Source organism: Nomascus leucogenys, chromosome 1a (assembly GCF_006542625.1).
Source record: "Nomascus leucogenys isolate Asia chromosome 1a, Asia_NLE_v1, whole genome shotgun sequence".
NCBI lineage: Eukaryota > Metazoa > Chordata > Mammalia > Primates > Hylobatidae > Nomascus > Nomascus leucogenys.
In genome coordinates, this window is record NC_044381.1 from 71,391,974 (window position 1) to 71,672,246 (window position 280,273).

At 43.3% G+C, this 280,273-nt stretch overlaps 1 protein-coding gene across 7 annotated transcripts; it reads left to right on the forward strand.

Moving 5' to 3' along the window:
- The first annotated feature begins 5,086 nt into the window (after window positions 1-5,086).
- On the forward strand, window positions 5,087-237,007 carry SAMD4A (sterile alpha motif domain containing 4A). Of its 7 annotated transcripts, XM_030810828.1 has the most exons (14): window positions 5,087-5,305; window positions 6,481-7,102; window positions 144,917-145,435; window positions 179,420-179,683; window positions 191,210-191,319; window positions 193,848-193,934; window positions 204,001-204,334; window positions 208,301-208,386; window positions 214,012-214,130; window positions 218,865-219,066; window positions 220,332-220,458; window positions 228,135-228,242; window positions 228,332-228,415; window positions 232,657-237,007. In XM_030810828.1, exons 2-14 carry the CDS (start codon window positions 6,907-6,909, stop codon window positions 232,683-232,685), a joined length of 2,265 nt encoding a protein of 754 aa, XP_030666688.1. In that variant the 5' UTR covers window positions 5,087-5,305; window positions 6,481-6,906; the 3' UTR covers window positions 232,686-237,007. The 7 variants fall into 7 exon arrangements, with proteins under 7 accessions (XP_030666688.1, XP_030666653.1, XP_030666665.1 ...); XM_030810793.1 differs by lacking the exon at window positions 228,135-228,242 and having other exon boundaries at window positions 213,994-214,130; XM_030810805.1 differs by lacking the exon at window positions 228,135-228,242.
- The last annotated feature ends 43,266 nt before the right edge of the window (window positions 237,008-280,273 follow it).

Genomic DNA, 280,273 nt, shown 5'->3' on the forward strand with positions numbered 1-280,273 from the left:
AAAGTCACAGGGCTGGTAAATGATGGAGCACTAGGCTTGAAGACTCAGGACTCTTGCTCTAGAGCCAGCCTTCTTAAACCACAAAAATCCAATTATCCTACAGACACTTTTAAAACGTATCTTTCTAGGCCAATACATGTAAACTCAAATCATTCCTTTTTATCTCCAGTAATTTATTATAAACATTTTCAAACATACAGAAAATTTGGAAGAATTAAATGGTGAGCACCTATATCCTCACTACCTATATACTACAATTAACATTTTGCTGTATTTGTTTTTTATCACGTTATCTATCTATCCATCAGTCTATTATATTTTGATGCATTTTACTCAAGTATAACCTTTTTTTTTTTTTTTTTTTTTTTTTTTTGACACGGATTCTTGCTCTGTCGCCCAGGCTGGAGTGCAGTGATGCAATCTCGCAATCTCAGCTCACTGCAACCTCTGCCTCCTGGGTTCAAGCGATTCTCCTGCCTCAGCCTCCCGAGTAGCTGGGATTACAGGCGCTCGCCACCATGCCTGGCTAATTTTTGTATTTTTAGTAGAGACGAGGTTTCACCATGTTGGCCAGGCTGGTCTCAAACTCCTGACCTCATGATCCACCCACCTTGACCTCCGAAAGTGCTGGGATTACAGGTGAAGTATAACTTATTTTAAAAAATAAGTGCATAAGGCTGGATGAGGTGGCTCACGCTTATAATCTCAGCACTTTAGGAGGATCGCTTGAGCCCAGGAGTTTTGACACCAGCCTGAGCAACATAGTGAACCCTGTCTCATATATATATATATATATATGTATTTTAAAAAGGGCATAAAGTTCGCAGTATGGCGGTTTAATACTTTATTTGCTCATTGCCCTGCAGATAGATATTCTAGCATTTTGCTATTACAAATTGCTAAAATTAACATTTTTGTATTTATGCTTATATTTTAGTACACTTTCTCTTATAGCAATGGTGCTTTTACTTCAGTGGGGTAGAGTCCTAAAAATTGCATTCTCAGGTAATCTGAAAAAGGATACATAATAGCTCATTTAGTAGATACGGTTACTGGAGGATCACTTTCCACTAGCGGACAGCAAAGTCTGGGAAGACCTGCATTTCCTTCCCTTGTTTTACTTACAACTGCTAGAAGAAATATGAACTTAAAATACACAAACATGGAGCCCTCAGGATGCTTTCTTGATACAAACAGTATCTAGATATCCCGGTCCCCATAGGGTGTCCTAAATGTTTAAAATTTTGCCTGTGTTGAAACTATTTATCCAATGAACACCAGCTCAAAAGGCAACGGAGCCACAGTGTCTTCCTTAATTTTCTAGCAGAATTGCTGCCTCTTCTTATCTCTCTCAACACTGTGTGTTGCCTCCCCTCAGACCCACTTCACATTGTACGTTTTTGTGAAGTGTGGGTGGTGTGTGCACGCACATGCCAAGAACATACTTTATGCTAACCACTGGAGGTTGAAGAGAGCATGGTTCTTCCACCTTTGTCTCTTCTAATTGCCTAGCACAGTGATTTATACTCAACAAATACTTCCCGTGAAAGAATCAGTGAATGAAATGCAGAAGAGACGTGCAGAAGGGCAGATAGTGGCCAAATCCTGGAGTCTTTGTATGCCAGCCCAAATAGTCTGGAATGTATTCAGGGTCTATTCAGAAACCACGGAAAATGTTTGAGCTAGAGAGTGGAGAGATCAGAAGTGAGGAAGTGACACCCACTACTGAGTCTAGGACAAGACCTAGGTAGGAAGCGATACAGGCTCAAACAATTCTTGGGAGTTATAGACCTAGATTTTATAGTAGAGTTTCTTTAGTTTCTTTTAAAATTAAGTTTTAGACAGTAGGCCTGAACTCGTGTAGTGTTTTGGTTTTAGTTTTCTTACTCACAGTAGAAAAGTTAGAAAATATGGAGAAACAAGACAACAATACTCAGAAATGCTACCATGCAGAGAAGATCACCATTAGTTACCATTTTGGTGTAAATCTTTTCACACATTTTCCTATGGCATATATATGCATTTAAAATGTGTAATGAATATATGAAATTTTATTTATATATTTTCTTGCTGTATAATATAATCATAATCATATATATGTTCGCTATATGGGCTTTTGTGTTAGATGAAAAATACCAAATGTCTTCACATTTTATCTTGAAGACTTGGCACAGAACAAGTATTCAATATATATTTATCAAATGATTAAATGAATGGCAATTATCCATTGTCATTTACCTTTATGTAGAGATTTTAATACTTTTGCTCATTTATAAAGCAAATAATTAAAGCTTACAGCTCTAATGTTTTTATATCTAATGCATTTCTTTTGTTTTAGATTATTCTAGAAGAAATATAAATTTAAACATGAAATCTTTGGGGTTTCTTATTTATGCAAATAATACCCAGACATCCTCTTAAACAGTGATTTATAAATATGTCAATGATTTATCTAGAATTAGTAATCTTTGGAACATCTGAACATTTGAATTATTTGATCAAAAGTATTATTCACTCAGAAAACAATTTTTTCCCTTCCCAGATTCCAAGGAGGAGAAAAGCAAAACAATGTTGGGAATGTTAATTCATGATAATCTGATCTGGGTTTTATTCATATAGAGTATCTCTTGGTTAGTACCCCATTGTGTATTCAGTGCCTGTACTTGGTACTCAGAATACTCAGGGTACTTATTGCCTAACCCAGTGCCTGGCACAAGGTGGCACAATAAGTATTTTTCAAATGAATAAATAGGAATATAGTGAACATAGACATAGTAATATCTGTTTTAATGAAAGGATATTTTCATTCATTTTTCAAGTGATGTGAATATTTAGTAAGTGTTAGGCACTTCTTATCAATAATACTGGGTCCAGGTTGACATAGGAAAAAGCCACACTTAATACAATACCTTATATTTAACGAATGTATTTTTTTTTTCCTTTAGAGTGATGACTTCACTCTGGGGAAGAGTGAGGCCACATCCCTGGGTTTTATTTATACTCCCTTTCCTTTGCCCAGAGGAAAGGAATTGTTAACACACAAATACAAGAGTACTGACAGCACATGTCATGCTCAACTTTATATGTCTTAGAGTGTCCTGAACAGTAAGAATTCAAAAATTAGATAAATCAATGTCTTTTCCTAGGTCAAAGGCTGGTGTAAGAACTACACTCTTCCAGTAGATGGCAGTATTTTCATTCACCAGCCTAAGTTTGTTTTTTGTTTTTTTTCTTTTTTTGGTTTGTTTTGTTTTTAGTTTTACTATACCTTTAGTAAGCTGCAGGTGAAAATACATGTTAATGAAATTTCTGTTTTTTTCATTTTCTTTTAAAAAAATTCACTTTTGGGAGCTTCCAAAAGCCCTAGAACAGCATCTGCTTTGCCTACAATTTATAGCAAGGTATATACCGAAGTAGACCATACTCTCTAATGCTCCCTATTCCCTGATATAAGTTATTACTAAGAATTAGCTAATTGATAGTAATCTCTTGGAGAAAATCTATCAAGCCTTTCTGCCTCTACAGTAACAAAACAAAACAAAACACTGACTCCAGGTTTCTTGTTTTCTAAATAGGACAAAATATTCATTAAATTAAGCGGATACCTTACCTGTCTGGTTAATAATTAACTTTTAAAAAATCCACATTTTTGAGCTCGACCTCGACAAGACCTTTCAAAAACCCTAACGGATGGTTAGGTGCTATCACGTGTCTGAAACGAACTATACGCTGCAGAAACTAAATTTGAGGAGGAAGGGAAGAAAGCATTGAAATTCCAGGGACATATGCTGGAGTTGGAAAACAAGTGTTAATTAGTGGAATAATATCTCAGATACTTTCTCTTCAAAACAGTGGATTAGCAGGAGTAGGAAAGGCTGGGTCTGAAACACTCGTTTCACTGCCTTCTCAGAATTACTCCCATATAAACAAAGCCTCAGGTTGCTGGAGGGAGCAGTGTTTCCTCTGAAAACACGGAGATAGCCCAGATTTAGTCACCCAGTCCTCCTTGCGAATATTCAACCCATATCAGGAGGTACAGAGGTTTTTAGGGTTTAGGGTATTTTTAACCAAACCTTTACTTTCAAGACTAGCAGAAGCACTTTCGCAGCCCACCCTGCGCCACTCAGCCTCGGCGCTGCGCCCTCCTAGCCTCTCGCGCAGCAAGGACCTGAAGCCCCCGTGTGGCCGCGGCCCTGCACACTCTCCAGATCCAGGTGAAGGTTGCGAGGCCTGGCCACGCCTGAGCGCCGACAGGTGGCCTCGCCCCGCCCCTTTGTCGCCCAGGGCCGCGCTCGCCTCCGCTCCAGGCCAGAAGCCGCAGCCCGAGCGCCAGGCACAGCTCCCCTGACCGGTCTCAGGAGTTCGGCCGCCTCCCCGGGGAAGAGCGGGACTCAGCCAGGCGCCGGGCCGGTCTCTAGGAGCCTGCGCCAGAGCAAAGGGCATCCGGCACCCGAACCGGGTCAGGCCCTTGGACTAGGGCGGCACGGAGCCTAGCGCCTGGGCACGTCCAACCCTGCGCACTGCCCCTCAGCCTCGTGAGCCCTTCGCCTCCACGACCCCCGGAACCCATCCCAGCATCTGCGGCAGTGACCTCGGGTCTCACCGCCCGCGGGCCACACAGCTCGGCCACCCCGGGGCCCCAGAAGGGCCGAGGGTCAGCCGAGCGGACGAATCACATTCCCAAGGACGAGCAGCGGGTGGCAGCACCGCCCCCGCCCGAGCGCCCTCGGGTCCCTTTCTGCCGGGGCTCCAGTGGCTTGAGTGTCCCGGCCCCTCCAGAACACGCAGGCGGCCACAGGAAGAAATTTACCCGGACCCGTCCTCTTCCCCGAACTTCTTCGTTCCTCTCGGAGGTTCCTTCTACCCGACCCCTCTGCGCCACCAGCTCCTCCCACTCCGCTCCCCTCCCCTTTTTCTGGTCCCCACTTAGGAATCCGTCCCCCCGCCCTGCGCCGGGTCCGGGGTTCCTCCCCCCGGCTCCCCCCGCGTGCCGTCGCCGCCGCCCGGGTTCCTCTCCCCCCGCTCGGGCGCTCCCTGCCAAGCCCATGATGTAATGGTGTATGTTAATCAGTAGCATGTGGGGAGCTCCGGCTCGGGCGGCTCAGTCCTCCGCGAGCCGACACTGGAGGCAGCAGCAGCGGCGGCTGCAGCGGCCCCGACTCGAAGCGCCGCACTCTCCCCGCGCCGCCCGCCCCGACGGCATGGCCCGCGGCCGGCGCTCAGGGTGCCCCCAACCCCGCTGAGAGCCGCCGCGGTCCCGGACCCGCGCAAGGGCCCCCGAGCCGCCGGGATGAGCCGCGCCGAGGTGAGCGCTCCCTCCCTACGTCCCTCGGCGGGGCACCCGCGGGTCACTGGGGTCCCCTCCCCGGGGGCTTCCCCCTCCGCCCGAGAAGTTCTGGGAGCCGGAAGCAGCGTGTTGTTGGAAGCTAGCGGCTCCTTGAAGGCTGAGTCGCTGGGCTTTCCTCCCCGCCGGCGGCGGCCACCAGAACCGGGATGGGACTGGGGGAACCCCCGCAGCCGAACTTTCTTTGCTGTCGTTGGGGGGCGTGTGCCTGCGGCGCCGATCCGCATTCTCCGCGGGGCCGCCCCGCCGGCCGAAGGTAGCAGCGCTGCGGACCCCGGCAGTCCCCGCGCGGGGCGTGTGCCCAGGGCTGTGCCGCCCTCGACCTGCGACGCGCGGGCGAGGCTCCGGGCCGGACAGACCCGCCCGTAGGCGGCGGCTGCAGGATGCCTGCCACACACGCGCGCGCACACACACACACGCGCGCGCACAGTGACCGCTCCGGCCGGAGCAGGCCCAGGGAGACCTCCTGGGTGGGCTGGCGCGGCGCGGCGCGGGGGAGCCGAGGCTCTGGGTTGCGCCGCCGCCCGCTGGGCGCGGAGCTTTGGGTGGGGAGAGTTTATTTTTGTCTCGAGCTGCTGCCGCGGCTGCTCACGGCCTAAATCCAGAGGGGCGCCTGGCGGTGGAGATGCTGGCTGTTGCTGTAGATGGAGCTGCAGCCGCTCGGCTGCTTCTCTGGGAGGAGGAGGAGGAGGAGTAAGAGGAGGAGGAAGGAACTCGGGCTGCCGCTGCCTCCGCCTCTGCTTTGCATTAGCTCCCACCCCCACCCCCGCGCCCCTTCGCAGCCGCATTGCAAGTTTTCTGCGCGGGGAAGATCTGTTGCTGGTGCTGGCGTTCGTAGGCACGGCGCCCGAGGCCACCCCGGGCGGGGCGTGAGGGGAGCACCAGCCGTTGGCAGTGGCAGCAACAGGAAGCCGCGGGGTCTCCTCCCGCACCTGGGAAGCAGGCTTCTCGCTGTTTCCCGGTGGGGAATAGCCCATCTCCCGCATCGGGTGCGGAGGGGGCGGCTGGATTTCGGGGAACCCAACCTTCCGCGGGACGCCCCCACCCCCGGCCCCGGCACCCTCTGATGCCCTCGTCCCCCAGGGCGCGCTTCTCCGCTAGCCGAGGTCTCACTGCAGCTCTTTCTCTCCTTCCAGTGGTGATCGCCGCTCGGGAATGCGGGCGTGAAGGGTCCGAGTTGCCGCCCAGCGGGGAGGAGACCCCAGGACGCCGGAAATCACCATCCCGAAGCTGCAAGAAGGGGGGAGAAAGCATTCTTCATTCAGTTGTGTGCCTTGTGGGGGATTTTTAAAAAGTCGTTATTTTTTTTTTAAAGAAACATTTCCGTGCTACTGTCTGTCATCGTCTCTGGGGAAATCAGCCAGAACCACCGGAACGTAACTGAAACCAGACGAGAGAGGCAGGAGCCCAGGCAGTAGTACCTGCAGCGTCCGGGCACCAGAGCCACCTTGGAACGGGAACGCGTCTCCGGCCGCGAGGCTGCGGCTCCGCCAAACTTTGGGGCGGGCGGGGCGGGCCGGGGCGCCCAGGGGGCTCTGTAGACAGAGGGCGGCCCCCTAACCATGATGTTTCGCGACCAGGTCGGGGTGCTGGCGGGCTGGTTTAAGGGCTGGAACGAGTGCGAGCAGACTGTTGCGCTGCTGTCGCTGCTCAAGCGCGTGAGCCAGACCCAGGCCCGCTTCCTCCAGCTCTGCCTGGAGCACTCGCTGGCCGACTGCGCCGAGCTGCACGTCCTCGAACGCGAGGCCAACAGCCCCGGTAAGTGTGCGGCCGTCGCCGCCGTCCCGCCTGCCCATCCCCCCAGCCCTCCCTCCGCTTCCCTGCCTCGGGCCAGGCCGAGGCCAGTCCCCACCAGCCGCGCCGGGACCTGGACGGCGCGGCCCTCGAGGCCCTCGGAATCCACCCCCTCCTAGTACTCCCCCCGACCGCCCCCCGCCTACTTACCTCCGCCGGCCGCTTTGGGATTTTGCCCACTGTGAACTCCGTCAGCCCCTTCCGTGTGGTAGCTACGGCAGCATGAATGATTGATTTTTCTCTCATGCAGTTTCCTGGGAAATAAGTAAGTCAGGTCACGTAGAGTCTGGATTTTCTGGGTGTGTGTGTTTTTTCCTTCCTCCTCCTTTTGGGCAACGTGGCTCGCTGGATTTCAGCAACACATGATAGACGGCCGGGACTGCCCTTCAGAAGCCAAGCTTGGATAAGGCTGTGTGAGGAGTACATGAAAATCCAATTTTATTATTCATTTTTCCCCACAGATATTCTGGTTTTAGAGCTTCGTCTTCAGAATAATATGCAGGTGACGCTACAGACTAGTAAAATGACATTTGCAGTATATATATATTATGGGGTTAAGCTTACCGCTCGTGGCATTATCCATATTGATACGGATCTTGTAGAAAGGGTCTTGGAGAAAGGACAGGCATGAAGTGGGTTACTTAATGCTTTTCATTAGGAAACTTTACTGAATAGAACAGAATCGTTTCATATTACCCTGCTAGTATTTACAGACACCTCAACTAGTATGGAAAGTGAATATAGTCGAAAGGTCCAGCAGTTTCCTATTTGCTAGCGTGGGTGGTGACAGCCTGAAATTATATCCTGGAGGGTAGGAGGAGACTGGGGGATGGGGGAAAGGCTGATGGTTGTGATTTTGGATAGGGGGAAATTCTTTAGTTCATGCTGCTGCAGGAAGGTGAACAGAGCCCCCAGTGTTTATGCAGAGAAAAGAATGCAGGGTCCTCTTCCAGCTGTTCCATGTTGGAGCTGCGAGCCTGCAAAGCTCAGCAGAGGTCTGGGCTGCCATTTGATGACAAGGTCCAGTCCAGGGCAGTGGCGCCTGGGAGACACTAAAGTGAGTGTGCCTTCTGAGCAGCAAGAAGCGAGCCGGCCTACTCATTCCTCCTCCCTAGTATGGTGTGCACGATGGTGAAAACACTAGAATGGGATGCTTCCATATATAGAATCATAGGGTGGAAGTGACCGCTGGAAATCTTCACAGTTCTTTTCCTGACCAGACAGGACTGCCCCCGAAAGATCCTGCATGGCCAAGTATGGAGGGCCACATTGAGGGAGATTCCATTGAGCCCGAGCCTCCCAGCTCACACCAGGACTCACTGGGGTGGCTATGACAGGGCCCCCTTTGGTTGAGCTCCACGTTTATAAATAGCTGGAGGGCCAGCCTCCTTCACTGGGGTGTGGAAGCATAACTAGGGTAACTGATGATCCACCCTCTTTGCTTCCTTCCTTAATTTCAGAGGGAAGCCTGGTTTACCAACCTGCTTGGTTTTAATTTCTCAGGTTTGACAAACAGGGTTATATAAACTTTTGCATTTTATAGATTGCAGAGGATTTACGCAGAGTCATTTAGGTTGAATGCTTGATTTCAGTGCTGGTAGGGACTGTTCAAACTCATCCTTAGGTTATTCAAATGTTGGAGCAGCACTTTTTCCCTTTGAGTAATGGAGATGACTTTTCCCAATAGAGCAGCCACCAGGTTAGTAAGTAAAACAGTTAATTGTTAAAATGAGGTGGCCTAATTTTAAAAGTCTCATAATTAGAAAAATTGAACTGTGAATTTTTTGAAGTCACTTGGCAATTTTTTTCCTTTAAGAAATGTTTGGCCATACTCATTTGTATAAGATACCCACCTGTTCATGCTGCTAAATGATGTAGATGTACAAAATATAGAACCATTATGTAAGACAGGAACTAGTTTCCAGTTTCTGGATTAATCCTTCACCTAGACATTTTGCCTGCATGGAAATCTTTGCACTTGTTTTCTTGTGTGGCCAGGACAGAAATTTCTTAGGAGGTCATGTGATGATTTGGCTTACTTTTGGAGTGTGGGGATCATAAAGAGCATCAGGAGTTGTCATAGCATACCTGAGTCTGTAGTGTGGCTCTCTGCATATCCGGAAACTAGCCAAGAACCAGGAAGGGGGCAAAAAGTCCACTTCGCAACCAGAGTAGATAGCATGAAAGTCCAAGAGAATATTTCAGGCCCTCTCTCAGAATGTACTTGCTCTTATTCTAGACACAATCCTAACATTTAAAAAATTTGGCAAATAATCCATAGTGTATTGGGGGTAACACATTTAGAATGGGGTGAGGGACTACTGTAATCAGCAGTAAAAAGTGACCCCTGACAGCCTGACAACTAGGAAAGAGACAGAAAAACTGTAACTTTAGACAAGAATTGGGGCAGAAACTTTGAAGGCTTGGGAATATTAGGGTGGGAACCCTCAATTGACCTTGCAGGCACCACTCTATAATAACATAAACAAATAATTGCTATTTACTGTTGTTAATGGTGAACTATGGAAAGAATACATTTTTAGATACACTCTTTAAGAAGAGAAGGAAATGTTCAATATACTTTGGAAATATTTACACCCAGAATAATTAACCTCTGAGCTGTTTTGATGTGTAAGGCTCTTACCAATTCAGAAAACTAGGCTGTGCAGAATGACTCATTCATTGGATTGCTGAGATTTCCTGTACCGAAGTCATCTTGTATCACTTTATTTTGTAATCATCAATTTAAAAAACCCTCACATTTCATCTAGTGTTTAGAGATTTTAAAACTTGGTAAATGGGAACCAAATTCACATCTGGGACTCCATCTCAGTATAATAAAGAAAAAAATTACTAGTAATAGTATGACTTTATCTCTTGTTTTATGCAGGACTGATTTTAAATAGCGAGATATCCTGCACATTACATATGATTTATTTGAGATCCGTGGGATGTAATTTGGTACTTTCATTCTCTTAAATTTATTGAGAATCTAATGATTCACTGGTTCATCCTTTGCCTCAGGCTCATGGTCATTGGAGATTCCAAGAAAATGATTGAATCAATCCCTATGGATTTATTTCTGTGTGTTTTTCTTTTAACAGATATGGTCATGATCAGTTCTCTAGTACAGTCTTGTTTCCAGAATCCTTATAACCTTAGATATAGGTCATATATAAGTCTCTTCAGCTACTGCCCCAGTTGAACATTGAGACTTCTGGCCAGTCTCAATTCCGGGACTAGCAGGTCATTTGATACCTACAAGTGGCAAAAATGCAACCCACTGACTTTACCTGAAGTTTCCAAAAGAAAAATAGGTTTTGTGGCATTGTTTATTTATGGCTTTTGTCACTTGGACTTGAAATATATTTTTCATAGAGATTTATAAGTTAACCCACAAAATCATAACCCACAAAATATACACTATTTGTGTATGTTTGTGGTAAGTAAATGACCATAAATTCCTATACTTATAGTTAAATACAAGAGAAAAGAGTATCCAAAATGGTGATGTTTGAGACAAAAAATAATTGTGGAGATTGAAGATTCTCTCTCAGAATGTACTTACTCTTATTCTAGACACAATTCTAACTTTTTAAAAAAAATTGATAATCCGTAGTGTGTTGGAGGTAACACATTTAGAATGGGATGAGGGACTGTCACCCTCACCCCGTATTTGTGTAAACTTGCTGTCGTTAGAGGGTAGGTATGTTGGTTCCATGATTTTTATGGTTTTGGCTTCCATAGTACAAGTATGCCATCCTCCACTCTGCATTACTTTTTAAGGTTACAAATGGAATAAAAAGAAAGCAGCAGAAGAGGTTTTCCTGATGATATGGATAAGATCTTGTTTGTAGTTTTTTCATTCATTTATTCATTCCACAAACATTTTCTGACTGCCTGCTATTTTCCTGACCCAGTGTTATGCAATGGAAATGCAAAGGTAACTTAACTCTAGTCCAGTGCCTAGTACAGATAGATACTCTTAGTGTGGGGTAAATGACTAATATAGTATCATAGGTGCTGAAGCATAGATATGGGGATAAAAAGTATGAGGTGAGGCCTACTGGGAGCATTGTGAACCTAGCCACTTTTTGCCTGGGGAATCAGGGAAGACTTCCCTGAGGAGGAGATACATTTGAGCTGAGTCCTGAGGGGCAAATAGGAGTTGGTTGAATATATTAATATAGAAGAGATTGTAAAGAGGGGTCAAGAAGGTATCTCCCATGCAGAAGATAGTGTTATCCCCTTTAATGTATGGGCCTACATGCATGATCCTCTGAGAGGCATGAGTGGAAGAGCCAGTTTAGTTCAGACAGTTTCCATTTTGGCCACATGGTGGCATTATCTGCTGAGGGCAGCTTGGTTGCTGTCCACATTGGCATATGCAGGAGAAGGAAGGATGGAAATAGAGAAAAAAGTATTCTCCAGGTGGCCATTTATTTATAGTCATAGGAGGGCATAAGTTGTAGAAGATTTTTAGAGTATAGATTTTTAAATCAGCCTGAGCTAGTTAAATAATTTCTAAGCCTCAGTTTTCTTATCTGAGAAATGATGATTATAAAACCTTGTTATTGTCCAGAACTTACTTGTTAATGATCCAGCAAGGATCTATTCTATCCCTCAGGTTTAAATTTGCCTTTAATTTCTATAGAATTGATATAAATAATATTTTTCTAAATGATCAGAAATCTTTTCATTTAAAGGATTATGAAGAAGAGATTGAGGATGACTTGGAACCCTAAAAAGATATGAGTCTACTGGGACCCACCTTCTATATTTCAGCTTTGTTTTTTCACTCTGTCTCCTAAAAATATGCAGCCGTGACCCAGTTTTTCCAAATAACTTATCAACACTTTTTCCTTCAGTTGGTGAATGTGAAAAGAAGAAATCATTTTGCTGAATGAAATATATAGGGGCTTTATATATGAAGCACTTTTCACTTAGGGTTTTGTAATTTTCTTCGGGTCAGTCTGGGATGACCCTGCAGTTTACTGCTGATTGTAAGTTGTAGCAGGTCATACATATTTGTACTCTTTGTTGTGAATAATTTGGGTTTGGTTGTATCGCCTGGGCACTCACGGCCTTCAACAATTGAGTATATGTTATAAACAGGCCCCATCAAAGCAAGTAAAAGGCAGAGAAATTTCATAACAGTCAAATTGGCTTGTTTTTGTTTAAATAAATAAACGAGGACACAAGATGAGGGTTGAAGGGCTGAAAGTAACTGAAAACTTCCCAGACAGTCCTACAGAAGTCCTAATTCTAAAGAGAACTGACAACACCAGAGAAGAGGGAAAATATTGCTTCTCCTTGACCCAAGGAGAAATTTGGAGGTTTTCATCTGTGGGTGAAGTGCCTTGTGTAACTCATTTGCTAGGAAAGGTATGGTGCTCATAGAAATCTTTTCTTTTCCTTTTTAAAATATACAATCACTACTTTGAGATTTTAGTATGTTCCTTCCTTTTCATCTCTCCTGATCATTCCTAACAAGGCCTCACTGAGCTCATCCAATTCACATAGATTAAGATGCAGAAGCAGACATCTCTTCTGAGCTATTTTTGCTTCCATTGAAGCTGCCTGAGGCAGGATTTTCCCAAAGAAAGCAGAACTTTTAGAACAGGGGCCGAGAGTCGAGGCTTGGGCCTTGCTCTGCTGCCTACATCCTAAGAGCCAGCTTGGAATTCAGAGGACCTGCCTGCTTTTATGTAGGAACATGGGATTCCCTGGAACCTGGAAGCTCATTCTAATGTTTTGTTCCCATTCCACATATCAACATTTTAAAACAGCTTTCTTGTCTTAGTTTACTAGGAAAAAGCAATCAAATGATTCAGTGGTTTCTTTTACACAGTAGATAATACAGTGCCATTATAATGGTACCTGACAAAGTATATCTGGTAAGAAAGTGGGACTGAGTTCCTTGGCACATATAAATTTACCAAATACCCCAGCAGAGAGCCCAGGGCCCTGTCAGAAGCTGAAATACACATTACTCCTCTCAAGTAGCTTACACTCGAGTTGCAGAGCTGAAACAAACATGGGAAAATATGTAATAATTCGATCATACACAGTTGCTAAGTGCTGTGGTTCTGATTAGAGAACAAAACTGAAATTGAGTGAAAGGAGAGAACAGGGTGGATTGGGCAGTCTGAGAAGCTGAATGGAAGAAGTAAACTTGACTGTGTCACATGAAATAAGTGGTTTTAGGGCTTATAAGATTCTTGCTGTTGTAGTACCTCAAATGCCAGTTTCATCGAGAAAACCACACATGCAGGGAACTCTGTGCATGTGCCATGGAAGGGGCAGGCTTCCTGGGCCTTTGAAGGATGAGTGTGAATAGGGTAGAGAGAGAGGGGAGCATGAGGGATATTCACCATCATAAGTGATTGCTTGGTGAGTGGAGAATCAATCCCAACACTCTATGATTTCCAGTATATTTAAAGATAGGAAAATGGAACATCTGGTCACCTAGTATTTTCATCCCGCTTAAGTATGCATAACATTATAAAACTTAGTAATAGTTCTCTTGGCTCCTCCTAGTAGGATATTTTTGCAGGGTGCTTTGACTCTAACTAGCGTTGAGCAATAACATCTGAAACAGTTAGAGGAAAAGATAAAGTGTCGTAGACCAGTTCTCAAAATTTAGTTGCATGCAGATCACTTTGGGATCTTGTGCTGAAAACTCTGATTGAGAGGCCTGGGGAGGTGGAGCTGAGCTCCTGGGGTTGTAATAGGCTCCCAGATGATGTTGATGCTGCATATCTGCAGACCATGCTTTGAGGGTGGACTCTTAGAAATGAAAGGTAATTTAGAGGTAATTGGTGCAGTAGCTTTCAAGTTTTATGGCTGTGTGTCAGAAGATTTTTGTTTGCAAATGAGAACTTAGATGAAGGCTTATGGGGAGTGAATGTCCCCCCAACCTGCTACTCCACAAACCTAACTGTCCTAGGAGAGCAGTTTGGAAATCTGTGACCAAGGGCAGTGGTCTTTCCCAGGCTCTGAGACAAGACATTGGTTGACAAAGCTATGGCCAGCAGATATGGGATCAGAATCTGACTCTCCTCAGTCCAGTGCTCTTTCTCCTGTCTCAGCCCCTATCAAATAGCAGTAACCTGTTAGAGCCCTTGCTTAGGGCTGGGTTTTAAACTGGCCCAGGTGGTTTCCTGTAATAAGACGGGGACCACTTATCTTTTGCCCACTGAACTTGCTGCTATGAGGAAGATCATTTTCTGAGTCTCTCTACAGTTTTCTGTTGGCTTCACATGCAGAGCAAAGCAAATCTTTCTTAGCTCTGGCGGTGGGACCTCTTTGGAAGGCAGGGTGAGAAGACAGACAGGACAAGGTGGACACTGTGGTCAGTCCTAACTAGTAATGTACAAAAGTGCATGCTAAGTGTCTACAGGCACTTTGAAGTCACTTTGCCCTGGAAAATCCCCATGGATTGCTGTAGTCAGAGAGTATCCTAGTGGTGCAGGTGTGTTTCATATGATGGAATTATTGACTTAAAAATCTTTTCAAGTTTTACTTACGCGTGTAAGCACTGAAATACTGACGCTTTTTAGTTTGGTAGTGTGGTCACTCATTAAATTATTTAAGCATTTTATATACTGCTTTCAGCAATAATTCTCTCACTGGTTCTTTGAACTACCTCTCACAGCCTGCACTGAGTTTGGGTTTGAAGAAGGCTGGAGAATTTCCCCGAGCTTTTTGGACATGCTAAAATTTCCGGGCACTCTAGTGATCAGTGTCTTATTGAAAATGAGGCTCCAGGAAAGATTTCTTTCTTTCTTTCTTTTTTTTTTTTTTTTGTTGATGCTATGGGCTGTAAAATTGAGCTGGAAAGAGCAGGAATGTTCACTCCAGAGACTGGATGGGAGAGATCTCTTCCCCTACTTCCCCAGAGCAGTCCCATAAAGTGCAATCACTGGAATTTTTGAAGCAGAAATTCTGATCTGTCATAGAATCCAAGCGTCTGTGTGTGCAGCATAAATACATACACAACACTGACTTTCATTGTGTACATTTCTATCTGTGTATGTGCACCAAACATGATTTAAACACAGTTAAAATGCATGACTAAAATGTCAATGCTGAACCAGTTTTGAAATTTCGAAGAGTGGTAAATGAATGGGAGAAACAAACCGTCTGACTTCAGAACCACTCCATGTGCCTCGAGATAAATAACCTTGTCTTGTTTGAAAAAGGGAAAAGGAGGGAAAAACCAGGTTTCCTACATTGTAGGCATCTGAGAGGTTAATATTGGGCCTGTGCAAGATACCAGAAGAATATTTAAAACATGATCTGTGAGCGTATGGATGAAGAAATAGGAACCAGCATGGTTTTCCTATGAGTGGGAGGATGGACCATGGAGAACTAATGCCATTTCCTATCTGATGGGGCAGTGGGAAAGGAGGGGAGATAGCATTTGCTGAGAGACTTCTGTGTTCCAGGCAGATCACAGGGAATCCCATATCTAAGTTTCAGCATAGCCTTTGACAAAACCTCTTATTTCCTGATGAATTAATGGAGAAATAGCAGCAGGTGAGAATCTAGTTGTGTGGCTTTAGAGTGGTTTCAGTGACTGTTACAGGCCTGTCTCCAGCCACTGTCTGCCTAAAGGGAGATCTCTGGTGCTGTACATTGAAGCTCACATGTTGGACATTATCACTAGTGTTGATGGAGTGTGACTTAGCCTGGGGTCCCCAAGAAGGCAGAGCCTGAGGCAAGGGCTGGTGTGTGGGTGGCTTATTGGGGCACTGATCCCAGGCAACAGGAGAAGGGGCTAGAAAGAGAGAAACAAGGAAGGAGGAAGAGCCAACACAAGCCTGCATTATCAAGCTGGTCACTGCTGTGGGCAGTGGGGGCTTAATCCCACAGGGATCCTCTGAGGAGTCACATAGAATGTGCTTGGGAAGTGGCTGAAGGACAGATGAGGTAGGCATGTGTCCATTATTCCCCTCTCCCTTGGCCAAGGGTTGCCCCGGGGTACTGAGTCCCTGTACGTTCGGGTTTGTACATGTTTCTGCAGGCGTCTCAAAGACACCCCAAGGCAGAATGCTAGAAAGACATGGTACAGCCAAGGCAGGGTGCTGTCAAGTTATACCTGTGTGAAGCTGGGGGCCACAGCAAGGGCTGCAGTGTTATCCAAGCTGAGAAGGTGTTTGTCAAATCTATGGATGAACCTAGAAGGATAGCTCATGGCTTGATGACAGAATCATGATCAAAATATTTGAATGTAACAAGATGACATACAAAGCATTAAAGTGTAGCCCCTACATTGGCATCCCCTAAACCTAAGCTAGAGAAGGCATAGTGCTTCAATAGCATGCATAAAAAGGGACTCTGGCTTTTAGCACACTTACAACTTCATATGAATAATGTCACAATGTGGTTGCCCCCAAAGCCACTAAACTCTGTAATACAGTCATTGTACTCAGAACAAGTCTGTGCTACCAGCCGCACTCTCCCTGGAGTCCAGGAGGCAGTTCTGGGTACACACTCGGAGGGAGATGGACAAATCAGGATGGGGCCAGAGAAGACAGGATGGCGGGAGGCACTCGAAAGCCGGGGTGAACTGAGAAGATGAGCAGAGAGCTGTCACTGCTTACTCAGAAAGCTGGCTTGGAGTTGAAGGGTTAAATTCTCCGTCCATGTAGAGGGCAGTGGGTGGAAGCTGCTGTTCATTTAGCTCAGAGTAGAGAAAAACTTTATGATGATTAGGGCTGCCCAAACAATGCAGTGGCCTGGGCTTCATCAGAGTTGGACGAGCCTTTAGAGCCTTTAGCATCGAGCAGAATAATCCTTGCAAATAAGACTGGCTCCTGTTTATTGAGCACCTGCTCTGCGTCAATTGTTTGCATAACATGACCTCATTTATTCTTCCCAATAACCCTATGAGATGAGGTAGGAACTGCCATTATTCCATTTGTCAGGGAGGAAACAAGCACTCTCGCTTCGGAGCCACCCCACGTGCCTCTCTATTGTAGCGATTTAGTGTCTATTTGCTTAGAAAAGAAGCTCTGATTTCTTGGATGACTTCCAAAGTCCCTTCTGACCTTAAGATTCTATGATTTCTGTGAATCAGGAATGAAGATAGGAACACAAAACTATTGAGAGCAGAGGAGAAAGAGAGAGAGAGAGAGACAAGATGAGTAAATGAATGAATAAGTGAATAAATAAGGGTGGTTTTAAAAGTTTTCTTGGTGGGCGCACTGGCTCATGCCTGTAATCCCAGCACTTTGGTAGGCTGAAGCGGGCGGATCACTTGAGGTCAGGAGTTCAAGACCAGCTTGGCCAACGTGGCGAAACCCCGTGTCTACCAAAAATACAAAAAATTAGCCAGGCGTGGTGGTGTGTGCCTGTAGTCCCAACTACTCGGGAGGCTGAGGCAGGAGAATCACTTGAACCCAGGAGGCAGAGGTTGCAGTGAGCCGAGATCGCACCACTGCACTCCAGCCTGGGTGACAGAGTGAGACTCCATCTTAAAAAAATAAAAAATAAAAATAAAAGCCTTCTTGATTTCCAGTGTATTCCTCCTGCACTTTTTGGCCTGTTTGGACCACAGATTTGTGGCTTTTTATGAAATACACCTGTAGATTAATTTTCAGTTCTTTTATGGTAGTAGACAGTCAAAGGTTAGACCACTGTGATGAGTAGGGCTTCCACATCTAAGAAAAAGCTGTAATGAAGTGAATTGAATCTTGCTTCTTTTGGGTCACCCAAAAGCGGTGATAAGTGCTGAGTGTGTTAGGCACTTATTAACAAAAGTAACTCAGAATTGCTGTCTAAATCGCCATATCTTTCTTGTTCTCTCCGTGTAGTTCTAAAAATCACCATATGATATTCCTTGAATGGTAAGGGCATCTATTCTTTTTTCTTAGCATGTTCTGTGTGTCACATACTGTGCAGACAGCAGCATACATACACAAACACTATCTCCTGTTATTGAATGGATGAATGATACAAAGAAGCAGAACGAGTGGTTGTGAACATTAAATGCAGTATATTTCAATAATTAGATAATGGGCTGACCTCTCAGAGTCAAGCACACTGTAAGTGCTTAATCACTGGTTTCTAAGTTATATGAATCCCATAAAGTAGATACTATCTCCATTTTCCAGATGAGGAAACTTAGGTTTAGAGTGGTTGGAAATGTGCCTAAGGTCACCAACATCTTTCTGATCCCAAAACCTATGTTGAATCCTTGCTATTGCATGAATGCTGCAGATAGATTCCAGTTCTTAGGTAAATGAAAATGTCGGCAATTGAATGAAAAACATGTATTTTTAATGGTAGTTTTAATAATTCACAGTAACATTGTATGTTTCATCTTGGAAAAATTCTTTTCAACTTGTCTATTTAAATATTCCTCTTACTTATTACATTTTGACTCTCCATAGCTTGGTATGGCTTAGCTTTGTTTTTCCACTGGCTTTAAAAAAATTAAGTGAAAGACATTGATTTAAACATCTCTCTTCCTTCAAGGAAGACTCATGGAATGGATGCTTCTGTGGCCTCTGCATGAATGGGCTGGGCCTGGGGAGGGAAACGGGCCCTGCATGCTGCAGAAAGGAAAGCCTAAGGAATGTGTTACGTAATTGCTCATGAAGTCCTTGACTTTGACAAACTAGGAATTGATATGCTGGGTCAGGATCTCCATAGGATCTGGAATTGGGCAAAGCACCAATCTGAGGGCTGTAAATTAAAATGAGCTCTCCTATTGTTTGTAAGTGGTGGAAATTTTCAGAACATTTCTTTAGGAAAACATGTTACAGTTGGTATAAGAGTGAGTTGTATTTATTTCATTTACTAGCAACATGCAATTAAGGAAGTAGAAGAGACCTTACATACTGCAGCCCTTTGTTGAAGACCTGAGAAGACTGAGGTGTACTGGGGTCCACTAAGGGCACCTGTTAGTAGGCGAAGAGCTGGTGTTACATCCAGTCGCTTCCGTACTTTGACCTAGACTTTGGTATCACAACTTTCTCATGGCCGACTTGGCTGCCACAGTGAATGACTGTTTGTGCTGGAAATGAGAGAGGCTCTATTTACCTGAATTTCAAAGACTACATTCATTAAAATGGTCCCCTTAAAGTCATTTCCAGACTCCCCCACCCCTTTCTGTTTCTTTACTCACAATAAACCACAGATTTGTTTGGATTGGAAAGTGATTAGCCCTCATATTTTGAAATTGCAGAGTGTTATGGTGTAGGAAGCATATTATGATCACTGTTCCAGCAATGTCCTGTTGGTTTATGCAGAATCTTACTCGGCTACTCTGGAGTTGCCCTAAACCCTAGTGGAGCACTGGGTGTCCTTCATGACTGCCCACTGCCTGTGGGGAGAAATTTCATTCATTCATTGGTTAAACAGTTCCTTACTGGGTGTTAATGTGTATGGTGGTGTGGACCAACCAGGAGTCTCCTTGTCTACGACAGCTCGTCCTGAGGGTCTTCCCCAGTCTCTCAGGGCTTGCTGGTGCCCTGCTGATACCTTTGTATAGCACTAGTCTCAAGGTATTGGTGTTGTTCACTATCTGATTACCCTATGCCTTAGTCACTTTTATCCTCCAGTGCCTAATAGTGTGTCTAGCACATAGGTGATCTCAGAACGTTTTTGTTGAAAGAGCGGATGAATGAATTCAAAGAAATTTAACTGACATCCGTAATCCACAAGGGGTTTACCATCTAGGTTGTGAGATAAATCTAAGTGCATACAGATTGATTAACAAAACAGGTCAAGATGAGAATCCTCACGCTGTTACCAAGATATATGTGATAAAGGCCAGAGGAAATAGATGCTGGTTTCCCCTCAGACCCTTACAGAAGACCTGGGTTAGGGTCTTGGTGTCATCATGTACAAGTGTGTTACCTTGTAAAAATTATTTAAGCTGTCTGAGCCTCAGTTTCCTCATCTTTGAAATGGAGTTACCACTACAGAAATCACAAGGCTATTACCAGGATTATGGATGTGTAAAAGTACTTTGTAAACTGTATCATATTATACAAAAGCAGAGTGACATTATTCTTAAAGTACCAGTTGAAACAATGGGATACAAATTCAGGAATGTGGGTTTTAAAAGGTCCAGGAAAAGATGACCATGGTTTCTTTTTCAGAGCTTTTGCACTGTTAGCAAGAGCTGAAATAAACACATGGTTCTCTTGGCGAACACCAGGCCCCTCTGGGCCTGAACTAAGGCCTGGATCCAATGATCCAATTCAATTGGGACTTTAAGCCTTGTGGCCCTGATTTCCACAGGCTGGACTGTCTATAACATCAAAGTTAAGTTTGTATTCACTTTCATCCTTTTAATTGATTAGATCATTAAATGTACTCTCTTCAAGTATGAAGGACTCAGGTGTCCATGCTAAAGAATTTCTTTTGGAGAAAGTCACATAAAATGTTGTATTGTGACCTCTGTATCCCTGCCTGTAAAGATTCCAGGATGAGTGGTCATGGAGCCATTCAAAGCATGCCACAGGGATTCTATACCTATTTTGATAGTATGGCTTCTTTAAAAATTTCTGATAATTTTTAAAAATTCTGTTTTAAAAGAGGTAAACCTAGATAAAAATTATTATTAAACTTAAACCCATTCAGTGCAAAACCTTTGAGTATTTTTGTATACCTCAGCTAAACAAGAAAATAATTATGCTTTGCTTTTTGTTCTATAATATTATTCCCACTTTTACCTTTCACTGAACAAGTGTTAGCTGGAAAAAGAGAAGGCTTTCTTGTCATTGTTCTTTGTTGTTACCATTTTAACAAAACCTCCCTATTTTCACATTTTCTTTTTGTGGCAGAATGAGCTGTGTTAGCACATTTTGCAGATTATTGTGGTATTTGCAGATGATCTGAGCACAGTTAAAAATTGAAATTCTGAGCTATAAGGTCAAACTTGAGCCTCATGTGTGATTCTGATATTAAGCTGCTGGTGGGTTATATGGAAATAATTGTGGCATATGTATGTTTAGTTTACAACATTTTAGATAGGAATAATTTGGACAAGAATTGCTGCTGCTGTTTTTTTTTTTAATTTTACTTTTTATTTTTAAAGGCTTTCCTACCTTCTCATTGAGAGAGAGAAAGATGGCCAGAGTTAAAATAGGAGGTGCTTGGGTATTTTGTTGAACTTCACAAGTTAAACTGGCAAATGGTGTCCATCAGCTGTTATTCAGTCCTTGAACAGAGCAGATATGTTTGTGCGAGGACAAAGAAGATGCCTCGAAGACAAAGAAGAAAATGCCTCGTTGTCCCCTGAGCTCCCACATGGCACCTGCGTATCACCAGCTCAGCACTTAGCACACTGGATTGACGCTGCCATGTTAGGTGAGGTGAGGATATGCCCCAGAGTGAAGGAATCTACAGCATATGATAGCTAAATGCCACATGAAGTTCTGGATTGGATCCTGGATTGGGAAAAAACATTGCTCTAAAGGACAGTATTGCGACAATTGGTGAAATTTAAATGTAGTCTATGTATTAGGGGATAATGCTGTATTAATTATACATTTCCTTCGGTTATAATTGTACCTTGGTCACACCAGGAAATGTCCTTATTAGGAGACGCATGCAGAAGTCTTTAGGGATGAGGACTTACCGCAGCTTATTCTCAAATGTTTATATATAAGGTGACAAAAATTAAGAGTTGGTGAATCTTGGTGAAAAGTTTATGAGAGCAAAGTGTGCTGCTAATTTAACTTTTGTATAGCTTAAAAGATTTTTTTTTTTTTTTTTTTTTTTGAGACGGAGTCTCTCTTTGTCACCAGGCTGGAGTGCAGTGGCGCAATCTCGGCCCACTGTAACCTCCACCTCCCGAGTTCAAGTGATTCCCCTGCCTCAGCCTCCCGAGTAGTTGGGACTACAGGCGTGTGCTACCACGCCTGGCTAATTTTTTGTATTTTAGTAGAGACGGGATAAAAGGATAAATTTTTTACCTTTTAAGAAAACCTGCACTGGAACATTGGCTCCAGGAGGAAGGGGCTGTGCTTTATCTCCCTCGTGTAGGGTTGCCAAAGAAATTACAGGAACCCCAGCTAAATTTGAACTGCGAATGGGGCATACTTATACCACGTATACTAGAAAATTATTCATGGTGTATTTGCCATTCAAATGTAACTAGGGGTCCTATAGTTGTATTTGCTGAGTCTGGCAACCTTGTCCCGAATTAGCAGTGCCCCGAGAAGCAGCAGGGTGGCCTGTAGGAGGTGTTTATCTGTTACGTGGAATGAATGGTGCCTCTTCAGAATTCTGTTGTGCAGTCTTCTATTAGAGAAAACCCTCTGTATCAGAGCATGGAGTTGGGACATTACCTGTAGTTGGATATGATCTTCTCCTTATCCTTCTCCCTTTGATTGATCTTTTTCTTTGAGCTGATTTGAGCTTTCTCCTTTTCTCTGTAGTTGGCGGAATCAGCTCAGTTACATTTTTTACGAAGTTACCCACATTCTGACACTCCTTGACAGTTTTAAGATCTTCTTCTAACACACTTGAATAGAATGGATACTGGAATCTATTTTGACAGCTGTTGAAAATCTATTCTGTTGTTACAGGAGGTTAAGGAGGTTATTTGTAACACTGGGATTATTTAATGAACCTTTTAAAAGGTGTGCAGACTGTTCAGGCAAATAGTATTTTTTTTAGAATTTAAATGATTTTGGTTTTCACAGTTAAATTATCAAATGTAATGCTTTTAAGAATTATACACCTAGTAATATTTTTCATTAATTTTCTCCACCAGTGCAGTAATAGTACATTACAATGTTCTCAATTACCAGTGCCTTCTAAAATGCAGGTGTAGAGTCTTTAAATACAACTAGTCTATTGCCAGCTGTCCCATAGATAACCTTCTCTTTAAAAGTGACCTTTGAGCAATTTCATAAAGAATGAATATTTCTAGTTGTCTGTTGCTGAACTGCTAAAAGACGGTTCTATACATGTAACAGGTGGCTTTAGTTGGGTTGCTTTCACTGAAATTTGATTCAAATAAAGCATTGCATTATTTTACCTTTGGAATTATAATTATGTGCTAGACTGACTTCATTTTTGGCACATTGCATTTCAGTGTTGAGGTTTGGGTTGAGGATGGAGTGTCTTGCATGTGCAGGAGTAGGAGAGCTTTGCAGATAAGACATAGCAGCTGAGGCATAAAACATCAGCGTCTTTTTTATGCATCAGAGGAATTTCTATTGGAGGAGTTGCTGTTCTACTAGGCTTTAGATTTAGGGACAACTGTTCAGATTAACCCCTTAGACTTGAATTTTCTTTGATCTCAAATCCAAAGCATTAAAGAAGACTGTCAAGTTAACCATCAGTACAGTGCTTAACACACAGTACGCACACAAAATAAAATTTGTTCAATGGAATAAACTAGACAATTACGTTTGGGTTATTATTTAATATTAAACATGATTTAATTACTTGAAATAGACAATCTTTCAGTTCCTGCCCTTTACCGAATTGCTTGGCAACACAATTGTTAACATGTTTTCTGATTAAAATAAATGTTCTTACCTAAGTTTATACTAGATTATAGCATAAAGATTTAGAAGCATTAAATGGATGAAATAGAATTTGACACATAGGCTATTTCTGAGAAGTCTATTTTATTAAGTATACTTTCTCTTGTGCCTGAAAAAAATTTATCAAGTTGTCCAAATCAGGTTCTAGCAAAGCAGGTAGAAGAGTTTTTAAAAAGACAATGTTCTTAGAAGAATTATATTTCTATTGTAGAAAGATTTAAAAAAGAAAAAGTTACATAAATAACACCTATAATCCTATTTTTCATTTTGTTGGATATATTTAGTGTCTTCTACCATACACAAGTTTTTTTTTACACAAATATACAAAATTAGGTCCATTTGAACATATTGTACAGTGGTATCTATCTATATATATGCCATTTGGTGAAAAAAAATCTAAACTGCCTTTTAAACTTAATGTGTCATTAATATTTTAATGCACCATCATAAATTCTTTTATAACAGTATTTTAAATGACTGTATAGCATTCTACAGTATGGCTGTGCCATAATTTATTAAACCAAACCCTTACACTTGGACATTTAGGTTATTTCCAGTTTCTTACAATGCCGTGGTAAACATGCTTTAAAGCACAGTTTTGACCTCGGTTTATATGCCTGTAAGTGTAGTTTCTGGATCATGCTTCTTTAAAAGTTAGCATATATAATATGTTAACCACGACATCATTCTTTTTAAAATTTTTTAAATTTTTTTTTATTTCAATAGGTTTTTGGGGAACAAGTGGTATTTGGTTACATGAGTAAGTTCTTTAGTGGTGATTTCTGAGATGTTGGTGTACCCATCACCTGAGTAGTGCACACTTTACCCAATGAGTACTCTTTTATCCCTCACCACCCCCACTCCTTCCCCCGAGTCCCCAAAGTCCATTATATCATTCTTATGTCTTTGCATTCTCATAGCTTAACTCCCACATATGAGTGAGAACATAGGATGTTTGGTTTTCCATTCCTGCATTACTTAACTTAGAATAATAGTCTCCAATTCCATCCAGATTGCTACAAATGCCATTATTTAGTTCGTTTTCATGGCTGAGTAGTATTTCATAACGTATATATCACATTTTCTTTATTCACTCATTGATAGATGAGCATTTGGGCTCGTTCCATATTTTTGCCATTGCAAATTGTGCTGCTACAAACATGCGTGTGCAAGTATCTTTTTCCTATAATGGCTTCTTTTTCTCTGAGTAGATACCTACCCAGAAATTGCCAGATCAAATGGTAGATCTACTTTTAATTCTTTAAGGCACCTGCACACTGTTTTTCATAGTGGTTGTACTAGTTTACATTCCCACCGACAGTGTAAAAGTGTTCCCTTTCCACCGCCAACATCTATTTTTATTTTTTTATTATGGCCATTCTTGCAGGAGTGAGATGGTATCGCATTGTGGTTTTGCTTTGCAATTCCCTGGTAATTAGTGATGTTGAGCATTTTTCCATATGCTTGTTGGCCATTTGTATATCTTCTTTTGATAATTCATGTCCTTAGCCCACTTTTTGATGGGATTGTTTGTTTTCTTCTTGCTGAGTTGTTTGAATTCTTTATAGATTCTGCAAATTAGTCCTTTGTCGGATGTATAGATTGTGAAAATTTTCTCCCACTCTGTGGGTTATCTGTTTACTCTGCTGATTATTTCTTTTGCTGTGCAGAAGCTTTTTAGTTTAATTAAGTCCCATCTATTTATCTTTGTTTTTGTTACATTTGCTTTTGGGTTCTTGATAATGACATCCTTACCTAAGCCAATATCTAGAAGGCTTTTTCCAATGTCATCTTCTAGAATTTTTGTGGTTTCACGTCTTATATTTGTCTTTGATCCATCTCGAGTTGATTTTTGTATAAGGTGAGAGATGAGGATCCAGTTTTGTTCTTCTACATGTGGCTTGCCAATTATCCCAGCACCATTTGTTGAATAGGGTGTCTTTTCCCCACTTTATGTTTTTGTTTGCTTTGTCAAAGATCAGTTGGCTGTAAGTATTTGGCTTTGTTTCTGGGTTCTCTATTTTGTTCCATTGGTTTAATGCCTGTTTTTATACCAGTACCATGCTGTTTTTGTGACTATCGCCTTGTAGTATAGTTTGAAGTCAGGTAATGTAATTCCTCCAGATTTGTGATTCTTTTTGCTTAGTCTTGCTTTGGCTATGTGGGCTCTTTTTTGGTTCCATATGAATTTTAGTATTGTTTTTTTCTGATTCTGTGAAGAATGATGGTGGTATTTTGACGGGAATTGCATTGAATTTATAGATTGCTTTTGGCAGTATGGTCATTTTCATAATATTGATTCTACCTATCCATGAGAATGGGATGTGTTTCCATTTGTTTGCGTCATCAATGATTTCTTTCAGCAGTGTTTTGTAGTTTTCCTTGTAGGGATCTTTCATGTCCTTGGTTAGGTATATTCCTAAGCATTTTATTTTGTTTGCAGCTATTGTGAAGGGGTTGAGTTCTTGATTTGATTCTCAGCTTGATCGCTGTTGGTGTATAGCAGAACTACTGATCTGTGTAGATTAATTTTGTATCTTGAAACTTTGCTGAATTCATTTACCAGTTCTAGGAGCTTTTTGGATGAGTCTTTAGGGTTTACTAGGTATACAATCATATCATCAGCAAACGGTGACAGTTTGATTTCCTCTTTACTGATTTAGAGGCCCTGATGTCTTTCTCTTGTTTGATTGCTCCAGCTGGGACTTCCAGTACTATGTTGAATAGAAGTGGTGAAAGTGGGTATCCTTGTCATGTTCCAGTTTTCGGGGGAATGCTTCAACTTTTCTCCATTCAGTATAATGTTGGCTGTGGCTTCTATGCCAATTTTGCTGAGGGTTTTAATCATAAAGGGATGCTGGATTTTGTCAAATGCTTTTTCTGCATCTATTGAGATGATCATGTGATTTTTTTTAAATTCTGCTTATGCGGTGTATCACATTTATTGACTTACATATTTTAAATCATCCCTGCATCCCTGATATGAAACCCGCTTGATTATGGTAGATTATCTTTTTGATATGCTGTTGGATTTGGTTCGCTAGTATTTTGTTGAGGATTTTTGCATCTGTGTTCATCAGGGATATTGGTCTGTAGTTTTCTTTTTTTGTTATGCCCTTCCCTGGTTTTAGTATCAGGGTGATACTGGCTTCATAGAATGATGAGGGAGGATTCCTTCTTTCTCTATCTTTTGGAATAGTGTCAATAGGATTGGTACCAATTCTTTGAATGCCTGATAGAATTCAGCTGTGAACCCGTCTCGTCCTGGACTTTTTTTTTGTTGGCAATTTTTAAAATTACCGTTTCAATTTCACTGCTTGTTATTGGTCTGTTCGGAGATTCTGTATCTTCCTGGTTTAATCTAGGAGGGTTGTATGTTTCCAGGAATTTATCTGTCTCCTCTAAGTTTTCTAGTTTAAGCCTGTAAAGGTGTTCATAACCTTGAATAATCTTTTGTTATTTCTGTGGTATCAGTTGTATTATCTCCTGTTTCATTTCTAATTGAGCTTATTTGGATCCTCTCTCTTCTTGGTTAATCTCGCTAATGGTCTATCAATTTTATTTATCTTTTCAAAGAACCAGCTTTTTGTTTCATTTATCCTTTGTATTTTTTTGCTGTTGTTGTTTTAATTTTATTTAGTTCCGCTCTGATCTTTGTTATTTCTTTTTTCCTGCTGGGTTTGGGTTTGGATTGTTCTTATTTCTCCAGTTCCATGAGGTGTGCCCTTAGATTGTCCATTTGTGCTCCTTCAGACTTTTTGATGTAGCATTTAATGCTAACCATGACATCCTTCTGAAAGATTGGGCCAATGACTGCTCCTGTGAACATTTAAGTATTTTTTTTGTACACTCTTTTCTACAATGGATATTGTTAAAAACAAACAAAAGAAACCCTTGTTGATTGAAGAGGCTCTCATTATTTTCAGATGCATTTCTTTGGTGATACTTTTTCATATATTTATGGTCTAGTAGTTTTAATTTTTTCTTCTGTCTCCTTTTCCATGAGAACATTTGTTTTTTATTATTAATTTATTAGCACTCTTTGTCATATATATGGATTTCCCCCCATTTTGTATATTTGATGTTTGGAAGTTTACATTTTTATGCAGTCTATTGACAGGAAAAGGATTTTTAAGAGCAAATGATGTTTCTATTAAAAGTGTATTTTCTTCCCTTGGGTGGTATTGTTAAGTTTAACAGAAGGAAGGAAGAGGAACTGCTCAATTTTAGTTTAATCCTCTCAGAAGAGTTTTAAGTTATTAAAATGTATACAACATACATATTAAGAATTATAACATTTTCGTACTTGCATTGTCTGTTTAAACAGTATATCAAAGAGCTCAAATTAGCACCCTTATCTTAGAAAGTTTTACAGTTGGATTTTGGTCTATTTTATTTCAACTTAAGACACATTAGAGGTGGGATGAGAGTTACAATGGATAAACGGTTCATTGTGGGTGAAATTTTCTAAAGATGGAGTAATTTACATGCTCATCTATCAGGAATGCCTAGAGATGAGGATGGAAACACTGACTGCTATGGGTTATTCAAAGCTGATAGTTCTCTGATTCACAGACACCTACGGTGTCAAAAAGCCTCATGTTTTTACTCCCATGAGTCTAAATTTTATGGCCATGTGTGGTATAGATATTTTGGTTGGATTTTCCATGTTGATTTTTTTTGGACCATTCTGCCTCAAGTTTATGTTAGCAATATAAGTAGCAAGACTCAACTATGAGCAAAATTATGTAATAAGCCTAGTGATATTAACAGCCACTAGAGCCAGTGATTCTCTGTGTGGGAAGCACATATGTCTTTTGGGGAGGGAAAAAGGTGGCTTGTGTTATTCACTCATTCATTCATTCACTAATTTTTATTTTGTGCCTATTCGGAACTATGTTTTTCAAAAGAACATATACTGTGTTAGAAGTTGAGAGTCCAGCTGTATACAAGACACAGTCCCTTCCCTAGTTTGAAAGCAAAGTCCATAGCCCTGATTTATCTTGCATGATTTGTTAATCATGATATCTTTACTTTAATTTTCATATAAGGCAGGAGTTCCCTCTGATCAACTGCCTCAATGTCTGCGTGGCTTACTTCACATCCTTCAGGTCTCTGCTTATATATCTCCTTCTCAGAAAAGCCTTCCCAACCATCTCTCTAAAACTCTTGCCCTGAATTATTTTATTCATGCTGTTTATCACCACATGGCACGTTACATTACATATCTGTTTATCATCCAAACCATATGCTAGAATGTAAGGTCCATGAGATGAGGGTGCTGTCGATTTTGTTGACTGCTTTTTCTCTAGCATAAAAAAATAGTTTGTGGGATATAGCAGGCACACAATAAATATTTGTTGAATGAGTTAATTCACTGAATATTTGCATGCTTGTGATGTGTCTGGCACTGTCGATGGTGAAAAGTGCTATAAGAAAAATAAAGCAGGGGAAAGGACAGAAAGTTCCCATGGTTCACGCCTGTAACCCTAGCATTTCGGGAGGCCAACATAGGAGGATTGCTTGAGCCCAGGAGTTCAAGACCAGCCTGGGCAAAATCATGAGACTTCGTCTCTACGGAAAACAAAACAAAATTTGCTGGGCATGGTGGTGTGCCTCTGTAGTCACAGCTACTTGAGAGGCTGAGGTGGGAGGATTGCCTGAGCCCAGGAGGTCAAGGCTGCAATGAGCCAAGATCGTGCCACTGAACTCCAGCCTGGGTGACAGAGTGAGGCCCTGTCTCAAAAAATAAACGGAATATTTAAGAAGAGCCTAGGTTACAAAAGGTGGAAGATGCTGTGTAGGCAGCTTTATCTTCCCTTTTCTCTTTCCTGAGTGTCTTTGAATCCCTCCCTCTCCTCTCTCTTCTAGCTGGTGGTAGTCTCTCTGTCAGCTGTGCTGAGTTCTTCTAGGGAGTGACATTGCATTCTTTTCATGACCTTCCCATGAGTGGCATAAAAACCCAAATGTGCTCCACACATGAGCTGTGTATTCCCCAGACTACCAGGTAGCATGCTTCCCAGCACCTAGCTTTTTTCAGAAGTAGCCAAAGGCCACCTTAGGGTTTGAGAAATAGTCAAATGTTAGTAAATGTTCAAGGCTGCTTTTATTATAGTTTTCTTTTTCTGCTTTAATAATCACATAATACTGAAGCTTAGTTCTCTGAGAGCTGCATCATAGAGGGATTTAAAAGTTTTTAAAATCAGAGTTTCTTATCTCAGACTTTCCCCCTCAATTGCTGAAGCAGCTTGTCACTCAAGCCTTCCAAGATCTTGGTCACCGTCTCTCAGAGGTAGCATGCAAAGAGGATGAGTGAGGGGCTATTTTTCTGGCTGTCACCATGATTGGCTTTTAGCACAGAATGATAGGGATACATCGTGTGATACATGAGATAGTTGTCCACAAGAGAAGCTGTCCTGCCCAGAATGATAGTGGTGCCCCTGGTGAGAAATGCTGACTCTAGCTCTATCCCTGGGGTTCTTAGCAAGGGTATTCCTAGCCTCTAGGGGTACTTTAGAAATTCGTGGATGTATTCGTGGTTTTCACAGTATTAAGGGGTGGTTTGCCATTGGCATTTAGTGGGTGGTGCCAAGGGTGCTAGAAATCAGGCAATGTACAGGGCAATTGCTCCACATCCCATTTGACTTTCAAATGCCTGCCAGGCAACAGAGAAATGAAAAATCTATTGGTAGTCATCAGAGCCTAAATGATCTCTATAAGCAAAAGGTATTTTTTGCACAATTTAAATGGAAGGAATCCTGTATTTTTTTTTTTTTTTGAGACTTTACCAGGAGTTGTTTCCCATGTTGGCATCGTTACTTGTGGTTTTGAAATTGGCGTATCAGTCAGCATGTATAGCTGCCCCATTCATGGTGATTGTAGCCTAGGGGCAACAAGCTGACCACCTCATTGTGTTTTCTACAGCTCCTGTGCCTGAACATTTACATAGTGTAGTGTATATTGTATCATTATAAGTTCCTTCCGTTTTATTTTTCCTTTATATTGCAACTAGGTCATAGCATTGATTTATTAAAATTATATGCAGATTAGGTTATATTGTCTGTGATTTCTCATTTCAGGATTGCAGAGGGGGCCTGGAGTCTGATAGGGTTGAAAGCCTTCGCTGTAGCCTAGTTTTGCAGCCATATGTCTCACCACTCTTCTCCATGAGCCCTGTTTCAGTCAAAGTGACTTGCTTTGTGTGCCATTTTCCCTTTTCCTCCATGTGTGTGTGCCTTAAGCTTAAACTGCCCTTCCTCCTCAAAGCTCCCCCCTTCTTCCCCCTCCCCATGTGCATCCCACCCATCCATCAGAGCCCTGTTCCCTGGCAGCTGAGCGAGGTCATCGTTCATTCTTCCTTGACCACCATAACTCTGTGACTTTCTATTTTTATGAACTACCCTAGCAATTGTAAGAACTCCTTCAACACTTATCTACAGCCTGGTAGCATTGAGTATCTTATGTTTAAGTTGTCTCCTCAAATGGCTTGTAAGCTCCTTTCCTGTGGTAAACTTGTCTTAGTCTTCTTTTCATCCCTGCAGTGTCTACAAACACTTTTTGCATCTGGCAAGCTCACACACATGGTCTGCACTTTCTTCTCTTCTTTTCTTCCCCAAATATGTATCCTTTCCTGTCTATCATTTTGCTTATTACCAAAGTGAAACATTTGCATTGTTAACACATTTTTTTTCTTTTTTTGTTTTTTGAGACCGAGTCTTGCTCTGTTGCCCAGGCTGGAGTGCAGTGGTGCGATCTCGGCTCACTGCAAGCTCTGCCTCCCGGGTTCACACCTTTCTCCTGCCTCAGCCTCCCAAGTAGCTGGGATTACAGACATGTGCCACCACGCCCGGCTAATTTTTGTATTTTTAGTAGAGACGGGGTTTCACCATGTTAGCCAGGATGGTCTTGATCTCCTGATCTCGTGATCCGCCCGTCTTGGCCTCCCAGAGTGATGGTATTACAGGCGTGAGCCACCACACCTGGCCATTGTTAACACATTTTTAAATACAGAGAAGTAAAAGAAGAAAATCATCGTCGTTGATCCTGACACCCAGAGCCACGCATTGCCTTTTATTTTAGAGCATTTCCTTCTAGGCCGTCATCTTTATGTTTATGCCTGTTTTTAACAACGTAGGAATCAAGTACTTTATAGAGTTTGTATTTTGCTTTTCCTTCACATTTCATTTAATGTTATATTATGAGCATTTTCCAATGTCACTAGTCTTAGAAAACATGTTTTATGGAAAATTTTAGACATAGAAAAAATAGAATGATATAATAAACCCCTAAATACCCAACATTCAGCTTCAGTAATTATCAGCATTCTGCCATTCTGAATATGCTATTTGTAATGGATGCATGCCATTCATTGTTTGGATAATATATATGTTATTTAACCATTTCTCTGTTACTGAAAATTTAGATGATTTCTAGTTTTCTATAATTACAGATGCTTATGTTTTTGTTCTTCTGATCATAATTACTATTCTTGCTTCCTGGAGAACCTAATTAATTTCTTCTTCATTAAGTAATTTTTGATTACTATTAGTTTCGTATTCTGGGGTTTTTATTGTATTTCATATCTGTGGCTGGTTTCTTTGTCATTTTCTTTTCTCCATCCATCAACTATTTCTTGTGTTAGCCAGAATGGGTCTCAGTGAATTACAACAACAGGTTTTTCTATTCATTTTTTAGATAAAACTGAAAACTGGCAATGTAAGAAGATGATATTTACTTTCTAGGTGATTTAGGGGCAAGTACAAGAAGGAAAGAGGAAATGATTTCAGAAGAAATGAAATCCTGTAAATTATCATCTTTGCCCTGTGGGAAATGATTTTATAAATGCTTAGTTTCTCTTAATTTTCATTGAAAAATGGCCCCCCTCTAAAGGCTGGAATAGTCACTATCTAAGCTAAAAGTGCACTTGAAACAAATATGTATGAGTGTTTTCCTCAAGCTGATTTAAATGTATATTTTGATAAGTATATTTGGTATTAAAAACACCCAGCAGCTCCTCTTTTAAGGAGGTGCATTCTCAGGCAGTGGGGAGAGATGGTCTTCTTAGGTCTGGCCAGGAGAGAGGCATGGGAGGATGAGCCAAGTGGGGGAGAATCAGAGCGGTGGTATTACTGGTGCCTTGTGAAAAGGAAGGAAGGATTGCTGTTGTCCTAGTTCTGATGGGATTTCTTCTGCAGTATTTGTTGAAATTTTCAGACCAGATCATATACAGGAAGATGACTCATGTGCCTACCTACCTACTCTAAGAAAATGTCTTTGTTTCTTCTATTGCAGAAGTAAAATATGATTGCTATTAAAAAAGTAGATTTTCATAAATTTATAATAGAGGTAGATAACATAGAAAGTAAAAGTCTTCCATAACCACAGCCCTCCCCACTAAATGAACACTGTTAACAGCTCTGTTTGTGCTCTTCTTGGTTTTCTTTCTGCCTATTAAGTATATATTATCTGCATAAGGTACAGAACGAAAATGCCACTCTTTGGCTAAGTGTGGTAGCTTATGCCTGTAATTGCAGCACTTTGGGAGGTCAAGGTAGGAGGATTGCTTGAGCCCAGGAGATCAAGGCTGCAGTGAGCCATGATCATGCCACCACATTCCAGTCTGGGTGACAGCATGAGACTGTCTCGAAAAAAAAAAAAAAAAAAAGCTACTTTTAAAATTGCAAGTGTTAATTAGATAATCAGTGCATGTTCAGACCTTTGAAATATACAGACCACATGCAGTTTATCCTGGCTAGAAGTAGATGATAAGTACAAATAGCAGGACAGAACTTGTTGGGTATGGAAACTGTAGTGGAAAGGAAAGCTTAAGAAAAGGGAGGTGTAAAAGCCCAAATTTTTATTAGTATTCAGAGGTTAAATTTTTATCACTGAATCAGATTTAATTGGTGGTTGTACTTTTTCCCTTGGGAACACATTAAAACAGTCACTACTACAAGATGACTAAATCATGAATGAATTTAAAATATTAAACTAGTCTCAGCCATACTAACATATCAGCAACTTATTGGTGCATAATTTTTGCATTGGAATTTAAGTGATGGAAATATGCATGGCTGACATTAACACTTTTCTTTTGATTTTGGAACCACTTCAAATAATACAACTTACAAGGCCTATTTCCAGTTTAGGGCCAACCATGAATGATTAATTATATTGCTACCCTAACAGGACTTTAAATAATGAAGACAGTGCCATTTTTACATGTGAAATCCCATTTTATTCATTCATGTGTGCCATGAATATTAAGAGTACAAACTTATAAAAACTTGCCCCTGTCATTCTTCGGTGTTTCACAAATGCTTTTCCATTCATCTGGAATACCTTCCTCTCTTCCATCTGACGACTTCTCTCTCAGCTTTCATTTCCCAACACAAAGGTCACTTCTCAGGTATAGCCATTTTAGCTCTCTCTACAGACTCTCTCTACAGCTCTCTCTACAACTCTCTCTACAGCTCTCTCTAACCAAATCTCACTGATATTCTTCTCACATTTGAACACATCTTCACTAAAGTTTTATCTTACTATCTTATAAGTATACAATCACATATATGTTGAATTCCTTGAGGTCAGAGTCCTCTTATCTTCATAGCTGCAGAGTCAAAATGGGTACAGGGCTGGTGCCATATATATATATATGTGTATATATGTGTTTATTTATATATATTATTATAATATATAAAAATATATATAATATATACTTGTATGTGTATATATATATATATGTTGAATAAATGATTAAATGAACTAAAAAATCTAGTAAGGCAGACTAGTGTCCTTACGCTCCTAACTACAATACAAGGAACCAAGGAACAGCCTTCGGAGGGGAAGAGGTTCACTCTAGTGTGCCTCTTAATGCAGATTTTTAGTTTACGATACTTAGATATTTAGATACTTGGATTAAGCAGGGTACTAAAAGTGTTGAATGGGGTTAACGGAGAGGAAAAGCTTCAATATAACATATTTAAGTGGCATTTCTCATTCAAAAATTGTGAAAAATTATTAACATTCTTATGTGGGCATTTTAGGAAAGTGTAAGAAAAAGACCTTTGTCCCATGGAGCATACATGATTTCCAAATTGTATTTTTAATGGGATGATACTAGTTTTTTGCCTTTCGTTTTAACTGTTCCAGAGCGGGATTGATGGTCTAAGGATCTTAGTAATTCAGAACTGTGATTTGGAAATTAGAGTTCATGAAAGATTCAAGAAATAGTATCTTTTCAACCTAGAAAAAATAGAATTGAAGTGGCCTCACTAGTGGGTCTCTTCCTCTGTGGAATTAGACTCCCAGGTCTGGTAGAGAAGGATCTTGGTCTTGTCTATTTAGTGTGGTAACTAGATCATGGTATGTGGTGTGGGAAGATTATTGGTCAGGTCCTGGCAGGAAAGAGGTGGTATCCTCAAAGGAGGTAATTGAGGAGACTTAAATAAAGGAGCTACTAACAAAGATGTAGGCAGGATTCAGGGAAATCAACACGAGTTGGCAAAGCATACCAGAAATAACAACAACAGAATGCCATCATCACTCCTAGTCCTAAAGAAACAAGGAAAGGGGCTGGGCACAGTGGCTCATTCCTGTAATCCCAGCACTTTGAGAGGCCGAGGCAGGTGGATCACCTGAGGTCAGGAGTTCGAGACCAGCCTGCCCAACATGGTGAAACCCTGTCTCTACTAAAAATACAAAAGTTAGCCAGGCATGGTGGTGCGTGCCTGTAATCCCAGCTACTCGGGAAGCTGAGGCAGGAGAATCACTTGAACCTGGGAGGCATAGGTTACAGTGAGCTGAGATGGTGCCACTGCACTCTAGCCTGGGTGATATAGTGAGACTTTGTCTCAAAAAAAAGAAAACAAGGAAAGAACTGTAGGAAGGGCCTTCTTTCCTAGGAGCTGAGGCCTTAGGCAGAAGATCACAGCCACTCACAAAGCACTCTGCCAGGGAGGGAGCTGACAGGGAGATGCCCCAGCCTTTCTCTCCTCAGGGTCCTGCTGGCCATCCCATTGGAGGACCCAAATGAACCCCAGGGAACCACGAGATGTAGTCTGAGGGGGCAGCCTCCCAGGGCACACATCAGGGTGAGAAGGGTGGAGAGTGGTTCTTGGTGGGGGAGGGGGTAAATGCAGAATATCCAGCCGGGAGAGAAAAGCTTCAGGTTCTGAAAAGTAGCCTTCTCTGTTCATAGCCTTCCTGAGGATTCTGTTGCTTGTAGCCAGACCTCTAAATCAGATCTTATGAAAGGAAGCCCCATGCAGAAGTGTTTTGTTTCATGCCCATTGCATTTTATTGAAAGAAAACAAACCAAACACCATATATCTGTATTAGCTTTGGGGAGTGATACCTCAAAATCTGAGTTTCATTTTTTTTTTTGAAAAATGGAAGATTTGGCAGCACCAAATATGCATTCCTATGTGGGTACAATCGGCTTAGCATGTAGGAGCTGTCCTGTTAGACAGGTAGGCATGCCTCAATCCCCACATCTTTCTATCTCTCTGTTGTGGTCTTTTTCTTTTTCTTTTCTTTTTTTTTTTTGAGACGCAGTTTTGCTCTTATTGCCTAGGCTGGAGTGCAATGGCATGATCTCGGCTCACCACAACCTCTGCCTCCCAGTTTCAAGTGATTCTCTTGCCTCAGCCTCCTGAGTAGCTGGGATTATAGGCATGCGCCACCACCCTTGGCTAATTTTGTATTTTTAGTAGAGACAGGGTTTCTCCATGTTGGTCAGGCTGGTCTTGAACTCCTGATCTCAGGTGATCCGCCCACCTTGGCCTTCCAAAGTGCTAGGATTACAGGTGTGAGCCACCGCGCCCGGCCTTTCTATCTTTTTTTTTTTTCTTTTTGAGACGGAGTTTCACCCTGTTGCCCAGGCTGGAGTGCAGTGGCATGATCGTGGCTCACTGCAGCCTTGACCTCCCAGGCTCAAGCGATCCTCCCATTTCAGTCTCCAGAGTAGCTGGGACTATAGGCACATGCCACCATGCCCAGCTAATTTTTGTATTTTTTTAATAGAGACAGGATTTTTCCATGTTGCCCAGGTCTCAAACTCCTGGGCTCAAGCAAACTGCCTGCCTCAGTCTTCCAAAATGCTGGGATTACAGGCGTGAGCCATCACTCTGGCCCCCTGTTGTGGTCTTAAGCACACATTGCTTCTGCCTGGTCCTGATAGACATCTGAGTTTATGATCCTTGATTTCCATAAAGCAGTTTTAGAGAAGGAAGGACAGATGAGTCACGCTAATTTAGAAAGAGAGTGAGTTCTGTCTTGGAAGATGCACTTATCTACAAAGGGAAGAAAGAGACAGGGAGACTAATCTTGTTGGGGACACAGTCTGAGCATTTGTTAGACTAACTAGAAGGTTTTGCATAGATAAATAATGTGAAAACTGAGACACAAACACGGTTAACATGGTTCTGATTAAATATCTAGAAAATGACACAGTCAGGGTTCAAACTTAGGCAGTGTGTTTGTGGGTCCTTGCGTAACATAGCTATTATGTTATACTGCCCACCAAGCTAATCCCATATTGCCATAGCCTTCTAAATCTTTTTCCTCTACAAATATATACATGTAGTTACATGCAAATACACAATGAGGTAATACTGTATGCATCCTATTTTATAATTGGCTGTCTTTATCTCAATAATAAATGCAAGCATCACATTTTTAGTAACTGTGTAATAGCTAATCCTATGAGCACATCATACTTGGTAGATATTATTATGATTAAAGAATTTAGTTTTGTCGCAACTTTTCACTATTATAAAATATTGTAATGCACTTCTTTTGTACACATATTTTAAAACACTCATTGGACTCCCTTAGGAAAAAGTAGATTTGCTGTGTCAAAAGTTACTGTTCCTCTCTCTCTCACCCCTTTTAAAAATTGCTTTATTTTTCTGGTTTTAAAGGAAACATAGGCTCACAGCAAAAAACAAAAGTCAGAAAATAAAGACAAAGAAAACAAAATAGACAATCTGTTATTTAGTGGTATAAACACCACTATCGGGAATGTGTGTTATTTACATTTCTGTTCCCTCTCCCCTCCCCTCCCCTCCCATCCCCTGTCTTGTACAGGGTCTCACTCTGTTGCCCAGGCTGGAGTACAGTGGTGCGATTTCAGCTCACTGCAGCCTCAGCCTACCAGGTTCAAGTGATCCTCCCACCTCAGCTTCCTAAGTAGCTGGGATTACAGGCGTGTACCACCACACCCAACTAATTTTTGTATTTTTGTAGAGACGTGGTCTCACCATGTTGCCCAGGCTGGTCTTGAACTCCTGGGCTCAAGCGATCCTCCCACCTCGGCCTCCCAAAGTGCTAGGATTACAGGCATGAGCCAGTGCACCTGGCCCTGTCCTTATTTCTTTAGCAAAAATTTCCCAAGAGAAGAATTGCTGGGACAATGCACATTTAAATTTTTGATAGACATTCCCAAATATTATACCTGTTTTTAAGACCTTTAATTCCTGTTGTCAAATTGCCCTATATATGGAGTAATAAACACGATTTAAAGAAATGAGGACTAAAAAAAGATTATATATAACCCAAGATAAAGGCAACCTATTAGGTGTTGACAGAAACTGACAACTTTTTATCTGTGGGTGCGATCCATTATAAGTAACCTGAGCACCTTATTTTTTTCTTTTTAAACTCTAGGTAGGATACCCGAGATCCACAAATTTTTCATGAGAAATATTTTTTTCTCTGCCCTATGAGAAGATTTTTAAAAATATTATACTGCTTCAATTGCATCAAAAGAAATGGACCCTAATATCTATGATGAAGGATTTGGAGTTAGAAGACCTGAGTTTCAATTTTGGCATGGCTGTTTGTCTAGCTCTGTGATCTTGGACAGGTCAGTTGACTTGTCTTAATCTTCTCATCCATTTAGTGGAGACAGCACCACTATTCACAGGACTATTATCAGAATTACAAGACAATACCATAGGTCAAAATATAAAGTACTGTGTAAACTAAAATGTTACACAGATAAACTGATACCATTGGTAGAAAGAGCAACACTATTCCGAAGTTTTTGTGGTGTAGTTCCTTCTGATTATTCTTCATATTACAGATTAATCAAATGGGTAGACATCCTCTTAAACCTCTGTTCCTCTTTTCTTCTTAAAACACTGAGCTCTCTTCCTCTGAAATAAAAATTTTGAGAGAGTTTATAGATTTGTAGTCTTGGGTCCTGGAGAGAAGAGACATGTATTCCTGTATACACCCAGATCATTAATCCTACTTTTAATTCTACTCCAAACCTTGTACCGCATCATTTCCTACCACCAGGCTGGAGTGAGTAATGACAACCTTTTGGCAGATCAAATTTCAGTTTTAGAATTCAGGAAGCAAAGCTGTGTCCTGGCCTTTCTTTCTTCTTTTTAAATTATAGCTAAATGTCCTTTTCTGTTTGGGGGCAAGTTAGATGCCTGGTTCTGCCAGAGCAAACGAAAACCAGGCACCTTCTCCTGAACATGTCACTGTCATAAACCCAGGCAGTCTGGTGAGGCAGCTGCTTCAGAAATAATATTCCACCATTAACTGCCCCACCCCTGAAATTAGCATCTTTGGAAGGCATTATCCAAGGTTTTGTTGTTGTTACTGTTTTTGTTTTTCTATTTATTCCTAAAACAAATCTTAATTATTAAGTTCATCCAGTGCTTCCATTGACCCAGCTGCTTGGAATTCAGTGAACTGTCAACAGAATATAATTTCTTTCAGAATTTGTTGTTCTACTGGAACTACACTGCAGTGTCTTTGTGACTGAGTTAGCCACCAGATAACCTTTGCCCTCAATTTTCTAGACTAAAATTGTTTTCTTTGTTGTCCAGAACTTTGAGTTGCCATCTCCCAAGTAACTGTTTAGGATGGAAAATGTGTTGAGAGCTTGCTATTGAAAAATAATACGGGTCTTGTTGGTAGGATCCATTGCTGAAGGTGAAAGCCCCTTTACTGGGAGGCTGGATCCTTTGATTTTCTGACAGAACATTGGCCAACAGTACTGACACAGTACACTTGAAATGCTCACCAACGACCTTAATCCTTTCTTGGGGAAGATAATCTGCAGGGCGGGTTAGTCATGAATTACTCCAGGTTCTCCAAGAACTAGCATTTTATCGTATTAGCACCAGCAAACGGCATGCTTAGACTACATCAGCTCAGCTATGCATAGCTATGCCTTTACTGAGCTGCATTTCAGTATCTGGGTTTTGGCTTCTACCAACAATTAAAGGGAGAAATGGCCATCTGGCTTCAGCTGAAATTGCCATTCCGTGTTTCTTAGAGTATTTCATGGAGGGGACTATGCCATAAATTCCTCTTCGAGCTCAGCAGTAGAAAATGGACGGTCCCTCCTGACAAATCCATCTGCTTCCACATTTCGATTTCATTTATGAAATTGAGAATTCATAACCTATCCTGTTTCCTTTTTAGCTTTGGTTTCCTAAAGCTTGAAGCCAAAATTAGTGCTTCATTACAATAACTCTCAATTCTATTTCCTGGTAGTTGTCTCCCCTTTCTTCCATGTGGATTAGCTCTTTTTTTCTTTATTTCAACTATCCTGCTCTTGTGATTATTTTGAGCCATTTTAAATCCATTATGGAAGTAGGTAGAGTCCAGATTATAAATGAAATGGTATCACTTATATTATTGTCACAGTCACATTATTGGTTCATCTTTGGTGTTAGTCTCCTGCTTCCTTCTGGACTTCTTTATCCTTTTTGATTCATTCATATTGGGTGGGGATGAAAAACAGGAATGAGTCTCAACAGAAACCCAGCAACATTTTAAAGCCTAAAGTTTTGATGCCTATTGTACAAATATTTTTATCTTCATGTAAATCAAAGGGCCATCACCTGGCTTAGGAATGGTAGGATTAGAGTAATTAGTGGAATTTGTTGCGGTTAAACAGTGGACTCCATAGCCAGGCCCTCCCCGGAGGCTCCAGTGTTGGAATTTATAAAGCGTGTTTTAATTGAATCTTGTGTCTGTGTGTAAAGAATTGCTATTTTAGGCAGAAACCAAGGCTGATGACTTGGAGAGAATACTCTAACACCTCAGACACTCTTGCATCACTATCCTAAGAACTAATAATGGGCATTAGAGTTGTAAAACTACAGTCTGGCTAGAATGACTTAAAGACTTTGGGGTAAGTTGATGGTGCTAAGTCATTAGAGAAAGAAGAAAACTCCAAAGGCATCTGGCAACCATGGTGGAGAGAAAATTGAGGGAAGCAATGTAGAAACAAAGGAGAAAGCAGGACAGAAACAGCAGGGTCCTGGGATCTGCCTGGTACCAGAGACTTCTTTTTTTCTCTCACTTGGGCTAGACCCAGAGATGGGGCTTCTGGTTTAGAAGAGGAATGTGGGACTGGCTGGCCATGAATTAGATAACTGTGGAATCAATTCCCTTTTACTTGGGACATCTTTCCAAGTCTGGATTATTTCCTTAGGATTAACTGGGAAATCACTGTACAAAGAAGCAGCATATCAATAGACTGCTTCCTTATTTTCAACCCAGAATAATGTATTTTCCCATTGCTAGAGGACTGCTTTAAAATACACACACACGCACACACACACACACACACACACACACACACACACAACACCAAGATAGCACAGACAGTGGCTTTCAGAGATGAAGATACTTCCTTTCCTGTCTGTTCTAGTCTCTTCTGGTTGCGTGGAACAGAAACTAGTACAAGCTAGCTTAAGGAGATGGAGCTTTATTGCAAGAATATAAAATGTTCTTGTGGGAATGACATGAGTAGCCCCATGGACAGAAACCTTCTCAGCCCTGTTGGGGCTAGAATTGGGAAGCTTTGGAGACTTAAGACATTCACCTTCGGGACATCACACACCGGGGCCTGTTATGGGGTGGGGGGAGGGGGAAGGGATAGCATTAGGATATATACCTAATGTAAATGACGAGTTAATGGGTGCAGCACACCAACACGACACATGTATACATATGTAACAAACCTGCACGTTGTGCACATGTACGCTAGAACTTAAAGTATAATAATAATAAAAAAAAAGACATTTGCCTTCTTACATTCTGTCTCAGTTCATGCCTGTCAGGCTAAATGTCTGGATCTTCGTTACTTCAAGTGCACACTGGGGACCAGCATCAAGGACATCACCTGAGATCTTGTTGGAAATGCAGCTTCTCAGGTCACACTGCAGACCTACTGAATCCCAGCCTACCTTTTAACAGAACCCCCTGGTGATTTATTTGCACATTAGAGTTTGAGGAACACTGGTGTAGGTTTCTGGTTACTCATAGAGTTGTTCCCCTTACTCAAGTGCCCACCCCAGTGGTGGATGGGGGAGTGGGCTGGACCATGTGACTTGGCATGAACACACTGGGGCCACAAGATGTACATCTTATACATAATCTAAGACTGTTGGGTTTTCCTTTAGCTCATAGCATTTCCATCAAGGGTATTGGTAGTCTCCAGTTGCTGAGACAAAGTGAATAGAGAATCTCATGATTTATTTAAAAACAAAACTATTTTAATATGTCCCCATTTTATTTATAGCTTACTTTTTATTAGCCCAAAGATAATTAAACCCGAAAATACTGTAGACCCTGTATAATTTAAGCAGTTTTATGAATATGGATTTTAACTCTGGCCTAAATGAGCTGTCTAGTGACTTAACAATAGCTACCTCTTGCTTCAAGATAGTAGGAACTGATCAGCTTATAAAGCTGATGGTGCCCAGTTCTGTTCTGAGTCCAGTGTGCATAGCTCTGGCTCCCAACATGCCCATTAGCCTGTGAAATTGATTTTTTTAAATGGTTGTACAAGTATTTGGCCTATAGCCAAAGAAATGATTGAGCAAGTGAGTCCTGTTTCTGTACTGCTCTATGAATAAGTAGTTAGACCATTCAAGACTGCTGTACATGAGTCATTTATTCCCAGGGACACTTATAGTTCTTTTACATTTGGTGCATTCGGCATCCTAGAAGGCCTTTTTTAAAAAAAATAAAAAAAGAAGAACTTTTGTATTTCCATTATTTTATTTATTTATTTGTTTGTTTGTTTATTTATTTATTTATTTATTTTTTTGAGATGGAGTCCTTGCTCTGTCTCCAGGCTGGAGTGCAGTGGCACGATCTTGGCTGACTGCAACCTCTGCCTCCCTGGTTCAAGTGATTTTCCTGCCTCAGCCTCCCAAGTAGCTGGGACTACTGGTGTGCACCACCATGCCCGGCTAATTTTTGTATTTTTAGTAGAGATGGGGTTTCTCCATGTTGGCCAGGATGGTCTTGATCTCTTGACCTCATGATCCACCCACCTTGGCCTCCCAAAGTGCTGGGATTACAGGCGTGAGCCACCATGCTTGGCCCCGTTATTCTATTGTATCCTTAATTTCCTTAGCTCACCCTTGCTGAGCATAGTTGTCTGAGGTAGAATTAGCCATTGGCTCCTTGCTTGCTCTTCCAGTTTTTGGTGTTTCAAGGTGCTGGAATCCACCACAAAGAATGGTGGCTTCCCACAATGCCTTTTAACAAGAATATGTCTCTTCAATGCACATTGTAACTTTCTCTTTGAATTTATTGAAGAAACACAATTTAAGTCTACGTCTTTATTAAAGCAATTCAGGTGATGGGAAGAGGCTCTTGAATCAAGAAAGAAAGGAAGAACTAGGAGTGGTGATATTACGTATGGGGAGATTTAGGATCACTCTTCCGCAAAACAAAATAAGCTTCCTGTGCTAAGAAAACTCACAGTCCTGAATAAGGAGTTGATGGCATGTCTATGCAAGGTGCAATTTTATTCCTGGGACGTCGTTGGAAAACCATTATATTAGATGATCTTCAGTCTTTTGTAATTCTGAAAATTTATGAACGCTTATACATGTTGCTTATAAATCCTAAATGAAGAAAAAAGGGCTCCCTGTCTTAAATTTATGTTCTATCTAATATGTACTTTTAAAATTTGAGTTTCTATTGCACTTCTGATCTTTTTTAAATTATAAAACCTATCATACATACAAAAGAGTATATAACACTTATTAATATGTATTGTTAAAGATTAATAAGATGAATGCCCCTGTGCCTACCACCCAGCCTAAAAAACAGAACATTACCAGTGTCTTTGAAGCTGTCTCTGTTAATGTGCATTTCTAAACTGCTTTAACTTACTGGATTTGTGCATTGCAGTGTTTTATTTGTGAGCAGTTATATCAGTGAATACCAAGTGAGAGTGGCTCAGACATTTTTACCTTATGCTCAAACTCCTTTCAGATTTCCAATCTGTCTGATATTGGATTTAAGAACAGTTAAATCTTACTGCTTGGAAACTGATCTTTAACAAGCTAGTTTTCCTGCTTTAAAATAATAGTGTTGTTCGAGATGTTAATTCCCGTTTCACTTGACAATTACAGCAGTGGTAGCTTCCCTGAGCACAGGATGAGCATCAGTCAGCTTGGGTATCTGCTGTATAGGAGGCAAGCTCCCTGTGCACCAAAAATCTACTCAGGCCCTGGAAAAAGCAAAAAAACCAGCAGAGCATAACTAATGGAAACTATCTTTAAGTCATCAACATTAAATCTGGTTGAGGTAGCAGTATTTCCTCGGTGCATGATTGGGGCGTTGAAGTACTACACTTTCATTTCTGATGTGAATTATTTGTTGCCATCTGAAGTTCCAAAGAGCCAAGATTGGATGAACATATTTTTAAAAATACGTGCTTTGGTGAAAAGCAAAGTTTTGAGAAGGTAGAAAACTTTCAGTAGCCATCAAATTGCATTATTTTAAAATGAGCAGGGAAACCTCACAGGGATGAGAATACCGAAACTGACAATTCTCAGGAGGCCCTGTCAAATGCCCATCCTGCTAAAGGTTTGAGTTTATGGCCAAAGGCATTGTTTTTTTTTATAAATACAATTTTAATGGCTATAATAATTTCTGTATCGCTCCATTGTTTGGTATGTAACTATTATAATTAATGTTGTCATAAACATATTTGTGTGTAAAACTGTATTTTCTTAAAACATTGGGGCATTAAACATGCCTACATATATATATACATATATATATAAACATGCCTATATATATATATGACTTAAACAATTATTTTACAGAATGATCACTTCCCATTACAGACATTTTGAGGAACTCATATATTTACAACAGCCTTGCTAAATAGTCAACATTTATCCTTATTCCTCTGACTGCCCTGGTAGAGACAGACTAGAGCCTAACTTAGAATAAAACAGTCATCAACCTATTTCAACAGGTGTTTATTAGGTGCCCATTTTTACCTTCAGATTGTTCTAAGTACTAGGAAAGTGAGGAAGTTGCAAAAAGAAGCTTAATGGGCAGCCCCACCTTTTAGAAAATATGAAGCGTTTCATTTCTGTTACAAGGAAAAGAGCTCATTCCTCTATGTCTTACTTCTGGGCTGTGCGTGTGTAAGAGTGTGTGTGTGTGTGTGTGTGTGCACGTGCACGCATGCGCTCATTTCTGCAATGCTACTTCCTTGCCATGGGCCTGCCTCATCTGGTTTCCAATAACAAGAGTTCCAGATTGGGGAGCACCCTGCCATCCTGATTGGCCATCACAGATTCATATGGCATTGATGTTTACAAGCTGTTTGCAAAGTGTTGCTTGGTGCTGCCTGATCTGTGGCATGTGCCTGCTTCCGACTCGTCCTTTGTGGGAGGCAGAGCTGAGATTGGGTGGCGGGGGGAGGAGTTTGCCCCTGCACTGTCAGGCTGCACTTGAGGCTGCAGGCCACTTGTCTGAGGCAGGCACAGTAACCTCTGGAAGATGAAGGGCGCAGGGGCCCTGTTTTGTCTCCATGTTCTAGAAATCATCACCAGGTCTCACCATGTTCATTCAGCACCTTTCTTTGGGGTTTTCTAGGAAATAACTCTATATACTGTCCATTTTGAAGATTTAGTTTTCACAGTCCAATGAGATTTAGTGACTCAGCGAGTTCTTAATTTAGCAAGCTACATGGTATGTGGCAGTTAAAAGTATTTTATACCCCCCTCCTTTAGTTTGGTGGCTGAAAAGAATCTACAGATTGCCTGTCTTATTCACTGTGGAAATTTTGTGGTCAACACATATTCACTTATTTGCCAACATGGTCTTCGGCACTCCCTTTGGAGGGAAGATCTTCACTGGGCTGTGTCATGGCTCTTGGTTGGTGAGGAGGTGGAGTTTGGAGAGCAGGGTGCAGCCTGCCAGTGGAGATTCTCAGGGAGTGGACTCACCAGAGCTGGGATTACCACTGGACTCAGAACATGAGGCCTTGGCCGAACGTGGCATAAAGGAAAGACAGGAGTTCAGTGCTTTCAAGGTTATCAGGTTGGAAAGCAGTGGCAGGGAGGGAAATAGGCAATACAGCTGAGGTCAGAGAATGGAGCAGAAGAGTATGGGCTGTGTCATTCCCATGGAGGGAGGGCGTTCCTGATGCGTTGCTGGGGAGAGATGGGAACGTAGCCCTCTGAGGAATGAAGTTCCTCATGTGTGAGATCATGGCAGGTAGATTTGGTTTTCATTTTAAAATGGAAGTTAATTAAGGCTGTGAGAAGACAGGAACGTATTGGAAAATGCCTCCAGTCAGGAGATAGTAAGAAGTATACAGGATAGAAGGGGAGTCAAAAATTAGGAAAAGTGGCACTTTGAGAGGCTGAAGCAGGTGGATCACTTGAGGTCAGGAGTTCAAGGTCTCATTTTAATGGCTATAATAATTTCTGTATTGCTCCATTGTTTGGTATCTGACTATTATATATGGGCAACAGGTGAAACCCCGTCTCTACTAAAAATAGAAAAATTAGCCAGGCGTGGTGGTGCAAACCTCTAATCCCCGCTACTCGGGAGGCTGAGGCAGGAGAATCACTTGAACCCGGGAGGCAGAGGTTGCAGTGAGCCAAGGTCACACCCATACGCTCCAGCCTGGGTGACAGAGCAAGACTCCATCTCAAAAAAAAAAAAAAAATTGGAAAAGTAACATGCCATGCCAGGAGCCAGGAAAGGAGGACCGTCAGCCACTAGTGTCAAGAGGACAGAAGTGAAGAGAGCAAACCATTTGGACTAAGAAGACCTGAATTTGAGTCCTGGGCTTTGCCACCTACTTTATGGCCTTAGCTGAGTTACTGAAGCTTTTTGGACTTGAATTTCACACCTGCATGTTGGGGATGATCATAATATTTTCCATACCTGGCCCAGTTGTAAGTGGATCAGGGAGATGGTGTATTGGAAAGCACTTGGTGCTCTGTGGTGTCCTGTACAAAACATAGAAAATCTGCCTCCAGTCTCTGTCTCAGTCCAGGTCCTCACCTGTCATAATAACAATTACTTTTTGTTATATACTGCCTAATTGGAAAGATTCCTGTTGCATATATGTTCTTAATCGTATGCTCTCACATATGTATTGAAAGGAAATGGGGCATGAATAATAGAAAATAGCTTGCCTCTGTATCCCCCCAGGAAATATTGGAAAATGCCATGCTAAGCCCAATAACAGCAGGGAGTATGCCACTTTTGTTTAATACTGGACATGCTGTGCTGGCACATAGTAGGTATTGAGTTAATATTTGGGTGAATGAAGGTCTTGCCAAATTCTTTGAGCAATGGATTTTGCATTTACACTAGCTGGAGAAAGGGATTTACATTCAGAGCAGCCCAACTGTGTATTTTTAGTGGGAGAAGAAGGCTCTGACTTTCTTAGGTAAGAATATAAAAAGAATCATAGATATAGAGGTGGAAGGGACAGAAGAAGAAGCAAGGGCATGGTCTCCATACTAATCCCACTTTAAAGGTGAGGGCGTGGAGAAACCATAGCTGGACAGTTAGCAACGGAAGAGAGCTATGAGTCCAGACCTTTTGAGATGATGTTAAAGTCACTTAACAAGAATAAGTAAAAGGCGCTTTTCACATGTCAGAATGTTTTTTCTTGAAAATTAGTGAAGGCAAATGTTCATTTTATTCTTGGTAACTAACAGCCTCTCAGAGATGTGTATGTCCTAATCTCCAGAACCTGTGAAAATGTTATGTTACATGGAGTAGGGGGATTTAGGTTGCAGATGAAATTAAGGTTCTTGGTTGAGTTTAAAATAGGAAGATTATCCCAGATTATCTTAGTGGGCTCAATGTAATCATAGCGCCTTTATAAGTGGAAGTTGGAGGAGGAAGAGTCAATGAGAGAGATGTGATGTGAGAAATACTCAGCCAGCCACTGCTGACTTCAAAGATGGAGAAAGGGGCTGTGAGCCAAGGAATGCAGGCAGCCTGAAGAGGTTGGAAGAGGCAAGGAAAGAGATTCTCCTCTAGAGCCTCCCGAAGATGTGAAGCCCTACTGACACTTTGATCTTAGTCCAGTGAGACCCATTTCAGACTTCTGACCTTCAGAACTGTAAGATAATAAAAGTGTGTTATTTTAAGCCACTAAATTTGTGGTAATCTGTTACAGCAGCCAATTGGAAAAGAATACAATTCCAGCATAGCCTGCTCCTGATGGTCACCTTGTGAAGAATAATGTACTGTTTGGCATTCAGATGCTTTAATGGAGGGCTAATTTATGACATCTGGAAAGGAAGGTAAATTTAACAAGACAAGTTTGAAAGAAATAGCTGTAATTGACGAGTGCATCATTACAGGTTCCTCTTGGCCACACTGCCCTTTTTCCTCTGCCACACAATTTCTCTGAGTGGACCCTTCGTGACTGTCGAAGAAAGTAATTAAGTCCTTTATGAGTCAGACTGACAGCAAAGGTTAGCAATCTTGTTACAGTATTAAAACTTGCTTACAGGACCAAAGACTTTATTTGGTCTTTGAAATAAAAGTAAAATCACCATCTCTTTGTGGGTTTCTTTTCACAATGAGGCATTGATTTGCTTTTGGAGACATGGGAGCCCATTATGATTTTACTTTTTTTTGGTGGCGTTGCTGATATTAAGTCAGCGTACCTCAGGTGATGAGGTTATATATGCCGTGTTTTTAACTTTCATCTGGTTAGTGAATTCCTTTTGTCTTTTGATCTCTCTCAGCAACCTGGTTTTTGTTTTTAATTTTAGATATGACCCCGCTTTTCCAGAACTAGATCACTTTCATTCTGTTTTGAATATTTAATGAAAGTTTCTAAAATGAACACGAGTTTTCGTAGCCTTTTGTCTTCCAAACAAGCGAGGGCTCATTTCTTCCAATTAGAATGAAACTAAAATACGACCAAGTCAGCATTTTCATTGGAAATGTCAAGAATGTATTTCTACAAAAATATAAACTGAACTTTACAATGTAAAGAAGGAACAAAGTCATCTGTCGAAAAGCAACTCCAGGCCCCAGAGCTCACAGAGTGCCCATTATAGTCATCCCAGAAAAGCGTTTTCTTTACCAGAGACCTTACCAGCTAGCTCGGCCTGGCACCGCAATGGGCTGACACCAGCTCTTACTATTCTCTTTGCTCGGGGTCTGAAAAGTATTTTTTGGCACGTCTCTCTGATCTTTGGTTCTCTGCCTCTACAGCTGGGGGTTGCTTATGACTAAATGTTTTCTGTGATAAAGTTAATTTCTGAAGCTTTTAATTTTTTATGAGCCAAGTCGCCTGTAACACTAACTCACTGTTGATAAAGTCTTGCTACTATAAAGTCCATGCTGAGTTTTTTAAAAAGTCAGACAGTTCAGTTCTCCTGTGAAATAGCAGATAGTCAATGATATAATCATTTGAATCTGACACATTCTTACAATAGCTCAGCTCCAGTGCATTTTTTAGGGGTGAGTGTGGAAAAAATAAGCTATGAAAAGCACTCATAGCCAGATGGAAAAAGAGGTTTTGGTTTTGTCTCTCTGAAGAGCCAATATGCCCAAATCTGTAGAATTAAAATAAAAAGCTGTTAGGACCCATGATAGGCTTAAATTTTTTTCTAAGGTTTCACCTAATGATAATAATGATCAAAATCCTGCATGATCATCATTAGAGTTTATAGCATGCTTAATTTGTGCATTAAAATCACATTATTTGTGATTACTCAAGGCTGTATATAATAATGACACAGAAATATTGTACTTTAGTTTACAAAAGGAAGCCTTTGAATCTTGGCTGGGCTTATGTGTCCTAAGGAGAAAAAAAACCTAAAAAATTCAAAGATTAGTTAATGAAGAATTAATGTTAATAATGTCATAGCTCTCTCCCCTTTTAATCCATAAAGCCCTGTTTATTAATAGCAACAGCAATAACAAGAATGAGCATATTCCTTCTTTCCCCCACCAGTGGCCTTCACAGCTTGACAGAGTGCCTCATTCTGATGAATGAACAACACTCAGGACACCAGTGGCCTTCCGAGTGGGCAGAAATTCCTTGGGCAGCTCCAGATCCCAGCAAACCACTTAATCAGCCTTTACATAAAAATTGTAGCCTAGAGAAGGCATTTGAGGAAACTCTTCCTTATGCTAGCTTTTTCCCCTCCATTGTGGCCTCTGGAATCAGTAAGGTTAAAAAGAGAACCTGACATACTAGACTGTTTCTATCAAACACTGAGTTTGATAGAAAATAAGCCAGTTGGGGCCGGGCGCAGTGGCTCACGCCTGTAATCCCAGCACTTTGGGAGGCCGAGGCAGGTGGATCACGAGGTCAGGAGATCAAGACCATCCTGGCTAACAGAGTGAAACCCTGTCTCTACTAAAAATACAAAAAATTAGCTGGGCGTGGTGGTGGGCGCCTGTAGTCCCAGCTACTCGGGAGGCTGAGGCAGGAGAATGGCATGAACCTGGGAGGCGGAGCTTGCAGTGAACCGAGATTGTGCCACTGCACTCCAGCCTGGGCAACAGAGCAAGACTCCGTCTCAAAAAAAAAAAAAAAAAGAAAGAAAAGAAACCAGTTGGGGCCGGGCGCAGTGGCTCATGCCTGTAATCCCAGTACTTTGGGAGGCCGAGGCGGGCAGATGACTTGAGGTCAAGAGTTCGAGACCAGCCTGGCTAACATGTTGAAACTCCATCTCTACTAAAAATACAAAAATAAGCTGGGCTTGGTGGCAAATGCCTGTAATCCCAGCTACTCAGGAGGCTGAGGCATGAGAATCACTTGAACCCAGGAGGTGGAGGTTGCAGTGAGATGAGATTGTGCCACTGCATTTCAGCCTGGGTGACAGAGTGAGACTCTGTCTAAAAAAAAAAAAAAAAAAAAAAAAGAAAAGAAAAAAAAGAAAAGAAGCCAGTAATAACTGTTGTCATTGCTAATGATTAGCATAGATAGATCTACTCAAACTGCAGCTAGAAACCCTCTGATCATGCCGTCACCCTGATTGACACCAGAGCCACACAGTTCTTTGCTGAAGGGAGCCAGATGGGCAGTGATGGGGGCCTTGCACCACTGGAATGGAGCTTCTGTTTGTTTCTGAATTGCATTTATTTATTGCAGTGGATTTGCGTTGCTACTTTAAAAGGTGGTTGTTGATGTTTGGAAAATAACAACTAAAAATTTACATGGAGAAAAAGTTTTTTTTCAAAGAAAAGCCTTTCCATTTTGGTTTAGGTTGTGTATAGCCAGTTTCTTCTACTTTTTTGCTTTCCCTCAGTCTGTCCCTTAATGTCCTTATTTTTATGATAGGAGACCATCATTTTTGTATTCACTTGAATATGATAGACTAATCTACATATGTCTCCAAGTCTTCTTTGAGTCATTAGAAGCTCTTTCCTGCTTGATAGAGTTTGGGCTATTATTAATTTGATTTCTTCTTTTAAAATCTCATCTTTTTTTGAATGTGAATGTCTTCATTTCCCCTAATGCCTATTCAGTCAACTCTAATTGCTGTTTCTTGAATCTAGGGTCATCTTCATTAGTTTAATTACTGTAGAAGCCTGTTTCCTAAATGTGCTAATAGCATGAAAATGACTTATTTCCATGTTCTCTGTTGTGCTATGCTGAGAAACAGGCAAAAAGAAAAATTTGTACAAGAAGACTGAAAAACATCTGTTTTTTTCAAATGACCCATTCAAGGCAGTTGCACCCACCCTCATCCATCTGCGTGCTAGGGCTTGGGTGTAAGGGGCTAAAACTGGCATAGAAGACGGGGTGGGAAGACTACCCAAGGCAGTCAGTAGCAGAAAGAGCCGCGTTCCTCAGAGAAAGTGAAAGCCGGCTGGGCGTGGTGGCTCACGACTGTAATCCCAGCACTTTGGGAGGCTGAGGCAGGCGGATTACGAGGTCAAGAGATCAAGACCATCCTGGCCAACATGGTGAAACCCTGTCTCTACTAAAAATACAAAAATTAGCTGGGCATGGTGGCGTGCACCTGTAGTCCCAGCTACTTGGGAGGCTGAGGCAGGAGAATCGCTTGAACTTGGGAGGCAGAGGTTGCAGTGAGTTGAGATCATGCCACTGCACTCCAGCCTGGTGACAGAGCAAGACTCCATCAAGAAAGAAAAAAGAGAGAGAGAGAGAGAGAGAGGAAGGAAGGAAGGGAAGGGGAAAGGGAAAAGGAAGGAAGAGAAGGAAGGGAGGGGAAGGAAAGGAAAGAAAAGAAAGTGAAGCCAAGGAGAGCAGAGATGCTCACTGATTCTTACAAGAATAGAAATGCATGCAGGATCAGAAGGCTTGGTGCAGGGGCCGGGTGGAGACCAGAGGGAGGTGGGAGCAGGTTAGGGTGAAATGAAGCAGGTGGCAGGCATCACCTCTATTCGTAAGTAGGTTCATTGTGTGTGATATGCCAGGCTGGTTTAAATGGCTAGGGCTGGTTATGAACAGTCCTGATGTAATAAAAATATCTTTACAATTGACCCAAGCGTTCTCACCTATTGTTGAAAAAGTTACCTTCTCTGAGATGTTTGAGTCATTATGGTGCAACCTCTATTCCAAAACTCCAGCTAAGGCCATTTCTCTGCACTCCTGACTTATAGTATCTGTCTTCCAGTTCCCAGGTTGTGAAGATAGATGATGAGATGAATGATTTGTTTGCATTTGATCTTTCTTCTATCCCTTCTTTGCAAGGTTATTTTACCTTGTTCCTTAAGTTTCACATGGTATTGCTTTTACTCCACCGATTACATATCATAAGACAATTTGTGTCTTTAAAGTGAGGTTCTCAAAGTGTAATGTGGACTCAAAGGTCCCTAAGGTCCTTTCAGAGGATCTGCAAAGTCAAACCCATTTTCACAATAACGCTAAGACATTGTTTGCTCTTTTCTGCTCGTGTTATCTCATGAGCGTACAGAGTACAAGTTCACCCGTAAGATTTTAGATTCCATGTCACAAGTAACCTTTAAGAAACAACCAGTTGTCAAGTTTTAGTGTCCGTCAAAGAATATCAACAATTGTCTAAGAAGGCGATCGAAATACTGCTTCCTTTTCCAACTGCATTTCTGTGAGCCTGGATTTTCTTTATATACTTTAAAGAGCATATCATAACAGATTGAATGCAGAAGGAGATAAGAGAATCTAGCTGACTGCAATTAACAGATACATGAAAGAGTTTTGTAAAAATTTAAAAACTGTGGCTCTTCTCACAAGTTTTTTTCTGGAAAAGATAATTATTTTTCATAAAACATGTAATTATGTTAACATATAATGGGGTTATTGTTATCTTAAAATAAATTAATGAATACATATTTTTTAAGTTTCTTGGTTTTAACTTGTAATATGGTTAATCTCAGTTTTAATCCACATAAACAGAAACTCTTTGGTGTTATCAGTAATTTTTAAGAGTGTAAATGGGTCTAAAGATTAAAAAGTTTGAGGACCATGGCTTTAAAGTAAGCATTTGTTTGGATACTGGAAAAATTCTGTTTGTTTAATGACACAAATGCATACCATAAACTTGGATATTAATAACAAAAGGGACTTTTAAGAGCACTTATTTGGGCCTCTTCTTTCTTCTGTGCCAGTGGTCGGCACCTTTCCCTCCTCTTTCTATAAACGTGAGAAACATTTAAATACTATCTATTTTGTTTTCATAAAATGTTTCAGGTTGCCTATAATAGCTTAATAAAAGCAAGTGGTTTTGCCCTTTTTTGCCTGAGGAATGCAAAGCTTTACAATAAAAATTTCATTGATTCTCAGTTTATAAAATAAAGGCCAAAGTACCCACTTCCTAAGAGGAAGACTGGAGAAGCCCACTATTTTCTCCCGATTTAAAGAGAGACCTGTGACATGGGAAGTGGCTCTGTGATTGTCTAATGAAGTCCTCAAGTCAGAGGGGAGAGCAGGATGGGACCTGGTTCTTTTGAGTTCAGCTCAATCATCTCAAAATGTGCCATTCTTACTGCACCATCTTTCTTTGGTAGTATGCCCAGTGTGTGTTTAATTAAGATTAACTAACGAAAGGGTGGTCAGATGCCATGTATCTAGTGAAGAGGAGATGGCTGAGAAGTTGAGTTCTGGTACCTTCTCTTGGCTTCTCACAAGTTCACCTGGAACCTTGGAAAGTTGCCCAGCCTCCCTGGTACTCTTGGTCATCTGTCAATGAAGACTGACCCACCTGGAGAGGTGGGATGCAGCTTTATAATTTACATGGCAATTTTTGGCTGCTTTACCTCTTTTAATTCTCCCACAGCAAACCTCTTGAAGTAAGTAGGGCAGATGTCATTACTTCCAATTTGCAGTTGAGGAAATACCTGAGATTATGTGATCAGTAAGTGATGACACTTAATTCTATTCCTTTTCCTAACGATACAAAACCTCTGCCAATGTTTACATGAACCACAGTCTCTTGGTCCATGAAAAATACATGTTCAGAGCACAGGAGATGTATTTGACTCCTCAAGTTGCAACTCTGAATTATTTCACATGGAAATACCTGTGGTCCTTTAGAATTGATAGCACTGTAAGTACTATGTTTCAGGAACATCCTGGGCTAAGTAGATGTCTGTGGGTTGACATAGTCCCTGATCACCTCTTATATAGCATGATTTCTTAAAAGGGTGTTCCAGGTTCCACACAACCTATTTATAAATGAACTTTTAGAACACAAATCATTCTGTTGTTGCATTTATTCTTTTTATTTTGTTAAATGAACTGCATTTACTCAATGTACTCTATTTTAATGTTTACCATTTTTATTTTGTGACTTTCTTGAAATAGATGGTATTACTAATATTTTAAGCATTAAAATATTACTTAAAATGAGAGCATGGGCTCTAAAAATATAATATTTAAAAATGCTTTACTCTATTATTTTATTACGTATAGGGAGCCTCCCCTCCCCCTCGATAGAAGACAGATTTAGTTATAAAATAGAAGTTAGTGGGAAAAATTCTCTTATCAGAAATTTCCTATGTAAAAATAAAATTTTGCTGTATTCCATCCCCTTTCAGGTAAAATTTACTTGTATTTATAAGTAGCTATCTAATATGTGGTGTATCCCATGTGACTCTATAAAATCACACACTATTTCTAGAGAAGATAACTACAGGAAAATAGCTTCCTCTATATAAGTTTCATCTCAAGAATGGAAACATAAACCTTCCCATAGGAAAGATTATAAATTACCTTGCTCCCTCTGCTCATGCACATTTTATACCTGTCTTTATTGTTCTCTGTAAAACTATTCAGCATTAACCCCACACTTTCTTATATTCTGGGGGAAATATCTTTCTATAACTATTGAATTATGGGACAATGCCTATTTTTTTTTCTTTTTGATTCTTTAGAAGTTCTTAAAACTTTCAAAAACAGGCACATCTGCAGAAAAGATCACATACTAACACACTACTCTTATTTGCCTTTTTCATTGCATTAGAAGCCTATTCTGCCAGTGAGGACTTCGTGTCATTGTACGTAGCTGTGTGTGTCTTGATGGTTGTGTCCATCAGTTCTCTTTAAAGCATGGGAACATGGGAAGGCTCCCTCCTGGTTGAGGCCCCAAGCTGGCAAGGTGATATCCCACATAATCCCAGACAAATTGTTCTATCTTTAGATAAGCGGATATAGTCATAATTGCCATTATTGGCTCACTCCATTACTTAATAATACGGGAACCGAATGGTTGTGAATTCCTTCGATTAAGCTATGTTTTTATAGAATTAAACTTACTGATTTATTAATAATTATTTTGCTTGGACAATTTAAAGTCTTTTAATGCCTATCTGGTCACCAACCTTATAGTTTTTATTTTCACTCCAATTTTCTGAAGTAGCAATGTACATAACAGGAATTCTGAATTTAAAGACATGGAAAATTCCATTTTATTAGGTAGTAATGAAGAAATACTGTCCTTTAATTACAAAATAAGAATTTTGAATATGAACTAGTGAAAGCTGAAGAAGCCCGGACCTTAAATTATTTCCAGCCAATTTACCTTTGAGGGTAAAATTTATTCTTGTTTTACTTATGTATCAAACAATTTATTCAAATCCCGATGAATTACAAATATATATTTAAAAACCATGGGATTTTTAAAGGCTTCAAAATTAAGTATTTAATTAGCGTTGTTATGTTTAAATATAGTAATATTCTTTACAATTCTATGCGAATAAAGGAGGGAAGATGGAAGGCTCATTCATTTTCTTGAAATAATATATTCCATAGGATAAAATATGGTATTTCTTTCTCAACTGTATATGGAAGGATCGTGATTCCCCAAATACGCTGGACTCTTTCAACAAAAGTAAATATAACTGTGCATTAAAACATACAAATGATCAACAAACGATATTACAAGAACATGCATATGTGAATTCCTATTAATATTGAAAGCACTAAACCATTTTCTTCACTCAAAGTTCAGGGTAGGTTTGCTAGAATTCTGTAAGAAAGAATCTGTAAGGAGGAGAGAATCTTTCCCTTTTTTTTTTTTTTCAGAGAAAAGTGGGGGAGCGAGGAGGATATTTTAAGTTGGCCAGGTCCCTACGGGCTTCACATTTTTGTCTTCTTTGAAATTGAGAAAATGAACAAATGTCTTGTATTCCGTGTACTGATATTGCGTGCAGTCAGTTTGATGAGTCATTAGATTTCATGATTAATTTTAAGAAATCTTTCGACCTCTTCCTCCATTGGAGTTCTCACTGCCACTACTCACACTACAGAATTAGTACTCAGGCCCTACTGATGACAACTTTAAAGTGCACCTGGATCACCACCTAACAGGTGTTCCCACAACAATTCATTTCTCTGCACTCATAACCATGCCTAGCTTGTGAATTTCTTGAAAGTTGGGTGCCTTATTTTAGCCATGATATAAATTGTTTTCACAACTTTATTGATAACTACACTGGTTGGAAAAAACTCAAAGCCTTCCTGACATCAAAATAGATGATGCCTTTTAGGCCTGGCCCTGAGTTATTGGAGAAGATTAGTATGATATAATTTGTTCTTTAAGAAGCCATTCTATTTATTACCATATTTTTTCCCGAAGGAGTTTGCAATTGATTGTGCCCAAAATTATCAATATTTTGGTGACAAACTTTGTAAGAATAAAATATTAAATACTCTCAACTTGAGTAAGATGGCTTCTGGTGCAACTCAGATTAAAATTGGCATAGAGCTATATGGTATTGCTGATGTACTTTATTTCCAGTGGTGTGCTGGAGCCACCTCCCACCAGCTCCTGTGAGCTGATCATGCACAGCTTTTTCCAACTATGCTTTCGCCTTGCTAGTCTGAAATCAGCCATGTTAGGAGTATTTACACCAAGGATATTGGCATATGCTACAAATCCATCCCTCTGCCCCATGAGAACCAGTTCTTAAAATATTTACTACTGCTTAAAAACCAAGAGATAATAAATTAACAGTTTTTAGATTTTTCAGCAGTATCTACTGAGAAGTAATCACAAAGGAAATATCAAGTAAGGTCTTTGACTTTAAGAAATCACAGGTTTAGCCAAACCATCTCCATCTAAGCATTTATCAAACTTCTCTTTAAACTTGAAAATTAACCAGAGAATTTAAGTCAAGTTTAGAATAATAGATAAATATGTCTTTGAGTATATTTTACAATGTCTGTTTGATTTAGTAGATCCTTCTGGGGACAGGTCTTTCTAGAGTTTGGAGAGTTACTAAGTTACTAAGGTGTATTTCCTCAGGGCTGCTTCTTGCTTGTTCTCAGAGAAGTTGGCCAATCACTGACAAAATGCATTTCTTTTCCCCCTTTTCCTGTCGTTTGTTTTATTTTTAAGCTAGCACTTGTATTTTGGAAAAATTACTTACTCAAAGATATCTTGGGCAGGAAAGAAAAATGTTTTACTTCAGCTATTTATTGGATCTCTATAAAGCAATATGATTTCTCCTAAGGCTAACTATATAATAGGACCAGCATCATAAAAAAGTAATGTCTTTAAAAATGCCAAAAATTTGATTTTTTGTATAGAAAGAAAAAAGAGCCCTTTATTAATCAAATATATGTCCCTTTAAAAATGTTTTGAGGGTAGATTTATAGAATCATTTCCAATGTGTAGACAACTGCCATCAAATGCATTTTTAACAATGATTTAAAATAGAATGAACTGTAAGTGGGAAAATTGCTAAGGATGATAATCTCCTGATACAACTAATAGGTAATTATTTTAAGTCAAAATGTTAATTAATCAAAATCAGTTTCTTAATTCGGATATGGTTGTTATCAAGACTTTGAAAATAATAACTTTCTTTGCATCCTATCCAAAATTCTATTTAAAATTCTTTAATGCCTCAGGGGTAGGAGGAGTAATCTTGAGCTCTTGCCTTCTCATCTACATTTTTCTTTTCTGACTGTGTCTATATGCTGTAACTGAGTGCTCAGTCCATTTCACATAGCAGGTGTTTCTTCCCTATGTAACATACACTTAGAGGGAATGACTATAACAAGTTTAACCAAGGGCATGTTAAGAAATTGGGGAGGGGAATGTGCCTTGGCTAGGGATAACCTTTTTTGTTTTAATCATTTTTTTAACTTAATTTTTTTTTTTTTTGAAACAGAGTCTCGCTGTGTCCCCCAGGTTGGAGTGCAGTGGCACGAGCTCAGCTCACTGCAAGCTTCGCCTCCTGGGTTCACGCCATTCTCCTGCCTCAGCCTCCCGGGTAGCTGGGACTACAGGCTCCCGCCAACACGCCCGGCTAATTTTTTGTATTTTTAGTAGAAACGGGGTTTCACCGTGTTAGCCAAGATGGTCTCTTGATCTCCTGACCTCATGATCCGCCCGTCTCGGCCTCCCAAAGTGTTGGGATTACAGGCGTGCGCCACCGCGCCCAGCCTTAACTTAATTTTTTAAACTTTTAAATTCAGGGGTACATGTGCAGGTTTTGTCATATAGGCCTAGTGCCCACTAGTTATTTTTCCTGATCCTCCCACCCTCTCCACTCTGATAGGTCCCAAGTGTTCTCATCATGTAGCTCCCACTTATAAGCGAGAACATGCGGTATTTGGTTTCTGTTCCTGCGTTCGTTTGCTAAGGATGCTGGCCTCCAGCTCCATCCATGTTCCTGCGAAGGACATGGTCTTGTTCTTTTTTATGGCTGCATAGTATTCCATGATGTATATGTACTCAGCCTATTTTGTTTTAACTGAAAGACAAAAACAGGGTCAGGTAAGTCAGTTAATTTTTTAAAGGATTGTTTATTTTCCTTTGGACTTGAAAGACTTTTTTTTTTTCTTTTTTTTAAATTGATCTCAGGGGAACTTCTTTCATCTAGATGACCTTAAATTTAGCATTTCTTCTACCAGGCATCCAACTAAAACTGATGGCTACTCTTGGGTGGGTGTTACATACATTCTAGGCCTGTGTGAGCCTTATATACATTATTTCATGAGGTTGGCATTATTATAACCCTTATTTTTTAGATGTTGAAACAGAGGGCTTGGGAGTTTAACTAACTTGCCCCAGGTCTCACAGTTAGCAGCCACTGAGCCAAAACCCATCTGCAAAGGGGGCCTACTGTCAGTAACCCCGTCATAGGGTTGTTTTGAGGATTAAAAGAAAAAACAAACAGAAACTGTCCAGAACAGTGCCTCCAACAAAAATAAGCACCATGTTGGAGCACCATCATCATCATCATAATCAACACTAGGTCAGTATGATCCCCACAGCAATGCTGGTAAGGCCTGCATAAAATGCCAAGTGAACAGAATAGTTGTGGCGTTCCTTCCCGCTCACATGGCTGTAGACCCAGAAGATCTCCAAATGAGGCAAATGATAATAAATGCCACAGATTTATATGGCTCTGGCCCTGCCTTGTCAGGTTAAGAAAAGCTTCTCATGGTATAGGGCGAGTGTTTTAGACTATTTTTAGGTCTGAGATCTTTATCTTAAAATTGAAATTAAACCAGGCAGGAAAGAAGTCGTAAGGGACATGTGTTTGAAACTATGGTGTTTTCTGAGCAAACTTATCTGTAATTTAAAATTGAACCTAGAAAAAAATCATTGCTAATTTTTGTATTTTTAGTAGAGACAGGGTTTCACCATGTTGGCCAGGCTGGTCTCGAATTCCTGACCTCGTGATCCACCCACCTTGGCCTCCCAAAGTGCTGGGATTACAGGCGCAAGCCACCGCGCCCGGCCCACTCTTATTTAATTTCTATTATGCCCTCTCCGGTCACGTGATAACTTACATGTCAGTGTGTGATGTGGGAAAGAAAAAGAAGGCATCAGACATCACGGAAGGGCTCTGTATTTCTCTTTCGGAACCACCTCCATTGACCCTTATTACACAAACCCTGACTGAGCCAAGGAGCCCAAACAGTGCTGATCTAAGAACTTTCGAAGACCACCTGCTCTGACAGCTATTTCAATGCTAGTGGGGAATTTCAGCAACAACCAGTTTAACTGAGCACAAATGATGTGCTGACTGAGGTTTGGTAAAAAGCATATAGTTGAGACTCAAAAGTAAATGCTATCTTCTCTCTGAGTTGCTTGTGATTGTTAATGACTGAAAACTACCAAATTGGCAAGAAAGCAAATAGTTTTACTTATATGGCTATACAATTATCCTCAATTACTAAATTCAGTTGGTGAGCATCATAATTACTTTGTAATATAAAGGGCAACCTGGGGAGAAGAGATTTTTTTTGTTTTTTTGGAGGGAAGTGGCCATAAATAAATCAGAAAGGATACAGCACGGATATACAGTTTTTGTTGTTGTTGTTGTTGTTGTTTTTAAGTATCAGAAAAATAAATACAACCTTTCAGGATGCTTTGCAAATGTAGGGATTTTGTCACTAATAGAAGTCTTTGAAATACATATCTGGAATGACAGCAATAGTCAGTCAGTTTGTGCTTTAGGATGAATTTATGACCTGAATTTGGTTTCCCATGCTTTCTTTAACACTATACTACTATGGCAAAATTATCATTTCTTTTTTTTAACACTTAGCCATTTTTTTGGTGGATGGCTTCTTATATCCCCCTCCCCCCAGCTCTCTCCCCACACCCCATAAAAGGTTTTCAGGAGATTAGGCAACCCCCAAAACTGCCAATGATAGTATTTTGCTAATTCTATAAATATTTCTGTAGACTTGACTCCAGTGAGACATAATTTCAGCAGTTGGAGTAATGGGCTTTCCTGCTGTTGCGTGCGTTCAGATCGAAAGCTCTCTGACTTGCTGCGCAATTACTCCCATGTTTCTGCATTTCTGCTTCGTGACATTCTGTCATTAGTCTTCACTGCACTAGGGTGTGAGGTTGTAGGGAATGGAATGTAAATATTGTCATTCTGAGATTAGCTGCCCAAAAGTTCAGCAGTGAAAATAGCAAGAATAAGTTTCCTTCCAGAACCTGGCAAAGCCATTTTGATTCGTTTGTGAACCCAGGTGGGGCTTGTTTATTGACAAACCGTGATTCTTCAGATCACCAGGTGATGTTTACAAAATGAAATGTTAAATCCCTCCATACCTCTTTAAAAATGTGTCCCCATATTTGCAAGTTTCTTGGAGAAAGGGCCACATTTCAGTTAAGCAGTTGCTGGTTTGAAATATAAAGTACTTAGAAAGTACCTAAGGAAAAGGGCTTTATAATGAATTTTTTGATCAAAAATTTGAACTCACCTGTGCAGCTTTGCTCACGGGGCATGTTCAGCTCATGACTAATGGTCACTCTTACTTGACTTTGCCTATTTTCTTCCCTACTTCATCTCCCCCATGCATTGTACCTTTAAATTGTCCCACTCTAATTTGGTATCTCTTGACTTCTGCTTCAAAGCTTTTAGTTGTTTCCGAAGCATGCTAAGCGAAGTCTGTGTTTAGCACCTGACCAAGGCTTGGTATTGACTGTGGGACATACTTACGGAATAGCAGCTCTACTGCTAGGTGTGTGTGTGTGTGTGTGTGTGTGTTTGTATGTGTGCATGTGCGCGCGTGAGGGACAGAAAGATCTTGTGTTTTTTTAGACTCTAGCTTCCAAGAGGTCAGGAAAAATAGTGGCTCTACTTTAATTAACATCCTATTTTAGCACCAGTTACAGGGTCATTACCACACTAAATGTTAGATGTTAGACTTTATCTCTTCTCCATCAGAATTTCACTTTCCGCAGGATACTGTATTTCTTTCAGGCTAATCTATATTTTAATGGCTTCCAAATTGTCAATTGAGATGGTAATTAGTTCTAATTTAGTGATAATGCTGTGAACATGGAGTAAGAAGCTAATTGACATGGCATGTTACCAACTAGAATTTTATGAACTAAAACTTCTTATCTTTTGCACAACAGTGAGTGTTCTCATTATAAAGGTGCCATTCAGGAAGGGAGAGTGGCTTTGCCCACAGGTGTTCTGTACCTTGTGGATACACTGCTGATTGCTAGGTGATGGCCAACTTTGACTTTCCAAGTTGAACAGGTCTCCCTTAAACCTGCTTTTGGAAACTTGTTCTAAAAACCCCTCCTATATGCATATTTAGTTAGCACATGTTTGTTTCCAGTTGTGTTTGTTTTTCCTACTAGATACAAGGAATTCCTATGGAGGCTGAGGGATATACAAAGCAGGAGAACAGCAATTCTCTGTTCAACACATCTAGATTCTGGTAGAATAGCAATACTTTCACTGAAAAGTTCTTAATAGTTTACAGAAGACTGGCACATATGTGACTTCATTTGATCTCATAACTGAAGTCAGGGCAGGCATTATTATACCCATTTTAGAGCTGAAGAAACAGAAGTTCAGGGAAGTTAAATAGCTTGTCTGTGATTATTTGACTGGGTAAGTGGGAGAGCCAAGCCAAGGACTGGAATCTTCTGACTCTTGCTTTAGGGTTTTTCTCCCGATTACATCTTATTTCTCTGACCTGTTCATCCATATAGTCTTATTCTGTGATTCTAAGCAATTGCTATTTCCTTAAAAATTCGGAAAAATTACATAACTAACTGAACTAACTCATTACCTTTTTACATCCAACCCCCAGACTCTGGAATTAAATTTTCCTTCAGTACTTACCCTACCCTAGCTCAAGCTCAGAAAAACTGTCTTGGAAAAAGAGGTAAAAAGGACAGAAAGTAAAGAGAATCAGGTTGAGGGGTGCTTCTGACTTTTTTTTTAAAGAAATTTTGTCATACAACTCCCCTAAGATGTGAGTTCTAAGGTTAACTAGAGTAGTTTTTCAAAGATGCAGCTTGTCCGTTACATTTGCTGCTCCGTGGCTGATCCTGTCCTGGACTAGCCTACCAGAATGTTCTTTAGTCCATTCATTAGATGATCTAGCTCCTGAATATCTAGCACACAGACAGTCTTAATCCCTGATTTGTGTTTGTGTATGTGTTTGACTCTGATTTGCCTTTCTGATAGATTCCTTAGAAGCTCTACCAGAATGTGGACAGGAAAACGGTGGTGTGAGACCCTAACAAGTCAGCTCAGCTTTGTGTCAGCGGCTGTTACTATGTGGGCAGGGTAGAAGTTATTGTTGAAGATGAGGTCTTTCATTTACCAGGCAGTTTTTTTCATCCTTCCTTGCCCTCCTCCTGCTCCTTTAAACCAGTGGGAGATGAGAAAGCCGAAGCTTTATCTGTGTCTCTCTGTTAGTTTATTTGTAAACTGCAGGTCAAAAAGTAATATTATGTATAAAATCCAGACTAGACAATTGCTCGTTTCATGCAGAGAGAGGGTTTTAAAGGAAATCAGCTGACTTCCTGACTTGCTGAATGAAGTGTGAGTTTTAGTTTCTGTCCTGTTAGGAAATGACATGTGAATAGAGTTCTTGTATAAGCAGGCTTTTATTTTTGTCAATGGTTGGAAATTTGGGAAAAAGAGAAGAGAGGTCTGTTTATTTTAGCATATCAAGATTCATTTCTGTGGCACACACGCAGAAATGGGTATTTCTGAGTCTTGGTGGTCTCGGGCCCTGAAATTCCATTTCCTCTCCTCTCCTTCTCCCAGAGTTGTTGGATTGCCATAGCAACATGACTCCTCCCCCACAACCCTGTAAGAGTAACTGGTTACAGATTTAGCAGCAAGTCAGGCCGAGATCAAAATCCAAATATAGGGCCCTGATCACAGAAGGTGGGAGGACTGAGGCCGAAGACTGCTCTGTGTCCCTTCCTGGGGCTGCATGTGAAGTGACAGGCGCTTTGCCCGGATGGTCTAGGTGGTGCTGCTCGGAAACTCTGCCGGCCTTCATGAGCATCACTGCCATGCCGCAGAGGGGGCTGCACCAAGGAAGGGAATTGAATAACGGCATGGATGAAGAATATTTACTGCAGCAGTGTAACTCTGCATCAGATGAAATTGCTGATGCTCTGAAAGTCAAGCATGAGACTATTGGGGAAGCAGCTATGGAAATAGGCCTTGAGTAGGTGCTATAAAAATAAAGCGTGCTCTGTCCCCAAGAATGCTTCCTAGGGGAGTCTTTGGGATGCTGAAAATGGTGATAATCATATCAACAATTGCTCATGTTGATTGAGTACTTACTGTGTACCAGGCATTGTGCTAAGCACTTGATAACTCATTTAATCCTCCTAACAACCCTTTGACCTATGTGCTGCTGTTTTACAGATAAGGAAACTGAGGCACTGGGAAGTTAATGAACTGCCTCAAAGTTATGTAGCTTGTAAGTGGCTGAGCTGGGATTTGAACCTCTACAGTGTGGCTCCTTAATCCAGGTTCTTCATTCTCATAGTATTGTCTCTAATGGATCTGTACGGGCTCATAAATAGGGTGTTCAAGGAACCTTAACTGTAGTTTTGTTTTTTTTAAAAACACAAATATTGTTATAGGTTGAATTGTGTCCTGCCTCCCCCAGAATGTCAAAGTTCTAACCTCCAGTAGTTATGAATGTGACCTTCTTTGGAAATAGGGTCTTTGCAGATGTAGGCAATTTAAAATGAAGTTATGACATGATGGTGGGCCCTAATCCAACGTGACTGGTATCCCTATAAGAAGCCAACAATGCCATATGAAGAGAGACACACAGGAAGAGCGCCAGGTATTAATAATCACAGAGGCAGAGATTAGAGTGAGGCAGCTGCAAGCCAAGCCATGCCCAGGATTGACGGCCACCACCAGAAGCTTGGAAGAGGCAAGGACGGATTCTACTCAGTGTCTCAGGGAGAGCATGGCCCTGCTGACACATCTTGATTTCAAACAACCTGATTTGTTTTCAGAACTATGAGAATAAATTTCTGTTGTTTTAAGTTACCCAGTTTGTGGTATTTTACAGTCATCCTAGGAAGCTAATACAAATATGTTTTTGTTGTACCAGATTCAATCAATAAGCCTCAATATGGCATACAGAGTGATACATGAACATTTCGTTGTATCTGTCCCTTCCCATCTTATTGGTAACCGCTAATGACAGTTTATCTCCTTTCTATGCGTGTGTATTTATGTTAGTTTTTATATAATGAACCTATATTATATGCATTTTCTGCTTTTTTTTTTCTTTTTTTTTTTTTTTTTTTTTTTGAGACGGAGTCTCGCTCTGTAGCCCAGGCTGGAGTGCAGTGGCGCAATCTCGGCTCACTGCAAGCTCCGCCTCCCGGGTTCACGCCATTCTCCTGCCTCAGCCTCTCCTAGTAGCTGGGACTACAGGCGCCCGCCACCACGCCCGGCTAATTTTTTGTATTTTCAGTAGAGACGGGGTTTCATCGTGGTCTCGATCTCCTGACCACGTGATCCGCCCGCCTCGGCCTCCCAAAGTGCTGGGATTACAAGCGTGAGCCACCACGCCCGGCCTGCTTTTTTTTTTCTTTAAAGCTTACTGGTATATTCTGGAGATCTCTAAGTATTTGGCTTAATTTTTTTTTTCAATTGTGGTAAAATACAGTTTATCAGCCTAGCCATTTTTAAGTGTACAGTTCAGTGGTATGAAGTGCATTCACATTGTTGTGCAGCCATTACCACCATCCATCTTTAGAACTCTTTTAATCTTGCAAAAATGAAACTGTGTGTGTATATTAAACAATCACGCCCCATTACTTCCTTCCCCTGGCACCCACTGTTCTATTTTCTGTCTGTATGAATTCGACTCTTCTAGATACCTCACGTAAGTGGAATCATACAGGACTTATCCCTTTGTGTCTGGTTTATTTCATTAGCATAATGTCCTCAAGCATCATCATGTTGTAGCATGTGTCAGAATCTTCTTCCTTTTGGAGGTTGAATAATATTCCATTGTATGTATATATGACATTTTGTTTACCCACTCATCTGTCAGTGGACACTTGGGTTGCTTCCACCCTTTGGCTATTGTGAATAATGCTGCTATGAACAGGGGTTTACAAAGATCTCTTTGAAATCCTACTTTCAATTATTTTGGGTATATATCGAGAAGTGGAATTGCTGGATCATATGGTGATTCTATTTTTAATATTTTGAGGAACTGCCATACTGTTTTCCATAGCAGCTGCATCATTTTACATTCCCACTAGCAATGCACAAGGGTTCCAATTTCTCCATATCCTTGCCAACCCTTGTTATTTTCTGTCTTGTTTTTTAATAGTAGCCATCCCAATGAATATGAGATGATATTGCATTGTGGTTTTAATTTGCATTTCCCAAATGATGGGTAATGTTGGGCATCGTCCCATGTGCTTATTAGCCATTTGTATATCTTCTTTGGAGAAATGTTCATTCAGGTCCTTTCCCAATTTTTAAAATCAGATTGTATTTTGTTGTTGCACTGTAGGAGTTCTTTATATCTTCTGAGTATTAACCCCTTATCAGATATACGTATAAGTCTTTAGCTTTTAAGCTGTTGTTTCTCTCTGCACCAGCTGAGAATGCTTTGGTGGTGGTGGTCATGGGAATATTGTATTCTCATTATCAGGCTTCTAGTGATAGGTTGTATCAAGGAGTATTTCACTATGGTGAGTTTTCTAAGAGAGGAAGCAACATGTATTAGTCAGGGTTCTCCAGAGAAAAAGAGCCAATAGGATGTGTGTATGCGTATATGTATATATTTTATAATAAATATAATGTAACTACATATTTATAATTACATAGCTATATATATTACACATATAATAAATCTTGTATTTATATTTTTTATATATATATGTGTATATATATATATATATATATATATGATGAGAAATCAGCTCACATGTGTATGAAGGCTGGCAGGAGCTGCAGGCAGAGCCAGCAGGCTGGAGGTCCAGGAGAGCTGATGGTGTAGTTCCAGTCCAAGGGCTGATGGGCTCAAAACATGGGAAAAGCTGATGTTTCCATTTGAGTCCAAAGCAGGAAAAGGCTAATGTCCCAGTTCAAGGGCAGCCAAGCAGGAGGAATTCTCCCTTACTCAAGGGAGGATCAGCCTTTTTGTTCTGTTCAGGCCTTCAGCTGATCGGGTAAGGCCCACTCACATTATGGATGGCACCCTGCTTTACTCAGGCCACTGATATAAGTGTTAATCACATCCCAAAACACCCATATAGAAACGTTCAGAATAACATTTGGCCAAATATCTGGGCACCTCGTAGCTCAGTAAAGTTGACACATAAAACTAACAATCATGCAGCACTAACAAATGATGCTCTCCTCCTCTGCCTCTGCTAATTAGTTTGAAGATGAAGAACATTCTCAGGGTCATCATTTTCCTATAGGTTTTGTGGTTCAAGTCTGTTATTGAGCTCATTCCTTTTCATGTGAAGGTATAACAAGACAAAGCAACTTTGGAGGGCTCCAAATGGTCATTTCTAGGGCAGATGTTTCCCTTAGAATGATGTAGCATCAAAGAAGGAGTTTTCCTTTTACTGAATCAATAATAATTTTTATAATCCCAAATTACTTAAATAATAACTGAAACTTTGTACATGTCCATGTAGCTTTTCTAAATCTCTCCTGCTTTTTAAGGCTTGAGCTGTTTTCTTTTTCTTTCATAACCTCACTGCTTCTTGCCCATTATCAGCATTTTTCTGACCCTGTGTAAGCCTAAGTGAAATCCCTTGGGATATAGATAGCTTCTTTGTGCTAAGAAACTTAAGTGTCGGTCTAAAGTATTAATCATTTTTGTGCATTTTTGGTAAAGAAAGTTCCTACAGTTTTACTCTCTGTCTCACCCCTAGATTTTGGGGCACTACCATTCATTCATTCAGAGTTACTGTACACCAGGTAGCGTGCTAAATGTTGGGGGTATGGCACTGAACTGTACACACAGAGTCCCTGCCCTCATGGAGCTTACATTCTAGTGGAGTCTAGTGAACTTACAAAGCTAGTACAATAAACATGCATTGCCTTCTCCACACTACCACAGCCCCACTACAAAGAAAAACCAAAGCATTTTAGAGGATGACTGTACTAGAGTCAAGATGAACATGCACTAATAAACAAACCACTTACTATTAGATATACAAAGAAAATACAAACGATTATATGGTAATGATTTGGCTGTACCCTTTTTCCTTTTGGAAATAATCTCAATCTGGTAATCTGTTTGTTTTTCATTATTAATTTGAATAGTCAGTATGTGCATGTTTGTGCATACACAACAAAAACCAAAAGGCACAAAAGAATACACAGTAAAATGTAAATCTCCTACCCCTGCCCTGGCCACCTATAGTTTCCCTTTCCAGAGTAGCCACTGTTTTTACATAATTTCCCACTGTTCCTTATATGTCTTTGCATAGAAGTATGTAAACATACACATTTGTGTTCTTAAAAACACCCCAAAACTCCAAGAGGTTAAGCTCTACCCATTTGTTCTACACTTCACTTTTTTTTTCACTTAACAGCATGTCTTGATGATCAGCCCATATCAGTATGTATATAATGCATCATTCCTTTTGCCGGCTGCATAGTATTCCACCACAGGAATGTGTACTGGCAGGCAGTATTGCATACAGACCAAGAACCTGTGGTCTGAATCTTTAATTTACCACTTATTAGTTATGCATCTTGGGTAAGTTACTTAAGCTCACTCTGTTTTAACTTTCTTATCTAAAATAGGACTTATAACAGTACTTAACTCATAAGGTTGTTGTTAGGCACATAGAAAGTACCTAATGTATTTTATCTGTCATCACTATGTATAGTAATTTATTTAAGGAGGCCCTATTGAAGGATAGTGAAGTTTTTGTCAACATTTTGCTTTTAGAAGCATCACAGCAATGAATAGTCCTATAATAGATATCATTTCACACATGTACAAGTTTATATTTAGAATAAATTCTTAGAAGTAGAATAATTGGATCAAACAGCTAGGTATGTGATTTAGGTTCTGATGGAAACTGCTAGCTGGCTGTCTGAAGAGGTTTTACCAACCTACAGTCCTAACCATAATGTATAAGGGTGGGCATGTGGAGTGGAGGCAGGGGAGCTATTTTAGTTTGGGTGGTCAAAGATGTGACGTTGGGATTAAATCCTAGATGATGAAACCGAGCCAGCCACGTAAAATCTGGGATCACAACCGCTGGGGCTATGCTCCACAGCAGAAATGGCCCTGCTGTGTTCAAGGACTGGAAAGCAGGCCAATTTGGCTGGAGACTGGTGGGTAAGGAGGAGACTGCGGGGCTGTGAGTACACAGGAAGGCAGGATTCACATAGACCCAATTTAGGATTGTGTTCTAGGTGCAATGGAAGCCATTAGGGGGTCTGAACATCGTAAGATCACTCTGGATGTGGAGTAGAGAGTAGTTGGGGACAAGTAGAGGGAGGCAGGGAGATTAGTTAGGAGCTAATGCCACGCCAGTGAGCCATGCCAGAGAGTGGGGTGCCTGGTGCCTAGGGGGTAGTGGGGATGGAGGAGGTGGAGCCTGCTGGTTTTGCTGACAGATACAAAGGATGGGGAGGGGGCGGGAGGAGACATGGAGAGAAGGACTTAAGGACTATGTGCCCTCCTGGCTGTGTCATTTACTAGAGGTATGACCTTGGGTAATAATCTCTCCTCTCTCTGCTTTACTATCCTTAATAAAATGAGGAGAATAATTTCACATTTTCATATGGTGGTTATGAATATATCACTTAACATATGTAAAATGCTTGGTACATGCTAAAAAACATCAGCTTTTATTAGGTACTGAGATGGGGAAGACTGGAAGTGTTGGAGGGGGGATTTTCTTGTCTGTCTTATTACTGTGTCCTCAGCATTTGGAACAGTATTTGGCACATAATAGTCACTAAATATTGTTGAATAAAATTATGTATATTCAGCTGGGTGTGGTGGCTCACGCCTGTAATTCCAGCACGTTGGGAGGCCGAGGTGGGCAGATCATCTGAGGTCAGGAGTTCGAGACTAGCCTGGCCAAGATGGTGAAACCCTGTCTGTACTAAAAATACATTCAGCCAGCGGTGGTGGTGCATGCCTGTAATCCCAGCTACTCGAGAGGCTGAGGCAGTAAAATTGCTTGAACCTGGGAGGCGGAGGTTGCAGTGAGCTCAGATCGTGCCACTGCACTCCAGCCTGGGTGACAGAGCAAGACTCCATCTCGGGGGGTGGGTTGGGGGTGGGGGGAAGTATTGTTGAATAAAATGAATGAATGAATAGAAATAGGACCCATTGGAAGGGGAATGGGATTGGATGATTGATAAGGAAAGCTTTACATTATCTATATCAGCGGTCCCCAACCTTTTTGGCACCAGGGACTGGTTTCATGGAAGACAAAGTTTCCACGGGCCAGGGTAGTGGGGACAGGGATGGGGGATGGTCATAAGGAATGCGCAACCTAGATCCCTCGCATGCACAGTTCACAATAGGGTCTGTGCTTCTATGAGAATCTAATACCACTGCTGCTTTGACAGGAGGCAGAGCTCAGGTGGTAATGCTCGCCCGCCACTCACCTTGTGCTGTGTGGCCTGGTTCCTAACAGGCTGTGGACCAGTACCGGTCTGTGGCCCAGTATCTATCTATCTATCTATCTATCTGTCTGTCTATCTATCTATCTATCTATCTATCTATCTATCTATCCATCCATCCATCCATCTGTGAAATAGTGTGAATATACTGACACGTTATTTATACAGTTAAAAATAAATTCTAAAAATCTACTAATGCAGTAATAAACTTAGCAGTGTCAGCAAGACTTTTAAGTTAAAATGTGTCTTTGGGTCTGATTCCCAGAACCACGAGCCAAGAACTAAAGTTTGGGGAACTGCAGGTCTTGGTGCCTGTATCCTGGTGTGCATCCAGGGCACATCAGTTACATCATTTTGAACCCAGGAACTTGTTTTTCAAGAACATTTGTAGATAAAAGTGAGTCTCATTTCTTAATAGTTCACAAATCACTTTTATAATTAAGAGCAGTGCCTGTAAGACATAATCTCAAAACTTATCCAGCCAGGCGCTGTGGCTCGCACTTGTAATCCCAGCACTTTGGGAGGGTGAGGTGAGTGGATCACTTGAGGACAGGAGTTCAAGACCAGCCTGGCCAACATAGTGAAACACCATCTCTTCTAAAAATACAAAAAAATTAGCTGGGCATAGTGGCAGGCGCCTGTAATCCCAGCTACTCAGGAGGCTGAGGCAGGAGAATCACTCAAACCCAGGAGGCAGAGGTTGCAGTGAGCTGAGATCACGCCATTGCAATCCAGCCTGGACAACAAGAGTGAAACTCTGTCTAAAAAAATAATAAAATAAAATAAAATAAAAAAATTATCCAACAGGCCAGGTGCGATCGCTCACGCCTCTAATCCCGGCATTTTGGGAGGCCGAGGTGGGCAGATCGTCTGTGGTCAGGGGTTTGAGACCAGCCTGGCCAACATGACGAAACCATCTCTACTAAAAATACAAGAATTAGCTGGGTGTGGTGGCTCACACCTGTAATCCCAGCTATTTGGGAGGCTGAGGCAGGAGAATCACTTGAACCCAGGAGGTGGAGTTTGCAGTGAGCCGAGATTGCACCACTGCACTCCAGCGACAGAGCAAGACTCCGTCTCAAAAAAAAGAAAAAATTAGCCAATGAATGAGAAAAATAACATCAGCACTGCAAATTAAACCACCAGGACTTGAAATTTCAGTGATCCTATTTTTGCCTACCACAGCCCAGCATTCATTTATTCAATCCAGAATAGTTATCAAGCAACTGCTATGTGCCAGACACAGGTCTAGACACTTGGGATACATTGAATAACAAAACAAAGATCCTTACCCTCGTGGAGCTTACATTTTAATGGGAGGATGTGGGGAGACAGACAATGAGAAGCAATACGTGGCGTAAAATAAGTAAATCACAGAGTATGTTAGAGCTGATAAGTCCTATGGAAAAAATGAAAAGTCAGGCAAGCTATGGTTGCTTGGAGTTTTGCCAAGGGTTGTGATTTTATATAGTGTGATGTGAGCCTCAGCTAGAAGGTGGCATTTGAACAGCGATGTTAGGGAGGGAAGGCAGTTTGCATTTGCAATTGAGGGGAAGATTGTTTCATGCACTGGGAACGGCCATTACAAAAGCCCTTAGGTTGGGATGTACGAGGAGGCTGGTGTGACTGGAGAGGAGTGATCAAGAGGGAGGGTGGTGGGAGGCAAAACCCCATGAGGTAAGTAGTGGTGGGGGAGTCATGCACTGGGAATCATGAAGGTCCTTGTAGGCTAAGTGTAAGCCCTTTGGCTTCCACACTCAGAATGAATTTTGGAGACATTGCAGGTTTTGAGCAGAAAAGTGGCATGCTCTGACTTATACTTGAAAAAGAGAACTCTGGCTTCTATGTTGAGAATAAACTTTAGGAGGGCAGATGTGGAAAGCAGGAAGACCTGTTGGAAGGCTGGTAGAGTAAGAGATGATGGTGGCTCACACTTGGCTGACAGCAGTGTAACTGGTGAAAGTGGTCATGCTCTGAATATATTTTGGGTACATCTTGAAGGTGGAGTTCCTGACAACAGAATTTCCTGGCAGATTGGATATAGGCTGAGAGAGAAAGAGAGGAGTCAGGAATTATCCTAAACTTTTTGACCTGGGCAACTGAAAAGATGGAGATGCCATCACAGAGATGGGGAGGGCATTGGGCTTGGGAGGAAAGCTCAGGAATTTGGTTAAGAACATGCTGAAATTGAGATATTGATTATACCTCCAAGTCCCATTGTTGAATAGGCGGTTGGATGTATAAGTCTGGAATTTAAGAGAGACTGATCAAGGGGGGGAGATATACATTTGGGAGTTTACTTTAAATACCAACTGTATGGCATGAAACTGCATGAGCTCACCAAGGGAGTGATGGTAAATAAAGAAGAGACACAGACTAAGAACTGAGTCATTTCAACATTAAGAGGCAAAAAGAGGCTGGGCCTGGTGGTTCATGCCTGTAATCCCAGCAGTTTGGGAAGCAGAGGCGGTTGGATCACCTGAGGTCAGGAGTTCGAGACCAGCCTGGCCAACATGATGAAACCACGTCTCTACTAAAAATATAAAAGTTAGTCAGGCATGGTGGCAGGCACCTGTAATCCCAGCTACTTGGGTGGCTGTCGCAGGAGGATTGCTTGAACCCGGGAGGTGGAGGTTTCAGTGAGCTGAGACTGCGCCATTGCACTCCAGCCTGGGCAACAAGAGCGAAACTCCATCTCAAAAAAAAAAAAAAAAAGAGGCAAGAAGAAGAGTAAGAATTAGCAGAAGAGATGAGAAGGAGATGCCAGTGAGGTTGGCAGAATGCCAGGAGAGGGTGGAGCTCTAGAAGCCAGGTAAAGAAGAAGTGTTAAGAAGGAGAAAGTGTCCAAAGCGTCTGAGAGGCCAAGCAAGAAGATCCCGACCTCTTTCCACCTGGAAAAGAGACCTGGGAGTCTGCACCATGTGTCAGCACAGGGAATAGTGAGAAAGAGCCTCGTAGACACAGAGCTTGCCAACAGCAGCCCCAGAAGAAAAGGAAAGCATCTTCCTCCATCACTTCTGGCCTCACAAGACAGAGAGGAATGAGCAGGGGTGGAAGGTAGCTTTGTAAGTGACACAGTGATGTACCTCTGACCCTATTTTGATACTAGTTACATTAAATCAGTCCTAAATGGCCTTTTGGAATCCCCAGTTGATGAAATTTATTTCTCCTTTGTTTCATGTGCCACTCAGGATCTCTTGAATTCGTGAAATTTTTATTAAGAAAGCCTCATACACCAATAAACAACGTGTGCACAGACTCCATAGCCTCTCTGCTACACATTGCTCTTGTATATAAGGAAGGTCTCCGGCATCAAAGTGAGTCAATTATTGCACAGAGCCCCAACCTTGCCAGCTTTTTGCCCAATGGTCACCATCCTGTACATCCTTCCTTCCTGGAAGTGATAGAAATCTCTATGGCTATTTTTGCTACAAGGAGATTATGGCACAACATATGGAGTCCTTACTCTCCAGGAGCAGAAGAAAAGTCTTGTCTTTGCTTAAGCAAGTCACACAGTAGATGCCACAGGCTTAGGGCAACTGTGTGTCTGCATGATTCATGGGGGACTGCATGGGGGAGCTGCAGCACACGGAGCAGCTGGTCTTAGCAGCATACTAACCTGATGTTTCCCATAAACGTTGCACATGGAATTTCCCCCATTTGTCATTCTGAGTTGGCTCTGTCAATCCTATACAAATCCCTGCGTGCATTAATATTTTCTCTTGAGCCAGAGCAAAGGAATTCTAGAATATTGGCATTCTGAGGGTGAATAGTGATGGATATTGTAAACTTTTAACATTGTGGATATTGTCATCTTAAACAAAATAAACATGAAAGAAAAAGAGAAGTTATGATAAATTATCAAAGAGGCTGTTTGTTAAATTCCCCGATTTAAAAACATCCTCCTCTATAAGTCCTCGGTTTAAAAACAAGAATCAACAAGGAACGAGATTTGTCTATAAGTAAAACCATTTCTGTTGCTATTTTTTGTGCAACAAGAGACATTTCTCTAGGAGATTAAGCCAGTCGTTTATCATGTTGTTTCAGGGAAGAGTATACTCTGAGTTATAATGTAATATCCAAACTAATTTATCTTATCATGGAAACTATTTACAATAATTTCTGGCCTAGCTAGAAATTGAAAAGTTCATTTTATTACCTGAATCCAGTGTATACCGATGTTCTAAGAGAGTGGACATTTGGCAGTTAGTGCTATTTTAAATGGTGTTGTGGAAGAGAGTTTACTGCCTAAATTAAACAGGTTGGTTTTGCTTCTTGGCATTATTATTTTTTTGAAATCTGACTAAGTTTAAGTTTATTAACCTTAGGGCACAGAAACTCATTTGTCTCACTAGATGCCTGAGCAAGGTTGGCATGCTAGAGAGAAAGGACATGGTTTAGCAGATCCATGGACCATGCCATTTGGTACTTATTGACCCCAACAAATTACTTTAATCCCTCCAAGCTTCTATTTCTTCACCTCTATTGTGGAGAAAATAACCTGCATCACAGAGTTGTGTCAGAATCCATAAAATATTATATGTAAAGTTCTGAGCACAGTGCCTGTTACGTGGGGGCACGAAATAACCAGGAGCTGTTATTGCTGCTGCTGCTGCTGCTATTGTTACTATCTCCTCTAGCCTGCAGTCATGGAGATGTTAAGAAACATGGTGGCTGAGCTTGGTGAAGTTTCTCAGCATCTCTGTTTCTTGTATGTGTCTCACACCCTTGTCTAGAATGCCTTGCCCTCATCTAACCTTAGATGAGGGTTCTCCCTCAACTAAGGCAGCAGGGTTGGCGTGAGGGGGGCAAAGGAGGGAGGAGGAAGGCAACAAGCCTCACAAGTGGGGGCCACTCCTCACAGCTGCCAGAAGCTGGGCCACATGCAGCATTGGCAGCCCAGGTGGCCTGTTACGGCGGGCAGCACTTCCCTTTGCCTCCCTTCGGAATCTCTCAGCACTTTTATGTGGAGCCTTCATCCATGTTCAACCCTGGGGTTTTAAGGTGTTTCTCCTTTGCTTTGGGATTTCAAACATGGCAGCTCATAGCACTGTACTTTCATTTCTCCTGGATGCTAGGGATGCCTGCTACTTGCCTACCTCGAGCAGATGTTCTGAATGTCAAGTCAGCATTGCTTGAAACACACACACACACACACACACACACACGTACACACCACCAGTTACTAGTTCTGCTATGTCTGGCTCATAGACAAGGATATAAAAAAGCAGTCTAACATTCTGCCATTGACAAACTACTCCTTTTTAAAATGCCAAATCCTTGTAATTCTGCTTATTTTCAATAGGCTATGTCTGGCCAAAATGTCTGCTTGAATTGGCTAATTAAAGCAAAATATCTATGTTTGATAAAAAAAAAATAGCCTTGGGATTTTGTTTGCAGTGTACCCTCAAGTCACCATCTGCAAGTCTGTTACTCCAAGCAAGTCAGGGAAGAGTAGCTTCTGTTGGCCCTCCCCCGAAGAAACAAAACCAAACCTACAACCAGGCCTTTACTCTTTCCCCAGAAAAGGTTTTCCCTCTTCTTTGTCTCCCAGTGCCCTCGTGTCTCTCTCTCAACAGTACCTGGAAGTTTCTTGCTATGAGATTTTTATGTTTTACTCTGGGTTTGTAAATCTGTTTCATAACTGTAAAGATCTGTAGCTTATCTCTAAAATCTCTTATCTGTATTTGGGATATAAGAGGTCCTATTGACACAGAATCAATTATTTATTGATTTAGAAGAAGAAAAATGCAGAATCCCAGAGACATTGTCAGGATTTATAGATCTCATTTTGGTTGATGGGACTCACTGCGGGGGAAACCTGTGCCCAGTGGAAAGGGCTCCTTTTCCAAATTTATACCATTCTGGTTCGATTCTGGAGAAGCCGGCAGTTTTGGTTGCAGATTTTGTGGTTTTCATTAGCAGTCTGGTGGTAACAGCTAGCTTTAGCTGCTTCTTCCTGTCACTGCTCACGGGAATGGCGCTGAATGCTCAGAGGTGGCACGAGGCTTTGGGGATGGCAGCAGCTTCATCAGCATGCCCTCACCCGAGCCCTCAATTGTCACAGCAGCAGGTCCTGCCTCTGAGAATGAGAACATTGCTGATTAGTTTGCCTGGTGCACTGGGCAGGCCGTGGGGAGAGAGAATGCTGTGGTATATCTCCACTGATTTCCCAACAATTATATTCTCCCTGCTTCCTACTGGCCTTCCCCTTACAACAGATTGCATTTTGTCTTCCATTATCAAGAATTGCCTTTTGATCTTTCACACTAGGAGTCTCACAGGTTTCTTCTCAGTGTCTGTAACTTCATTCCACCTCCTGCTCTTGAGCTTCACCTCTCTCTGATTCACCCTTTCAGTCCTGCTCAATAAAAGCTCGGCTGTTCCTCCTTAATGCCTTTATCCTCTCATTCAGCAGTCTGTTGAAAACTGTGCACTCAGGGAATTCCACTTAATGATGACTTGAACTCTCTAGGCTTTAACTTGTTTTCTCATCTGTAAAATGGGGATAATGGTATTACACACCTCTCAGGGCTATTGTCAGGTTGAACAAGATAATACATATAAAGTGCTCAGATTAAGGCCAGATACAGTTATCACTTAGTAAAGGCATTATCATCAGTTTCTTCTTCATCACCAACATCTCTAGGCATACTCTGGGTCTATAAGCAGGGACCACCTGTACTTTTGGTGTTATGAGTATATGTTTAGCCCTACAGATCACAACCTAGTCTTCTTTGAAACTCATTTAATGTGATGCCAATTTCCTGTCCTATCTTAATTCTAGATTCTCAAAGAATAGTCTCCTTGTCTCTCTTTTCCTTTACTGCTTCACTACACTCATGCATTCACTGCATTAGATTTTACAAAGCAGTATTGAAAATCTCGTTGCATTTAGTCCACATAGCGGCATATGAGACATGGAGCATTTTACATATGATAGCATTTCAGACCCGGAGAGTACATATTTTGCTGAAGACAACCCACCATTAAGAGGCAAACCCAATATTCACACTCAAGTCTTCTGAGTGTGAAGTCCAGTATAGTTTCTTCTGACTCCAAGTCCAGTATAGTTTTTTTCTATGTGGAACAATTTTTCTGTGGAGAATCAGTGACCTTTAATTTTCTACGTAGGCTTTTATCAAGAAATCAGTAAGTTTATTGTTGTTGTTGTTGTTGTTTTTTGAGATAGAGTCTCACTCTGTCACCCAGGCTGGAGTACAGTGGTGCAATCTTGGGTCACTGCAACCTCCTCCTCCCAGGTTCAAGAAGGTCTCCTACCTTAGCCTCCTGAGTAGCTGGGATTACAGGTGCACGCCACCACACCCAGCTAATTTTTGTATTTTTAGTAGAGATGGGGTTTCACCATGTTGGCCAGGCTGGTCTTGAACTCCTGACCTCAAGTGATCCACCCGTCTCGGCCTCCCAAAGTGCTGGGATTACAGGCGTGAGCCACTACGCCCATCCAGAAGTCAGTAAGTTTTAAGTTCTTGGAAGGTAGATATTAGTTCTAAGTCTCACTAAGATGCTTATATCTAGTCATGTACCAGCATGATGGCTTGAACTGATTTACTGGATTTCTTTCCTGGCATCTCACTAAGGGCAGGGGACTAAGGTCATGATAATGTGGAGGAGGCTTTCTCTAGGCTGGGAAAGTAGTCCTAGGGGAGCACGGACTACTTTGTTGACTGAAGGGGACTTTGTTCAATGAAGAGTTACAATGTATACTTTGGGAATTGGTAGTGGGTAGAGGAGACACAAAAGTGGAAGCTGGTGTTACAAACCCGACATAAACTGCTGCTCTCAAGTTGGTCTGGCATCAGCTCTCCAGAAAATTCTTTTGAATTCATTCTGCCCTGTAACTTGTCCCTGACTCTGCCCTCAAATCTCCAGGCAAATCCTTGCCTTTCAATGTGGTTTGGATAGTAATGGGCACTGAGTTCATTTATCCATTCATGTACTGATTTATGGAGATTCATTCAGTACCAGCTATGTGCCTGGTACTGTGTTAGTCACTGAGATAACAGGAATGAAAGATCCCGTTGAGTGGATGATCCAGCTTCCTGGTATCAGGTTGAGGGGACTGGGAGAAGCAGAAGGGTTGGAGAGTCAGACAAAGAGAAAGGTGTTCTTAGTCAAGAGGAAGCGAGTCTGCTGTAACCCAACCTGCAGACCCTGCATGCGTGAACATGGTGTGATCAGCCTGTGAACATTCATAAACACTGAGAGCTGCGTTACACAGTGTCACTGGTTCACCAGAACCCCTGGATGACAGAGAGCTCAGCAGTGAGCCCAATATGTGGGGTAATGGTGCTTGGAAAGCCCTGGACTGTGAGGGAAACAAACTCCCTTTCCTCAAAGGTCTCAAGGCAACTTACTGATTCAGCTCCGTCTTTGCTTCCTCTAATATTTGGATAGAAAAGCAGATACTCAATAAGAATAAAGAGTTGAATCAACAAGGAAGGAGGGGGAAAGTCTTTAAGACAACAGGCAAGGGCCAGGGAGTTAGAACCTGGCTTCAAGCACGCCATCTGCTGTTTACTCAATTTACTTCTCTTTAAAACATCTAGGTTTGAAAAAGAACTCTGAGGGGGACAGAAAAGCATATAACTTTCCAAATGGTCTTCCCTGATATGGAGCTCACTGAGTAGCCTCATGATGGGCCTAACGCAATACAAACAAATGGCCTGTGAAGCTTCTCCTCCACCCAGTTGTTGGTGACAGCAAATGCATACCTCCCATCTTTGATGCTTGGGTTTCAAAAATCCAAAGCTGTTCTTTTGACTTTGTCACTAAACCAGACATTGGCAAATGTCAGTCCTTTTATGGAAGTACCAGCCTCGAGCTAGGAGGTCTCCTAGGCCCGGAGATCCTCAGCAACCCGCTCTCGATAGGTGGTTGTTATCAGTTCCAGTAAACATTTTTAAATATCCCGGAAATGCCTCAACAATGGACCTATATATTTCCATTTAAGCCGGTAGGCAGGAGTCAGTATGCTCTTTGAAGTTTTGCGGTGTTATAAGACACTCAAGAAATATGTGTGGTAAAGTATTCTAGGTATGTTTAAATTGTCAGTTATTGCTTATTCTGTTTGTGCCTTCAAAGAATGTTTTTGTTAAGGAAGTCACAGGGATTTGACTTACTTCTCCCTGACTGAAGAGAATAGTGGAAGACTGCCTTCAGATTTGAAAAGAAGTTAGTCACAGGTTTTTTGTGTGTGCTTTCAGCCTGGAGAACAGATGCCTTTCCACCAGAGAAAGAAGAAAAGAGGGGCTCTAATGTAGGGCAGGTGGGGGAGAAGGGCTTCACACTGGGCGGGGAAGACTGTAGGTCCAGGAGGGACTCGGTAGAATAAATGCTCATTGCGGACAGCTGGGAGAAGCAGTCAAAGGTCATTTGGGTGATCTGGAAGTTTCAGGGCAAACCACTGGGAAGGCCTCTCTTGACTACCGGCTGTGATTCAGGGTAAGCTAAGAAAAAAGTCTACCTTTTGTTTAGGAAAGTTTGCCATTTTCCAGCGTTTTCACACACATTTCTTGAATCTGAGCATCTCAGCCCTTACTGCTAAGGAGAATGGGACAGAGAGGTGTATCTTGTCTAAGGTTACTAACTTGTGGTAAATGCAAATCTTCTCAAAGATGGGCACTTCTAATCGAATTTGGGGGTTAAATACCATACTTCTAATAGATTTTAAATAGAAATTAGAGAGGTTCTAAATTGCACCTAGTTTATTAATTTCAATGTTGACAGGTAATAGCTAACTTTTATTGGGCACTTGTTATGTACCTGGCTATGTACTTGACAGAAATTAGTTCATTTCACCTTCACAACACTAGTAAGTAGGTAGATGTTTTTAATCGCCACAGTGCAGGTGAGAAAAGAAGACATGAAGAGACTACATGCAATTAGTCACACAGTTAGTAATTAGAGGAGTCAGATTCAGGTAGAAAGTCCCAAGTCCAAGACCCTTCCATCACTGCCTCTATGCGGAGCCTCTGCATGGCCCTTGGTAAGGGAAGGGTTTGATTCTAGTGTTCAGCTTTAATTCTAATGGAGTTATGTTTTTGTAAAACCTGTAGTAAGTTAGTATGATTCAGATCTTAAACACATGAGTGATGTTGCAGGACATGTGACAGGCAACATGATATGATTTTTTTAAAAAGCATAAATTGAGAAGTCAAAGGACTGAGGGCAAGCCTCGCCTTCAGTATCAGTAAATTGGATGGTGTGGGAAAATCTCTTAATCTCTCTGGGCCTCTGTTTCTTCATTTGCAATGTGGCTAACTTCTACCACTACCACATGAGAATCTACTGGTATCCGGTGATAGTGTACTCAAACTGTTAAAAAAAAAAAAAAGTTATCTGAAATGGCGACCTGAAGTTTTTAAGTAACATTCAGTGTAATGTGTACCAAAGGTTGATGGTGTAATTATATGGATTTATTATTTTTAAGTTAATTTATTTCTAACTGGTGTAGTTTTTAAAATTATACAAAATATGTACGAAAATAAATTTGAATAGGACCCAAGGACTTAAAGTGAAAAAGGTAAAGTTTGGACAGGCGCAGTGGCTCATACCTACAATCCCAGGACTTTGGAAGGTTGACGCAGGAGGGCTGCTTGAGCCCAGGAGTTTGAAACCAGCCTGGGCAACATGGTAAGATCCTACCTCTATAAAAAACTTTTTTAAAGTAGTCTTACTTCTCTGCCATGCCTATCTCTATCCCACTGTTCGGACATAACTACTGTTAAGGTTTCTTGTTTCAGAAATTGGAGCCATATATAACTATGCAATATCTTTTACATTAATTTACGAAAGACTCTGCTCGTTTCTCTAAATTATCTTAATTACAAAAATATGTGACTGTGATTCTTGTTTAAAAAATACTTCAAAGCCTGTTGTTTAAAAAGCATAAGACCTTAAATTTATGCATACTGAATTTTATTTCCTTCCACTAAAATATGAATAAGGCACTCTGCTGGAGAATATATTTGAATTGTGAAAATATAACTGTCAACATTATGGAAGCATCAAAGTATTAAAATAAGCTTTCATTTTGTTTTGGATCTTTTAAAACATGACAACAAAAGTCATTTAAGGCATTGTTGCTTATAAGTCATTTCATGTGATTATTCACGTTTTGAGATCCAGAATACTTCTCTGTTTCCGAGTTTTGACTGTTAAGAAATGTTATGTCTTGAAAAACATCTGAAGAGGGTTGCCTGTATCTTTCCTTGCCGTTTTTTATATAGTCAGTGGAAATTTGTTATATAATTCTGTGATTCTTTCGCTTTGCAAAATTATTTTTTTTAAAAAAGGAAGTGTTAGAGGCTTTCCTAAACTAACTGCAATACTCATCTTTTATGTGGTTATTTCATCTCTCATTGTAGATCAATAACTCTTCCTATGGAGGCCAAGTAAATTAAACCATATGATTTTGGGCCAGGAGTTTTCTTTGGCCAGTTTTCTTTGTGATCGACAAAATGAATAATTAGGGTTCACTTTCTCCACATGGCCCAGGTTTGTCACAGAGGCCCTACTTCCTAGGCGCTGCTGAACATTATGTGATTCCATTAATTTTCATATCAGAGAACTGAGTTATAGTAAGGAAGGCTGAGTCCATATTATGTGTCAGTGCAAATCAGAGCCAGTTGAAGCTTTCTCAATACTACCTAAGAAGAGGCCTAATGGCTTCTCTGCGGAAGCTTCCCCCAAACAGAGGGCATAAATGCAGCCCAGGTGTACTTCCCGTGCTCTGGCACCAGAACATCTGTAGGTATTGTTCAAACACATTGGTGGGCCCCACCCTCAGAGTTTGTGATGCAGGAGATTGGGAGACCCAAGCATTTGCAAGTTACCACGTGATACTGCTGCCATTGATCCAGGGTGCACACGTTAAGAACCACTGGCCTAGCACATTTAGAAGCCATAGCAAGAGAAGAATGGATGGCCAGTTAGGCAGAACTAATGTATTGGCTTTGGTTTTTGAGTCCATATAGCCACCTCTGAATTTCAGCTACTGGAGGTAGGGAGAAAGAGCTCATGATCCAAAAGTGTGGACTGTTTGTGCCTATTTTATCAGTTCACTGGGAGAATGGGCCTTTAAGCACTTAATGCAAAATAATGCCCGCATGTGCTTTGAATTAGAACCCTTCTTCTTGTTTTGTTTTACAAATTTTTAAAAAAACTAGTATGATTAGTTGTATCCTGCCCGTTTAACCACTTTCACATTTCACTGTTAAAATGAAATCATCCTGCTTGCATTTAACTAATGGAAACTTATTTAACCTGCCAAGCAAGGTTCCACTATCCCTGAGACAAATTTTCCAAAGGACTGGAAACTCAATGCAGCTTTTATACAAGAAACAGAATGGAAATGTTTGAATTTATGTTACTTTGATACATATTTTCCAAGGTTTGATATTTAAGTAATATCTATTACATCGTATCTGAAGACATTCATTTGACTCTATAAGACAAGTACTTACATTTGTGATATCTTTTCATCTTGCTTTTAACTTCCACAAGTATTATTTATCTTGTTTATAATGATTTTAAATGTTTGATACATTATCGCCATCAACTAATATTAATGAGTGGTCATTATGAACCAACCATTGCTAATTGATTTGCAGGTGTGATCACGTTTAATCATCACTTCTCTATAAGGAGGATAGTTACCGTTTTCTCTCTTTTACCAATACTTAAACTGAGGATGATAAGAGATTAAATAACTTGTCCAAGGTCCCCGGCTAGTAAGTGGCAGAACAGTTCTAGGCCTGGGTAACTCCAAAGCCTAACTGCTTCCCCACTATGTTATCACCCTTATGAAAACACACTTTTTAAAGAGCTTTCTGTGCTTGGCACCATTCACCATTCAGTATTGGTTCTGCCCCCAAAACCATTCAGTCTAAAATAGTCAACATGTTAAGTACATTTACTATGTGCTCATGCATAACAGCTGAGCAGAATTGGAAAAGGTATACATTGAATATTGATATGTAAATATTTACTCTGCATGGAAGAGAAGTTTTATGAAAGGAAAGTCAGGTTTATGTGGGATAGGGATATGGGTGTGTAATATACCTTTTCCTTAAAATTGGGGTGGATCTCAGGGAGGAATATTTTAGGACCTCCTTAAAATTGAAACATGAGGTCTTAGTAAAAACTCAGGTTCAAAGGGCTGATTGGGTATGGAATTTACTCTCATAGATTTTGTTGTGGGAATTGAATAGGTTTGCCAGAGGGGATAGGTTCTGTACTATCCAGTAGAACTTCCTGCGCCCTGCAGCTGCACCGTCGATAAAAGTGTTGGGTTGATAAATGTATAAAATGTTGAGTTGATAAATGTATGAAAGTGGAATGCCCTACAGCTGCACTGTTCAGTAGTGTGGCCACCAGCCACATGTGGCCCTTGAGCACTTAAAATGTGCTTAGTGCAGCTGAAGAACTGGATTTTTAATTAATTGCAGTAGCCACATGTGGACAGTGGAAGACAATAGGAGGATTAAGTGGGAGGGGAATGGCAGCTGACTCCCTGGCACCTGTACACGGATATAGACAGAATCTTTTGTGAGACTTCTGGAAGGATACTTGTTATAGCAATAGGAGGAAACTAAGGGCAGCTGGAAGAGGTGTGGGGTTTCAGTGAGGAGATGACCAGGATAGGCACAGGACTCTGAATAGAGGAAGGAGGAGGAAAGGGCAAATTGAGACTCTGTGCTGGGGAACACGAGAGGATTTGGCAGCCAGCTTATTGTGGGTTGAAGCACAGTGAAGGTTGGCAGCTACTTCAAGGCTTCCAGCCTAGTGATGGGGGAACAGCTCCTTTTTGCATTGTCTAATGTGTGCTGGCATAGGAATAGCTAGCTTAAGACGCCCTGTAGACAGAATGTGTATCCTGAGGCTGTATCAGAGAAGCAGGTTGGTAGATGGATCCATTTAATGTTTGCAGAGGGGTAGTATTTAATTCCTGTGCACAGATGATATTCAGAGTTCTGTGTTTGAAAACTAGTAGAGTCAGCGTGACTGGAATGGATTGAACAAGGCAGAATGTGGTAGGAAATGAAGTTGGAGAGGTAACCTTGTAGGCTCTGGGGCTACCAGGAGCTGTGTGGGTCATGTAAAACTTTGGGTTATGTTCTAGATGTGATGGGAAGTCTTTGGAAGAGTTGAGAAGGAGAATGAAAGAGCTTCATTGACCTTTGAAAATGACCACTCTGAATGAGGCACAGAGAGTAATGAAAGAGTAAGAGAGGAGGTGGGAGTTCATTTAGGTTGTTTCAGTACACCAGGTGGGAGAGGCGGTGGCTCAGACAGGATAGCAGCTGTGGAGACAAGTGGTTGGATTCTAGATAAATTGTGAAGGCAGAGTCGCCTGGATTTGTTGTTGAATGAGATGTGTAGTGTGAGAGAAAGAGGGGAGTTGAGGATGATTCCAAAGTTTTGTCCCGAGCAATTGAGTGGTATCATCGATTGAGATGGGAACACTGAATGAGTACCAGGTTTCCAAACAAGATAGTTTCGGACATAAGCTAGACGCGCCCATTAGATGTTCTAGTGAGGCTGTTGAGTAGGATTTGAACATGTGATCCTGGAGTTGTCTCATGATTTGGTGAGTGGTGACTTATTAAGATTTTTAAAGGAAGGAAGGAGCCAGAAGAGGAAGAGAAGCTAAATGACAAAAGTATTCAAGAGTGAGACAGAGGTTTTAGGGAGTGGGAAGTTGCAGGATCCTGTTGTGGAATGGAGGAGTTGACCCAGGAGAGAAACACACCATTCTGCTTATACTGTCGTTGAAGCTGCAGAGCTGTCTTTTGAAGGGATGTGCATAGTGTGTGGCGGTGATCACTGGAAGGAATCCCACACTTAGAGGCTTTGGGAAGAAAAAGGAGAGAGGGAGTGGGCCACAGAGTATTTGAGGTTTAGTACCTGACGACATAGCAACTGGGTAGAAGTCAAGCTATAGGATGACTTTGTCGTGTCACAAGTCAATTGGTGCCTGCTCCTTGTGCGTGAACGTATTTTGGGGCCATTTAATAAAAATTGCGTGCCTCGGGGTTGAATAACACAGTGGGAAGTGTTGACTGAAATTGTTTTTTCAAGCAGGCATAAGTGTCAGAATTTAAGAGAATTGTATGCTGTAAAAAGATTATTTTAGAAGGAGGAACTTTTTCTACTTTTTCTCATTTGCCTGTAAGTATTTGTCACACATAATCATTTGCCTGCTTTTATAAATGTGGGATTTCTATTTACATGTCATATTTCATATTTTTCCCATTAAAATGGCACATCTTGGTTTATTTGGCATTTGTTCTTAGTCTACTTAGACATTTAGGCATTGGAATGTTTACTTTTAAAAAACAAGATTTTCTGTTACTATTACTGACTTAGGATATACCACTAGGGCAAGACAAGGGCTTTTGAAGAACCCTAAGGAAATACATATTCCAGAGCGTATTCTCTTGAACTCCACTTACCTCTAATTCACTGATCCTTACCTGCCAAAGTCAACAGAAAGAAAGTGAATGAAAAGAAATTAGATCAGACTCACAACTTGTTAGCAATTCTGATAAAAGACTTGAAATAGAGGATTTACATATTGTTAAACCTTTACATCATTTATTGACTCATAGTCCCCTCTGTTTCTGAACCTGCATGAGTAACCAATAGTTGCTTAAATAGATAAAATTAGAATTCTTTGCATGGGATTCCTTTCTGTTTATAGGATAGGATCCCCATGTTATTGGCTAGTGATTTTTCCTTTCTTCCATTTGTTGGAATGGCCCATTGTTGGAGATCAACAGGCATTAATCAGTAGTGGCTCAGTCTTGCCTCTTTGTCGTATTGTTATGGCAGCTCCTGCGACTGGATTGTGGTCATGCCTCGTGGGTTGGCAGTAGGGAACAGGACTTCCTTCAGACACTCGTGCTTAAGCAGCTGTTTCTCTTTCTCCAAAAAACACTGGTTTCCCCAGCCCCCAACCAGTTCTTCCCTGCTGAGAAGCCAAAATATGCCAAAGTCACTGCTAGACCAGTTCCATCCCGTGACAGTGCAAATGACTCCAGTGCCTTTCCCTCCCACCCAGATTTTCCCAACATAAACTTTTCTCCTCTTTGTCAAGAGCTTATTCTGTCATCTTGTTTCCCTTTCCCTATAAATAATCTATTTTTTTCCCACCAGACTCACGGAACAGAGGCGTGCCCCACGTTGTATGCTTGCACTGAGCATTCTTTCAGCATTCTTTACTTGCTTGACCTTTTAGTTATTTTCTTTCATCCCTACCGAGGTCTCCAAACTGAGGTCGTGAAAGGTCAGAGTTTTAAAAATATATGTCAACTGAATGCTTTTCTTCAGAAAACTGAGCACCTTGCTTTCTGGATATTCGCAGAGGTTCCCCAGTCTGCAGTGACCCTTGCCACACATTTCTTCACTATTTTCACTTCATGGTTTAGATGCCCTGGTGATAGTGAGGAACTGTAAATAAGCACGGTCTGAAAGTGTTACGAAGAGCTCAGATGATCCTGAACTCTTTGGCCTTTCTCTTGGTTTAGAATTCCTCAAGACCTATTGTAGTGATTTCTTTTACTTGACTCAGAATTCCAGGGCTTTGGTGTTCCTTAAGTCTCAGAAGGAACCCATGGTTATGGTGTCTGTCGACTTGCTGTTTAGTGAAATACCTTTTATTGTAATGCACCAAGTAAAGAGGAGGTGATGTGGGCACTAACTTAATGATATTACACAAACACACTTAATTGCACTTAGGGAGTTCAGCATGACATTAGTGATTTCATACAGTGAGTAAGTCTCCTACTTCTCTTTTGTTTGACAAGTTCTGTTGTCATTTAACAGATTTGCTTCATGGGAGGTAAGCTTATACTTTCTAAGAATGAATAAATGCTTTGCAACTAATGGGTCATATGTTGGAATTTAAACATATTAAAGAGTTAATTCATTTCAAGAACTTACTAGTAAATACGCACCACCCACAAGGGATTTTTAGAATAACCTCTTTTGAATGATTAATATTTATATGTAATCATGTGCATATTTTATTTGAGATTTTCGGGGTATAAATGTCGATGCAATTTCCTTTAATAAAGGAATGATATATATGAGCCAAAGTAGTGATGTATTCATCATAGATAATGTCTCACTGATTTCCATTTGCCCCCGAAGGCATCCCAAATTTGGAAGGGCCATTGATGTTTCATCATAGACAGACTCCTTGGCCATGACTCTTATATAGACATCTGAGGAAATGCTGTGGCAACTTTCTTGTCCCTACTTTGGTAATTGTAAACCATCCAGGACTGTATCCTTTAGGTTTAATTTATCTTGCTCCTCTTTGCCCCTCTTTTCCAAGGGAGGTTTAGAAGATGAATTACACTCAAGAGTTAGTGTTTCTCCAGAAGATCAGACCACAAGTTGTAGAAAGCACACGAGAACTTTGCACTTCTACCCTTTATCTTAATTCCCAGCCTATGCTTAAGCCTTTTAGGATCTATCTACATCCACCTCACATAACCGTCTAGAATTCTCCCAAAATCTTTTGTTTCAGTAGCCTGGGAATCATGGCAGTTATATCTGCATTTGTGTGTTTCCTGGCCATATAGTAAAAATGGTAAACGAGATTTATATGGTCAAATCCCTAGCCTTTCCATTCCTTTGCTTTATAAATGAATAACAGTGATCTAAAAGTGAAAGAATGTAGCTAACCAGTGTCATTTGGGATCTTCTGAAGTAGTACGGAAACTCCACATTCTTCAGACCAACTTGCGGCATGCCAGCGCATTCCACTCCGATGAGGTGGAGGAATACTGGTGGCTGGCCTGGGACTTGTAGGACTGGGGCGGGGAGCTGCTGTTTAAAAATACATTTAATTATATTCCTTCTCTGCAGTAACATTGATACCATTTTTAGCCCATTACAAATACTGTGATTTTCATTTAAATCATGTCCATTATCTTATTGACCTAGTTTTTATTTTGTAATCAAAGTGTTCTATTTCTGGATAGCCTCACCCAGAATCTTTTTTTTTTTTGAAGGTTACGGACCCTTTGTGCAGTTTTTTCCTTTCGTATCTGCGTACAGATGGGCTGCATCTGTGTTCACACAGCAGAAAATGGTACTATATCGTTCTCTTTAAGAGTGTGGGTTTTCTCTACTTAATCTCGGACTCTTCATGGAGACACAGCTGGCAAGATGCCACGAGACCTCGCATTTGGTAACTGTTTTGGTGAATGGATATTGGGAGAGTTAAGTCATCCTATTTCTATTCGAAATGAGAATCCTGACTCTCTTTTCTTCTTCCATTTTTGCTCTTTCTCTGTTCGTCTGCTAGTTCCCTCTGTGAGCCTTCTCTTTCCTCCCCGCCTCTCCAGCCGTCCGCTATGAACCTCACATAGCCCTGTCTTCATTCATGCCCTCTCATGTGCTCCCTGCTGCTTGTAAGATCCCACTTATTTTTGGCCTTTGCTTTTTCTACATTTCTTTCTCTCCTGTTTCCTTCTTTCCCTCTTACCTTCTCTTCCTTGCTGTCAGCCATGTAGGCCCAGTTCTTCATTTCTGCACTCTGGTTGGAAGCTCACCCTGCAGAGAACCCCCTGGAGGTGTTTCCAGGGCTCAGCTGTTTTTCACTCATGTCTAGGCAGGGCCTTGAGGCCCCTGAGGAACTTTCAACTTTGCCCTCAAGACTTCCTCTTAATATTATTATTATTATTATTTTTTGAGGCAGAGTCTTGCCCTGTCACCCAGGGTGGAGTGCAGTGGTGTGATGATCTCTGCTCACTGCAACCTCCATCTCCCGGGTTCAAGCAATTCTTCTGCCTCAGCCTCCTGAGTAGCTGGGATTACAGGTGTGCGCCCTGACGCCCAGATAATTTTTGTATTTTTAGTAGAGACAGGAGTTCACGATGTTGGCCAGGCTGGTCTTGAACTCCTGATCTCAAGTGATCCACCCACCTTGACCTCCCAAAGTGCTGGGACTACACACGTGAGCCACCGCACCTGGCCTCTCAATATTATTTTTCACTGTCCTTCTTGACACATGAAAGTAGGCTGTGCTTCTCTTGAGGCAATAATTGGATCAGAATTTTAGGATTTTTGCATGACCAGCCATCTTATTTTGTAGGCGAGGAAGCAGAAGACCTGAGAATGACTTCCCCTAAGATTCTAAGGCAATGGAGTGGCAGGACCAAGTCAGCCACCCCATCTTCCCCTTCCCACTGTGCAGTTCTCCTCTTACTGCCCTCTGTCTTAGCCAGGGAGTCTTACAGATGTTGCATCTGGTGCTTCCTAGTGTTCATTTCTTCCAACCACCATTTGCCCTTGCAAATACCGTTTAGTATGAAAGTATTTTAGAGTAACTGAGCCTCCAGTTTGTCACTTTATTGCCAAAAGGAGACACAAACGATGGAGTACAATGGGAAGAGTCTCCGGCTGGGTTCTCAGGGATTTTCTCAGGAATTATGTTTTGCTCCAAGTCATTTCAGTTGACGTATTCATTCCTCAGAACCGGTAGATGACTATGACATATAATACCCAAGCTTGAGCTCCTTCCTGTCTAACTGGAGTCTCCCTTTTAATCAGGAAACCACATTTAAAGCTGTGTCCTGAACTCTGCCCAGCATGTCATCTTGGCCAGGAAGGACAGGGAATTCCTACTGGTAGTAGCCACTGGGGACTTGAGGGAGTCACTGGAGGTCAGATGGGAGCTTAGCAAGGAAGACAGCAGCAGCACAGGGTACATTCAGGCTGCTAGGATTGTCTTTTTGTTTGCGAAACTCCCTCCCTGGTTGAGGTCAGGAAAAACCTAGGATAGCAACCACCTGGGCCAGTGACCCCACACTAGGATTCTGTGATCTAACCATTCAAAAAAAATTGTTTTTAATTGAGGAGGTTTAACATAGTGTTTAGCTTTGATCTTGAGAAGTAAGGATATTAAAAACAGCAATGTTGAGATTGTCGTGTAATGTTACAGTCCTTTCATGAAAGAACAGGCACTTCAGAATCAGAAATAGGAAGAATAAAATCTCAGAATGAAAGCTAGTCCTCTATTCTGTACACATGTAGCTTCAGGAAAAACTTTTACTGTGTTATCCAGATTTTTCCTATTTAGCCACAGGTCAGCAAAAATTCTACCACAGAAGCAGTGTTGGTCTGTGATACTTGGGAACCACCAGCCTTCACTCCATGGTTGGTGCATCCCTGCCCCTGTTTCCAGGAGCAGTGTGCATGAGGAAGATGGCATAATGACAGCACATCAGTGCCTGGCTCATATGTCATCAGTGCTCAGGAAATTGAGTTGATTTTTATTCTCTTAGATAGTCCATATAGCAGAGACATAAATTGGGCTGGATGACCATTTCAGGTTGGATTTCAAGGGACACTGCTCTTCCTTGGCTTTTTTCATCGGGGACTAGGATCTTAGCCTCAGCTTTGCAGATCTGAAGCTGGATTTTTATCATGTATTTTATGGATGACCTGGAAATACTTACACGTCCAAGCTCACAGGTGGCTACCCCATAAACAAAAATATCAGCTCATTATTTTGCGGATGAAAGATAGGCTTTTTCAGAGACCACATTGATGGATCAGTCTGCCTCCCAATCATATGTCCTTCCCACAGCTGGAGGTAGGGAGTGGATGCTAGGGTGGTGATTATGGTGCACACTTGCCTTGAGGAACACAGAATCAGTGCAATGGCAATTGGTTGACTGAGTTTATTCCAGTCAAGTTAAGGAAGAGCCCATTCTACTTCATTGACATTGTTTTCTCTTTGCTGAGAGACATTAAAACATAGTGGTTAAGAATATAGATCCGGGAGTCAGAATGCTTGCGTACAAATTCAAGCCTTGCTTCTTACTAGTTTTATGGTATTGGGCAACTTATTTCACCACTCTGTGCCTGCATTTTATCATCTGTAAATGGGGATAATAATATTTGCCTCATAGGTTTGTTTTGGTGAGGAAAGGAGTTAATACATGGAAAGTGCTTGAAAGAGTGTTTGGCATATAATAAATGGCAATAAATACTAAATATTAACATGTAATGTTAAATAATACTTAATATTATTACTAATATTACCAAGGAAGCTAGTTTTGTGGTGGACGTGGAAAAATGAACACAAATCAGACAGACAGAATTGGTTAGAGTCTTACCCTTTAACTTCCCTTATTGTAGAATTCACTCTCCACTAACCTATGGTTTCCATTTGTTATTCTTCATTGTTTCAGTGGATTTTCCAACTGTGTCACTCTGTCTAGATTGTTCTTTAATGATTACATTTACAGTTGACTATTCCTTGTTGACATACGGAGAGATGCTTTGATCTGAAACCATCAAAGGCTTCTCTCTCCATGTCACATCTTTGGAGAGGCTTCTGGTCATGGTATGTGGACCCATGTCAGCTTCTCTTTCTAGGTCACCACCTTTTTTGGCCTTTACCCCTTGAGTTTGAACTTTGACTTATTTAGTAGTGGCAAGAGAAGCCCCATGGCTCTTGATACACCAAGTACCAACCTGACTGCCAGATACTGAAAGATGCCGAGATACTTACACAGGTGTTCTTTAAAATAATAAGCTGCACAAATAATAGTAAAGCTGATTCTGAAACTAGTTTTTTTGTTTGTTTGATTGTATGTTTTTTGAGATGGAGTCTCGCTGTGTCGCCCAGGCTGGAGTGCAGTGGCACGATCTCGGCTCACTGCAAGCTCCGTCTCCTGGGTTCACGCCATTCTCCTGCCTCAGCCTCCCAAGTAGCTGGGACTACAGGTGCCCACCACCATGCCCAGCTAATTTTTTGTATTTTTAGTGGAGACAGGATGGTCTCGATCTCCTGACCTCGTGATCCGTCTGCTTTGGCCTCCCAAAGTGCTGGGATTACAGGTGTGAGCCACGAAACACACTTTTTATGTGATTTCTCATATTTTGCCAAACCAATAGGGCAAAGAAACCACTGACATGATTTTTTTTTTTTAATTTCTCCCTTCCCACCCCACCGGAGAAACTTAACAACTATTTTACAGTGGAAGCCAATAGCAAATTGACTGGTATTCAGGATACCTTTTGTAGAAGGCATGCATTCCATCTTATCTGTAGATATGTCTAACACCTGTAATATGATCATTTTTCAATTTCCTCACTAAACTTACAGTGATAAATTACAGTTAATATTGGCCATTAAACTGGGCGCGGTGGCTCACACTTGTAATCCCAGCACTTTGGGAGGCCGAGGCGGGCAGATCACGAGGTCAGGAGATCGAGACCACGGTGAAACCCTGTCTCTACTAAAAATATAAAAAATTAGCCGGGTGTGGTGGTGGGTGCCTGTAGTCCCAGCTACTCGGAGAGGCTGAGGCAGGAGAATGGCATGAACCTGGGAGGCGGAGCTTGCAGTGAGCTGAGATTGCGCCACTGCACTCCAGCATGGGCAACAGAGCGAGACTCCGGCTCAAAAAAAAAAAAAAAAAAAAAAAAAAAAAAATTGGCCATTAAAATATTCTACTGTAAAATATTCCAGGTACCTTGGCCACTGAAGCAAATTAATCCACCTACCACCTATCTGTGGCATAATGAGAAATTTAAAATGATAATCAGCTGAAACTTTTCTTCCGTAACACTGTCAATTCCTACATCGAAGAATTTTTTCTTAAAGCTCTATTGCCTTCCCATCTCTTCAAAGACAGGTGTTTATTCCTTGACTCCTATATCACTTTCCAGGTCAGCTAGAATTAACGATGTAATTGGGCTGTTTACTTATTTTTTTTTGTTCATCGCCAGATGAGAAGTCAGAGGATTCTCCCTCCAGATGCTAAGTTTCTGAGAAGAGACGAGGTGGTAGGCTAGAAGCACTGACTGTTTCCAGCTTTGCAGTCAAGGTTTTCTACTAAAGAGTACTGCAGCCTGTTGTTAAGACTGTGTTGGGTTTTCTGCTTAAGGCATGGATATCTCTGTGGTCTTCTGCAGTGATGTGGTCCACGTAAAATGACCAGCAGTCTCCTTTCTAGGGGTCAGCTGTGCTGTGTAAGTAGAAATTAAGATTTTAATATAGGGACTGTCCACATCAGCCAATGAAGAGCCAGTCACCCTTCCGCTAATCCTCTGGAGGTGAGACTGTCCTCTTTGGGTTCTACTTTGCATTTGTTGGGCCTGGATAGTCTAAAGACTACTTGTTTGTGAGATCCCATCCATCCCAGGATCTGAGGTTCTGTAGGTGTGAAAATACCTTTAACAGCCACAGAGCAGCTCAACTTTAGGTTCTAGGACCTTGTAGTCAAGTATGTTCATGAATTGAACTCCATGAAGTAGATGTTAGAGAAGTTTTAAAAGAGAATGTGGCCGGCCGTGGTGGCTGACGCCTGTAATTCCAGCACTTTGGGAAGTCAAGGCAGGCAGATCATTTGAGGTCAGGAGTTTGAGACCAGCCTGGCCAACATGGCGAAACCCTGTCTCCACAAAAAAATATAAAAATTAGCCAGGTGTGGTGTCAGGTGCCCGTAATCCCAGCTACTCGGGAGGCTGAGACATGAGAATTGCTTGAACCCAGGAGGTGGAGGTTGCATTGAGCCAAGATCGTGCCACTGTGCTCCGGCCTGGGTGACACAGCACAGCCGTGTCTCAAAAAATAAAAAGAGCATGTAACTATTTGGCTTTCCAAATAATTGTGTTAGGCCAAGGTATCAGACCACCCAGACCTCCTCACACTGGCTCAGTGACCCCCTTGTGAGACAGGTGCTGTGCTATATTCTCCTGCAGGGCCTCAGCCAGCCTCAAAATTTTGACCTCCTTTTCTGAACAAATGACCACTGAGTCCCACCTCTAGCTAGGCCCCCATCCTAAGCATGGGACCCGTATGTCCAAAAGCTTGTTTGACATCCTGCTCCAAGTAGCCATCTGGCCTCATCACAGTCAACCTGTGCAACAAGAGCCTCTTCCTTACCCAGCCACTGTCATTGACTTCTCTGTGCCACTTGGGATATTCCCACAGTCACTCTGGCTGCGCACCTTGGAACTTCTCTGAGTACCATGTCCACTCAGTCTCCAAATGAGGGTCATTCCAGCTACCCAGTGTTCCTCCAAGCCTCTCATTTCCCATCCTAACGTCCTTACTCTTCATGCTCTTGCATAGCCTCATATTACTATTGTCACTCATTAGAAGTCAGGCTGAGGATTCGAGCATGCCCGTGGCTGGGCACCTTCTCCACGCTTTGTGGGGGGGCAGAGGAATCAGGGCCAGGCTTGTGCTCAGGCAGGATAACCTGGCCAAGTCACCTGGCCTCTCTGAGACTCAGTTTGCACACCTGTAAATCAAGAATGCCTGGCTCACAAGGCATTTGAGGGCTTGACGTCATAAGGAAGAAATCATGCAAGGAAGGAAATAATCCATATAGTCCCTGGAATCCAGTACTATATCCTGTTTCTGACATGTAATATAAAAATATTAAAATATTCTGTTGGTAATATTAAAAGGATATGTGTTTTCTTGGTCCCCTACAGAGGTTTCCCCAGCCTTTTTTATGCCCAGACACAGGCTAACATTTGTTCAAGACATTAGGTTTACCCAGCTATCCTGGGTCTTACTCAGCTGCTTGAGGACTGATGAGATCAAAATCTCTATGGGAGTGGAAGGCATTTGAAGTATGCCCTAGTTGGGGACACAGTCTCACAGTTCTTGAGAGATATGCCATCTTCCCTTGGTGGTATCCATTCATTCTTAGCTCTGTCTCTGTGTGTGTGTGTGTGTGTGTGTGTGTGCGTGTGCACACACACACATGTCCGTCTGTCTCTCTCTTTGGTTTGTTTGGTCTCGCAGTGTGGGTTTTTCGTTTTTGGTTTGTGAGGGATTTTGATTATTTCTTGCCCTTACATAACCTTTTACCTGGACCGTGAATAATCAGTCATCAAATGACTCCTCATCCTGTGTCTCATTCTTCAGCAAATATTTACTGTGGTTATTCTACTTGGTGCTTTGGGGGAACAAAGGTAGATGAATATGCCTCCTCCCCAACCTCGGGTGCTGATAGTCATGAGGTATAATGTGAAACCTAAAAATGAGGGGGAAGAGCCAAGGAGCCCAGCTGTTGGAGTGTGAGGTGACCCTGAACTCTGGAAATTTAGTTTGGAAACTACTTGTGCTGCAACATTACCTGGCCAATCTCAGAACCCTGTACAATAGCACACCTGGAGACAGAGTTTTGGTGGCCTATGGCCTGATGTCCTCACTGTGGGTCGTGGGGTCTTGGTGCTGGGTGGTGAGGGAGAAGTCAAACAGGCCTTTTGATTAGCCGAGCATGGTGGCGCATGCCTGTAATCCCAGCTACTTAGGAGGCTGAGGCAGGAGAATCGCTTGAATCCGGGAGGCAGAGGTTGCAGTGAGCTGAGATCGCCCCACTGCACTCCTGCTTGGCAACAGAGCGAGACTCCATCTCAAAAAAGAAAAAAAAAAAAGCAAAAAACAAAAAAAGAGCCTTTTGTCAATCATCATTCTCTTGTTCCAGGGGTTTGGTGTATCTAATCTGCCAGACATCAATGATACCTAAAGTCTTCTTTCTACGGTGCTGTGTTGTTCACAACTTGCCTTATTTCCTTTCATCCTCATAGGAACATGGGAAGTAGGCATTATTTTTATTTTCTCCATATTTTAATTGAGGAAACCAACCATCCTCTGAGAAGCTAGGTAGGGTAGCTTGTCCCAGAGAGTAATGGGCCAGGGACATAAGCCAGCCCAGGCAGTTGCCACTCAACCATCCGCTTCTCTGGAGGTCCATTTGCCCCAGCATAAAGTTTTGTCACAAAGTCACTTCAGTGTGCAAAGACAAAGTTTCCCCTAATACTGATGGGACACTTACCCCTTGTGGGGAGCAGGAGTCCAAGGAGCTTTGAGTTTCCAGAACAGGAGGATGACAGGTCAGGAAAGACTGGAGACAGACTTTCTTGATGCTACCAGTGGTGAAGAATCCAGTCATCACAACACATTTTCCAGCTTGGCTGACTTTGACATTTGCTGTGTTCTGGATGGAAGGACTGGAGAAGACACCAACTTGAAAGTTTAAAAAAAAAAAGAGAGGGAGACTGTTTAGAATCTGATTATGTGTTTTAACAGCAGCCCCCTTGAACCACATTTACACAGCTATTTTACAAAGTGAGATCCATGCATAATTTTCCACCACCAACTTTGGATGGCTTCCATTAGGCTTGGTATCCAAGCATATCCCTCCAGTCCTGTCAGCCACAGAATTGTTTGCCTGTTAACATCTGAATTTCTGTGTGTAATCATTGCATTGAGAACTCAGGGAAGCCAGTTAATCACACACTATTCAGGCATCTTTTTAGTTCTCTGGAGGGTTTTTCTACCTATGGACTTGATCAGTGAAGTCCTGTTTCATGAATGGTGTGAACATAATAGAGTGAAAGGCACTGCGGACTTTGAGTCAGAACACCGAAGTTCTTGACCTCGGGCAAATCACTTGTTTTTTCCAAGCCTCAATTTCCTTATCTGTCAAGCAAGATCATAATGTAGCTTTAAGAATTTTGGAAGTGCTTTATAAATAGAAAAGTGTGATTCAAATCTCATCTTTTGGTCCACATGCATTTTTATATCTAGGACAATGATATAACTTTACTTACCTTGACCTATTAGATTAAAATAATACAGAACAAAAATTCTTTTTCATACCTATATTTTAGATACATAATGTGGATTCTATAGATTTCTTTGATGCCTTTTTATTCCCAAAGAGTTCAAAGCTGTGCCCCTGGTGTGCCTGCTGTGTTTATAAGTCTGTGATTGGTTAGTCAGGTGGTTAGAATAGAGGGCTAATTAGCAGATTAAAGCAAGCCCCTAAAGTAGACCCTTGAGGAATCTGATATTCCAGAGTCTCCTATTCTGTGAAGATAGTTCCCATCCTAGTTAATGCCAGCATTTGGATCTATGGTCTATGCATTAACCTCAATCCTTATTGAACCTTCTAGTGTGGGTCATGGATTCCTTCTTTGTGCATATAAGTTGGCTTTGTGACTATTCCACAGTCACAGATCACACCCAGAGATTCAGCCAACTATTCCCGGATATCTGATGTTGGTTGCAAAAACGTTGGTGGGAGGGTGTGGATGACTTGCCCCAAACCTGTCTCCACTACTGGAGAAACACCTGTACATGGCCTGAGGCATCTGTGTTCTGAGGACAGCCCTTTACATTAACAATTGTTTACCAGGTGCTGAATGCTTATCCTCTGAGACAGCAGAACTCACAGGTGTGCAGGCTAGGTAACAGGAATATATGCTTGAAAGCAGTGCTTTATCCACTATCTGGAAAAAAAAATATATGTTGAGCAGGTATTGAGATTGGCAGCTGGCATTCACACAAAGAAAAGCCAAGAGCAAGGGGCTGGGAGCCAGAGAAAGGTGATCAGATTTGGCAGGTAGAAGTGACTCTCGGACACAGGGACACTCAGGGCCTTTTTACTGCAGCTACATGTGGGAGCTCTCACCTGAAGTTCTTCAAACATGTCTCTCTCTGGAAGGGGTTTTGATCACTGAGTTACAGATGGAAAACTCCAGCATAGTTAAGGTAGATGACCTAGTCAGCCCAGAGATCAATGGGAGATTGAAATAACACCTGTGGATATTTTGCTTCATTTAGATGAGACTTGAAGGGATAGAGGTCCACAGGGAGCTGAGATTGAGGCTGTGCCTTTCTCTTGTTTCACATGAAAGAGTGTATGATTATTGTACTTATTGGCAGAGACTCCTACTGGATGGGACCCTTTTTTTTGTTTTTTCATTTTTTTTTTTTTTTCCTGAGACAGAGTCTTGCTTTGTTGCCCAGGCTGGAGTGCAGTGGCACGATCTCAGCTCACTGCAACCTCCACCTCCCAGGTTCAAGTGATTCTCATGCCTCAGCCTCCCAAGTAACTGGGACTACAGGTGCATGCCCCTACACCTGGGTTACTTTTGTATTTTTTTTTTTTAGTAGAGACAGGGTTTCACCATGTTGACCAAGCTGTTCTTGAACTCCTGACCTCAAGTGATCTACTTGCCTTGGCCTCCCAAAGTGCTGGGATTACTGTGTGAGCCACTGCACCCAGCCTGGGTGGGACACTTACTGATGTCTTACATCCCTCACAAGGGAGGTCCTTGTGGCCACCTTTGGCTCCCTCAGCACAGGGTGTGGGGCTGCTGTGGCCCTGCGATTCCTACATGGTCTGCACACCCCATGTTGACACCCAGAGAGGTCTTGGACACCAAAGGGGATGCCCTGGGAAGTTCTGTCGGGGTTTCCTGTGCTGCTGGGCCGCTCCCTGCACTGGGCAGTAAACCAAAGGTCACAGACTCTGCAGACGCACAGCCTTTGTTGCACAGTGGAAGTCCCAGACCACAGGGGTCCAAGTTAATTAATCACACTGGGGAAACTACTCCATTGAAGTTGGACATAGCAGGATGAGAGAGAAGTGACTGAAACTGATTAAGAATGGGCTTAACTCAAGAGCTAAGCTGCCTCAAATCCTTCTTGGAAGTTGGCAGGATGTAAATAATAAATTATAAATAAACAAAATGTAAGAGCTAAATAAAGTTCCATTAAATATACCATCCCTCACAGATGCAAATGTTTCAAGGTGGAATTTGCCAACCTGTGCTTGACATTGAGAGTAGATCCAACCTCAGATACTTTTCATGCAAGTATTTTTATCCAAGCCCTATAGAGTAACAATAATGAGTAAAGTGATAGACTGCGGTCTAAAGTACTGAACCAAGGCAACTAAGCTGATTTTTCAGCCCAGCCTGAACTTGAGGGATTAAAGATTCTTAGTCAAAAGATCTTAAGACACAACGTGAACCTTCGCACCACATGAAGCATGAGTTCCATCAGGTAAGTATACATTCTGCCTTATAGTTTTTCTCTACTTGGCTTGACTACTTTTGTTTCTGTCCTATTTGTAGCATTGTTACTGCACCTTAGGAGGGGATTATCCAATAGTCAGTGAGACAAAAACTGAGCAAACAAAATGACTCTTCCAATCCCTAAAAAGGCATCAGGTTAGAGACTGTTAGGTCTCACGTGGTCATTCTTTCCCCTACAGTATTGGAATAGATAATTAGCTCTTTCTTTGGTTGAACCTAGGGGAGGTAGTGTGGGAGCTCACTTAATCCATCTGCCAGTTAACCTGTTCTCTCTCTCCCCTGTGAATGAGCGCACCAACCTCTATCTATGGCAGTCAGTTAGTGGGCTACTCTCCAGTGAGCCATCCCACCCATCCCATCAGCTCAACTGGGGGCCTGTTGAGAGTATGTGCCCCCAAACCTATGTATGCCAGTTGTACTTATTCTAAGACATGTAGCTAAGTAGTATTTAAACAAATGAAATATGAGTGTGAAAAGGAGGGCTGTCACGAAAATTACATTGTTGCCTTGAAAAGACTTGTTAATGATGAATTTGCTAAAAAATAAATTGAGGCCAAATTAAATACAAACAACATAACTCTAAAAGATTGAGGAGAAAGTCAAAAATCTAGGCAGATTCTGCGGTCAGATGACTTTTCAGTTGCCTTTGTTTTTTTTTTTTTTCTCTTCTTTAAAGAAAGAGAACCTGAAAATCATAGCCAATTTCCTGGTTTATACAGGAAAGATAATTGGGAATTCCAGACAGTGGACCCATCTTCAAAGATAAGGCATGGCCCCTGTACTTCTACCAAGTTTGAGATGAGTATACACTTATAGTTTGGATTAAGGATGTCTTTTGTAGTGGTGGCAGCCAGCTGCGTTGTATAAAGTATACCTGTCTACTGAGCATATAAAGACGCTCTCACTCAATAGGTTACCAGAGAACTGAGCCAGGCCGAGGAGAACGCAGACACACATCGCCCTTGACATGCTCGTCGGGACACAGACCAATTGAGGGAAATTGGGCAGAACCATCTTTACACTTTCTCACAAATGCACTTCTTCCCTCTCTCCCCACTTCCTTCTCTTCCTCCTCTCCCCCACCCCCTCTCTTCTTCTCTCTCCTTACTCCCTAAGCAATGTAGTTGAGTTCAAAGAACTTAATGCTCCTATGATGTGACTCTGAAATAAACAGGGAGAAACCATTTGGAGTTGACCAACAGAGTATATTTCAAAGTACTTGTTCCATGGAAGATCTGATCTTTGGCTTTAAAAAGTTTTAAATATGTTTAATGATGTGAATCCAACACACACACACACACACACACACACTTCCTTAAAATAAGCTTTAATTTTTTAAAGTGTGACTTAACATTAGATAGTTCAGGAAAATACTTATTTCTCCTAAAGTGAGATCAGATTGTAGTGAAACAAATCTTATTTGAAGTGTCCTAAAATACAATGTGTTTTAAGTTGTTTTCTGTTCTCTTTGGTCCAAAAACATTTTGCAAAGACCTTCCTCTGTCTCTGTGTCATGTCTAGATTCTATAGTGGAGCACAAACAACTGCAGGAAAAAATGTGAGAGTGCCTGTAGATACTGGAACATGTTAACAGAGGTATTTGAGAACCCTCAGGAAGAATAATATTTTACAGTGAGGTGATTGTTATCTTTAACAATAAAAACCATATGAATGTGCTATAATTAAGGCTAATGTGGAATGCTTAAAATCATAAAACAGGTATGATCATTAGATTCCTGTTCACCCAGGGAATGCAGATCCCAAAGATAAGTATGCTGGAACATGAACTTCATGGGAAAACAGGAATCCACCCACCTCCAATAAACAAGAGACTATCCTTCATTTTAGTTATAGCTCTTTAGGGTTTAATTTGGATAGATGTGAGGTGTTTTATTCTAGAGCATAAACTAGATGCTTCTCTCAAGTTAATGGGGAGCAACTGATGGCTACCGGATTAACTAGAAAAGAAATGTTCCTCTCTGCAGTTCTGGACAATACCACAATTTAATGACGTTTTACCTGAGTGGACTTTTAAGAAGGATAGATTTGTCTTTTGCCTGTCAGGGCATAGATCCAAATTCAGAGCAGATGGTGGGAAAGATGAATGGCCACAGAGATCTCCAGGTAGAATTGGTTGGATTTCCTCAATCCTCATTAATTCCTGATTGATAGTCATCCATCTCCATCTTCTCTAACCATCCCTAGTGAACCCTGATTTCTGAGGATTTTCTGGGTCTAGAATAACCAAAATGTGCTGACTTAAACTCAGAACAGATAAAATAACTACCTGCCTGATGTTTCAGGCTTTTGGAAGAAAGGGGCTTGTCTCAGCCTCAAACCCCGTTTTCCTTACGTTTAGCAATACAGTCATGGATTTTCTATTCTGATAATAAAGAGACACAAATGGGCAGGATGTGAACCCCAAAGCTCAGGGAGAGTGTTTAAGAGACAAATTGCTTCTACGTTGTTCAGGTAAAACCTAGTAAAAGAGAGACTTTTTGGTTCTTAGATTGTCTGGCAAGAGACTCTAAGCCATTCTTGACCAAGCAAGACTGACAGTTAGGGGGTCACCTCAGCTATGGGAATGAGGCATAAGAAGAAGCACATGATTGTGGGGAAACCCCAGAAGTGTTCTGGGCCACTGAGGTGAAGAGAGGGCCCCAAGATCAGTGGAAGGAGGGACCCACAGGAAGTACTGGATATAGCAAAGCTACATGGATTTAAAACAATGCCTGTGTGGGCGTCTTGATTAGTGGCCTGATAATCCTCATTACTTCCATATTAGGGCAGGCTTAGTGACATACAATTGTCCCTCCATATACGCCAGGGTATTGGCTCTGGGACCCCCTGGATACCCATATCCATACATACCGAAGTCCTTTAGTTGGCCCTGCAGAACCCACCTATAGGAAGTCGGCTCTCCATATGTGTGGATTTCACGTCCTGCAAACACTGTATTTTCAATCTGTGTTTGGTTGAATAAATCTGACTATAAGTGGCCCCGTGCATTTCAAACCCTTGTTCAAGAGTCAACTGTAATTGTTTTTGCTTATCCTGGCCATTCTCCTGCTAACCAATTTATATTATTATTTTGATTATAATTGTATTAGCTCCCATTCTGAGCCAGATACCATCAGCTTATAAACAGCATGTATTGTCAGAGACACTTAACTGAGAAGACAAATGATTCCCATTTAGGATGGGAATTTTTGTGCAATTGACAGGGAGCATTAACCCTTTGATTACCATAAGCCTATAGACACATAGGTACCCCCAAATGTTGGAGGAATGGCACAATCTAGCAAACCGAACACTGTCAAATCACAGGAGCTTAAGACCCTGGAAGAAAGTGCTCAGGAAATGGACTCTTAGTTTTAAGAAAAGTTAAATAAGTGTAACATTTTTGATGGTCCTTTTCTTCACTTGAGCAGAATGACAATATTTTACTAGTCCACCAAGAAAGAAATCGAGATTTAAACCAACTTCTCACCTTTTGTGCAAGGCCTAACCTCAGTAGTTATTAAAAATAAATGGGATTTAAATAGATGCGGAAGCACCTATTTAATTTTTAATTTCACACTCTTGTATTTTGCAGAGCAATTTTAGGTCAGCTTGTGAGGGCTGGTTGAGGGGAAAACAGCCCTAAGAGACAGCTGGGAGAGAAACAGGTTTTCAAGTGCAAGACAAAGTCGTTAGCTCAGGGTTCAGCTGTTACCAACTCTGCAAGTGACCTCAGCTCAATATCCTTATCTTGAAAATGGAAATGATAATGCTTACTGTGTCTTTATGAGATGTGATGGTATCCATGATGGGTGGCTTTGAGCTGAAAGTTTGAGGGTGGAACTTCTCTTTTCTTCCCTAGGGGTCTCCATGTTTGTAGGTCAAAGTTCCAGGTACAGGGAAGGCATTGGCTTTGCTCTGTCCTGTGTCTGTGCCTTTGTTACACATAGTGACCAGGACAGTCAGCCAGTGTCCAGTTACCCTGGGTCATCTCATTGAAGAGCCAAGGAGAGGCAAGTGTCATTCTTCCACATCCTGCTATTCACCTGGGATCACCAGCCTCTCTGTTGCCTTCTCCCTGTCACCCAGGGCCAGTGACTTACGGGGACGGCTCTATGGAACCCTTCTCTCTCGTGCTGTCATGTGCAGTTTGTTTCACCAGTAACTCAGGTGGATAGTAATTTTTCAATCACAATTTATCTCACACCCATTACTTTATTTTCTGGGTCCTGCTTACTGAGTCTTTACCACACACCATGCATTCATGCTTAGCCTTTGCTTATGTTGTCTTCTTTTTAAATGGAGAGAACTGTGGACAAGAGAGGTTACGTGAGCGCCCCAGACTGGACAGCTGTTCAGTGGTGGGCCCGCCTGCCTCGGGAGCCCTGAGGGCTCTGCCCTCACCCTCTGTTTCTCATGCCTTCCTGGCACAGTTGTCTTCCAACTGTTCTCTCCACCCCTGCCCTCCCTCAGGCTGCCACCAGATGCATCTCCACACACTGCCGTTCTGATCGGATTTCTGCCTCAAAAACTGCCCATTGTTTTATAACACACCAGCCCTCTACAAGTTGACCTTGTGGGTTTTTGTCCCTCCTGCTTTCCCAAAACCAGTTCTCAGATACAGCCCCATGTTCTGTTGCCTCGTTTCTTCATACAACTTGTGCCTTTGCACAGTACCTTTCCTCCACTTGAAACAGCCTCTCTTCACCTCCATCTCCCAATCTCCAAGCCATCCTCGAGGGCCGAGCACAAATTCTGGGTCTCTGATGCCTTCCAGGACTGGCCCAACTTGAAGCCATTTCTCTCCCCTTGGAGTTTAGGGGGTACTTATCGTAGAATCGCTCAGATGGCATGATATGTGAGGCCTGGCAGTGAACTTATTTTCTTTTTGTCAAGATCCCCTAAAAGGATCTTGGAGTTTACAGGTGAGAAAGCCACAGACAGGTTAATGACAGTATTGGGACCAGCGTCCAGTTTCCCCAAATGCCAGGCTGGTGATTTTTTCTCCTGTAGCTTTCTATCTCTGTCCTTACTTGGAGGGCAAAGACTACATCCTGGCTGTATTTATTTGTATTAGCTAGTGGATATTCAATAAACATTTGTAGAAACCAAGGAAAAGAAGATAGGAAGGAAAAAAAATAATAGTTAACACCTATGTGGCACTTAACTGTTTTAATTTAATCCCCCTTCTGGTTTTCTTCCTATAACATCCTTATGACATAGATACTATTCTCATCATCTCTATTTTACAGGTGAGGAGACTGAGGCAAGAGAGGTTAAGTAAGTTGCCCAAAGTCACAAAGCTGGTGAGTGACACAGTTGGGTGTGAAGCCAGGGAGTCTGACTCCTGAGTCCGTGCTCTTCTCGCTCCACCATATCACGCTGCAGGGTCAAGAAGGAATGACAGACAGGGAACTCTGAAATGTTCACAAAGAAGGCTGAACCTCCAATCAGTGCCCGAGGCCATAGAGCAGAGGACATTTAGGTTAGGCTACCATGCTTTATCTTCCTTTAATTTAAATTGAGGAGAAATACCACCGTTAAGCCATTCGTGGGAGAAGAAGGCGCAGCCACACGGCTGTGGAGTCAGTAGCTACAGCCTGGATCATCATTGAAGCCCTCTGAACACTTGACCCACATTTTCTCCCTTACATCCTACTCATTAGAGGAGACATAGCTAAGGTATTGTTCAGTGGTTCACGTGCCCCAGCCTGGAGCCCGTTAGAGAAGGGGAGGCTGCTGCTGTCCTCCTTGGAGGCTCTCCCTGAGCACCTGCTTTCCATGGAATGCTCAGGAAAGAAAAAAGTCACAGGGTTGAAATGTGTACTGAATGTGTCAAGTTTGGCTGAAACAAGCTGATAAAGAATATTTAAGGAGAGCTTTATTTTTAGAAGCACTTCTTTCTTTCTTTCTTTCTTTCTTTCTTTCTTTCTTTCTTTCTTTCTTTCTTTCTTTCCTTTCTTTCTTTCCTTTCTTTCCTTTTTTTTTTTTTTGAGAGAGACAGGATCACACTCTGTTGCCCAGGCTGGCTGGACTGCAATGGTGCGATCATCGCTCACTGCAGCCCTGAACTCCTAGGCTCAAGCAGTCCTCCTGCCTCAGCCTCCCAAGTAGCTAGGACCACAGGCGTGCACCACTACGCCTGGCTAGCACTCCTTTCTTTAGTCCACTGTTAGTGTTGGTTTTTAACTAGGCCCCCACTAGGTATTGCTGTTCCTGCCTATAATTAGCACCTCTTTTCTCTCACACACAGAAAAGTCTGTCTTAAACATATTGTGAGCTTCAGAGCATGTTAAAGAAAGTTGTCTATCGCTTAGTAGCATGGAAAGATGACGTTGCCAGCATGCAGGGAACGCTTTGCACCAAGAATCCCAGAGTGAATCGAATAATATTCCAGATTCTATGAATCAGAGCTGAATCATGTTTAAGTGTATGCTGTGTTTTGAGGGATTCCCTTCTGCCCCCCCACCCCCCAGGGTGAAAAGCACTGCTTTTCCTGTGTAAAGAAAAAACGTTCACACCCAGACCAGTAAAATGTTTTTGTGGCCACGTTGTGAACGCACTAAGTGTTTGTTGTGGCCCAACTAAGACAACTTTATAGATTAATGAAGAGTGATGTATCCTTTCTTCTGAACAGAACATTTAGTTCTCGCCCTGCCTGTCTGACTCCAAGCAAGTCTGTCTGGCCCCATCCCTCATTCCCTGCCCCCATCTGCACCACCCTCTTGTAAATCTCTTAGTACATTTTTGTGATCGCCGTCCAGTCTGTTCCTAGTCATTAAGGACTCTCTGAGCTTTGTGAAAGTAGGTTACTGTTCATCTGGTTTCTTGGAAGAAATGTGCATGTGTAAGGGTAGCTTTTCACATAAAAGACCAAAACCACAAAATCCAGGAAGCCAAGAATGAATGGGCCCAGGTGACTTGCCTTTCTTGACTCCTACAGAAAGCTAAGCTCCTTCAGGGCTAAGAAAGGCATTGCTGTGTAGAGGATGGAGCCAGACCAAGCCTGGGGGAGGCAGAACTGAGTTCAAGCCTCAGCATTATGTTTTACCAGCTTTTGACCTTGGCCAAATGACTTAACTTTTCTGAATCACAATTCCCATCTGTAAAATAAGGATAATAAAGCCTAGCTTGTAGGCTTATTGAAAGAATTACAAATATAGGATATAAAGTGCCTAGCACATGGTATGTGATTGATGGTAGCTGTTGTTATTGCTGCAGTTGTTGTCTTCATATCATTGTTACCACCTCTACAAGTAGCTCTTGTATGTGGGAGGAATAGAGGAGAACTTGACTTCTGTTGCCTCCCATGCTTGTAAGACATAGCTTTGACCTTCAAGACTACCTGCATTCCTTACCAATAGCAGCTCAAATTGCTCCTAAAACAACAAAAGTAAATATAAACATTGCAACCTCACAGAGATGAACACAAAGAAGGAAGTGTTCCTCACTCCAGCAGGAGATCCCTTAGCTGGGTGAATTCTTTTTCCCCTCCTTCCACCGATAAATATTGACAGGCACCCACTGAGCATGTGCAGAGCTCAGGCGTGGCTGAGGGGACCCAAGTTGAATCAGACATGGAGTCTGTCTTCCAAGAAGCTTACCGTCTGCCAGGGAAGATGAAAAATGAAAGGTAAGTGTGGCGAAAGTGAGGCAGAAAATGGTTAGATCATAAGAGAGAGATCACTGAAGGGCTCTGGAACTTGGACGGAAAAATTAATTTTAGCTGGAGTTGGGACATGAGAGTTTTATGGAAGAGGCAGCCCAGCCCAGCAGCATCACTGTTAGGGACACAGATTCTGGGGTTTGAACCTTGGCTTTACTACTTATTTGTTGTGGCTTCTTGAGCAAGCTAGGTGCCATCTCCATGGTTTTGCTTCCTCATCTTTGAAATTTGGATAACAATGGTACCTAGGGTTGTCGTAAGGATTAAGTGAGATATGGAAAGTGCTTAGAATAGCACCTAGTGAGTGCAATGGGAGTGGTTGTTAAATGAGTTTGTCAAAGGACAAGTATAGATTTGCCCTTCAAGGAGAGGTGGGCAGCGTTTGTCCAGGAGGAAGCACAGCCAAGGCAGAGGCTGGGCTGAGTGCGGCACAGGGTTACAGAAGGTGAGAGGTGCAGAGGGCAGCTTGGGACAAGAGTGTGGCCGGTCTTGAGTGTCAGGCCTAGAATCTTGGACTTTACTGAACACGGAACGAACTCAGTCTTCTAGAATTCTGTAGCGGGTGTGTGTGAAGCCTGAATCTGAACCTGTCTCAGAGTAGGTTTCTACATTTCAGTGCCAGTGAATGTGGCAGTGAACCAGTTGCCAGCAGGCATGAAATCAAAGCTTGGATTATCGGGGCTCAACGCATAGGCCTGAATTGACACCTCAGGGAAGAGGTGCGACAGGGCCCTAGCAGGAAGCTGAACTTTGGGACAAGAGAAGGGGCGGTGCTGCAGAAGCATTGAGGTGGGGGCAGGAATGGGGAGTAGTGTTAGGGGGAGATGGGGAGAAGGAAAATGTCACACCATTACCCCCATCTACTGCTTCCTTTTCTGATTATGGTTGTTTTTTGTTTGTTTGTTTTTTGTTTGTTTTTCTTCAGGGTATAGTCGGCTATTCTGCTTTGGAATTTGTTTTTGTTTTTAATTTAAATTTATTTTTTTAGAGATGGGGTCTTGTCTTGTTGCCCAGGCTGGCCTGCAACCACTAGGTTCAAGCGATTCTCCCGCTTCAGCTTTTGGAGTAGCTGGGACTACGGGCATATGCTACCATATCCAGCTGTTTTTTTGTGTTTTTTTGTGTGTTTTTTCCCCCCTTTTAACTTGGGATGCCTGTCAGTCACTTAAATGCAGTCATCTTTACTCTTCCTAAGTGCAGAGGGTGTATGAGGGTGGAGGGAAGGTGGGAAGATTAAAACCAACCGTGGGAGACTATTTTCAGTCATCTGCAGACATCTCACTTTGTCATGATGTGGAATCTGTCACTGCCTCCTCTTCTACCTATCTATAGCTGGAATTCTGTAGGACTTCAGAAAAGGCTGACCAAGGTTCACAGGGCCCCTGAGAGCGTGCCCTGTCATCCTGGGATTTGTTTTCCAAATTAAAAATTGGAGGATTTGAACACTAGGTTTGATCTGCTTTCAACTTTAGCTGCATAAAGGTTATCATGAATTTTTTTAAAAATCTAACTTATTAGACAAGAATAGTATTATTTTTTAAGGGTTATAAGGCTGTAGGGCAATTTCGGAGACCACATGTAAGTCATTTAAAATTCTTTTTGGAACAAGGTAGCACATAAATAAGTCTATATATGTACTAAATCAAGATCAATTACCATAAAATGTCTGTCTGTAACATGGGAACAATGAAATGATGAAGTGCAACTATAAAGTAATTTGTTGCTCTGAAACCAGCTATGCATCTTCCCACGAAGTGACTAAGAGTGAAATATCACCATGTTAACAGTTAGGAGAGTGATCTTCTGGCCCAAGATACGTTTTGCCAGCATTAGAGATTCACCGGAAGAGATCTTGAATGATCTCCAGAGAGATACCTGGGGCCCTTTCTCAAAGGTTACCTTGCAGGCTTGGAAGGTAGACAAGCATATTTGTAAATGATGGGAAGTATTTGCTGATTTGGGCTTTAAAGGAATTTATTTTCATATTCCTCCAGTGGCTCTTTTCCAGAGCACTATATTCCATGCTTGGAAATTATTCTTTATCCATCATATCCTTGCTGAAGAGTAAATTTGCCCCACAGCTGTCCGACAGCCAAGTCACCCCAATTTCAATGGGAGCAGCACATGTTTGTCCAGAGCTAGAATTTGGCTCTTTCACGCTCAAGCCTAAAGGGCTTGTTTAATATATTATGTAAGAAAGAATGAGATCATATAAATAGTCCTGGCTCCTACCTTGCACCAAAAGTCATCCTTATTTGGTGCTTCCAAAGTTAGAAAACAATACAGGCAATAAAAACATTCTCAGGATCACGAATAAATAATGGCCGCCTTGTACTCAACCATGGGTTTTGTGACGGCAGCGTCAGCATAGCGGGCTGCCTGCTGCTTTTAGCACTGGAAATTTGGACTGGTTTCATTTAACCTCTCAGCTGCTTAGAAGGAATACTCTGGAAGTCCACTGAATTCTCACCTGCTATCGGGATGCCCAGGCATCACTAGGACAAAACTGTCTACCGAGGCCCTGAGTCCTGTGGGCAGGGGTGGGAGGGCTCTGCAGCCCTTAGGAGGGAGCAGCAGCCCAGCCCCAGCAGGCCATCTACAGGGCCTTAGGCAGCTGAGTCTAAGGAGAGATAGCCTAGCACTTCTCCCGGTCATCTTATTGGCTGAGCTGAAGGGAGATCAAATTTCTGTCTTCTGTCTGTGTAAATAGTAATGGCTATCGCTCTTAAACTTCAGACCTCAGCTCATGGATCTGGATTGGTTTATTTTTGAGAGCTGAACTCTGGAGGCCACTCTTCCCTACTTTCTGAAGCATTTGATGCCTCTATCTGAGCATGGAACCTACTCTGAGTCATCAGACGCCACGCTTGGGGCACATAGAATTAAGTCGGGGGAGTGATGAAAATTCATTCACTTCTCTCCTCTGGTACCTAAATCCATTTTAGCATTCCACTTGAATCCAACAAGGAATGCCAAAATATTAAAGTGTGGCATTCTCATTCTTTTCTCTGGAAAGAAATGTTTATGCAAAGGAGGCCTAGGTCCCTGCAGAGTCGGCAAGAAGCCTGGCAAGAGGTTTGTCTCATTTAAGCAGTAAATATATTCAGTGGCAGCAGAGATACTGCCAAGTAAGTTTATTCCATTTTTAGGGAGAGAAGGGCAGGAGTTTTGCTGCTCCTTTAAGTTGCTTTTTGCTTTTAAATTTTTTGCATGAGGTTCTCTAAAAAGTAAGACTGTAAAAGCAGCTTGTTCAAAACTTGACCTCTTCAGCATGCCCAAGAATTTCTGAAACAAAAGAGAAGGCAATGGATAATTGATTCTGTTCTCTAAAGTCCCCTCTGACACTGAGTAGGTACTGGTGTGGTTTCTACCATGCAGGCGTTTAGTCTCTGCCAGCAGGAGGACACAGATGGTGTCTACCTTTCTACAGATGTCTTTAAATGTCAAAGACATGAGAAGAGAATCTATTGACATTCTTATCATTGTGACAATGTAGTAGATCCCTTAGCATTACCTGTGCCCTAAAATGATACTCAAATAAGTGGGCTGGGGAAAGATTTTATTTTATTTTTGAGACAGGGTATCACTCTGTCACCCAGACTGTAGTGCAGTGGCATGATCACGGCTCACAGCAGCCTCAACCTCCCGGGAATCAAGTGATCCTCCCACCTCAGCCTCTTCAGTTCTGGGACTATTAGGCCCGTGCCATGATGCCCAGCAAATTTTGAAATTTATTTTTTGTAGGATGAGGTCTCACTGTGTTGCCCAGGCTGCTCTCGAACTCCCAGGTTCAAGGGATCATCCCACCTCAGTCTCTCAAAGTGCTGGGATTACAGGTGTGAGCCACTGTGGTTGGCCCAGTAGGGAGAGATTTTAAAAGAAGGCAGAAGGCCAGGCACGGTGGCTCACACCTATAATCCCAGCACTTTGGGAGGCTGAGGCAGGTGGATCACGTGAGGTCAGGAGTTCAAGACCAGCTTGGCCAATCTGGTGAAACCTCGTCTCTACTAAAAATATAAAAATTAGCCGGGCATGGTGGCGGGCGCCTGTAATCCCAGCTGCTCAGGAGGCTGAGGCAGGAGAATCGCTTGAACCCAGGAGGTGGAGGTTGCAGTGAGCCGAGATTGTGCCATTGCACTCTAGCCTGGGCAGCAAGAGTAAAACGCCGTCTCCAAAAAAAAAAAAAAAAAGAAGAAGGCAGAGAATCCCCTACCATGGAGAGCAGCTTATTTTATGACCAACAAGTCACAGAACCTTTGAAAATTTTTGCTTGAGAGTCAAACTTTAAATTTATTCCTTAGCCATGCTTTAGGTCTGACTAAGCAATAGTGGAAGAACATGAGAACCAATGTTTCAGCAGTGGAGAGCTTCAAAGTCTTTAATTTGTTACTAAATGTGAGATTTAGGAACTGTGTGATTTAATTGAAGTGATTGCTTCTGGTAGAATTCAATAGAGTTGTCATATCAAATTAAGCTTTATCAAGTTTCACCAGATAGGGATATTCACCAGCCTGAATACCAACACGGTATGTGCTCACCACATTTTTGAAAGTGAGGCGAGAGTCACCCTGCAGTATAAATGAGTTTGCCTTAATTGGCCTGTTTTAATACTCTGTGGTTATGGGGACATCAGAGCTCCCATGAACAAGTGAGTGTTTTGTTAGGAAGATCTCATGGTAGAGAGTCCTTGCTCATGAGATTTGGAAAACTCAGTTCTTCAGTCAGTGTCTTGCACAGGCACAAACCTTAGCCTAAATATAGAAGGCTAAAAAAGAATCCTTCCATGGGAGGGCTCCCTTAAATTAGCTCAGTTAATCTATTCATCTGTGTGTGCTGACTCGTGCCTAAACATTAGAGGCCAAATCCAAAAAAAGAAAAAGCAAGGCCATGGCTCAATACTAAGAAAGATGGAGAACAACTGAGTATGATCCTGTACAAAGGAGCTCCTGAATACCACGGCAGCTCCATATTAGATCTGAGATAGGCCGGGCGTGGTGGCTCACGCTTGTAATCCCAGCACTTTGGGAGGCCGAGGCCGGCGGATCACGAGGTCAGGAAATCGAGACCACAGTGAAACCCCGTCTCTACTAAAAATACAAAAAAAAATTAGCCGGGCGTGGTGGCGGGCGCCTGTAGTCCCCGCTACTTGGAGAGGCTGAGGCAGGAGCATGGCGTGAACCCAGGAGGCGGAGCTTGCAGTGAGCCGAGATCGCGCCACTGCACTCCAGACTGGGCGACAGCGAGACTCCGTCTCAAAAAAAAAAAAAGATCTGAGATATACTGGCTCCTTACAGTCACCCTAAGTATTTCACCTCGTGCCTTTGGCGGCCGGGTACGGTGGCTCACGCCTGTAATCCCAGCACTTTGGGAGGCCGGGCAGATCACGAGGTCAGGAAATCGAGACCATCCTGGCTAACACAGTGAAACCCCGTCTCTACTAAAAATACCAAAATTAGCCAGGCGAGGTGGCAGGCACCTGTAGTCCCAGCTACTCGGGAGGCTGAGGCAGGAGAATGGCGTGAACCCCGGGAGGCAGAGCCTGCAGTGAGCCGAGATCGCGCCACTGCACTCCAGACTGGGCGACAGCAAGACTCCATCTCAAAAAAAAAAAAAAATATGCCTTTGGCATATTCGGATGTCTCCATTTTTCATGGTTGTACTCAGTTTTCAAATCATTGTAAGGTATTGGTTTCAAACAAGATCAGAAGTTCTACAAAGATGTTAACCATTTTATGCTTTTATTACTTTCTTTTCTTTTCTCTTCTCTTCTCTTCTGTTTCTTTTCTGACAGAGTCTTGCTCTATCACCCAGGCTGGAGTGCAGTGGCACAATCTTGCTTGGCCCACTGTAACCTCCGCCTCCCAATTTCAAGTGATTCTCCTGCCTCCGTCTCCTGAGTAGCTGGGGCTACAGGCACGAGCCACCACACCCAGCTAATTTTTTTTTTTATTTCTAATAGAGACGGGTTTCACCATGTTGGCAAGCCTGGTCTCAAACTCCTGACCTCAGGTGATCCACCCGCCTTGGCCTCCCAGAGTGCTGGGATTACGGGCGTGAACCACTGTGCCTATTCAGCTTTTAGTTCTTTCAGTATCTTTCCACCTTGCCAGGAAATTGCTAGCCTTCTAATATTGCTGATTTCTTTATTTAGTAGGTGGTCCAGGATGACAATACTTTAGGCCTTCATCTCATAAACACAGTAGCAATTCTCAAGAACGTGTAGGGTTAAAGAGATTTGGACTCCAATTTCCAAAACTGAAATGGCAGCAGGGAACATGACAGGATGCAGAAGAGATCCTCGCAGTCTAGAGCCTTGCATTATGCATTTTGCTTCCCACTGAAGCCAGAGATCCATTTTTATAGTCAGGTTTGTTGTTCCTGCTGAAACACGGCACATGCTCTGCCTGAATTCTGGCCATGTGTTTCCCTCGTTTAGTTATCTAACTTGTTATCTCCTGACTTCCCATTTCTCTGTGAAAGTCAGGTGGTGTAAGACACCCAAAGAAGAAAATCAGGAAAGGAGAAGGTGTTTGGAAGTGGTTCAGAGGTAGTGTTCTGTGTGTTAAGGGGGCTGTGGAACTGTCCTTGAAAAGCTATTTTTGATCCTAGCAGTTTTACTACACTTTGTAATGTTTGGGCAACCAAATTGGTCATGGTGTTAGAATCCTTATAATTGGGTGGATCTATGTTATTTTGCTATCTTCAGAGAAATGAATTTTATGAATATTTCTATTTTAAAAGAACAAAACAACAGCAAAAACCAATCCCTATTACCCTAACTCCTCCACGCACATAGTATTCTAATGTGGTTTATTCCTGAAACTGACTCATTCAGCTTTTATCCTGGAAGTTGTCAGAATGTACGCCTGGTTAATGGAGAAAATCAGTGCACTGCCCAGGCTGCACAATGCCATGACTCATTCCTGGCATTTCAGAGGCTTTGTAATGGAAATCGTAGTTCCAAGCTACAGTTCTTAACAAGTGGATATGTGAATGTTAATGAAACAAAGCAAAAGTCTCCAAGGATCATGCATAACTCTCACCATAGATGTGGTGTTTGCTTGATGAAATGAAGATTTTTGCGGGGCAGATTGTTCCTCTCCATAACCCACACGTTCTCGAATACCACAATATTGTTTTAATTAGTCTTATAAAACATAGTAAAATATTTGGCTTTGAAGAAAGAAGAACATTCTCTCCTATGTTGGAATTGTTTGGTTAAAAGGGCATTTTTTTCTATTGAATTAGTCTTTGGGGGTTTACACTTGTATCTGAATCCTTTCTAAATAGCTTCTAATGTTCTTCAGCAATTTGCATTCATTCTTTCTGTCTGTCTATCAATCGTAAAGGAAAAGAAATATCTTTCTTTCCCAACACTAGGTTCGTGGCTGAGGCTCCTACAACAAAAGACAGATTTCAACAAGAGAAAAGCATACAAATTAATTTAAATATAAGTTTTGCGTGACATGGGAGGCTTCAGAAAAGAGGACCCAAAGAAACAGAGAAATCTGCATATTTTATGCTTAGGTTTGATAAAGAATGCACAGTTGTGCAGAAGTATGATTGGGGGACAAAAGGATGTGATCTAATGGTAATAAACTGAAGGGAATTTAGCAAGGCCTGTTTGTTCAGATTCTTCTTGGCATCTCTGTGTCTTTAAAAATACGGATGTTCCTTTCCTCCAGGTATAGGGAGGGTACCTCTAGAATGAAGGTTTTATGACCTGCCTCAAGGGAGAAGGGAGGAGAATTTAAAAGTGACCTTCCTAATTCTGCTGTTTTCTCTAATACCAATGTGTCGTATTTTGGGCAGTCACCATTTATTATTGTGTGTGTGTGTGTGTGTGTGTGTGTGTGTGTGTGTGTGTGTAGGTCAGGTGGGGAGAGGTATGGAATATATGATCTTTTGTGTGTGTGTGTGTGACGGAGTCTCTCTCTTTCGCCCAGGCTGGAGTGCAGTGGCGCTATCTCGGCTCACTGCAAGCTCCGCCTCCCGGGTTCACGCCATTCTCCTGCCTCAGCCTCCCGAGTAGCTGGGACTACAGGCACCCACCATCGCGTCCGGCTAATTTTTTGCATTTTTAGTAGAGATGGGGTTTCACCGTGTTAGCCAGGATGGTCTCGATCTCCTGACTCGTGATCCGCCCGCCTCGGCCTCCCAAAGTGCTGGGATTACAGGCGTGAGCCACCGCGCCCGGCCTGATCTTTAGGGAAAGCGTGGATAATTGAAACCCTGCATAATCCCAGCCTTTTATGCTACCTTCTTCTGGACTCAATCTTGTCTCCAAACTTCATTCAAATGCCATTCCTCTTTCTCTGTGCTATGTAAGGTTTAAAAATAGTAAATAGCCAAGAGATAGCAGGGAGAAGTGGGGGAAATAAGGAAGACAGATAGTTTGAACACTCATGTTTTATTGACTCGGATTTGGATTTTGTGTATGACAGACTGGTAGGACTTTGGGGAAACTCGCAGATAAGCTGGGTTTTTTGTATCATTTTTGGAGATTGCAGCAGGAGGTCAAATATTTAAAGTTGTTTTGGGTGATTCTAATGTGTCTACAATGCATTGGACCAGGAATATTCTGGAGCTGCTAGAAAGCAGACATTTAGAAGCAAGAGAAGAGCATGAGCAATATCCCTTATCACTTAGCCACTTGATTCTGATCCTGGCTTCTCTAACAATAGCACCATGCTATGTGCCCTTAAAACACAAGTGCTAATATGAGAAATGAATTATATGAAAAACAGACTAGTCTTTTCTAAAAATGCTAAAAATACCAATCTGCAACCAAGAACGTGTAAGCATGTTCTCCCCTTTCCAGATGATGCGGGATGCCAGGCAAAGACCAAATTTCCATGGCTACCCTCAGGGCTGCATGGAAGTGGAGGCCTTAGCTTATAGGAGTGAAGGTCTTTAAATGAGGGCATCCAAAGTGAATGCCTATCATTATACCAGTACTAAGTCTTTAGATGCACAAACCATTGTTTTCCATGTCATCCTCTGGAAGTGGCGGGTGATGGAAGACCATTTCGTGTATTTTTTAATAGGAAGAAACTGAGGCATAAGAGATTACATTCCCAGAGCTAGAACCTAGTGCTGTGTCCCTGAGGTCCTGTCTGCAGTTGGGAGACAACTCTGAACTGACCCCTTTTGCAATCCTGGTCTCTGCACAGTAACCCTTCCCTCTGCTCATCAAATCCATTTCAGAATGTGTGTACAGTAATACTTCTGTTTGAAAGTCTTCAAGATTTGACAGGAGGATTCTGTCTGGGCCTAAGATAGGACATGATGGGATAGTGACCTCGAGGATTTGGAAGCCAAATGATCATGGGACAGGTGTGTGCATCAAGAAAAGATGGAGCATGTGTGCTCACAGTCCTACCGGGGCCACACTCTCTTATCTTCAGATCATGGGTGGCTCGTGCCCAATTCCCCCCACCATTTACTCCCCTGTTGTGTCTGTCGGAAAAATCTCACAGGCTTGCCTGAGGTCACTACATTTTTTTTTATACAGAAATCTTTTCTTAGGCTTCATGTAGTTGTAGACTAAGAACTATGTAAGTGAAAATTAACAGTATTGGTTTTAATACAATTGCCAGATTTTCTATTTGAAAAAAGTCACTGCTCAGAAAATAAAAATTATTAAAACAACCCATGGTGAATTGGGCCTGAATTGCCACTCATTTTTTTGACGCATCTGCAGTAGAGTTACTTCTTACCAATGTGGTGTAATTTTCAGGTCTGTTACTGAAAGACAGATTGAGTACGTTTCTGGACTGTGAGTAGATGATGTTTAGGGTTGCAATGTGGGTATTGGGGCTATTCTTTTCCTGTGTCATTACTTTTTGATATGTTTGTTTTAAGGGAAAATTAATGAAATTGAAGTTACTTAAGTTTGGCCATATTTGTTACATATCCTTTTCTGAGAAATTGAAAAGTGACTATTAGTTGAAACAAGATCAAGAGACTTCCAGCATATTTCAGCACATTCCTCAGTTTATAATGTTAAGGTTTTAAGAAAGCTTAAAGTAACCAGCATCACTGGTAGTTAATAAAGCGGTTTATATTTTTACTTTATTTTCTTCAGAAGCTTGTTGCCATGTAGAGTAAAAGAAACCTCATGTTGTTAATCTTTTCAGAGGACACTGCCAGTAAGAGTGTTGTTATTGTTAGATAATCATAATGGTATGTTCTGGAGTCTCTTCTCCCCTCACTCGACACACCCAATTCACTCCCACCCTGCCATCGGAGCCAGAGAGAGAAGAATAAAGCAGGATCTTATTTGCTTTCAGAATTTGATTCTGTATTGCTTTGGAGACATGCTGGGATTTGCTCTTAAACTATTATTAAATTTCTAATGTCCGTCAAGGTTTAGATTCCTTTGTAAGAGAACCAAGAACATAAGTGAAACTGTAAGGCTTCACTGTGCAAACCTTTCTTCCAGCAAGCATCAGCTTAGCCTCAGCAGTGAGCCTATGGGGAACCAGCTGTTGGGCTGGGAACCAGGAGTTAGGCTGCAGAAAGACTGCCCCCCAGCCACCCCTAACCCCCTAACCGCTATGTGTCACTTCACCACGAGGAGCTTCAGTTTCCTCACCACAGTCCCACTTGTCTTGCATTTGAGATGTGATAATGTTTAGAAAGAGATTTTGCCCACTTTTTAAAAAAGTACTCCACAGATGATAGATACTAATAAATCAGACATGAAAGCAGAGGTTAAGTAGGTAAATGTGATTGTGTGTGTGTGTATTGATCATTATGCTCGTGAGACACTGATTATCTTACTTTATTTTTCTTTTTGGAGATGGGGACTTGCTCTGTCACCCAGGCTGGAGTATAGTGGCGTGATCATGACTCCTAGCAGCGTTGAACTCCCTGACTCAAGCAACTCTCCCACCTTGGCCTCCCGAGTAACTGGGACTACAGGCACGCACTACTATGCCCAGCTAATTTTTAAAAATTTTCTGTAGAGATGGGATCTCCCTATGTTACCCAGGCTGGTCTCAAACTCCTGGGCTTAAGTGATCCTCCCACTTTGGCCTCCTAAAGTACTGGGATTACAGGTATGAGCTATCACGCCCTGCCTTTTAGAAAACTTTTTTATTTGAATAAGTTTTTTGATAGAGCCCCAAATGAAAAATATGCAGGGAGATGAGTTTAGCAGGGCTTAAGTTTAAACAGAGTAAGAGTTGGAACACTCCCAAAAGATAAGCAGTATAAGTAAGCTGTGACAGACCACTGCTCCAGAGGATGGAAAGATTTATGACTGCCGCAATAGCCCACTTTAGGAGGAAATGCAGAGTCATTGAAGACAGACCACAAAATAATTCTGCTGTCATAACATGCAGTACCTGGGTCCAGGACTGGCCTTACAGAGTGTAAGGATGAATATTATGAATATGTGCCTGAGGTAGGTATTTCGTTAAAGTAGTGTGTGACTCAGGAATCTCTGGATGAAGAAGCAGCCCTATTCTTATCCCACAAGGTTTGGGGTTGTGGCCTTTAATGTTTGGGATTGTGGGGAGTCTGCTGTGTGCACAGAAGAATCTTGAGGTATGAGTTTATAGGGGAAGAGTCCATACGTCACACTCCCCTGACTCAAAAAGCAACAGAAGTAGCCAGAACTTGCTCAGTTCCATGTCGGCCTCCTGTCTCTACTGTTTGATTCCATTTTCACTCCTCTGAGGCCTTCCTATCTTCCCTGAGCCATGCCTATGTAGGAGGCAGTCACAGAATAATAAGCAGGTTTCCCTGTGGCCGTTGAACACTGGTACCAATGGTAGCCATGTGACCAACACACCACCCCATCTGGGTCCCAAACTCTCAACCAGTGCCCCTCTTTGCACACATCCCATTGAAGGCTCATTTTGTGAATCTGACATTTCCCAGTTCCTGATAACCCTGTTTATAATAATGGTTGCTAATCCTTGTCCATACTGTATTTGAAGCATTTACTTATGCATACCTCAGCTTGTTCCAAAAAGTATTTAAGAGGGGAGTTTCTGAGCACATAATCAAGTCTCCAAGGTGTTCGCTCTGGATCTGCACTCTGACTATGGCTGTGTCCTCAAAACAGTAAAAAGATAATGCAATGGAAGATAAACATGTACCAAATTAAAGCGTAAAAGGAAATAGAGGCCAAATTCCTACACTATCAACATAGACCAGCCCTGTTTTTCAGGCATTCAGTGACTTATGCAATGCTGTATGTAATAGGCCTGCTGAAAGAAAGGAAATGAATGAACAGGATAAACACAGGTTTTGGTATTGCTGGTACCTGAATAACCAACCCTGTGTTCCCTGCAGCCAGCATATTGTTCTCTCCCATTGCTGGCTGCCGTGCAGTGCTTCCGTCACGTGCTGCCGGAGGGCGCCCTCCCTGGGAAGCTGTGTGCCCCAAGGGCACCCTGCCTGGTTCTTGAGGGACGGAGTGTGTACTGGCACTCTGGGCTTCATGGGCTCCGACTCCATTATATACACATCTGCAGGATACCAAAGGAGGGCCATCATCTCTCAGTCATCTCCTTTCCAGGTACCCCTGAAGGGGATGAAATAGGGAGGGGCATTCGATCTCAAGATGATCCTTGTAGGGACGGCTGAAAATACAGGTGCGAACTGCCGTGAGGCAGGATAGTGTCTGAGGCACGGGACCATGCCAGGTTAGTGAGAGTCATGAAGACTCTCGTTTCTGTCCCAGAAGACCCAAGTGGATGGCAGTGATGCCTGGAGCCCAAGGCAGTCACATAGGATTTCTTAGATCCTGACTAAAAGCAATAGTTCCAAGAAAGTTTGAGGAAAAATGCTGGTCATGGGATCAGGAATCCAGAATGATTTTTTTTCTATCAGATCTATAACCATCCATGATACTTCATGGAGAATCACTCCTGAGCTTGATGTATTCCTACATCAGAACCTGTACCACACTACTTCCTGGCAGAGCTCTGAGTATGCTCCTCTGTCTCCATAGTTTGGATCAGAAAATGTAGATTCCTTCCTGAGGACCGCCTGTCTCATGAAGGAGGAGGAGAAGGTGGCACAGGAGTCTTTTTAAAAGGATTTTAAGGTGATCATTTGAGCCATAAAGAAACCAAGTTTTTATTCTTCAAGGCAAACGGCTTTTTCAAGCCAGGTGATGAAAGTCTAAATTGCTCTACACAGAAGAACAGGAAGCATGTCTCCAGATAGATCCAGGTGGGCACAGTCTTAGTGAGGGGTAGATACATGAGATCATCCGTATGGGATCCCAGAAGCCAAAAGACTCACAGGAAAGGGAGTATTCAAACCCCATCATTTCAAACTCCCAGCAAAATATTGCCATAGAAAAGAGTTTTCCAAAGTCAATCCATTACTGGCTCAGATATTAATAGAAAATCAGGAGTCAAGAAAAGGAAGAAGGTAGAGATTTTAAAGTCAGGCCTGGTTTTAATTTATTTGTGGTTATTCTAGCTGGCAAGTGAAACACACTCCCCGTTTGGTACCCTGTCCCAGGCATAAATTGCTCACCCATCAGAAAGGAATTAATGTTTTTCAAGGGTGCTACCTTAAAGCCATTAGTTTAGCAAATTAACTGATATTCCTAGAAAAGCTCCCTGCTTGTGCCAATAAATATTTACTGAGTTAGTGACACCTCTAACAGCACCCCCAAATCGCTGGGCCACTTCCAAAGGGGGAGCAGCTTACTTTCAGGAAATGGATTACTCACTTGTGGAATGAGACCAACACCCAGGCTACTCAGTTTCAACACACTTTAAAATGCAAAAGGGAACTTTCCTGCCTCAAGCTTTCAAACCTTTTCCAGATGGACCGAGGCGGGTGAGCCCATTGTGGTGCCCAACAGGCCTGGCTTAGGCTGGGGCTACACACATCTAGTTGTGCCTCCCATCCCTGCCCTGCACACTGTACCATGAAGGGGGTTACAGACTTCTGGTGGGTTGCTGATAAGCGGCATCCCTGAGGGCCTGCCCTGTTTCCACTGGCCAGGCACCCCCCCACACCCTACCCAGAAAGAGGAAATCTATGGAAAGGGCGTAGTGTGCTCAGCTGGGTGCCGCCCCCTCCCCCAGATGCTGTTGCTAGTTTCATTTCTCAGCTGCAGCTGCCCACAGCTGTCTGGGGATGGAGCAGCAGCAGGGTGGTAGGGTGGTGGCATCTTTCTATTCTTCCAGACCTGGGCCTTTGGCCTGGCAGCCAGAGTGGGCAGGCAGTAGGCCTGCTCTGTGTGGCGTTTGACTCGGGGGTTAAGCCGGGTGCCTCAGGGTGGGACCTGGAAGGAAAAGCTGAGCGCAGTCCACCATTCAGTTCTGGGTACCAGGTTTTCAAAGGGGCATTAAGTGTAGCCAGAGGAGGGTGGCCAGGAAGCTGCAGGGGCCTGGAAATCATACCACCTAAAGATTGTTAGAAAAAACTGGGGACTGTTAGCCTGAAAAAGATTTAGGTGAATGGCTGTCTTCCCCTAAAGGGAAAGTAGATTTATCTTTTTGTATTTTTTTATCATGGTAAAATATACATAACATAAAATCTGCCATTTTAATCATTTTTAAATATACAGTCCTGTGGCATTAATTATATTCACAATGCTGTGTGACCATCACAGCTATCCATTTCTAGAACTTTATCATCATCCCAAACAGAAACTCTGTTCCCATTAAACAATAACTCCCCATTCTTCCTGCTCCCCCAGCTCCTGGCAGCCACCATTCTGCTTTCTGACTACTCAAGAGACCTTGTACAAGTGGAATCATACAGCATTTGTCCTTTTGTGTCTGGCTTAATTAACTTAGCACAGTGTCCTTGAGATCCATCTATGTTATAGCATGTGCTGGAATTTCCTTCCTTGTTGAGGCTGAAGAGGATTCCATTGGATGTATATTCCACATGTTGTTTACCTATTCATCTGTTGATGGACGTTTGGGTTGCTTCCACCTTATGACTTGTGAATAATGCTGCTGTGAACATTGGTACACTAGTACTTGTTCGTAGACTTTTTTCTTTGTGGTTTCAGAACAACTGATCTTAGCCAAATGGTTAGAAGTTGCAGAGAAGCTGATTGTGGCTTTAGTAACCCCAGCTCTCTTCAGTGGTGGAAAGGCTCCCCATGGTTGGGAGTGGTGTGTGGTAAGAACACTTACAACCAGAACAGAGAGAACCAGAAAATCTCTGAGGTCCCTTCCATCTCCAGAATTCCATGATTTTCAGGCAGATCAAGGTATGCATCTGAAGGTTAACATCTGGAGAAAAAGGAAGTGGTGTCAGATCAGCTTCAGTTTCCTGAGGGAGAAAAGAGGGAATTGGGATGTTAAATTATCTACCAGTCAGGAGAGGTTACTTGTTAAACTATCTCTGGCCTGGACTTGACTGATGCTCCTGTGAAGCTCATACAAAGGTCCTATGTAGTCTCAGGGAGCTCTTTCCAGAGCTCCAGTGAAAGCTTTCTTGTACTCTAGCTTCCTGGGGGATAGGGTGGTGAGTCCAGCTTTCTCAGCACAAATCCCTCATGTCTGCCTAGAAAGAAGGGATGCCTTTAGAGGACCTGAGCCCTGTCTCCATGCAGGTTATTCTGAATGCGGGTGAGGGAGTCGGTGAAGACGGGGAGTGCTGGGCTGGGAAGTTTCAGGAGTGAATGTCAGCTGAGGTGGGGATGCCCTGGCTCCCAACACAATTAGCTTCATTCTGCTACAGTTGGGGGTTTTCTTATCATTAGTCGGGAAGGCCTAGCCAGAGAATTCCAGTATTCCAGAGCAAGTTTAATTGTGGGTGATTTCATTCTGCCCTTTTTATGTTGAAGCCAGGGGCTTGCGTCATATAACAGTGAATTCAGGGAGATTTTTATTTGCATGTGAATCATAGCTTTTCCAGCTGAATGTCACTTACTTGGAATTTTTGTCTGATTTTGTTTTTGTTTTTGTCTCTTGGTGTTTTTCCATCGGGCTCTTTGGCTAACCAGAAAAAAAAAAAAAAAATAGAGGAAGGGCTCAATCTGACTGAAACAGGGTTTGAGTTGGCAACTCAAAAGGAGAGTATTATGAATGTGAAAAAAAGAAAACGGATGCTTTATTTTGCTTTGAGGGAGGGACCGAAGCCAAGTCAAATTGAGAGCTCTAATTTGGGAATAGTGTTATTACAGGTCATTGGGAGTTGGTTACGCGCTAAATTGGGAGGCCAGTCACATGAGGAGGCAGCAGAGGCAGATCACATGGGGGACGGTTGGGGCCCTTTTACAATGAAATTTCATTTTATTTACTACACAGTTGAAATGTACTTATGTCATTTTGAGAAACCAAGTCACCTTATTGGCTGGGAGTTGCTCCCTGCCCTGGCCCATCAGTTGTTTGATAAATAAGCCAGTTCTTCCAATCTTTGTGCTTTCCGGGGCTTGATTTTGGCAGTGGGATCTGTGCAGTGATTCATGGAGCTGACCCTGTGATAGGGGTTATACATCTGCCCTTCACCTGACTGACTCCAAGGGGCTTGATCTCTTCTCCTCCAAAGGCTCTACCCATTTTAGACCTCAAGGTCAAGACATCCAGAAAACTTCTAACATTATATAAAGAAGTGATGACCTTTGTTTTTTAGATTACCTTCCATTTTCTCAGCACTGTTCCTCTTAAGGTCATCTTGCAAAATAAGAACGAGAAAAGATGGATCCTGCCCCTCCACGGGCAGTTATGAACCAAGTATTTCTTCTTACCTCAAAACTGCAGACTTTGGATGTTCTTGGCATCTTGGGGAGGACCAGGAAGGGTGGTGTGTGGTCAGCTGCTGATTTTCCTTGAAGAATCAAAGTTGGCATTCTCGGTGTCCACAGCCCTGATTAGTTAGCTGTGTCTGAAATAAAAACAAACAAAAAAAGGCAGCCAAAAAACAATATCTAGAATTCAGTTAATTCATTCCCACTGCAAACAAGTTGTGCTCATGCTCCTAAATGGGGTATGTTACTAAGCCGGTGACACAGAGCATCTGGGCCGGCAATGCTTGTGATCGAGGTTAGGAATAGAAGGTGTGTGGAAACTTTCTATAAAAGGCAGCCAGGTCCCCTGGACAAGGGGTCAGGAAGCTCCAGCACTGTTCACAGCAGCACCAGGGAATTACTGCGTGATTTGGGGCAAGTGTCTCTGTGCCTTGGTGTCCCCTAAGTGCCATACTGATTTGGGGGAACGGGAGGGTAAGGGCCTCAAGAAATGTTTGAGATGTAAGATGTTAAATGTTTGAGATGTGACATGTCAGATAACTGGAGGGAGCGTGATGTCACAGGAGCTCAAATCAGGGCCACGTGTCCCTGAACGGGGCTGGGCTGCTGTCCCTTCTCAGGCATCGCCCTCTGTGGCTGATGCCTCTGACATCATAATACCCAGCCAGACACTCAATAATGATGAGCTGTGCCCAGTGGACACCAGAGGAGGGAAGAAAAGGAGAAGGACAAAGTGGAGAGGGAGGAGATGGAGCAATCTCTTATGTGATCATTCCATCAACTCACAAATTTTTTACCTAACACCTGGTTCAACTGTAATGTGCTCAGCTCCATATAACCTGGACAGCAGTTGTGCCCTCACCCCCAAACTCAGCAAAATATTATGGTCCTCTAATCAAGAGAATTTTGCACCTGTTACTGCATGTCTTGTGGGTTCATCGTCAGACCAGTGAGTTGATACCAAACTTCACCAAACGGCTCTCCGGAGCAACCATTTAGAGGTAACGTACTGGCTCTCATGCCCAGGCTTCTCTGGGCTTCTGCAGACTCATCTCAACTCTCCTCCTTGGAGCAGCACATAACTGGGGATTGTGTGGGGGTGGTTTGTGAGGGTGTGAGCCTGTGGTAAAGATGCTTTAAAACTGAAATTCTCACCTTCGTTTGATTCATGAGCCAGCACAGGCTTGGCCAGACTTTGTTTATTCTTATGGCACTCTTCAAACCCAAACGGGCCAAATCGTGGCTTCCCTGTCTATCCTTAGATGCAGCGATTGCTGCTTTTAACTGGCTAGATTGCTATGAATAGAAAACTTGAGAGATCAGCCCTGTCTTAGAAATATTATGACATTTTGCTTATTTATTGTTGACTTAAAAAAAATCCAACGACTTCCTCTAAAAATAGGTCCTTGCCACTCTTTCAATCACTTCCTCCTAGCCTTTCTCCTGGTAAGAAATCATGTTTCCCACCTGGTTTCACATCAGCCTTACTCGATCCTCCAAATGCTGTCAATTGGAGGCCGTGATTTTCTTGGGTTCTCAAACGTGAACCTGGATCAAAATCATCTGGGGGCTGGTTAAACACAGTTTTTGATTCAGTAGATCTACAGATAGGGTCCCAGAAGTTGTAATTCTTTTTTTTGAGACGGAGTTTTGCTCTTGTTGTCCAGGCTAGAGTCCAATGGCACGATCTTGGCTCACTGCAACCTCCTTCCCCTGAGTTCAAGCGATTCTTCTGCCTCAACCTCCCGAGTAGCTGGGATTAAAGGCGCCCACCACCATGCCTGGCTAATTTTTGTATTTTTAGTAGAGACAGGGTTTCACCATGTTGGCTAGGCTGGTCTCAAACTCCTGACCTACAGGTGATCTACCCACCTCGGCCTCCCAAAGTGCTGGGATTACAGGCATGAGCCGCCGTGCCCGGCCCAGAAGTTGTATTTCTAACAATTTTGCAGGCATGCTCCTCCTCCACACTTTGTGAACCAGTGCCTTAGGGCTTCTGGGTCTCCTCCTGTCCCCATCCTGTAGGAGAGAGCCCCATGGAGTGTGATCCTGGTCCCTTAGATTGATGGTGAGCGGCTAACAACTACATAGTACTCACTATGGGCCAGATGATGGTCCCATGCTTTACAAAGATTAAATAACTCAAACATCACCAATCTTAGGAGGTAGCCCATTTTTCCAGATGGAGGAACTGAAGCACAGAGTGGTTAAGTGAATTGCCCAAGTTCACACAGCTCATTCAACGGAAGCTCAGACGACATGGCTAGCATCTGTGCTCTCATTCCCTACGCCGTATTATCATTTTGTTTTCCTCAAGTTACTTAGAGCACCTGATACTCCTACAGTTCTTGGGAGTGAATACCTCAGAAAGGAGCCCCCAAGACAACTGAACCCATCTTAGGCACTAACAACCAGCATCTTGGGCTCCGAGTGTCCGGGTGACTTGGCTACCCTACCTGTGTCTGTGACTGAGTAGAGGCAAGAGGAGGGGGCTCTTAGCAGAAATACATTGGACATGTGACCTGGTGAAGGCCAAGGGAGGGGTGTTGATGTGAAGACGCTGGGGACATCATCTGTGAAGAGAGGCCGGCCCTCCCCTTCTGCTGGAGCCTCAGTGTCCCCTCACCATTCTGCCCTGGTCCAGAGATTTCTGCTGTTGATACTTATCAGAGACAGAAAGCTGAGGAGGAACAGATGTGCCGTGTCAACAGCCATCATAGAAAAAGTATATGTATCTTTTTATGACCAGGTTGGTCTAGCAAGGCTGTGTGATCAGCACTAACCTGGGTGAGGAAGTAGGAGACACAGAAGGGGAAGGACTGTCCCCATCCTCAAGGAGGGGTGAAGGGGGGATGTGTCATACAGATGTGCAAGTCACTGAGCTCAATTGTGGTAGAGAAAAGGCAATGAGGGCCCAAGTGGGTAAATGGCATTTGGGGAGAGAGGTGGATTCTTAAACTACGTCACAGATGATGATAGGAGCAGGAGGGGGAGGGTTCAGATGTGTCCAAGACATATCTACAGCAGAGAGTATTTAATGATAAATAATAGTGATCTCTTTTGAGTTTCAAACAGCCAGAGGTTAAGTCTCCACTGGTACGGTGATAATAGACTAAGTTCTTTTTTTTTTTTTTTTCTGCCAAATAATGTGTTGAGTGCTGGCTGGAGGGCCTAGGAGTACTTTAGAAGATGAATTCTACTCCTTACAGTGTTGCCTGTTGGTTCTAGAAATGGAGCCCTTCTCCAAGTATTTCTCTACCCCATTGGTCTGATTCTCCTCAAGTTATTTGTGTTACAGACATTTCTATGGGTACAAAACTTTCCCTATGGCTATCTCTGATACCACAAATGTCATTGGAAAGGACAGATCCTAGCACTAGGCCATATACATTGATAGGAACCAAAGATAGATATCTGATGGATTAATAAATACAACCACCTCCAAAGGTGATGATATGAAGCTAGATTCAACAACACAGTAGGCCAGTGCTGTCACTCCCAGCTCAGAACCAGTGTGGCTAGAAGTTAGCTTTGTCTTTCTCCTCACTGGGCCATGTGTCTCAGACCCTAGGGTAGAGTTGAGGGAGGGCAGACAATGGTTAGTTTCAAAACTCCCTGGACATAGGGGCCCCTTGCTGCCTCCTGCCTTCCTCCATAGAGTTTAGAAGGTTTGTTTCCAGGAAGGAGCTCCTTCCTGCCAGGTTTGTCGTCTCTCCAGCTTCTCAGCAGTGCAAGGTGCTTACAACACAGCCCACAGGCCTGCCTGCACCGGGCTGTGTGGGTCTGTAGACAAGGTCCTCAACTCTGCCTCTGCATCCACTCCTCTCTGTCCTACTGGGCCTTTCTGCTCCCCCTTACCTTTCCCTGCCTGAGCCCTCTCGCTGTTTTTGTACCTGCCTTTGTTGTAGAATTCTAGATGGCGGCATGCTTGCAACTTGGGAAGGATGAGGTGCTTGTCTGGAGACATTATCCCTATGAGCTCTGAGGTCTTGTCTCCTTCTGTAGCATCCCCACCAATGTGGCCAAAGCCAAGGGCCCTCATCTGATCAGTCCTCCTGATTCTGGTCCAGCCACTGAGCCCTGGGTCTACTCAATTTCATGGCAGGATGCCCAGAAGGAGGGAAATGGCCTCAGCCATTCTCATTCCTATTTAGAGAACTGCATTCTTCACCATCATCCTTCCTACCTTTTCTTCTTACCCACTGCCCTAGGACTTCAGCAATGAAAAAGTAGCTTCCCTTCTCAAAAAAAATCTGAAAAATCTTATTCTGATTGCATCAGTAGACCTACTAACCTGAAAATGAGTTTGGTGCAGAAGTAACAGGTGAAAATCAGCTGCCTTTTACTGCTTACTGTTGCAGAAATTTCCAGCATTGGCTGGCAGCTGGAGGGGAAGCAGGAAGGGAGGTGTGCCTCTAGCTCCCTCTACAGGGCTATGCCCCAGGAGGACAGGAGAGCCAGGCTGAATATGTTCCAGGGTCACCCAACTCTGTCCTTGTACAGTTAGCCAGGCCTTTCTTTCCAAAACGAGTATCAGTTAATTTGTGACTATGGACTGGAATATCCTGCCTCCACAAAATTGTTCATTCTCTCGCCCATTGGATGACTTGTACGTGTAAGTATTTCATATTTCATACCTAAATGAGTGATACATACATTTTACTATCAACATTGCTAACATGCATATTTTGGGAATATCTATATGCTGTTCCTTGGTGACAATATTTACATGGTTACACACCACACCACAGGGCTCTTACATTCACACTTACACTTTGGATCCCATCTCTTGAGTTGGGAAATTTTGTCTGTAAGTTGTTGAGCAACTTCCTCATTATTTTAGAAAGCATGGGACCCAGTGACTTCACAGTTCACAGTCATGTAAATATATAGAATGGCTCCCTGGTGTCAGGGGTGGGATGTGCGCACTCCAGCCCTTCGCAGACTTCCTGAGGTGTATAAACCTGTTGTGTGGCATGGCTGTTGTTCCGTTTGCTCCACTGAATTAAGCATGAACCATTCTTTTGTGATTCAATCTGTTTATACTCCTCCCAAGATACTCCTCTGTTGACTGTCTGGACATTGCCAAGGATGCTGGCCTTGGAGTTCTTTGTAAAATATTATTGCAGTTAGGCTACGTGGACAATGCTGTGCTCCTTTTGGGACCCTCATGTCTAGAGCCTCTTGTGCAACAAGGCCTAAATCTAAGTGTAGAAGCAGAAAGCACACTTTTCTCCTTTGCAATGTCAGCATGAGGATTGCTAATTCATTATTTTAAGATACTATTGGAGTGTCACTCTGTGGTGTGTGGGGTTTTGGCAGTGGTGGTCTGGAGTGTGAGGGCAGCGCTGAAGATTAGAGAATGGGAAAGCTTCCTGTGTTTAGAACACTTCCAGCCTCTCCTCTGAGGGGTTTTTGGTGTAAAAAACTAGTCGAGTGTGGTTTACAAGGATGTGTCTTGTGTTTGTCAAGTGAGGTACATTTTTTTCATCTCTAATTTATATAACTCTTAGGAGACCCATTCCTATGAGGCTTTATTAAAACAATCATTTAGTGCCCCCCCCAAAAAAAAATCAGACATATAAGTCTTTTTTTTTTTTTTATTATACTTTAGGGTTTTAGGGTACATGTGCACAATGTGCAGGTTTGTTACATATGTATCCATGTGCCATGTTGATTTCCTGCACCCATTAACTCGTCATTTAGCATTAGGTGTATCTCCTAATGCTGTCCCTCCCCCCTCCCCCCACCCCACAACAGTCCCCGGAGTGTGATGTTCCCCTTCCTGTGTCCATGAGTTCTCATTGTTCAATTCCCACCTATGAGAGAGAACATGCGGTGTTTGGTTTTTTGTCCTTGCGATAGTTTACTGAGAATGATGTTTTCCAGTTTCATCCATGTCCCTACAAGGACACGAACTCATCATTTTTTATGGCTGCATAGTATTCCATGGTGTATATGTGCCACATTTCTTAATCCAGTCTATCGTTGTTGGACATTTGGGTTGGTTCCAACTCTTTGCTATTGTGAATAGTGCCGCAATAAACATACGTGTGCATGTGTCTTTATAGCAGCATGATTTATAGTCCTTTGGGTATATACCCAGTAATGGGATGGCTGGGTCAAATGGTATTTCTAGTTCGAGATCCCTGAGGAATCGCCACACTGACTTCCACAATGGTTGAACTAGTTTACAGTCCCACCAACAGTGTAAAAGTGTTCCTATTTCTCCACATCCTCTCCAGCACCTGTTGTTTCCTGATTTTTTAATGATGGCCATTCTAACTGGTGTGAGATGGTATCTCACTGTGGTTTTGATTTGCATTTCTCTGATGGCCAGTGATGATGAGCATTTCTTCATGTGTTTTCTGGCTGCATAAATGTCTTTTTTTGAGAAGTGTCTGTTCATGTCCTCTGCCCACTTTTTGATGGGGTTGTTTGTTTTTTTCTTGTAAATTTGTTTGAGTTCATTATAGATTCTGGATATTACCCTTTGTCAGATGAGTAGGTTGCAAAAATTTTCTCCCATTCTGTAGGTTGCCTGTTCATTCTGATGATAGTTTCTTTTGCTGTGCAGAAGCTCTTTAGTTTAATGAGATCCCATTTGTCGATTTTGGCTTTTGTTGCCATTGCTTTTGGTGTTTTAGACATGAAGTCCTTGCCCACGCCTATGTCCTGAATGGTATTGCCTAGGTTTTCTTGTAGGATTTTAATGGTTTTAGGTCTAACATATAAGTCTTTAATCCATCTTGAATTAATTTTTGTATAAGGTGTAAGGAAGGGATCCAGTTGCAGCTTTCTACATATGGCTAGCCAGTTTTCCCAGCACCATTTATTAAATAGGGAATCCTTTCCCCATTTCTTGTTTTTGTCAGGTTTGTCAAAGATCAGATAGTTGTAGCTATGCGGCATCATTTCTGAGGGCTCTGTTCTGTTCCATTGATCTATGTCTCTGTTGTGGTACCAGTACCATGCTGTTTTGGTTACTGTAGCCTTGTAGTATAGTTTAAAGTCAGGTAGCGTGATGCCTCCAGCTTTGTTCTTTTGGCTTAGGATTGACTTGGCGATGCGGGCTCTTTTTTGGTTCCATATGAACTTTAAAGTAGTTTTTTCCAATTCTGTGAAGAAAGTCATTGGTAGCTTGATGGGGATGGCATTGAATCTATAAATTACCTTGGGCAGTATGGCCATTTTCACGATATTGATTCTTCCAACCCATGAGCATGGAATGTTCTTCCATTTGTTTGTATCCTCTTTTATTTCATTGAGCAGTGGTTTGTAGTTCTCCTTGAAGAGGTCCTTCACATCCCTTGTAAGTTGGATTCCTAGGTATTTTATTCTCTTTGAAGCAATTGTGAATGGGAGTTCACTCATGATTTGGCTCTCTGTTTGTCTGTTATTAGTGTACAAGAATGCTTGTGATTTTTGTACATTAATTTTGTATCCTGAGACTTCGCTGAAGTTGCCAATCAGCTTAAGGAGATTTTGGGCTGAGACAATGGGGTTTTCTAGATATACAATCATGTCATCTGCAAACAGGGACAATTTGACTTCCTCTTTTCCTAATTGAATACCTTTTATTTCCTTCTCCTGCCTGATTGCTCTGGCCAGAACTTCCAGCACTATGTTGAACAGGAGCGGTGAGAGAGGGCATCCCTGTCTTGTGCCAGTTTTCAGAGGGAATGCTTCCAGTTTTTGCCCATTCAGTATGATATTGGCTGTGGGTTTGTCGTAGATAGCTCTTACTATTTTGAGATACGTCCCATCAATACCTAATTTATTGAGAGTTTTTAGCATGAAGGGTTGTTGAATTTTGTCAAAGGCCTTTTCTGCATCTATTGAGATAATCATGTGGTTTTTGTCTTTGGTTCTGTTTATATGTTGGATTACATTTATTGATTTGCGTATGTTGAACCAGCCTTGCATCCCAGGGATGAAGCCCACTTGATCATGGTGGATAAGCTTTTTGATGTGCTGCTGGATTCGGTTTGCCAGTATTTTATTGAGGATTTTTGCATCAATGTTCATCAAGGATATTGGTCTGAAATTCTCTTTTTTGGTTATGTCTCTGCCAGGTGTTGGTATCAGGACGATGCTGGCTTCATAAAATGTGTTAGGGAGGATTCCCTCTTTTTCTATCGATTGGAATAGTTTCAGAAGGAATGGTACCAGTTCCTCCTTGTACCTCTGGTAGAATTCGGCTGTGAATCCATCAGGTCCTGGACTCTTTTTGGTTGGTAAGCTATTGATTATTGCCACAATTTCAGAACCTGTTATTGGTCTATTCAGAGATTCAACTTCTTCCTGGTTTAGTCTTGGGAGGGTGTATTTGTCGAGGAATTTATCCATTTCTTCTAGATTTTCTAGTTTATTTGCATAGAGGTGTTTGTAGTATTCTCTGATGGTAGATTGTATTTCTGTGGGATCGGTGGTGATATCCCCTTTTTCGTTTTTTATTGCATCTATTTGATTCTTCTCTCTTTTCTTCTTTATTAGTCTTGCTAGCGGTCCATCAATTTTGTTGATCTTTTCAAAAAACCAGCTCCTGGATTCATTAATTTTTTGAAGGGTTTTTTGTGTCTCTATTTCCTTCAGTTCTGCTCTGATTTTAGTTATTTCTAGCCTTCTGCTAGCTTTTGAATGTGTTTGCTCTTGCTTTTCTAGTTCTTTTAATTGTGATGTTAGGGAGTCAATTTTGGATCTTTCCTGCTTTCTCTTGTGGGCATTTAGTGCTATAAATTTCCCTCTACACACTGCTTTGAATGTGTCCCAGAGATTCTGGTATGTTGTGTCTTTGTTCTCGTTGGTTTCAAAGAACATCTTTATTTCTGCCTTCATTTCATTATGTACCCAATAGTCATTCAGGAGCAGGTTGTTCAGTTTCCATGTAGTAGAGCAGTTTTGAGTGAGTTTCTTAATCCTGAGTTCTAGTTTGATTGCACTGTGGTCTGAGAGACAGTTTGTTATAATTTCTGTTCTTTTACATTTGCTGAGGAGAGCTTTACTTCCAACTATGTGGTCAATTTTGGAATAGGTGTGGTGTGGTGCTGAAAAAAATGTATATTCTGTTGACTTGGGGTGGAGAGTTCTGTAGGTGTCTATTAGGTCCACTTTATGTAGAGCTGAGTTCAATTCCTGGATATCCTTGTTAACTTTCTGTCTCATTGATCTGTCTAATGCTGACAGTGGGGTGTTAAAATCTCCCATTATTATTGTGTGGGAGTTTAAGTCCCTTAGTAGGTCACTGAGGACTTGCTTTATGAATCTGGGTGCTCCTGTGTTGGGTGCATATATATTTAGGATAGTTAGCTCTTCTTGTTGAATTGATCCCTTTACCATTATGTAATGGCCTTCTTTGTCTCTTTTGATCTTTGTTGGTTTAAAGGCTATTTTATCAGAGACTAGGATTGCAACCCCTGCCTTTTTTTGTTTTCCAGTTGCTTGATAGATCTTCCTCCATCCCTTTATTTTGAGTCTATGTGTGTCTCTGCACGTGAGATGGGTTTCCTGAATACAGCACACTGATGGGTCCTGACTCCTTATCCAGTTTGCCAGTCTGTGTCTTTTGATTGGAGCATTTAGCCCATTTACATTTAACGTTAATATTGTTATGTGTGAATCTGATCCTGTCATTATGATGTTAGTTGGTTATTTTGCTCGTTAGTTGCTATAGTTTCTTCCTAGTCTCGATGGTCTTTACAATTTGGCATGTTTTTGCAGTGGCTGGTACCGGTTGTTCCTTTCCATGTTTAGTGCTTCCTTCAGGAGCTCTTTTAGGGCAGGCCTGGTGGTGACAAAATCACTCAGCGTTTGCTTGTCTGTAAAGTGTTTTATTTCTCCTTCACTTATGAAGCTTAGTTTGGCGGATAGGAGATTCTGGGTTGAAAATTCTTTTCTTTAAGAATGTTGAATATGGCCCCCACTCTCTTCTGGCTCGTAGAGTTTCTGCTGAGAGATCAGCTGTTCGTCTGATGGGCTTCCCTTTGTGGGTAACCCGACCTTTCTCTCTGGCTGCCCTTAACATTTTTTCTTTCATTTCAACTTTGGTGAATCTGACAATATGTGTCTTGGAGTTGCCCTTCTCGAGGAGTATCTTTGTGGCGTTCTCTGTATTTCCTGAATCTGAATGCTGGCCTGCCTTGCTAGATTGGGGAAGTTCTCCTGGATAATATCTTGCAGAGTGTTTTCCAACTTGGTTCCATTCTCCCCATCATTTTCAGGTACACCAATCAGACGTAGGTTTGGTCTTTTCACATAGTCCCAAATTTCTTGGAGGCTTTGTTCATTTCTTTTTATCCTTTTTTCTCTAAACTTCCCTTCTCTCTTCATTTCATTCATTTCATCTTCCATCAGCGATACCCTTTCTTCCAGTTGATCGCATCTGCTACTGAGGCTTCTGCAATCTTCGCGTAGTTCTCGAAACTTGGCTTTCAGCTCCATCGCTCCTTGAAGCCCTTCTCTCCATTGGTTATTCTAGTTATCCATTCTTCTAATTTTTTTTCAAAGTTTTTAACTTCTTTGCTGTTGTTTTGAATTTCCTCTCGTAGCTCAGAGTAGTTTGATCGTCTGAAGCCTTCTTCTCTCAACTCATCAAAGTCATCCTCCATCCAGCTTTGTTCCGTTGCTGGTGAGGAACTGCGTTCCTTTGGAGGAGGAGAGGTGCTCTGTTTTTTAGAGTTTCCAGTTTTTTTGGTCTGTTTTTTCCCCATCTTTGTGGTTTTATCTACTTTTTGTCTTTGATGATGGTGATGTACAGATGGGTTTTTGGTGTGGTTGTCCTTTCTGTTTGTTAGTTTTCCTTCTACCAGACAGGACCCTCAGCTGCAGGTCTGTTGGGGTTTACTAGAGGTGCACTCCAGACCCTGTTTGGCTGGGTGTCAGCAGCAGTGGCTGCAGAACAGCGGATTTTCGTGAGACCACAAATTCAGCTGTCTGATAGTTCCTCTGAAAGTTTTGTCTCAGAGAAGTACCGGGTTGAATGAGGTGTCAGTCTGTCCCTACTGGGGGGTGCCTCCCAGTTAGGCTGCTCAGGGGTGAGGGACCCACTTTAGGAGGCAGTCTGACCGTTCTCAGATCTCCAGCTGCGTGCTGGGAGAACCACTACTCTCTTCAAAGCTGTCAGTCAGACAGGGACATTTAAGTCTGTGGAGTTCTTGCGAGTTTTTGTTTGTCTGTGCCCTGCCCCCAGAGGTGGAGCCTACAGAGGCAGGCAGGCCTCCTTGAGCTGTGGTGGGCTCCACCCAGTTCGAGCTTCCTGGCTGCTTTGTTTACCTAAGCAAGCCTGGGCAATGGCGGGCGCCCCTCCCCCAGCCTCGCTGCCGCCTCGCAGCTTGATCTCAGACTGCTGTGCTAGCAATTAGCGAGACTCCGTGGGCATAGGACCCTCCGAGCCAGGTGCGGGACACAATCTCCTAGTGTGCCGTTTTCCAGGCCCGTTGGAAAAGCGCAGTTAGGGTGGGACTGACCCGATATTCCAGGTGCCGTCTGCTTCCCCTTTCTTTGACTAGGAAAGGGAACTCCCTGACCCCTTGCGCTTCCCGAGTGAGTCAATGCCTTACCCTGCTTCAGCTCGCGCACAGTGCGCTTCACCGACTGTCCTGCACCCACTGTTAGGCACTCCCTAGTGAGATGAAACCGGTACCTCAAGCAGAAATGCAGAAATCACCCATCTTCTGTGTCGCTGCGGCTGGGAGCTGGAGACCGGAGCTGTTCCTATTCGGCCATCTTGGCTCCACCCCCAAAAAATCAGACATATAAGTCTTAACCCTGTTGCCATTGTTTTTCTTTCCTTCTTCAACAGATGTTTGCAAGAGTTGTATTAAATATATTTCATTCTGCTGTCTCAGCCTCTCAAATCCTTTTCATGAAGATTACTTTAATTGGTGTGTGTTACAATCACAAAAAGCATCCATTTTGCTTTTGTTTTCTAGCAAAAAAACAATGGGGAAACTTTCCATCTTAAACAGAATGTTGACAAGGGGGAGGTAGTAAAGATTTTGAAAATTGAGCTAGTCATTTTACTTTCCTCTTTTCCATGTTCCTGTTTTTATTTGATGTTAAAGCTAAAAATAATCAGAATATAACAAAGTTGAATGAACAGTTTGTGTGTGACAGTTGGGACCTACTATTGTTTATAGGTCGTCTATTCTATCTTAAGCCTTCCATTCAAAGGAAACTTCTAGGAAATACCTACTATTTTGAAGAAATCCAAAAGACTATTAAAACACTCTCAAACAAAAGGCCATAATTAGCTGGGCGCAGTGGCTCATGCCTGTAATCCTAGTACTTTGGGAGGCTGAGGCAGGAGGATCATTTGAAACTAACCTGGACAACAAAGCAAGACTCCATCTCTACAGAAAATACAAAAATTAGCCAGATGTGCTGGTAGATTCCTGTAGTCCAAGCTACTTAGGATGCTGAGGTGGGAGGATGGCTTGAGGCTAAGAGGTTGAGGTTGCAGTGAGCCGTGATTGTGCCACTGCTCTCTAGCCTGGGCAACAGAGCAAGACCCTGTCTCAGAAAAAAAACTGTAATTAATAAGGAACTATTAATGCATGAAAAAATGGAGACACCCTCATTACCCTCATGTAGCTTGCATTCTAATGGAGAGGGGCCAGAAATAAGCGTACTGTACAGCAGGTCACATGGTGGTAAGTGCTATGGAAAAAACAAAGCATGACCTGGGAATAAGGGAGTGTAAAGTGAGAGAGTGGGGTGGGGAATTTAAAATAGTGTAGACAGATAAGGTCTCATTAGGAAGGTGACATTTGAGCAAAGACAGAGCTGAGAGAGGCTAAACATGGGTGTGGGGGAAAACTGTTCCAGGCAGAGGAAGCAGCAAGTGTGAAGGTTCTGAGGCAGGCATGCGGCTGATATGTTGAAGGAACATCACAGCAGCCAGGATGGACTGAAACAGGAGAGGGTCAGTAGTAAGGGTGGAGGCTAGATCCTAGAGGGACTAACAGGCCATCATAAGGACTTTGGCCTTTACTCTGAGATGGGAAGCCATTGACATGTTTGATCAGGGGAGTGACATGACTTACCTTCTAGTTTTAAAAGATCCTTCTTTTAGAAATGATTGTTATGGTCAATAATAGACTACTGGAGAGGGCGGGGATATGCAGAAACATGGTGAGAGGTAGTCACATTCCAGATGTATTTTGAAGATTCAGCCCATAGGATTATGGAGAGATTAGATGCAAGATGTGAGAGAAGGGAGTTAAGGATACTCCAAGGTTTTGACCTGAGCAATTGGAAAGATGGAAAGCCATCTGCTGAGATAGGAAAGAAGAGCAAAGAAGCAGATATGGTGAGAGTGAGAGCAAGAGTTGGGTTGTGGACATGTTGACTTTGAGATCATCCGAGTGAGCATGGGGAGGGTGCAGTTGGAATGTGAATCTGGGGCTCAGGGGAGAAACCTGGGCTAGAAATACAAACGTGGAGTTGTCTGCATACTCATGGGCCAGAGGTCAGAACCGAGGCAGGTGGCTGGGGGAGCTGGCCTGGTTTTTGTGCCCTCTGGGAATGGCCAGCCTCAGACCTCCTGACTGGTCATGGCCAGGAAGAGGTCAGAAACCTGAAGGTGAGTCCTAACCCTAACTTGAGCCCTTGGCTGAGATCTCAGGACTAGTTCCCAGCTGGCCTGGGTCCTCAAGGAGTAAAGGAGCAGTCCTGGAGCACCCAGCTGTGCCGGTACCTGCGGAAAAAGTAACTACAGATGGAAAGTCTCCATGGAAGAGATGACCAGATTTCTACTCTGGAGAGGTAAAGGGCTCATTGGAAGTATCTGCTAGGGCAAGAGGTACCTGGTTCTTGCCTTTTGAGGATGGTCAGATGCCTTTGAATGACCAGCACCTGATGACCTTCCTGCTGTCAGAAAAGACTGGAATGGTCATAATGGTCTGTAGAGTCCACTACATAGATCCCTGCCTTTTCTAGTGAATCCAAGGGACAGTAGCATTTTGAAGTGATTTTTACCAAGCAACCAAAAGCTTTCTGTATTCATTAACTATTGCTGTGTAACAAACTACCCTAAAAGTTAGTGACTTAACATAACAACAAGTTATCTCTCAGTTTTCTGAGGGTCAGCAATTTAGACAGCCTGGCTGGGAAGCTCTGGCTCAAGGTCTCCAACAAAGCTGTAGTCAAGAAATAAACTAGACCTGGAGGAGCCACTTCCAAGCTCACTCACATGGCTGGCAAGTTGATTCTGGCTGTTGGCAGGAAGCCCGAACTCCTCCCCATACAGGTCTCTCCCTGGGATGCTTGAGCATCTTCATAATTGGTGTGACTGGCTTCCCCCAGAATAAGTGAACCAAGACAGCAATGCTTTTTATGACCTAAGGTCAGAACGCCTCCACTGCACACTCTTGGTCACATAGACCAGCTCTCGTTCAGTGTGGGAGAAAATCACGTAGGTGAATACCAGTAGTCTAGGATCAATGGAGGCCACCCTGGAAGCCCGCAATCACCTTCCTTGAAAATAGGGGTAGGGTTAGGGCCGGGTGTGGTGGGCTCACACCTGTAATCCCAGCACTTTGGGAGGCCGAGGCAGGAGGATCATGAGGTCAGGAGTTCAAGACCAGCCTGGCCAACATGGTGAAACCCCATCTCTACTAAAAATACAAAAATAAGCCGGGCATGGTGGCACATGTCTGTAATCCCAGCTACTTGGGAGGCTGAGGCAGGAGAATCGCTTGAACCCAGGAGGCGGAGGTTGCAGTGAGCCAAGACCGTGCCACTGCACTCCAGCCTGGTGACAGAGCGAGACTCCATCTCAAAAAAAAAGAAAAAGAAAATAGGGGGAGGGTTTATATCTTTTCAATCCTTTATACCTTTTCAAAGCACCACTTGCAGCTGTAAGGGCTCATAACTCCAGACTGGGTTCCCCATCACAACTGGTCTAATCCATACCACTAGCAGGGCTCCCACCAAATTATGGGGATTCTTCTCTGGTCACCTCTAGCTCAAGAGGGTACCTTGGGAGACAAATTCAAGTGCAGATGCCAACACAAGAATCCCACCATTTGCCACGTTGGTATTTTTGCCCTGATTTTTCAGGTGCCCTGGGCTCAGCTCACATCCCTACCAAATAAATACATGGTGTGTGTAGTTATCCACTTTTGAGTTGTGCAGAGTTGCTCTGTATTTAGAAGCCTTTAGTACATGATGTGTCTAGGATTGACTTTGTAACATTCTTCCAAGGAGCCTTTGACCATGCAAAACCCACCAGTATTCCTGCCTTTTAGCACATTTATTTCACCAGTACTTCTTCTGTGTGTGCATTTAATTCCTAGCCATTTCTTGCATGAGCAAATTGCCTAAATGCGCTTGTGAGAAACCCTTTTATGGCAAATGTTATTAAACTGAAAACAAGGGTATAATAAAATAGCAATTTAAGGGTAATTTACTAACAACTAGAGCCCTTAAGCATTGACATACCATTGTGTAGTAATAATACCAGACTTGGTATTTAAACACACTCTTTGTCACTCCAAAAATCATTGGGACAGTTTCCTAATCCTCATGGTCTTTAATTATAGCTCTTCTAATTTTTTTTACTACTCCTATGTCACTGGTTTACAAATTATAAATCATTAACTTTTATCCACATTAAACATCCATGTAATAGAACTGTTACATCTCTGCTCCTTATACAGAGAAATAACAAAATACTCAGAAAACATAGTAGAGGTGAGCTGATATCATCAAACCTTGAAGTTCTTGCACTTAAGTTTTCCACTGTGTCCTGAATCAGGTGATATTGGGGTGAGTAATGGTAGAGCCTGAATCTCAGAAGTGATCAATTAATTGAAAATTCTGAGGATTCCTGCATCTTCCCCAGGGAGGAGAATTTGTTAAATACAAATCTCAGCAAAGATTCTTTGCTCTCTGGAAGGTAGTGTGGATGCCACAAAGGCCAGTGGGCAGTTGGACAGGATCTAGCCAGTATGACCAAGTCCCTGCATGTAGGGTCTGGCTTCCATTTGAAGGTAGAGATGTTCATGCTTGTCAGCACCCTGGGGATACTCTCCTGAAAGACTGACTCGTGCTAACTAGAAAGCAGGGAGGTAGACACTGCAATGCTGGCTGGTTAATTTGCCACGAGGAGCCATCATCAGAGAGACCAGACGTACTCAAAGTCCATATAATCAGCACACATTGTCCTTGTCGGCAGGCCTCCACAGGAAGCCAAATCATAATCAGAAATTATGTATTAAGTTGCCTTGAAAAATCATTATCACAGATTTTGGAAATACCTCAAGTCTCTATGATCAGTTCATTCTCTCCCTGAGGGTAGCTGGGGAGCTAAATCATGGTCCAAAGGTTGTTTTGTGAGTGGATAATCAGGACAGGGGGGCTGAGGAAGGGAAATATTTAGTGGCAACAGGAACTTCATGGGTCCATGCCAGAATGGGAATGGCTTTGCCAGAAAGACTGATGTATTCAAAACCAAGTGGCTAAAACTTCCTTTTACCTAGAGGGACAGTTGGATAGTGTATTAATTAACTTAGCAGCTTAAAACAATAAACATGTTACACAGTTTCTGTGGGTCAGAAATATGAGAGATTCTGGCTTAGGATTCCTCAAAATGGTATGTGGGCTGCAGTTGTCCAAAGGCTTACCTGGGCTAGGAGATCTGCTTCCAAGATGGTTCCCTCATATGGCTGGCAACTCGGTGCTGGGTATTGGCACGAGGCCTCGGTTCCTCACTACAAGGACCTCCCCATTGGATGGCTTGCATGATGTCACAACACAGCAGCTGGCTTTCCCCAGAGTGAGTACTCGGAGACAGCAAGGGGAGGCCATAATGCCTTTTAGAACCTAATCCATAAAGTCACATGCTGCCATTTCCCCTACATTCTATTTACTGAAAGTGACTCACTGAACCCAACTTGCACTCAGAAGGAAGGGAATTAGGCTCTACCTTTCAAAGAGAGGTGTGGCAAATAAATGGTTAACATATTTTAAACCACAATCGGTATAACTTACATTGTCTGTGTAATTCCTTTTTATTATACTTCTGTTGCTCACCAACTCTGATGATCCATGTACTCTATTAATACATTTATATAATGTTTATAACTATTACATATTTATATGCATTTATATGTAATTCTATGTCATATATCTATAGAACATCTAATTATGTTATAAATATCAATATATTTGGCTTATGGCCACGCTGTTGTAGCAGGACAGCCATTATGTATCTAATATCGAATTTGCCTACCTCCATTCTGCCACTTCACTAGCAGGGGGTCGGGGGCAAGTAACTTGGTCCATCTGTGCCCCTGTGCCTTCATCTGTAAAAGAAGGCTAGTAATAGGACCTACCTCATGAGCTTCTCGGGAGGATTAAGTGAGTAATTAAATGCACAGGGCTTAGAAGAGTGCCTGGCACTTCGAAAACATTCAATACTGTTGGCTGTCAGCAGTGGCAGCTGGAGTGGTAGCAGAAATAGTTTGATCCAGTAGGTGTAGTTAGCCCTCAGAGAGCAATCTGATTTCTATGTTCCCAGTGGTAGTAAACAAAAGCAATACTTGTCTTCCTGGTCCCACCATCCAAGCCCTGTCCTGAGGATAAAGGGACCGGGGCCAGCGGCCTCTCGTTTTCCTTCCTCTTTGCTATGCTTGTTCTTCCTCTGAATCCCAGGTTAATCCATGGCAGAGAGCGGTTACATGGAGATAACATGTTTCGTTTGTACTACGACTCCTATTTATGTTTTGTTTTTATTGCTGATTTTTTTTTTTTAGGTCGACCTTTTGTGGAAGGGTAGAATATCCAAACAGGGAAATGACCTAGCAGAAAGCTAGGGAGTTCCTCAGCCTCATGAATTTTTTATTAGAAGTCATTCCTAATTTTTATCTTTAAATGTACATTTTCAAGGTTGTATGCTAGCCACCTCTGATTACAGTAGGCTTACAACATAACCCCTTTTGCTTCTTGGCCCCTTTTGCTTCTTTTCAGTGCCTCTTGGGCTTAATGAATAGATTTTATCTTCATGCTAAGCACATTCATCATTTAAAACATGCCTGGTATTTGCTGAAGATGAATTGAGGAGAAAGTTAGAATTGGAATTTTCTTCGCCTCTCAGCGCTACTTTAAAAGGGAGGCTATACCTAGTGGAATGTGTGAGAGTTGTCTTGTGTCAGGTGGCAGTTAGCTAAATATAGAGTCAGGGAGCTGGGAGGGACTTGCTGAGGTCATCTGTGCCCTCCTGCCAGCCTTCCCCATCTGAATGTCTCCAGCCCTGTGCTCACCAGCTCAGTAGTCACCAGCCACATAAGGCTTCTAAGCTCTTCAGCTGTAGCTGGTCCAAGTTGAGATGTACTGTCCATGATAAAATACATTGACATTTTAGGACTTTTAAAAGATTTTTAAGACTTAATTCAAAAAAAGGAAAAATGGCTCATTAATAATTTTATGAAATTATTAATGATAATTGATAATGAAGTGATAATTTGATTATTTAAATAAAATATATCATTAAAATGTACATTACCTGTTTGTCTCTCCTTTAATATGGCTGCTAGAAAGTTTAGAATACCATATGTGGCTTATGTTTTATTACTGTCGGACAGTGCTCCTCAAGATCATCTCACTCTGTTATTCAGACCCCCAGGGCAGAGATTCTAAAGCCTTCCTTGGTGATTCTGAGTCTTTCATTATTCTGGCAATTCTGTTCTTCTCCACGTCCTATCTTAATCTCTTGTGCTTCGGTTTGGAGCCTTCTACTTCAAATAGTTGACTCTTTGGCATCTCCTTATGAAATCCCCACTTGAAGTGAGTCAAGCATCTCTTCATATTGTTGTAAGCACAGTAAACCCATTTTCTTTTCACCTTTTGACTTTCTCCCTCCTTGATCATTTTTAATGACTTCTCTTGGGTCATCTCTGGTTTCTCTATATTGTTTTTTAAAACTTGGTATCCCAAACCACCTGCATTGCTCTAACATGAGTCCAGCTATGCAGAGACAAGCTGAAGGAATTACCTCCATCATCAAGTACTTGACCGGCCCTTTTGCTACTTTACATTATTTAATCCCACAGCACATGGAGGGGCAGATGCTATTTGTACCACTCTTGATAAGGTGTTTGGGGCTCAGAGAAGTTAAGTAACTTACCAAGGTTCTACCACAAATTAAATGGCGTGTCTGGGATTTGTGCCCAGCTTTGCCTGACTCCAAAGCTCATGCTCTTTCATTATATACCGTGCCTCTCTTTTTGCTGGTATTTTTCTTGAAATATTCTTTCTTGTAGTCTTGAGAGGCCTTGCAGTGCAGGCTGATGCATTTGTAGCTTATGGTCAACAGTGGTAACTGGGCTTGTTTTGTTATGTTTGCACCTAGCTAGAATTGCTAAGCCCTTCTGCTAAATTCCAGAAACCCCTTCCAACCCTCCAGATATGGCATAAAAGCCTGCAGGACTGTCCAGGCCTAGCCCTTGTAGGGTCATCAGTGGGCCAGTGTTGAGATCTCCAGGTGTCAGGAATGACTTCTCTGAAAATGAGCTTTCTTTCCTCTGGCCCAGAGCCTGTGAATAACTGTCAATCCCAAGACAGGCTATTTCTCAAAGGCTAATCAAGGCAAAGTGCGTTGTTCGTGTTTTGAGTGAGAGGGGACAGAAAGGATCCTTCTGAGTGTGTTAAAAACAGATCTTCCCAGAGCTTGAAACTTGAGGACATTATGCTCAGTGAAGTAAGGCAGTCCGAAAAGGACAAGCGCTGTATGATTCTACTTCCCTGTGGTACCTAGGGTACTTAGAGTTTCAGTTTGAGAAGATGAAAGGGTTCTAGAGATGGATGGTAGTGATAGTTGCACACCACTGTGAAACGGTGAACTTTTTTTTTTTTTTTTTTTGAGACCAGGTCTCCTCTGTCACCCAAGCCCCAGGGTACAGTGGTGCAGTCACAGCTCACTATAGCCTCAACCTCCAAAGCTCAAGCAGTCCTCCCACCTCAGCCTCCAGAGTAGCTGGATCTACAGGCACATACCATCACACGTGGCTATTTCTTTTTTAATTATTTGTAGAGATGAGGTCTCATTGTTGCCTAAGTTGGTCTCTAACTCCTGGGCTCAAGCGATCCTCCTGGCTCAGCCTCCCAAAGTGCTGGGATTACAGGCGTAAGCCACCACCCCCAGCCTGTGAATGTTCCTAATGCTGCTGAACATCCACTTAAATATGATTAAAATGGTCAAGGTTTTGTGTATTTTACCACAATAAAAACAAGCTGATCTCTACATAAATCAAAACAGTGATTAGAGGTGCCTCAGGAGCCAAGTCTTGGGTCCGTTGCATATTCTAGCTTTGAGCCCATAGTCGTTCTGAGTTAGCTTCTCATGAGAAAGGTGCAGTCTTACTGCACAGAGATGAGGGGAGCTCTTTTTTTCCCTGACAAATTTCTCCATCTAGGAAGTTTTTCCAATTTCACACGAATGCCTTTGCCAGGATTTAAATCACTTTCAACAGATGTCTGGGGGAGATGTCTGGGAGAGGTGAAGCAGCCTCATCCCCAGGACTCTGGAATGGGACCTTTGTTCATACTCGCTTTTCTCTGGAGAGCTTCTTAGTTTTAGCCCCCTGTCTATCAGGGAGTAGGCTAGACCTTTCTCAGAAAGAAAACAGAGCTGTACATTGTATTTGATTGTACCAAAGTAGTTGTAGCTTTTTTGGAAACACGAATGAGAATTTGATTGAGTACTCAATATCTAAGAATGTTTTATCTGTGTTTCATTGGAGCCTCTGGCCCTTGAAAACCTGGGGTCAGTTAACCAATCTGATGCACAGGCTCTTTTGAGAAAATATAGCCAGGCTATGTAGATTGGGACCCTAATCCATAAAAATTCTCTTTAGAGTATCTGTTTACAGTCATTGTGGGTGTATTTGCTTATTTGCCCTGTATATTTCCCTTTTCAGGAATCATTAACCAATGGCAACAGGAATCCAAGGATAAAGTGATTTCCCTCCTGTTAACTCATCTGCCTTTGCTGAAGCCAGGAAACCTCGACGCAAAAGCAGAATATATGAAACTGCTGCCCAAAATCCTGGCTCACTCTATTGAACACAACCAGCACATTGAGGAGAGCAGGCAGCTGCTGTCCTATGCTTTGATACATCCAGCCACTTCCTTGGAAGACCGTAGTGCTTTAGCCATGTGGCTGAATCACTTAGAGGACCGCACATCGACCAGCTTTGGTGGCCAGAACCGAGGCCGCTCAGACTCTGTGGATTATGGACAGACACACTACTATCACCAAAGACAGAACTCCGATGACAAGCTCAATGGGTGGCAGAACTCTCGGGATTCTGGGATTTGCATCAATGCCTCCAACTGGCAGGACAAAAGCATGGGGTGTGAGAATGGCCACGTGCCCCTCTACTCCTCCTCATCTGTCCCCACCACAATCAATACGATTGGAACCAGCACAAGTACAAGTAAGTTCCCTGGAAGCCCTTTAACTTAGTCTGGTTTGGCGATTTGCTGTGTATGTGGCATGTCCTGCTGACAGTGTCTGCTCCATGCACCCTGTGACCCTGGGAGAGAAGGACTGATTGTAATTGGCTGTGGGAAAGGTCCTTTGGACCTCATATTTGTTGCTCTTTGACTCTGCAAAGATGAAAATACTGGGAAGGTAAAAGTGACTGATGGTCCAAATTTGGGTTATAAACAGACCAAAAATAAATAGAGAATAAATGAAAGAAGGAAATTTCCCGTTTCCACAAACAGAAATGCATTTCACCCATGTCTTTCACCCTGGGGTTTTGGATTTGCCGAGACACTGAATTACTGTGTGATTCTCTAAACCTAATTCTAACCCATGGTTAACCAGGCAGCCTCATGGGCTTTGTGCTTTTTCTTTATTTCTTTTTTTTCCTCATTCTTTCTTTTCTTTCTTTTTTTTTTTTTTTTTTCTTAAATTTCACCCTGGAATGTTTCCACCCTTTGCATTTTCTGGTTTTAATCCCCAATTGTTGGGGCACTTTTTTCCTGACCAGTGGGAGCAGGTTTGCTAACTGAGAATGCTGCTGTGTGCTGTGGCCTGGTGAGAATGCCATGGACTTCCTCTCGCTCAGTCCAACACCTTAGGAGAGGCAGGTCAGGAAGCTTTGTGGGTGGGGAGAGCGGAGGACAGCCCTCTGCTCTTTTGACCACTAAAGCAAAGTATTGCACCCTGAGCTGGGCACTGGGGCTGGGAGTCCTCTCTGTGTCTCCCCACTGAGGCAGAGCAAAGTTGACAAACACACCATTGTTGCCTATATAAAGTAGCGGTGTGGAAGTGCACCCTGTCTTCAAACAGTGTTCTTTAATGCTAGTTTGCACCTGTCTGTGAATGCAGTGGCAGTGCCAAGATAACTTTCTTGAAGGAATGCTTTTGCAATTAGACCTGATGTGCCTGTCTTCATGCAGGAACCCCCAGTTAAAAGATATGAGAGGATTAATAATTGGGGCCCCAGCACAGAGACTCAGGCCTGTGATCCCACCACTTTGGGAGGCCTAGGTGGGCAGATCACTTGAGGTCAGGAATTCAAGACCAGCCTGGCCAACATGGTGAAACCCTATCTCTACCAAAAAATACAAAAATTAGCTGGACATGGTGGTGTATGCTTGTAATCCCAGCTACTCGGGAGGCTGAGATTAAGGAATCACTTGAACCCAAGAGGCAGAGGTTGCAGTGAGATGAGATTGTGCCACTGCACTTCAGCCTGGGCAACAGAGTGAGTCTCAGAAGAAAAAAAAAAGAAAAAGAATTGGCAGTGATGCCTTCTTGGCATCTGTTCACTTGGATCTTTGGTTACCAGGCCTCTTTAAATGACTTTCTCAAATAGGTAGGATTGTTGAATTATAGCTACATGAACTGAAACAGTACCTCAGTGGAATAACCAAGCAAACACTGAAGATACTGCATTGATATTGCTACAACATGGGATTTTTAAAAATTCTTTTTTCTGCTTTTCCATGTAGATATGGTTAACTCGCACATTATGGGAATTAGGTGATTACTGCATCTTAATTTATTATATAAGAGGTTCTGATGACACTGTCGTTCACAGACTGTAGTCTAGCAGGAACAGTTTACTCGTCTCTGTATGATAAGGAGTGATGACATGCAGGCAGATGACAGTCTCTTGGTGTAAGTTTCCTGCATCGGCAACAGAATCTAGTAATTGTTACAAAACTCTTTAATAGCTGGGAGAGATGCAACCTCTAAGCTGCCTGCCCTCTTAAAACTTGGTCTTTTGTATTTTAAATGGTTGAGTTTTATGCCATTTGTCTCAAAATTAGTCTTAGGTCATTATATATTTCTATCTACTGATTTATACATTCAGGATCAGGTCTTGACATTTAGTATATTTAAGATGGTTATCAGGTTGTAGTCATCAAGCACTTACTTCTGGCTGTGGCCACCCAGCCAGCCCCATAGAGGGTAGAAAATTTGTAGATGACTGTCATGGCCTTACTGACCTCTGAACCCCTATGTAATACTTGAGTGAAAAGGACTTGGAGGCTTAATCAGATGACTAGCCGACATACCTCTGGAAGAAGGCAGGCATCGGAGCCCTCTTCCAGAGCATCAGAGAAGATCAAAGAGCTCAGATCTCCCCTCCAGAAAGTTTCATTCAGACACTCATGACCATATCAACACTTATATGTCAATAATATCTCTTTAAGAAAATGTGAATGTCATTGCTGTACTCCTCTGTATTGCCTATGGTGGTTCAATTGTGTGAGTCAAAACTGCAAGCCTTTGGGTCACTTGCTCACTGGAAGAACAAAGACTTAGGCATCAACGCCTCCTAGGTCCAAATCCCAGGCGTGCAATTTGCTAACTACAGCTTGGCCAAGTAATTTAACCTCTCCGATCAAGGTGCCCACTTGTAAAACTGGAACATTCACAATATCTACCTTTGAGGGCCGTAGTGAAGGTAAATAAGATTATGTAAATGCCCAGCCTGGTTAGAGCAGCAACAGTAAGCACTCCAGGGGTACCTGTTAGATGAATAAATGAAAGAAACTGGGAAAGACGGTGAGGAGCTAAGTGTTAACACTGATATGCAGAGTCTTTGCCCTCATTTTCAGTTCTGATGGGCGCCTGACATAAGCACCTTACCCTGAGCCCAGAGCCATGCAGAGTATTCTAAGGGGCCTTGAATATGCTGTGATTTTTGGCCATTCCACTGCAATAGAAATTGGATTGGACTTAAGGCTTCTTCTACTGCACTGAAGAGCTACATTTCTTACCTCTTTCAAAGTGGAAAAACAATCTGCATAAGACAATATGATGTTAAAAACAGAAATCAATTAGTACTACACATTTTCAAATTATCAGCCACATTAATGATGGTGAATGAAAGGTAACCAGAAAGCCACCTCCTTAGTTTTTGTTTTTGTTTTTAACCTTGGTTTATTCCACTGCTATTTTATTCCTCAGTCATTGTGCCTTCAACAGAATGCCTTAGCATTTGTGGCTTCTTCCCTGTATGGATTCCCAATCATTCAACTACCCGCAAATGCTTCCTGTCCATCTTCTGTGTGCCTAGCACTGCGTGTAAGTCCATGGGAAATACCAGGAAGCTGAAGACCCTGTTCACACTTCCAAGGAGCCTGTAATTGGAGAGATATGATATATGAATCAGTATCACAATTAAAAATTAAATATTCCTTTTTGCTGGACTTGTCATCCATAGAAATTTCATATAATAATTCATGAGTTATATGAAAGTGCAGTAAAATAATACTCTAAGAGCTGCCACAAGGCATATAGGATGAAGTGCCAGTTGAATGTAGGCCTATCCTGTAAGTGCTGTGAATGTACAGAATGGAGAGATCCTTGTGAACTGGAGGGTCAAGAAAGCCTTTGGACCAGGTGCAGTGGCTCACGCCTGTAATCCCAACACTTTGGGAGGCCAACGTGGGAGGATCGCTTGAGGCCAGAAATTCAACAACAGTCTGAACAACATAGCTAGACTCCATCTCTTAAAAAAAAAACATATTAGTCTGATGAGGTGGTTGCAGTGAGCTGTGATCGTGTCACTGCACTCTAGCCTGGGTGACAGAGCAAGACTCTGTCTCAAAAAACAAACAAACAAACAAAAAAACAGAAAAGAAAAAACAAGCTTTTGCAGGGGAAATGGAAAGTGAGCTGAGATGGAAAGAGGAAGGAGAATCTGGAGGGGAGGAGGCCCCTGGCTAGGAATATGCACTGAGAGCAAAGGGAAGGGGGTTACAGTGTACAGGCAAGATGGAGGACAGTGAAGAGGAAGGACAGGCTCACAAAGGGAGAGGTAGTGAAGGCAGGTGGTAAAAGTAGGCTGAGGGAAGTGCCCCGAAGAGGCCAAGCATTGACACCCTAGGCATAGGAGTGACATGCTGTATGGGGAAATGGATTGTGAGCAAACCAGGTGAGTGGCATCTGACAAGTGCAGAGTCAGCAAGTTTCAAAGTTTTGAAGTAATAAAAGTATCATTAGGATAGGAGCACGTATGGAGCAGAAGGAATGGATACTAGATATGTTCCTACGTGGAATTATTAGGATTAGGATTCAGTATTGATATGGACATATTCTTTTTTTTGAGACAAGATCTTGCTATGTTGCCCAGGCTGGAGTACAGTAGTGTAATCATGGCTCCCAGCAGCCTCAACCTCCTGGACTCAGGCAATCCTCCCACCTCAGCCTCTTGAGTATCTGGGACCACAGGCATGCACCACCACACCCAGATAATTTTTGTATTTTTTGTGGAGACAGGGTCTCCCTGTGTTGCCCAGGCTGGTCTCAAACTCCTGGGCTCAAACAGTCCTCCTGCGTAAGCCTCCCAAAGTGCTGGGAATAGATATGAGCCACCACACCCAGCCTGACATACATTATTGATCTACTTATTTTTTCATTCACCTAGAAAATGTTTATTGAGTGCCTACTGTTGTGTCTTCCCTGCTCAAGGCACTTGAGATGCATCAGTGGGTAAGACAAAGCTGCCTTCCCTCGGGGCACTGGCAGTCTAGTGTGTACAAATTGTAGTATATAAAGTATATGTGTGGTAGAAGATGATAGGTGATGTGGAAATAAGAACAAGGGTAGGATTAGGCCTACGTAGTGAGGTGACTAGACCATGAAACAGGGTGGTCAGGGTAGACCCCATTGAGAAAGTGGGGTGTGAGCAGAGAGTTGAAGGAGTGGGAATTAGCCAAGTAGGCATCTGGAGCAGAGTATTCCAAGCAGAGATAAAGCTGGAGCAAAGATCCCAAGACAAAACAGTGCCTGACTTGCTAGGGGAAAAACAGGAAGGCTGACTTGCTAGGGGAAAAAACAAGAAGGCTGGTGTCTGAAAGGGATTGAATGAGGTAGACAGTGGTCGGAGAGGCTGGAGACAGAATGGGCATTGTAGGTCATTGCAAGGACTTGGACTTTTGCTCTCAATAAACCAGAAAGCTATTGGAGGATTTCCAACAGAAAAGTGACATGATCCAACTCACGTTTTAAAGGTTCTCTTTGGCTGCTGTCTTAAGAATAGATAGGGCAAGGACAGAAACAGGAAAACCAGTTAAGAGGCTGTTGCAGTAATCCAGGCAAGAGAAGATGGCTCAAACCAGGATGGCTACGGTAGAGGGGTGAGAAGCAGTCAGGCTCTAGATATATTTTGAAAATAGAGCCAACAGGATTTCCTGACAGAATAAATGAAGGGTGTGAAGGAGAGGATTGAAGGAGGACTCCAGTGCTTTTTGCCTAGGCAACTGGGTGTTGCTATCAGTTGAGACAGGGAAAGTCTTTATCAGGTAGAGTAGGATTTGGAGTAACTCGGGAGTTCAGTGTCATATATGATGAGTTTGGCATGTCTGTTGGAGATACTGAGTAGGCAGTGGGATATATGAGTGTGCAGTTTGGGAGAGAGAAGTGGTCTAAAATAGACATTTGGGAGTTAGCAGCACATGGGTGGTATTTAATGCTAGGACTAAATGAAATTGCCAGAGACTGGCAGAGAGAAAAGCCAGAGACTGTAGATAAAGAAGGCAAAGGCCCCCAGGCCTGGGCACCTCAACGTGAAAGCTGGAGAAAAGCAGGGGAAGTAGTAAAAGAAACTAAGGAGAAACCCTTGAGGTTGGAGAAAACTCAAGTGTGTGTGCCTTACAAGGCACATGAAGAAAATGTTTCCAGGAGAGAAGAGTGATCAACTGAGTAAAATGTTACAGATAGGCTAATGAGATGAAGACCAAGGATTGACCACTGGATTTATCAAAGAGGGATAACAGAGGTAAAACTGAGAGCACTTAGCACATGGTAGGTATTTAAGGGATAAAAAAAGTTAATGACTCCAAAGAGATTGGAGGTAAGAGGGAGACAAACTGGCCACATGCTAGATTTTGGATGTATGTTTATGTTGAGATGTTGGAGCACTGAGATGGAGAAAAGTGATGTTTAGAAGGCATTAAATAGGTGATAGAGGCCGGGTGCAGTGGCTCACTGTAATCCCAGCACTTTGGGAGGCCGAGGCAGGTGGATCGCATAAGCTCAGCCTGGGCAACATGGTGAAACCACATATCTATACAAAATAAAAAAATTAGCTGGGTGTGGTGGTGTGTGTCTATAGTCCCAGCTACTCAGGAAGCTGAGGAGGGAGGATCATTTGAGCCTGAGAGGTGGAGGTTGCAGTGACCCGAGATCACACCACTGCACTTCAGTCTGGGTGACAGAATAAGGCTCTGTCTCAAAAAAAAAAAAAAAAAAAAAAAAAAAAAAAAAAAAAAAACAGAAGAAAAGAAAAATATAGGTGCTATAGTTACACAGAGTTTTGAAGGACAGGATTAGGATAAGGATGAGTAGGAGCCAAAATCTAAGTCCTAACCTAATGAGAATCTACCTATTTTCATTCATCAAGAGGCAAGAGTATCTTTTATTGCTTGCAGAGGTTAAATCAAGTGACATCTCAAGGACCTTTTCTACCATGAGATAAGGGAAGAGAAGAGTGGGTTGGGATAGGTTGAAAAATCTCTTATGCAGCCTTTTGGATGGCATCAGAGCACTTCAAAAGAAAGAGAAGAATGTATTTTTTAGCACCTTGTTCTATTAAGGCCACTCAAGGGTATGCTGACTAAGAGCAAGAATGTGCGTGTTCTTCACCACGTGCCTGTAGGACCAGATAGGATCAAGGTATTGGCTGTGACAAACCTTACACAAGGCTTGGTCAACTTTGTTTCACTCATCAAGAGCAATTCCAAATATAGGCACGTAGAACCCAGATTAGCATCTCTAGGTTTGCTTCCTGTCTGAGGTCTGCTATAGAAGAAAAGTAAACCATTCAGTCAAAGAATGAGTATTTCCTGGCTTTCTTAAGAGCCTACAGAATTCCCTTGTGTGGTGGTCAGTGCTACCTCAGTTGCCCCAGACTGCCTTTCTGACCCTTGTCTGTTCTTCACTGGTGGACCTGGACCTGGAAGAAATCTCTGTGCTACAGCTACAAATGAAACTTGTTTTTATTCAAATAATTGCAACACTTGACTTTTCTTTGCATTATTGACATTTGGATTTGAAAGCATGCTGGCCTTTGTTAGCCCAACATGAGGTAAGAACTCAGAAACTTTGGATACCTAAATTATGCCAAAATGCTCCATTTAATCTATCCACTTCTACAGATTCATGGCACATTGTGGAATCTTAGTATTTATTTTATTAATCTTGATTTTTTTCTGATGATAAAAATTATGTGTTTGGTACCATAGAAGATAAAAAGTAAATTAACAATGATAGCACACATCTACATAGTGTTTACTATATATCGGGTACTGTTTAAAACCCTTTACATAAATATTAACTCATTGAATCCTCATAACCTCATGATGGTGGGTATTATTGTTATCCCCATTTAACAGCTAAGGGAACTGGAGCACAGAAAGGTTAGGTAATGTGACCAACATCACAGACTCACTAAGTAGTTGAGCTGGGATGTGAACCTAGGCAGTGAGGCCCCTGGAAATTGATGTTATTACTTGCCTCTCCCTCCTAATCCTATCCTCAGAGTTTGATTGAGTGAGTAGCTAGTAGACTCTTGCTTTTCTCTGATCCTGGATTTGGCCCCATACAGGCCCTCCAGCTTCCACGGTCTCCACAGCCCACAGGTATAAGACCCTGCCTGAATTGCCCCATCTCTTTGGCTGTCTGAAGCAGGGAGCAGTCTGCACCGACCCACACACCTCAGTGTCGGCTCTTAGCATTTTGTGTCAGTTTTTGGTCGCCATGTTCACCTATCCTTCCCGACTGTGAGCTCCTTGGGGATAGGGGTTGTATCTTCTTTATCCCTATTTCCCATCACCTGGGATAATGTGTGGCTCACAGAAATTTTGGAAATGTCAAATTCCTGGCACAGATTCAGCTGCAGTGGCAGAGCACTTTGTTGGATGATGGCCGTCTCTTGCTAAGCCCAGATGTGGTCTCTGAATCCTCCTCAATATGCCCCTATAGGCAACCACTATAATTCAATAAGAGATGGCATGTGAGCTTGAAGCTTGTCTACCCACCCTGCCATAAGTGTTTGCTGAACAGTAGGGACTTAATAAATTCCTGAGCTCACTAGGCAGATGTTCCTGAAAATAATGAATTTCCAAAATAAACAAGAAAATGTCCCTAGGAATTCACTAAATATTTGGTGATAATATTGATCATTTAGCCTTCTGTCATAATCATTTTAGTGACATTTATTGTTACTCTTGCTCCTTTTTGACTTATTTGACCAAATCAGTTTCAATACTAATAGATTTTTTAAAAACATACCTTGATTATAGAGGTAGTTACATGAATTTATACATGTGATGAACTGCCATAGTTACAAATGTATACCCAAAAAAATTAGTGATCATAAAAACAGCTGAGATCTGAGTAAGGCCTGTAGTCTAGTTAGTTGTATTGCATTAATGTCAAGCTTCTGATCTTGATAATGCACTATCGATACATAAGATGTCACCTTGGGGGAAACTGGGTGATGGGTACGTGAGACCTCTCTGGGTAGTATTTCTGCAATTTCTTGTAAATCTATAATTACTTCAAAATTAAAAGTTAAAAAACAAAAATTACTTGGGATATTCAGTGCCTGGATTTTGGAGGGGGTCAGGGGAGGACATTGGTTTGGTCCTTGTTCTTGGTCTTCCTGAGGGGTAGAGGAAGTCTTTGTATTTATGGAAAGGATGGCTGCTAGGCCTCATAGAGCCAACATCTGAAACTAAACAACTTCCGCAAGCAAAGTGGAGGACAAGTGGGAGTGAATCTCAGAGAAAGTGGCTCCCTTAGGAGCCCCTGATCTGCAACTGGAAAAAAACCTCCATTTCTCTCAGCCTCTAATGCGGCAAGTGTCAGCAATTTCAAAGGTACTTGTTTTGCTCATGAAGTCCATCATCTTCCTTCTCCCCTTCACCTTTTTTCACAAGGCCACAAACTACTTCAAGTGCATTTCAGTCAGCCTGTGAGAACCATCAGAACACAGATATTCAAGAGAGGGAGAAACACCAAGCAACTCAGCTCTAGATGGGTCTGGCAAGGAAAGAGGCCTTTGCGAATGGCCTCTTGGAACCTAAAAAGGAAGGGTAAAGCCTGGGGACCCTGATTCTATCTTGCAGGCTGCAGGTCATCCCCACCCAAAGCCTTTGGAGCCACTGTTGTAGTCTGGAGTTCCTTTGAAATTTTCATGGAATTATTTTGCCTTTTACCAGCAGACTTTCTTTCTCGGTGGAAAATTTCTTCCTCCCAAAAATCTAGCCAACCTGGCATGTAACTGAAAAATTCCATTATTTCCTTAACCCCTCATTTGCTCTTCAAAGAGGTAACTAATGAAAGAGTTGGTCTGCTTTCTTTGAGAAGCATTTGTAACAGCTGGCATGATATATTTTTAGCTTTAGCTTCCTTCCCCTTTGGGGGAAACTTTTTTTAGTATGGCACTGGCCTTCCTAATACATACTACATTGTAAACATGACTCAATGATATCTCAGAGGACTCGATGTTGCCACCGGCTGGTCCTTCTCCTGTTTCCAAGAGTCCAGCGTTTTTACAGGACTGTGTTTTTCCTCGTCATGCCTAGTGTCTGTTTTCCAGGGCTCGGGGAAGAATGATCAGAAAAATGCTGTAGTGGGCGAGAAGCCTGCTAATTGATCATGTGTTGGAGATCCCTCTGCCTGGAAAAAGGCAGACACCTCCATGGGCTGCGTGCACCTTGGGTCATGAGGCTGTGCTCTCCATCCCCCATCCAGGAAGATTTTTTTAGACTTCAATGACAGGGTTATTAAACACTAGATGAGCTACAGAGGAAGACAGTTGTGTTCTCATTCCCCACCAGACTTTAAAAATAGGATGGATTCTGGCTGGAATAAATGGCTTAAGTTGGACTAGCCTGGAAGAGGGGAGGAGGAAAGGCGAGATGAACAGGATGGCTTCTGTAAGACCCTTTTTGAGCCCTGTAGTCTTATGATTTCTATTATTTCACAAGATTTAGAGTCATGGACTAACTACAGCTGTTCTACAAACAAATAGACAAGAAAACTTTTAAATTTGCATTTACTGATTTTTTTTCTTTTAAGATTTCCCGAGTAAACTCAGGCTACACTAAAGAAAGATGTCTCATGACTGTAGCTTACACATATCTTTGATATTTTTAATTTCAAAAAATTAAACCTTTGAATTTCATGGTCTTAGGTACCAAGGTGAGGGTAAATCTTAGTGGCATCAACTATTGTCAATCTAGGGTATATTTTCTAACTCTTAAACACTAAATCTCATTCCGGCCATCCTCCATCCCCACTCCAGCTCTCAACTTTCTATTAGGTAAAATACATTCTCAGGAAATCTCAGGTATCAGTCAGTTAAGAGCAGGGTATGGAGATGAGGAAGCCAGGTGAGCAGGGAGCTCCAAAATCTGGAAAATGTTATAAAGGGTTTTTGTGGGTTGGAGGAAGGCTAAAACTCCCAACATACTCCAGGGTAGTCATTCCTTGCTAAAACTTTGGACCATTTCCACAGACAAATTCCGTGGCTAGAGCTAGACAGTGAAGCCAGTGGGAGCACAGGGTTTGCTTTAGAGATTTGTTTCACAGCCAGCCTTTCTGAGATGCATCCTTTTGGAAAAGCCCAGCAAAACCCATATGGAGCTAAAAGATTTATAATGGATTACTTTATGCTTTAGTCTTCTGCTTTGCACAGTAAGATATTGCTATATAATGGGAATTAATTTTAAGGCTGTGAATGGTGTTTTAGAGATTCAAGTTGGGACATAAACAATGAGGCAGTCTTGATTAAGAACAACTTTGAAGTCAGACAAGTTGGTTTTAAAGTCCAATTTTTCCAATAACTAGATGTATGGTTATGGACAAGTTGCTTGACCTCTAAGCCTCCTTTCCTCATCCATAAAATGAGAATAAATTTCAGTAGAAGGCTTCTTCATTGACTTGATCCGGATAGGTAGTTGTTGCATTCATTGTAATAGCTGTTTAAAGAAGGGAATTGTAACAAATATGATTTTAATTTATAATTTTATCTTAAAACATAAATATCTATATCCATTTTCAGTCTTTTGTATAGCATGATAGCCTTTTCTCCAGAAGAGGGTACCTGACAGGTTGCTCTGTGTCTTTACTGCATAAATCACACCCTCAATACGTTACTGTCTTTGATTTCTTTAAAATGGAGCAGGAATTTAAAGGCATTTGCAAAAACATCAGAGCATAGACTCTCTCCAGATTCTAGTTTTTCTTTTTACAATTTAGCTTATAGTTTTCTCACACTGAATTCAACAGTAGATTTTTAAGCAAAAATAATGAATATTTCTGAAGCATTTAAGTTTTTTTGCAGTTAACTTTATAACTTGTGTGTCATTGTTTCTGTGATGTGTTTTAAAATTACATATTTACAATAAGTACAACTGGCATAAACAGGCTTGGCAACAACCTGTTTGACCCTTGGTACACCTACAAGTCAGCTAGTGGGAGCAGAAGGGCACAAGTACAGTGCTAGGGGAGTCAGTAAGCCATGAGCATCAGTAAGTAGTTTAAAGGGAATGGAGAGTAGTGGTTGGTCCAGCAAGTTGGTTAAGTGAAGATGAGTTAAGACAGCCTTTAAGGGTGGTTGTGAGGATTAAATGAGAAATGTGTGTAAAGCACTTGCCAGTAAGATAGCCCTTATTGTTGTCTTTATTACTGCTGGTAATAGTAAGGGTGCTTCTTCCAGCAGCCCAGCCTCTGCAGTAAACTATGATGGAATAGGATCTCTGGGGAAGCCCTATGACAAAACTGTCCCATTATGCTAAATTGAAATCAAGATACTTTGAAACAGTTCTACAAAGAGCCAGCCTTCCACAAATACCATTATTCCCTTAAGGATTGTTCTAGTGATATATATTACTAAATACATTAAAGTGGACCAGTTTTTAAAATAATAAAGAGTAAGGTAAAATTGTGTTGACGTTGCTTCTTTGGGATCCATTATGAATAGGAATAGTTTTATAAATTAGTAATAATTATAAGAATATTATTCACACTTTTAAAAATTATCCTTAAGTAACAGAATAGGATTTAATAGGAATAAATGAGGCTGTGTACACACATTCAGGCCAGGGAAGTGTGGCCAGTCCCAAGAGGGCAGAGTGTTTGAAAGAAAAAAAAAAATTGCCATAGTGAATTCACTTCCAACTCAGAGTGTGATCTTAAACTCACGGGGATTCTCACTTCTTTATGAAAGTGTGGGGTTGGATGACTCCTAAGGATCCTTCTTAGCACTTTTATTCTTTGCTTCCAAAGTAGAAGAATCTTCAACTCAGAGAGTGCTGCTGATGAGTCTACAGCACTCATTTTGGGGTGGGTGGGGGAGGAGGGTGAAATGTCTAGGAGAAGTGGGATGTGTCAAAGCCAGGAAGAGAGCCTCCTGCTGTATTCAGCATTAACTACATACTACGTGAAAAATCTAATACGGTTTTGGTCCCCCTAATTTTAAAAAAGAATGTGAAAAAATCAGTAACTGCTACCTGGAGTGTGAAGGGAAGTCTGGTGGACGGGGTGGGGGAATTATTTATCATCCTACTGTTTGAAGTAAGCACCATATTAATGTCATGTATTACCTATTAAAAATATATAAAATGAGAAATATATGAAGATGTTAGTGAAGAAAGAAGGGAAAAAGAAGATAGCCTAAAATAAAAAGCAAAATGATTCAGCCTGGAATAATAATGCTAAATAAGGAGTGATCTGATAATTTAGAAACGTATTAGAGTTTATTAATAGGAAACACAGTATCATGAGTTCCTTAGTCTCTGCCATATAGAAAGAAAAGGAAATTGGCAAAAATAATACTGGTTAAGGTCATGCTGATGATTAAACTTCAGAGCATGCTACAATTATAAATGTGGATTCTAAAGAAAAAGAAAATCAGAGGATCACTAAGTTCTGTTGCTTGGCACCTGAATCACAGGCCACTTGAAAGTCATTCTTGCTTGACGATTGTGGTTTCATCAAGACAGATTCTTTTGGAAGAAAAGTGGACTATTTGAAGGCTCTTTGTTTTAAGAGATCTCATAAATATTTAGCATGTTACTGGTCTTATTCAAGTACCACTAAGTCAAATATTTTCACAGTGGAAGCAGGGACACTCAACTTTTGCCCTGTCTCAAAAACTACCCATTTTCAGTTAAACAAACAACTTTTGCTATACCCAAGTCAAAACAAAGTCAGACATGTATTCCTCAGCCCCAGTTTCTTGAGAGGCCAGCATCGATCGATAGGTAGAGCACCCAACACTGTCCTACAGAGCCTAGAAATTAAACTTTCTCAGAAGACAAGGGCTGACGAGAGGGTACGTAGTATTAAGAAATTGAATATACTCACTCTCTGTATCTCTTGTTAGCATCCAGGTGAAACATAGGAGACAAAACACATATTACACAGGTGTCTCATTTTACACAGTGGGTATATTTCCAAAAAGTTGTTGAAACAACCTTTTTTTAAATCAAATTATTTTCCCATTGAGTAAAACTGTGATTCAGGATATGAATTTTCTTAGTTGCTCGTTAATCTTCATTTGCAGGAACTCTTAAACGGGGGTGAGGTCCTCAGTTCCTGAGAGTCTCTAACAAAGTGAATATAAAGTATTTAAACAATAAATACTGAAAAGATTTCTGTAGATTATTTTGGCAATATGTCTAACAGTCTTCTCTGATTGTATGTTGGGATTATTTAAGTATTAAGTATTTATGTTTTTTTCTTCTCTGATTATATGCTTGGATTATTTAAGTGGCTTTTGTTGTTTCTAACAAGTCACATTTATATGAAGTTGCGGGGCAGGGTAGGTGGCAGCTACAATGCCCTTCTCAGTGGTGCTTCTAAACGCAGAGGATGTAGGCTTCCCAAATACATCAGGAGTTAGAGAACTTGCTGAGGAGAGACATTGACATGAGGATTTGGCCAGAATATTGCCCTGGGTCTGCATCCAATGCATGTGTTGGGAGAATGCTCAAGACTGCAGCATGCTTGCAAAGTTGGGAGAATTTGGGTATAGTCATGAGGCCTTAGGGAACTACATTGTGAGAAAGGGTGTTGTTCACATATGTTCATCATTATTCAAGAAATTATTTTGGCAATGGCTCACACCTGTCATCCCAACATTTTGGGAGGCCGAGTGGGGAGGATTGCCTGAGTCCAGGAGTTCAAGACCAGCCTGGGCAACATAGCTAGACCCCTATCTCTACAAACAAATAAAAAATTAGCCAGGTGTGGTGGCTTACACCTGCAGTCCCAGCTACTTGGGAGGCTGAGGCAGGAGGATCGCTTGAGCCCAGGAATTTGAGCTGCAGTGAGCTATGATTGCACCACTGCACTCCAGCCTGGGCTACAGAGCAAGACCCTGTCTCAAAAAAAATAAAAAAGAAATTTTTTCATGCCTATGATGTTGTTATTCATTCTGCTAGATTTAGCAGCATAATGTTAATACCCCAACACAATGTTACATACAAGTATGAATCTAAAAGTCCATAATGGCATCTTTGGGTAAAAATGACCACATTTATAGATTTGTTTACTTTTGGCAATGTAGCTCTAAATTCACCTGGAATCTCAAAATATTGTAGCTAAAGTTCAAAGTCTGAGAGTCCTTGATGCCCAAGAGTGTCTCTACTTTGGGTATGAGACTGACAACGTGATTGAGGCTAGGCGGTCCCTGAAAGTGGCTCTAAACTACAGATCCTAAATTCAAGGTAAGCATCTTTGCAGACCTCACTGTTGTTCAGGAATGAGTATTGTCAATACTCAGAAAAAGGAGATATCTTGCAAGCAAATATGTTGCTTGAATGTTTTTTTTTTTTTTTTTGCTCAATCTATGAGATTTGTGAAAGAGAATTTAAAGCTGTGTATGGTCACAGTTCTTTCCCAATTTTCTGTTGGTGATTCTCTCTCTCTTTTTCTTGCTAGAGACAGCTGCATAATTTTTATTTGCTTCTAGAGCTATTCTCTTGCTCCTCTTCCCCCAGCCACTCAATCTATATGCAATTCAGAGACCAGGCTAATTATGGGGTGCTAAAGAAGCAGTTGCCCGGAGAAAAGCTCTTTAAGCACTCAACTGGGATAGAGCTGGGGTCACACGCTCATGACCATCTCCCCATTCACGTCTGCATGTCTATGTGTGAGCTGCCTTCCACTCTTTTGCAGTTGCATAAACAAACTTTTTAGAAAGGTCAACACAAGGAATGAATGCTTTTTCTTAAAGAACAGAGCAAGGAAAGGATTTCATGTTTACTTCTTGAGGCTTCACTACTGGAAGAACAGCCACAAAGTGGCCAAGAAAGAAAGGATACGTTCCTCTCCTTAACCAGGGCTTTGTGTTTTTGGCTGCTCCAGCAATGGCTTAGGAGCAAGAAGCTTTATACACTCAAGAGTTGGACTCTCAAAATAGTGTGACTCTTAGTAAAAGGCCTGCTGAAACTCTTTGACCCAGATTGCTTTTGTCTGCAGGCTAGTTTTTTTGTTGTTTTTTTTTTTTTCCTAACTCCACTGCATCATATTGGGTAAATGGTTTACTTCCAGAAATGTTAACCCTGTGAGACCATTCTGCCACCCTAAATGACACAGACTGAGAGAAACGAAGCATGTCCTGGAGAGTTCCCTTAAGAATCATGACCTTGGGCCAGGCACAGTAGCTTACGCCTGTAATCCCAGCACTTTGGGAGGCCAAGGCAGGCACAGCACCTGAGGTCAGGAGTTTGAGACCAGCCTGGCCAACATGGTGAAACCCCATCTGTACTAAAACTACAAAAATCAGCTGGGCGTGTGATGGGCACCTGTAATCCCAGCTACTTGGAAGGCTGAAGCAGGAGAATCGCTTGAACCCAGGAGGCAGAGGTTGCAGTAAGCCGAGATCATACCACTGCACTCTAGCCTGGGTGACAGAGTGAAACTCCATCTCGAAAAAAAAAAAAAAAAAATCCTGACTTTGGGAAAGAACGGTTCAAAGGAACACCTTTCCCCATTCCCCTTCCTTCTTGTAGAACAGCCAGCTTAGAACAGCCAGCTTAGACTCAGCCTCTTGGAATCCCCCAGACTGACAAGGATTTGAATGGGGCTTTGGCTGGGCTGTCAGAACTCTAGAGGAAAGGCAACCTGCTTGACACCCAGATTTATCTTCAACTTAAAGAACCCCACTGCCAAGTCTACAGAATTGGAGTAGACCCAAGTCTACACAATTGTGTAGACACCACTGCCAAGTCTAAAACGGGTCCATGATGGTCACGAGGGTCCCATTGGGAATCACAGCCCTAAGCCCATGACAGAGTAGACTTGAAGGCTTCCTTTGGTGCTAGAGAAGTTTGCTTTTCTTCAAGTCCTATCATTCAAAGTTGAGTCTGACTTTCCCAAATTGTTCCAGCTCTGATCCACAACTCCCAAATCTAGCAATGGAGGTGGCCTGGTTTGTAGGATTGCAGGGATAATTAGGACAAATGACCCCTTATTTCTCAACATTCCCTTCTTTGTGACACACTGTTTCATTCCAGAACATGTGTTGATGGCACAGATCTGGCAGGGTTGCTAGTATACTGAATGGCATAATCAGAGTCCGGAAAGGTCTTGGGCAATATCAGGTTGTGGTTCAGAGCACACATGTTGGCGTGAGACTGACCTGGATTTGAGTCCCAGTTCCACTGATTACTACCTGTGCGACCTCGGAGAAATACCTTAACCTCTCTTGGCCTTGATTTCATCAAATTAAAAAGGAGTGCTAAGTGCTACCCTTAAGCGGTTATAAAAGTCCTCTCTGGGTCTGCATACAATCTTTTTCTTGAAGACATCCTTCTATTCTCCTACTCCCATCTGTGTTAGTTACCCTCAGTCTAGCTCTCCTAGTCTAAAATATTTGCTTCTGCAGCTCTAGAAAATTTTCTTGAATTTTCAAACTAATTTCCTCTCATTAATTTTCTTCCTCTCTCTTTAAAGAATTTCAAATTAGACAATAGCTCTTTTCTATTGATCTTCTAATCTGCTTAATGTTTCTTCTCCTGTCTATTTTGTTTTACTTTTAATCTTTCTGTTCTACTCTCTAGGTGATTCACATAACTTGATCTTTCAAACATACTATGTAATTTTAGATCTCTGCTATCATATTTTCAAATTCCAAGAGTTCTTTTTGTCTTTTTAAGGTTCCTTTTTGTATTGCATTCTGTTCTTGTTTCATGGCTGCCAAATCTTTTCTAATGTCTCTGAAGATATCACATTTGATTTTTGGAGTTCTCTTCTGCTCCCAATATTGCCTGTGTTTCTTGGAGTTTTTTCTCTTCTGTTTGTTTTGGACTCTGTCTCAAGTAAGAAGCATTCCTCAGTTATCTGTTGATTCTTGCTTTCCTTTTATTTAAGAGGAAGGGACCTAGAATCTTATGTGTGTAGATTTCACCACAGAGAGATCAGATAGGAACCTAACCTGGCTGTTTTTGTGGGACTCACATACATCACCATCTGCAATTCTTTTCTCATGGACTAGTCCATTACCATTAAAGAAACCCATTACCAGCCTGTTCCTGAGGGATATAAGCCTTACTGCGAGGGTCCTAGGGTCTATTAGGAGTAAGGTGCTAAGATGACAGTTGCCTTGCTGAGCAGGGTAGAAGGGAGAATCTGAGGATCTCTCTGTACCTTAAACATAAATTCTAACAAACCTATTTCTTTTTCTGCATGTGAAAACCAATGCAAAAACAGGTTGTCTATGAATGGCTTAGCACCAGGTTCCCCAAACCACCAATTTCCAGCCCCTCCCTGCACCCTGCCTTCAGAGGTACCTGCTCTCCAAGTCCTGAGCTTCTTGGAAGTTCTACTACATAAACTGCCATGCTTTCCCTTGCTATGGGCACACACACCACCTTTCTCAGGTCTTCTGAGTCAGTTCCCTCATGTCCTTCTGTCTCCCAGCTTACAACACTTTGTTGACTTCAAGTGGTCTGCTAATAACCTTATCATTTCCTATCATCTTCTCTCCTGCATTCTTTGTCCTCATGAGTTTATGCCTTTGCTGTCATTTTTGAGTTTTCAGAAGGAACAGAGATAACATTCGCATAAATTGGCAGTCTATTTTAATTGTCTACCTGTTTATTATCTATCTCCCCCACTAGAATATAAATTCTAAGAGGTCAGGAACCTGGTCTTGTTCACCGTAGCATTCCATTGTCTAAAACTCTGGCTGGCATATTGTAGATGTTCAATAAATGCTTGTTGAATGAATAAATGAGTGAATGTGCACATCAATGAATGGCATGTATTTAGATCTCTTTGTGTAGTCCCTATGCCCCAATAAATAATAACTATCTTGTTCACAATTATTTCCATTTTGAGGGTTAGATAATGAAACCAAACTTTATGCTACTCAGAGCCATTGATTTTAAATGGGGATAAATCTGTCTCTCTTAAATAGAAATCTTTAATGGGGAGTGTCTGAAATGCTTTTACCTCTCAAGAGCTTCCCCTTTGAGCTCTTACTTTTCTTGATAGTAATCTTCCCATCATAACTCTCATTATCAATAGGATGTTGCCAATTTCTAATAGTTAAAATGAGGGCTGCATTTGGAAGGTAACGGGCTGCTTGAAGATCACGTTGCCACATGAAAGAAGACTAGAACTAGAGCTCAGTTCTTCTCATTGACAATGGTACCTTTAGCCTGTCACTTTCCTTCTCTCAGTTTCCATTGTCTTATCCAGAAACTAGGCTGGAGAGAATGGAAAGATTAATTAAATGATCCCCGAAGTTTTTTTCAGGCTCTAAAATAAGAGATTCTGCTGTTCTGCTTAGTTCTAAAGTGCCAGCAAATAATAAATAACTATCTCTAGGGCCTAGGTCTTAGAAATAGTGACTTCCTTGTGAAAATGCCCAGTCTTTTTAAATGACAAATTGGACAGTTTATTATAGAATTTTGTAGATAAATGATGGTTTCTAGCAGTCTACATATAAATATCCCATTTGTAAACCTCTGCATAAATGTATTTTTGTAATAAAAATCACACAAATAAATACAACCCAAACTGATTAAAAAGATTAAGTATTAATGGGAAAATAAGTCTTCCATGGTGACTTCGGCTTTGGCTGAAGAAGATGTTGCTTTTTTCCAGTCCCCAAACAATACTTCACATCAATGGCGGCAGTCCCTCTGACCAGTTAGGCAAAAATGAGAAGGTCCCATAATATGTCTCAGGTGGTGGACAGCTAATATGAGAAGGATAGGTATTCAGAGTGCACAGACCTGGAAAATCCCAGCCCAGAGTGAAGATGTGACAGCTCTGGTTCTGGAACAACCCTACTGGCATATAATTGTTTATTTGATGTCCTACTTCCTGCTGTGTTTATGCTGTTCAAGCTGTTGTACAAATCTATAGGCCTCAACATTTGGGTCCTGCAAAGTATAGTTCTGGTGTTAAATGAGGAATTATCTACTTTAGATCACAGACTTTATCTTTTTACCCTTCTTTGTCAAAAAGATATTGATATGAAAACTAATGACCATTGATATGCTGTGAAAGATGAAGACCAAAAACATTAGGGTTCTAAGTCTTAGCGTCAACATCAACTTTGTTAAGTGACCTTGGGCAATTGCCATATCTCTCTAGGTCTTTGATTCCTTAACAGATAAAATTGCAAGGGGAGTGGATTAGATGATATTCATCTAATCATATATTTAATGTTTCTCCCTGTTTTAAAGTTCTGGGATTTTGAGTTAATTCGGGGGTAAATAGACGAGGGAGACAAATTGCAGTGTTACTTATACCTTTCAGTCTTCTGAAAGTAATGTTCTTGGAGGAAGGGATCAAGAAATGTAGCACCATCATTTAAATTCCCTCAGGACCAACTCTATTGGACACATAAACAATAGCAACAACTTCTACTTTCAATAAAATGTTGGCATTGCTCTCTGCCAATTACCTTGAGAGCCTGACTCAGGAATGAAAAGCTCTATACCGACCCCATCTGGTACCTTGTGAGTCAGTGTTCATTTCTGGGAGAACCATTCTTGAAGCACAGCTTTTCGTTCAGAGAGACATTATGGTTATCTTATATTTTTAAATAGAAAAAAAAAACCATCAGGTGTTTCTCTTAGGTCTGCTCCTCCTCCAGCATTTAATCTGAATTAAAAAGATTCTGGTTCGATTTTTTGTGTAGATGCTTGCCTACCCTGCCCTCAGAACACCCACAGAACAGCAGAACCGTAAGCTTTGTGCACCATTTGGGGAAAGCCCAAATGAAAAAGAGATGCTTTCCATGTGGTTGGGCAGGTGATTTCTAATTCAGTTATAGGGAATCTTTATGCTATTCAGAGCCATGAATTGTAAATGATTGCATGGAATAGCCAACTTGCAGACGGGGAAACAATATGTTTACCACAGAAGCAAGAATAGTTTTTTTGATTTTCATATAGATCCCCTGATACTGTCCCTCTAAAATGGTGGATTCAGAGAGGCATCTTGGTCCTGGTGCATTACCACCTCCTCAAAAGCTCTCATTAGTCCTAGAGATACTGTGGCAAATTAATTGAAATTGAAATCACCTAAAATTTTTACATCCTTCAGCAATTCTTCACCTTCATGGAAAGTGTTACTTAGAATGTTAACACTGCCTTGCGGCTTCTAGCTGCTGCGTGTTTCTGAATGATAGAAGGTGATGGCTTAATAAATGATAGAAAATACGGTTTGCATCTGTGCAGCCTTGTTTTTTATGAATACTCTTTTTGGCATCAGTATCCCTAGTGACTAGTACAGTACCTATGCAGAGAGATGCTCACTGTTTATTGCACGAGTGAATAAATCAGGTTAGCTTAACTCTCTGGGAAGGTAACAATTAGCATATTTTCATTTCATAAAGCATCTTCCCATACATCATCTTAGTTGGCCTTCATTGTCATCCTTCCTAGTGCTTAGCATATGCCCAACACCAGGCAGATGCTCCGCAAATATTGGATGGATGGTTGGAAGGAAGGAAGGAATAATGCAGGACGCATCTATTCATAGGACCCCCACAGCAACCCTGGTAGGTAGGTGGCATAAGGTATTACCATTATTGTAACTATTTTCCAGATGAGCATACTGAGGCCCTGAAAAGCTAGTGGACTTGTTCAGGGTTTTGAATATCGATTGTTCAGAGTCAGGGTCAGTAGCTAAGCCCAGAGTTCTTTCTGCCATGAGAAGCAGCACGGTGTCAGTCTAAGAACACAGGCTTGCAAGTGAGAGAACCTTGGATTTTGAACTCTGGCTCTTTCCACTGCTCAGCTGTCTGAGCTTTGACAAGTCAGCTATCCTCTGCACCTCAACTTGCTATCTGTGAAATGGGGGTGGGAAGAGGGTAATGGTAAAATCTGCGTCAGAGAGCATTAAATGAGGATTAAATGGAACAACATGTATACACATTTAGCCAAGAAGTTGACACATAGTTGGCATTGGCAAATGGTAGCTGACGCTATTGTGTGCACTCTCCTGCGGCCTCTTCTTTGGAGGCCAAAGGACTGGGAACAGTGGGCCTCACGGCTGGGTCTTTGGGTTGCATTTGGGAAAATAGCAGTACAATATCCCCAGCCCAGGGAGGGTAAGGAGGAAACAGCGGAAAGAGAGTTCATTCATTCGGTTACCCTTCCATGAGAGCCTAAATATGCAGGAAAAAAACAGACATTAGGAGAGCTGGGAACAGGGAAGAACAGTATAATTTGGTGTATTCCTTTCTCCAGAATCCAGCCCTTGTGAACAGCTGGCTTCTTTACCCTGACACCCTGGCTGGCTGTTCTATTGGTATCATAAGGCAGACTTTAAAATATGGAGAAATAACGTGGGGACAATAATATCTCATCCAAATGAGCTGGGGTGTGAGAGAGAACCGCACTGCATAAATAGGCTAACAGGATCACAGGAGATTGGCTCTGGGAGGGGCTGAGAGACCATCCACTGGGCTGTAATGCCTTTTTCAACATTGTGACCTCAGCTTTTAGGCCATGTCACATGGTGGGCACTCCACAAATATCTGATGAATGAATGAATTCATCTGCTCCAACCTCTTGCTTTGCATATGAGGAACCCAATGTCACCCAGACACGTAATAGGTTCTCAGCCTGAATTTCTTAAAATAATGGAAGTACTTAGAATCTTTAATAAGGATTTCAGTCAATCTGTATTGCTTACAAATGTCAGGACAAAGACAAGCTCTCATGAGGAGTTCTGGGCACTGAAATTTAGTGGAAAAGGAGGTGATTCACATCTCCTGACCCTCCATAAAATACACATGAAATGTGGACACTTAAAATGTGTGAGAGGAAAGGAAAAACCAAGTTGAATCTGAATCAAAGGAAAAAGATTCTTACCAGGAAAAGCAGAAGTTTGTCAGTATAGGTAAAGATTTTGAAAGAGCAAGGTGAACTTTCTCTTCAGTATGACAGACGATGATGGAAAATTTACCTCTTGTAAATCTGTGAAACACTATCAAGTAATCAAAGATATTTTTTTCATGCCACATGTAATAGGCTGAAAATGCTGCATGAATGTCATTAGATTAGCTAGTACTTTTGAGATGATTTCTCCATTAGCAGTGTTGGTTTATACCAAGTTATTCTTACTCTAACAGCTAACAACTAATATTTCTAGAGCACTTTACAATATGCAAAACATTTTTATGTGCATTAAATGATTAGATTTTTTCCAATAATCACATAATGTAGCCTTTGTTATCTACTAATGGGGAAAACTTTAGGTACAGAAGTACAGAAGGGTCACATGACTTCCAACTCAAATCCCAAATTATTCTCCCTTCAGCAGTCCATTTTTGTTTTGGTTGATGCCTACCCCAATGTCAATAGAACAAGTATCAGCCAGCAAGAGCTGCGTATGTAGTTAGTGCATCTTAACCTTGAATGTACATACAAATCTCCTAGGGTCTTGTTAAAATGCAGATCCTGGTTCAGGAGGTCTGGGGTGAAGCCCAAGAGTTAACCCTTCTAACAAGATCCCAGGTGATACCAATGCTACCTGTCCATGGATCTAGAATGCAATTTTTTACTGTTTGTGAGTTGGTTATGCTCTCACCAGCTGAATTACCAGACTAACAGAAAATGTGCCTTGAGTTTTCTGCAGCTGATTCACATTCAAATGGGGCCTGAGGATGACCCCTGACCCTCTCTTTCCTACTTACAAGGGTGAAAATGACCACAACAAGAGGCAAGCACTATTGCCCAGGAGTCAAAATATTTGTCCGGGGAGTCTTTAGGAATTCCTGTCCAGGTATCATTTGGATTGGAACCCTGGTTCAAAATATCATTTACTTTATCTAGAGAGCAGGGCAAGAGTGATAAACCCTGAGCTAAAGAACCTGAGCAGAATTTTGCATGGGAATCCAAAGCAAATAAGATAATCATTGATGGGAAAAGTGAGGATATGAGTTTTGTCTTTTAAAAGCCCCATGAAAACAAAACAAGATGCTCATTGTTTTGAGGCATCTTATTAAGACCAGGCAGAAGCAACAGCCAATCTAGGGAGGTTTGGACTGTCCAAGATGTGGGACAAAGTTTGGGGGAAAGTACTGAGGCAGGAAGGCAGCCCAGTGCAGTGGTTCTTGACCCTAGCTATCCATTAAAGCCACCAAGGTGCATCTAAAAGTACAAATGCTCTGACCCTGCTGTAGGGATTCTCAGTGACTTATTCTGGAATGGGGCCTGGGCATCGGGGTTTTTTTTTTTTTGAAGGCTCAAAGGAAGTTAAGTGTACAGCCAAGGTTGAGAACCACCGGTCTAGGAGAAAACTGTGGTAGGTCACAAGATGGAAGGTGGAGTGAAGAGTTTGTATTTATGTGTACAGATAGTCTATTACTCATTCAGGGTAACTGCATTCTATAAAGTTGTGAACACTGAATTATTGAATATTGAATGATTGCTTCTAGGGAAAATACAGGGCTAGGTTCCTTCAAGCCTTTGGTCACAACATTTTTGTCAACTTAGCAATACATAATGTTGTTTTATGTGTGTTTCTGTTTAAAGATAGTTTATTTAATGTATATTATTGATCAATTAATGTTGAACTCACAACAAAGAACACTGTAATTCATACCCAAATGAAGCTTATCACAACAGCCTTCTTTTTTTCCTTTTTTTTTTTTTTTTTTTTTTTTTTTGAGGTGGAGTCTCACTCTGTTGCACAGGCTGGAGTGCAGTGGCACGATCTTGGCTTACTGCAACCTCTGTCTCCTGGGCTCAAGCAATTCTCCTGCCTCAGCCCCCCAAGTAGCTGGGATTACAGGCATGCAACACCATGCCTGGCTAATTTTTGTGTTTTTAGTAGAGACAGGGCTTCACCACGTTAGCTAGGCTGTCTGCAACTCCTGACCTCAGGTGATCCACCTGCCTCGGCCTCCCAAAGTGCTGGGATTACAGGGGTAAGCCACCACATCCAGCCTTGGGGGCCATTTTAAATGGTGAAATTACCAACGGAAAGCACAACAATTGTGAAAAATATGGCACTAAATAGACCACAAAAAGGACACTTGTTTATAGTAGACAGCAGAAGCAAGAAAGCAGCGCTTCACTTTGCTCCACCTCAGCTGGGAGCAAGTGCATGGGGAGACTCTAATTTTTGGCTACTGTATTTGTGTCTGTGTATGACCATGAAAAGGCCGCAAGTATTGACTCGGGTTTCAAATGAATTTTAGCAATACATGAGTTTACAAATATAGAGTCCATGAATAATGAGGATCAATGGTATATAGACATGTAGATGAACACGCACACACACACACACACACACACACACACACACACACACACACACACACTACCTAGTTTGTATAACAGGTGAGGGGGAACCAGCAGTAAACAGGAGCAAAGGGAGCCCAGCCTCTGGATCTGAGCTGGCATCTGGGCTCAGCCCAGCCCTCCTGATCACCCTCACAGCCTGTTCTTTTTGCTGCCGGGGTCTGTAGCTCCAGACAACCCTCTCCATTTCATATCCAATAAGAAATGAATGCTGTTCAATTCCTGTCCTTAAGCTGGAACGGTCCTGGGCGCTGAATTATGCCAGGAACCTTGAGCTTGCTGTGTCTCTAGAAGTCTTTTATTGCACAACTGATTTATAATACCCAAGTAGATGAGTTGAGAGCAATTACGTAAATGCTGTTTCTCTGGGGCAGAGAAGAACGGTACGGTTTAAATGAAAAATGCAGTGCCAAGTCAAAAATTCAAATCGTTATGTGTAATTACAGACTACAGTAAATCAATTTTACAAACATTACCGATCTCACCATGTTCCAACACCCACAGGGTAAGGTTGTGATGGTTTAGAATTTGGTAAGAGGCTGAAGGTGAAGTGAAAGTGGGAATTGGGGTGTTGTGGAGCCTCCAGAGCTTGTCTGAATCACATGGCGATTCAATCAAATATAATTAAGGAGCCAGGAGAGCCTAACCCATCCAATTTCTCCTAATTAACAACAAAAAAAATCATCTAATTAGTAGTGTAAACTCAAACTGTGGTTTTTTTTTGAATGGCCATTTATGTGTATTGTTGCATTTGACATGTAGATTGAATGCTTTAATGAAAACAAGAACCAATTCCCTAATCAGTAAATTGCCCTCCTCGCTGCCATGCTGAGAATGTGCTGTTCTCCTCCTTTTATCAAGGAGCTAAGAATTAGGGCTACACAATACATTTCTAATTATTTACAGCTCTTCTCCTAAAACTAGAAAGAAAAGAAAAAAAACGCTGTTTGATCAAGGCAGAGTTTAGGGTTTCATACTCAGAGAAATCCTAGTCATGCATGTGGCTGCAAGGCTCTGCTGGCCGTAGGATTTAGGCATCCTCTGATGATGCCTGTCCTTACCTGATCAGTGAGAGCCACTGTTCCATGTTATCTGGGAGCCTTTAAGCTTCAGCAGCAGTGAAGGAAGACCTGGCCTGTGGTTCAGCTCAAGACAGGAGTTAGTAGACACAGTTTTAAAATATCCTTTGGTACCTCCATTCAAGCAATTGACTCACTGCCCTTCTTGACAAGTGCTGGTAGTAACAAGGTGTAAAAGGACACCCTAATGATTTGTTCAGTGACTCTGGCCATCTCCTTGGGACTGATGCTCTGAGAGGGTCTTGGTGGCTCAATCATGAAATCCTGGCTATTTGAAGTTCCAAACTTGGATGGTCTTGCTGGTTCCCACACTCAGTAGCAGTCTAGGTGGTGCTGTTAAGCACGGGATGGATGCTGTATTGCATAAACCTCAGAAGCACCTTCTGCATAGGCATGTGAGCTGATGAAACAGCACTTACAATTTGAGAGTTATCTCATAAGAAAAGGGTAGGAGGCAAGTTTTTGTCATCTAGCTTCCTGAGTTTCTCTACTATCTCGCTTCTCTACACACAGTGACTGGAGCATTTTTACAGATACATGGGAACATTAAAAAAGAAATGTCTGCTTAAATTCACTACTGGCCACTTGCTTAACTCCATTATTTTCCCCACTTGGTGAAATAATAAAATTCTACAGTTCTGTCTAAACTCATTTCTAGACATATCTTCATTTTATGTGGATAGAAATTCATGGACAAACTTAAGGGTTTAGTATAATGGTAGATACAAAAAGAAACAGTACAGGAAAGTAGAAGTTAACCCAGTATGAAGGAGACTTCAAAATAGCCGGGTTGATCCCATCGTTTCTTGAATTAGCCTACACATTTGCTTCAAAGGTGTAAAACTGCTTTCATAGTTGATGGAAGTTGTCACTGATTTTGATAGGATGGAATGAGAGGATTGAGGTAGTGTCCTTTTAGGATTTCATTTGAAGTTAAGTGTAGGTGAAATTTACTGATTTCTATTTAAAGTATATACATAATTGGCTTCTTATCTAGGTATTTCATAAATAATGACAATGTAAAGTCAAACAGCCGTTATCTAAAATAGATTTTCTACTGGATGACACCCAGTTTTGCCATTATAGAAGCTGACAAAAGAGGACAGATGAAATATACCAAAGATTAATGCCATAATAAAAGTCTGCCAGAAACATTCTAATTTATTTCTTAAAAGCTCAAATATTTAAGTGATAATGTGAAGGCAGAAACAGACATCTTTGCTCTGCCCAAAAACTGAACCATCTGTAGAGTAGTAAGAGCTGCACCAGTGACAAGGACTCACGGTACTAGGAAAGCCTCCCCAGGTGCTTTTCCCTGCATCAGAATGCTTTCATTTCAGTGCTGAATAAAAACGAGACGTCATGGGGGAAAGAGAAAGTTAGCTGTGTGTATTTGTCATCCCTGTTGTGATGTCCTTTGCAGCTTTTTCTTCTTCTAGAGTCTCCTTTTGGTCTGATTTGCATAGGCAAGTATACACTTTCCTTTCACAGAAAGTGTGTGGCTTCCTCCTTGGGCTTGTCAGGAACATCCCGTCCACCAACCACATCTTTGCTTTGTAGCATATTCTCTCTTCTTCCCCCGGAATGAGATGGAGTCCAAAGTCTGTTTAGGGGAATCATCTTCTGGTGTCCAGATGTTCTAAGCACTGGTTTTTCAAGCCTTTGGTCAAGAAGCAGAGAGCAAGCATGCAGAGTTGAGGCTTTTAACCTTTCAGATTGGCTTTTAATCTATTCCCTGAAGCAGTGATGACAGAGCATGTTATTTTTAACCTTAGTGATTAATATTGCCCTCTCTTCCTCTCCCTTCTACCCTACTTACACAAATCTGGTGTTATTTTTTTTTTTGTTTGCATGATGTCACCGATCAAATACTCTGGTTTTGTATGTTTCAAAATGTATTCTTGAAGTACTATTAATCTTTTCTTCTCCAAAGATTCCCACCACAGGGCTTCAGATTACTGGTTGTGACACCACAAAACCAACTAAAGAAGAGGAATCCAGGGTGTAATGTCATTTCACCATTGAGCCTTGCTTAAAATTTTGGCTTTCTTTAAGCAAATGCCTGGAATTATTTATACAAGTGGTGTTAGCAGAACATTCTTTGAAAATTGAAAGCCTTTAGTGGTTCTTAGATGCTCTGAAACTGGTGTTATCGAAAAAATTTGTGGGATGGAAACTGGAATATCCCTGAGAAGCAGGCCGAAACCTAACAAAATGAACAGAAACACACACCCCTTCCCAATTCCTTTGAAACAATCACCTTTTTGTAGCTAGCAGTGGGCTGAGCTTTTTCTTCTTTAGACTTGATAAGTATCAAACTATCTCCTGCAGCAAAACTTAAGAATTAGATGCTGTGAAGCCTCAAATTTTTGTTTTCAGCAAAGGTTCTACTGATACTTCTGAATTTCTTTTGGGAATGAGCCTAGAAAATACTATTAAAGTAACAGATGAGTAAAATTAGCAACACAGAAGTAAAATTCTGCCCTGCTTTGTCCTAAGTATGTGGACACACAGCATACATCACCTGAGTCACAGGGAATTGGCCAGGACCTCTTAATTCAAGAAGAATATTGTAAGATATTTTAAAATAATGTGCAAACACTTGGCACCATCATTCTACCTTTTAAAACCCCTAAATTGCTATGACTTATTTTTATAAGGTTTAATTGTGCTAGCTATTTGGATTGAATTATATCATGTGAGCATCTTAAAATTTGAAAATTTAACGAAGCATATGTTTTTCTATAAGAAAGGCAGCTTCTTGAATTAAAAATGAAGACAGACTAGCTTAGAAGGAAAAAAGATTAAAGTTGCAAATCATCTCTATGTGGCTGGACTCACAGGGCATGATGAGAGCACAGAACCCAACCTTGGGTTGAGAACCCAGGGAATTTGGTTTGGTATAGAGAATGATATTAGGAGTGTAGGAATATTTAATGCCCTTATTCAAAAGGAAGTCAAATTTCTGACAGTTTCAGCAGCTTCAGCTTCTAGACTCTTATACAAAATGCTAAGCCTGGAAATAGTTCAAAACACATAGTGACAGCAAAAAGAAATAATGGTTGACTTGAATTTGAGGAGATAGTTGAACAATTGAAGGTATACAGCACACAAGTTCCTGAGGCTACCCAGACTGCCCATTGAAGGCTCACTCAACAAAGACGGCATAAAGCAACAAATCATCTCTGTCAAATGAGTGTGCTAGACCAAGAGTACATATGAACGGTGTAAGTTAATAGCTGATATTTAAAAATCAGGGTCCCCATTAAAACCACAATTGTATTTCAAATCTGCTGATTTTTTTAAAAAGACGAAAGGTCTGTGTACTCAGCATAGGTTTAATTTACATTATATTAATTTATGTTGTATTAATTCCAATACCCTCTCTATATGTAGAAAAGTCATCCATGACATAGAATTTCATCCACTAACAAGGCTTGGTGTATGTAGGGATTTTGGGGTCTTTCTACTACCCAGGGACCCACAGCTCCCAGATTAGGCATTGCTGAATTATATTCTTTCAGAAGGCTTCCAGTTCTAAAATATTAGGAATATATGTTCATAACATTTTTAAAGCATGCTTTAAATAATTTTTAAATCATTTAATTTATTATAAATTATTAAAAATTATGCCTTAAATAATTTTTAAAGCATAAACTGCATTCAGCGTGTAAATTTAAGGAGAGCAGACAAACACGCAATGTATCTTTGACAAATCTTTGTTAAAGTTTGTTGGGATAAAGTTTTGGTGTAAGACTCAAGCTTCAGTTATCTGGACTATTTCCTTATGTGAATCACTTTTCTCCTTGACAGTGAGGTATGTATTTAACCTAACAGTGAACCAAGGAGATATTTGGGCCAGTATCCCAGACTTTCTTCCATCCATAAACCCCCTTATTTCTCATATTAGAAGGCAGAAAAAGGTAGTTATAGTTAAATTTCCTTAAAGAGTACTAAATATTCTGAAACATCTTTTCCTGACTCTTATTTCAATAAATAAAATCGAGATGGAGTCAAAGTTGGTCAAAGGAAATGGGAAAGAAATCTGAATCCCAGGGTTTAAAGAAAATACTTAAATGAACAGAATGCAGAGCCAGGTATCATATTTTCCCCTTAAAAGGTGCTGAAAGAGGTCTCATTAAAGATGCTAGGAGATGAAGAAATCATAAGGTTAGATGAGGTCAGAAAAGTTGACTGGTCCTGATAGTATGACCAAGTTTATAAGAACCTCTGAACTCCCATCACACTGCCCGACTGCTGTAGCAAGATTACTTTTAACTGCTGTTTCCATATTTCAAGTAGACTTACTTAATACTTATTATTTACTTTTGATTCATTTGAATTTAAAAAGTTCCAAAAATTAGTGTCCTAATGATATATGCATGCATGCATACTGGCATATATATGTGTATATACAGACCTAAAATTTTTTATAGAGGTTTTCAAAAATACAAGCAATTTTGGATCCATACTATATACAATTATTAAATGTTGGTTTCCATGTTTTAAGAGGAAAAAGGCACAATTTTGTTCCCCTGAGTAATTTTCAGTATGCTTTTCAATATAATGAATCCGTCCTGAAATATGCTGTCCTTCTATCCACACTATTATGAAAGTCGCAAATGCAGTATAAATTGAGGCCCTCAGTTCTGCTGGACTTGCCAGTTTCTAATCTAGGTTGAGATTTTTTCTTAAAGGTATACTTAATTTGGCAGCATTTGAATAGGACTTCAGGGTAGCTGAGGTCTGAATGAATCGTTAGCCGTTGTCTACTGCACAGCAGTCCACAAGCAAGAACATCTAGAAGCCTCTGGCTAGAGACATGCTGGGGCAGCTAGCACCACACTGCTAAGCTTCTCAGAAGTCTGTATTTACTACTCTTCCCGCCTACTCATAGGAAAAAAAAATTTCTGCCCAAATGTCCATATCACCCTCTATTTGTCATCACTTCAAATGAGATCTCTTAGTTAAAAAAGGGTAGGGGCTGGGATGAAACAACCACTGCTACTCTGCCACTGGCCCCCTCATCAATTCCACAACTGCATGGCCTATTTTCTTGTAGCCTCTTTCTGCCCATGACAGTATTTCCTCTGCCACTTTATGCCAAACAAAGTGCTCCAGCGCAAGAGGTAACACCAAAATCAGCTTTGTGGTCATCATTGCCTAAACCCGAAGATCCGTCTTCACCCCAAAGTGGCACTGCTGCCAAGGCACCTGTCACCTGTTTTAGTCTCCTTCCCACAAGAAGACAAGCCTGTACTGCCTCCAGGCCTCAGTTCCTTTGGAGAACAGAGGCATTTACCTAGCACGACTTTTGATTGAGGTGTGGCATTCAGCCTGGCTCTAAACCCACGGCCCTGTCTGCAAATCAGAAGCTTGGTGTGAGGCGTTGTGCTTGGTTGCCACAGCACGTTGGCTCCTATGGAGATATTCCTGAATTTGGCGGCAGCTGTGGGAACCAAGAAGTTTTCGTTATGATACACAGGGTATGAGCACTTTATAGAAAGTCATCAGGAAAAGACCCTGGCACCTCAGGTATAATTGATGTTTCCTTAGAGGCAGAGGCCAAGTTCATGTCATATCCCTTATGACTTCAGTTAAGCTCAGAAAAGTGTGAAGAAATGGGTGTGGGTTTCTATGTACAAATCCCTGTAAGTCCATTAAGTTAGGTAAACATTTAGCTCCAATCTCAATAGCCAGTGAAGTCCTTGGATAACTGACAGCTTCCCCAAGGATGCCCCTCAGTGGAGGAGATAGCATGGATTAAAAAAATATTAGATGGAAAGAAGCAAATTGGCTCCATGAAATAATGGAATTCAACTGCAGTGTACGTATTGTATTGTTCTTAGCATCCATATGAAGATGAGGACTATCCTAGCAGTAAACTCCCGTGGTTAGCGATTAGTTACCTATTCAGTTATGGCCTCTAACCAGCCCAGGTACTAAAGGTTCCACTGTCTCTGCGCTGTGTGTCCTTCTTTGGCAAGCCCTGTTTCTGTGGTTTCAGACTGACTCTAATCCTGGCTATGTGGAGAACCCCCACTTCCACTTGGGGTACACCTGGCAGGCACCAAAGCATCCACCAGATATTCTGAAATGGTTGCAGAAGTACCAGAAAGCAAAGATGTCTAAGCTGGAATGTCCCAGCACTCAGGGCAGCCCTAAACAGTCTGCCTAATTTTATATAAATACTTAGGCATGAAATGGATTTTCTGGATGTCTGGCTTTTCTTCCTATTGGCTTCTCTCTTCATTTTTGCTGCTGCTTCATTTTATTTTTTTTCTTTCTCTGCTTTCCCCCCACTTTTCTTCTTGCTAATTCTGGTCCAACCAGGTAGCAATGCATTTTCCAGGGAGCCTTTTTAAATAGTTTCTTCCCTAGTCTATTTAGTAGCAATGCAAGCCATTTAAGCCTGTTAGGGTCGATATTTTTTAAACAATGTTCCCTTTGCATATTTTTAATTTAGGTATTTCCTTGCCTTTGTTAGAATCTACCCAAATTGGAAATTTCTCAGGTTACAAATACTAAACTCGGCAGCTCTCTTTTGTCCTCCCTTTTCATTCATAAAGAAGTTTCTAGCCCTTCCGATTGTCCCCGCTTCACATACAAGGCTGCCCTTCTGGCCACACAGGGCCAAATGGAAACACTGACCACAGAGACCTGAGCTCAGTGGCTCTCAGGCTTGGTGACTGCCAGCTGCCCGGCAGCAACTTACCCAGCCCAGTACTGCCCCAAACACACTTTCTGGAAACATCCAGCCTTTTGATTCTGGTCTTTATCTTTTGAAGTAGGGAACACAGTAATCTGCCCAGGCCTTTATGTTGGGACTGCCCTACCAGAACTGCAGTTTAACCAAAAGCAGGACCTCTCACCATTGAGATGCCTGGTCTGCTTACTGAAAAACACAGATTAACACCCACAAAGAAGTGCTCATCTAAATTTGGGAGAGCAAATGCCTCACTGATGGGGATAGATCCTGAGATGGAATTTAATGGCTTCCCTGAAAAATGTTTAAAAATGCATGTAACTCAATTCTATGTTAGTACAGCAGCAGTCAAAATAAACTGGACCTGTCAGGAACTGGTGCTGAGAGAATGTTATGAATAGACTTATTTTGTAAAATTGTCACTTTACACACCCAGAAAAACCAACCAAGGGTAACATCGGCTCCCTCAGTGTTGGTTTTTGTTAAATCCCTCCCTTGAATGACTTCAATTTAATTTGGCTAGTTATATGAGTTATGTTGCTTTTTCCTAGTTTTCTGGAAAAGAAATTAAAGATGGGGGCTGTGCAGATGTTGCCCACTGTGCAGAAGGGCTGAACATGCTGGTAAAAACCATTCGTTCCCAGCTTCCTGAATGAAAGCCTTGTTACCTGGAAGTGTTTGCATTACAAAGTTTGGCATTAACCTGTGAGGCTAAGGGAAAGAATCAGCCCTAGAAGCAGCCCTTTTCACCCACAGCTAGCTGCAGTGCCCTATACCCTGAGGTCATGTTAGTACTGGGGCCCTTGCTGAACCATACCACCCTTCAGAGGCCATAGTTCCCTGAATCCTGGTTGGAAAGATTAGTCCACCTTCTTCTGGTTCAGCCCTGCAAAGATCCCAAACAATGGCCAGCCTGGCTGCCCTTCAAGATGTCCTCCTGAACAACATGGGTAATGTCAGAATTTCTGTTTAAAAAACAACAACAGCAACAAACTTGTCCAGTACATGTTCTTTTTGCTTTTGGCAGATATGGCTATCAAGCCTTGCCTGGTTTATGGACCCACTCCTGTGAATCCTGATTTCTAGAGTTAGAACCAAAACCAGATCCAGACCCACAAAGGCTAAGGACCAATGTGTGGGCACTATAGGTTTGGCCTCCTTGGAGAAACCTAACCCACTGAGAGGGACAGACTGCATCCTTTTAAACCACCTGAAGAAAATGACCATGCCAGGCCTGTATTCAACCTGCTGTGACCATGGATGGAGTTGTAAGACAGTTAGTGGTATCTCTCAGGGTTAAGAGGTATTGTGGGTTCTTCGGTGTCCCAGGATAAAGGGGGGGGAATAACCTATTTCATTTTATTTTTTTTTTCCAGTTCTCTCAGGCCAGGCACACCACAGCCCTTTGAAACGATCTGTGTCCCTTACCCCACCCATGAATGTGCCAAACCAGCCTCTAGGACATGGATGGATGTCTCATGAGGACTTACGAGCTAGAGGACCCCAGTGCCTCCCATCCGATCATGCCCCCCTGTCTCCACAAAGCAGTGTAGCCTCTTCAGGAAGTGGTGGGAGTGAACACTTAGAAGATCAGACCACTGCTCGTAACACATTCCAAGAAGAAGGTAGTGGGATGAAAGGTGAGTGACTAAACAAGAAACCACTGGGGACAGAGCCCCTCCCTTTATTGGAGACCACAGGGTAAAAAAAGAGAGGTAGTCAGCAAGAGAGAAGGAGCCCACCCCTTCCCCAGGCTTACGCATTTGATCTGTCCCTTCCAGAACTCCAGGTTGACCATGGCAGAAAGGGCTCGGATTCCCCTTCCAGTGCTTCTTGCCAAAATCTGGGAAATAGGAACCAGAGTAAGAGAGGTCAACACATTCTCTCTCTCTCTCTCTTTTTTTTTTTTTTTTTTTTTTTGCATTGCAGTGACTTGCAGACCATTAAATGAGTCACAGCTAATGGTGATAAGATCTTCTGTGTGTAAAGCTACTGAGCTGCTCCAACCTTCTACCTCATTGCTATGGCCAGGGACCTGTCAATAATTCAGAAAAACAAACCACGGGATTTATTTTTTTTCCTTTTTAAATCTATCTTAATGCAGAATTGTAGTAGTGCTTCCTTTCTCTCTCTTCTCTTTGATATCCAAAGAAACCTTTAAACCCTTTCCTCTGCATCTATTTAAGGGACATGAAAATACCACTGAGAATCTCTAACAGTGTTTTAATCCTGATAACAGATTTGCATACAGGTGACAAAGGCCTTTTGTGCAGCATAAATAAATTTCTCCATTGCCTTGTGAATCTACCCTCTTCTGAAGATACTCATCAGGAGATAGATTTCCAAATTACTTATGATAGATACAAAGAGGATACGTGCATGCTATATTTTTAGACTCCGCTTGTACAAGGGCTGGGAAGCCCTTAGGCAAAGATGCGCATCAGAGACACACTAATAACAATTTTAGATGGTGAAACAGTAACCACTCATGCTTTGGGGACTAGCATGCTGAGGGGAGGCTCTGAGAACACCCTGTTTGCTGGCATTAATAATCCTGAGGTTTGCTGTTTCCGATCTTCCCCTTGTAAATCATCAGTGTTGACATAGGAAGCTCTGTACTGATTCCCCTCCCTTCACGGAAGCCTGGCACAGAAAGCATGCCCATGATTGCCCAACCACTGGTTATAAGGGAGCACGAGACTGAAAAAATGGAGCTTGTCAACTCTGGGAATGAGGCTGACAAGAAGCTGCTCCCCTGGCACATTCCTTGAATCTTCCTCCTGCTCAGGCCTGTGCCCTCTCCATCCCACCCCCATTTCATTGACGGTTCCAGTGCTGAGTGCCCAGAGTGAGGGGATGTGTCTTAATGCTGATACAAATGGGTCTTTAAAGGTATATAACAGGCAGCAAAAGCCATGTGTCACTTGGGTACGAAGGGGATGTGTGTCCTCTTTCTACTTCAGAGTTTTCAGGGGACTGTATCACAATTTTGGAGCACTAGCAAAACCCACTTTTGAGTTTATGCTACATGGTTATGTGTTCAAGCAGCTGAGCCCCAGGTGATGCGTAACAGGTGAGGCTCAACCCTGCTCTAGGTAGACTGGCTTGGCATCTGTCAATCGGCATCAAAATAGCTGAAAGACCAAGGGAGGCTGAGACAGCCATTGCTTTTAACTAGCTTCTTTCCAGGTGAAGTTCAGTGTCTGGACAGGTTTCCAAGAAAGCCTATGTTGCGGTTCTAGTTGGTAACTGTAGGGAGGAAGCATTGGCCTTTGTGTTTGAAGGGCAAGGAGGATCCTATAGAAGGGCCATTCACCAGGAGAAAGATCTCGCCCAAAGAAGAATGCCGATTCCACTGTCTGGTTTTTGGACATTTATTCTTCCTTTTACTTTGTTTTCCTTCTCTCCTTTTTTTTTTTTTTTTTGAGGCCCTTATGCACACTTTCGACATTCTCCCAAAGTAGGTCAAGGTATGCTCATTGAGTGCTGCCATTTTGAGGTGAGAAATAAAGATAACAGGTTTTTAAAGAGAAATGAGAAAAAAGTTGAATAAATGCCCTATCCCCATTTTAGGACAAAAGCCAAAATATTGCAAAGGTTAAGGAATATACCATATCTAAGCCTATTCGATTCCTTTCATTAGAATTGGTGAGAACTGTCTCCTCAGAGCCTATTCAGTCAGAAAAAATGACACAGATAAGATCTCATATCCAGGATTTTCCTTATAGGCCCAAGGAGTGCAGCCAGAAAACAGGCTATTTGATGGCCTGCTGTATTCTCACCTTCTCTGACCTATTGAACTTCCCGTCTTCCAAGAACTTCCCTGGATTGGGATTCCAAGTATGAAGTCAAAAGCAAGTTAAATAGCAAAAAAAAAAAAAAGTTTGAAGGAAGAAACATTATAGATGATGAAGGATTCTATTTGTGGGAAAAGTATATTTGCAGTTTAGCTGACAGGTCAGACAGAAAAAATGTCCACACCCAAAAACACTAGCATTCCGAAGTGTTACGGGCCAGTATTTGTTCAATACAAATGTCCCTCCCCAGCCTTGCTGCAAGATGCCACTGCTGAGGTCTCTTCCGCCACCAGATATTATTCAAAATGACTTCCTATGAGTGCACCCAAGGAGCAGCCCTGCTCATAACCCAAGGGTTTGTCATTTGATCTCTGTGTCTAAGAGCAGGTGCTGGTTTAAATTTTCAAAATAATTCACACTTTTAAAGAAATGAGATATGGCTGGGTGCGGTGGCTCACGCCTGTAATCCCAACACTTTGGAAGGTTGAGGCAGGCAGATCACTTGAGGTCAGGAATTCAAGACCAGCCTGGCCAACATGGCAGAACCCCATCTCTACTAAAAATACAAAAATTAGTCAGGTGTGGTGGCGCGCACCTGTAATCTCAGCTACTCTGGAGGCTGAAGCTGGAAAATCACTTGAACCTGGGAGATAGAGGTTGCAGTGAGCCAAGATCGTGCCACTGAACTCCAGCCTGGGCAACAGAGTGAGTGAGACTCCATCTCAAATAAAAAAATAAGAAATAAAGAAATGAGATATAAAACCAAGTGAGGTGCCTTGAAAAAGAGCTGACTCTTCCTCTTGGCTCTACAATCTTTCTTTTCTATGATGCAGGCCCTGTGGCAGGAGTGTCAGCTGTTTTAAAGTACTTGCTGGTCCACTTTGGGGTGCCATCATCTGATGCTATTATTCTAATCGTTAAACATCCAGTTTAGAAGAACAATAAGAAAGCTTAGTAGAATTTGGAAGAATTCTCAAATCCATATGGAATATGTCTTGCTCTCATCTTGCACCTTGGGAAAAGAATTAAAAAGTTACTATAGTTGAACTTTATTTAGTGTGAATTCCTCTTTATGGCCAACAGCTGTGAATATCTCTCTGCAATACTGTGGTAATCACCCATTCCTTCCTTTCATCTAGCTAGACTGGCCAGGTCTGGCTACACATCCTCCCTTAGGAGTGTACCTCTTGGGTCAAGGGTATGGAATAAATCTCATGGTCCAGCATTCTTGCTTTTTGCATTTTTCCCATGCATAGATCAAGCCCCCTTCTTGTCTTGGTGTTAGCACTCCCTGCCAGGGACTGTCACTAAGTTCTCTCCCAAGCAGACCAGCTCCTACTCTCAAAGGATTAACGACATCTGCCCACAGTGCTTTGCTTTTCCTTCTTTAGCAAGTGTCCATCCTTATGGTTTAAGTAGACTTCGAAGTACAGATTAAATGTCTCTTGAGGTAAAAATCTCACGCTAATATCTCAAGCTAAAGAAAAAATGAGATCCACCACTTAGCTTGAAACTTACCCAAGAGAAGTGGGAAACAACTGAAATATGAACTCTCTTCCCTTTACCCTTCCCTGTGGAGTCTACTGGTTATAAATGTTTGGACTAAGGAGGCGGGTTTGGTTTCTACATCCAGTTGTCTTTGTTCATTTAAAAAACTTCACTGTGACTCATCTCAGGGGAAAGATTCTCAATTGTGAGTTGGTACTCAACAGTAATACCATTCTTTCCCTGAGCAACTCATGAGTGGAGTGTGCTCTGTGGCCTCTTGTCTCATACAAGGCTTTCAGGTGGCTGAGAAAAAGAGAGAGAGAAAAGACATTCTCTTAATTTCCTGAAGAGAAAGTATAGAGGTCAGTTGGCAGAAGACACACATTTCCCACTTACATTAGCACCATGTTCTCAAAGATGGTACATAAACCCAGCACCCTAAGACTTAACAAAATGCCACAGCTGTGATGAATGATGTGGCTGCATTATATGGGAGGAAAGAGAGGGGGAAATGACTGATTCACAGGTTACTTTTGTCCTCATTCAAGTCAATTGACTTTTTTGAGCACCCACTGAGAGAAACTTTGGACTAACTAGTTTCTGGGCAGACAGGGGTAAGAGCTACTGTTCCTGCCTGAAGTGAGTCACTATCAGATGAGCAAAAAAACAGGCACTTAATGCAAGTGCCCTGCTGTGAAAATATGCTATCTTAAAGACTTGCCCTGGGTTAGGGCAGGCACCATGAATGACCCTCATTCAAAGTGGAGGTAAGTCAAGGAAAGTTCCTAGAGGAGGAGAGGCCTAGAACTGAGTCTCAGAGTGTGACTACAGGTCAGCCAAATAGTAAGTGAAGGAAGGGCATTCTATGCAGAGGGAACAGCATTCACGAAATCACAGTGACAAGAGTGCTTGACCAAGTGAATCCCATGGCTTGAGTGTTAAGGGCACATGGGAAAAAGGAGTCTGGAGAGGGAAAAACCAGACCCTGGGCCTTGCAAAGGACATTCTCTTTTATCCCAAAGCTATTGAAGGAACTTCTGCAGCAGAATGACCTGCTTAGGTCTACATGTTAGAAATATGACCTTCAAAGCAGAGTGGAATATACATCAAAGTGCAGAAGGGACAGAGGATTCCAGATTTGAAGGCCAGCAGAGAGGTGGAGGACGTTTCAGTAATTGAGGGGGAAAAGGAAGTGGGACCGACGAAGCAGCAGTGAGAACAGAGACAAAGGAGTATTCAGGGTTCTTCACGAGATAGAGCTGAGAGGGCTTGATAACCAATTGAATAGACAGGGATGGAGCAGGAGAAATTCAGGATGATGCCCAGGTGTCTGCCTGGGACATCTGGATAAGCCACGGTGTCATCTAAGGCAAAGGGTATAAAGGAGGAGAAATAGAATGGGGGTGGGGGGTGCAGCATGGGGCCTGGTGAGTGTGGGAACTGTAGAACAATCCAGTGGAGGTGTGCAGCCCCCTCAATGGGCCCCACAGTGCACCATGCTCTTGGCCGGCCCAGCTTCACTAACAGCCCCGACTTCCTTCGTCGCCTGCAGTTTCAGCGTGATATTACACTTACCTGAAGCCAAGTTCATCTGAGGGACTTCATTCCAGATAGCTGGGTAGAAAAACCATAGATTTGGGCTCCTAGGAAGCAAGGAGCTCTATGACTTTCTTGTTGTACTTGCCTGTGTGAAGAGGGGTAGAGATTGGCACTCTGTTTCTCTTGCTATGAGCTTCAGCCTCACTGTTACGAATCAACACCAACTGGGTATGCTTATAATGTCTGGCATTATGTTAGCACACAAATATAGAAGTCATTGAAACGGTTGTATTATTTGTATATAGACATGTTAAAAGTAGAAAAAGAAACAATTGGCTCCAGGAACCTTGATGGAAATATAGCAATTAAGAGTGGAGGGGCCATTGACTATGAAAATATGTTGTTTGCCTTTTCTAAGGAGACTTTCGTTAGATGAAACTTAGATAAACTTTTTCTCTCTGTAGTAAAGGAAATATATTGTCTACTCTGAAATAGCTGGTTTGGGGTTTTCAGTTGTTTTTGAAATGCAGACCTTTGAACCTCTGCTTCTCCAGAATGAGAATGGAAAAATTATGGAGAGGTGAGATCCTCTTTAAGAAAAAGGAACCTGTCAGAAACCTTTGTAAGAAAGGTTGCAAATACAGCAGTTCCGAGGGTCACAGAGGTCTGAGTGATGGAGTGGGAGTGGCACAGCTCCATGAGTGGCTGGGACATGTTTCAGCATGGCTGTCATTGAAACTGGTCATTATTTTCTTGATGTTGACTTTCTAGCTGCCTGCTTGAATTCACTTAAAGGAAGCCCAGTATTGAATACATGTGCTTTATTTTTGTTTTTAATTTCCAAATGCCCAGACATGACCCACAGGGAGGAGTGCTCCTGGGCCAGGAGTTGTGCTAACTCTTCTCAGATAGGCTGAGAGCCCTGAGGTCTTTGAAAAGCAAATCCTCAGGATTCCCCCAAATTCGAAAAGTCATGAGACTTTTAACCTCCACTCCTTACCAATCATGTATTTTCCTCTGAAGCTTTAAGGACTGTGCAGGCACACAGAGGCAGCCTTTGATATGGACACAGCCACTGTTTAATGACACAAAGCAGGCTGCTTTAAAACAGCACTTTCGCCTGTCATCTCTAACGGAAACTGCGGGGAGAAGGTTAGGCCCTCTTCGTATCTAACATGTCAAAGTGGGTATTTTACTCCAAAATAGGCCACCTCTCACGTTCCAGGACCCATATATGCTTCCCGCAAGCCTGGCGCCTCCCCAGAGGCCTCCATGGACACTTCCCAGCATCAAGGAGCACACTGAGGAGGATCCAGCTCCAACGAGGCCCAAGACCAATCCTGCTCTCTTTTGCACAGAGGCTGGAACAGAGTTGGGCTGTTTGTTCTGCTCTGGCCAGAAATAAAGACAAGCTTCTGTAACCTTGACGGTGCTGCTAAACTTCTGTTCATTTTTGAAAGGAACATTTTCCTTCCCTCTTCAGTAGTGAAGAGTGGGTACCTTCTTACCCCTCAGTTGGCTTTCCTCTTCTCCCCCTCAGAGACCAAGGGTGCGGTCATATCTTGGAGGGAGAGAGCTTTTGAGAGCAGCCTGGCTTGCTGTGGTGAATGGGAGTTGATCTTCCATCTGCAGTTACCAGGACCACCCCTATGTGAGCCCTTGCGTGGGAACAAGGCTGTTCATGTTTCTGTCTGCCAGAGATGCCTTTCTCCCTGCCCTTCATGCTGCATTCGATATTGGGCTCTTCAACAATATTGATCCCATCTTTCTCTCTTCTGGGGTTTCCTTGTTTGTGGGTTGGGTGCTGCATGGTCTGTTGATCTGACTCAAATTTGCGGCCATTTCTGCAGCATGCATTAGAGACAAGCACTCCCAGTTCTAACTGGAGCCCCACTTCTGTGTGAACTGTTGTACACACCACACAGCCTCCATGTGGCTGATTTTTCTAAATTCTGAAAAGGAAATAGAAATCAGCATGATTTAAAACTGGATCCCACTGGTAAAGACCAGCAGGCAAATATAGAACATATACAAGATGAGTGTAGCACTATTATCAAGAATGACCATGAGAAGATAAATCAGTGTGGACTTGCAGCAAGGTCTAGAAGGAGCTTTCTGAAGGATGAAGACTATGGGATGAGACTCACTGATGTGCACATGCATGGTGGTGCTTTGTCCCAGAAACCTCCTACCTGTTGGCATTCTCTCCATGCACTTCTCCCTGAAAGTCTGCTACTCCCAGAGCTCCAGCATGGCTCTCACCCCATGCTCTTTGCCAGAGAGATTCACCCACTTCTGTGGCTAAAACAACCACCATGAACTACTGACAAGGAACCTTGTTCTCCAGCTCAGACTTTTCTTCCAAGACCTTGACTGGTTGACTTCTCCCCTTGTATGACCCAAAGGCATTGACAGCCAGCTGATCTCAAATGGAGTTTACCCTGTCACTCTTCTCACCCCAAACCTGCTGCTCCCCTGTTTTCTCTGTCTCACCAAACCTGAATCAAAGGAGTCATCTCCAGCTACTTTGTCTCTGTCACTCCCTGCTCTTCCCTGATCTTCAAGTACTGTCAATTCCGTCCTTTCTCCTCTGTCACGCATCCCAAGCCATCATCAGGATCTTCCTAAGTTCATGTCCTGGCCTCCACTGTCACCATCTGCCAGGCCAGCCTTTACATTGATAGCCATTGCCTTTCTAGCACACTCATCTGATTGTGTTCTGCTACTCAGGTTTCAGCAGTTTCTCGCCACCCACAAGATAAAGTCTACTCTCTTTGTTCAGCATTGCATATCTCAGCCATTTGATCCCCTGCCTATTTGACCCACCTTGTCTCTAGCCATTCCCCCCATCCACCCATGTGTCTGCTCTACCCTGAATGCCCTCTTGACTCTGTTTTTCCTTCCTGCTTCCTGAAATGGCTTCCTCACTGTGGCCATCCTAGTGGAGACACCAAGTTATTGTACTTTGAAGCTGCCCCTCACTCCCCATGGCAAACCAAAAGGCTCATCGTTCTATGCTCCCCTAGAACCCTATGTATACTCAGCGCTTGTCCTATTGCTGTTACAATTTTTGTATAAGTCAGCCATTCTCTCTAGATTAAAAGTTCCTTAATGGAAGGGTCATGTCTTCACAGAGCTTGGCTCCCATAATAGGCATGCAATAAATGTTGAATGAGCAAATATCAGGATTCCCACACTTGGCAAAGAAGTCAGCCCAGCATATAGCAAAAGCATCTTTATCTTTCTCACACTGCATAAGAGAGTGACTTTCTAGTTTGAGACCCCCAGTGGCATGTCCATCAGCAGCATCCAAGGAAGCCAAATAGGTCTGTGCCAACCAGAGGCATGCATGCCTTCAATCACATATCAGCTTCTGCAGGAAACAGTTCTGCTTCTCCCTGTTTGCCTGCATTTTCCAACCATAGCCACAGCCAACAGCTTCACAGAATGTAAAAGGTAGATGGGAAGTTACAGTAGGTGCTTCTTAGCATTGCATCCAACAATGTGGCATTTGGACCACGGGAAAGGACCTGAGCTTTTAGTTTGAGTCTATCCCTGGCCAGCAGCTTACAGAATCCAGCATCCAAGTCATTAGAATTCCTGACTTTGGGGGAATGAAATGGTCAAGGCTCTTGCTTCTCTGGTTTGTTTCTCTTTTAACAGTTTTTTTCTAATCCTTGGCAAGGGAAGGTACCTCACCACAATCCAGAGGGTGAAAGGTTAGTAGGCTATGTTCTTAAGAACTGGGATTTCCTCTTCTTTGTTTTTCCGTTCTCCTTACAGGAGGGAGTGCTCTTTGAGCACATGGCACTGAGATAGAACAATGCTTGCTCTAAAAACAGTGTCCATGTGTACCTGGCTCAAGAAACACAGGGCCAAAAGGAGCTTACATTGCCCAGGAATGCATCTAGAAGTAACTCTTCAGGAAGGCCTAACTCATCATGTTTTCAAGTTGGATAGGAGCCTTTTTTAGGAAAACTACTCCCAGTGTTTTGACTAAATGAGTGAGGCCGGCTCTTCCACTTCTCTAACCAGGGCAATTCTAACTTGTCAAAATAGTTTTATAGAAAAGGATCTAGCACTGATTGAGCTGGGATTTGCACTCCACCCCACACTTTCTGACTCTTGAAACACCACGTTATCACCTTGGCTTATAAAGCACCATGTTTATAACATGATTCAATAGCTCAGGATTCTGTTCATCATCAGTGGATTTTGCATGGTTCAGCTGTAGGGCATCCAGTGAAAATTTGGTCCAAGAGACTGCTACCTTCTCTTTTGTGACGAATGGTGTCCAAGAGCAGCACTGGGTTACCCAGGCTTCTCTGAATCATGATCATTGAGTTTTCTGAGCAGTGACTTGGGACTTTCAAGATGTAAATAGCAAACGTGAAACCTGGTGACAGAGTGGTAACATGCCGTTGGCCTGAAAGCCAAAGCTGTAGTTAAAATCAGTGCCGCTCACTCTGCAGAAGCATTAGCATTATTTCCGCAGAAATAAAAGCGTGGTTGGAAAATGAAGTCTGGTAAAATAGCTCCAGGATGTTGCAGGATGGAAGGTTCCAGACTCCTGAGCTGCCATGTCCTGGACTCTTGATCCAACCACAATTTGAGTGAGGATGATGTAAGGGGTTAGTATGATGTGTTGGGGAAGCCTTGTCTGTTTGTGGTTAATAATGGTCACAGAGGGACTCTTGCTTGTCCTAGTAGAGTGAAGGGCTTTCAAGCACAGAATGGAGTGATTTCTAGCCTGAGATAACTGAGTCTGTTCTTAAGATGCCATTGACTGTCCAATTTCAATTCTCCAGAAATTCCCCTTCACTGGCCTTTGCATTACTGCAAATCAGCAAGTAATCTTACCAGGCCCATCATCCCCACCTAAGTCTTTTGAGTTCAGGAGATTATCCCATACCCACATTCCCTAAACCTAGAGTTGGTTCACTCAGGAAGCAGGGCCTGATTTCAGAATAGTCCAGGCCTCTTTCATCAATCTCAACATTTATCTACTCTAAACATTGAAAAATTGGAAGGTTCTCGCTTGTTTTGGAATGTGTGTGGTCAGTGCCTCAGAATAAAGCATTTAGCAATTGATAGAATCCTGTAATCAACATGATTGGTAATAGATAATACTTCATAAAAAACAGGAATAACATTTACCCAATGCTTTAGCATTTCAAAGTAGTTTACAGCCACTGTTTTTCAACCACTGATAGGCTGTTTGGTCCTTATTTTATAAGAATTGGTACATTGTAGAAATGAGCTAGGAATCAGGAGATCTGGGTTCTGGTTGCCATTTCACCACACACTTGCTCTGTGATCTAGGATTAATGACTTCATTTCGCCATCTTTAGAATGATCTAGGGATATGAGGGAAGATGATTCTGGAAACTTTCCAAAGATCCTATCAGCTCACAAACTCTGACTAAAAGAATATGGGCAAATACTTTGTTTTGGTTTTATTTAACAAGGTAATAGTTCTCCTGTGGATTTTCAATGCAGTTACCATTTACTTTTCTTAACTTTATAATCTCAGACTTGGGGGTTATTTCAGATGCACTTTAGAACTTCCATTATCCTATGGCCTAGTCAATCTTTGGGCCTTTCAAGTCCTGATATATTTTTGGTTGACAATCAAGTAAAAAGTCAAAGATGCATCCAGATACATTCCGTAGCTTGGAGAAATGGTCAGCAGACACACCTCCACGACAGAAACAGTTTTGGGAATCAGAATGCCCTTTTTCCCATTCAGGTATAGATAGGGAGGCATTTTTCATGGGGAAAGATCAGGCTAGGAATGGGTGACTCCACCATTTTCCTATTATGGTGGGAGTGGCTGAAACAGTGTGTGAAGATCTGCATTGAATGTACAAAAATTATCTTAGGTCATAGTCTGCTCATGTAGCTCTAACATTCGAAGCCAGCTCTTTCCAACTCGATGAAGTGGTCCAGCTAATGCAGTTGTTCCCTGCCATCTTTTTGGTCATGAACCCCTTTGGGAATCTTATAGAAGCTATGGATGGCCCTCTGCCCAGAAAACTCCCCATCTACTCACAAATTGGGGTATAATTTTAGGGGATTTCTGAATGCCCTGAAGCTCATGGACCCCAAGTTAGTACTCCTGGTCTAAGTAGAATAAAGGAGCCCACCAGTAGGAATGTCAGGGCTAGCCTGAGACTTCTGCATCTCAGCTAAAATTAAATACATAGTAACATAAAGGTGTTTTTTTTTCTTTTTTTCCTTTGACCATCACCCCCTTTTCCTTTCTCTGTTCCTACATCTCTTGTCATCTCTTCTCATTCCCTCTCATTTCTCTCCCCATCTCTTGCACATCTTGCACCACAGATGTTCCAGCCTGGCTAAAAAGCCTCCGCCTGCACAAATATGCCGCGCTTTTCTCCCAGATGACCTATGAGGAGATGATGGCCCTCACCGAGTGCCAGCTGGAGGCGCAGGTATGTGCTTGAGGTGACTATTCCCTGAGAGGGTGCCCCAGGCAGGACCTGAAGTTCAAGGCCTGGACAACCTTGTTTGGACCCATACTTATGCCCACACAGTAGCTTGCCCTGTGCTGGAAACTGTGGGGGTGCTGGCCAGCATTCCATGGTGACTAAAACTGGGTGGATTCTTGCCTTCAGGATCCAATAGGAGATGGAAGACAAGCAGATAACTGCAGGGTCGTGAGGGTGAGATCAAGTGGTGTGAAAAGGCATAATCTCGGCACACTCGAAAGTTCCAGGTGCCAGGGAGGAATCGGTGGAATTTCCTAGGAGAAGTAACATTTGACCATGCCACAAAGAATCTACATCCCTGCCTTTGCTTTTCTTGCTCTCTCCCTCCCTCTGCCCGAGCAGGGCTTGGCTTGTTTGGGAAGTGACAGATCCATTGTCTGTTGTCTAGTCCAGTTACAAATCAGCCTGCTTCTAACTGGACTGCTGAGTAGAAGCACCAGGTCATGCCTCAGACCCGCCCCAACATTTTTAAAAAGTCATGTTCAGGCCAGTCTTTGTCGAGATTGGAGTAAATTATACAAAATATTTTTTTCTTGTAACATGAGACAATCATTGAGAATGAGATTTCCATAGGTCTCAGATTTCATTTCCCTTCTGCATGCCATAAAAAGACAAAGGTTCCCCTTCCTTCTAAGGCATCTTTCCCCAGTGTGGATGCCAAAGGCCAGTCAACAGAACCCCTGAAACTAAGCATGTTTCCTACCACACTGTGCTCAGGTAAGTGGATCTGACCAATGTCTTTGTTTCCCTTGTTTAAAATGCTATTTGCATGTTTCTCATTGGCCTCAGTTTCCTTTCAGCAATGATTTAAAAGAATCGATGGTCTGAATAGGCTAAGAGTATTTCCTTTGCAGGAAGAGGAGATTGTACCATTTGGGCATGGCTGATCTGGACGCATACCTCCCCACAGATCACCAGTTCCCCAGTGCTTATTCGGTACCCTCATTTAACCCTGCAGGCCTGGCGGACTCCCAATATGGAGACACAACACAAAGCCCAAAGTCACTGCACATTCTCAGAGAATGAAAGGCACTCATTTCAACTTCCTAACATTTCTCCCATCTCTTTTTGGATCTTGATTGCTCCTTGAAATCCCAGGGGTTGATGAGAACTTTTCTAAGAGCATTTTTGTGTTTGGGTCAGAGTTGAGGAAAAAAAATCTAAGTCATCAGTTGTTCAACTTGAGGGAAAAAAACAAGAAACAATTGAGGGCAAAGCCAGAGGCTAGCACAAACTTTTCAGAGTAATTTAATTCACTAGAACCCAAAGTTAAGGGTAAACAGAAATATACTCCCAATATTTCATCTTAGAGACTGGGTTCACTTGTCATTTGAGTCTTAATTTTTCTAGTAAAGATGTTGTTGATATTCCTATCTTTTCCTTCTTTAAGAAGAATTCTATGGAATAGTTGCAAGACATTTGAGTTAGAGACCTTATTTGAGAAAGGGCTGTCTATCAGGAAATTTGCAGTGTCTATTATCAACAACTATTTAACTAAATCCTTAGGCTCACCATTGCTACCCAGTTAAGAAGATAAAATCCACAACTCTTACTGTGAATCCTAATCATTTTCCTGAAGAGATGACTGAATTATGAATTTAAGTAATTTTCTATTCTAGTTTTCCTTAGAGAAACAAAAGACAGGCTGCAAACTAACAGAAATACCCCGTGTTTTATGACACTCCAGGTGGACTCTACTGGGCTGCTCATCTTTTCAAGATGGGTAAAAACACAGGGAGGGTTTGAGAAAGCCATGAATATCTGTATGGGGTTGGGACCTTCAGGGAAACTGAGGGGGGCTGAAATTATAAAGCCTGGAGAAAAGGAAGAGTGCATGACTTAAAAATTATCTTCTAAGACTGAAGAAATTTCATGCTGGGTAGAATAATTGGCTGTTCCGCATCTCTCTCTAAGATACAGAAAGATACGAATACAGATAAAAAGCACAGCCAAAAGACACGGGCAAATGTATAGCCAGATAGAGTTAGAATTAAGAAGATGGCTGGGCGCGGTGGCTCACGCCTAGAATTCCAGCACTTTGGGAGGCTGAGGTGGGAAGATTGCTTGAGCCCAGGAGTTTGAGACCAGCCTGGGCAACATGGCGAAACCCCATCTCTATTAAAAATACAAAAATTAGCCAGGTGTGGTGGCCTGTAGTCCCAGCTTCTTGGGAGACTGAGGTGAGAGAATCACCTGAGCCCAGGAGGTCAAGGCTGCAGTGAGCTAAGATGGCGCCACCGTACTCTAGCCTGAGCAATTAGAGTGAAACCCTGTCTCAAAAAATACTAATAATATTTAGTAAGAAGAGCTTTATGACGATGGGTACTAATGCAAGAGATAAGTGGATATTGATCAGCCCGTGAACATATAGGAACAAAGAAGACAGTAAAAGCCTCCAAGAATCTGTAAGCTGATTCTTAAAAATATGTTTTTAAATATACATTTAAATGTAACTTGTTATTTAATTACAGAATGTTACCAAAGGTGCAAGACACAAAATTGTCATCAGTATTCAGAAGCTCAAAGAAAGACAAAATCTCCTGAAGTCTTTGGAAAGGGTAAGTTATCGGATGAGGGAACATTTCCACTTTCATTATGGGAAAATGAACCAAGGAAAATTCTCCATTGGAAGTGTCATCGACAGACCTTCTAGAGCGTATCATGCAGTTTCCTCACCAAAGTCAGAGAAAACGGAATGATTTTGAAGTGAAACTTCCTGGTTGCACGTGCTTCTTTGGAAGCTGATGCCTCAGTGTGCTTATTCCCTGGGCCCAGGCTGCCTTGCCCGGCCGTCCTAGAGCCCTGATGAAGTGCTGTCAAATGCACCCTTTTTATATACGTTTGTGTCTCTGCCTCGTATACATTTGTAGAGATCAGTGAGGTGTCCAGTTCACAATCAGAGGCTGAAATCTTGGCAAAACAGGGCAGGGAATACGCAGTGTGCTTTGGTCTCACTGTCCTCCTAGGGGAGGGCCTGTTTTGAGAAAAGCTGCCCCCAGAGTGGTAAATACCAACAGGTACACTGCAGAGAGAGGGGGTCAAAAGCATTTGGCAGGCAGACATAGTTGGCTCTCAAGAGAATAATTTCAGGCTTTAACTTAACAACAGAATGGGTCCCTGTGACTCTGATAGGAACCATCTCAAAAATGCTAAATGCTGAAAAAAGTTTATTCCAACGTTAAAAGCAGTGATCAGCTGCCTACTCTCCCATTTTATTTGCTACCTACACAGGTCCTCTTCTTTTTTTTTTTTTATTATTATACTTTAGGTTTTAGGGTACATGTGCACAATGTGCAGGTTTGTTACATATGTATCCATGTGCCATGTTGGTTTGCTGCACCCATTAACTCATCATTTAGCACTAGGTATATCTCCTAATGCTGTCCCTCTCCCCTCCCCCCACCCCACAACAGTCCCCGGAGTGTGATGTTCCCCTTCCTGTGTCCATGTGTTCTCATTGTTCAATTCCCACCTATGAGTGAGAACATGCGGTGTTTGGTTTTTTGTCCTTGCGATAGTTTACTGAGAATGATGGTTTCCAGTTTCATCCATGTCCCTACAAAGGACATGAACTCATCATTTTTTATGGCTGCATAGTATTCCATGGTGTATTTGTGCCACATTTTCTTAATCCAGTCTATCGTTGTTGGACATTTGGGTTGGTTCCAACTCTTTGCTATTGTGAATAGTGCCGCAATAAACATACGTGTGCATTTGTCTTTATGGCAGCATGATTTATAGTCCATTGGGTATATACCCAGTAATGGGATGGCTGGGTCAAATGGTATTTCTAGATCTAGATCCCTGAGGAATCACCACACTGACTTCCACAATGGTTGAACTAGTTTACAGTCCCACTAACAGTGTAAAAGTATTCCTATTTCTCCACATCCTCTCCAGCACCTGTTGTTTCCTGACTTTTTAATGATGGCCATTCTAACTGGTGTGAGATGGTATCTCATTGTGGTTTTGATTTGCATTTCTCTGATGGCCAGTGATGATGAGCATTTTTTCATGTGTGTTTTGGCTGCATAAATGGATTAAAGACTTACATGTTAGACCTAAAACCATAAAAACCCTAGAAGAAAACCTAGGCAATACCATTGAGGACATAGGCATGAGCAATGACTTCATGTCTAAAACACCAAAAGCAATGGCAACAAAAGCAAAAATTGACAATTGGGATCTAATTAAACTAAAGAGCTTCTGCACAGCAAAAGAAACTACCATCAGAGTGAACAGGCAACCTACAAAATGGGAGAAAATTTTCACAACCTACTCATCTGACAAAGGGCTAATATCCAGAATCTACAATGAACTCAAACAAATTTACAAGAAAAAAACAACCCCATCAAAAAGTGGGCGAAGGACATCAACAGACACTTCACAGGTCCTCTTCTTACCTTTGTGTCTGGATGCTGCCCTGGTAACAATGTCATTTTTAGGACTTAACGACGACATGATTTCGTCTAAGATCCAAAGGAGGGAAGTCCTCATACCTCACACAAGTGTGAACGAGCATTGCCTCTGCCTCAGGGTTGGGACTCTTATGCATGGGTACTGGGAGGCAAGAGTGGTGGGTGGGAAGTTCTGTGGGTATTTGCAGCCTGCAGAGCTTTAGAGGTAACCTCTTCTGGTAATCCCAGGGAGCTTTTGGATTTTGGAAGGGAACAGAGTATTGAGGGAGGTAGCGCTAAAGCAAGTTTTGTGAGTACATAAACATTTAATGGAGTGGTAATTTTTCAGCAGGTGCACAAAGATGTGTATGTGTATAATTTCATATATGAAGGGGTGGCCTGCCCCTCCACACCTGTGGGTATTTCTAGTCGGATGGGACGAGAGACTGAGAAAAGAAATAAGACACAAAGACAAAGTATAGAGAAACAACAGTGGGCCCAGGGGACCAGCACTCAGCATACCAAGGACCTGCACCGGCACCGGTCTCTGAGTTCCCTCAGTTTTTATTGATCATTATCTTCATTATTTCAGCAAAAAGGAATGTAGTAGGAGGGCAGGGTGATAATAAGGAGAAAAACATGTGAGCAATAGAATCTACGTCATAATTAAGTTCAAGGGAAGGTACTATGACTGGATATACACGTAAGCCAGATTTATGTTTCTCTCCACCCAAACATCTCAGTGGAGTAAAGAATAACAAGGCAGCATTGCTGCAAACATGTCTCGCCTCCCACCATAGGGCGGTTTTTCTCCTATCTCAGAATTGAACAAATGTACAATTGGGTTTTATACCGAGACATTCAGTTCCCAGGGGCAGGCAGGAGACAGTGGCCTTCCTCTATCTCAACTGCAAGAGGCTTTCCTCTTTTACTAATCCACCTCAGCACAGACCCTTTACGGGTGTCGGGCTGGGGGACGGTCAGGTCTTTCTCATCCCATGAGGCCATATTTCAGACTATCACATGGGGAGAAACCTCGGACAATACCCCGCTTTCAAGGGCAGAGGTCCCTGCGGCTTTCCGCAGTGCATTGTGCCCCTGGTTTACTGAGACTAGAGAATGGCGATGACTTTTACCAAGTATACTGCTTGTAAACATTTTGTTAACAAGGCATGTCCTGCACAGCCCTAGATCCCTTAAACCTTGATTTTATACAACACATGTTTTTTTGTGAGTCCAGGTTGGGTCAAAGTGGCTGGGGCAAAGTGGCTGGGGCAAAGCTACAAATTAACAACATCTCAGCAAAGCAATTGTTTAAAGTACAGGTCTTTTTCAAAATGGAGTCTTTTATGTCTTTCCTTTCTACATAGACACAGTAACAGTCTGATCTCTCTTTTCCCTACACATATAGACTATATAAAGTTATATTTAATGCATATAATATATATTATATGTATTTATAGAATATACATATATAACTTTGTAAGGAACGTTTCTTTTTAAACCTCTGGCCAGATAGAGGCTTCTCACGTGCACATCCGTGATTAAAGACCTCTTCTTACTTAAAGTGAATTACAAATTACAAGTGAGCTATCCAGTTGAACCTGAGGTTTATTTGTTGTTGTTTTTAATTTTATACTACTTTAGAAAGCAGCTTGTCTAGGTGAGTATTGCCATTTTTAAATTGAGAAACCATTCTCTTTGGGGGAGCATTCAAAAGGCCAATTTACTCTTTCTTTGTTAGAAAGTACAGAAAATATTTTGCATAAGGATTTGATTGCTAAGTGTTATGGCAAAAGAGTGATTTCTTCCCTTCTTTCTGGAGCAGCCTTGAGGATTCATTCATATCCTCCATCACTGAGGAAGCGCACCCACCTGGGAGACAAATTACTGTTAGCTTTATTCCCTGCAGCCTGGCAGAAGTCAGCATGGGGAACACTCTGGCAGCCAGGTAGCAAGGGTGACCCTGACATGCCATTGACTTTCCATCTAGCCTTTGATAAGTCAATGATGTTTTCCGTGTCCCAGATTTTGCACCTAGAATAATAGTGACTTCCCTGTTCACTGGAATGGGAAAGTTAAAAAGATGCCACATGCAGAGCAAAGTGTGATGGCAGCCAGTGGTCAAGTGGAAAGAAATTGTGAGTTTATTGAGTCTGACTTCTTTGAGAGAGAAGAGAGCTTGTGTGTATCAGATGACTGGGTTGACCTTGCATCAGAATACCCAGATGTTTGGACATCCTGTGTATTGTCCCTGCATGAGCTGATGAGATGGGGTGGGAGGGAATCTCTCTCAGGCATCCACTGAGGACGTATCCCCTGGCCCTCCTCTCTCTTCTCTGGAACCCCTACCTCTCCTGCTTTGCAAGGGAGTGAGTAGTTTGTAACCTGTTATCGCTGACGGCACCAGTGGCAGACTCAAATCAGCCGTTTCTGAGGCATTCACAGACACTGCTGGGCTGATGATGCTGCTGGAAAAAAAGTCATCTGCCCTTGCCTGCCTCCCATATTCTTACCTCACATAGATTTCTAAGGAGATAGCTGGGGCCCCGCCCATAGTTAGTTCATAATCAGTGGTGGCTGTCTGAGCTCTGTGTGCAGAGCTCTTTTGTTCAGTTACTGAACCCTTATCAAGCAGCTGCCTGGGACTCAATTTGCCCCATCCATTGGAGATTAACCGTGAGTCATACATGGTTCCTGCCATGGGGAGCTGGGGACATACATTGGGACAGTTAGATATGGCACCATATGATCTCACAACCCAGTCTGATCGATGTCATCACCATAGCAGGTCGGGGAAGCTTCCTGAGGTGAAATAGACCGCTGTGCAGTGATGAGGTGGGAAGCCTTCAGAAGAGCCGGATGCTGGCCGGGAAACTCATTAGGAAACTATAGCAAGTCTTGATGGGACCTTGAACCAAAATAGAGGCAGTGAGGATGGAGGAGGAGGATAGAGATCATTTAGAGGGAGTCTAGTGATTGTGACGAGGCTTGGGTTTGAGTGTCGTAGCATTTGGGGACAGAAAAAATAGGAGAAGGAAATGGAGGTCCATGGGAAGGGTTGAGTCTGAGGTGCCTGTGAGACACCCAAGTGGAAATGGCAAGTCAGTGGCCAGAAGAGAAGGTCCAGAGTCCAGGAGCCCCACAAGGTTTGAAAGAACCAATTGTGCATCATCTGAGTGTAACTGATAGTAGGTACTCCCTGGAAGTGTGTGCCAAGTGTCAAGAGCGTGGACAGGCCCTTAGGAGCACCATAAGATATGGAGGGGCTGAACAATAATACAGGCTATGCTCACCAAGAGGGTTGGGAGGGGTTTTTTTGTGTGTTTTTTTGTTTGTTTTTTTTTTTTTTTGAGACGGAGTCTCGCTCTGTCGCCCAGGCTGGAGTGCAGTGGCGCAATCTCGGCTCACTGCAAGCTCCGCCTCCCAGGTTCACGCCAGTCTCCTGCCTCAGCCTCTCCGAGTACCTGGGACTACAGGCGCCCGCCACCACGCCCGGCTAATTTTTTTGTATTTTTAGTAGAGACGGGGTTTCACTGTGTTAGCCAGGATGGTCTCGATCTCCTGACCTCGTGATCCGCCCGCCTCAGCCTCCCAAAGTGCTGGGATTACAAGCGTGAGCCACCGCGCCCGGCCGGTCGGGAGGGTTTGAAGGAAGGAATCCCTCCAGGTGCCATGGAAGTGTCACGTACAATGGAGACAGAACACTGCCCTCTGAAATTGGCCCTCAGCAGGTCACTGAGCCATGATGATAGGAGTTTCAGGGGAGTGGGAGGAAACAGAAGCAGAAGCCTGTGAACCAGTTGTTGTGAATGGGTGAGGGGCCATGGGGTACAGAATTGCAGACTTCTCAAGATATGCGGTGGAAAAGGAAAATTAGAGTGGTCACTGGAGCAGATTTTTCAGCATTTATCTTGAGTAATGAAAATGTTTCCATGTGCTTTTATTCACCACCCTGCCTTTTCAGTTCACTCTCAAACTGTGAAACTAAGCCATGTTCTGAGCCTGGGTCCCTGGCATGGAAGAAGGAAATATACACACATACTCATGCATTCACCTCACTTCCATTTATTGCTGCTTACAGAAGGAGAAAATCCTTCTCTGTAAGCCTGTGGCTTTTCTTCAAACACATCCAGATCTTGTCCTCTTGGGTTCAGATCTGAGACCCCCGATTCCATCAATTGCTGCAGAGAAACAGCCGATAAACTTAATATTAAATGCTAAATATTTCTGGAGTAATAATGCCATATACTAGTAAGGTGCATTGTATACTTTTTAAAAATGTTTTACCCCTATCAGTGGATTTGGCCCTTACAGCAAACTTCCTAAGGTAATCAGGAGAGCTGCTGGTATCCTGATTTTAAGAAAAAGAAACTCGAGTGAGTCCAAACTCCTTAGCAAGTTGGTTGCTAAGGACTTGGAAAAGCTCTTCAGCTTCATCTCTGGCCACCCTGAGCCCTGCTCGGCCACGTACAGCGTCCTGTCATCCTTTGTTCTTTTCCTGCTGTTTATCCTTTCCTGAAACATGCAGTGGTGGTCAGGGGTCCCTCTTATATGTTCCCACAGCTCCCTGCCCTGATGCCCATCATACCGTGTGGGTCCCAGAAACCGCAAGCACCTTAGAGCAAAGATTATGACTTAATTTGTTTTCCTATCCCCAGTGTGTAACAGTGCCTGGTTGATGACAGGGCTCAGCAGCTGATGGGTGCATGAGAGGAGGAAAGAATAGATGTGCTAGATACAGGAGTCCTGTCTATTATGTGGGAATCCCAATTCTTACACAAAGGGAAGGATGGAGCTAGAGACATCACATGAGTGCTGGGGACACTTCGGCTGTTCGAGACTCTCTTTCCCAGATGGTTTGCAGCTTGTTGTCATATGCCCAGGAAAGGCACTGAACCAGCCTTCCTCCAAGACCCAAGTTAGCCACATCAGGGCTGGTATAAGTCAGGAAGTAATCTCCTTCCTGCTTGTCTCCTGAGTGATGGCTTTGGTCAATGGACCAGACTTCCCACTGTCTGCTCTCAAAGGAGCTCCTCAGCTTTATAACAGCACCTTAGTTAATGAACAGCTTCACTGTGCCTCTTTGTGTTTATCATGTGGGATTATATTTTCGGTATGAAGGATCAGTAAAGACTTGGGTGGATTCCCAATTTTTTTGTCAACATGGAGAATTAATTCTTACAGTCAAAGGTGCTAGATTGATTTCCATTCTGGCCATTTCCCTGTTTCCTTCTCAATTTGGGCACTCTGTTTTGAGTTCAGGAATTCATTTTTCAGTGTCAGGAACATGACCTGATGGTCGCAGTGCCATGCTACTGATGCCAGCTTAAGCAGAGGATGAGCTAACTGGTTGTAAGCCAAGTGTTATCTTTGAGACAATGGCTTGATGTCTATGAGGGGAAAAAAAATTCTACATGATTCCTGGGAAGTTATATTTTATAGAAAGTGTCCAACATTATTCGTTATGTATTTGGTTTCTTTATTTTTGTGTGGTTTTTTTCTGTTTTTGTTTGTTTGTTTGTTTTGGTATGGTTGTCTCCAATAGAAGAATCAGATAAGATTTGAATGGGGCATGCATATGTTTCCTGTTTGAAGGCTCTTCACATAACCAAAATCTCCTCTCACCACTAGCTGGAGAAACCTTCTTGCCATGTGACAAGAGCAGGCAGGGGTTTGGTGCAGTTGACAGAGTGTCCCAAGCATGCATTTGCTCATCCCATTGACGGCAGCTGCATGGGATGGCATGGCAGGGATACACGTAATCACCCCAGTGTGGCTTTCCTAGCCCCTCTTCATAGGGAAGCTTCATCCCTGTCTTTTCCCTTCCCCTCCTTAGTCAGGGGCTGGACAAGGAGGTCAGTGTCCCCTACAACCCAGGGGCTGGTTGGGCCGTTGGCAGGACCTCAAGGTAGGATCCAGGGGTCCCCTAGTTAGCACACAGTCTGATCAGAAAAGGTGGTAGGTGCTCTCCTGGCACGGGTCAGCTAGCTCACCTCCCTGTGCCTGCCCTGGTCACATCACCAGGTCAAGTCAAGGAAGCCAATCACATGATGGTGTCTAGATGCTGGGAAAGGGCCGGGTCTACTGTGGGCAGCAGGGAAGGAGTGATCAGGAGCATGCCTGACTCCTGCAGAGACATCTGCCGCATGTAGAAGGCAGGTGGCAGACGCGAAACTCTCCTAAGAGAAAAAGGGACTTTCTCCCCTAAAATAGGCTGAACAGTGGCCCTGGCCAGTTTTGAGAGACAATTCTGGTGGCTAATTAAAATTTCACTTCCTTCATAAACCCTTCGTGCCAACTAGGCTAAGGCATAATCCAGGTTCCACTTCCCACCCCTCCCCGCCAAAAAAGCAGGTTCCTGCCAACGACAGGGTGTGGCTGTTGGTGTTCTTTGCTGCCCACAGTTGAAACAGGCACGTCCAAGCCTGCCGTCCTCAGCTTTCTTTTTTCTGATCGATTGATTGGAAATGTTTGGGTGCAGAAATGATCACATTTCATATGTTTGCATTCCCTGTCGCCATCAAGCAAGTGTAAGAGAGGACCCCAGGAATGGATTGGATACTCATGCATCAGGCTTTTTTAAATGTCCTTGCTATTCTGAGCTCTCAGAAAATTAAATACTTTGGGCCAAGTGCAGTGGCTCACGCCTGTAATCCCAGCACTTTGTGAGGCTGAGGCGGATGGACCACTTGGGGTCAGAAGTTCAAGACCAGCCTGGCCAACATGTGAAACCCCATCTCTGCTAAAAATACAAAAATTAGTTGGGCGTGGTGGCACATGCCCATAATCCCAGCTATTTGGGAGGCTGAGGCAGGAAAATCAATTGAACTTAGGAGGCGGAGGTTGCAGTGGGCCGAGATCATGCCACTGCACTCTGGCCTGGGCAACAGAGTAAGACTCTGTCTCAAAAAAAAAAAAAAATTAAATAATTCGTAAGTAATTGGGACCCTGATTGTCAATGTCCTTTCCAGGTCCTAGGAAGACTTTGATGTGCACAAACACAGGGAGAGCAGCTTTGTTGCAGGGGGCCCACCCCAGCCACCATGCCAGGCGGGGTCCCAGGCTCCCGAGCCCCAGCCACAAGTGTTTGGGCCTCTGTGAGCATCTGGCATAGAGAGAAATATCTATCAGAATCAACTTTTATTTCTTTTTTTAATAAGTAGTGCCCAGTATATCAAACTATATGTGCAGAATGATCCACTTTTATTATACAACACATAAAGACATATATTATATTACAGTTCTGTACATATTCCTCTCCAGAATGATCCTTGTAAAACTTGTCACTCCCTTGCTCGAAACCTTCCCTGGTTTCCCATCTTAGACTAGATTCCAGCATCCCTGCCCCAGCCCAAGGCCTCCAGGTGTCTGACGGGACACCATTGCCCATTTGCTCCGTCACAGGCCTCCTTGCTGTTCCTCAGACTCCACACTCAGAATCTTTGCCCTTGCTGTGCCCTCTACCTGGAGCATTTCTCCCTAGGATCCTCATGCCCACGCTCATTTGGGTCCCTGCCCCATGTCACCCTCTCCAGGAGCTTCCCCCCACAGCAGCCCTGGCCCGTACCACAGCCCCTGGCATGATATAGTTGTCTCATGGCTGGATGTCAACTCCTTGGGGAACCCTAAAGGCAATGAAGCAGCTACGATATGCTCATTTTGTACACAGGGAAACTGAGGCACAAAGTGGTTAAGCCATTTGCCCAGGTTCACGTGGGAGTGCAAGAATCCAAACCCCAGCCTCTGACCCAGAGTCTCTGCTCTTAATTCCTACCCTGTGCTGCGTGTGCCATGGACTGAGTGATGGTGTGAACGGGCTATTTCACCCAGAACATACACAGGACACAAAGCCATCATGTCAACCAACTTTGTTGTACAGCTTCTAAAGCATGTGACTGTAATATGTATAACCGCATTTTACAGAAATGCACCGAGGAAGGCAGAAAAGGAAATATACCAAATTGTTTTAGTGGTCATCTCTAGATAGTGGGATTTTCCTGTGGTGTGTATTTTTCTCACTATACCTGTACGCATTTTCCAAGTTTTCTACCTGGGCCAATATTAGAATGATGAAACGAAAGTGGTCCCTTTTCCCAAAAACGTCCTGATGAGGGTACCAGCAGCCATGAATCCTGTAAGAGCTCAGGGCAGGGGAGGGCAGGTACGGGGGTGGACGACCCTTATTCCTGAGCCTAACGGAGGTCTTCCTGCTCTCACCGTCCAGGACATCATCGAGGGGGGCAGCCTGCGCATCCCGCTCCAGGAACTGCATCAGATGATCCTGACTCCCATCAAGGCCTACAGCTCCCCGAGCACCACCCCCGAGGCTCGCCGCCGGGAGCCCCAGGCCCCGCATCAGCCCTCACTGATGGGTCCCGAGAGCCAGAGCCCCGACTGCAAAGATGGGGCCACAGCCACTGGCGCCACAGCCCCCACCTCGGCCGGGGCCAGCGGGGGGCTCCAGCCACACCAGCTGAGCAGCTGCGATGGGGAGCTGGCCGTCGCTCCCCTGCCGGAGGGGGACCTCCCCGGGCAGTTCACACGCGTCATGGGGAAAGGTAGAGCCTGATTCGCCCATTTCTTTTTTCTTCTCGGATACCACTAACCAGAGCGACAGGCTCCTGGGGGCTTCCCCTGAGTGCTGGATAAATTCCCTGTCCAAGTAGACATCATTAGCTCCATCTTACAGATAGGGAAAGTGCAGCTCAGAGAGATTAAGCCTTTTGGGTTTGAACTGCAATCACTGTGACCCCAGGAGACCTACTCCTTAATCCCGGCTCCTTTCTCTCCCAAATCCCTCAGACCAGGGGATGTCAGCCCTTTTATTACAGTGCTCATTGGGCCAGTGGACCCTTGCAGGAGGAAGGTGGGAAGGACTCGGAAAAAGATGATTTCGGGAACAAACCATTCACTCAGCATCTCACCCTCTCCCCAAAGCAAAAGTGGCAGAAAATGAGTGACAAACTGAAGGGGCACAGACGCCTTTAGCCAGAGCCCAAAGATCTCCCTGTGCAGAAAGATGCCAGCCTTGGCAGTGGCCTCTCTCCTCACCACTGAAAGTGTTCTCAGATGTGGCCATGGTTTGGAGAATTCCCGGCATGGAACTGTTTTGTTCTCGTTCTCCCATGTCTGCGTTTATGTTCTCTCTTCACGGCTGGCCTGCCGTGTGAAATGCTCTAGTACGAATAGCTTGCGTTTATTTAGCTTTTCCTCTGTAGCAGACACAGTTCTCCGTGCTTTACCTATAGAGCTTACTTAATCCCCGAGTTATCCCATTTTACAGAGGAGGAAACTGAGGCACACAGGCTAATTAGCCCACCTGAGCTTACACAGCTGATGGCAGGGCTGAAATTTGAACCCTGCAGTCTCTCCATCATGCACATGGTTACCACTGTGCCTTCTTATCAGCTCAAGATAGAACAAGGTTAAGTTTCATGTGATGGTTCTCTCTGTTGTTAGGTGACAAAATCCAAACCTAAAGAGTCACGTGTCATCTGACACGTCCTTGTTACCTCCACGGCCCTTACCACCTCCATTCTACACTCCAGACTTTGTATCTTTTGAGTTCTTAAAAGTTTGCATATTTTCCTGGCTTCTGAGCCTTTGTGCATACCTCCCCTCTGCCTAGAACTTAGGCCCCTACTAGTTTACACAAAGCCTTCATGTGAATTACAAGATGGTGCCCTGTCTGGGTGGACACAGCACTGCTAGCACTCACATTGGCATGCACTTGTGCAGTGCACAGACTGCACATCCACATGGGACAGCCTTTCCTATAACACTCTTTTCCTCACCCCATTCCCTTCACCTGGGTCATGCCTCCTTCTCCAGGTCTTAGCCAAGTCCTCATGTGCTCCAGGAAGCCTGCTGATCCACTGGGCTGGGTGAGGTACCCCCTCTCACCTGCCCCACGTCCCCCTTTACTTTCCTTGTCTTAGCCCAGTTCACACTAGATTGTAATTGCCTGTTTGCTTGAGTGTATCTTCATTAGTCTGCAGCACAGACCACTTTTAATAGCTACTCAATACCCTGCTTGTAGCACAGTGCTTACAGTAGATGCCTCATAAGTAGGTGGTGCAAAAATTGAGGGATGACACCAGTATCTAAAGTTAGGCCTTCCCACAGACCATCCAAGCATACATGCTGGGTGCACGCCTGTCGGGGAGGGTAGAATCCACAGCGTGGTCCTTTGGGTAAGAGCGCCCCTTTCTACCTGGGCTACTCTCTGCCTTCTCTGGGGCAGACCCTTATTTCCATATCCTTGAAAATGTCCACCATTAGAATAATTTATGCTTGATTGGGTGTCTTACAAGACATCTTGATTATTTTTTAACATGTGGTAATGCCGGCACTTTTCCTTTGGAAGGGGAGAACAATTTTTTCTCTGTTATTGCCCAATATTTCAGACCATTTTAAAAAACCAAGTTTGCAGTAAGAACAACCCCCACCCTTCCACCACCCACCTTAAGGCATGTCCTAAAAAAAGACTTAAATTCATAGTAATCTGCTGGAGGAGATGACTCACAGCTTCCCTTGGAGCTTGATGGCCAGGGTGGGCCCTCGCTCTCCCCCACCCACCCCTTAGCTGTGTTGGATTAGAACAGATTTCCCCATGGGTGAAGACACAGCTCTGCCAAGCCCAAGTGGAGCAGCTACTGAACACGCGGTACATTGCCCTACTTCCCGAGAGACCCACAGTGCTATGGCCCTGCTTCTTTATATTTTGCCCACGTTAAAGGAAGCTGTAACCCCAGTTGACACTCAACATACACAATTCAAATTAACAACATGGTGGAAAGTGGAAAACCACCCTCCCCCAACCCCAAACCCTGCCATCCTCATTCCCAGGGATAGTTACTATTAAGTTTTGGGATATCCTTTCAGAACCTTCATCATCATACATAAGCACATGAATATTCACTTTTTTTTTTTTTTTTTTTGAGACGGAGTCTCGCTCTGTCGCCCAGGCTGGAGTGCAGTGGCGCGATCTCGGCTCACTGCAAGCTCTGCCTCCCAGGTTCACGCCATTCTCCTGCCTCAGCCTCCCGAGTAGCTGGGACTACAGGCGCCTGCCACCACGCCCGGCTAATTTTTTGTATTTTTTAGTAGAGACAGGGTTTCACCGTGTTAGCCAGGATGGTCTCGATCTCCTGACCTCGTGATCTGCCCGCCTTGGCCTCCCAAAGTGCTGAGATTACAGGCGTGAGCCACCGCGCCCAGCCAAATATTCATTTTTATACACACGCAGGCCTTATTTACATTCTTTTCTATAGGCTGGTGGGTTTTAAAAAAATACTATAGCCGGACACGGTGGCTCATGCCTGTAATCCCGGCACTTTGGGAGGCTGAAGTGAATCACTTGAGCCCAGGAGTTCAAGACCAGCCTCGGCAACATAGTGGAGACCCTGTCTCTCAAAAACAAAATAATAAAATAAAATTTAAAAAGTATATATACTTACAATATTTCTATCAGTACAAATAGCACCATCTCAAAGTTTTTTTAAAGATGGCATACTATTCCACTGTATGCATAAACCATAATGTATTTTAAAAAGTCCCAATTAACAGGCAGTGAGGTAGTTTACAAGGTTTTGTTATGACAAACAATGTTATACTGAAAGTCTCTGTGCAAAGGCAAGAAATAAATGGGATTGTGTGACCAATCAGCCATGCAGGGTTAGGGACAGGGAGGAATCAAGTATGATGCCAGGTTTCAAGCTTGGTCTCCTTGAGTGTCAGACATTTTTACTCTCTGGCTGACTCCTTTTGTCTGCCCATCTCCACCGTGGCCCTGTAAACACGACTAGGAAAGTCGGGGAATCGTCACCTCTACAATGAGACCAGAATAGGCCACGGTAACGTGGCTGTGAGAAACCCAGTGTGTATGTATACTCTACCCGCAGACTAACTCTGTTCCATCCTATTTAGCACTGACTTGAGTGTGTAGGTGAGCCTGCGCCTGTGTGTGCATAAATGTGCATATCACTCTGAGAAAGCCACCCTCTGAGGAGTGAGTAGCAGGCCTCCTGCACATGTGCACACCCACACACCTCCCCGTCTCCAGGAGGTGCCAGCTCGTTCCTCCAAACACAAACGCCACTGCCTCTGCACCTGGCGAGGGGTGTGCACTCATTCATAAAATCACGGAGGCTGCTCTCTGACAGTGTCAGGGTCTTGGATACTTTTGAAGCCCCTCACATAGAGCCACTTTCAAAGACTGAGCTCAGGATGCCACTGTTCACTGCTGTGTTCCTCCTCTCACGAAGTGTCTTATTGCAGAAGACTTCACATAGAATGGCATGACTGGAATTAACCCAAGGGACTTCTCGAGACAAGGGCTCCCATGGTGACCCAGCCTTTGACTTCTGTGGAATGAGGATCCTCTTGGCCTTTTTGTGAGCCTTACATAAAGCCGCAGACACATATACCTCTCAGAGTGTTGGACCTGAAGGGAAATGAGAGTCAGGTCCCAGAGATTAGAAAGGGGTGCATTTTTCTAATTCATCTTTTCTTTTTAATTACAGTGTGCACACAGCTCTTGGTCTCCAGACCTGATGAGGAAAATATAAGTTCCTATTTACAGCTCATAGACAAGTGTCTAATTCATGAGGTGAGTAGTGACAGGTTTTACAAAACCATTTTTTTATTGCTTAGAGATTTAAAAAGTATATATACTTACAATATTTCTATCAATACAAATATTGATAGAAGTCAAAGGTTCTCAGAGTTTCTGTGATGTGATCATTTTAGTCTCCAACAACTTGTTTTTGAGTGGTGGACAGTTATTAATAATAGGTTGGGCAGAACTAGGCTATGACAGCCTCAAACCCAAACACAGCTTGAACATTACTTTGCTGTCCAAAGATTTGCCCAGACTGAGCGCTCTGATGTGCAGCGAACGCCTGAGATGACTTCTGGCTGGGGAAGCAGACCCGGGTGGCCAAGCCTCGGAGGATAACACATGAGGCCTGCTGCTTAGCCCTGGGCGTTGTCAGGTCTTTTAAAAATCTTGTGTTGAACTCTTGCCTTTTAGCTTAGGGAACTAGAGAGAGGAAGGGAGAAAGAGAGCCCATAAATAGATAATGAATGTGTATGTGTGTGTGTGTGTTTGGGCTTGTGATTGTTGTAGGAATCGTATTTGCCATATATCCTTTTGGAGAAGGCCTGAGGCAGGCTGCAGGTGTGCCTACCGGACTCTCAGGCACAGTCTTCATATACAGAGTGAGACAGGCCCTTTGGCATGGCGGGGCTAGGCAGCCATCAGCACTGGTGGCTGTCCCTGAGGGACATGTAGGGAGAGGGAGTTGCACCTCAGACCTAAAACTCCAGTGGCTCCTTGGGCACCCCTCCCTCCCCACAAAGAGCTACAGCGGCAAGGCCTAGACTAGAGAAAACTTGGGACCAGATAATCCTAGGGTGGCGAAGTCTTTTTGTAGGATTTCAATGTGAGAATAAGATAGTAAGGGAGCCGGGGCGGTGGGTCACACCTGTAATCCCCACACTTTGGGAGGCCGAGGTGGGAGGGTCACTCGAGGCCAGGAGCTTGAGACCAGCCTGGGAAACATATTAAGACCCCGTCATTACAAAAAAAAAAAAAAAAAAAACCCAGGTGTGGTGGCGCACGCCTGTAATCCCACCTACTGGGGAGGCCAAGGTGGGAGGATGGATGGCTTGAGCCCAGGTGGCCAAGGCTACAGTAAGCTATGATCCTATCACTGCACTCCAGCAAGAGCAACAGAGTGAGACTTGTCTCGGGGGGAAAAAAAATAGTAAAGGCCTCAGGCCTCCTCACCTTTGCTGCATGGGCAGCCAGTACTCCAGGAGTCCAGTAGGCTCCGGTGAAGGGAGACGCCCAGCACAGCGGCCAGGCCCCTTCTCCACTTCCCTCTGATGTTCTCAGCCTTCCAGCTGCCACATGGGCCCTGTGCTATTGAAGGTCTCACTCAGTTCTCAGGGCCTTCACCCACTACCCACACTTCACATACAAGGGTACAGTCCCCCTCTGGGATTCCATCCCAGCTCCCCCTTCCCCACTTCCCCAAACCCTCATTTTTGCAGTTTCTCCTCTTGGAGAAACATAAGTATGGATTCTTATGTGCCCAAGCGGCTCTGGCCAAAGCTGTCAGTGTGACTACAGTGACCAGCCGCCTAGGTCGGGGGCTCAGACATGCCATCCTCTGAAATGTTTAACTGTACCAAAGTTCTAGACTTTTCACTGAAAAAAAATGTTTTTTTCCCTCTTTAATGGCTTCCCTAGAGCACCCAGGCACTGTCAAAAGCCTGTACTGAAGGCTTATTTGTGACTTTGTTTCAGGGACAAGGGCTTCTCCCCACAAGCTTGACTAATCGTTTTCTATTTCCAGTCCTGACACTGGACTTGTTTTGGCCAGGAAAAAGCGACAAAGGAAGAGAAGGCAAGAACACAGTGAAGAATGTTACAACTTGTTCATTCATAGATACTTACTGAGCACCCAGGCCCTGTCCTGATTTAGGCAGGTTACAGTAGTGTGGGAAGGGGTGAGACAGAAAGAAACAGGCCATTATAGCCATGATGAGAAAGCCTCTGATAAGGTCATCCCTGTGTGCCCTGGAGCACAGAGGAGGAGCAGCAGCAGGCACCGAACCTGGAGCCAGAACAGGGCATTTCTGTGGAGGAACTCTCTCCACGCTGAGACCTGAAAGGCAAGCGAGAGTCCTGGTGGTAGAGACTCGGTTCGTAAGGAGGCAGAAGAGGGTGATGTCTGCAGGGCTCTGTGTTTTGTTGGGAAGTAGGACATTTGTGGGTGGCTTGGGGCAGACGGAATGGGGAGGATTTCAGCCTCTGATAAAAGCAAACCGGAACTCTGCTTCCTCTCCCACGCCCGCTCTCAGCATTGATCTTGGAGGACAAGGTACTGTCCACCTTGCCTCAAGACAGCTGAGCCCATGAGACAGAAATAATGAGTCCTCCAGCTGCCTGTGCCAAACAATCCACAGGCTTCCTAATTGTCCCTCGGCAGCCCTGAAACTTTGGCCTGACGCTTCTTGCTTTCCTGCCATCCTGCGTGTCCTCCCTGGGTACCCTGGCTCTGGTTTTGTTTTTTCCCCTTTACCTCCGTGCAGCCCCAAGTGATCTCCTCTGATTGCCCAGAGGGGCCTTTCGTGGCTGGGGGCCCCCGGCAGGAAGGAGCTGGTGAGATGTCTGCTTGCTAAGTTCATGTCAGGATGGAGGGGCCTGCGTGCTGCTTTGGAAGGGAAAATGTTGTTCAGGGCTTTTTACGATTTTACTTTGAGAGAGAGGAAAAGCATCTGAATAATTTTCCACAGCCTCAGGTTATTCTGTGTGGGTAGAACACACCCTGCCTGTGAGGCCCTGTGGAGGCGCACAGCCTCCATCCTGGAAGAAGGTTCACCCGGGCGCAGAGAGACAGGACGCCCATTCATAGACCGGACACGCTGTTCCTTAGCTGGCTGGGAGCGGGGAAGGTATTGAGTGGGCCAGGACACCTCCCTTCCTTCCCGGGATGGAGGGACCGAGTCCCCAGAGTCATGAAAGGAAGGAGAGGAAAGTTCTGAATTTTACTTCTGAGACCAGTCACTTTGACTCCTGAATTATAATCCCAGGCCTCTGGGCACTTCGCTGTGTCTTGAGGTGGCTCTGGGAAGATGAGCTCTTGCCTCTTTATGAGCCTTTTCATCCAGCCACATACGCTGGGACACCATAGCCATCTTCCTCCAGACAGATGCATTGGTCTAGGCCTGAGAGGGCCAGAACTCTGGAGTGGTGACTAGGGGTGCCTGGGCAGTTGCTGGGCATGAAGCCTTCCCTTCCCCTCCAGGCCCCTTGGGAAACTGCTCCCCAGCCCAACCTGGGGCTGCCAGTGGAGGGGGCTGCAGTGAGATGTTGGGCATCATAGCCAATGCAGATCCCTCATAACTGAGCACTCCCCTGTAGGCCAGGAACCAGTGTTCAGAAACTCCTGGAGCCAGCCACAACCGAGCACCACACCCCCAGCTGAGAACCGGCCCCCACTCTCACTCAGCACTGCTAATGGGCTGGCTGCCATCTGCAGCCCTGAAGGAAAGGAGCCCGCTGCCCACTGAGGTGCTCAGGGAATGCGCTGACCTCCCCGGGAAGGTGCCAACATTCCCACCTTCTTGGATGCTGTTTGCCACCAGGGAAGATGTCATGTCTGTAATGATGTCTTAGGAAGCACATCCATGAAATGAGCCCTTTACTCCTTTGTCACTTGGAAACTCAGGCCAGTTGTCCTTTAGGCTGGCACCAGACCAGCTCAGTATTATAGTTTAGAGGCCTTGAAGTCATCTGCTGTGTGCTATTGTTGGAGCTCAAGGTCACGTTGAATACCTAATGCAATGAACAGCCATATACCACCACCAAACGGCCGGTTTGTGCAGTCCAAAACAAAACCCCAGTGTGACACCTGTGAGTGGCATCTATTGAAACATTGTTAAGAGTGAGGCACATTCCAGGTATTCTAAGTGTTTTTCATGTGTTATTTCATTCTCACAACATCCTTTTGAGGGAGATGATATTATCCTCAGTTTCTAGGAGGCACTGAGGCTTGGGTAGAGGGGCATGCATAAAGTCGTGCAGGGATTCGAGCCCTGCCCATCTGCATCCAGAGCCTTCTGGCCCACAACTCTCCTCCCCAGGTCACCCTGACCAGCATGCCCACATGTGTCCTCACACAACATGTGGCTGAATAAGCCAGTCACAAGCAGAAATGATCCCCTCTCGCTGTTAGTCCAGCAGAAACGCTTGCCTTTTGCCCAGTTTCAGAGGTACTCGTGCGTAGCTGGACATGCAGGGAGCATCACCAGCCAATGAGAAGGACTGTGGAGGACAGCCACGCCCTCGCCTCCTTGCCCGTCTTGATGCATATTCTTAATTGTATCTGGCTAAGGTCACCCGGGAAGAAGGGGTTTGTAAGTCCTCAATGACGTTTCTGCCACATGATTAACATCCTTCTGCTTTTGTCCACAGAGCTCTCCTGGTATTTAGGTCCTTAAAGATTAAGCATCATTGGGAGACAATTAAGCTGTCATTTTTTTTTTCTCCATTTAAGGAATCTGTTTCCTTTATGGGAACTAGTCATTTAGTCTGTTACTGAGTAATATTTTATGACTACTTAAAGGAATTCATGCCCTATTGACAAAACTACTTCGGAATCTTCTCTCCATCCTTGTTACTGTGAATCAATCAAATCACATGGACTTCCCACAGCACGTGTTCTAAGTTACAGTTCTAGTCACTTGGCAGGGGATTCATATGTGACGTGGGGTCCTCACCATCTAGAACACCCCATGTTCATGCTCTACCTGCAGCAGAATTACCAGGGCACTTGCTACAAACACAAACTCTCTAGACATCCCCTTCAGATCTACTAAATCAGGCTCTGGGCATGTGGAAGGGAGCCCGGGTATCTGAATTTTGACTGTCTCCTTGGGTGATTCTAATATATCATGAATCTGAGAGTTCCTGCCTTGGAGACTCCTAACCCACGTAAAGTCCTTTCCTAGTCTGTGGCAAGTACAAAGGCTAAACGCAAAAGGAAATATAACATAGATAAGAGTTTGTTACAAGGCGGTAGGCAAAACACACACACCAGTTTTACTAGAAAAGAGTTCTGAAGGCATCAGACCTACATATTTTCCTAAACTTTAGAGAAGGTTTAAGTCAGGACTGGCACACTGGAATTTTTGTAAGGCAAGAGACCCATTAACTGGAGATTTCTCAGCAAAGCCCTGAAACACAGAGAATATAGTCCATTCTCTGACACCCTGTAGACCACTCTAGGGTGACCACACACCATCAAGCAGATTGATTTTTGGAGTGGTTGAGAATTTTCATTGATTATGAAAATGCAGGGGGCCTGCAAAAGCCAGAGTATTCAACAATCAATTTTGCAATTCATTCTTGGTTGATAAATAGAGTCCGGAGTGGAGTCAGGAGGGAGGGGGAATGTGGGTATGGATCTGCCAGAAATGTAGCCTAAAATAAGGGTTGTCGACAGTTTGATGCATGTACCTTATCAAGCACCTCCAATGCTTGAAACTTAAATTTTCAAAATAGGGCAGCTCCCAGATTAAACTGACTACGTTTGGACCAGGTTAGAAACAGGTGAAGAAAAGGCAACTGCAGAGACTCCAATGTTTTCCTCTATTAATTGCATGTTTCTCCCTCTAATGCCAGGCTGCATCACCCATTTAAAAGTCCTGTTTGTTTTTGCAGGCATTTACAGAGACACAGAAAAAAAGATTGTTGTCATGGAAACAGCAGGTGCAGAAGCTCTTTCGGTCTTTCCCTCGGAAAACCCTTCTAGACATATCAGGATATCGACAGCAAAGAAAGTATGTTGGGATTTCATTCTTTGTAATGCATAGTGGTTCCCCTGGCGCCTTGTTGCCTACCTCGGTTCCTGGGGCAGGAATATGGCAGGGCACCATTCCTTGTTCACTCACAAAGATGCCCTGTGGCGAGTTCCAAGTTCCAAATTGCATTGCTTAAACAGGTGGGGCTGGGAAAAGGCTGTGAGAGTGAGCATTCCCAGGCGAACAGCTGAATGTGAGCTTTTGTAACTCAGCTTGCATTGTCAAAATGATGGTAAGAGTCCGGATGGGTATCAGAGGGGAGAGTGGGTATGATTTAACAAATGCAGGCAAAACACAGGATGGCTTACCCACAAAAAGGGGATCTGAAAGGATAAAAATGGGTTGTTCTATCAGCACCTTAAGTGGTAGTGTGATTTTTTTCCCCCTTCGTGCTGTAGACAAGCTAATTATAGTTGGTGGCAGGGTGAAGAGCCCAGTGCTAGTCTATTTTGGTCTGCAGTCTCATAGTGGAGCAGTACAATTCTTGATTTTTTCATAGTACTTCAGCTTCTTGCACGCAGTTAAAAATAAGCCTGGTTGTACTTTAGAACCCATTACCTTAATATAGTTTTAAATTGAGGAATCTAATTACATATTAAAGATGAACTGCAGTGACAATTTGTGGGAGAAATTAAGGGTAGAGGAAGGGTTAAGCCTTAAACAATGATAGGGAATTGTTGGGACATAAGGGAATGAGAATGTAAACATCCTGAAAAATTAACATGCTATTTTACACTTTTAAAACATGAGCAGATAATTTCTTCACTTGCACCTGAAAGGTTCTGAATTCATTTCATTTCTCGGTGCATGTATAGAAGCTCTCTGCCCGTGGTGTTAGAATTTGGGGCATTTATTTGCATAAGTGTGCCTTAAAACATCACTATTTTGTATTTAAGGGAGATAAGGCCAGTTGAAGTTTGTGAAAAGACTTCATGAAAGATTAATTTTAAAATTGAAGTGTGATCACATTCCAGCATATATAACGCTTATTTATTAAACAAACATTTACTTAGCACTTACATATGCCAAGTGGTATCCAAGCACTTTAAGAATAGTAATACATTTAATCCTCGTGACAACCATGTGAGGTAGAGCTGCTGTTGTTAACCCCAGTTTACAGACAAGTTCATAGGTAGCAGCATCGGGGATTTGAACCAGGCAGGCTGGCACCAGCTCCAGCTCCATGCTTTTAACCCTATGGAAGCCAGGCAACTCTCATGGTCTCAGGCTGATGAGCAGAAAAGATGGTTCAGGTAAAGCAACACTCTTCAGGACCAGTTCCCTGGCCCCAAGCCCTCTTGGGGTTGCCAACCCTCATGGGTTGGACTAGACTACCTCTTTGCCCTGAGGATTCCCAATGGCCCAGATGAAAGGCAACGTCTGCTTCCTTGGCCTCCTGCCCTGGGGCCTACCCCCATCCCAAGTGGCTTTTCTCTAAGAGCAGCAATACTTTTCCCAGGTGAAGAGAAAAGGTTCCAGACTCCTCTTGCAACACCAGGCCCCTGGGAGACAAGTTCCAAGAGGAAGAAGGCATTCGGAGGTTGGAGATGAAGATGGGGCTTTTAAGCTCTTCGCTGCTCCTCCAAAAGTCCCACCCTGGCCTCTGTCAGCCCTGTGTTGTCATAGGTCCACATCTGAGAGCCTTCTGAAGGTGGAGCAGGGGTCATGAACCTTGACCTCTCCAGTGTATTAGTAACACTTGGATTGGGCTAACCCAAGGTTTGCCAGGTTGGAGTCCTAACGGACCTCTTTTTATGGATTAGATAAGAATGAGTCGCTTGTGGATGTTCAATTGGATGTTACTAAAATGCTAGAAAATGTTTTATACTCATAAGTATTTCCTCTGGGATCTTTTTGTGCTATTAATCTGCTTTGAAGACCTGTTTCTCCAATAATACAAAGGTAACTGCAACCCAGCCCCTGCTTGAATTATCACAAATCCCAAATTAATTGGTTCTTATTAATGTTACTTTATCAAAGACTTTTCATGCATTTCAACATTTCAGTGTAATGAAATCAGATTTAGAAAGGTAAGGCAAGAGAATGAGAAAGGAAAACTTGCTTTTGTCACTTTGTCCTCTCCCCAGAAAGCATTGATGATTTCATTAAGCCTAGTGATCTTAAGTAACCCAAGCGTTCACTGTGGTTGCCAGCAGTGGCAACCCTCTGCAAAGCTGGCCTTGTAATAACCCTCGAAGGGTCCCATCAGGAAAAAGATGGCCTAGCCAAATTCTCCCCTCATCACGTCCCACTCTCACGCTTTACTCCCCTCCCCTATACAGCTGAGTCCTAAGAGTCCCTGGATCCCTCCTTTCTCCAGTGACTAAGTATCCCATAACAGAGTCCTCTTCCCACATTATATTGCTTAAGAATTCAGTCTTGCCTTCCTGGAAGCACAAATCATTTTAGCATCACTCATTGACTCTGTATTTTGCATATGAAATAACTTTTTAAAAATCCAACCAAAAAGGAAAGTGAGAAAACGCTATCCACGCTAAATAAGGAAAAACCATAGCAGAATACTGAATCATCTACCAGGTGGCCAAAATTCTGACTTCAGAACTCAAAGGACTAGTTTTCGTCATTAACAACAAAAAAACAAACAAACAAACAAAAAAAAACACTCAGCCCTTGTCTCTACCTCAGGTAGTCAGATGATTGTCCTTCCTCCGAAGGAGGTCTCTCATCATGTGAAATTTATTCTACCCCTCCTGGCCCTGAGTTCTTTCAAACCAAAAAATCTTCAGCCTTCATAAAAATAAAAACGAAATTTTTAAAAGGGAAAATGGGAGAAAAAAGGAAGAAAGGCCAAGATAAAGATACCAAGAACCTGTGAGTGTCCTCCTCACCACATTTAGATGAGCTTCTGACCAGAATCTAGAACTCTTTCCTTGGCCACCAAAGCCTGGAAGTAGAAAGGCACAAGCCCAGAATTCTCCTTCCTGCCACTTCACCCCCTAGGAAATTTAGGAATTCTGTGGAGAAGAGAAACATTTTCTGAGATCTGCACTGCTGGCTCAGATGCCCCTCCCCCTACATACAGGCACAGCTCTCTTTCTCAGGAAATGACTGTTCTGCAGGCCCCTATCACCCTCAACTGGTTAAACTACGTCAGCCCTGCTTCCCGGAGTCTCCCCACAGGCTTGGTACAAACCTCCCCTGTGTCGCTGGAAAAGCAGATCTCTTCCATCTTGTGGCCACTGGAGGTAAAGCATTTCGACTTCAACATCCGTGAATGACTAAAGCTGACTCTTCTTGGAAAGAATGTGCTGGTTCCTGAAACCCTGCCGGCTGCTGTATAACCTCCCGGACCTGAGGCGTGTCGGAGAGGATGCATTCTTCAGTGCTGAGGTCACCCAAGCCAGCGGGAGCGCCGGCATCTGCATGTGATGCTAGGGGCTCTGGCAGCCTCCCTGCGCGGACCCAGGAGAAGCATGGACCTGCCCTGGCCCTTACGCAGCCGACTCTGCAGGGAGGGCCTGTGAAGTGAAGGCAGTCTGTGTCCTAGGTCCAGAACACTTGCAAACATCATCTCCTACCTTAGATCCCTCGCCCCACAGGTGGCATCAGCTCTCCCATTTGAGGATGTGTCATGATGGCAGAGACTCATTGGTTCATTCATTCAACTGCATTCATTGTGCAGAAACTGATTCAGGCACCGGACATGCAGGATGGATGAGGACAGACATGGAGCTTACATCCTGGTGGGCCTCACGGGCTTCTCCAAGTCCGCCACACAGGCTGAGCAGAAACAATGATAGGATTAAAGTAGGGAGCATTGGGACAGGAGTCAGACCAGTTCTGACCCTGACTCTGCTGTTTTCTTCCTATGTGGCCTCTCGAAAGCATGTGAGTGTTCAAGACCTGTGTCCTCATCTGCAGCAACATGGGTTGGAGAAGATGCGGCGGGGAGGCGCAAGGCGGCAGAGTGCTGGTGAACCTGCTGAGCCTGCGTGCCAGCGCTGCCCCCTGCTGGCTGTGTGACCTGTGCACAAGGATTAGGCACTGTTTTACTTCTCCAGCTAGAGAGAGCACCTACTTCATAGGGTTGTTGCAAGGATCAAAAAATAATGTTGAAGTCCCAGGAAGTTGCGTGTGATATAGCCTCTCAGATGTTAGCTGCTGTTTTAATTATAGTTATTTGCTGGCACATAGCTCCCCGTAGGCCTCATAACTGTCAAAATGTGAGCAGAGGCGGGGTGCAGTGGCTCACGCCTGTAATCCCAGCACTTTGAGAGGCCGAGGCAGGAGGATCACTTGAGCTCAGGAGTTCCAGACCAGCCTGGGCAACATGGTAGACCCTGTCTCCACCAAAAACATAAAAATCTGTAGTCCCAACTACTCAGGAGGCTGATTTGGGAAGATCGCTTGAGCCTGAAAATTGAGACCAGCCTGGGCAACATAGTGAGACTCCATCTCTACAAAAAAAAAAAAAAAATTTAAGTTAGCTGGGCATGGTGGCACATGCCTGTAGTCCCAGCTACTCCAGAGGCTGAGATAGAAGGATCACCTGAGCCCAGGAGGTCAAGGCTGCAGTGAGCCAAGATCTCACTGCTGCACTCCAGCCTGGGTAACAGACTGAGACCCTGTCTCAAAAAAAAAAAAAAAAAAAATGTGAGGAGACCTCCAAGGCGACATCCCTTGGGAAGCCTGTGACTTAAAAAGGGCTGAATAATGACTGATAGTCTCTTCCTTCTCTCTTGGCTCTCACAGTCGAGGCTTTGGGCAGTCCAACTCCCTCCCGACGGCTGGCTCTGTGGGTGGCGGCATGGGCAGACGGAACCCGCGCCAGTACCAGATCCCCTCTCGGAACGTCCCTTCTGCCCGCCTGGGCCTCTTGGGCACCAGTGGATTCGTCAGCTCCAACCAGCGCAACACTACAGCTGCCCCCACCATCATGAAACAAGGAAGACAGGTTTGTTCTGCCTCAAGGAAGGAGGAGGATGGCCAAGCTCAAGGCCCGAGGCTGCAGATGTCCCCCCAGGTGACCCCAGGGTGGGGAGAGAGGCCAAGGGGGAGTATGCTGGGGGCAGTTGCCACCATTCCTCAGAGGTAACAGCATTGTTTGCGTTGTTCTCTAGGAGATAAAGCAACCCCATAGCTGTGCTTAGGATGCCCAGAGGACCACTTTAACCTTAGGGACCCTGCACAAGAGGACCTTTAGAAAGAAATGCAAGACCTATTCCTTCTTTGCCCCATGCTTGACCTTCTACCACCCAAATCTGGGTTCCAGGAGAGCCTGGCATTTAGAGAAGTTTCTTTCCCTTTTTATCCATGGCAAAAAGCTCCCTTGTCTCAATCCCAGCTCTGGTGGAGCATCCACAGGACAAAATCTGAGAGTGTGTGCCAGGGGGAAAGTTAACACATTCTCAGCCTGCCCAGAGGTTCTTGCTGTGCAATTTAGAGCTGACTTCTCTGGCCCGTTGCTCATACCCCTCTAGCCCCAGGCCCCACCCCTGCCCAGTGCCTTCCGCCTGTGTGCCCAGAGCTTCTCGAAGCTCTGTGGGTGGGGATTAGGATCGGAGGGACACAAGTAGGTCTGAGGTTCTGGGGTCTCAGGAGAAACTAAGGGATGACAGATCAGCTTAAAAACAGGAAAAGGGCTTCAAGCAAGATGGGCAGGATTCACTCCCCAGGGTACCAGAAAGCCCCATCTTCTGACCATTGTCCCCAACCCCCAGATCAGTTCAAGAAGACGTCACTGCTGGGACACACAAGCTGAGTTGTGCCAGCTCATTGCCAGCTGAGAGGTTCTTTTCTCTCCCCCTCGCTTTGGAGTACATTGTAAGAATCTAAAAAAAAAAAAAAATCAGAGCCCTGAAATAGTTTGTGCTCTTCATTGCATACATTTATAGAACTCCCCCATTTCCTAGAAAAGTGGCAGGGAAAAAGCAAAAGCAACAAATGGGATAAAAAGAGTTTTGCAGATAGGGAGAGAGGTGTCCAGATGAAGCTGAGGCTTACAGCAAGGCCAGCACTGAGGAGGTGAAGAGAAATTACAGTGAATGGAATCTAAACCCTCTCTCTATAAATATGCAGATGCTAGCTCTGGCCTGCAAGCCCCTTTTCTAGAAGTTAGAGTTCTCCTGGGATCTTTGCCTCCCAAATTCTTGCTGGTGGCTCTGCTCTCCACCCCAGTGGGGCTGAACTAACAAGTTCCCCTTTTGCTTTTCTCACCAGAACCTGTGGTTTGCCAACCCCGGGGGCAGCAATAGCATGCCAAGCCGCACCCACAGCTCAGTCCAGAGGACCCGCTCGCTGCCCGTGCACACTTCCCCACAGAACATGCTGATGTTCCAGCAGCCAGGTAGGGCCCAGCGCTTCACGTCCCCTTGACACAGGGGGGAGGCCAAAATAGATGCCCTAGCAAACCCAGCCAGAAAGTGCTTAGCCCCGACTGTCACCGTGCATTCTTTGGAGCTTATAGAAGCCTTTCCTTTTTTAAACTGTGCCTTGCCAGCATGAATAGCGGCGGCTTGGCTGAGAGCCAGCATGTGGAGCCCCAGAGTTGGTTGCAATCTGATGGGGATATTTTTGATACTAGTTATATTTCTAGATTGATTAAACCAGAGATAGCACAAGAGGGCTTTGGTGGTGGGGAGGTGGGAGGGCTCCATGTGTAGTGTGTGTGTGTGGAAAGAGAAAGTGAGAGTGAGACAGAGAAAGAGAAAACTGTTGATGCTGAGACCTTCCCCCTGGTTTGGGCTTTTCTTGCAAAGTGATGACTGTTGTACCAGCCATCTTTCCTTTACTTGGTTAAAGAGCAACTTAGCACACTTCAAATCAATTTCAGCTTTCACTCTGCTTCCTAAAACAGACAGAGTGGTTGGAATTATGCACAGCTAATGAATACTTGAACCCTTTGTCTATGCAGGCAGTGAGCTTGTAGACTTTGTAGACTCCAAGAGTAATAACGAGCCACACAGGCAATCACACTGCACCTATCTGGATGGACCCCCCCACCCCCACTGCCCCAAGGGAGGCAAACCGGAGATGTGTTGTACCTGTAGGAAAATGCCCTGGACAGTAGAAACGCTCTGTCTAGTAAGTCCTATCTGTAGGAGTTTAAGGAAGGGAAGTGTCACTGTGGCCTGGAATAGGCAAGGAAGCTTCTTGGAGTTGGAGCTGAGCTTCAGGGCACAGCAGAGGGTGGAAAGAGGGAAGGCAGAGTTACAGGCAGAAGAACCCAGGAGCAAGACTGCAAAGGTCCAGAATACCACAGCATGGCCCAGAAGCCGTGGCTGGGCCAAAGGGTCTGGGCTGAGGTAGCAGAAAGTGGACCCAGGGAGCTGTAAAGGTTGTGGCCCATGGTGGGGGACTTTGAATCCAAAGTTGAGGAGCTTGGACTCTGGCCACTCTCCCTGGGGGGATTCCTCCATGTGGGGGATTCCGAGTAGAAGTCAGACAGGAGGGTGCAGGATGGGGGGCGGGGCGTAGGCTGGAATTGGGAGGCCAGGGAGGAGAAGGATGCTGAAGGAGAGGACACACCGCTGGGAACGGCATGTCAGGGAGGGGAGCGACAGCCACCCAGTGCAGAGGCCTGCTCACATTGCTTCTTGACTTCCAAAACTCTTCTTTGCTCACTTTTGTTTTAAAGCTCCTTTTCTCTATATTTCTGCACCAAACTATAAAAATATAAAAACATAACTACACATATTTCTATATGTGTAGCTATTTTTCTTCCTGGGAAGAAACATGATAAAATTTGGGGGTTGTGAAGGCTTTATCCCAGGGTCCTTTCATCCCACCCTCTGTTTTCATGCAGAATTATGTATAATCCATTCCCAACAAAAGAGAATCTGGACAAGATTTGAAGAGGTCCTGTGCACAGGGAGATCTGTCACCTTGAATGAGTCTTTCACCCTGGCCTCAGTCTCACCAGCAGAGTGACCACTGTCTTCAATTCTTTATACCTTCTCAAGGCCTTCTTGATTTTTTCCCTTCCTGCCACACTTTCGCCAGTTCTCAGCCTTCCTCTTTGTTCATACTGAATCTTCCCTGAGCTTTCTCCATCTTAACTGGGAAGACTAGGTCCAGACAGTCCCCTTTCTAAGAGCTGGGTTGTCCCGGAGCGCTTGGGGTTTGTTGATAGAATCTTCCACCTATACCTTTGTTTCCCCTCCACTAGTTCACAGCAGTGCCAAGTGGCTGGCTTGTGCTCAGGGCAACCATGAACCTAATATCATTTTCACTCTTCATGCGAAGCCTCTTATTCCCGTGGTTAAAGAATCAAATAATACAGAAGTGCTGTGAGCAAAGTGACTGTCTCTCTCCCCTCCCCTTCCTAGCCCACAGACGCAACTCCTTTTAGCAGTTTGTAGTTACCTGCAAGTCTCTAAATGATATGCTTCGCATACTGGACTTAAAACTCTGGAACCCTTTGAGTGTTTTTTTTTTAATCTCTCAAGTATTACAAACTCACTTCCAGCAAGGCCTTAAAGATCCTTACACGGCATTTTTAATAACAGCCAAAGCACAGGAAAAAGTCCGCTCTAAATTTCCTGATTGCAAATAAACCATTGAGCGCTGGACAGGAGCCACTCCTAAGTCCTGCCCAGCACGCTCAGCACCATGCTGGGTGCCTCTTCCAGGACATGCATAAAGGGCACGATAGAGCAGGGCCTGGCCAGGACCCAGGATCCCTCACTGAAGGGGAAGGAGGCTGCAGAAGGTCCCTGCTTAAGGGCACAGGGTTGCGGTTCCTCAGCCCTTGCCAATCATTGTCAAGGCCACAGATCACTGTAGTGACTTTTCCTTCCTCCCAAGGAGGCAGCCTCCTACCCAGGGACAACACCTCTGACCTCCAAGCAGGTCCAGACGAAGGCTCATCCTAGAGTCAGGGTCCTCATCCTGGATTCAGAGCCTCTTCTGCAGATGGGCCTTTCCACACGAAGCAGTGCAGTCTGGTTCGCTATGGAGACTTCCCGGGGCTTGTGGCCAGGCGCTAAAACTAGCCTACAAATATCATGTCAGGACAGCAAAAATCAGGAAGTCAGAAAGTGGCTTTCATCTGTACATGAACAGGAGTAATAGTGAACGCAAAATGAAATCGAGATGTGTAACCAACCCAAAAGTAAATACTCAGAAAACTGTTATACAATGCAGTGTTTTCCTCCTGGCTGTTAGATGTCTTCAGAGAATCCATTGTAAACTGGGCACATCTTGAAGACTACAGTGCATTTGAAGGCTGCTTTGATTCTGTAAACCTAAAATAACTCTACTGATGGGAGACTTTAAACGTCTCATACAGAGAAGACAGAGGGCTAGAACCCACCTCCAAGTTGCGGATCAATTCATCAGTCACCTTGCTTGGGTTTACAGGACGTGTCCCTCGTTCCTGGTTCTACACAATTCACGGGCACTTGGAGGCCCCTCAGGAGTGGTGTTTCATGTTATTCCCACATGGACAAGCTTTATTTTTTTTTTCAAGACGGAGTCTCACTCTGTCACCCAGGTTGGAGTACAGTGGCGCAATCTCAGCTCACTGCAACCTCCACCTTCACATGGACCAGTTTTAGCTGTTTCCTAGGACCAACCAGGAGACCCTTCAGGTGGCTATTGCCGGTGATGAGTAAGAAATACTACGAAGTGTAATATGCTCACCAGAAAACAAGTGTGGCGCCTGTGCGAATGGTCACGTTCCTCATGGAGGCAGGGTGTTTTCTCAACTAGATAACTGGTTTGGAAATTATTTTGGAAGCAACTAATTTCTACTGACCTGGACTTAGTTGTCCTTGGGATCCAGTCAGAGAGGATCTTAGAGTGGCTGTGGCTCAACAGTAGATGATGGAAGTTCTTTACCCCCTGGAGGGCCTAACAGAAAAGGGCAGGGAACCCCATAGCAGGCTTCAAAGGAAAACCTTCGGAAGGGTAGGCTGCACAGCCTTCTGGAAATCTCATTCTTCCCTTGCCCAAAGCCACATGCAAACTACCCTTGGTAGTGAACCGGCTGGATGTGAGCTGGGTCCAATGGCGCCTCACATGGCAGCATTTCATGGTGTGACTTACCTGTTCACCACAGCAAACCTCCTCTAAGTACCAGCTCACAATTGGGATTCTTCTGCCATAAGCACGCTGCATATATCTGGCAGCACAGTGCTCCAGGCTGCTATTTTTCATTTCCTTCCGGAGAACTGCCTTTAGAAAGAATAGAGAGAGAGTTATTGGTGCACTGGGTCCAGTAGGGAGTGGAAGGGGCTGCCATGCAGAGGCAGAAACCAGAACAGGGACCCAAGTACAGTACTGGATAAATATTTCCTCCATGTCTTCTAATAAATCAAGGCAGACATCCCTTTCAGGACTGGCAGACAATGGGTAGGGAGACTGATAAATAAATCAATTCTGTCATAGCCAAGAACCCAGGTGGGCCCACAGCCTTCTGCCTCTGAGCATCAATTTGGGGCAAGATGGTACAATATCATCTTATACCATGTTGTACCCATCACTGTTTGTGAAAGCATTGCTCCCAGAGGACCTCCACAGGCACTGACCTTCTGCAGGCCTAGGAATGTTAGGAGGCCACCAGAGAAAAGGTGCATTCCCATAGCCAACTCAGGGATGCTATTCATTACTCCTGCCACCCTCCACGGCCGTCTCTGCCATCCTCAGCTTGCCTGCTGCCCCACCCCTCTGCTTCCCTGCCTGTGCCATTTCTTTCCCTTTTGTTACCACCCTCCCCCTTTCTTCTTAGTTCTCTTGTCTTCTTTTCTTCTTTACTCATCTCATCACAGCAGACCAGGTCCCACTGCTCTGTCCCTTTTTGTCTTCCCTGCTTTCTGTCCTCCTAGCAACCCTGTTCCTCAGTGAACCAGACTCCACACCTTTCTAGTTATCCAACAGAGTTGCCTCAGCTGTCACTGGCAAAATGGGATTCTATAGATTTTTCCTGGAATGCCCCAGCCTGTTTCTTATTCTAAAGTCCCAAAGAAATTGGCTCCTTACCCTCAGTGCCTTGGAGAAAGAGCACTGCGGAATTGCACCGTGGGTGCCACACATGAGACCCGGCAGGGATGGACGGTTACTGCCAAGGACAAGCCCTGTGGGCTCCTCAGGTGGATGCTGCAGCAGCACCTCATTAAGGATGGGTAGCATTCTCTTCCAGAATCTTCTTGACCCTGGGCCTGCGCACAGGACTACTCCATACTTGTGGGACTTCTGAAAAGATACAATTAATGTCTCAAGTCAGCCTAGACCTTGGGGATTCCAAAACTGGGGATCCTTACTGAATACTGGAACACTGGTCCTCAGAGATGCCTTCTGAGCTGAAGAAACATGCCTCCTTTGGGAAAGAGCAGAGGAGGCTCAGTTAAAGAGGGGTCTCTCCTTTTGCCTTCCTGAGGACTCACATCTCCATCTGCCTGGTCCGTGGCCGCTAGCGGCAGGGGCCTGGGATAAATGAGACGGGCCCTCAGGGTTAACAGAAGCCACAGCAAGGGTTGGCCTGGTGGTTTACGTTGGTCTGTGAGGCAAGAGCTGCCCGAATGCCCCTCTGGGGCACCCAGCCCCATACAGCTGAGGATTCCTAGCCTGAGATGGAAGCTGTTTTCCACCCAGCTGGCCTTTCTGTCTTATACGTGCGGCGAGATGGCATGGATCTGTTTTTATCAAATACACAATTAAAAAGTCACACTATTAGAAAACTCTGCAGTGTGAACATATGGGCTTCTCCCAAGACTTAGAATTTTTCAGAGCCACTCAGAGTGGTGGGGGTCACGGCTCCCCAGCGCATGGAAGCAAAGAGCTGGGGAGAAGAAGTGAACACCCCCACTTCCCACCTAAAAGAGCAGCCACGAAGGTTTGGGGATTCTGGAGCGGAGAGCCCTGCGTTTCTCAGCCCCTTTTTGGAACACGCAATCCCAGGCTTGGAAAATGGCATTTTGCTGCGTGTTGGCAAGAAATCCTGCAGCTGAAACACTTCTCTCCAAATGTCGAGCATCTTTATTTATCCAAATCTCTCCACAGTGTTTGTTTAAAGGGGAGCGCTGGAGAGTAAACTAAATCTTACAATGAGCATATGGATGGCTATAATTGCTGAGGTTTGTTTTTTTTCATATTTGCTAACTCGCTATATATAAAATTGTGTTTCTATTTTATAGATTTCACACCCTGAAGACTGCTAATTTTTGCATGCATATGATTTTCACATGAATGGATGAAAATACTAAAATCTCTTCCCCCTGGAATTGTCTAATTGCCCCGACCCTACTCTAACAGCAACTAGTGTGGGTGGGGGCGGTGGAGACTCTTGCCATTCTTTGTGGCACCCCACTTCCCTGGAAGCTCAGTCGGCCTCCGTCTGCTCATGAATTGGCACGGTTTTCTTCCAAACCCATCGATGCCGGAACATGGGTCAGGAAGAACACGGTCAGCTCTCTGGTGCTTTCCATAGCGTTCCTTTTTGCCAGCCTTCTGAGATTTTTAAATAACGGAAGCAGCGTCTGCCTCTGAATTAGCTGACAATGGGAAACACACATTGCAGAGATTATCTTAATGTATAGCAAATCAAGGAAAACAAAACTTTGGTTTAACCATTGGTTTCAGCTTCCTATCCCGCCAAGCCACCAACTTCGTTTCACTTCTCTTTCTTCTCTCTCTGGCCCCATGTGCTCCCTTGGTGGAGACATGAAGGAGCAGGCAAGTGGCCTGCAGGGGAACCCCGGGATGCTTTGCCCACTTGACAGGTAGAAGAGCTAAGGCCCTCAGCACGGAACAGGTTCCCAGGCTCGCAGAGGAAGGTGGTGGCAACACAGAGACTTCTCGGTCACCTGGAACACACCCCGCTGTGGACACCCCCTCTGGGACTTTTTTTCTGCCTCTCTCCGTAGGATTTTGCAATTCTTTTCAAACCAGTGTCACAAAACTTTAAAAAAAAAAAAAAAGGATTTCACAACTCTTAGCTGTCAGAGTTTCCTTCTACTTCTCTTTTTCTTCACTCAGTAGACATGTATGAGGCAGAAGGCCAGGGCTGGGTGCTGTGGGAGATTCAGAGAGATAGGGAAGCATCATCACTGTCCACAAGGCACTTCCAGGTAGTTGAGGACATTTAAAGTCGCCACCGGATGAGGCCTGTGGAGGTGCTGACAGTGAGGGCTCCAGCAGGTGAGAGGAGTTGGCTCCCAGAGGCTGCCTCCTGCTCACGAGAGGGGTTCCAGGTGGTAGAGGGGAGATTGTGGTGAGAATGTGCACAGCACTATCGGGCAGTGGGAGCCGAGCCCCTACTGCCTGCAGAGTGAGTGTCTCAGCCCTTGGTTCTAGAGGCCCTCGAGGCTGAGTGTGTTGACAGTCACCTGCAGTTGCTGTGGCAGGTGGCAGAGCCCTGGCTCTGGAGTCAGAGAGGGCCTTGTCCCAGCTTTGTGTTAGTTGGCTAACTTTGATGTGTGACTTCGCCTCCCTGAACCCCACTTGGGCTTGTTGGGCAGATCAAGGAGTCCGCACACCTAAAGCCCCCCGCGTGGTCTCACACTAAGAGGTGGATGCTGGGCCCTGGCTTTCCTCTCCCATTCTAGATGCGTGCCAGGCCCTGCTCTAGGCACAGGGGCAGAGCCAAGTTCTGCTCCAATGAGGTGAGCACTCAGCGGGGTCAGAGGAGGGGGACAGTAGAAAGTGAATGCAAATATCAAATATGACAGCTGTGGGCAAAGGCTATGAAGAAAAATAAAGCAGGGGAAAGGGATAGTGTGGGGGCATGGCTCATAGGAGGAACAAAGTCCTTTCTAAGGAGACGATAGAGCCAGAAATGTGAAGGCAGGGAGAGCCATGGAAACCACCCCAGGGAACAGCGGTGCAAAGGCCCTGAGGTAGGAGGGGGCCTGGGGCAGAGCAGAGGAAGGAGAGAGCTGTATGCGGGCACTGGATCATGCGGGGCCTCGCGGGCCAGGGCAGGAGGTTGGCTGTTACTCTGATGGGAGGCCGCTGGAGGGTTCTGAGCAGAGGAGGCACAGACTGTGACATGACCAGCTATTTTTAGTCTCCGTTTTGTTCCAGGTTCCCAAGTTCACAGTGGACTGTGTTTAACAGACCTTAGAGATTGGTTGAGCCTGAGTGGAGCCCCTTCCATGCCAGCGCTGACAGTCCCCAAGTCCTCCCAGGGAGGTACACCAGACCTTTCTCCTGCAGGTGGAACCAGGTGGCACCCTGCTTATCTCCTCCTTGTCACCAACATAACCCTTTATCCCCTGCAGAATTCCAGCTTCCTGTGACCGAACCTGACATCAACAACAGGCTGGAGTCGTTGTGCCTCAGTATGACCGAACACGCCCTGGGAGGTGAGTGTGTTCTTCCTGCATGTCCCCATGTCCCTGTTACTGCCTGCCTGGGAGAACTGGCCATCTGCTCTCTCTACCGTGGCAGGAGCTCAGGAGAATGGGGGGAGGACAAGGAGGGGGGTAGGCAGGGGACAGGGAGAAAGAGTGGCCTTAGGGTACTATTGGACCATTTTCCAGCGGCACCATGCCAAGTGGCCAGTGCCCTGTTCCTCCTCCTTTTCTGGGAGGTGAGTCAGGGACCTGGAGATCAAAGCTGTCCCTCTGTCCCCAGAAGCTCCACCTCCCAGTGCACATGGGAATCACACCACAGCAGTTGTCCCAGCCAAGTGCCGGGCCTGGAGGAGTCAGGGACATGAGACGTGGCTGTTAGTGAGAATATCCTACACAAGACTGGATGCTTCCCTTCTCTGCACTAGATCCCCCAGCCTGGTCCAAGCATAGCCCAGCTTGCCTTAGAAATAGAATTTTTGAAAAACAGAAAACCCAGCTTGTTTATCTCCTGGTTGCAAACAACTTTCTTGACACCTGGTGCCCAAAGCAGGCTGAGGTGTCCTTTCCTATGTGACAGGGACAGGTTGAGTTAGAGGTGCCTGCACATCCACTGCCCAAGCCCGGAATGGGGGCTGTGCTGTGCAGGGCTGCGGCCCCACAAGCAGCTGTGCTCCCCCGTGTGTTTGGCTGGAAGTCATGCTTGGTCACAGCAGCCCTGGGAGGCCTTCAGCTCCCTCCTGGTACTAAGCGGGCAGCTTTCTCTGGGCCTGGATATTTAGGATGCTTGGCAGGCAGAGGAGAGAAGAGATGTCTGCCATTTCCTGCCAGCTTCCTGGGAGGCTCTGTGCCACAGAGAGGCCTCCTATGAGCCTTTCCAATAGCCCTATCCAGTCTACACTTGCTCTTAGCCAAAAGGCCGAGAAGCGATAGCCCTATCTAGTCTAGACACACTTACCCACCCAGAGAAGGGGGGTCTGCACACCTAGAGCCAAGATGTACACCACCTGGCAGTGGTGGGGAAAAGACTGCCATCCTCTGCCCCTTCAGAGAGCCTTGTCCTCCAGACCTAAGGTTGTTAGATTTTTAGTCTCTGCAAACACAATCTTATCCTGAAACCAAAGATGAAATAGATCAATGCTCTGCATGGAGCAAAGTGGTGGCCCGGGACCACACCCACCTGACCTCAGCACCAGGGGGAGCTGAAGGCCTTCCAAGGGCATCACAGAACTTCACCAAACAGATGGTGGGAAGACACAGCCGCTTCTGTGACTTCCCCCAGAGCTCTATAAAGAGCCTCATTTGCGAGCCACTGCTCTCTGCCTTGGCCATTCAGATCTCAGGAACATCACTGGGCCATCCCTCGTACCTCTGGCAGGAGGTGCTGCCAGCTCATCTTTACCTCATAGAGGAGACTGGGTCAGCAGCCCCCTAATGAGAAATGGGAGACAACTCAAATGTCCACCAAAGGATGAATATGGCTCAACAAAATGTGGTGTATCCATACAGTGAAAGAGCATTCAGCCTTTAAAAAGCAAAGAAGTACCAACCTATGAGACGCAGTGGATGAATCTTGACATTATGCTGAGTAAAACAAGCCAGGCATGAAGGACCCAGAGCGTATGATTCCATTTATGTGAAATGTCCAGGATAGACTAATCTACTGGGACAGAAAGTAGATGAGTGGTTGCCAGGGGCTGAAGGGAGGAGGATGAAAATATTCTGGAATTAGAAAGTGGTGAGGGTTGCACAGCTTTGCAAATATACTAAAAGCCACTGAATTGTATACTTTCAAAGGGTGAAATTTATGATATGCAAATATCTCAATTAAAAGTAGTAATGACAGTCTCCCTGGGGCCAGAGTTAGAATGGCAGCTGGTGAGTGAGTCCCCTGAGCTGGCACCTGCCAGAGCTCTGACACCAAGAGGGAAGCCCCTGTGCTCCCCTGCTCGACAGTGGCCAGCTGGGTGGGGGACTGACTCAGTCTTTCACTACTTTTGACTGAAGAAAAAGGAGAACTGACCTTTTCCCCCAGGGCTCGATACATCTCAGACAATTGGCATTTTGGAGGCTCATATCAAACTGCTAAGTACTAACATTATCATCATTAGCAAGAATACCAAATGCTCTTTATTAAAGGAAGGTTTTCATTGAAAAGACTTCGTTTTTTCAGTCTGTTCTATTTTTACAGAAAACCTCTCTGAACTGATGGGTTTTTTGCTAATGTTTTCATCTTGTTAATCTCCTAAGCCTTTTTATTGCTGTGTTTTTTCCCAATAATCCCCTCTGGTGGGAAGCCTCGTAAGCAGTTTCCTGAACAGAGAATGCAAATTAAGTTCAGGGTGGCCTAGTTGGGCACAGTGGCAGTGTGCCCTCCCTGGCCGACCCCTTCCAGATGCCAGGAAAGATGGCCTTGCTGGAGACAGTATGCTAATGAATTAAGTCCTTTTATGGGAAGAGGAACGGGCAGGGAGAGGAAAGCACAGTAAAAGAGGTTCCGATGCTTGCGACTCAGGGATGGAGGAAGAGAGGCTCACATCTGTTGGCCTCTAGGATTGGTGATCTGACACCACTGACACACTCAGGGACCACTGCTTCCTTTCTTTAAAATCTCCCCTAAAATCATACAGAACTTATATACAAGTATACTGGGTCTGTTTGGACTATTTCTTACAACAGCATGTGAACCTACAGTTATCTCAAAAGTTTCAGCTGAAGAAGTGCTTCTCCTCCACGGCCCCACTGGCAGAGTTGCCAGCCTGGCTCTACCCACAAGGAAGCCAGGAACCCCCTGTGGTGGCCTCGGCATGCCCTCTGTCACTTGGGTCCTCCAGCTTTCCCTGGAACACATTGCCACTCCCTTCTCACACCCGAGTTCTGCCAAGCAAATAGAGATGCTGCGTCTGGTGGACCAGTTCTGTAATATTGGGGCTTGGACTGGGACATCAGCAAAGCCAGGGAGGCACCCCGCAGCCCTGTCTCACCCACATTTAGTGGTCACTGAACGCAGTTATTCCTACCGCCTGTGATGGCTAATCCATGCCCCTCTCTGCTCACTGGAAAAGACCCTTGTCGGTTCTGGCACAGACTGTTATAGGGGCCTCTTAACTGGTCCACCTGCCACCAGCCTTATCCTTCCTCAGGTTATCTGATGCAACTGCCAGAGAAGCCATTCTAAAATTAAATCTCATTACTCTACTGCTTATAATTCCCCAACTACCTACCTCTAAGCTCTTGTTCATGGTATGCAAGACCCTATGGTCTGCTCCTGGGGACCGTTCTAGAACCCACCTGTAAGCAGACAGCCTAAAAGGGGCCAGGCAGGCCTGACACCTCTGATGGGCATATCCCTGCCTTCTCTGTAGCCTGGTTATCCACTTCTCCAAAATGTAGATGTGGCAGATTCTGGGCGGCCTCAGCACTCTCCCACCTCCACGAGACTGTTCAGTTCTAAGTGCCCACAACACCTACCTCAGACATCTCTGCCTTTCATCAGATTCTCGAGACACAGAATCCGGATTTGTTTGCATCAGATGTGTCCATCCCTCTGGTCTGCTCAGCTGTGGACAGGGTCACAGCCACCTTGTCCCCAGTGTCTCATCAGGGACGTGGGGTGAGAAGCAGAGGCTGCCAAAGAAAGGGATGTGAGCTAGACAGGTCCACCTGCGTGTCTGTTGCAGCCCCTGCCTGGCTCTTCCACCCCATCTCCTCTACTCCATTCCCCATCCTTCATCCTCAACCTCCAACGCACCCTCAGCTCCACCACCGGATGACCTATCATCCCGCCTATGTGTGCACCGCACACCATCCCCACCCTCCTCCTCCTGCCAGCACCAGCTACAAAAGTCACTTTGTATCTCTCTGAAACTGTCCTTGACTTCCCAGGCCAACTGGGCAGCCATCATTCCTTCCTCCATGTTCCTGCTCTCTTGGTACATACTCCATTATAGCAATGATCACATATAGCATTATTGTCTGTCTACATGTCTGTGTCTACCCTCAAATATAAGTACTTGGGAGGTGAGGATTAGATATTTTCATCTTGGTTCTCAGGTTCAATATGGCTCCTGGCAAAAATAGCTATTCCCCAGATATCATGTGTGTGGGTATATAAATGCATGAACACATGAACATAGGAGCCTTTCTCTGCCCTCAGAGGCTGGGAGGCCCACCATGCATGGCATTGGCATAGGTGGGCATGAACAGGATTGTTTTGCTCACCTGTGCCCATTGTTTGCTGCTCTCTCTCCCAGACGGGGTTGACCGGACCTCCACCATCTAGAAGCTGAAGATGAGAGTGACCGCGCTGGCCGTGAAATCGACTGCTGCGGGTCCAGTGTCAGCCATCTTCAGGGTTGCACAGAATCCTCCAAGATACTTTGCAGCCTTTTTTCCCCCTGGTCCCTCTCCCGTTTTGATTTTGTGAGAGCGTAGGTCATCCTCGTAAACATATCAGTAGACCTGGGGTTGGTTATTTTGTCATTTGTTTCTGTCATGGGATGGTTTGGTGTGTGGGGTGGGGAGGGGTCTCTAGGGAATTATGAGACTGGGAGGGGGGTGGAGGGAATGCAGGTAGCTCTCTGGATGGAAAGGGGGCAGGGGAAAGAGTACTGCCATGAAAGAGATAGGAGACACACAAGAGGACGGCAGAAGCCCTGGCCCTGGGGAGGCTTCTCAGAAGGCCTGGCTTCACAGGCAGGCCACAGAAGGATATCGTGGGCACGTGCACCCAAAGCAAGATAGTGGCTTGCCTTTTATATCCAATTCAATCCTGATTGGATTTCCCTGAGGCCCCTGCTGGAAACAGCCATAGGAGAGGGCCCATGGCAACGGGGGAAAGAAGGAAGAAATTCCCTGCAACAAAACTTCAGCTAAACTTTGATTTGTGTATTGTTTACATAATAATTTTAAAGGGTACATAATGTGTAAAGAGTTTGGATAGAACCTCTCTTCATACTATGGTTTTTGTAAAGGATCTGTTGTTGTTATGGATTCATTTTTTCCCTCTATTTTTATAAGAACAGCAGAGTTGTCTTTTTAAAACGGCTGCCGAGCTCTGCTTCTTGGGAAGATGGATGCAGTCATGTAGGCCTGAGCTGTCCGTCTTTCACCGTTAGGCGGGAGGAACGTGTGGGTGGACTTGAAGGACGTGGCCGGAATGAGCACAGCATTGGGTGAGCGCACAAGGATGAGGACATCATGTGATCAGTTATGGGTTTGCTCGCAGGGCACCCAGAGATTCTCAAAGAATTCTGTAGCCTCTTTCTGTGCTGGATTTGCTTGTCACAGAGAGGCCTCCCTCCCTTTCCGCCCCACCCACGGGGCATTAGCCTGTCACTCCCAGCCTTGCTCCACACACACACAGGTGGGTACAAGTTCCACTGGAGGAGAAAAGGCAAGGATGGACTTTTTCCCCTTGTGAGAGGTTTGATAGGCTCAAAACCTTTACATTAGTGTTGCTTGTAGGAACTCGAGCCTGGAGGCTGCATCTACTTCACCTGTCACTGCTGAGGGAGAGGAGGGGAGAAAGGCCCAGCAACAGTGTACAGAGGGTCGGTCAGCAAGTCCAGAGAGTGCATGCAGGGAGATGTTTGGCCCACACGGCACAGCCCCGCCATCTCCAGTGGGCGATGAAAGATGTAGGAAAGGTTGATTTCACGATGGAAATGACAGCGCTATCCGCACAGTGTGAATTAGGGATTTGCTGTGTTGGTTGATTTATCCATCCACACAGAGGGGAGGAAAAAGACACTTGTTACTTGGTAGGAGATTGAGAAACTGTGGTACCTACCACAAAGTAAGCTCTGTTTATGAAGGGCAAGAAAGGCTACATTTCAGAATTTGACGCAGTGGAGGGTATTCGAGGAAATCAAAGAGGAGTTGTGTAGAAAATCAGGTTGTGTAAATGAAGGTATCAATGCTCAGCCAGAGGCAAGATCAGGGAGATGGTACAAGGCCTGTTTGTTCCATGGATGAGTTGGGTGCCTTGTGTGTGTGTGTGTGAAGTCAGAGTTGAAATTTAGAAGATCAGACCATGGAAATCACTGCCCTGACTTTTTTTTTTTAAAGCTAATGAACATGTAGACCTAAAAGGCCTTAATGAAATCCGAACAATTTTCTTTTACTTTCAAGATCAAAAACATACACCCAACCCAGCCTTGGATGCCGCCACCAGGTTTTTGAAGTCCTTTCGAGTCTAAGAAGGTGAGAACAACGTAACCATAGAAAGCCTTTCGTGAGCAGAGAAGGCTTGAATCCACAATTTCATGTGTTGAATAAAAAAAAAAAAGGTTCAGACCTCTCCTTGGGTGACTAAGTTCTAAAGATGCAAATCCATGTGCAGAAAGAGATGGCATTTTTTAGTTGATTATTTTTAACCAAGTGCCATTAACATTCATCCCCCACATCCCTTTTCTAAACAAGCTTAGTGTTACTTGGGGAATGTGTTGGGATGGATGATCACATGTAAGGCAGGAAGAATAGGTCAAAGGTTGAAGGCCAAAGGTAAGACCAGAGGGTTTGCGAATGTGGGTTTGTAGGATACTGAGAAAGTGAACAAAGAGGAGAAAAAACCATGGTATTACACATCTTGCTGAGAAAGGAAAGCATTCAGATCTGCTGCAAAAACACATATATCCGTAAAGACTCATTCAGAAAACAGATTGTGAACACAATCACATTTGCATGAATCCTTTAAAAGGAAGAAGACCTTAAAGTATTTGCAAATCTGAATTTCTATTTATTCCTTCACTGAATATAGAAACAATGGTTATCTGATTATTAGAGATATTATTTTGGATATGTTACTTATTAACTTGCTATGGCTGGTAACCATGATAAAGTCTGTTATTAATAACAACATAATTCTTTTTTTAAAGAAGAAAAGCTTATTTTTCATTGACAGTGTATAGATTTATCTACTTAGTTGTGTTTTGCTATTAGTGTTTTAATTTTTTTTTTTAAGTTGAGTGTTTGATAAATTTTAAGACCCTGTCCCCACCTTGTTTTGAGCCCTGTGTTGACTACAGGTATACAGCTCAATTTAAAAATCCTAAAGCAAAAGAATTTTATTTATAAAAGAATCAAACAGTTGCATGCATAAGGCTGTGAAGTCAGATATTTAGTAATAAAAGCAGCAGTGCCTTTTTTTGTATTTACCCATTGACCCCCACCAAATGCAACTGTTTTATATTAAGAAAATAGTAACAATTTTAAAAATCTCAGAGTAAAATCTATTTCACTACATGTTTTTCCCCCTTGTTCTGATTTAAGCAGTGTGTACTTGGCATCTCTACATTGTCCTAGGGACAGTGGTGTTCTACAATATTCTTATCATGTATGATGTTTTATTGGTGCTTTTTATTCATAGTGGCTTCTTACCAGAAACAGTAGGAAGAAACACATGAACTGTGTACAAGACATGAAACATTGCTGCTGATATGTTGTTTTTTCACATGCTTTTGAGTTTTCACTTTTTAAACGAGAGCCAGCAAGCAAAATAGACGTGGCTGGGTCTGCCTGTCCGGGCGGCTCTTTGCACCGAGCTCTCAAATCCTGTGTATTGAGGGTTCCTTTTTGGTACTCAGGATTGGAGCTACAGCTGGGCCCCCCTCTCTCCCATTCGTTTGAAGAGACACTGAGGGAAACAAGGGTTTCTTTTGAGGTGTCCTTGGCTGCCTTTTACGGGATGGGAGCCTTCTCCGGGTCTTTTGTTCTTCTGCACCTCTTGTAGCTACTGCCGGTGCAAGGTTGTAGATGTGTATTCCCCAGGAGCCTGGGCTGGGGGGCTGAGCTGGGCTGAATGCAAAAGCATGCAACCAGAAGGCAGGCAAAGGGAGGAAAAGTAAGCCCAGTCTCATTGGTCTCCTGGAGATGTCTGTAGCAGTCAGCTCCAGCTTGGGCCTGGGGAAGCAGCCTGACCAAGGCGCTCGGGTGTGCCTGTTACAAGAAGAACCTGCAGAAGGATAATTTGCACATGGAGCTGTGATAACACTAATGTTGATTTTTTTTTACAAGTCATCAGAGATGTTTGCAAAGTGAGTTTTATTTTTTTGTAATTCCTTTATCTTTACTTAAAGGTGAATGTGTATTCCTCTGGGAGGAATGGGAAGAAAACAGGAATGTTAATAATGTCGAACAGAAAACTTCCTCCCTTATTAATATATAATCCTCATGTATTTATGCCTAATGTAAGCTGACTTTTAAAAAGCTTTCTTTTGTTGCATGCCCTGTGCAGGCATCTGTATTGTACATGCATGCCTTTCGTCCTGTTTTCCTGTATAAAGTTAGTGAACAAAGAAATATTTTTGCCTAGTTCATGTTGCCAAGCAATGCATATTTTTTAAATTTGTCATATATGGAAAGAGCATGTTTGTTACATGTAAAAGCTTTACTGATATACAGATATACTAATGTTTGAAGATGCTGTTCTTTGCAAGTGTACAGTTTTCAAATGTTGTTACCAGTGAAACACCCTTGTGGTTTAAACTTGCTACAATGTATTTATTATTCATTTCCTCCCATGTAACTAAGAATCATGGCTATATTTCATATCAACGTTATATTGAAAGTGAAGGGAAATGATTAATACAAGGTTTTGTAACACTGGTGTGTCTTTTTCTTTTTTTCAACATACATGATTGAATAGAAAATAAGAACTGAGGCCTGGCGTGGTGGCTCATACCTGTAATCCCAACATTTTGGGAGGCCAGGGGAGGTTGGTCACTTGAGGTCTAGAGTTCAAGACCAGCTTGGCCAACATGGTGAAACCCTGTCTCTACTAAAAATACAAAAAAAAAAAAATTAGCCAGGCATGGTGGTGCATGCCTGTAATCCCAGCTACTTGGGAGGCTGAAGCAGGAGAATCACTGGAACCCAGAAGGCAGAGGTTGCAGTGAGCCAAGATCGCACCACTGTACTCCAGCCTGGGCAACAGAGGGAAATTCTGTCTCAAAAAAAAAAAAAAAAGGACAAAAAAAAGAAAAAAGAAAAGAAGAACTGAGTCAAATAGCCCCCTCAAGGAAAAACCAGAATGGGATCTCTGTTAACTATTCCCACCTGGCCATTCTGCACATGCCACATCTTCAGCTATGAGCTGCTTTTTAACAAAAATATGGAGAGAGGGTTTTAGAAATTTATGCAGTTTGATCTGTGCCCAAAATAGCCAATAAATGTGTCACCAGACTTAGGGGCATGTTTCTAAATACAAACTCTAACTTTGCAGATATTGTTGTTTATAGCTTGTTCCCCTCATTGTCTTTGAAATATTTCACACCTTAATCATGGCATCAAGAAACAACAGCCTCTTTGGAGCTTACCTATCCATGGCTTGAATCTCATTCTAATATTTCTAATTCCTGTATGATATATATTCTAAATATTGTGTCAGTTAAGCATATGAGTGGAGAGATGCACCTGGTTTTGAATTCTGGCTCAAGCATTCTCTAGCTGTGTGATCTTAGACAAGTTTCTTGATGTCTCTGAGCCTTGGGTTTGTTTTTTGGCTTATGATATTCAAAGTTTATATAATTAAACCTCTAATAAAAGGTGAAAACAAAAGAAAACATATGATAGAGAGGTTCCTGCCACCATAGCCTAGCAACCCCAGAGTTCTGAGAGGCAGCCACAGCTTGACATTATGACAGGGACCACACAGTGACTCCCTTTTCATCAGGCTCAGCTGCTTAACTGACATGTAAAATCGAAATTGTTCCCTGGAAACAAAATTTCTCACAGGCTGAGATGTAAAATGTAATTCCTCATAAAGCTGAATCCTTGTAACCCAGATGAGCTATATCTCAGTATGACTGCAGTATTATAAAGGAAGGAGAGAGGAGTGTGCAAGAGAAAATTTGAGCCTTACTTTGAAATGTGTGGAATGAGGGTAAATGTAAGAGTTGTGAGCTTAAAGGAGAGAGACCATGAAGAGCTCAGCCTGGTGTCTGAAGAGGGGTTGCTTAGTGATTTTTATCAGCAAAGCTGTAGCTCTTAGCCGGTGATCTTTGTTATAGAATGTTCATTCCTGGAGAAAACATTACCCATAGAGTAAAGCAGCTAGGACGCCCCTCAACAGCCCCCTTCCAAAATGAGATTTAATGCCACTTGTTAGAGGGGAATGAACATGTATATAGCACAATGGTTTGGAAGAGGCTGCAGGGGATTTGAGCCAGGAGTCCAGAAGTGGGTCTTATCCACACATACTCCATGTGCTAACGCAGACAGGAGCTGAAGAGGCAACACAAGCCAGGAATTCAAACTCTCATGGAAGTTTCCTGTTCCCTTGGACAGTCACTACATCTATCACTGGCCCTGACTCACAATCAGCCCAAGACCTACTGTCCCCAGTGGTTGTAGGGAAGGTTGGGGGACAGTGCCTTCATCAGTGAAAATGTCATCCACAACCAGTGCTTAATCCTTCTCTAGGAAAACATGGAGCCTTTAGGGTGGCTCTGGCCCACCCAGGAGCACCATTGTGGCAGCCCACACTTTGCCATTTTCCCCCATAGTGCACCCCAGCACCAATCTCACAGATGTCATTCCACAGGCTTCTGTAAGCATTTCCACGTTTGCTATTTTCCATCCATACCTCTTAACACTTGAAAGCCACCCCTTCCCGGGGCCATTCAGCCTCTGGACCTTTAGCAGTAGCTCTAGGTCCTCCTAGCTTATCCAGTGAGTCTCAAACCATCTGTGAATTCCAGTTGTGATACTGGTTGTTTTTTTTCCAATTTGCATAGTCCAATTCTTTTGTAAAATACAATAAACATAAACTTACAACCTCCCTCTCCCAATATCTTATTTAACAGACAAAAGTATTCCATCCAACTGCTATAAAGTATTTCTATTCTGGCTCCCTAAGTTCTGAGGTGAACCTGCAAAATTCAGTGTGGGACATTCCTCTCAGGATTAGTTGATGGAAATCCTGATACCAACATATCCCTAATCAGGCCAAGAATGCCCTCAATAGAGAGGGACACATCAGGTCAGAGGGGTGCCTTGAAGTTGGCCCAAGAATGGTGACTGATTTGTTCACTCATCATTTCTAAAAGCTGAAAGCAAAATAGTTGGAAAAGGGGACATGGGGAAGGAAGAGGAAGGTCCAGGAGGTAACAGGACTGGTGGTGGGAGGTTAGAGCCTGAACTGCAAGTCTTTGGAAATGGGTCAATTGTTAGAGCACTGTTTCCAAAGCAACCCTTAGACCTTGGCCTTTAGACTTCCCACTATCAGTTTCTGGCCTCTCGAGATTAAGAACAAAGAATGATATGTGTGTGTGTGTGTGTGTGTGTGTGTGTGTGTGTGTGTGTGTGTGTGTGTTTCTGTCTATACATTTGGGAGACATGATTGGGAAATTGGGACACTTTGGCAAAACTTAAGCCTTATAACTCAGTCATCACTGAGGAGCCTGGAGCCCCACTGGAGCAAATGATTATTCACAGTGCACACTGTCCTCCCAAACTTCAACCCAGCCCACTGGCTTCCCACAACCTGCCTTGCCCATGGGGCTCTTGTCCACAGACATTGACTTCTCTGTGACGTAAACCTGGGAATCCAATGTCCAAGAATTTCCTGCATGGAATATTTTCCACTCTTAAGTGATTTCTACTTCAATTTTTGAAACCAACAGAGAAACGCTCTGGCAACCTTATAAAGCTTGTGCTTTATAAAATATCCCCTTATGTTTATGTTTGACTTAAAGGCAATGTTTTTAAATAGTGTGTTGCACAGTTTTTTGAGGTTTTGTTTTTTAAGTCTAATCCAGGAGAAACAAAATCGGAGCTTTGGTGAGTGAAATCGTCCTACCAGAGCTGTTGTTACTCGGGACTGCCAAAAGGCTCCAGTTAAATCTTCCTGTGGGAACCACAGCCAGGCCTGGGTGTCCCTCGGCTTTCTCTAGTGTTGGGACATATTTCTGGTTGTCCATGTCAGAAAAATTTTTTGACAGGGTCTCTGTCACCCAGGCTGGAGTGCAGTGGCACAATCACAGCTCACTGTAGCCTCAATCTCCCCAGGCTCAGGTGATCCTTCTGCCTCAGCCTCCTGAGTAGCTTGGACTGCAAGCATGCACTATTACACCTGGGTAAATTTTTTTAATTTTTGTAGAGACGAGGTTTTGCCATGTTGCCCAGGTTGGTCTCCAACTCTTGAGCTCAAGAGAGCCCCCCACCTCAGCTTTTCAAAGTGCTGGGATTACAGGTGTAAGTCACCACACCAAGCCCCATAAAACAGCCTCAGTTAAGTGAGGTCAGGAGAACCTACAAACCCAAATCAAATCTGTCCAATTGGACCTCAATAATTTGCTTTCTGTTATATTTATCCCAGATCTCTTCACTGAGAAGAGGCTAAACGTTGATTTGCTATGATTGTTACTCATCCAAGATGGAAGAGTATAAAGACAGCAAGTTGGGGATGAGAGAAAATGCATATATGATGAATCATTCCCCTCCACCCATTGTCAGTTGTGCCAATCCAATTCCGGGGCAGTGAGCACATTCTACATACTTTCTCTTGTTCCTGTGCTCTGGGGTCTGGACTACTTCATCTTTTAGCCAACTCCATTTTGCTCTTACAAGACACAGAATACAAGCCCTCATTCACCTGAAGTTCACTGAGTTTACCCAGTGTGTGCCTTTTTAAGAGAAAAAAAGAGATGAGGGTCTGTGTTCCCAGGCCGGTCTTGAACTCCCAGCCTCAAGCAATCCTCCTGGCTTAGCCTCCTGAGTAGCTGGGATTACAGGAGTGAGCCACCACACCTGGCCAGATGTGCATCTTAAGTGTTTATATCCAACCCATCCTCCAAAACACAAAGATTTAAGGGGACAGGCTCTCTTTCTTGTACACAGGGCTTGATGAGGACAGGGTGCTAACCAACATGCTAACCATGTCTAGAAATGGAAGATACCTTGCAGGACACAAGCACCAATTTCCTTCTACAAATGGGAGGTGAAGTCCAGAGTTACAGTGAGGCGTCTTCCCTATGGCCACTTGAGAAAGCATGAGATGCCTCCGCAGGCCCCTGGGGCACTTTCGGTCTCTTAGCCTGAATGATACGAGCCCAGGAGGAAGCATGCCTAGAAGAGGGGGGGAGGGAGAATAAAGCCTGCTACGCTCCTCCCCAGGCAGGAGGCAGACACCCCTCACAGGGGGCAGAGCTCTGCCCTGGTCCTCGGGTTCCCTGGGGAAGCCTCCTCGCCCATGGCTCACTGCCCGGAAGGTAGACACCACCCAAGCCCCCCAGGTCCTTCGGAAGAAAGGAAGCAACACTAGAAGGACTAAAAGCAGGAATTCCTGGAGAGGGCCTCAGGGACAGTCCAGATTTAGAGGCAAGAGAGAACATGTGAATTGGAAGAACTGAAATAAGTAAATACCCAGCTGGAATTCTGAATGCAGCGAATGTAGAGTTGGAGGTGTGGCGTGGGTAGGAGTGGGGACTGGGGATGGAGGCAGGGCCAGTCCTAAACGGCCATGGCAAAAAGTGTAGGCTCTCCCTGAAGGACAGTAGCTGTGCTGCCGGCAAGTGGCATCATCAGCTGGAAGGGTTTTTGTTGTCTTCTGGAAGAGAAGGGCATAAGTGAACAGTCTCCCTTCTGTCCCATGTCCCAGTCACTCAGTTCCCCTCACTGGAGGCCCCCAGTGTAGGCTTCCTGTGTACCCGCCAAGAGATATTCTCTCCGTGTGCAAACATGGATCTATATTTTGTTCCCCCTTTGTACACACACAAAAGCATACCACGTACACTGTTCATCATGGTGTGGCGTTTTTCTTTTTTCACTAAATCAGTTTTGGAGACCATTCTGTATTAGTTGACGGCGACACGGTGTTCCACGCTGTGGATGAACAGAACTCCTTTAACCAGCTCTTTACTGATAGACACTCAGGTTTCCTTTACCCTATTACAGACAAGGCTCTGATGAATAAATTATGTGTGTGTCATGCAAGGGTTCCCACTGTGAGAAAGTGGGATTGCTGGGTTAAAGGAGATTATATCAGCCAGGGTTCTCTGCAGAAACAGACCCAGTCTCAGGGAGATGTGGAAGGGAGAGGGAGGAGGGAGGGGGAGAGATACTTATTTTAAGGAAAGACTCAATTGTGAGGACTGGCAAGTTTGAAATTTGTACAACAGGCTGGAAACTCAGCCAGGAGTTGATGTTTCAGCCTTGAGATAGAAGTTCTTTCAGAAACGTCAGTTCTTGGTCTTAAGGCCTTTAACTGATTGGATGAGGCCCACCTAGGTTATCAAGGGTAATCTCCTTAATGTCAAATGGTTGTAGATGTTAATCAGATCTACAAAATACCTTTACAGCAACACCAATTAGTGTGTGATTAAATAACGGTATTATATCCTAGCCAAGTTGACGCATGTAACTAACCATCACAAGTATCATTGGTCATCCTGCTAGTTATTGCCAAGTCATCTTCCATAGATTTATACTTCCAGCAGCAATGGATGAGAGTGCTTTATTTCCTATACTCTCAGCAATTCATAAACCAAACTTTTGTATATTCTCCTATCTAATATGTGAAAAAAATGCTATCAGCACCCTTTTTATTTATTTCTCGAGTGAGATTGAGTTTGAGCATTTTTATATGCTTAATAGTCTTTTATATTTTCCTTTGAAATGAGTGTTCATATATTTGCCCATTTTATCATTGAGTTGTGGGTCCTTTTCTTATTTTTGTAGCTGCTCTTTGTATATTGTAGAAATTGACCTTTGGTCTGTGATATAAGTTACAAATATTTTTCCCAGTTGGTCTTTTGTCATAAATAACTTATTTTTATTTTTATGTGGTTGAATTTCTTCATCTTTTCTGGCTTCTGGATTTCAAATTATATTTTAAAAGGCCCTTTCCACTTTGAAATAGCTATATTTTCCACTAGGACTTTCATGGATTCATCTTATATTTATATATATTTGAACCATTTTTAGTATAAAATATGAGGTTTGGAACCAATTGTATTTCTATGCAAAGGTGGGTACCCAGTTATGTCTACACTATTTATTAATATATTTTTCCTCCACTGATCTGATATGCTATTCCTTTAACATAGCAACTTCCTCTATGTATTTAGATCTCTCTGCATGTCCTATTTTTCTTTTCATCACTACGTTTGTCTATTCATGTACTAACACTCCCACTATTTTAATTATTAATTTTAAATTTTGGGTTATTGTCTAACAGGGAGATTTATATTTTGGAAAGGTCACTCTGACTGCATTTTGGGAAATGGATTAGAGGAGAGCACAAGTGGAGGAGTGAGGATGCCCCAGGGGACAGATGATCCAGACAGTTCACAAGCTCAAGGGTATGGCAGCAGGGACAGAGAGAACTGGACAGATCTGTGAGATTCATAAGATGTAGCCTCTCCTATTCAACATAGTATTGGAGGTTCTGGCCAGGACAATCAGGCAAGAGAAACAAATAAAGGGCATTTAAATAGGAAGAGAGGAAATCAAACTATCCCTGTTTGTAGATGATATGATCCTGTATCTACAAAACCTCATTGTCTCAGCCCAAAAGCTTCTTAAGCTGATAAGCAACTTTGGCAAAGTCTTGGGATACAAAAGTCAATGTGCAAAAACCTCTAGCATTCCTATACACCAACAACAGTCAAGATGAGAGCCAAGTCACAGATGAACTCCCATTCACAACTGCCAGAAAAAGAACACCTAGGAATACAAATAACTAGGGAGGTGAAAGATCTCTACAAGGAGAACTATAAATCACTGCTCAAAGAAATCAGAGATGACACAAACAAAAGCATTCCATACTCATAGATAGGAAGAATCAATATTGGTAAAATGGCCATACTGCCCAAAGCAATTTATAGCTTCAATGTTATTCCCACTAAACTACCATTGACATTCTTCACAGAACTATAGAAAACTGTTTTTAAAAATATGGAACCAAAATAGCCAAGACAATCCTAAGCAAAAAGAACAAAGCTGAAGACATCACATTATCCAATTTCAAACTATACTACAGGGATACAGTAACCAAAACAGCATGGTACTGGTACAAGAACAGACACATAGACCAATGGAACAGAATAGAGAACCCAGAAATAAGACCACACATCTACAACTGTCTGATCTTTGACAAACCTGACAAAACAAGCAATGGAGAAAGGATTCCCTATTTAATAAATGGTGCTAGGATAACTGGCTAGCCATATGCAGATTGAAACTGGACCCCTTCCTTATACAACATACAAAATTAACTCTGGATGGATTAAAGACTTAAATGTAAAACCCAAAACTATAAAAACCCTGGAAGACAACATAGGCAATGCCATTCAGGACACAGGCACAGGCAAAGATTTCATGGTGAAGATGCCAAAAGCAACTGCAACAAAAGCAAAAATTGCCAAATGGGACCTAATTAAAGAACTTCTGCACGGCAAAAGAAACTATCCGAGTAAACAGACAACCTACAGAATGGGAGAAAATTTCTGCAAATTCTGCATCTGACAAAGGTCTAATATCCAGCATCTGTAAGGAACTTAAACAAATTTACAAGAAAAAAAAAACATTAAAAAGTGGGCAAAGGATATGAACAGACACTTCTCAAAAGAAGACATACTGTGTGGCCAACAATCATATGAAAAAAAGCTCAACATCACTGATCATTACAGAAATGCCGATCAAAACCACAATGAGATGCCATCTCACACCAGTCAGAATGGTTATTATTAAAAAGTCGAAAAAACAAATGCTGGTGAGGTTGTGGAGAAAAAGGAGTGCTTATACACTGTTAATGGAAGTGTAAATTAGTTCAACCACTGTGGAACACAGTGTGGCAATTTCTCAAAGACCTAAAGACAGAAATACCATTCAACCCAGCAATCCCATTACTGGGTATATCCCCAGAGGAATATAAATTGTTCTTTCATAAAGACACATTCACGTGAAAGTTCGTTGCAACACTATTCACAATAGTAAAGACATGGAATCAACCTAAATGCCCACTGATGAGAGACTGGAAAAAGAAAAAAATAGTACATATACACCATGGAATACTATGCAGCCATAAAAAGAACAAGATCATGTCTTTTGCAGGAACATGGAGCTGGAGGCCATTAACCTTAGCAAACTAACACAGGAACAGAAAACCAAATACCACATGTTCTCACTTATAAGTGGAAGCTAAATGATGAGAACACATGGACACAGAGGGGAACAACACACACTGGGGCCTATTGGAGGATGGAGGGTAGGAGGAGGGAGAGGATCAGGAAAAATAACTAATGGGTACTAGGCTTAATCACTTGATAATGAAATAATCTGTTCAACAAACCCCCATGACACACATTTACCTATGTAATAAACCTGCACATGTACCCCTAAACTTAAAAGTTAAAAAATACAATGGACTTTGGGGACTCAGGGGAAAGGGTGGGAGGGAGGTGAAGGATAAAAGACTACAAATTAAATTCAGTGTATACTGCTCGGATGATGTGTGCACCAAAATCTCACAAATCACCACTAAAGAACTTACTCATGTAACCAAACACCACCTGTTCCCCAAAAACTCATGGAAATAAAACATTTTAAAAATAATAAAGCCAGATATCAACGAGAGAAAAAAAAGACGTAGCCTCATTGTGCTTGATGATGGATCGGACATGGACTGTAGCGGAGAAACTAACGAGTCCAGGATGCCTCCCAAAGTGTCTTGCTTGGCCAGCTGAGGTGCAGGGGAAGAATTGGGCTACGGGTAAGGGCATGAAATTTGTTATGTTACATAACCCACCTCCTCATCCAGACAAAACACTGTTTTGCTAAGCTGATACATTTGTTGTTAGATTATGCCCTACTTTGCAGATGGAAAAACTGAGGCTCAGACACGTTAAGCAACTTGTCCAAGATCACAGAATTGTTATGGAATGAGGCTCCACGATAAGACTCAAATCCAGGTCTGTCTACCCTAAATATTGCTAGGAGATGACAATGGCTGGTTGTCTTAGGCTCTGGAGACCCCATATGAGCACACACAGTAAGGAAACTGCGATGAACCTCCAGGCCTTCCCTTTCCAACATCTGTTGCAGCCTGAGACACGAGGTTACTGGTAGGCAGCAGAATTCTGCAAAATGACCATCTTGAGATATTTGTTTAAATATAGCCCCTAATTGAAAGAGAAGAGCCAACATGGTTGTGGTTCTCAAGCTGACTCCATATGGGAGTCACCTGAGGAGCTTAACCAACTACTGATGCCTGGGGTCCATCCTGAGAGACTCTGACTTAGTTGTTCTAGGGCAGGCCTGGGCAGGAGGTTATTAAGCTCCCAGGTGATTCTAATGGGCGGCCAAGTGGGAAAACTGCACATCAAGGGAAACTGCTTCTCCTAGCTTACTGGTCTATGAGGTTAAGTGCATCTGCAGCCTTGGTAGATGAGGGTAAAAGGCAGCTGCTTCCACGGACTCATTACAGAACTAAGAGCAAGCACCTGACCCATCCTGTTCCTTGGGTGCCCTACCTATGGGAATCCCCCAAGCCAGGCAGCATTAGCAGTGGGGTTTCAGCACACTCCCAGTCACTTCTCAAATTTCTTCCCCATTAGCTTCAATGGTGCTTGCAATGCCTACCACAAAGACTCAATTTTGTAAGCTATGTGTACTTTAATTAGGTTGATGAATTGTTCCCTGGGATACTGTCATGCCAGACACCTATCACCTCCAATCGGGATGGCACCAGGCTCGAGAGGCTGAAGAAGAGACCCAGAGCCAGCAAACGAGACATGGGGCTTATTGAGGGGAACTTACGGAGCAGCCCCGTGGTGGGGGCTGGACAGGAGAACCACCACTTATAAGAGCATGCAGTTTATACAGTGTTCTCGCTTAACACCCTCCCACTAGCAACCATCACCTGGCAACCTTCATTTAACCCAAAACAAAGGGCCTCAATACTCTGTATGACCCACATTTTATGGGACAGGGCAGGATGGGGGCTCAGATATGCCTCACAGATAAGGAATGAGTCTCCAGGTTGGCCACGCTGGAACTCTGAACACACATTCAGGTGCATCTGCCATACAGGGTGATTCTCAGAAAATGCTTAAGTTATCGCTGTCAGGTGTATCTGCTGTGCACAGGTGCATCTACCACATAGTTGCATAGCATTATCAGCTGAGTGATCTATTAACCAGAATTCATCAGCTTGATTATCCAGGTATCTGCCAGTATAGTTTTGGGGTATCTGTTAACGCAGATTAGGTTATACTCCATTAATGGATACTCCCCAAAACCTCAATGCCTTAGAACCACAAAGATTGGCCTGCATGTCCATCACAGGTCATCAGGGACATCTGCTCTATACGGCTTCCTCTGGAATCCAGCCTCTGACACAGCTGCCACCTACTGGAGTACTGATATTTGCCACAGCAGAGGGAAAAAAGGACATGCCTTCCACTAGAAGTGAAATGTGTCACTTCCACTCATACTTCATCAGCCGAAGCCGGTCACATGGCCACATCTAACTTCAGTGGAGCCGGGAAGCACAATCCTACCCTGCCATGAAGGACTCACAGACAGGGTTGGACCACAGCACTAATATCTCCCACCTCGTCACCGCATGCTGCCTCCCAGCAGAGCACAAACGAATGTTCAAGACGGCTAAGGTCTTGGGGTCCCCATCCGGCCAATGTCCCTCCCCACTTTTGAGGAATGTGAGCCTGTTACAAACTCCGGTCACTTTACCTGGGTTTGCTGCTTCTCTTCAGGCCCTCCAAGTCTGGAGGAGCTTAAAGTGGCGTCATCAGACGAGGTCATGTCCTGGGTGGCTGGGTGACCTCCTGTTCCGCTCCCAGTGTGCTGCAGGATCACCAGGGTCCCAGGGCCAGGCCCAGCCGCGCCTTCATCAAACTCTCCTTCTCTGTTAGCTCCCACCCGACTCTGAGCGGGCCAATTTCTTTCATCATCCACCTCCAGCTGGGCTGCAACCTGTGGATCACTCCTGGTTCAAAGACTCAGAAGCAGGGAAATGTAATGCTCTGAAAGGTGCTTTCATGCACAGCGGCTCTCGCCTTCAGGGGATGTTTGAGGCTGCTCTGACTCAGTCTCCCATTCAAAGGCTGGGTTCAGTGGAGAGCCCGCAGGAAGCTAACAAACCGGACTGTCTGAGGGACTGACTCAAAAAAATAAAAAGAAATAGGTGATAGAGTAGCAGAAGTGCCTGCAGCGGCCTCCCGCCCGCGATGTGCCAGGAGTGAAGCAGCTTCTGCTCCACCCTCCCTGCAGCCAGCGTAGCCGAATGGGCTGAGGACTCCCCTCTCCTGGCCCTGCCTCCGCGGTCTCACTGCACCTGTATGGAAAGGTGTTGGGCCCCGGCTCCTCAGCAGAAAAGACCCTCCCCACATCCTGCTTTGCCACTCCTGCAGCCTTCGTTTTTAATATTTATACTGAACGGAGCATTCCTTGCCCCGGAGGCTGGGGAAGAACCTCAAAACTGGAAGCAAGGGCTCGTTTTGAAATCTATCTTCCTTCACGTTTAAAACAGGCAGCTCTCCCATCTGGGTACCTTGAAAATGTGCTGCAAGCCTGAATGCTCCGGCTTCAAATCCCTGGGGCTCTGAAGCCCAAGTCTGCGTTTCCTCCACTCAGTTCCCAGCTCTGCCACTTACCAGCTCAGCTATGTGTCCTTGGGTGCACTACTTTGCCTCTCTGTGCCTCCATTTCCCCATCTGTGCAATAGGAGTACTACCCAGTGGCGCGTTGTGGAGGGTTAAGTAAGTTAATGTATGCACGGCACCTGGAACAGAGCCTGATACATAGGCTGTGCTCTTGAGTGTTAGCAGCGAGTATTGTCATGGTGATTACAAGCCTCAAGCACTGTCCATTCCCTACCTCCTCAGCCGATGACAGGAGTTATTAGCTACAAAGTCTTCACTCAGGCCATTCCCAGCACTCTCCCCAGCCTGGAAGCACCCACAAAATCAGGCATCCTGTAGACAGACTGTTCTCCATTCCTCTTGGGACCCACAGCCCTTGCTGTAGCACCCAGAATGAAGGCTGGATCCAAGACTCGGGAGCCATGAGCAACACAGGGGCTGCTGAGAGAAGATGTCCTCTAGCCACACCACACACCCTGATATGTACACGCATGTGCCCCACACAGGCTCCTGCACACCACACACCCATCCCCAGGGTGGTTATGCCGGTTCTGCAGCACTTTTGGTGACTACAAATCCCTCTAGCCCTAAGAGGAACCAATTAAGCAATGTATTTAGTGGCCTTAGCAAGGAGGGAAAGGGTCACCTTAAACATTTTCCCCGGCAAATCTGCCACATTTTGGCAGCCCAGGAGGTTCCAGAAGGGAGAGGGGAAGCCATGCGCAGCTGGCGCCCTCTGGTGGTCAGTGTCTTCCCACTCAGCGCTTGCTCTGGGGAGGCGGCACCACAACAGCCCTATTCAAATCAGCACAAGTCGCTATGCCCCGGGCCACATGCGGTGGAAGGAACCAGGATGAGACGGATGCCATCCTGGCCCTCGAGGTGCTCATAGTCTCTCAAATCACTGTGTCTTCTAGCCTGGGATTGTTCTCCCGCCCTGGTTATCATGACGTTAGTAAGTCGGGATCATGGAGCTCCGACTGCTGAATCCCCGCTAAGTCCACGTTCTGCACAAGGCAGTTAGTATCCACCAGCTGTCACCTTCACAGAAACACTGTGCCTTCATCTTATCTGCTTTTACAGATGAGGCTCCAGCAACTAGGTGACTTGCCCAAAGTCGCACAGCCCATTGATGCCAGAGATTTTATTTAAATTTACTTTATTTTAAATAAATACAAATGACACAAAACTCAAATTTTCTGAAGGATTCTATAATGAAAACATCTCCTTCCAACCACTGTTCTGCCAAGTTGCCACCCTGTTTGCAACCTTCGTTTTTAGTTTCTCTGAACTTGTTCAACTATATCCCGTGGGTATAAAGGGAGTTTTTTTAAAGCACAGAGGCTGCATACCATACAATGTTCCAAGACTTGCATCCCCACACCTTCCCTGCGCCCCTTAGGTTAAAATGCTAAGTTGATTTTAAAAATAAGTATGGCCAGGGCGGTGGCTCATGCCTGTAATCCCAGCACTTTAGGAGGCTGAGGAGGGGTGGATCACTTGAGGTCAGGAGTTCAAGATCTGCCTGGCTAACATGGTGAAACTACATCTCTACTGAGAATACAAAAATCAGCTGGGTGTGGCAGCGGGTGCTTGTAATCTCAGCTACTTGGGAGGCTGAGGCAGGAGAATCACTTGAACCTGGGAGGTGGATATTGCAGTGAGCCGATATTACAACACTGCACTCCAGCCTAGGCGACAGAGGGAGACTCCGTCACAAAATACATACATACATACATACATACATACATACATACATACATAAAAAGGCCTGGATGACAAGATTCTAGATAATGGCCCTACTTACGACCCAAGCCCCCTTTTGCAACACCAGTGGTCAGCCCAACTTAGTGCTGTTTTTCTCTTATGAGCATGGATTTCCAGAAGTAGAACTTCACTCTAGTATCACTGACAATCGTTTTGTAGCAATGAATGCATGGAACTGCCTCATTCTTTTTAAGAGGTATTGTATGAAATAACTACAGGTTGTTAAACTTGCCCACTACAGATGGGCATTGAGATGTTGCCAGTCTTCTGTGGTTACAAATATACTGCAATGAACCTCCTTGTACACCTGCCCTTTTGCACAGGCGAAATTGCTAGGTCAAAGGATACACAGGTGTGTTTGTGGTTTTAAAAGATGCCATCAAACTTCCCCCTATTACGGTTGCACCAACTGACCCCCCCATTGCAGGGAGTAGAACCCAGGACGCCCTAACTCCAAAGCTAAGGCTGTCTTCCCCTGTCAGGTTCATGACTATGCCAAATGTCATGTTGAGGTCCAAAGGGAGTGGGTGGATGAGCAGAAAGAATGCTCAGGGGGCCATAGGCAGGTAAAATATGGTTTTACTCAGCAGCAGCTCTCATCAACAGCTTTCTTACACTGTCTGCCCTATCTCGGCTGCTTAGTCCGGCTCCCACTCACAGCTGCACAGCCAGCTCTCCCTTGCCTTTAGGGTCAGCAGCTTAACTCTTTCTCTCTCTCTCTCTGGGCATGAGTGAGCCAAGCTTTGTCCATCCAGCCAGTAGGCAGCAGCTCCTGGACAGACTGGGCCCTTGTGGAACACTCCTCAGCCCCCCAACCCCCAGCAGCTAAAGGAGGCAGAGTCGCTTTGACTCCTAGGCCTTCAAAGATACAACCCATCCTTTGTCCACTGTCCAGCAATCTGCACACACTCTGGCCTCCGCTACAGGAAGAGGTCCCATTATGCGGGAGACTTTAAGACTTTGGCCCCACTGCCCTGGGTGCAGCCCCAATGAGCCCACCTTCCTGGCTGCTTCCTACTGAGCACCCTTCAGCCCTGAGGATGGACAGCAATAGGAGAGCTTGGCATCCCACTGCTCCCTGCGCAGCCTCCTCCACCAGCAAAGCTCCTTTTCCTATGTCCCTGCTCCTCCCAGAATCAAGGGACACCTGGTCAGCCAAGGGTACAGCCATCTCAATTCCGAGGGGCCAGGGATGTGTGGGAAATAGTGCCTTCAGGAGCAAGGGCTGGAAGACAATCAGCCCAGGAGCGCCTCGCTGCACACTGCAGAGGATTCTCCAAGGCAGGCAGCTGCAGCAAGAGCTCCAGCAGGGCCTGCTCTGCCCACCAGCCATGGGGGCTCTGAGTGCCGGGAAGCCCAGCTGGTTCCTGTTTGGCACCTGCAAAAATCCATGAATCCAGCTCTTGGGATGAAAGTAGGGCCTGAAAAACCATCTGGATGGGCCCCTGGGTAGGCAGTGGGCACACAGGGGAAGATGGGTGGCCTGTGTCACCACACACTCCCAGCATCCAGCCTGTTTATCAGCATGTCATCTACTGTCATTATCTCAAAATACTCCCCTGCCAGCCGATTACAGCAAGTGTCAGCTTCCTAATGCACAGTGCATAAACTGCAGAGCCACACATCAAACCCAGGGGGTCTGACTGGATATATTCAAAGTCTGCCCAGAGTGACATCATACCGGTAAGCCCCCAGGAACTACTCCATAGGGAACTCGACAGTGGCTTCCCTGCACCCCTTAGGTTAAAATGCAAAGTTGGCTCCAAAAATAAATAGAAGGTGTGGACAGCAAGATTCTAGATAATGGTCCTGCCTAGGACCCAAGGCCCCCCTTTGCAACACAGGTGGTCAGCCCAATTGGTGCTGTTTTTCTCTTATGAGCTTGGATTTCCAGAAGTAGAGCTCCTGCCGGCTTCCTTTCAAAATGCACACCCTCTTGCAACACGTGTCAGGCACGCAGGCGCGGCTCACACGATGGGAGGAAGTGACATCCTCATTGGCTGAGAGAGCTTAGGACCATGGTCCTCACGCTCCACTATGCACCAGAAAGAAATTAGTGCTCATTTTTAGGTGGGATAATAGTATTGTGGTTATGGCTTTAAAAAGATCCCCTTATGTTTTAGACAGGGGGACCTGCCTATGGATGAAATAATTTAATAATTTGAATCAAATCTGGGATTTGATTCAAAATAATACTGGGGACAGTGAGTAGGAGTAGAGATGCAACAAGATTGGCCATCTATGGGTAACTGTTGAAGCCGGGCTGTGGGTGCATAAGGTTCATTATACTATCCTGTCTACTTTTGTGTATGTTTAAAGTTTTCTATAATAAAAAGCAGAATGAGGAGGAGAAAGAAACACAGAGAGCATGGTAAAAACGCTGCTCTTCAGGGTCCCGGACCAGGAGTGCAAATGAAGGTTGAGGGCCCAGGAATCTGCTTTTCTCAGGCTCCCTGCAGGCCCGTGAGAAACCTCAGCTTCAGGGTCCCAGAGCCCACAGAGGCCCAGAGGCTGAGGACAGAGGTCCCCCGGAGCAGCCCCTGTAAAGGGTCCCTGTCTATAGTCAGCCATCATTTAGGCTGCAGTGGGCTTGTCAGTGCCAGGAATATGAATGGCCTCACAGTCTATTCATTCTCGCCCGGTGTCACTGTCAAGATCACAATAAGCAGCATGGCAGGATCTACGCACAGAGCTGGCTGAATCTTTATTAAAATCTTTTTTTTGCGCACGATGTTCCCAATTTTTTTCTTTGTTCCTGGTATCTGGAGTCACGCAGTTTCTGATATTTGTCTTGGAGATGGAGGAAGTTTGACTGACATGCAATGTGGTGGAAAGGTAGTATTGATATCCTGAAAAACCTATTCCATCCAGCGAGAAATATCACCCCATAGCCCATGCTGCTGTGTCCGGGCCGCCTCCAAGGCTCATCAGTTTGGAGGCCCCGGCAAGGTTCTCAGCATGACTGGCAGGTGCTGTGGCCCAGAACTTAAGTGAAAGTCAAATCTGACTCACGCTTGTCACCTAGAGTGGGTGTTCTACATGTATGTGTTCCTGGGGCCCCACAGCTGGAAGAGGTGGCCCAGGGCCTCAGGCACCATACGCCTCCTACAACCCTTCAGCCAAAGCATCTATCTCCTTATGCACTTTACTCATAAAGGGTCTAGGTATGGCCTTTTTTTTTTTTATTTTTAGGGTTTCTGCTTCTAAAACAAACAAACAAAAAATCGAAACAGGCCAGGCAAGGTGGCTTGTGCCTGTAATCCCAGGACATTGGGAGGCCAAGGCAGACAAATCCCTTGAGGCCAGGAGTTCGAGACCAGCCTGGGAAACATGACAAAGCCCCATCTCTACTAAAAATACAAAAATCAGCCAGGCATGATGGTGCACACACCTGTAGTCCCAGCTACTCAGGAGACTGAGGTGGGAAAATCGCTTGAGCCTGGAAGGTGGAGGCTGCAGTGAGCTGAGATCATGCCACTGCACCCAAGCCTGGATGACAGAGCAAGACCCTGTCTCAAAAACAAAAACAAACCCAAATTTTTTAAAGTTTGAAAAGCACTAACTCTGATATATGGGGAAGAAATGAAAATATGGCCAGGGAGTATGTACAACTAGAATCAGTGGGAATGTAAAATGGTACAGCCACATAAAAGAGTTTAAAAATTCAATATATCCCTACCCTTTGATCCAGCCACTCCACTCCTAGATATTTGTCAGGATAAATGAAAGCATATGTTCGTATAATGACTTATACACAAATGTTCATAGCAACTTTATTTGTAAAATCCCCAAACTGAACCCAAACAACCCAAATGTCCACAGATGAACTGATACATAGTGGTATATTCATGCAAGAGAACACTATTCAGCAGCGAAACAGAACAAACTGTTGATATACACAACAGACGAATCTCAGAGTAATTCTACTGAGTGAAAGAAGTAAGACAAAAAAATACAAACCATATGATTCCATTAACGGAGGATTTTAGAAAATGCACATTCAACTGTTGTGACAGGAAGCAGATCTGTTTCGGAGTCTGTTTGCGGGGAAAGGGAGGTAGAGATTACAAAGGGGTGTGGCTACTGCTCAGGGGTGAAGAACATGTTTACTATCTCGATTGTGGGGACAGCTTTGCAGGTATATACATATTTCAAAATTCTTCCAATTTCACACCTTAAATACGTGCAGTTTACATCAATGATACCTCAACAAATTTGTGGGGAAAAAAAGTTAATAGGAAAAATAGCTTTAACAAAGTGTGGTCAGGAAAAGAAAATCCCTCTCCAGGGTCTGAGATATAAGTTCATCCCAAACCAGGTTTTTTCCAGTGATCTATGTCTCCTGAGCCTCACAACATGAATGGCACCCTGCTAGGTGCTGGAAGAGGCACAAAGCTAATGGTTTAATTGGGGAGATAAGAGACACACCAACTGCCACAGGGCGACGAGACAGGTGTCTCATTAATATCAGTGAGAACTGCAGGGGTTAGGACTTGAGATGATCAAAGAAGGCTCCTTGGAAGAAGCAACATTTTAGTTGTGTCTTGAGTATATAGAGTTTTGAAAGATGAAGATGGAGCAAGCCGTGTTCCAGGCGGAGAGGCCAGCATGAAGAGATGTACAGATGGAGAAGGGCCACTCTTAAAAAAAAGAAAAGAAAAGAAAAGAAAAGAAAAGAAAAGAAAAGAAAAATGGTAAATCCAGCAGCAGTGGTTTTCATCAAGGGGAGTAATGGGAGGACATTATGGAGGCCGGATGACAGAAGTTCTTGAGTGCTAGATGACAGAGCCTGGATTTACGAGGCAGGCATGGAGAGCAGAGGAGAAACATGGCTCATTCATTAATTAAGGCTTTACTGCGAACCTGCTATGTGTCATGTCCAGTGTGGGGGGCCTTGGGATACAAAGATGACCCTGCCAGCAGAGCATGCATCCGGTGAGACATCTTGACATGTAAACACATAAACAGAACCAAATGGTATTGGTGCCTCAAGCAGAGCCTCCAAGCGCGTATTATCCAAGATTATTTTACTTGAAGTGATAGACACCAAATACCAACTGGCTTAAGTAAAAAGGAAAATTTACTGGCTCACATGCATGAAAGTTCATGGGGGCATCAGGTACAATTGGATCCAGGAATTCCATCCATGTCATCAGCACTTCTCCCTGTCTCTCAACCCTGCTTTCCTCTGGGTTGGGATCATCTCAGGTCAGCTTTCTTTAAGGGGTAGCCTGAGGATCTCAGCAGTTTATGCCATACTTAAATCCAAATGAAAGATTTCCTCTTTCCCAATAGTTTCAACTGAAGTCCTGAAATTGAGTCTCATCATCTCTCATTTTCCTAGCTTAGTCACATGCCCTTTCATGAAACAATCCCTGTGGCCAGAGTGATGCCGTGCTTTGATTGGTCATCAGTGACATGCCTGGAGTGGGGGTCAACTCCACCACATGCGCTGAGACTGGGGAGAAGTTTTCTATAGTAGACAGTGTTGGCTGCATAACCCCACACCCCCGAGCTCCTTTTCTCTTTTTCTCCATTTTGGAGGCTAGAAAAATGAAATGCTAGCCTTCCCCAACTCCTTTGCATCTAGAGAGAATCTTAACACAGCTCTGGCTAATGAGATATAAATGGAAGTATGGTGGGGACAACTGGAAAAACTTTGGCTTTTCTGATTAAAAAAAAAAGAATAAGAATAAATGCAAATTATTCTTCCTCCTTCCCTTCCTTCATCCTGCCTTGAGTGCAGATGTTATGCCTAGAGCTGCAAGCATGAGGAGAGAAATGCTGAATCAAAGCAGGCAACCACCTACCTTCAGAATTAGTGCTATGTGAATGAAATAAATCATTATGTTGCAGCCACTCTGAGTCAGTTTTCTTATCATTTACAGCTGAACGCATTCCTAACTTATCCATCCCCATAGGAAAGTCTGGTGCTGTCATCCGAGGAATGGGGAGCCGGGGCTGGAGAGGCAAAAACAATTCCAGGGAGGGTACAGAAGAGGGCAAAGCCAGAGGAGGCTGCAGGCAGGGAGCGAGAGGCAACTGAGGCCATGGAAAAGAGGGACACATTCAAGAGAAGCTGAGAAAGAAGAATTGTTAGGTAGAGGGAAAAAACTATTAAGGAGGTAATGACAAGGAAGGTTTGAGTCTGGACACCTCAAATATCCTCAAAATCCCTGATCATGCAATAGGAGCCAGGAGCTATTCCCCATTCCTAGGGCTGTAGATACACACAGAGACAGGATGACTTAGACCCAGCCCTTGTGCAACCAGGAGGGCATCACCTTCTCCCAATCTTCACATGGGCAACCACCAAGGCCAGAAGATAGGTCCAGCCAAGGTGGGGGAATCCCGATGAGTGCTGTTGACATCTTTCATGGCGAGGAAGAGAACTATCTACAGGACAAGTCCTGCCATGAAATAACCTGCTTCCTCCATTGTAAATCATGAGCTGTAAGGTAGCTTGTAGTAACAGCATTTGTAATAAACATAATAATGAGCATAATGATTGGCTTTTACTGAGCCTTCACCTGGCTCCAAGAATTTAACAACTTGTTAGGCATTCTACAGATATCACCTGATTTAGTAACCGCAACAACCCTATAAAATAGTATCATTCCAATTGACAGATGAGGAAACTAAGGTGCACAGAGATTAAGTAACTGGCCCTGGTTATATAGCTGGTAAGTGCCAGGGCCAAGAGTTAGAGGACAGCACACACTCTTTCAGTTCTTAGCATCCCACGAGAGAAGTTGCTTCCCTGCTGCCTTTGATGTAGTTGAAGAGGTTAATCAAATTCTCTAGGTCAAGTTCCCCATTTTGGCTTGCTATTTCATAAAAGCACAGTACTGGTTATCCTTCCATCAGCACCTTCCTGAAAACCATAGCTCCTCCCCTTTATGCTTGTCACCACGTACCTGGCAAGGCCACCCAGGTGGAGAATGGGGATTTGTTAGATTTGTTAAAACCTTGCTGGGAGACAGGGAAGCTGTCCAACCAGCCTGGGTTTCCTCCATCAGTGAAGTCCAATATGCGTGGTCATTACTACTCTTGTCATCATAATAGTTAATACCCATTGAGTGTTCTCTCTTTTTAAAAATGTATTAACTCAATTAACCTTCACACAATTCCCTGAGATTGATGCTATTATTATCTCATCTCACAAATGAGAACTAAAGACTGGAGAGCTTAAATAATCTGCCAAAGATCACACAACAAAGACAACAGTTCTCAGGTAAAAGGGTCTCCTGCTCTAATTACACAAGATCCTGGAACAGAAAACAAGGCCTTGACACCTCCAAGGTGGAGTGGGAGCTAAGCTTCCACAATGGCGTCTACTGTGGTCTCACGTGGGACTTTCACTGGGCCACATTCAGCCCACCATTGCCCCACAGCGCCCCCGTCAGGACTGGGGGAGTCCATGCCTGACCCTTAAATGTGCTACCACGGCTTGTAAACACACTTGGCTTCCTCCACAAGCTTATAAAACCACCCCTCCCATGAGGCTGAGCAGTTGTTCAAACACTGGCAAACACTGGCAAACATTAAAATTCAATAAACTCGTGGAAAATATTTTATATTATGAAAATCAAGTCAGATCTACAAGAATGCACTGTGAAAAACACAAAGCAGAGCCACTATGATTAATAATAAAGGCAGGCACACCGCTAAATTCAACCAAATGCCTCCAGATGCTTCCAAAAGCAGTTCTCCTCTCCATGGCAGTCAATTGTGTGTGCCGCTGCCCCCACCACATCCTCTCCTCTGACTCCACTGTGCACTCAACACCAAAAGACCCAAGTTCCTTCACAGCAAGGAGGGCTGACGTAAACCCCATTCTCGGATTTTCTTAGCCTCCAGCTCTCAAAGAGCTGTGGAGAGCCTAGGTTTACCATCTCAGAAGAATTCAGAGCTCACCGGTGCCAAACCTGATTTTTCCATTGTGAGAAATCTTTGTGGCATTACATTACCTTCCAGGGCCCTTTTCATCAACTGACTTCAGGTGGCTTTGGCCAATGACTTCAGAGTCAATACCCAAAGTGAAAGATGTTGGCAATTGAACTTCTTCTCAGTCTCCAGCGCCTCAGTCTCAATGAGCATTCATGTTTAATTCTCCTGCCTATAGGCTCTCTGGGCTTATTCATGCCCATAATAGATTCTAAGTACTGCAAATTACACATTAAACCTCCACTCTCTTTCCCACATTCCAGGGAACGAAGCAGTTTCTCTCACAGCCTGACCGCTCTTCCGGGAGCACCTGCCAATTTGGATGACGAAGGGGCTGTCCAGGGAGGAGCACAGACTGCCAGCTGCCTCCCTGACTTCCGACGTCACCACTTCCCAGACCGTCCTCACGCCGTTTTCTCCTCATAAATCCAGTTACTGAAACTGGCAAAACACTTTGTGATATTGTCCTCCTGGGATCAGATCCATCCCTGGACCTCCCACTGGAAGGTCCCAGCTCTGACCTCTCTCCCCACCTAGAAATGAGAGCCTGGCAGCACTGACAGTCCTAAACCATCCACTCAACAGATTCGCCACAAACCTCACACTCAAAATCTCCCACCCGCACCAACTGCTCTAGCTGCGCTTTCATGGAAGGTAGCAGAAGCCACAGAACCCAGTGAAAGCTGCTGATACCTGATTATCTTCACGACGGAGGGGAAAGCAAAGGGGAAAGCCTGGAGGTGTAGAAAATCAATCTACAAGGTAGCCAGGCCCATCCTGTCTCCTGATGCCACCCCAAGCCTCCTGGGTCCCGCCGTGTACTCCTCCCAGGTCTGGGCTGCTGCAGGCCTGCACAAGCCAGATACCTCCAGATTAGGAGGCCCACTCAAGGAGATTGAAAACTGACGCTCAGGAAGATTGGCTTTGGGCTCTGAAGACTAATAGCCACTACTTGAACTGCCCTCAGCTTCCTGGCAGCATGCTTCAATTTCATCTTCCTAAGTGATCACTAACAACACTTAACCTCCCCCATCTGGAAGCAGAAGAGCACAAAATATCCCTTCTAGCAATTACCCCCAAGGAGAATGTTTAACCTCCCATGATCCAAGATATTAAAATTAACATCAAGATGCCCATTCTTCACATATCGAACTATCGAACTGACAAATATATATATATATATATTTTTTTTTTTTTGGAGACAGAGTCTCACTATCGCCCAGGCTGGAGTGCAATGGCGCGATCTCGGCTCACTGCAGGCTCCGCCCCCCGGGGTTCACGCCATTCTCCTGCCTCAGCCTCCCGAGTAGCTGGGACTACAGGCGCCCGCCACCTCGCCCGGCTAATTTTTTGTATTTTTAGTAGAGACGGGGTTTCACTGTGTTAGCCAGGATGGTCTCGATCTCCTGACCTCGTGATCCGCCTGCCTCGGCCTCCCAAAGTGCTGGGATTACAGGCGTGAGCCACTGCACCTGGCCGACAAATATATTTTAAATTGCAATAAGAAGAATCCATACACAGCTGGTCAGAAATATGTACAGCCTTTCAGAAGGAATGTAGCAATATCAATAAAAGACTTAAAAATGCGCTTCCAAAAATGCTGCAAAGAGGAACCTCAAGGATGTTCATTACAGCAATGACTATAATGGCAAAGAAAAAAATGGAATTAACCTAATTGTCACGTAACAGAGGATTGGTTAAACACATTAGAATGTATCCATATTATGAATTATAAGCAATGAAAGTGATGATGTAGAATAATTTAATGACATGGGAAAATGTTTATAATATGATGTTAAATGGAAAAAGCAGGGTACAAAATTGTATGATCCCATTATTGGGATCATACAATACACATATATGTATATAGAATGGTGGTCCTATAAGATTATAAGGGAGCTGAGAAATTCCTATCACCTAGTGATGTTGGAGCCATCATATGTGCTCATACAATGCATTACTAGTGTGTTTGTGGTGATGCTGGTGTTAAAAAAAAAAAAGCTTATGTTCCCAGTTGTATAAAAGTATAGCATGTACAGTACAGAATACTTGATAATAAATGGCTATGTTGCTAACTTATATATATACACACTATACTATCCTTTTTATCATTATTTTAGAGTGTACTTCTACTTTAAAAAAAAGCTGACTGTAAGACAGCCTCAGGCTGGTCCATCAGGGTCCATTCCAGTATTATTGTCATAGGAGATAACAGCTGCATGCATTTTATTGCCCGTGAAGACCTTCCAGCAGAACAAGATGTGGCGATGGAAGACAGTGATATGGATGATCCCGACCCTGTGTAGGCCTGGGCTAGTGTGTGTGTTTATGTCTTTGTTTTTAACAAAAAGTTTTAAGCCAGGCATGGTGGTTCACACCTGTAATCCCAACGCTTTGGGAAGCCAAGGCAAAAGGACTACTTATGCCCAGGAGTTGGAGACCAGCCTGGGCAACATAGTGAGAGACTTTGTCTCTACAAAAAATTTTAAAAATTAGCCAGGCTTGGTGGCGCGTGACTGTAGTCCCAGCTACTTGGGAGGGTGAGGCAGGAAGATTGCTAAAAATGTAAATAAAAATTTAAAAAAATTTTAAAAAAGAACCAACCAAAGAAAAACACTTATGCAACCAAGCAAATGATGGCCCTCCAAGGAAATGAAATGGGCACTCTCTAAATCTGGCAAGCATTTCCTTCCTTGAATGGAAACAGTGGTAGAGGGGATAGAAGTTATACAGCTTTTGATTGAATTTAGGAGAGAAAACACTTGGTAAAAATAATGATATGAAAAGTAACCACTAGGACCCACGCACCACAATACACTTACATGAAATAAATCATAGCTCAGAGCTACACAAGATTTGCAAGGCACTACAAAATGGGATGTGTTGGTGGCTTTGACCCATGCTTGGTCGAGTGTTTCATGGCATGATATGTGTCATCCTCCCTGTGAGGATGGTGTGTGGGGATGTAGGAAATACAGTCAGACCAGTGACCAGCCTGCGAGTCCCCACATGTCCGTCCAGTTCCAGCAGAGCACGGCTCTTCCCTAGGGACAGAGGTCCAAGCCTGCAGCAAGCTCACAAAATGCAAAGAATGCACTCGATTATGTAGAGTTTGATTTAGAAACATCCCCAGTCTAAAAGTACTTGTCCCCTTTGGGGACAGCCATGTCTCCCATCACACAATGAATGCCAGAAAGCAGCTCTGGAATTCTCCTCCACATTCTTCTTTTCATGAATACTGGGACTGGCTAGGCCAGTGGATGAAGCTCAGGGCTCACTCAGACCTGGATGGGACAAACACACCCACTGTACCACAGGCACTGTCCTCCAGGCAGCCGGTAAGCCCCATACGAAGGTCACCATGCAGAAGTGATGTGAGACCCAACCCACCTGAATGAGTCTTGAAAAATAATCATCAGCATTGTAGAGAAGATGCAATGAAAGATACTAATTAAAGGGGAGGTAAATCACTCTCCCAACCCGTCTCAGGAGCCCAGAGCAGAGAAGGTAGAGGGCATCCTTTCAGAGGGGAGCTGGGGCAGACCCCAACTCCCTGACCACGCAGCTCCAGGGTGTTGACTTACTAAACAGCTAACTGCCAGCACAGCTGTGGAGCTTCAGAAGAGCCACACTGGGCTGGTGACACACATGCTCAGTCACTACCTGAGTGAACTCAGGGGGCCACGTACAGCCACTGCCTTACTCGCTGGGGCTGTGCCCCAGGCTCTAATCTTTGTGGGTCCATGAGGAACCAAACTCTGAAATGGACACGGATGGTCTGACTGGAAAGAAATGGGAAAATAAAGTCCACTTCCAGGTCTAGCTCAGCTGCCCAAGCATCCTGGGGACCAGGAGCCCCATTCATGGCTCTAGGACTTTGTTGTAGAAACAGAAAAGCCCCCTAAAGAAAAAAACTGTCCTGAGGAAGAAAATGCCAGGAATGCCGTCATCCCCTGCTGCCCCATATTCCTAAGAAGCTTCCCAGATTGAAGCCAGTAGGCACTCAGCTAACACCGCCTGAGTGCCATTGGCCAGGCCCCTCCTGGCCCAGGGTCAAGGGGTCCAGGGAGGGCAGGATGGCTGCCTCTGTTCTCCCCCCCACCCCCGCCACTTAGCCATGAAACCACAGAGCTCCAATATATACCCGTAAACACACACACCCCTAGCATCTAGGAAGGGAAATTCTATCTCTTGCTTATAACCGAGTTACCCCACTTTCTGACCTTAAAAAAGAACAGCAGGTTTCCTTTGAAGGATTCAAACCTCATTAGCCACAGCGGGAAATGATGCTTTAATGGGCCTGTGATGGTCTCAGCTTCGGGTGTCTGTGTACGCAGCCATATTACTTAGCAACACCATAGCCATTTAGGTTTAATTTCCTAGCTTGCCTGATAAGGAGGCTGCAAGTGTAATTTGTGATGCTGCAAGCTGGGCAAACTCACAGGGCTATTAGATGAGTCACTGGGTGATCCAGGCCACTGTGCCGAGCTCTGCAGAAGAGGAGAAATTAACTCTGATTTGTGGGGCTGATACCGCTCAGGCAGACGCAATTTTCTAAGTGTCTGGGAGCTGTGCTTCCGTCTCTCCTGCTTTCTGGTTTGGTGCCATCATTGATTAAGGGAAGCTTCACTCACCTCTCAACCCCTGTCATGATCATCTTCCAGCTTTCTGAAATCCTCACACAAATTCAAAGCCTGGCAAGGTAATAATAATAACAATATCAATAATAACAGCAATAACAATAATAGCTCACATTGCTGAATGCTATTCGAGTGCTACTCATAAGTTATCTCTGTTAATTCTCCTTACAACCCCAGGAGGTAGGAACTGCTATTACTCCTATTTTCAAATGAGGAAATCAGGGCACAGGAAGGATAGCAGTTGGCCGTAAGACAATGAGAGAGTGGGGGACTGGACGGCCCACTGAGCACAGCACACTTTACTGAAGAGCCGCACTGTTCTTCATCACCACCCAGCATTGCCTTATCTTTCACTTCTCCAAAAGATGCCACAAATCCAGATTTTGATATAAAATCCCATGAGCTTTAAACATCAACAACTAATTTAATTGTTTAATAAATATCATAAGAACCAAACCAAACAGATCGGCCAGCCAGATTCGGCCCCTGAGCCACCAGTTTGCAGTCTCCACCTCATTCAAACAAGTAAGCATGTTCATCAATAAATACACTCCAATTTTATAGCTTGGCTTCCGTGAGTTGCTGGTGACCCAGCTCTTTGTTCATCCCTCCCTCCAGTTGCATTCCTTCCAGAGCCTCAGTGAGAGCTCTATTCTTCCAGTTGCTCAGGCTACAAATCTTAGGGTCATCTATGGCTCTTTTCCATCTCTCACACTTCACATAATCTGTCAACAGATACTGTCTGCTCTACCTTTAAAATTTATTCACAATGCCTCCACTTTTCACACCCCTACCACAGCCACCCTGGTTCAAGCCACCAGCATCTCTTGCCTGGATATCATGAGCCGCCAGCTGACATCACTTTCTCCCTTACCCTGTTCTCACCAGAGGAACTGGGATACCCCTGCAAAACCTAAGTCAGATCCTGCGCTTCTCTGCTCAGCCCCTCCAATGGCTCCCATCTCACTCAGTGAAAGTTAGGGTCCTAAATGACCCACAAGACCCTTCATGACCTGGCCCCTTCCCACCTCTCTCTGCTTCCCTCCCTGCACTACAGACACTCGGCTTCCTCCTTGCTGTTGCTCAGATACATCAAATGTGCTCCAACCTCAGGCCTTGGGCACTCACAGCTCCCTCAGAAACTCTCCCCTCCGCTGTCTTCTTGACTTCTGCCCTCTTTTACTCTGTTCAGTCTCCTCTGAAGTAGAAACATCTTCCTGGACAACTTATCCAAACTAGTAATCTCCCAATCACTCTTTCCCTTACCAAGCATCTCTGCCGCACGGCATACATTTATCTTTGTGGTCTCTCTCCTCCAACTAGAATGTATGCTCCAAAAAAGTAGGGAATTTGTTTTCTTCTCTGCTCTATCCCTGGTATCTAGAACTGTGCCTGGTACATAGCCAAAATTCACTAAATGTTTGTTAAATAAAGAATGGTCCACACAATCGTGCCTTATGATAGCTCCATTCTCCGAATGTTGCACACGCCTTGCTCTCACTATTTCCTCTTTACTCCATCTGCACCTGAGAGAGAGGAGCACTCCCCACTAGCTATTATCACCTGCACCATGGCCATGGCTTAACAATGCGAGCGCAGTATCATGCTGTCTTGATCACTGGCTGAAAAATGACAAGGAGACAATCATTTCTCTCACCCACCTGCTGTGTCAAATAGTAGCTTATGATTTGTGGGTGTCTTGCCCTTGATGGATACAGCAACAGCTCAGTCATGAAGCTGATGAGTTTTATAATTAGTCTTGATAGGAGGTGGCAGATTTTGTGTGAGGGTGAACCATTTTAATCCTTTATTATAAGGCTGGATGCAGCTGGATGTGGTGGCATGCACCTGTAATCCCAGCTACTCGGAGGTTGAGGCAGGAGAATTGCTTGAACTTGAAAGGCAGAGGTTGCAGTGAGCTGAAATCATGCCACTGCACTCCAGCCTGGGCAACATAGTGAGACTCTGCCTCTAAATAAACGAATAAATAAATAAGACTGGATAAAAGTGCTTTACTCAGCTGGGCGTGGTGGCTCATGCCTGTAATCCTTGCACTTTGGGAGGCCAAGATGGGCAGATCACAAGGTCAGGAGTTCAAGACCAGCCGGGCCAACATGATGAAACCCCCGTCTCTACTAAAAATACAAAAATTAGCTGGGTGTGGTGGCGCACACCTGTAATCTCAGCTACTTGGGAGGCTGAGGCAGGAGAATTGCTTGAACCCGGGAGGCAGAGGTTGCAGTGAGCCGAGATCACGCCACTGCCCTCCAGCCTAGGTGACAGAACGAGACTCTGTCTCAAAAAAAAAAAAAAAGCCTTACTCATTTATCTGCAGATTTTGTATATTTACTCTTTGGCCTTATTTATTTACTAATTTTTGAGATAGGGTCTTGTTCTATCACCCAGGCTGGAGTGCAGTGGCACAATCACAGCTCACTGCAGCCTCACCTCCTGGGCTCACACAATGCCCCTGTTTCAGCTTCCCAAGAAGCTGGGACTACAGGCACGTACCATCACGTGTGCCTAATTTTTGAATTTTTTGTAGAGACAGGGCCCCACTATGTTGCCTGGGCTGGTCTTGAACTCATGGGCTCAAGCAACGCCCCCACTTCAGCCTCCCAAAGTACTGGGATTACAGGCATGGGCCACCATACCGGGCAATTTTTATTTCTGTATTTATTTGAAAGCACATATATCCTAGGAAGGTAGATACGGTTCAGTTCTTTGTATTTTTTTCATGTAGACAGAAACAGAGAAATATTGGCTATATGATCTCAACTCCATCCAGGTCCTGCACAAAATCTGGACAGAGCTGCAATGATTGAGTGCAAGTTCCCTCCATGGATACCATGGGTCTCTCGCACCCAGCACAGTATGATCAGCTCCCAGCAGGATCCAGACACACCTTGCTCTAGGGCAGGGCCTGCCTGATTAGCTACAGGTGATTCCCTGGATGCTTGTCCTTTCTTAGCCACCAAATACTCCAGCTCAACAAAGAGGGTAAGCTAGGATGCCAGGATGGCCCATTCCAAAGCTGAATACCCAGGGAAGACAGCCACATGCAAGGGAGGGAAAAGCATTCAACTAGAAGTTTCAACAAACACTAAGATTGACAGAAGAGGCTCTAGGAGTGTATTTAGAGGTGTAATCCAGTTCTATGCAAGGGGTGGGGAATGCAGCTGGGCCATTTGTTATTTGCTGAGGGATCTAGCACAAAAAAAAAGGCATCTCCATTTGACTACCTTCTCTGTATGCCACCGAGTCTTGTTCTCTCAACATCTTTTCATTATTGTCACATAACTCTCAAGTTGATATATTTCCATGAATGTTTGTTGAAAACGGTATTACTTTAGACACACCTTTCACTACTGTCTCACCCTCAGCTATCCTTCTGAGGATGTGACAGATCATTATTATGGGAGTGTCCATGGCCTTGCCTCCTTGGCCAGCCTGCCAAAATGAAGCCTGTAATTGCCAGTCTAATTTTCCTTTCTTCTTCTTCTTCCCAAAGAGGGAGGATCCTTTCTTCTGAAGAAAGACAAGTCAAGTGACATAACAGAGAAATGGAGTTCAGGGGAGTGAGAGAGAGGCAGCAGAAAGTGGGTATTTGGGGAGAGCTGGGATTATGAAGAGATACATTCTGGGGCAGTTGGAGGTAAAATAGAAGTGGGAGACAAAGGCAATAGGTTTTATCATTATTTCTGTAATTTGTGGAAGAGGATCCTCTTTATATTTTTAAAGAAGTCTAAGCAAAAGTGACACCAGCAAGATGGCAGAGTAAGATGCCCTGGACCCTCCTTCCCCTCATAAACATACTGATTCGACAACAACTCACAGATAAATTCCATCTGTAAGAAATCCAGAAACTAATTGAAATGCTCCTGGGCCCCAGGCAAACATGAAACCAAACTCACTGAAGCCAGCAGGGAGATTTGCGACACCTTCTTGCCAGAATTCTTATCACTGGCACAGTGCCATATGATCAAGGAAAGACTCCCTTCCTGCTCCCAGATTCTCCCAGGGGAAAGAAAGGCTTGGGTCACATGTCCATCACCCCAACTTTTTTGAGGGGCCTCCCCAGAGGTCTGGCTTTTATCTTGCCAGTCTTGGAGTTCTGACAGGTCTGGCACAGTCTAGCCCCCTGGGGAAGAATGAAGATGGCCGTTTTGACTGGTAGATGCCACAGATTCTCCTCCATGCTCAGCAAAGAGTGAATGGACAAAAAATCCCAGCTTTCAGCTTCCCCTTGGGGAGGGAAACAGTGGATCCATGCATTCTGTGCCCCAATTTCTCTAGGGCTGCCCAAAGAATTGGCATTTGTCCTGCCAGTCCAGGGGCTCTGATGGGCCTGGCACAGTCTAGCTGCCTGGGGAAAAATAGAGATGGCAGTTTGGCCTGGTAGATGCAATAACTGCCTTCTCTCCCCCACTGGCTCAGCACAGAGTGAGCAGACAACAACCACAGATACCTGCTTCTCCATAGAGAAGGAAAGAGTTGGTAAAGGTCCCCAGAATCTCTGATTGGGCTAATTGGTGTATGAACCTCTGATCAGGCTGTTTCTCCTCTACAGATTCTTATATATGTGTATATATATATATATATATATATATATATATATATATATAACAATGTGTATATGTATATATATAAAACAATGTATACACACACACACACACACACAATTTTGTAATAAGCACCACCTAACATGATGCCTGACAAAAGTAGTGGCTAAATAAATATTTTCTAAATAATAAGTGTTTTCACTAATAAATCATGAGTATTTTTTTTTGCATGTTAATGGCTGTGTAGTATTCATTCCTTCACATGGACATACTATGATTTATTCCAGTTGTTAGGTAAGTTATTTCAACTGTTAAATATTATGAACAATGCTAGAATAAACATTCTCATAGGTACATATGTGCACACACATCCACTTTGATTCTCCCACATTCTCTTTCTGGAAACAACACTCTTGACATTGGGCACACTCATCTCTCATGGCTCCCCAAATTCTGATTGTGGGTGGTCTTTGGAGAGTTATCTTTTCTGCAATCTTCTGACTCTTCACTCTTTCCTTAGCCGACCTCAGCTCCAAGCACCACGTGTGTACTGACTGGTCTGCAGCTGACTTTAAGATCCCTGCCTCCAGCCTAGACCTCTCTCTAGGCACTGGCTAATTACTGGATGTCTCCACTTGGGTGTCCCACAGGGACCTCAAACAACATGTCTGAAACCAAAGGCTCCCCTGCTCACCCTTACTCCCTCAAAGACCTCCCACATGCCCATTTCTCTCATTATCATTATCTCAGTGATCAATGCTGCTGTGATTCCCAGACACCCAAGCTCCCAAACTGGGGACTGTCCTGGACTAATCTTCACCCAGTTGTAGACAAACACTTCAGCTTCTCCCTCTTAAATCTCTCTGCTATTTCCTTGTCTCAGCCTCCACTGCCACTGACCTAGTTTCAGCCTCGTTATCCCCCCTGAATTAATACAATAGCCTCCTAAGCTGTCCATCCTCCAACTCTGATTACAACCCAAAATCCCCTGCTTGAAATCTTTCCGCCAGCTTTTCGCAACTTCAATATCAGTTCTGGAGCAGGGCATATGTGTGGCTTTCTGTGGTCTGTCCTCTGCCTATCTCTTCACCTCTCTATCGCCACTACTCCCCTCTCCAACATGGGATCCACCTATATTAGAGCTTTTATTCAGTGTGCTTCAAATATTTGTTTACATTACCTATATCTCTCCCTAGGCTTGAGGACAGGGAAGTCGCACTCATCTTTATACTCCAGCATGCAACACAGTTAAACCTAAGGAAACAAAGCCTTAACAAAGCCACTTGGAAGATCTGTGTTCTCCCCATCAATGGCAACTACTGGTGACAAGGAAGGAAGCTATGGGTGCTGTCTTCTGGGGAGTCTTCTCAGGGCAGGCAGGACCTCACTTCCAGGACTCACCTGGCCTGGTCACCCGTGCGTGGAGACAGGGCCTGACATTCGTGAAGTCTCCTTTATGTCCAGCCCTTCAGAAGCTTCTTTTGATGCCAAGGGGCCCAACTCAGAGCCTACATCTCTATGTCTATGACCTCCTACATTATTTTTGTCTTTGGTAATGAAATTTCCAACAATGTAATACTCACTGAAATAGAGCTTCATAGGAATGTTCCTATACTTAGTAAAAACAAATGAGAATAGGGTAGGGGAAAAGGAGAAGCAATGAAGTTTAACTCCTCAGAGCCCATCAAGACCTCGAAGCCCTTTAAGACAAAATTTCCATAGTTGCAAATGCTGGGGGAACTGAGACTTACCTGCTCCATGTAAATTCCTCTTTGCAGCCCAGATGGCTGGAGCTCTTTGCTATGCATGGGAGGGAACCACACAAATGTGTTAGATCTGAAGCAGGGGTTTGCAAATTATGGCCTGCTGGCCAAATCCTACCCACCATCTGTTTTTGTATGGTCCATGAGCTAAGAATGCTTTTTACATTGTTAATGAAAGAAAAAACAAAAACAGAAGAATATTTCACAGCCACAAAAATGGTATGAAATTCAAATTTTGGTGTCCATGAATAAAGTTATATTGGAACACAGTCACATTCATTTACATATTGTTTATGGTGGATTCCACACAAGAATGGCAGAGTTGAGTAGTTATAACAGAAACTGTGTGACCTGCAAAGTCTAAAAGATTTACCATCACGCATTTTCCAGAAAAAGTTTGCCAACCCGATCTGAAGTACCAAACACCTGTGAATAGCAGAAAAATAAAGATGCAAAATGCAGGCCAAATAAAGTTAGTGGGAGCAGTGATTCCTTTATTTCATCTAAGAATTCATATATAGTCATGTGCCACATAAGGACATTTTGGTCAACGATGGCCTGTATATATGATGGTGGTCTCATAGGGTCCCACACCCTATTTTTAGTGTACCTTTTCTACGTTTTAGTAAGTTTAGATACACAAATACTTACCACTGTATCACAATTGCCTACAGTATTCAGTGCAGGTTTGTAGCCTAGGAACAATAGGCCATACTGTACAGCTTAGGTGTGTAGTGAGCTATACCACCTAGGTTTGTGGAAGTACAATCTACGATGTTCACAAAATGATGAAATCGACTGACAATGCATTTCTCAGAAGGAATCCCTGTCGTTAAGCAACACATAACTGTACTTCATTTTTATCCTTTTCTCCCAAAACATCACTTTAGTTGTAACAGTCAAGGATATTTCAAATAATCATTGCAGACATCCTACTTACCCTTATTCTCTTGGCTCCATATATGCAGATATAGATATATTTTTTCACTTTTAACAAAGTAAATACAGGCACCTAATTTTAAAAAATCAAATAGTGACAAACAGAAGTTTTATAATCTAAGCAAGGGTTCTTTGCCTTTCTCCCTCCCACCTCCTCTCTTAAAGAGACAATCACTTTTGTCTTTTCGCTATTTCTTTGGTAGTTACTTGACAAAAAATTGTGCTTAAATTGTTCCTTCTTGATTGATGAATTTTGATGTTATCTAAGCTGTGTTATGACAGATGAAGATTTAACTCATACTCCTCCTTCCTCCCAGGATAAAGGTTATCTCACAATTTTTAGTTAACTGAGTAATCAGTACTTACATTATGATTATGCAAATACTTCTCACCACAGGGGCAAGTGGTAGCTCATGGTGATCTTTTTTTTTATTTTTATTTGTTTTTTGAGAGAGGGTTTCACTCTTGGTCAAGCGATCCCCCTGCCTCAGCCTCCACATAGCTGGGACTATAGGCACACGCCACCACACCTAGCTAATTTTTTAAATTTTTTTGTGAAGATGAAATCTCATTATGTTGCCCAGGCTGGTCTGGAACTCCTGGCCTCAAGCAATCCTGCGTTCTCAGCCTCCCAAAGTGCCATGGTTATCTTTCTAATTTATACTCCTTTTTGTTTTGTTGCATGTATTTGAAAGCTTTAGAAGGGGGAATGCTGTCCTGGTACCATCAGAAGTTCTAGGTCTCCAAATAATGATCTTCTCCAAATTCAGTACATGTCAGAGCAATTACATATTTAGAAAACAGATTACGCAGCACAGATATTGCTTTAAAAATAAAAGGTCTGTTCAGAATTATAGGAATGTGAGTCTGAACTTTCCTTCCAAGTCGTAATGCCTCACTGTGGCTTTTACAGAAGGCAGATTTTGGAATTTTTGCTTCCACTCCTAAGGGAAAGAGTAAAAACAAAAGGGTGAGGCAGGCAGTTCTGCATCCCTCATTTCGTTTGCTTACACAACACTTTATCAAGAACAAATTCCCCCAAATGTCCATTCTCCAGTCTCTAAAAGTAAGAGAGTAATGAATGCTGTGACTCCCAGTCCACATGTATCCCTAGATGTGATGCTAACTAATGCTTTGAAGGATTCTCAACAAGAACCAACCAACTGCTCCTGCCTAACCTCAGAACTTTGCTCAGTGTGAGCCCAAGAGATAAAAGTGGACAGTGGATCAGAATCTGATCTACCTACGCTGGGTGCAGTGGTGCATGCCTGTAGTCCCAGCTACTTGGGAGGCTGAGGTGGGAGGATTGCTTGAGCTCAGGAGTTCAAGACCAGCCTGGTCAACATAGCAAGACCCCATCTCTAAAATAAAAAAAAAAATGAATCCAATCTACTTTTGGTGGAAAGACTCTACAAATTTATTTATTTATTTGTTTATTTTTATAATTTCAACTTCTATCTTAGATTCAGGGTGTACACATGCAGGTTTGTTACATGGGTATATTATGTGATGCTGAGATTTGGGGTATGATTGATCCTGTCACCAGGCACTGAGCATAGTACCCATCATTAGTTTTTCAACCTTTGCCCCCCTTAGTAGTCCCCAGTGTCTATTGTTGCCATCTTTATATCCCGAGTATCCAATGTTTAGCTCCCACTTATAAGTGAGAACACAAGAGTATTTGGTTTTCTGTTCCTGTGTTAATTATCTTAAGAGAATGGCCTTCAGCTGCACTCATGTTGTTTCAAAGGACATGATTTCATTCTTTTTTATGGCTGTGTAGTATTCCATGGTGTATATGTGCCACATTTTCTTTATCTAATCCACCAGTGATGGGCATCTAGGTTGATTCCATGTCTTTGCTATTGTGAATAGTACTGTGGTGATCATATGAGTGCACGTGTCTTTTTGGTAGAATGATTTATTTTCTTTTGGATATATGCCAGTAATGGGATAGCTGGATTGAATTAGTTCTAAGTTCTTTGAGAAATCTCCAAACTGCTTTCCACAGTGGCTGAACTAATTTACATTCCCACCAGCAGAGTATAAGCGTTCCTTTTCTACACAGCCTAGCCAGCATCTGTTGTTTTTTGACTTTTTAATAATGGCCATTCCAACTGGTGTTAGATGATATTTCATTGTGGTTTTGATTTGTATTTTTCTGATGATTAGTGATGTGGAGTGTTTTTTCATGTTTGTTGGCTGCTTGTATGTCATTTTTGAGCAGTGTCTGTTCATGTCCTTCACGCATTTTTAATTGGGTTATTTGTTTTTTGCTTGTTCAATTGTTTAAGTTCCTTATAGACTCTGGATATTAGATCTTTGCTCAATGCAGTTTGCAAATATTTTCTTCCATCCTGTAGGTTGTCTGTTTACTCTGTCGATAGCTTTTTTTTTGTTTTTTTTTTGCTGTGCAGAAGCTCTTTAATTAGCTCCCACTTGTCCATTTTTGTTTTTGTTGCAATTGCTTTTGAGAACTTAGTCATAAATTCTTTTCCAAGGCTGATGTCCAGAATGGGGCTTCCTGGGTTTTCTTCTAGGAGTCTTATAGTTTGAGGTCTTATATCTAAATCGTTAATACATCTTGAGCTAATTTTTTTTATTTTAGTTATTTATTTATTTTTTTGGAGACGGAGTTTTGCTCTTGTTGCCCAGGCTGGAGTGCAATGGCGTGATCTCTGCTCACTGCAACCTCTGCCTCCCAGGTTCAAGCAATTATCCTGCCTCAGACTCCCGAGTAGCTGGGATTACAGGCATGCACCACCACGCCCAGCTAATTTTGTATTTTCAATACAGACAGTGTTTCTCTACATTGGTCAGGCTGGTCTCGAATTCCCGACCTCAGGTTATCTGCCCACCTCGGCCTCCCAAAGTGCTAGGATTAAGGCATGAGCCACAGCACCTGGCCAGTTGAGCTAATTTTTATATGTGGCAAAAGATAGGGGTCGAGTTTCATTCTATTTATGGCTAGACAGCTGTCCCAGCACAATTTATTGTACAGAGATTCTGTTCCTCGTTGCTTATTTTGGTTGACTTTGTTAAAGATCAGATGGCTGTATGTGTGCAGCTTTATTTCCGGGTTCTCTATTCTGTTTCATTGGTCTATGTGCTTGTTTTTTCGTTTGTTTGTTTGTTTGTTTCATTTTGTTTTTTTGAGAGAGGGTCTCACTCCCATTGCCTAGGCTGGAGTGCAGTGGTGTGATCACAGCTCACTGCAGACTTGACTTCCCAGTCTCAGGTGATTCTCCCACCTCAGCCTCCTGAGTAGCTGGGATCACAGGTGTGCACCACCATACTCAGCTAATTTTTTGTATTTTTCATAGTGACGGGGTTTCACCATGTTGCCTAGGCTGGACTCATGAGATCTCCCCACCTCAACCTTCCAAAGTGCTAGGATTACAGGCATGAGCCACCATGCCTGGCTATGTGTCTGTTTTTGTACCATACCATACTGTTTTGGCTACTGTAATCTTATAACATAGTTTGAAGTCAAGTAATGCCTCTGGTCTTGTTCTTTTTGCTTAGGATTGCTTTGGCTATTTGGACTCTTTTTTGGTTCCATATAAATTTTGGCATAGTTTTTTTCCTAGTTCTGTGAAAAATGGCATTGGTAGCTTGATAAGAATAGTGTTGACTCTATAGATTGCTTTGGGCAGTATGGCCATTTTAACAATTTTGATTCTTCCTAACCATGGGCATGGGATGTTTTTCCATTCGTTTGTGTCATCTATGATTTCTTTCATCAGTGTTTTGCAGTTCTCCTTGTAGAGGTCTTTCATCTGCTTGATTAGATGTCTAGGTATTTTATTTTTTGTGGCTGTTGTAAATACAATTGCATTCTTGATTTGGCTCTCAGCTTGAACATTATTGGTGTCCAGAAATGCTACCAATTTGTGTTCATCGATTTTGTATCCTGAAACTTTACTGAAGTCGTTTATCAGTTCCAGGAGACTTTTAGTGGAGTCTTTATGGTTTTCTAGATATAGAGTAATATTGTCAGTGAAGAGATAAATTGACTTCTTCTTTTCCTACTTGCATGTCTTTTATTTCTTTCCCTTGCTTGATTGCTGTAGCTAGGACTTCCAGGACCCTAAAAATTGCAACCAAAACTTCATGTGATCATTTTGCATACTTTGGGTTTAGAGCTAATAAACAAGAGCTTTCTTATGACAAACAATGCTTCAATGAATAACCTTGTACACAAATGTCACCTTCACACACACACACACACACACATATATATATATAAATACATCTAGAGGATAACTTCCCCAAAGCAGAATTACTGGGGCAAAGGATATAGGCATTTATTGTTGTTTTAAACAGCAAATATATATATAGACAGGGTCTTTTATAATCTGATCTTCTTGGTTTATACTCTCTACGACTTCTAGATCTAAAATGTGCACAACTACATGGCTAAAATTTAATTGCGTCTTCCATGTATCGTGTGTGTTAACTTTTCCAGGCTAAATGAGAATTGATTTATCATAAACTGTATTTCTGACTGAAGTACTTCCCACGCTATGTTTGCCTGAGGACAGAGCCTTCTAATTCTACCTGTCATCTACCACTCTACCCCCACACTGTTTCTATCTGCTCTATTCCAGGTTCATCCTCCATACTGCTGTTTATAATCGCCTCAACTCCAACTTCAGTAATGCTCTACCTTTAGCAGAAATGATGGCTTATAACGAAAAGCAGGTCCACAGTGACTTCACTTTAGACCAGGAAGAATTCTGACCCCACAAAGGGAGCCAGCCTAAACGCCAGGGTTACGTGGGTTACCCGGACCACTGCCAAGCAGAAGGAATATGCTCATTTCTCAGAGAGAGATATTGAGAGGGCCCCTTCTCTCAGAGATCATCTCTACCTGAAGAAAATAAAATTATTTTTCATTGAACTGTACTTAGAAAAGGTAAGTATCCTTTGAGTTAGATAAAATCCCTTTTAGAAATAACTTTAGCAAAATCTTCCCGTCTTCTCTTAGCCAGAAAACCCTATTAAGCAAAATACAATTGTCTCAACCTCACAAGTAGTGTTCCTGAAAGTTAGTACCAGCTTTGTTAAAGATAGAAGGCTGTATGCTTCTTGCATTTGGCAGGGTTTGTGATTTGATTTTCACTGAAAACAATGTTTTGAAGTATTGGACAAGCAGAGAAATGAAAGAAACATCTGCCTCATTTCTTCTAGGAGAATATTTGCAATACACTTTGAGGCCAAATTTGACAATACATGTATTAAAAGACTTTAACAGAAAGCTAAACAGTGAAAATATTGGCCACCTAGTAATATATTTTTTAAATGATACTCAATGCTGGCAGGGTAGTATGAATTAGTTATATCTTGCCAGACAGAAGTTTGGAATATGTATTGAGAGTCTTTTTGGCTGGGTGCAGTGGCTCATGCTTGTAATCCCAGCACTTTGGGAGGCCGGAGGCAGGCAGATCACTTGAGGCCAGGAGTTCGAGACCAGCCTGGCCAACATGGTGAAACCCCATCTCTACTAAAAATACAAAAATTAGCCAGGCGTGGTGGTGCATGCATGTAATCCCGGCTACTCAGGGAGGCTGAGGCACAAGAATCGCTTGACCTTGGGAGGTGGAGGTTGCAGTAAGCTGAGATTGCGCCACTGCACTCCAGCCTGGGTGACAGAGGGAGACTCCGTCTCAAAAAAAAAAAAAAGAGTCTTTTTAAAATGTGAAGGGGCTGAGGTTGAGTGGTGTGGTTATAGTAAGGCAACGCGATAGATCCTGTGGTATTGGAACTGTCAGCATCTTGACTATGGTGGGGGATACACAGACCTGTACGTGGCAAAGAAATTAATCAGACATGCAAGTGAGTACAAGCAAAACTGGACAAATCAGAATGAGATTGGTGTATTATATCAATGTCAATATCCCGGCTGTGATATTGCACCATCGTTTGGCTAAATGTTAGCACTGGGAAAAACCCAGCCAAGTGCAGAAGTGAACTCTGTGTAGTATTTCTTATAACTGTATGTAAATCTACAATTATCTCAATAAAAGTTTCCATGTAAAACTGTGAATCTGCCAAGATAAGTGAGGTGCAAAGTTACCCCTAGGTAAGAGAAAAAATTAATGTGTGCTACAAAATTTTAGGTGTAAGACAGTTACAATATGAGGCTAGCTGTACAGCACAGGGCCAGGGCGGGGGGTGGTAAATAGCCCACCTGAGTCTGTCCATTGTTACTTAGAGAGGGGAAGACAGAAAGATGGGTGACTTTTTTGTCCCAATAAATCTATACCTAAAAGCCTATCCTTTGGAAATAGAGATGTCCACTGTAGTGTTATTTATAATAAAGAAAAAACTGGAAACAACATGACAGCTCATCATTATGAAAATAATCAATACATGTGATATTTATACCATGGAACATCATGTAGCCATTTAAACAAAGATAAAAGATAAGGGAGGGAATGACTATGAAGACTTTAGAGTATCCAAAGTATTACAGATAGTTACACAGAATAAGGAGGGGCAAATGGAAGAAAACACATCAAAGTGAACTCTAGGAAGAAATGCAAGGCAATCCGGGAAAAGGTAAATGCAGAATATGATATGACATCAAGTAATGGTTGTAACTTTTGGGGGGGATGTGATAATGTGCAGGGATTTTATTTAAGTCCTTACTCCTTATCCATTGGTGATACATAGTGAAATAAATACCGATGAAATGATAGACTGTCTGGATGGATTTGCTTTAAATACTCCAGAAGCATCCAGATATTATTTGCACAATTTTAAAAGCAAGTAAAATAAAACAAATGTCAACAGTAGTTATTTCCTGAACTATGCAATTGGGTAACTGATCTTTTTATTTATACTTCACTGTTTTCTAAGGTTTTTTCCTTTTTTTGGAGATACAGTCTTTCTCTGTCGCCCAGGCTAGAGTTCAGTGGCACAATTTTGGCTCACTGCAACCTCCACCTCCTGGGATCAAGCAATTCTCCCGCCTCAGCCTCCTGAGTAGGTGGGACTACAGGTGCCTGCCACCATGCCCAGATAATTTTTATATTTTTAGTAGAGATGGGGTTTCACCATGTTGGCCAGGCTGGTCTTGAACTCCTGACCTCAGGTGATCTGCCCGCCTCAGCCTCCCAAAGTGCTGGGATTACAAGTGTAACCCACTGTGCCTGACCATTTTCTAAGTTTTCTATGATTAACAAGTATAAAAAAATTAGATGGAGGAGGAAAAAAGTAGGATATGTTTAGAGATATCAGACCAGAGAAGTAAGTTATTTATACACAGGCAATTGCAGCAGTGATTATATTAATCTGGAGACAGTCCCTTTTAAGGGACAATTTACCTTTAGACTTATCAGCTGAGTGGTTGCAGATGCCCTTAACCAGGGACGATAGAAACGATTGTTCTCAGTGATCCACATAGCTGTTCTCCTGCCCAAATTACCTGGGAAGGAGCTACTGGCTTCCTGATGGGTTCTGTGGGTCTGAATTTTTGTAGCTTAGGTTAGTCATTCTCAACTGAGGGAGCCCACCAGAATAACCAAGAGCAATTTTCTTTTTCAAACTATAATTACAAATACTGAATAGTTCCTCACAGGGTACAGAAACATTGTCTAAAAGTTCCCTAGGTGATTTGGATAGGCACACATGGCCAATAGTCCCTCATTTAAATAAAAGTGTGTCTGTGTGTGTGTGTGTGTGTGTGTAAATATGCCTTAAATATTTGGGGAAGTATATGTAAGAAAGTGGTAAAGTGGGCCGGGAGCAGTGGCTCACGCCTGTAATCCCAGCACTTTGGGAGGCCAAGGCACGCAGATCACCTGAGGTTGGGAGTTCGAGACCAGCCTGGCCAACATGGTAAAACCCAGTCTCTACTGAAAATACAAAGTTAGCCGGGTGTGGTGGCACATGCCTGTAATCCCAGCTACTTGGGAGGCTGAGGCGGGAGAATCGCTTGAACCTGGGAGGCAGAGGTTGTGGTGAGCCGAGATCACGCCATTGCACTCCAGCCTGAGCAACAAGAGCAAAAACTCCATCTCAAAACAAACAAAAAAAAAGTGGTAAAGTGGTGGCTTTGGGGAAAAGAACTGGGCAGCTGGGGATGGAAAGGGAGAGAGACTTCTCACGGCATATCCTTTTGTGCTTTTCAAATTATATGCAAGTGCATATATTACCTATTCAAATAACGTGAAAACTGAAAGAAAAAAACAAATTTTAAAAGAGCCTCTGCTTGAAACACTCAGTTTGCCAGAATCTGCTTTTCTTTTGCTAAGGTGGTCAAAGTTCCGTAAAGAGGACAATTTTTCTTTTGCAGATGATTTTCGCTAAAAAAAAAAAAAAAAATTCAGAGAAAGCATCTAATGACTTTGAAAGAACACCAGAAATAAACATAATGGATTTTACATTCTGATAGTTACACAAACTCCTCACCAATTTAGAGTTACACCTTCTACCATTAGGAAGTACATAAAGTCAGCCTACGTGCAGGAGACAAAGATTTTCATTCTGCCATAAAAGTAAAGAATTTCATTAAATATCTCTGATGATAGCAGCTGCCTGGCTTACTTGGGAGCAGAGGTGAAGGAAAATGTTTCCTTAATTATTTTGTGATGTTTGAATTTTGTGCTAACCACAGAATTACCAGTTTTTATTTATTTTTTTAATTTGAACATTTAAGACAGTGTGATTACATGGAACTACAAGGTGACCATCTCACACTCCTATAATTACTCCCAGCAGCACCTTCGAGTTCAAAGGGCAAAGGTGATAGTATTCATCTTCAAATATGTGGGGGCACAGAGTGACAGAGGGCACCTGGAAAAGATTAACCAGCTGCAATGGGGAGCCAGGGTAACCTAAGGGGCTGGGCCCACTGGTTAACAGAAAGGTCAACAGAAGCAGAGTCCAGGCAGCAACATCAGCTCTTTAACCCAGTGTGGGTGACGCACGTCATTTGACCCTCCCTGACACCCAACTCACTTATAAAATGGAAATATTCAATTAGCCAGGCACGGTGGCATGCGTCTATAGTCCCAGCTACTTGGGGGGCTGAGGCAGGAGGATCGCTTGAGCCAGGGAGGTAGAGGTTGCAGTGAGCTGTGATCGTGCCACTGCACTCCAGGCTGAGCAACAACAGAGCAAGATCCTGTCTCAAAAAAAAAAAAAAAGAAAGAAAAGAAAATATATATTCTTCCTTATAACAAGTCTTCCAGATTCAGTGTTGGGTACACACACACAAATACACACACACACACACACACACACACACACACAAAATCTGGAAGATTTGTTTTCCATCCCCGAAAACTAAAACGCAGGAAACAAATTCTGAGTTCTCAGAGCTCAGGGTTTCATGTTGATTTTAAGTCCTGTTTTGTGTGTGTTCTAGTTAAAAAGACAATGAGAATTCATTGTTGGCTTGTCTATACTTCAAGTGCACGTGATACTTTTTATTCATTATTTTTTAAATATGTTAAATTTATGGAAATTCTGTTATATTCAAGTATTGACTCCCCCAACCTCTTCATTAAGAGGTGATTCTGACAACTGTTAAGCAAGAGAAGGTCAGCTAAGATTTGGATAAGACTTCAAATACTCCTTGATCACATGCAAATCAACTTTCAGAAACGAGACTTCAGGCAAGAAATTTTGCCGAGATTAG

Bases quoted from the DNA above. Each gene is read 5' to 3' on its own strand.
- SAMD4A (XM_030810828.1), top strand. From the start codon at position 6,907: ATGATGTTTCGCGACCAGGTCGGGGTGCTGGCGGGCTGGTTTAAGGGC. The intron at 208,387-214,011 runs GTGAGTAGTGAC...TTGTTTTTGCAG, and splicing joins ACAAGTGTCTAATTCATGAG to GCATTTACAGAGACACAGAA. The intron at 228,243-228,331 runs GTACACCAGACC...TATCCCCTGCAG, and splicing joins CCCCAAGTCCTCCCAGGGAG to AATTCCAGCTTCCTGTGACC.